Source organism: Malania oleifera, chromosome 2 (genome assembly GCF_029873635.1).
Source record: "Malania oleifera isolate guangnan ecotype guangnan chromosome 2, ASM2987363v1, whole genome shotgun sequence".
In the NCBI taxonomy this organism is placed as follows: domain Eukaryota; kingdom Viridiplantae; phylum Streptophyta; class Magnoliopsida; order Santalales; family Ximeniaceae; genus Malania; species Malania oleifera.
The window spans coordinates 152740-429688 of NC_080418.1; the positions used below are offsets into that span (position 1 = coordinate 152740).

Here is a 276949-nt window from a genome sequence, read left to right on the forward strand (position 1 = left end):
GAAAAGACTTTTAATTTAGAAGAGGTGACAAGTTTTTTGTTGGGTTTTCATCAAAGGCTGAAAATTTGTGATGAAAACTCACATGGAGAAGGACTTGTGGTGAAAGGTAACTTTGAACGTGGGAAAGGAAAATTCAAAAGTGGATTGAGTCAAAAATCATGTACTCAATCTAAGAAGCAAAAGGATATCCAGTGTTATAAGTGCGGTAAAAAGGGGCATGTTAAACCGGAGTGTCCGAATTGGAAGAAAGGTAATGCTAAAAAGCATGAAGGGACTTCAAAATCAGTGAAGTTGGTTCAAGAAGAAAATTCAGTTTGTAGTGATGGTGATGTACTTTCAGTTTCGTTGGGGTCAAATCACCTTATAGACTCATGGAATCTAGACTCGACATGTTCTTACCATATTACTTCAAACAAGGAGTGGTTCAGCACTTACAGGTTGGCAAATTCAGGTTCGGTTCTTATGGGCAATGGTGTTTCTTGTAAGATCATTGGCATTAGAAATGTTAAAATAAAAATGTTTGATGGTGCCGTGAGAACATTGAGTAATGTAAGACACATACCGGAGTTACAGAACAGTCTAATTTCACTTGGCACCTTGGATTGTAATGGATTCAATTACAAGTCCGAAGTTGGGGTTATGAAAGTATGGAAAGGTAATCTAACGGTGATGAAAGGGAAAAAGCTAGATAGAAATATTTACACACAGCAGGGAACTACTGTTGTAGGTAGAGCTGCAACCGTAGATACTGAATTTGATGAAACCATTTTGTGGTATATGCGTCTTGGGCATTTGGGGGAACATGGTATGAAAGAACTTCAATAGAGGAAACTCTTGAAAGGTATGAAAACATGTAAGCTGGATTTTTGCAAAGTTTGTGTTCGTGGGAAACAAAATAGGGCAAAATTCAAATCAGTTATACACAATACGGAAGGTATTCTTGATTATGTATATTTTGATGTTTGGGGTCCGGTTAGAGTAGCATCAAGGGGTGGACATGTTTATTATGTGAGTTTTGTTGATGATTACTCACGATAAGTCTGAAGATACTTCATGAAACACAAGTCTGATACGTTTTCCAAGTTTAAGTTGTGGAAAACTGAAGTGGAAAACCAGACGGGGAGGAGAATCAAATATTTTAGGTTAGACAATGGGACCGAGTACACCAATTCTAGGTTCATGGAGTTTTGTGACCAACAAGGCATTAAGAGACACTTCACTATTCACTGGAAACCTTAGCAAAACAGTGTGGCTGAAAGGATGAACCGAACACTAGCTCAAAGAGTTTGATGTCTCAGGCTTAATATAGGGCTACCGAATAACTTCTAGGGTAAGGCAGTTTGTATGGATTGTTTTTTAACAAATCAAACAATGAGGGCATCACTAGAGGGGAAAGTGGCAGAAGAGGTATGAATGGAAAATGCAGTAGACTGCTCCGGATTGAAGGTATTCAATTTTCCAGCCTATGTTTGCATGTTTAGTGAGGAGAGATCGAAGCTTGACGCAAAGTCTAGACATTACATATTTTTGGGATATCAAAAGGGTGTGAAGGGGTTTAAACTGTGGGATCCAGAGGCAAACAAGGTGGTGATCAGTAGAGATGTAGTTTTTGATGAGAAAGTTATGGTGAAGTGTACTCAAGAATGTAATGAACAGAAACAGGAGCCAGAAAACTAAAGCAGATATGAATATGTTATGCAGGTGGAGTTGAAAGCTCAAGGCAATGACAATGATCTTAGTCCTTTGGTTGCAAGGAGTTCTAGCTTGGAAAACCAACAAGTCAACAATGTTCCTGTCACACCCCGAACCCGGAAATGGGACCCAGGGGTGAAAATGTAAACCAACTAGTCCCTGTACCATACAAAACATCCAAAGATACAAGACAATGGACGAGGGTCCAAACCCATGGGGTTCCCAGGCACCCTATACACATCCAAACATAACAAAACATACGCAGCGGAATAAGGTTTTACTATATACATACAGTACCATACCAGAGTCTATATAAGAGCAAAAACAGGCTTTATCATGCAACGTACAACTAGGTACTCAACACATCCCAAAATGGCAACCTATCAAAACACAGTCCTAGCACTTACCCAAGCGCTAACCGCAGTACACCGGCCACTACGCTCCCGACACCAGGACGCTAGTTCTGGTTACTCGAAGGACCTGTAAAAATGTACGTACAGTAGGGGTGAGACACCTCTCAGTAAGGAAGAACACATGTTATATCAGTGTGTGGCATTTAAGTGTTATCATGATGCAACATACACACAGTAAAATGCAGTCTAGTACTAATTTCACAATAGTGCATACAAGCACACACACACATGATCAGCAATACCGGTGTCGTCACACCCATCGACCGAAAGCCGACCCGCAACATACGACATTGGCCCATAGCCAACCTGTGCAACACGGCGCCACCGGCACATGGCTAGTCCCCGACTCCCATGGCATCGTGCCAGCGCTAACTAGTGGATCCACACCCTTCGGCTTGATCTGCCGGAATAGGCTCACGCCCTCGGATATAGAGCCGGACCTCTGCCAATCTATGGCCAGCGATTTCATACGCCCTCAGATATAGAGTCGGACACTCTCAATACCTGGAACAATTCGGAATCGCGTTCCTACTAGCATTCAATCAATCACACACACATGCATGCTCATATAACCAAACAAATCGCATCCATTTGGTAATCTAAATCACAGTTTTCAAACATATACAGTTTAAAACAAGTCAAGGCACGGACATTCCTATAAATCGGTATAAATCAACATATATATTTGATTTTCAACAAAACCAGGGATGCAACCAGTCATCCCTTTTTCCCTAAAATTGTAATCATGAAAAACCCATAGTTTTCCTCGTTAGATCCCCCAAATGAGTAGCCAAAACACACACAGGACCGTGAACCACAGTTCCACCAAGTCTGATTTCAAAAATAACCGATATAAACACAATTCCCTTTACCTTTTCCCCGAATAGCAAATCCCGAACTCTAAGACCCTTAAATAGCAAACCAAGTTCCAAAACCTACAATCAACAATACATAATATACTCACAAGACTGTTCCATACAAAACTACTGGATCAGAATTGAAAACCGAGCCTTACCTCGATTTTTCACTAAAACCCAAAAATCTCCGAAACGAGATTTTGATCCGTAGAACTTGTAGAAAATCCTTCCACGATCCTCGTGGTAACTTCAGATTTATGATTCTCTAGACGAACGGTGAAGAAATATAGAGAGATAGAGAGTAGGGAGAGTTATAGAGAGAGAGAGAGAGAGAGAGAGAGAGAGAGAGAGAGAGAGAGAGAGAGAGAGAGAGAGAGAGATAGGATATAGTTTTCTTAGCTTGGAAGTAATGAAAACTTCTATTTATAGCCCTTGACCCGATCACTTCTCGTCGACGAATTACGTCCTTGTCGACGAGGCTCTATAGTCTTCTCATCGACGAGACCAAGATCTTGTCAATGAGTTTGGGATCTCTGGTTTTTTCGAAACCCCTCAGCTTCTCCTCGTCGACGAGCCTCTGAACTTCATCGACGAGGCTTGCATGGGCTTCGTCGACGAATCCTGCTAAATTCCCAATTTGCCCCTCTCTTATTTATTTAAACCCGTATATCACGGTTTGGGTTCTTACAATCTCCCCTCCTTACAAAAATTTCTTCCTTGAAATTTGCAATCTCTCATTCACAAACTCATACAACTGAATACATATACACGCAATACTAACACGAAACTGGCGACTACTACTGCGCAACCCCATCATACACATACATTCCCTCACTTATGGCAGAGGAATACCGTGGTTCATATACAACTGTCTTAGGAGTTCACAATATACACACTCCCGATGACTAACCACCTATCCCAACCCAAAGTAGGATAATTTACAAGTACTCAAAACAACTGTGGATACTTTCAGCGTATTTCTGTTTCCAGTTCCCAAGAAACTTCCTCAATCCCGTGGTTTCCCCACAATACCTTCACTAACGGTATCTCTTTAGTACAAAGTTTCTGAACTTTACGGTCCAGAACCTAAACAGGTATCTCCATATATGCTAAAGTATCCTCAATTTCCAACTCATCATAGCTGATAACATGTGATGGATGTAGCACGTACCTCCTCAACATGGATACGTGAAACACATCGTGGACCCTCAAGAGTGCTGGATGTAATGCAATCCTATAGGCTACCGAACCCACTCGCTCAAGAATCCCGAATGATCCGATATACCTCAAGCTCAGCTTGCCCTTCCTCCCAAATCTCATCACCCCTTTCATCGGAACGATATGCAGAAATACCTTACCCCCCATCTCAACTCTAAATTATGGCGGCTAATATCTACGTAACTTTTCTGCAGAATCCGAGCTGATCCAATCCTCTCTTGGATCAAACCCACCTTCTCAGACGCCTGCTGCTCAAGTACAGGTCCTAACACCTAACGTTCACCAACCTCATCCCAACATAAAGGAGATCGACACCTTCGACCATACAAAGCCTCGAACGGTGCCATCCCGATACTAGCCTGGAAGCTATTATTATAAGCAAATTCTACTAGTGGCATAAATTGTATCCAGCTACCACCAAAGTCTAACACACAAGCTCGCAACATATCTTCCAGGATCTGTATAGTGTCTCCAACTATCCATCAGTCTAGGGGTAGAACGTTGTACTGAAAGTAAGCTTCATCTTCAATGCTTCCTGTAACCTCGTCCAGAATCGAGAAGTAAACCTTGGATCTCGATCTAAAACAATGGACACCTGTACCCCGTGTATTCTCACAATCTCATTCATATACATATCTGCTGACTTACTCAGAGGATAGCCAACCTTCATCGGTATGAAATGAGCATATTTCGTAAATCTATCCACAATCACCCAAATAGCATTCTACCTGTGATGTGCTAACGGCAATCCGGTCACAAAATCCATGGAAATATGCTCCCATTTCCACACCGAAATGGGCAAAGGCTGCAACGGCCTTGCCGGCCTCTGATGTTCATCTTTCACCTGCTGACACGTTAGACACTGCTCCACGAACTGAGCAATCTGCTTCTTCATACTTGACCACCACAAGGTCTCGCGCAAGTCCCGATACATCTTTGTGCTACCAGGATGTACCGTATACAAAGAATGATGCGCCTCCTCTAGGATCGTCCTTCTGGTCTCATCATCACTCAGAACACACAATCTGGTCCCAAACCTCAGCACACCTCCCTCAGAAATGTTAAACTCTGTAGCCAGTTCCTGCTGTAATTTTTCCATAACCTCTGACAACTTTGTCTCACTAGCCTGCACGACTTTTATACACTCAAACAAAGTCGGCTAGATCACCAAGCTAGCAATGAAAGCCTGATGATCACCAAACACCAACTCTATTCCTGAACTCTCCAAATCCCGTCTGATGCGATGCTGAGCTACAACTACAAATACAGCCACAGGTCCTGACTTCTGACTCAGCGCATCAACCACCATATTAGCCTTCCCTAGGTGGTAACTGATCGTGTAATCGTAGTCCTTAATCAACTCTAGCCACCGCCTCTGCCTCATGTTCAACTACTTTTGCGTGAAGAAATACCTGAGGCTTTTATGGTCAGTGAAGATCTCGCACTGCACACCATACAAGTAGTGTTGCCAGATCTTCAGTGCATATACAATAGCAGCCAACTTTAGATCATGCGTAGGGTAATTCTTCTCATATTCCTTTAGTTGCCTAGAAGCATATGCTATTACCTTACCCTGCTGCATAAGCACACATCCCAAACCCTTCAGAGACGTGTTGCTATAAATCACAAACACACCATCCCTCGAAGGAATGGTCAAAACCGGAGCAGTAACCAGCTGGTGCTTCAACTCCTGAAAACACTGCTCGCAATCATTGGTCCACTCAAACTGCACCCCCTTCCTGGTCAATTGAGTCAGAGGCCCAGAGAGTTTAGAAAACCCCTCCACGAACTAACGATAATAACCCGCCAGTCCAAGAAAACTCCAAACCTTCTGCACATTCTTTGGCCTCGCAGTCGACCACAACTTCGATCTTGCTAGGATTAACTGATATACCATCACCAGTAGCCACATTGCCTAAGAACGCTACCTGATCTAACCAGATATCACACTTCTTCAATTTAGCATACAACTTCTTCTCCCACAGCATCTGTAATACTAACCTCAGATGATTTTCATGCTCTTTCGAACTCCTCGAGTATACCAAAATATCGTCAACGAATACCACCACGAATAGATCTAGATACTCATGGAAAACCCTATTCATCAGATCCATGAACACTGCCAGAGCATTCATCAACCCAAAAGACATGACTAAGAATTCGCAGTGGTCATATCTAGTTTGGAAAGCCGTCTTCGCTACATCCTCCACTCTAACCCTCACCTGATAATATCCTGACTGCAAGTCGATCTTCGAAAAGACTCGCGTTCCCTGCAATTGGTCAAAGAGATCATCGATATGAGGTAAAAGATAGCGATTCTTCACAGTCACCTTGTTAATCTCACGGTAATCAATGCACATCCGCATCAACCCATCTTTCTTCTTCATAAACAGTACTGGAACTCTCCAGGGCGAAACACTAGGTCGAATGAATCCCCTATCCAGTAATTCCTGCAATTGCTCCTTCAACTCTCGAAGTTCTACTGGAGCCATATGGTACGGAGCTTAGAGATCGGCGCCTTGCCAGGCAGCAACTCTATAGAAAAATCCACCTCTCGATCCAGAGGTAAATTAGGTAAATCATCAGGAAACACATCTGAAAACTCGTTGACTACTCGAATATCCTCGAGTCTCAACTCATCCTGCGGCGGTTCCTCCACACAAGCTAGGTACCCCTGATATCCGTGTAAGAGTAGCCTTCTCGCCTGCAATGCTGATAGAATCTGTGGCGTCAAACACACACATGATCCCAAGAATTTGTACTCCTACTCTCCAAGAGGTCTGAAAACTACTATCTTCCAACGACAGTTGATCACAGCATAACTAGAGAACAACCAATCCATCCCCATAATAGCATCGAACCCTAACATGTCGTATACAACAAGATTCACCGGTAGCAGCTTCCCCTGAATTACTACTGGGCAATCTACCAACATTTTCCCACAGAACGATACACTCCCAGATGGTGTAGTAATAGATAACACCTCGTTCATGACTTGAGTCGCAACCCCACAGCATCCAACAAAATTCACAGATATAAAAGAATGGGTTGCACCTGAATCAAACAAAACAGAAGCCTTATTTGAAAGCAATAATAAGGTACCAATCACTATGTTCCCTACATGCTCAGCGTCCGCTAGAGTAAGAGAGTATACTCTTGTCGAAGTTGTATTCATCTGAACAGTTCCCTAGGGTATCTGATTGCTCCCTCGGTTCACACTAGATGCAGGCACGTCTTGCTTTGGTACATGACAATCACGAAACATGTGACCCAGCTGACCACAGTTGTAACAGTTACCCCCAAATGATCGACACTCACCCTCGTGCCATTTGTGGCATTTGGTACAACGTCCACTAGTCTGGCTCCCCTGAGAAACCTGGCGCTCGGTATTCTGATGATAGCCCAAGCCCTTGTTCCTCTTCGTCCACGATCCTTGACGAGATCCTATCTGAAAACTAGAAGGTACTGTCCTCTTCCTCGATTCCTGATCCACCTCATCCTCTTGGATACCGGTCTCAATCACCATTGCTTTATCCACCAACGCCGAGAACTCGCAGATCTGAAGCATACCCACCAGTCTATGGATATCCTTCCTCAGGCCCTTCTCGAACCTCTGAGTCTTCTCATACTCACTCGAGATCAAACATGGTTCAAATCGGGACAGCTCTATATATCAAGCCACTTACTCCCTTGAGTCAGAGCAGAAAAATCATCCTCCTTCGCATCCTATACTGAAGTCGGGAAGTATTTGTCAAAGAACACCTCCTTGAAACGGCTCCACGTCATCTCTTCTTGACCAACCTCTGCTTCTCCAGCAGATTCACTGCAGTCCACCATCGACCCACCTCCCCAGATAGCTGGAAGGTGGCATAAAGGACTCCCTGCCTATCCGTGTAGTGCAAGACTTCCAAAATCCTCTTAGTCTTCTCCACCTAATCCTTTGCTATCATTGGGTTAGGTCCTCCAGAAAACGTCAAAGGATGCATGCGTGTGAACCTCTCAATGGTGCACCCTACAGCAATAAGAGAGCGCTCGCATCTCCTCACCCTCCGCCCAATCTCCCGTAACACCTGCCTCGTAAAACCTCAAGGCACAGAGGGAGACTCATCACTCGTAGTCTCCTCGGAGCCACTTCCCAGGTCATTATCCTTGGGCTCCATTCTGCAGCACAATAGGAAACTATCAGTATCCCTACAACACATACAATTAACACAATGATCTACACTAATCATGTTAATTGCCCCCTGCCAGGTCCAGGTCTATCCTATCGCACCAACATGAAAGTCATCAATGATCTGCCCTGGTTTTACTAGAATCGTTATCCCAGGAAAAACACGAAATACCGTCAACAAATCCTGGCCTAGCAACCGAACAACCCTCAACCAACTTTACCCATATCCAACATCCTATACTCTGGTATGTACTCACAGCTAAGCCTAACCAGGTGATATATGGGTTTAAATAAATAAAAGAGGGGCAAATTAGGAATTTAGCAGGATTCGTCGACGAAACCAGAGTTCGTCGACGAGGGGCTTCAAAAAAACCAGAGATCCCAGACTCATCGACGAGGTCTTGGTCTTGTCGACGAGAAGACTATAGAGCCTCGTCAAAGAGAAGTGGCTGGGTCAAAGGGCTATAAATAGAATTTTTCATTACTTCCAAGCTAAGAAAACTAAATCCTATCTTTCTCTCTCTCTCTAGAACTCTCCCTACTCTCTATCTCTCTAGATTTCTTTGTCGTTTGTCACGAGAATCATAAATCTGAAGTCACCACGAGGATTGTGGAAGGATTCTCTACAAGTTCTACAGATCAGAATCCCATTTCGGAGATTTTCAAGTTTTGGAGAAAAATCGAGGTAAGGCTCGGTTTTTAATTCTGATTAGGTAGTTTTGTAAGGAACAATCTTGTGAGTAAATTCAGTACTGCTGATTTTAGGTTTTGGAACTCAGTTCGTTATTTAGGGGCCTTAGAGTTCGGGATTTGGTATTCGGGGAAAAGGTAAAGGGAACTGTGTTTATATCGGTTATTTTTTAAATCGAACTCGGTAGAACTGTGGTTCACGGTCCTGTGTGTGTTTTGGCTACTCATTTGGGGATATCTAACGGGAAAAACTATGAGTTTTTCATGATTACAGTTTTGGGAAAAAGGGGGCGACGGGCTGCATCCCTGTTTTTGTTGAAAACAGAGCGTATATGTTGATTTATACTGTGTTATAGGGATGGCCATACCTTGACTTGTTTAAACTATATTTATTTGGAAAACCATAATTTTAGATTACCAAATGGGTGTAGTTTGTTTGGTTATATGAGCATGCATGTGTGTGTGATTTTTTAAATGCTAGTAGGAATGCGGTTCCGAATTGTTCTAGGTACTGAGAGTGTCCGGCTTTATATCCGAGTGCAATGAAATTACTGGCCATAGATTGGCAGAAGTATGGCTCTATATCTAAGGGCGTGAGCCTATACCGGCTGATCACCTAAGGGTGTGGATCCACCAGTTAGCGCCGGTACGATGCCATGGGAGTCTGGGACTAGCCATGTGCCGGTGGCGCCGTGCTTTGCGGGTTGGCTACGGGCCAACACCGGATTGTGGAGGACCGACTTTGGGCCGAGGGGTGTGATGACACTGAGTAGATTGTGGGCATGCGTATGTGTGTGTGTGCGTGTATGCACTGTGTAAAATTAGTACTGGATTGCATTTAACTGCGTGTATGTTGCATCATGATAACACTCAAATGCCACACACCGATATAACCTGTGTTCTTCCTTGCTGAGAGGTGTTTCATCCCTACTGTACGTACATTTTTATAGGTCCTTCGAGTAACTAGAACTAACATCCTGGTGTAGGGAGCGTAGTGGCCGGTGTAGTGCGGTTAGCACTTGGGTAAGTGCTAGGACTGTGTTTTGATGGGTTGCCATTTTGGGATATGTTGGGCACCTAGTTGTATGTTGTATGTTAGAGTTTGTTTCTACTCTTGTATAGACTCTGGTATGGTACTGCATATATATATAGAATGACCTTTTCCGCTGCGTATATTCTGTTATGTTTGGATGTGTTTAGGGTGCCTGGAAACCCCATGGGGTCAGACCCTCATCCCTTGTACTGTATCTTTGGATGATTTGTATGATACAGGGACATGTTAGTTTACATTTTCACCTTTGGGTCCCATTTCCGGGTTTGGGGCATGACAATTGTCCTGTCTTGTGACAATTAAAGTGCTATTTACTTAACAAAGAATCAAGTGTACCATGCTAGAACCAAGCATATTGATGTGAAATTTTATAGGGTCCAGGAGTTGATTACTCCAGGTGAACTTATATTGGAGAAGGTTCACACATCTGAGAACACATAAGATATTTTGACAAAACTAGTTACTACTGAAAAGTTCAAGTGGTAAACATCCCACCGGGGAGTATATAGACTTAGAGGGGGGGTGAATGGACTCTTTTCGTGTATTTTTCTTTTCACTACAAAATAAAACTCTTGGCAAGATTGCAAGCAATTATATCACAATATATATAATGTAAATCAAGCACAAGACAAATAAAATAAAGAGAAGGGTAGAGAAAGATCAACATCGGGATTTTTACATGGTTCGGCACCAAGCCTACATCCACGCCTTAGCACCAAGCCAAGGATTCCACAATCCACTAAGGATACTCCTTCACCGAAGCAGAAGCCTTACAACTTGGGAACAAATCCTTACCGCGCTCACCAAGAGCCTTCACTTTGGTTCACAAAGAACATTCACCAAATGGTTCACAAAGAACCTTTCCAACAAGAAAATAATTTACAAAGAAATGCTCCTCAAATGAGCTGAAATCAATTACAATTCAAACCTCACACAATTCTCTCAAGAAATGAATCAAACAAAGATTGGAAAGCAAGAGAGAATGAGCATTTATAATGAAGAACTAATATACAAAGTGCCTAGGTTTTGTAATCAAAAATATTTTTCACTATGAATGATCAAAAACCATATTAAACAAGTCTAAGGACTTGTATTTATAGCCCAAAACCCTTGCTAGCCGTTACGTGGTTGTTGGGAGTAAATCCTAAAATAAACTAGCCGTTTTCTAGCCGTTGGTGCGCTATTCATGTTATGAATCGTCGACGAGTCTACCCCACTCGTCGACGAGTCATGCCTTTTTGTCGATGAGTCATCTAGGCTAAAAACTCATTTTGGCTACTAGAATCTTTCGTTGACTAGTCATTACTCAATCGTCGACGAGTCACTACCAATTGTCGATAAGTCCATGACATTCGTCAATGAGTGACTTGGGCAGAAAATCAATTGAGGCTACTAGATGTATTATTCGACAAATGCTATGCATTAGTTGACGAGTCCCCTATTTTCCACACTAATGAGCTTCTAAATGAACTAGAACATTCTTAGACAAAAGTATATTAAAGTTATTGAGTCTAATGAAGATTATACTTGTCCAAAAGAGTTTCCCATTGAGTATAAGATATCTTGTTTATGAAAACACATTTTAAAACTCATTTAGATATCTTATATGCTTATATGTCCTTTTATAAAAATATGCTTAACTTTCTTTGAGGATTTAGGACATAAAACATGTTTTAACACAATCGGGAGTAAGTATGAAAATGTTTATAAAATCAAGATGTTAAAACTTGTCTCTTATGAAAATATATTTGAGTTTAGGATTCTTTTGACAAACTCTTTGATTTTATACTTTGAAAACTATGAAAGTTGAGTTTGTGACTTACGTGAAATCCTATAAACTCATGTGTCCTAATAAGTAAGTGCATTTACTCAACTTATGCTCAGAAATCATGCAAGAAACAAAACGCAAGAATTACAATATGTTCCTACCTTACACAACCCACATTACAAATAATACAATATTAAGCTTAGGTTGTGCTTGAGTCCTTCCGAGTGAGTGTCCATCTGATCTTGTAAAGACCTGCCAATTTTACCATATATAGTTTTTTTCCTTACATAATAAACATTCATAATAACCCTAATACCAACTAAACTGTTATAATCATGATTAACATCTCTGATACCTAAGCAGCAGGAAACGTAATTTACAAACATATCATACAACCACCCACAATACCAGAGTTCTACTAAAATTGTTATATATACAATCATCCATCAAAAGATCAAAAAGTATTCTAGGGACACTTCCCAAAAATAAATCTAATCCTAACTCAACAACTCACCCTTTTGACAGGGTAGCTTAGTCGGACTCTACTGTCGTGGAGCTCTATCTGCTCCTCTACCTGGATTTCCTAAAATATTTATATAGTTATGGTGAGACACCTCTCAGTAAGGGAAATAAACTAACATCAGTATGTGGTGTTATGAACATTTTTGTGTTATAGTTGTGACATTGTAGGGGTTAATTATTTCAATATTCTAGTGTCGAGTGGGGTCTTTGTTCTTACGTTAAGGTTGATTTTAATTTAGTTTATCTTTGTTTAATTAATGAGTTAATTGGTAATTTTTACGCGTGTTAAATCTTTAGTTAGGGTTTACGTTGTTTTAAATTCTGTCACAAAATCTCAAAAATCTAAGAAACTGAATCTGAACTATGTTCAGTAAAACTTTTATTTTCTTAATTTCTTTTAGAATTACACAAAATTTGAAATTAAACTGCATTCCCTGAGGAGATGATCTGGCTATTTGGCTAATTATTATACAAGTGAACTCCTATACTTGGGATAACTTCCGAACTGCTCATTTTTCGAGTGAGTCAAGTTTTTAGCGCTGTTGTTAGGGAGTGCCAAATTTAATTTCAAATTTTGTGTTTTTCTAATTTTTATAATTTTTAATTAAAATAATAATAACAAATAAAATAAAAAATAACAAAAAAATTGAAATAAAAAATGAAAAATTAAAAAATTTGAAAAATTTGATCATGCTTGTTTGTTGTTGTGTTGGTGAATTTATATTGTTTGAATTGATGTTTGATGCCTTAGGTTAGAAATCTTTCGAATAGTATGTCTAAAATTTCACTTAGCATCAGTAATGACACACAGAGCATAGAGCACAAAATCTAATTGTTCTCCCCTTACTTAAACGAGTGATTCTAAAATTGATTTGAGTGATCTTTTTGAAGAAATTTTTGAGTTATGATTGCACCTACACCACGTACACTTTAGGATTTTCTACAGCCTACATGCATCTACACCCTTTTGCATTGTTTTACCACAAGATGCACCGAACTTCACAATTAAGCATGGTGTATTGTCCATGATACCCCAGTTTCGCGGGGTGAATTTTGAGAGTCTGTATCAACATTTGACAGATTTTGAGTTGGTCTGTACCACTTTCATTAATAGGACTGGAACTGATGAGTATGTCAAGTTTCGCTTATTCCCTTTTTCTTTGAATGATAAGGCGAAAATCTAGTTTAACTCTCTGAGACCTAACTCTATTACTAGTTAGGCTGAAATGCAGCGTGAGTTCTTACACAAATTCTCTCCTTTTTAGAGAACCTAGTACCTACAGGAGCATATCAGTCAGTTCATGCAGAAAGGTGATGAGATATTCCAGGCTTGTTGGGAGAGGTTCAAGGATCTGATGAATATTTGTCCACATCACGAGTTTGAATCATGGAGGTTAGTCAATTATTTCTATATTGCTCTTACCCTTGAATATAATCAATTTATCCAGACTATGTGCAACAAGGAGTTCTTTAGTAAGGAATTGGATCAAGCTTTATCATTATTTGATTACTTAGTTGAAAGTGCCCAACAATAGAACATACGATATGATTGGGCACCAATAGCTGTACAACCTCTTAGAGAAATCGATGGTGGAGGTAAATACGAGATCAAAGCGGAGACTAATCTATAGGCTCTTGTTGCTGCTTTGTCTAAGAAAATAGAGGTTACAGAGTTAGAGAAAGTGAAAGCTGTGAAATCGGTGGAGGATTGTCAACTTCTACTAGTATTCTAGGAGAATGGATCTGATCAGATGCAATCAACAAATTGGGTCAACAAATCTCAAAATCAGTCATTCTCGAACACTTTTAATCCAGGATAGAGGAATCACCCAAACTTCTTATGGAGAAATGATCAGTCTGGTCCATCTTCATCATAGTTTCAACAACTTCCTCAGTCTTATGCACCACCTCCACAACTACTATATCATCTAGTTGCAGCTCTTCAATAACAATATCAGCTACAACAGATCTCTCAGAGCTACGCACATCTAGGATTTCAACCTAATTTAGCTCCTATTCCATCAAAGAAATCCTCTAATGATAGCATGATGCAGATGGCGAATATGTTTCAGCACTTCATGCAGATTCACGTCATGACCAACAGTCAGAATACTTAAGCCATCAATGAACTGAGAGAAACTATTAATAAGATAAGTATACAATTGAATACCTTAGTAAAAGGGAAATTTCCAACACAATCTCAGCCTCATCCTCAAATATACCGATAACAACAGCAACTAGTGCATACTATTTCTAGGGATTCTATTGAAATGGCGAAGGCTGTTATTACCTTGAGGAGCGGAAAAGAAGTTTCCCGTCCTGAGATACCCATTGATCAAAAAGCAGTTGCCCTAACACCTGACGTTGCAACCAAGACAGATGAAGCAAAAGAAAAATCAGATAAAACAAGTTCAGATTCAAACAAGTCAGTTAATAAAGAGGATGAGACTAGTAAGGAGTACCGACCTATGGTACCCTATCCTCAGAGGTTGGCAGCTGGTCAAAAGAACAAATACCACAATGAAATTCAAGAAATTTTCAAGCAAGTGAAGATCAACATACCACTTTTGGAAGCCATACTGCAAGTTCCTGCGTATGCAAAATTTTTGAAGGATTTGTGCATAGTGAAAAGGAAATTGAACGTAAAGAAGAAAGCTTTCTTGACCAAGCAAGTTAGTACGTTGATATTGAGTTAGACTCCTCAGAAGCTCAGAGATCCTGGTTTTCCCACTATTTCTATTATAATTGGTAGATCTCGTATTGGGAGAGCTTTACTTGATTTGGGGAGTAGTGTGAACTTGCTCCCATTTTCAATATATGAGCAGTTGGATTTTGGTGAGCTGAAGAAAACACCCATGATTCTACAGTTGGCAGACAGATCATTAAAAGCTCCACGAGGCGTTATTGAAGATGTATTAGTACAAGTTGATAAATTTTATTACCCAATGGACTTTATAGTTTTGGATATGCAGTAGCCTGTCTCCAACATCTACCGGGCACTTGTTATTCTTGGGCGGCTATTCCTTGCTACCTCCAATGCATTGATCAATTTTTGAAGTGGAGTACTGAAGCTCATATTCAGAAATATGACATTGGAGTTGAACATGTTTAATGCTCACAAGACACCGACTGGGTGTGAATATTTAGCGGTACATGCAGTTGATGTGGTAGATGACTTGGATATTTCAAAGCTGTTATCGGCATTTGATTCTGATGGTGCATTTAAGAGTGAATCTCCTTAGCATCCTGAGGTATCTAATGAAAAAGTTCCCTTAATTAGAGAGTTACCAGAATCAGAGGGGTAGTCCACAGAGATAAATGCAATACCAGTTCGTGATGCGCAATGGAGACTGAACCCAACCATGACGGAGGTGGTAAAGAAAGAAGTGCTGAAAATGTTAGATGCTGACATCATCTATCCTATCATCGACATGTCATGTGCCCATTGGTTTGATGATATTGTGAACTACCTTGTCACCAACCGAACGCCAAAATATGGGGTAACACAGGATAATCGTAAGTTCTTTGCAGAGATCCATATCATACTTGAGAAGACGGGCTATCCTAATCGAAAAGACTAGTTAGAGAAATTGGTTGATGCACTCTGGGCATACTGAACTGCTTTTAAGACAAATTTAGGGATGTCTCCCTATAGGTTGGTTTACGGTAAGGCATGTCATTTACCTGTTGAGATTTTGCATCATGCATTATGGGTTATAAAACAGAATAACTTTTCACTTGATGATGCCAAAGGCTTGATAAAGTTGCAGGTGTGTGAGCTTAAATAATTTAAGAGGGAAGTTTATGACAAGGCTCACTTAGCGAAGAAGTGTATGAAGCTGCTGCATACAATAAAATCAAGGATAAACAACCTTTCCCCAAATCAGCAAGTTCTTCTCTACGACTCCAGATTACATCTATTTCTTAGGAAACTGAGGTCCCAATGGGGTGACCCATGCATCATTAAACATGCTCATCCCCATGGTGCAGTAGACATTGTGGATCCAAAGAATGGTAACGACTTCATGGTCAATGAACAGCGGCTCAAGCTTTTCATGACTCCCTTCAATCCAAATGAAGAGGTCTTGCTTCTGCAAGACCCTAGGGGCGTTTTCTGACCTTTCTCTCCTATTACTTTTTTTTTTATTTGTTTCTTTATTTGCATTTTTCTTTTTCCATTGCATAAGTTGGTAGTGATTTTATTTGTTTTTTCTATTAGCTTGTTTCCCTCATGCACAGTTTTTTCTATTTCCCCTATGCTTTCACATTGAGGACAATGTTCCACTTTAGTTGGAGGGGGGGTGGGGGTGAGATTTTGCATGTGATACTGTGCGCTTCACTTGCTGAGTTTTTAGAATTTAAAAAAAAAAGAAAAAAAGAAACAAAGAAAGAAAAATTATTGAAGATGAATGATTATACCATGATTAACACTGACTTATACCCTTCACATAGTTGCATATAACCTAAGAGTTACACACTCGAGTGATTTGCGTGTAGTTTCTCTTTATATGGCTTTGTAACTCCACGAAGGTTGACTGGTAGTTCATTTATGTTAATCTGGCTATATAACTCTTGTATTTATATGATATCTTATGAGGTTGAATATACACATTCACATGATTCGTAGCACTTAGGGTTCGTTATAAGCACTGAGAGAGCGCCCGTGGCGACTTTGACACCTTGTGAGGTACTATTGAGTCATTTATCATTCTTTTGAGTTTTTGATATCAACTCAGAGTTCATGAAACTCAATTTTCATTTTTTTCTTCTGGGTACTCTTTCTACACTAGTCTCAGTTTTTGACTTGCTAGCCTTAGAGGTAACATCCAGTGAGGAGATAGAAACCTAGGTCTTGTAGCCTACTTAAGATGTGAAGGCTGAGCCACCCCTAGAAATAGACTTAGTTCATGGACTACTGTTCAAGCTTAATTCACATGGGTGGTATGAAGACAACAAAAGAAGTGTAATGATTTTCTTAATTGACCATCAAAAGAAAGAAATTGAAGAATGAGCAGAAAAAAAAAATAAAATAAAATAGAAATGCACCAGAACGAGGTGAAAAAAAATTAATACCTACTCCACACAAATAGACTTAGTTCATGAACTACTGTTCAAACTTAATTCACATGGGTGGTATGAAAACAACAAAAGAAGTGTAATGATTTTCCTAATTGACCATCAAAAGGAAGAAATTGAAGAATAAGCAGGAAAAGAAAAGAAATAGAAATGCACCAGAACGAGGTGAAAAAAAAAAATTAATACCTGCTCCACAATACCACAAAAAGTCATGGACACGACACATGTTCTCCACATATGAAGACTCTTCAACTACTTAATGCCTCATAAATATTCATGTCTGATTTGTGAATAAGTTGATCTAGGGTGGTCTTGGTTGGTTATTGCGAGTAGGTGAAAAAATGTTAGGTTGAAGGACCCGACACCTCACAAATAGGTTAGATCCTTTTCATACTAGTCCACTCCAAACATTTAACCTTTGCTCCTTGCAATATGTGGGATGTTTGATCATGACACTCCTCCTCACATATGATGAGTGAACCCATCCTTTTCTAGTGTTTTTTAGGGTATACCAGTTAGCTCGAGTCAAAATGACCGTCCTATAGGTGTCCACTGGTATCCTGGGTTTAATAAGTCATACACATTACACATGTGATGGAGTCAATCATGCAGCTAGGGGGATATGACCATGTGATGGAGCTCAATTGTAAGAGTCTCGAGCTTGAACTTTGAAGTGCAAGAAGCTGTGTTGGCCATGAGACGTAAAGTGAGAAGCCCACGGTCATGAGTGTCCAAGAAAACCCAAGCGTGAAGATAGCAAGGGCTGGACAAAAACCACAAAAGAAAAAAAAAAAGAGGTTCAAAACATTTTGATGTGACTCACCCATGCAAGCAAGCCCACGTGCGGGAGAAGGCATGTGTTGGGCTAGGGGAGTATAGGGGCATTTAAGGGAGAGGTTAGCTAGGTTTTTGAGGAGTTTGAGTTTTGCTTTTTCTTTTCTTTTCTTTTGTTGGGTTTTTTGCGCCTCATCTCAACTTTCCTCTCTGTCCCTCTCAGCCCTTTCGGTTTCTTCCTCCCTCCCTCCCTCTCTCTCTCTCTCTTGTTTCCCTCTCTCTCAGATTCCCTCTTGTTGTTGTCCAAGTCTTGTTGTTGTCCGAATTGTTTCAACTGCTGCCTACTGCTGCTGCTGTGTGCAGGGAAGGGGGGACCCGAGAGCTATGTGCTACTCCAACCCGAGAGTTGCTCTTCCTCCTCCTCTCCAAACTACATGGTCACTCTCTCTCTCTCTCTCTCTCTCTCTCTCTCTCTCTCTCTCTCTCTCTCTCTCTCTCTCTCTCTCTCTCTCATTTCTTTGTCTTTCTTTACTCTGTTTTAAAGTTATTTCTTTGGGAATATTATTAGCTTCAAGTTGTTTTTTTTCTTGTTTTAGAATAATTGTTAAACCTTAATTTTGTTTGGGTTATTCAGTTTATTTTGTTTTTCTTTCTTTTATCTAAAAATTTTTGCAAGGAATTAAATATTTGCTTTGGGTATTTTACTAATAAAGTTTTTTTTTTCTTTATTATTCAGTAATCTTGTTAGAATTTAATTTTTCTTGGTCTTAATATAAAATCTGGTACTTTTATTGAGTTGGAGTTTATTCATATTATCAAGTTCAGTCTTTTATTATTGTTGGGAGTTGAATCTTATTTGGGTTGCTTTTTGTTAAAGCTAGTTTATTTATTTAGTTGAGTTTTATTTATCGGTTAGTTTAGTTTATTTTTATTTAGTTGAGATATTGTAGGGGTTAATTATTTCAATATTCTGGCGTCGAGTTGGGTCTTTGTTCTTACGTTAAGGTTGATTTTAATTTAGTTTATCTTTGTTTAATTAGTGAGTTGATTGGTAATTTTTATGCATGTTAAATCTCTAGTTAGGGTTTACGTTGTTTTAAATTCTGTCACAAAATCTAAAAAATCTAAGAAACCGAATTTGATCCGTGTTTAGTAAAACTTTTATTTTCTTAATTTCTTTTGGAATTACACAAAATTTGGAATTAAACTACATTCCCCGAGGAGATGATCTGGCCCTCGGGCTAATTATTACACGACTAAACTCCTATACTTGGGATAACTTCTGAGTTGCTCATTTTTCGAGTGAGTCACTCACCTCAAAGGACCAAATTGCGATTATCTTCACCAAACCTTTGGTCTTTGAAAAATTCTATCTTTTTCGGTCGAGTCTCAATGTTATCGACACACCATTGAACTCGAGGGGGCGTATTAGCATAACTGTAAATAACTCTTGTGAAGCACCATAACAAATGTTCTGTAACTATAGGCATCTTTTGGTAATTAATTCATAGAGTCACAACAATGTTTGTAACAAACCTGAGGAAGCATTAGCAACATTAGCTTTAGAATTGGCAGATTGTGTTGTCTCTTTTCCCTGCATATATGATAGATAAGATTTTCTAGATTTACAAATCAGAGAGCCCATTTGTCACCGACGATACTTCCTGCATTATTGGACCCTCCTTGACATTGTTGGCTAAAGACTGATGACTATTGTTGCACTTGAAATGAATGCTTCCTTTATTGGACTTGTTTCGTGCATGTTTAGGGTGTTCTGGTGGGTACCTATTAGGATAACTGTAAATAAATCTTGTGAAGCACCATAACAAATGCTTTGTAACTGTAGGCATCTTTCTGTTTTTCCCGTCTGTTATTCCCTCCATTTGCGTAACAAACTTGATTCCTTATTTACTTGTATAAATTCTTGATAAATGTAAATGAAAAGTGTGGTGAGCATATTCTAGCAACAATGTTTTCCTGATAGCATCCATTTAGCTTCCAGCATGTTTCTCGCACATGATGGTCACAGTCACAATAAAAGCAATGCAAAGGTTTTCGATTAGATGAGTTGGAACTAGAAGAAGAACCTTGTCCATGTCGAACAACCAAAGCCATTGGCTCAGCCTTTCAAACAACCATGGCTGAGTTCTCCATCGTTTCATGTGCAACCCCATGCTTCGATGCTTCTCTTCTTGTATAATGGAATAGTAAGCCTTGGTAACATTAGGTAGTGGATTCATCAATAGAATTTGACCTCGGATTGCATTTGTTAGGAATTATGGTGTGGAACCGTCGGCAGCAGCACCTCCCCATGCAGCCTATGTTGACATTGAAGAATGACGGCCACCTGCTCTGCAGGCTTTGCTGAAATTGCAAGCCACCGTCTTTGAATTTTGCTCCCCCTCTTGTATATATATATGTGTTGTGTGGATAGCTTTGTGTAGTTGTGAGGTGTGTTGCAAAGAGAGCTGTGTGCAGTGTGCAGAGAGTGAAGAGTGTTGCAGAGAGCAGTGTGAGAGTGCTGTACAGTGTGAGTTGTGGTGAGAGAGAGAGAGAGTAGAGTTGAGCAGTGTGGCTCCTCCTCCTTGTAATATTTCTCTCAGTTTATAGTGCAGTGGTGTGTGCTCCCGTGGACGTAGGTCAGTTTGGACCGAACCACGTAAATCCGGTGTTCCATTGTGATTGCGTGTGCTTGTTTATTTTTCGTGTGCGATTGTTGCTCCAAGTATTATCCCCCAACAATTGGTATCAGAGCTTGGTTGGAGTAAAATCGCCAGATCAGAGAAAAATTCTGGATTTTGAGCCCCTGTCCAGTAGCTCAAAATTTAATTTTGAGGCTACCATCGAACTCCTCTCACCGAGACGAAGCCAACGGCTGCAACTAGAGCTCGAATAGAGATTGGACGACCCCACACGCGCCACCACGGGCCGAGCCGGAGAAAGACGCCTCCGCACGCGCCGATCACACGTGCGTGCCTGCCCGTCACGCGCCACACGTGCACCCACGCGTCTTCCTCTCCCGGACAGACGTAACCCAACCCAGACTCCACCTGACCGGACCCGGAACAGCTTTCAGTCCGGATCAACCCGAATCGTCCCAGACCCGGAGCCTCGTCAGCGCTACTGCGTTAGCGCCACGTCGCTAGTCCACGTCAGCGCCTTGCCAGACGCCACGTCAGCGCCACGCGACGCCAAGAAAGCTGCCTATCAGCCGCCACATCAGCCCCAGGTCCCACGCCACGTTATCAAGTGGGTCCCACAGTGCCACGTCAGCATTGGGCCCACGTGCCACGTTAACAGGGTTGACCAATTTTGACCAAGTTTGACCGGATTTTTTGAAGCCATTTCGGGTCCGTTTATCGAACGACTTAAGCCATTTCTAGGGTTTTCAGCCGTTCTGGATCCAACCGTGCTGTTTGATTGAGCTAATTCCATCTCTAAATCAGCGAATCGAGATGTCGAACGAAAAGAGCTCTCACATCGAGATGTTTGACGGCACGAACTTCGGTTTCTGAAAAATACAGATCGAGGATTTCTTGTTTGGTAAGGAGTTGCACTTACCACTGATGGAGAAGCCAGAATCCATGAAGGAGAGCGAGTGGGAGTTGCTTGACCGAAAAGCCCTCGGAGCCGTGAGGATAACGTTGGCAAAATCTGTTGCCTTCAACACCAAGCACTTAACAACCACCAAGGCCCTTATGGATGCGCTATCTAACATGTGTGAGCAGCCATCAGCCGCGAACAAGGTACATCTCATGAAAAGGCTGTTTACAATGAGCATGTCTGCAGGTGAGAGTTTCAGCAGGCATTTGAATAATTTCAACGAGCTCTCGGATCAACTCGCCTCGGTCGGGATTACCTTTGACAGTGAGATCCGTGCCTTATTAATTCTCAGTCAGCTGCCTGAGAGTTGGAAAGGTATTGTAACTGCGATCAGTAACTCTGCAGGAAAATCGAAGCTGAAATACGACGAGGTTATCAGCATGATTTTGACAGAGGAGATCAGAATGCAGTCAAATAATGACTCCATTTCAAGTTCAGCTTTGAATGTGGAAAGCCGAGGAAAGGGAAGCAGGCATACACGATCTAACAATCGTGGTAGATCCAGGACCAGGCGGTCCAAATCCAGAGATTCCAGAGGTACTCAGGATACAGGTTCTCAGAGCAGAAAAGTTATTGAGTGCTGGAACTGTGGAAAGATTGGTCATTACAAGAACCAGTGTAGAAGTCAAAAGAAAGAGATGAGGGCAAAGACAGAAGCAAATATTGCTTCCGAAATTGATGATTTGTTTATATGCTCTTTGAAGAGCAAAAAGGAGTCTTGGGTGTTAGACTCTGGAGCTTCATTCCATGCCACTTGCTGCAGAGATTGCCTGGAGGAGTATACATCAGGTAATTTCGGTAAAGTATATCTGGGCAATGATCAACCTTGCGACATTGCCGGTAAGGGGACAGTGAAGATCAAAATGAATGGGTCAGTATGGAAGCTGAAGGATGTCAGACATATTCCAGACCTGAGGAAGAATTTGATCTCAGTCGGTCAATTGGCAGATGAAGGTTATAACACATCTTTCATTGGTGATGAATGGAAGATTTCGAAGGGTGCATTGACAATTGCTCGAGGTAAGAAAAGTGGTACTCTTTATGTAACTCCTGATACATGTATGTCTATTACAGTTGCTACAGGAAATGATGATAGCAACCTATGGCATCAACGACTCGGACACCTGAGTGAGAAGGGACTCAAGGTGATGCACTCAAAGGGTAAGTTGAGTGATTTACAGTCAGTGAAGATCGACACATGTGAGGATTACATATTTGGGAAATAGAAGAGAGTTTAGTTTCCAGGCAAATATCAGTACCCCGAAGAAGGAGAGACTTGAGCTAGTCCATTCAGATGTATGGGGACCAACAACCATTTCGTCTACGGGAGGAAAGCATTACTTCGTCACGTTTATCGATAATCATTCACGGAAGGTATAGGTTTACTTCTTGAAGTATAAATATGATGTTTTTGATGCTTTTAAAAATTGGAAAGCGATGGTAGAAAATGAAACTGGTTTGAAAACCAAAAGGCTGAGAACTGATAACGGTGGAGAGTATGTTGACATCGTGTTCAAGAAATTCTGCTATGAGCATGGTATTAGAATGGAAAGGACTGTGCCAGGTACGCCTCAACACAACGGCGTAGCCGAGCGGATGAACAGAACGTTGACAGAAAAAGCCAGAAGCATGCGTATGCAGTCAGGCTTGCCAAAGATGTTTTGGGCACATACAGTCAACACAGCAGCTTATTTGATTAATAGAAGTCCTTCAGTAGCATTGGACTATTGCTTACCAGAAGAAGTTTGGAGTAACAAAGAGGTAAGACTTTCACATTTGAAAGTTTTTGGTTGTGTTGCATATGTACATATCAATGATCATGTCAGGGATAAGCTGGATCCGAAATCCCAAAAATGCACTTTCATCGGTTATGGTGGAGATGAATTTGGATACCGCATTTGGGATAATGAAAATAAAAAGGTGATCAGAAGCAGAGATGTGATTTTTGACGAAAAGGTGATGTACAAAGATAGGCACACAGCTGAATCCATCGAACCAGTTCAGAGAAAATCAACCCATGTAAATATGGATAATGTCCCAGAATGTGTGGGGACACAACAGCAGAATGCCGAGAATCCTTAGGAAGAGGAACCAGTGGAGCAGTTCGTCACACCACCGCCTCCTACTCCAGCTCCGGAGCTTAGGAGATCTACTTGACCTCATATACCAAATAGAAGGTATATAGATTATTTACTTCTTACAGATGGAGGAGAGCCCGAATGCTATGATGAAGCATGTCAGGCAGGAGATGAGAGCAAGTGGAAGCTTGCAATGAAGGACGAGATGAAGTCCTTTACCTCCAACAGAACGTGGGAACTAGCTGAGTTGCCCAAAGGTAAGAAGGCCCTTCACAACAAGTGGGTGTACAGAACCAAAGAGGAGCATGATGGCTCCAGGAGATATAAGGCTCGGTTGGTAGTTAAAGGCTTTGAGCAGAAGGAAGGAATTGACTACACCAACATTTTTGCACCAGTTGTGAAGTTGACAACCATCAGATCTGTTTTGAGTATTGTTGCCTTAAAGGGTTTACATCTTGAGTAGTTAGATATAAAGACGGCGTTTCTTCACGGTGATCTTGATGAGGAAATCTACATGCATCAACCAGAAGGATTCTCAGAGAAAGGTAAAGAGAATTTGGTGTGTAGGTTAAAGAAGAGCTTGTACGGTCTTAAACAAGCTCCCAGACAATGGTACTGAAAATTTGACGGCTTTATGCACAGGAATGATTTTCTAAAGTGTAATGCCGACCACTGTTGCTACTTCAAGAGGTATCGATATAGCTATATCATTCTGTTGTTATATGTGGATGACATGTTGATTGCAGGACCAGATATAGAAGAGATCAGGAAATTGAAGCAGCAATTGTCAATGGAATTTGACATGAAAGACTTAGGCTCAGTGAAGCAGATACTTGGGATGCGAATCTCCAGAGATAAGCGATAAGGAACATTGCAGCTATCTCAGTCGAAGTACATTGGCCGTGTTCTACAGAGGTTAACATGAGCAACGCCAAAGCAGTAAATACACCTTTGGCAGGACACTTTCGCCTCTCCAAGGATCAGGTTCCCCAGACTGATGAAGAGAAGGACTTCATGGCTAAGGTACCTTACGCCTCAACCATTGGAAGTCTCATGTACGCTATGGTTTGTACCATACCGGATATTGGCCAAGCAGTGGGAGCAGTCAGTAGATTCATGTCTAATCCAAGAAAGACTCACTGGGAAGCAGTGAAGTGGATCTTCAGGTACCTCAGAGGCACTACTGATAAGTGCTTATGTTTCGGCAAAGGAGAATTGAAAGTCAAAGGGTACGTAGATGCCGATTTTGCTGGTGAAATTGATCACCGCAGGAGCACCACCGGATACGTATTCATTGTTGGCACAACAGCTGTTAGTTGGATGTCGCAGATACAAAAGATTGTAGCCCTATCCACTACAGAAGCTGAGTACGTAGCAGTGACAGAAGCCAGCAAAGAGATGATTTGGCTTCAGGGTTTGTTGACAGAGCTTGGGTTAAAGTAGGAGAGGAATGTTTTGTACAGCGACAGTCAGAGTGCGATACATCTGGCAAAGAACTCTGTATTTCATTTCAGAACCAAACATATCGGATTGCGTTATCACTTCATCATATCTCTATTAGAGGATGGAGTACTGACACTTGAAAAGATTCAAGGCAGCAGAAATCCAGCTGACATGTTGACAAAGGTGGTAACTACAGAGAAACTGAAGTTATGCTCAACTTCAGTTGGTCTTCATGATTGAAGACAAACATGAGCACATCATTCGTCTATACACTGGTTGAGATGCTGCCTCCGTCTCCAAGTGGGAGATTGTTAGGAATTATGATGTGGAACCGTCGGCAGCAACACCTCCCTATGCAGCCTATGTTGACATTGAAGAATGACGGCCACCTGCTCTGCAGGCTTTGCTGAAATTGCAAGCCACCATCTTTGAATTTTGCTCCCCCTCTTGTATATATATATATATATGTGTTGTGTGGAGAGCTTTGTGTAGTTGTGAGGTGTGTTGCAGAGAGAGCTATGTGCAGTGTGCAGAGAGTGAAGAGTGTTGCAGAGAGCAGTGTGAGAGTGCTGTGCAGTGTGAGTTGTGGTGAGAGAGAGAGAGAGAGAGTAGAGTTGAGCAGTGTGACTCCTCCTCCTTGTAATATTTCTCTCAGTTTATAGTGCAGTGGTGTGTGCTCTTGTGGACGTAGGTCAGTTTGGACCGAACCACGTAAATCCAGTGTTCCATTGTGATTGTGTGTGCTTGTTTATTTTTCGTGTGCGATTATTGCTCCAGGTATTATCCCCCAACAGCATTGTAGGACTTACTGAGTCCCATTAGAAATTGCATCAATCTGTGTCTTTTATAGTCCTCCCCGCAAAGCAAACTATGTCATTATAGGATCCTAGTTCATCCCGTAATTTTTTTAGCTTTGTGTAATAAGTTGCAACAATCATCTGATCTTGAGCTAGACAAGCAATGTCCCTATCAATCTAAAAACACGAGGGACATTGCTTTGAGAAAAACGATTCCAAAGGTCTTCCCATACCTCCTAAGCAGTGGTTGAAAAAATAACGTTGTTTGCAAGATCCCGTGTGAGTGAATTGAGAATCCAAGAGAGGATCATATCGTTGCATCTTTTCCATGAAGCATAGTTGTCTAGTTTGGTTGTGGTAGACGACATTGTGGTGGTCTCATCTATGAAACCTAACTTGGATTTGGTGTTCAAAGAAATTGTTATGGCTATAAATCATGCCGAATAATTATACCCACTGAGAGGCTTGGAAACAAGCATTATTTCTAAATGGTCGGAATGGTGAAGAAAATATAGATTGACAGCATTCGAAGGTTGTTCGTTCACCATGACAATGGGAAACGGCAATAAAAGGAAGGTAAAAAGAAAGAGGGCAGCTCTGATACCATGTAAAAGAAGGAAATGAATATTTGCCTTTTAATAATTTTATGGAATTGGAAGACGTAACTTTATACAAGAGATTTCCTATCACCATATTAGAGATTTCTTACAATCATGTTAATCTATTGTACGTAGTTTAAGTATAAAAGATAACTAAACAAATATATAATTAATATAATATATTTGTCGATGAATGACCGGATATTTTGTCAATAAATAGGTCAAATATTATTGACCTTCTCAACACTTTGGCCAGAGGCTGAGAACCCAAATCAATGGCAAGATTCTGGATGACGGCAACATGGTGCAAATTGACACAGCGATGAATGGTGCATAGATCGAACTACCACTGTTTCTTAAAAATGAAAGTCACTGTGAGGGGCAGCTGTTTAAAATCTTTGATTGAATAATAGTTCATTGCCTGATGAATGGTGCATAGATGGAACTACCACTGTTACTTAAAAATGAAAGTCACTGTGAGGGGCAACTGTTTAAAATCTTTGATTGAATAGTTCATTGCCTGTGTTTGGCTCCTTTTCTGATGATCGTTTGTTGATCCCAACTTTGTTTTCTAGTGGCATTCAATTTGGTTATGCTTTTGACCATTTCCTGGTCCTCCTTTCACGGCGACTACCATTCTCCCGTTTGACCATTTCCTGGTCCTCCTTTCACGGCGACTACCATTCTCCCGTTGTGGACTGCGGAATTGACAGTCTCTATTGCTTCATTGTTCCAGCTTGCAGATGGTCTCATCCCGTGTTCTGGTGAAACAGTTTCCCATTATGTCCTATTTTCAATTTCAAATGGTGTGAATATAAGAAATTTTTTTAGCGAAGCTCCTAGGCATGGTGATCAGCACAAGTGACCCTAATGGATACCAATAATTACACTTTCTTTTTTGTTCTTTTAAGATGTCGACTTTCAGGGGTATTGGTTATTTAATTATAAATTAAAAAAAATGTTGGCACTCAAAAAACACACACCAACGCATGTGCCAAGAGCGGGAGTTGTTTAATATGGAATTCACACCTGGCCATTGACTGCCGCCACACCTAAATCAAATCAACGGCATCATGCGATCTTATGCCTTTCTTCCACGCAGTCGCAGAGAATCTTTGGTTCATTGGCTCAAATCCAGAATACAAGAGGAAGAGGAGACGTGAGTGGAAGTATTAGTTTTTTTTTTTTTTTAGCATGCAGCCACGACTGCTAGCTTTTCGTCAAATCTGAGATCTAAGACCCAACTCTCTTCACCATCCATAGGAAACGGTTACACGCTTCAACTGCTAGCTTGACTAGTGCATCTACTGAGAATCGAACATACAATCCGTCTTCTTACATGCTGATCCCTTTTCACCGTACCATGCCCGAGGGGGACATGGAGGTATTAGTTATTTCTTATTTATTTATTTATTATTTCAATTACTATGGAATAAGAGAAGAATATATACTTTTAAAGTGACATTTGAGAATAGTTATTTTATGATAACTAGTTATATGCATACACCATGTGTGTTTTGTGACTTTTGAGAAATTTGTTTGTTTAATAATATTCATAAATTTCAAATTTTTTATTTTACAAATGAAAAGTTTTCATATGAAAAAGCATATTAATAAATATATTTTGTTATTAAAGGATAAATTGAATAATATTTGAGGGATGAATAAAATGTCATTCCTCATAATTTTATTTCATTTCTACAAAATAAATATGCAGTGAATGTTTTAAATTCAGAAAAGTACCTCTTCCCGTCTCCACTAAAAATAAAGAAAAATAAATTTTAGGAAATATAGTACAACATTTGTTTGTAATTCAAAATGTCTCATTCAAACTGTTATAAAATAAAGCATTATGGCATTTTTAATAACATATTATTATAATATTAAAACTATAAAATAACAAAAATAGGTAGTAGTAATATTATTATCTTGTTTTAAAAACTATTAGTTTTGGTCGTACATCTCAAAGACAATGAAAATATTTTTACTTTTTAAAAATTAATTAGTAATTGTGAAAAGGATCAATTAATAAAAATATTTACTATTTATTAAAAAATACATTTTAAACTATTTTAAAATTTTGAACAATTGTAATGAGAAAAGGGAAAGGGAGAGAATTTTTTTTTTTTTTTTTTTTTGTGGAAAATAAAAAAACTTGGTGTAAAAAGTGTCACTATATTCGTCATCCCATCCAATTCCAATCCCTTCCAATGACACTCTCCAAAACAATTTTCTTTTAAATCTCAATTTTCCCATCCCATCTTCTCCTGTTTCCACTGTTTGCCCATTCCTATACTCAATCAACAAAGAATTGAATTGAGCAACACAACACATCTCTCTCTCTCTCTCTCTCTCTCTCTCTCTCTCTCTCTCTCTCTCTCTCTCTCTCAATGGAAATCTAGATCATTCTTGTGTGTTTGGCCTTGTTATTGTTGTTAGCATCGCTAATTGTTGGCCCTAGAGTCGAGTCTAGAGGGGGGTGAATGGACTCTTTTGCATATTTTTGCTTTTCTTTACAAAATATAAAACTTGACAAGATACATGGATACTGGCACTCCATGGGGTTGAACTATCTTTTGAATGCAGATCTCTGCCAACTTGTTCATAGGGTAGCTGACTTTAATAGGTAGGAAGTGAGTTGTTTTCGTCAGCCGGTCCACAACTATCCAAATGGCATTCTGACCATGAAGCGCCAGCGGTAGCCTAGTAACAAAGTCCATGGATATATGATCCCACTTCCACTTGAGGTTAACGAGTGGCTGCAATTATCTTGTCGGCCTATGGTGCTTAGCCTTTACCTGCTGACACGTCAAACTCTGCTTTACGAATTTAGTTATCTCCCTTTTTATGCCGCTCCACCAAAAAGATTCTCGAAGATCCTGATACATCTTAGTGCTGCTAAGATGAACGGTATATAGGGATCTGTGGGCCTCCTCTAGGATAGTCCTCCTAATCTCAGTATCTGCAGGCACACACAGTCTGGTTCGAAATCGAAGGACTCTATCATCTGATATACTGAACTCCTCCCCCTAATCGTCCTATACTCTATCCATCAGTTCTACTAATTCTGGATCAGTTCTCTGTGCAGCTTTGATTCTTTCATATAACATAGGCTGCAACACCAGGTTGGCAATAAATGCCTAGTTCTCTCTCTCTCTATTAATTCTATCCTAAGCCTCTCCAGGTTCATCCGGATCAGATGTTGAATCTCCACTGCTAACAATACTGCACCCACTGACTTTTAGCTTAGTGCATCAGCCACCACGCTTGCTTTCCCTGGATGGTAGCTGATAATGCAATCATAATCCTTAATGAGTTCAAGCCACCTCCTCTGCCTCATATTTAACTCTCTCTGTGTGAAGAAATACTTCAAACTTTTGTGGTCCATAAAGATTTCACAAGTCTCTCTATACAAATAATGCCTCCAAATCTTGAGAGCATACGCCACTACAGCTGATTCCAAATCATGCACGGGATAGTTTTTCTCATATTCTTTAAACTACCTAGAAGCGTATGCAATAACTCTGTCATACTGCATCAACACGCACCCAAGTCCCTTATGGGACGCATCACTGCATATAACGAATCCATCCTCTCCTGATGGAATAGCTAACACTGGGTTAGTGACCAACCGCTACTTCAACTCCTGAAAGCTCTGCTAGTAATCATCAGTCTATTCAAACCTCACATTTTTCTTCGTAAGTCGTGTCAATGGACCCAATAATCTAGAAAAACCATATACAAAGCGTTGGTAGTAGCCTGCCAAACCCAGAAAACTCCTAACCTCCTGGATATTTCCTGGCCTCACCCAACTCACCATTGCCTCTATCTTACTCGGGTGAACTGATATGCCTTCCCCGGAAATCACATACCCGAGGAAAGTAACCTACCTCAACCAGAATTCACATTTCTTGAATTTGGCATATAATTTCTTTTCCCTTAATACCTGTAACACCAGCCTCAGATGATCCTCATGCTCCTCAAAACTCTTCGAGTAAGCAAGTATATCATGAATGAATACCACAACAAACTGGTCTAGGTATTGATGAAACACCTGATTCATTAAATCCATAAATACTGTCAGTCCATTAGTTAATCCGAATGGCATTACCAGAAACTCATAGTGCTCGTATCTGGTTCGAAAGGCTATTTTTGATACGTCCTCTGCTTTGACTTTCACCTGGTGATAACCTGACCGAAGGTCAATTTTGGAGTAGACCTGGGTCCCTTGGAGCTAGTCAAATAAATCATCGATTCTGGGAAGAGGATATTTATTCTTGATTTTTAATTTGTTTATTTCTCTATAATTTATGCACATTCTCATGATCCCATCTTTCTTTTTCACGAATATGACTGATGCTCCCCATGGCGACATACTGGGTCTGATAAATCCTTTATCCAGCAATTCCTGCAATTGATCTTTCAATTCCTTCAATTTGGTTGGAGCCATTCGGTATGGTAATATAGATATCAGTGTCAATCCTGGTAGTAGATCCACGGCAAATTCAATCTCTCGGTCTAGTGGTAAGCCAGGTAATTCTTTTGGAAAAACATTTAGAAATTCTCTAACCACTGAAATATCAGCTTGTTTCAGTTCTTCCTTTGGCAACTCTTTTATGTAAGCAACATATCCCTAACAACCACCCTGAAGCAGCCTCCTCGCCTGAATAGCTGACACCAATTGTGGTGAGGTGTGCACATGTGAACCCTCAAATCTGTATTCTTGCTCACCTGAGGGTCTGAAAATCACTTCTTTCTAATGGCAATCTATGCAAGCGTGATTAGCTATCATCCAATCCATACCTAATAATACATCAAACCCTTGCATATCTAATATCACAAGATCACAGGTAGTATTTTCCCCTGAATGCCCACTGAAAAATTTCTAAGTACCTTTCTACACCTCACAATAGATCTAGTCGGCATGGCTATAACCAACTCAACATCTAACAATTGTACTTCAATCCCAGCTAATTTAGCATACCCCGATGAGACAAAAGATTGGGTGGCACCTGTGTCAAATAAAAAAATAAATTTATACGAAAAAAGGTTAAGATACCTGTAACAACGTCTCCAGTAGCCTCAGCGTCTCCCGACGTCAAAGCATACACCCTCACCAGTACTGTGTTCCTCTGCTGGCCCCCACGGGGTGCCTGATAACCACCCTGAAGTGGTCTATGAGCTGGCATATGGATCAGCGATCCTTAACATGATTGTGTCATATGACCAGGTCTCCCACAATGATAGCTAACATTTTATCCCCTTTTACATTCACCTGGATGTCTCCGGCTACATTCAGGACAAGTAGGAAAGGTCTGCCCACTCTAAAAACCGCTGTGCCTCATTATCTATCCCTGAACTCCTCCATATCGGTCTCCTCTCCATGAGCCCCAGCTGGAACCCGCCTGGAAACCCTGAGGCATGGGCCTCTTCCTCTGACTCTCAGCAGTGGTGCCTCTCTGCATGCCACTCTCGATTACTACAGCTCTTTCCACAACCTCCGCGAATGTCTGAGCCCAAAAACTGATAACCTGCTCAAACAAATTCTACCTCAAGCCTTCCTCAAACCTCCTCGCCTTCTTCTCCTCGTCCGGTTCCAAATGTGGGGTAAATGGAAACAACTCTATGAAATATACTGCATATTGTTGTACTGTCAACTATTCCTGAGTCAGGTGTAGAAATTCTGCTGCCTTCGCTCTCCTAATGGTAGCGAGGAAGTACCGATTGAAGAATAACTCCCGGAAATGGCTCTCCATCACAGCTACCGAATCAGGCCTATGTTCCTCAATCAACCTCACTGATCTCCACCAACATTTTGCCTCCCCCTTCAACTTAAATGTCGCAAACAAAATCTTTTGCTTGTCGGTACACGGGAGGGCTATCATCATATCATCAATATCCTATATTTAGTTCTCAGCCACTAGAGGGTCTGCTCCTCCAGAAAATGACGGAGGTCTCATCCGCATAACTGATTGATCATGCAGCTATGCTCCCTCGAGCTTCTAGCCATCTCAGCCATCACCTGCTGGGTGACGCTACGCAATACAGCATCGGAATCTCTACCCCCATACTGAAGGTCCTGCTCCATCACCTCCAGCATTCATACCACTACTCTCTGGGTCCATCTTGAAAAGACAATGAACATAATTTAAGGACCTTATCTCCCATACATATCTAATTTATTCCATCTAACTGAAATCTCATATTCACAATTAACTACCCTGCCTAATCTTAATTCAAAATTCAATCCTACAACCTAGACACACGACCCGACAATTGTCACGACCTGCTCATTTTTCCACATATTTTTTTTTATATAATATCAATATCACATATCCCATATTCTAGCTCAGTAGGTCACAATCCACCTGGGCCAGTGGGCACCAGGGATATTTCAGAACATAAAGCAGAAGCCCTAGCAGCAGAAAATATACAAACATGTACCTCTCAATACCATATACCACAATATACCAGAGTTACTACAATCACTGTATTTTCATATATACATCCCAAAAATAAAACCTAGGGACATTTCCCACAAAATCTAACTGTCCCTACAAAACTTACCCTTCAAAAAGGGCAGATAGACCGTACTATATCAGCGGGACTTTTCCCGCTCTCCTAGCCGAGGCTCCTAAAAAGTTAATAAGATTTAGGGGTGAGACACCTCTCAGTAAGGGAAATAAACTAATACCAGTGTGTGGCAACATGAGTATTCTGTGTTCTACATATACCGTACATAACATATTCAATACTATTTATCAAATCTGGGAAAACATATATATATATATATATATATATATATCAACACATAGCAGAATATACTGCATTTTCATAAACATATCTCATCTCATACAATAATAATAACATAAAACAATCCTGGTAAGTTAGCTGGCTGTTGTCATGTATTACCCCCACATGACTGAGTTGTGTGGCCCGAAGGCGGGACCTGACAATGGTTGGCCGACCACTGTCAAGTCAAATAGTAGTCTGTAGGTCCGATGGGTCTACCCAAACTGGTTCGTACACCAGGGGCGATAAAAGTACACTTCTTGAAATTAACCACATCGACCATCCAATCTCACACCACTCCGTACAGCGGCGTTAACACAAATATCATGATCACGAAGACCATAGACACATAGCAACAGTACCGTGCAAGTGCTAGCTAGACCAAGCCAACTAGGTTTTGATATCATATACATATACTAAAATCATTATACATGGATAACTCATATCATTAATTATCAAATCATTCATATCATTTTTCATATATACATATATCATGAAAATCATCGGCCCGTACGCTGGTATTTCACATTTTATCATAGCTCGGACCGTATGCCGCCAAATCACATAGCACAGCCCATACGCTGGCAAATCACATAGTTTGGCCCGTACGCCGGTAAATCACATAGCACAACCCGTACACTGGCAAATAACATAGTTCGGCCCGTACGCCGGCAAATCACATAGCACAGCCCGTACGCTGGCAAATCTCATCCACATAGCACGACCCATACACCAGCAAATCACATATACAAATACAAATATCTCGGCCCGTACGCCGGTTTTCCCATCATAAAAACCCGTGCCATAATCACATTCCTAGAAAACAGTTTTTCATACATTTTATACTCATGCCACACTGAACAAATTTTCCACATATTCAACATATCATCATTTAAACAGTATTTTCCAAATATAAATCGTATATATAAATATATTTATTTTTCCTAGAAACAAGATGCTACATATATATACATGATATATATAAATATATATACATTTCCCGCAAATCAGATGCTAAATATATATATATATATATATACATACATTTTCTCAAAACAAAACTAATTTAGTTTATCCCCTTACCTGATTCCTGAAAAGCCCCTAAGAAAATCTTCCTCGTACCCACAAGGTTTTCAACTCAACACCCTGAAAATGAAAACTCGCAGAATTAAAGTTCAGTATTTTCGTACGTACAACATATTCTATAACTACCACTAAGTCAAATTCGGTTTAAAAAGCCTTACTTCAACTTAGGGATGATTCCCAACGTTCCCAATCAACACCCCTGGAAATGAAAATTTTCAGTATTAAAGTTTAATATTTTTACGTGTACATCACTTTTTTCAACTGTCAAAAATCCAAATATTGAGTAAAAAGCCTTACCTTAGATTTGGGATGAAATCCAACTTTATTTCCCTGACGATCCGCTCTGGCAAACTTGTAGAGAATTTCGCCAGGAGCATCGTGGTGGCTTCGGTTTGTTGATCCTGCGTAAAACTGGCCCAGAATCGAAGAGAGAGAGAGAGAGAGAGAGAGAGAGAGAGAGAGAGAGAGAGAGAGAGAGAGAGAAAGAGCACTTCCAAAAAAAAATCTAAGCAAGCTTCTTGAAGAAGCTTGCACACACACCATTATATATATATATATATATATATTCCTTATCATACTATTCATTTTACTTGTTAATTTAATTAATTAATTTTATTTTATTATTTTATTATTATTTTTTAAAAAATTTTATTTTTCTCAGTTACTACAACAATAATTTACTATGATTTTCCTGAAATCGTCATCTTAGGAAAGACACGAAAACCACAACAGAAATTATGTACTGAGACCACAGAACAAAACCTCAAATCTTTTTCTTGTACTCTGGTATTATTTCTACTGCACTCTAGAGTCCACAAAACCTAGTAACCTAGGCTCCAATACCAAACTATAACGACCCAAAAATTATACCATTTTTTTTTACCTATTTAAAATTTACTCTGATACCCCTGAGTTATATGCTATAACCTCCCAGACCCCAAGTGAGCACTGAGGAAACCCTGCTTATATTACATACCTAAGCAGCGGAAAACATAAAACATACGTCCATATTTACAATACCAAAATCCAATTTTTCCCTAAAACATAATTACATAACTACACATCATCCCAGTATCATATACCCAAAACTCCTAGTTACTACTCAAAAATACAATGACCTGTTAACACTTACCTTACAGACAGGGTAGTGTAGATGACCTTACTATATGCGAGTTCGATCTACTCGCCTAACTGGATCACCTTAAAAATATTAAATTACTGGGATGAGACAACTCTCAGTAAGAAGAAATATGCTATTACTAGTGTGTGACAACTGAGCTTACATACATATTATACTGATAAATAACTGAAACTAAATTTAGCTGGTAAAACATCTCATAGTACATCGTACACCCATATAATTTAAAATACAACTAACATCTCTGAGTACTATTTATTTATAATTCTAGTACTATAAAATATCTGCTATTGTTCTGTAAATCTATATACATAGAAATAACTGTGATAATACCCTGGAAAACTGTACATCATGATTTAACCCCTCATGACAAGATTGTGCGGCCCGTAGGCGGGACTTAAGACTGGTTGGCCTACCAAGATTAGTCAATCTGTACTCCACCAATCCTCAGCCCGGCCCTATTACAATCACTCCATGGCACGGTAGCTGGTATCTACATCATTGAACCAGCCTCCTTAAACCATAATTCCGGGGAGACTACAATCTCTCCAAGCATAGTAGATGGAAACCTCCTACATACTATCTGAGTTATGTGGTTGCACATTGATTTAATATAGCAACGGTATCGTGCTCTGCTGATAACTAATCTAATTCATCAGGGTCTAATTGTAGTGACCCGAAGAATAATAGTATTTAAATAATAATGAGGGAGAGAAATAGAAACAGAAACAGAAGGAGGCCATAAACTTCGTCGACGAACACAGGGTTTTGTCGATGAAGGCCTTCAGGATTTCGTCGACGAACACAAGGTTTCGTCGACAAGAAAATACCGAGAGACGGTTTGGGTTGCTCTGAATTTCGTCGACGAATACAGGGTTTCATCGACAAATTTACTGAAGGATTCGTTGACGAAATGACGTGTCTCGTCGACGAATCTAACCCTATAAATAGAGCAAACCGAGATTTTTTATCATATTTCAGTGCGCTCTCTCTCTCCTACGGATCCTCTCCCTTCTCTCTTCGATTTTGGCCTCGCTAGTTGCCGGATCGAAGATCTAAAGCCACCACGACATTCCTAGTGGAGTTCTCTTCAAGTTTGCTAGGACGGATCGTCGGTGGGATCGAGTTGGAATTCATCCCAAATTCAAGGTAAGACCTTTTAGCCCATTTTTGACCTTCTGACAATTATAGGAAATGATGTAGGCGAAGAAATATTGATATTATGTTTTGGCAAATATTATTTATAGGGTGTTTTGTAGGAGGCCCTACGGGTGTTAGCTTAGTATACCATAGGGGCTTTCCAGTAGTCAGGTAAGGGAAATATGTTATGCTAGGTATTTTTAAAATATTATATAGATTATTAAATGATGAAAATTATGTATTACAGTATTGTGTGGCTTTTGAATATGAATATAGTACAAAAATATGTTTTACAATATTTCAGTATTTTGATTTTACGATATTTCATTACCATGATTTTATGAATCTCAGTACCATGATTATACGAATATCAGTATTATGATTATGCAATTTCAGTGTTATGATTATACAGTTCTCAGTATTACGACGTATGAATTATTGTACAATTTATGCAGCATCATGGTTATTTTGATTATTCTAGAATCATGGTAAATCAGATAGTTGTATATAGAAATACATTATATAGTATCAGACCCTATTGGACTATACAGTTACAAAGCACGGTACTGTTGCTACAGATATTATGTTACTTTATGAGTGCAACCACCTATTTAAATAATACGTGGTAATAGGTCGATCACCTGGGCCCTTGACAAGGACAGGCTCCCCATTTAGATATGGGTTGAGGTGGACAGATCGACCGATGGAGTATAGTGATTTATTCCTTGTTGGCCAGCCAAGGTAAATCCCGCCTACAGGTCGCACAACCCTGTCATGAGGGGGTAAGTCATGACACACAAATATCCACAGAGAACATTTTCAGTTATTAATACGTATGTATAGATTTGTTGAAACAAGGAACATACTTACTTATACTAGAAGTATTTTGAATAATAATCTATAATACTGTCATGTTAAGCAATAGGGACAGGGGTGGTGGATTTTATCACTTATACTTTATTTATATATTCAGTTATACATGTTTATTTGAAAATAGATTTTCATGATATAGTAGCTCATTTGCCACACACTAGTAATAGCATATTTCGTCTTACTGAGCGTTGGCTCATCCCAGTGTTGAATCATTTTTTAGGTGATCCAGGTAGGCGAGCAGACCGGGCTCGCAGATAAAGGGGCTTCAGTAGTGCCCTATCAGTGGAGAGTGAGTATATTTTGGGAATGATTTTGTATACCCTAGCTAGTTGAGGGTGTTTTGGGAACAGTGGTATGTGTATATTTTAGGAAACATGTGGTACTCTGGTATTGGTTTTGTATTATGTATATATTTTCATATGGTTATATCTATGTGATTTATGCTTTTCGCTGCTTAGGTTAATGATTGGGTTTACCCCCAGCATGGTATCAGAACATGTAGAATATTATTGTATAAAAAAAAATATGGTAATTAAGCAGGTCGTTACACTAATATTGTACATACTATATGTATACCATAACATTGTAAACTGATATAAAAATATTGTAATAACTGAATTGAAATATCTATAATAATTGATCTGTAATATCTGAACTGTATAAATTGTAATATCATAGTGTTATGGCTTTAAAGCTCTAGAAATCATGGTAATCTATAAATACTGTAAAATATCTGTCTGTATATACTCTATAATTCATATTTCTGTACAATTTGATAAAGCATATCTCTGTGCATAATTACTGTAAATCATGATAGTTTGAAAACTGTATAATGATATTTTCTGCTAATATATTGTAAAACATGATATTCGGAAGCTGTATATATACTGTACTGATATGTTACAAGCTCATGCCATACAACTAAATAAATAAATTTCCATGCTCTGAAATCTGTATTTTTAGATATACTAATAATTTGTAAACTGAATAATAATCTGGTAAAACATATAATTTACTGATAACCATACTAAAAACCATACTAAAATTCCTAGTATAGCATATTTCCCTTACCTAACTAGCAAGGAGGCTCGCCTCTAACTCTATTCTCACACTCACGGCGTGTTATCCTCAAAATCCTGAAATAATACATATATACAATTTCCTCAGTAAATCACTGAATTCCCCAGAAGATCATCTCACTCATATTTCCTGAACCTGCATACTCGTAATTTCTTACACTATAGTTTACTCGGACTTCTGAAAAGATATCCACTAGAGTCCTCAACCCATGCTTGCAAGGTCCCAAAAATACCCGAACCCTAAAGTCATAACACCCTAATTTTATTCCACAAAACACTAGCATATTCCCTTACAACACAAAATCTGGGCTAAAATAAAACTGGTAGTATTGGAAATACCTAAAAATTCACGTACTCTTATTTTGGGATGGTGCCCAAACTGCTCAAATCAAATTTCTACTCCAAATAGGTTGTAGAAAATCTCCCCAGGATCACCGTGGTAGCTTTTGATCATCGAACTAGGGAGAATCAAAGCCAAAAATCTAGAGAGATGGAGAGAGGAACAGAGCTAGAGAGAGGAAGAGACAGGAAAAATTGATTTTTTCCGCTAAAATGTCATTTTCGACTATTTATAGTCCTCTAGCCACATGGCCTCGTCGACAAGCCACGACACCTCGTCGACGAGTCCAGGACAGTGGTTCGTTAACAAACACATAACCTTTGTCGACGAATTTCAGGCCCTGAAATCAGCCCCTCGGTAAGTTCTTGTCGACGAGACACGTGTCAACGTCAACGATCCCAAGAAGACTGTTCATCGACGAGACCCTGCTGAGTCTCCCTTAAAAAATTCTTTTCTCTCTCCTTCCTTTATTATTTAGTTTCTATAATTGTCAGGGTTACCATATGATGCCTTAAGTGCTGTAACTTTCTTTACTTTATTTTGTTCATTCTTCCTTTCATTTATTGCTAGTTCATAAGTAATAAGTGATCCAATCAGTTCAACAACCGACATCTCTTTTAGATTCCTTCCTTCTGCTATTGCAGTAGTCTTAGCTTCACAAATTGGCAGTAGTCCCATAAGTATTTTCTTGATCAACTCATAAGTAAGGTAAGATTTACCAAGAGCATTTAAAGAATTCGTGATGTATGTGAATCTAGTGTACATGGATTGAATAGATTCATCAGTAGTCATTTTAAATGTCTTATATTCACTAGTAAGCACGTCTATCCTACTGTATTTTACTTCCTTAGTATAACAACCTCCTTATAAAAATAAAATCTTCTCTACTATTTTAAATTAAAACAATTTCCTACATCGCGGAAAGCAAATAACATGAAACACAACCTTATATATGTTGTAATAACCTAGGAAAAAAATTTAAAAAGATTAATTAATAAATTAAAATTATTAATTGATTAACTAGTTAAATATTATTAAATTAATGTATTAAATAAACAAATAAAGGAAATAGAAAAAAAAATTAAATTAAATTAAAATTATTTATTAGTAATTAATTAGTTAAACATTATTAAATTGAATTAATTTAGTTAAATAAAATGGTGGTTATATATATATATATATATATATATATATATATATATAATATAATATAATATTATTATCATATGTAGTAAAGTAAAAGGAAAAAGAAAAAAAAAGAAAATAAGGAAGCTGAAGCTTCCTGTAAAGGGAAATTGCAGAGATCTCTCTCTGCGCCTCTCTCCCTTCTCTCAGCTTCTCTCTCACCTCTCCGTCTCTACCTCTCTCCCCCTCCCCTCATTTTTCGACAGATATTCGACCGATCGAGAAACAGAAGGTGTCATTGGGTTCCTAACTCCGCCATCGATATTTCTACTGGAGCGGATTTATCGTGGGAGCGGCGTAGGCACCATTCTTGCAGTAAGACAGTTTTTCCCTAATTTCTCAACTTCTTGTTAAATTTACTGTTAAATCAACGATCAGGCACCACCACGGGGTCCAAGTCATGATCGTCGTCATTTTAGGGTAGGTAATTTTTTAATTGGGGTTTTTTAGGCCCCACTCCAAAGTGAGAGTGAGATTTAAGAAATTTGGTAATTTGACGATATTTAAGGGTATAATTATTTATTGGGTATTTAAGGGCCTAGGAAGTATTAAAATGATATTTTATCTAGAATTTATTTAATGGAATTAGGATTTTTGATTCAGGGTCCGAGTGAGCGCCGCAGGTACTTTTCAAGATCCTTGTTGGCGTAGTTCAAGAAATCAGGTAAGGAGAAATTATATATTAAAGCAGATTTTATGAAGTTAAAGGCAATAATTTATGTTATATTATACGTATGTTTATGTAACGCCCCGAACCCTTAAACCCAGGTTCGGCGTGTTATACCTCAAAAAAATCCCTGATAATCTATAATCCATAATATATGTAGTGAAAAACATAACCATAATCTCCATATAACATAATACCAGAGTTTACTAATTCTAACTATCAACCATAATAAATTAATCATCCACCCGTATTCAAATATATACATGTCTCCAAAACATTATCCACTAATACCAGTATGTTTCACAACCATCATATCTTATAAAAAAATAAAACATAAAATATGCATATCAAAATTAACATAAAAATATACCATTTTTCTTATATCTTCCAAAAATGTTATAAAATCTCGAGCTCTCAAAGTTCGATCCTGAGAAAATCCTGAAAAAGATGAATTCATATTCGAGTGAGACACATCTCAGTAAGGGAAGAAACCATATATTAAAACAGTATGTGGCCAACATGAGTTTATATATAACATATTATTTAACATTTGAAAATCGTTAACATAATTTTTGAAATCATTCCCTGAACTTAATTAATCACATGCAAATGTTTAACCCAAGTGATTACCCAAGGATAGGGGTGATTACCCGCCCATACAAGTAGCACCCCTCTGCTCTGATACCTAGACAACCCAAAGGTCGCAGTTAAAGCGTACCAAGGCACTCACCTTACTCAGTAAGCCCTCAAGTGATAAATTAATCTCGTACTCACGCATTCAACAATAGTTTATCGGCAAAGGCCCTAAGGATAGAGAATTCTACCCGCCCATACAAGTAGGTTCCCTTTACCCTAGCGCGTTATGCAGCTACTGCCACATCTGAAGCTACTAATGCACTCGCCTTACTCAGTAAGCCCTCAGGCGAAAGGTACGCCTCGCCCAATCGTAACATGTTTTACGTACATACATACTTCTAATATCATAATACATCATTCTTTCTATCATTATTTAATCATACATATTTGTTCATATTCATGGCTTAACATTGCATTGTATTTCACTTTAAGTGACTCTTTCCCATTTTACATTGTTCACATTTCGCATTTCATTTCCATTTCATTCATTTCCCTTTTCATTTCATACCCAACATCTTTCAGCTGTTTTATCTAGCATTTTTCAACTGTCATACATTTACCCAGTCATTTTCAGCTATGACACATTTATCCAACCACTTTCAGCTGTGACACATTTACCCAGCCACTTTTAACTGTTTTACCCAGCATATTTCAGTTGTTTACCCAGCATTTTTCAGCTGTTTACATGGTTGCATTAACACACACAGGCAACATTGTCCATGTCATATTTTATTTTCATTACTTTACTTACTTAGTATGTATCTCGTACATTTAACATATATTTGCACAGATTCTCATGCCACACAATTTAACAGTAAATGTAATAACCCAAGAAAAAAAAATTAAATTAAAAATAAAATAAAGATAAAAGTAAATAATTAATTGGTTAAACACTATTAAATTAATGTATTAAATAAACAAATAAAAATAAATAGTATGAAAAAAAATAATTATTAATTAATTAAATGTTATTAAATAAACAAATAAATAGTAAAAAAAAATGGAACAAAGATATATATGTAAGCTTAACATATATATATATATATATATATATATATATAAAAGTTAAAGTATAAGTTATATATATACAAAGTAAAAGTAAAAGTAATATATATATATAAAAGTTAAGTTAAGTAGGTTAAAAAAAAAAAAAGATAAAAGAAGATTAAAGAAGCCTGAAGTCCAGCAGCTTCTGTCTTCTTCTCTCTCTCTACATTTCTCCAGCTTCTCTCTGCGACCCGCCGTCTCCGTTTCTACTTCTCTTTTTCTCCTCAATTTCATCTGCCTAATGAGCGCCAATCGGAAAACGGAAGGTGCCGTTGGATTCGTAACTTCACCACCGACAATTCCGCTGGAGCGGATTTATCGTGGGAACGACTTAGGTACTGCTCCTGGGCAAAGGTAATTTTTTCCCAATTTCTCAATTTCTGGTTAAATCTGTTGTTGAATCGACGATCAGGAACCACCACGGGGTCTTAGTCGTCGTTGTCGTCATTTTGACGTAGATAAATTTTCAATTGGGGTTTTCTAGGCCCTACTCCAAAGCGAGAGTGGGATTTGGAAAATTTGGTAATTTGGCTAAATTTAAGGGTATATTTATTTATTTAGGAATTATGGCCCTAGGAAATATTTAAATAATATTTTATTCAAGAATAATTTATTGGAGTTATGAATTTTTTTATTCAGGGTCCGGGTGAGCGCCGCAGGTATTTTTCGGAGTTCCTGTTGGCATAGTTCAAGAAATCAAGTAAGGGGAAAAATATATATTAAATCAGAATTTTTATGAATTTAATGAAAAAATAAATTGTGTTATATGTACGTGTATATTTTTCGGTATGGGTAAAATGCCAACTGTTTAAATTATATTTCTTTCAAATTTAGGGTTGTTTATTAGATATGTATATGCGAAAATGAACTGATGAAAGTGGAAAAATATTTTCAAAATAATTAAGTAAGAAATGAAAGGTATTTTCAGTATATAAACACTAAATGTTGGTTGGCTTATTTTACAGGCAGTGTATGAATTTTATTGCTAAATTGTGTGGCATGAGAATCTATGCAAATTATATGTTAAATGTATGAGATGCAGGCTAAGTAAGTAAAATAATGAGAATAAAATATGATATGGACAATGTTGCCTGTGTATGTTAAATGCAACCATGTAAATGTAAGACAGCTGAAAAAAAGCCATGTTAGCAGATCTAGCACACTTTTGTGTAGACTAACTGATGATAGTTAAAAGGAGCTGTGTTAGCAGATTTAGCACGTTTCTACGTAAACTAACTGATGATGGCTAAAGACCAGCTGTAGTACGAAGTAATGAAATGAAATGTTATGTAATGAAATGACAATGAAATGAAATGACAAATGTAAATGATGTAAATGGGAAAAAGCCACTTAAAGTGAAACGAAATGCAAAGTTAAGTTATGAACAGGAATGAATGTGCAAGAATGTATAATGACAGAAAAGAAGGATGTATTATGATAATAGAAGTATGTATGTACATAAAACATGTTACGATTGGGCGAGGCGTACCTTTCGCCTGAGGGCTTACTGAGTAAGGCGAGTGCATTAGTAGCTTCAGATGTGGCAGTAGCTGCATAACGCGCTAGGGCAGAGGGAAACTACTTGTATGGGCGGGAAGAATTCCCTATCCATAGGGCCTTTGCCGGTAAACTATTGTTGAATGCGTGAGTACGAGATTAATTTATCACTTGAGGGCTTACTGAGTAAGGTGAGTGCCTTGGTACGCTTTAACTGCGACCTTTGGGTTGTCTAGGTATCAGAGCAGAGGGGTGCTACTTGTATGGGCAGGTAATCACCCCTATCCTCGAGTAATCTCATGGGTTAAACATTTGCATGTGTTTGTTTAGGATCAGAAAATGACTTTCAGTATTATGTTAATGATTTTCAAATATTATAAAATGATATGTATAATCTCATGATGGCCATACGCTGAGTTTAATATATTGTTTCTTCCCTTACTGAGATGTGTCTCACCTGAATATGAATTCATTTTTTTTTAGGATTTCTCAGGATTGAGCTTGAGAGCTCGAGATTTTATAACATTTTTGGAAGATATAAGAAAAATGGTATATCTTTATGTTAATTTTGATATGTATATTTTATGTTTTATAATTTATGTTTTAAGTCAGTTATGAAAGGATAGTTGTGAAACATGCTGGTATTAGTGAATAATGGTTTGGAGACATGTATATATTTGAATATTGGTGGATGATTAATTAATTATGGTTGGTAGTTAGAATTAGTAAACTCTGGTATTATGTTATATGGAGATTATGGTTATATTTCCACTGCATATATTATGGATTATGGATTATTAGAGATTTTATCAGGTATAACGCACCGGACCCAGGTTTAAGGGTTCGGGGCGTTACAAATGGTATCAGAGCAATGTCCAGCCGGAAGTGTGATTAGATTCACATCGCCTGGATAAAGAAATATTAGAGTTTTAGGTTAGGGATGATTTATACCAGAGTATAGGATTGAGTTGCGATAAGGATAGGATTGGGGAGATTAAGATACCGTTAGGAATTATGAGTTGTGTTTCGTAAGTTTAGGGGCAGAAATCCTTTGATGGTCTTCTGTGTTTTTTTGAAGAAGTTGCTAGCTTCAGAAAATCATAATAAATCCATCGATGGTGATGTTTCCGAGCGGAGAAATTCGAACTTAGGATTTGAACTCAAAGGTTAGGTTGGTTGATTTAGGAAGAAAAATCTTTGAAGGAGAATAATTTAATTGATGTAATTAAATGGTTTGTGGTCAATTAGGTGTTTGATATTTAAATTGGAGTATATGGAAATTTGTTGTATGAGGTTGGCTAGTTGATTTTAGAGGTTATGGTATTAGGAGAAACTAGTAGGAACCACTAGGTAAAGGTGGACGAGCACGTAGTTATACGATGGTCCTAGATTAGACAGATAAAGCCAAGAGGGCAGGTATGAACTTATGTTGAAGATGATGATAATTTTATTTAATTATTGATGACGCAAAAATTTATTTGGGAGACATATTTATTGAATGGTATGAGGTTAGTTAGTTGGTTTCAAAGGTTATGGCATTGGGATATAATGAGTTATGAATTCCTAAATTGAAACGAATTTCGAGGATGAAATTTCTTAAAGGAGGGAAGAATGTAATAACCCGAGAAAAAAAAATTAAATTAAAAAATAAAATAAAGATAAAAGTAATTAATTAATTGGTTAAACACTATTAAATTAATGTATTAAATAAACAAATAAAAATAAATAGTATGAAAAAAAAATAATTATTAATTAATTAATGAATTAATTAAATGTTATTAAATAAAAAAATAAATAGTAAAAAAAATGGAATAAAGATATATATGTAAGCTTAACATATATATATAAGTTAAAGTATAAGTTATATATATACAAAGTAAAAGTAAAAGTAATACATATATATATATATATATATATATATATATATATATAAAAGTTAAGTTAAGAAGGTTAAAAAAAAAAAAAAGATAAAAGAAGATTAAAGAAGCCTGAACTCCAGCAGCTTCTATCTTCTTCTCTCTCTCTGCATTTCTCCAGCTTCTCTCTCCGACCCGCCGTCTCCGTTTCCACTTCTCTTTTTCTCCTTAATTTCATCTGCCTAACGAGCGCCAATCGGAAAACGGAAGGTGCCGTTGGATTCGTAACTCCACCACCGACAATTCCACTGGAGCGGATTTAAACATGTACATATAACACGTACGTACATATACACGTGCATATAACACAATTTATTTTTTCATTAAATTCATAAAAATTCTGATTTAATATATATTTTTCTCTTTACTTGGTTTCTTGGACTACGCCAACAGGAACTCCGAAAAATACCTGCGGCGCTCACCCGGACCCTGAAATTAAATTCCTAGTTCTAATAAATTATTTATGAATAAAATATTATTTGAATATTTTCTAGAACCGTAATTCTTAAATAAATAAATATACCCTTAAATTTAGCCAAATTGTCAAATTTTTCAAATCCTACTCTCGCTTTAGAGTAGGGCCTAGAAAACCCCAATTAAAAAATTACCTTCTCCAAAATGACGACAACGACGATTAGGACCCCGTGGTGGTGCCTGATCGTCGATTCAACAGCAAATTTAACCAGAAATTAAGAAATTTGGGAAAAATTACCTTTCCCCATGAGCAGTACCTAAGTCGTTCCCACACGACAAATCTGCTCTAGTAGAAATGTCGGCAACGGAACCAGGATTCCAACGGCACCTTTCGTTTCCCGATCCGTCGCAAACTCGCCAAGTAATTGAGAGAAGGAGAGAAGCGGAGACAGAGGAGTGGCTGCGCGTATTGAACGCAGGAAAGTTTGCAAGGGGGACGTGCCTGACATCTTCACTTTCTTCTTCCTTCTTCTTCCTTCTTCTTTCACTTTACATATATATATATATATATTATAATAACTTACTTATAGATATCATTTTAATTATTATTATTATTTTTAAATCCAATGTAAAAATATTTAATTTAATAACTAATTATTTAATTATTTAATTTATCTTAATTTAATTTAATTTCTTTAATTAAAATTTTTTTTCCCACGCCATTCCTTTTATTTATTTATCTGTTATTTTATTTATATATATATTTTTAAATTATTTTAATCCTTTTAAATTTTCGGGTCTTTACAGTTTTGGTGTGAATTATTAAAATGCCAATCATGTAAAATTATGATTTCTGAGCCTAGGACCACTTATTTAGTTATGTATTTGTGGAAATGAACCGATGAAAGTGAGAAATATTTTTAGGATAATTATGTAAGAAATGAAATGTATTTTTAGTATATAAACATTAAATATTGGTTGGCTTATTTTACAGGCATTATATGAATTTTATTGTAAATTGTGTGGCATGAGTAAATGAAAATTTTGTGCAAATATATGTTAAATGTACGAGATGTAGGTTAAGTAAGTAATGCATTGTGAATAAAACATGATATGGACTATGTTGCTTGTGTGTGTTAATGCAACCATGTAAACAATTGAAAAATGTTGGGTAAACAGCTAAAAAATATTGGGTAAAACAACTGAAATATGTTGGGTAAAACAGCTGAAAGATGCTGGGTAAATGTGTAACAGCTGAAAAATACTCGGTAAAACAGCTGAAAGATGTTGGATAAAACAGTTGAAAGATGCTGGGTATGAAGTGAAATGTAATGAAAAGGGAAATGAATAGAATGGAAATGAAATGTGAAATGTGAATAATGTAAAATAGGAAAGAGTCACTTAAAGTGAAATGAAATGCAATGTTTAAGCTATGAACATGAACGTATGTGTATGATTGAATAATGTCAGAAAAGAATAATGTATTATGATATTAGAAGTATTTATATATATAGAACATATTACGTTTGGGCTGGGCGCACTCTTTGTCAGAGGGCTTGCTGAGAAAGGCGAGTGCACTAGTAGCTTCAGATGTGGCAATAGCTGCATAACGTACTAGGGCAGAGAGAACCTACTTGTATGAGTGGGTAGATTTCCCTATCCTTAGGGCCTTTGTCGGTAAACTATTGTTGAACGGTGTGAGTACGAGATCAATCTAACACTTAAAGGCTTACTGAGTAAGGTGAGTGCCCTGGTATGCTTTATTAGTGACCGTAGGGTTGCCTAAATATCATAGCAGAGGGGTGCTACTTGTATGGGCGGGTAATCACCCCTATCCTCAGGTAATCTCATGGGTTACATCTTTTGCATGTGTTTGATTAGGATCAGAGAATGATTTTAGAAATTGTGTTAACGATTTTCAAATGTTAAATATTATGTTGTTATATAGATTCATGTTAGCCACACACTGTTTTAATATATCGTTTATTCCCTTACTGAGATGTGTCTCACCCAAATATGAATTTATCTTTTTCAGAATTTCCTCGAGATTGAGCTTTGAGAGCTCGAGGTTTGTATAGCATTATTAGGAAATAGGAAAATAAAATGGTATATTTCTATGTTTATTTTGGGATGTAAATATTTATGTTTTATGTCTTTATGTTTTAAGGCTGTTGAGTAAGGAATGATTGTGAAAATACTGAAATGTTTTGGGAGTTATGTAGATTTATGGAAATGCAGGTGATGGATGAATAGTAAGGATGTTATATAGGGGTAGTAAACTCTGGTATTATTGATTTTGATTATTATGTTATATGGAGATTATGTTTATGTTTTCCACTGCGAATATCATGGATTGTGGATTATCAGAGATTTTATCAGGTATAATACGCCGGACTCGGGTTTAAGGGGTCGGGGCGTTACATATGTACAATACCAGAGTGTCTAAATATTCCACAAATATTACATATTTCACTGTACCCTCAAGAACTACTCTTACTATTACCAGGGCTAACAAATTTGTACCCCAAGAACATTCACCCTCAAAAAGGACAGACTAACAGCTCCTCTATCTGCGAGCCTGCTCCACTCGCCCAACTGGCTCACCTGAAAAATAATTCAACACTGAAATGAGCCAAAGCTCAGTAAGACGAAACATGCTATCACTAGTGTGTGGCTACTGAGATGTGGATCTATAAAAATTAATTCTAGTTAGAGTAGTACAAATAACTAAAACTGAAAATGCTGATACTACATAACATATTATAAAACCTTTAACTACATAATTTAACATGTCAAACTGTATGAAATTATTTTTCATAATAATACTACTATTTCTAAAAATTTAATAATACCATAATATCTGAGAATATTTCCCGAGATGGTTGTAGGTCATGATTTAACCCCTCATGATAGGGTTGTGCGGCTTGAAGGTTGGATCTATCCTCGCTGGCCTACCAGGGTAAACCACTCTACTCCTCAGTCAGATCGGCCCTCCTTAATCCATATCTAATGGGGAGCTTGTCCACAACTAGGCACGATCAACCTCTTACCACTTACTATCTGAGTTAAGTGGTTGCACTCTGAATTGAATATCTGTATATCTGTAGCACGGTACCGTGCTCTGCTGTCTGATCCATCAAGGTCTGATACTATATAATATGTTTCTATATACAACTAACTGCTTTACCATGATTTTATAATAACTGCATAAACCATGACGCTGTAATAATCTGTAACTATATCAACTGTATTTTTTTGAGATAAACTGTAAATCTACCTATTATGGTGCTGTAAAACTGTAAAATCATGGTATTCTAAAAGATACTGTAAACGCATTTAATTATCTGTATATTCTGTAAAATATATTCCTAAAAATACTGCAAAAACGAGTTTCTATACTGTATTCATACTCTCATGCCACACAATAATTTAAAATATTTTAACGTCAATAATAAATTGCATAAATTTCTACTCTGAATAATAATTTGGTAAAAACATAAATTTCATACTGAAATCATACTAGGTTTTCCTAGCATAGCATGCTTCCCTAACCAAACTGTCGAAAAGCCCCTATCGTATACTGATCCTACACCCGCAGGGCTTCCTATTCCACACCCTAAAAACCACATTTGCCATAACAGAATATCAATATTTCTTGGCCTACATTATTTCCTACAACTGTCAGAAGGTCAGAAATTGAATAAAAGACCTTACCCTGATTCTGGGGAGAAATTCGACTCAATCCCACCGCTGATCTACCCTAGCAAACTTGAAGAGAACTCTGCCAGGAGCATCGTGGTGGCCTCAGATCGTCAATCCGGCGACTGACAAAACTGAAATCGAAGAAAAAGGCAAAAAGAACTGTCCACGAGAGAGAGAGAGAGAGAGAGAGAGAGAGAAAGAGAGAGAAGAGATTTACGCTGAAAATTTTGCGTATAAACCAAGTTTAGGCTATTTATATTGCGGGCTTCGTCGACGATGTCAAGAGACAATTCGTCGACGAACCCTGCCCTTCGTCGAAAAAATTCAGAGTAGCCCAAACATCCTCTCAGTATTTTTTAGTCGACGAAACTCACCCTCGTTGACGAGGTCCTTCTATACCCTCGTCAACGAAGTCTGCCGTCTCCTTCTGTTTCTTTTTCCATTTCTATCCCACTTTATTATTTAAATACCATTATTCTTTGGGTCACTACACTTAGTACCTTTATATGTGACTTTTAATTTTTCCCAAATCTCTTTAGCAGTTTTACAGGTCATCACCTTATTAAACTCATTTACATCTAGTGCACAGAACAGTAAGTTCATTGCAATAGCATTTATTTACACATATTTCCAGTCTTCCTCTGTATACTCATCTTCAGTCTTAGGAACATTTACCTTGTCAACTACTTTTATAAGAACATGATTTCTTTTAAATACGACTTTCCATACTTTACAATCAACATTTAAAAGATATATACTAATTCTTCTTTTCCGGTAGATGTAATTTACACTGCAAAAAATAGGTGGTCTAATGGACGAGTGTCCCTCACCGAATAGGGTTACACCGATGTGTGTCATGTGATCTTTTTACAAAAATAATGATTAAGTCTATGTAACCTCACTCTGATACCAAATGTGAATTACGGTATTATCCCAAGAGGGGGGATGAATTGGGTATTTTAAAAGATTGTGACCTTTAAGACCTAATTTTAAAAACTTACTATAACTCAATTACAAATTGGTTGATTATCTTCTTAGTGTTTCACAACTTGTTATTTGAATGTGTTTCTTTATCAAGCAATTGATTACACACAAACAAAGCTACCTTCAATTCACACACAATAAATAAGTAATTTAAATGCAACACGGAAGTTAAAAGGAGTTAAGGGTAAGAGAGATGCAAACACGATTTTACGAGGTTAAGCTAACCCGACCTACATTCTTGCCTTGAGCAACTCACTCAAGGATTCTACTAAATCTCTGCTCCTTTAACCAAGATGGAGCTTCCCTTACAATCCGCTACTTACAAGATGTACAGCTTCTTCTACTCCGCTGCTTACAAGAGATACAATTTTCTCCTCAAATTTGGTTCACAACTTGAACCGTGATTATAATATAGAATTACAATTCTGTAAAACTCAATATTATTTCTAACCAAACTAGTGAGTACAATAGAAAATCTTAACACATATTTATATGATAAAACTTGAAACTCAGTATGTATGTAACGATGTAATCATTATATGAATGATATGCTTAAAAAAAAATTATCCTTTAATCAATATCTTCCAAAAAATTGATTTCTTAAAAATAAGAACTTTGGAAAATTTAGGGTGTAATTTCAAAATAACTTTAAGCAAGATTCGACAAGAAGATTCTTTAAAATAATATTAAATAATACTCGGATTTGTATTCCTGCTATCAAACAATTTGTTAATATCGAATCTTTAAATAAATATGACTTTGAATATTTTGCAAAGATTTAAACAATACTTTAAAAATGTTCCTCAAAAATATGTTTCAAGAAGCTCTTAGAATTTTCAATCAAATACCAAAATAACAAATCTTTGAATAAAAAATAGTTTTAAAATATCTCAAAGATTTTAGTTTAAACAAATTTTTCTCGTATATTCAATCGGTGAATAAAAATATTCAGATTATTATTTTTATTCCCAAAATATATATATATATAATCTAATGAGTAGGTTGAATAAGTTGGTTTTTTAATCTTCTGTATGTTGCTTGATGTGGCTATTATTTTCTTTGTGAGAAGTTATTTTATATGTAGCAGATTAATCCTTTTTTTTTTTTTTTTTTTTTGTGCACAATATTGAATGAGTGATGATTAATGGCATTTTTTTTCTGTGTTTAACAATTGCCTCCTTTAGGGGTGAGCATAATTCAGTGAAAACCGAATTAACTGAATTAACCGGCCGAAATTGGGCGGTTCGGTTCGGGGAAAAAATGCGATTCAGTCAGTTTGGTTGGGATTTATAATAATTTCGGTTAATCGGTTTCGGTTCGGTTAACAGCAAAAAATAATTCGGTTAACCGATTAACCAAATTTATTAATTAATTAAATTTTAAGTATAAATTATGAAGGGGACGACGACGAAGGGGATGACAAAGTACTGGAGGTTGTGGTAGGCGGTAGCCTCGCCAGAGCTGGTTGGGTTCCTTGGTGGGCACCAGCTTCTGACTCAGTAGCTAACTCAGTACTCAGTTGAAGTAAATTTCTATTGGGCCATTGGGCTCATTCTTTGAGTCCAGCGGACCAGCAATACGCTTGGGCTTGCGCTCTGCTTTTGGTGGGCAAGGAATTCAATGGGCCTCTATTTGGGCCAATTCAAATAAATGCTAATAGATCCTAGGAGGCCCATGCTTACCAAAATTTTGAGATTAAGTTCAGCTTAACAAAATTAAAATTTTGAGATTAAGTTTAGCTTAACAAAATTAAAATTAAATTCGGTTTAAATCAGTTAACTGAATTACCCGAATTGATAATTCGGTCGGGTTCGATTCGGTTCGGTGGGATTCAGTAATTCGATCGATCGGTTCGGTTAACAACATTATTTAACCGAATTGTTTGCTCACCCTAGCCTCCTCTACAAGATGATGGGCCTCCTAGTGACTACTACGGTAGGTTTTCTAGCAGGGATCGAAGTTCTCGAGGGGGTTCTAGGGAACGTAGGGGTTTCAGATCGTCATCACGGGGTTGGGCGAGCGGCCAGGACTCCGATGATGATGATATGTTCGGGCGTGGTGGTCGGAGTCAGAGTTGGTCGCAGAATTCAAGAGGTGGCAGTAATGACTGGCTAATTGGTCATTGGTGGTAGAAGAACTAGCAGGTCATCATCCTTTGGAAGTCGGAACCGGTATTGTTGCTCTTCATATGTTAAATAAGCAAAAGGATCCCCTATTTGCTCCGAAACAGAAAGATGATGATTGAGGAAAAAGAAAACATTTAGTCATTGAATGCTGACCCATCATTTTTGGCACTTTGCACGGCAGAAGCTTCGGAGGTTCATGTTTTAACTGTGGGCAGTCGGGGCACAGGGCATCTGAATGCCCCAATAAGCAGGACCACTAATGTTGGCTGTGCTACTTTCTCGTCGGCCACCATGAATAGATCTGTGCTGCCACTGCGGGGATCTCTGTAGAACTGCTCTGTTTCCTATTCTTAGCACAGTTTGTACCAGAGGTTCATTTCAACGCTCCAAGACGAACTAACAAACAAGCACTCTGGTACTGCTCCTGAAAAAAAAAATTATCTTTGATAGTTTTAGCTATGTCATTTATGGAAAATTATCACTTTTTTTTTTTAATGATCTGGAAGCTTTATTCAGCTAAGCGACCATGCTTGAGCAATGGTAATTTTGTAGGATCCAGTATTGTACGGGGTTTGGGCATATTATTATTTATTTCTTGCGTGAACTTTTGGGAGGTGAAAATCGTTCAATTGTTTCCATATTTATTTTTATCAATTTGAAGGACGAAATATTATATTAATTAGAAAAGCCACAAAATGATTTTAAATTCTTTGAAACTTTGCTCCCCTTCAGCTATGCCCTTATCATATTCTTATGACTTTTCTTTGTAATCATTTTTCACCGGTTTAGCCAAGCATTCTAAGATTTTGAATGATTTATACTTTACTTTACCTGCTTTAACTTAGAAAACCCAAAAAGTCATGAACAATTTACTTCAGGGTCACAAGCCTATAGTACTTCTTTTCTTATGGATTTCAATGCACAGATTTCCTAATCATTTGCATTATCATAAAGATTGAAACGTATAGTATAGCATATAGCTTACCCATTTGACATATTCACAATCCTTTAATAGATTTGACTTGAAGTTAGATAACTTGTGGAGTGAGATTTTGCAAACACTCCTAACAATTTAATTATCATTAAGTTCGGAAGAATATTCATTGTGTGTGGACAATATTCAAAAATATTTTCGTGGAAGTGAATATATCCAACTACATAGTCCAAAGAACAATTTGGGAGAATATTAACTTTTGAACATTGTTCTTTAGGTGTTTCTGATTATCCATTCATTGGATGGTACCTTATAAGTATGTCTTCAATTTTAAGCAAGGATACGAATCTATAATAAATGAACCTTTTCTGGATATGATCATGGTATGGTAAAAATTTCTTGTGGAGGATGTTGCTTAATCACAGATCAAAATTAGGGATTTTTACATTTTAAGCACAAAAGGGAATATTTATTAAAAATTTGATCCCTTAGAGAATGCGCCAAATTTGATTATAACAGCTTATCTTTTAATAAACACTTGATAGATATGAAATTTATAAATATTAGTGCTTGTGGCTAAAATGATGATTGATTTTAACCATTTGAGGCTCCAAGAATGAGTTTAGGATTTTATGATATTTAATATATGATTTATTCCTAAAAGCCTAGTCTTATGCAATAGATATGATTTGCTTAACTTAGGATTTTAATATTTAAGCATGAGTTAAGCAATAAGAATTATTTGTTAAACAACAATGCTTTAATTCATTTGGAAGTGGATTTATTCTTCAATGTTATGATTTATGCTACTCATTGCAAGGATATTAGGTTCCTGATATATTAACAGTTAATCTCTCAACCTTCACTTTGAATACATCAAGATTTGCATGCTATTCAATATTTCAACATTTTACCCAATCATTCCGATATAAGAGTATTAGCTAGTTAGATTGGATATACTGCTTAAAGGAATCATATTAACTTAACTTTCTTGTAGGATTCTTAGTATAATAATAGTGTAGTAAATACACACACTAAGATTTTGCATTTTAAGCATACACTATTCCCAAGTCTATTAGTCATCAAAACCCCCTTTTGTTTATGTGGCTAACTACACTAAATTCTCAATTCTCAAGTCTAAAGAGGAGTTTTTGGGGTTTGTTTGGTACTCATTTTTCTTTGACTCAGCAAACTTGTTTGAGCTTCACACATTTCCTTTTAAATGAACAATCAAATTTAATGTGTCCTTTATTTTTACATAATACGCAGATGGTGTGAGCATACGGACCGGAGAAGGTACTAGCATAGAATTTTGATAGAATTTTGACGTTTTAACAAACTACCCCATGTATAGGTTCTTTCTTCTCTTATTTTCAATTCCATTGTAACCTATATCTTCTTTGTCTAAGGTCATCTTTTGAGAACCTAAGAGCTTGTCAAAATATTCTTTTCCCTTAGTAAATGTGTGGATGATCTTAGCCTGATCCTCTATCTTTCTTTCTAGGTCCTGAATTTTTAAATTCTTTAAGCCTTTGCAAACAACTTGTAATTTTACCAATTCGTCGGTCATTTTATTTGCTTTACATTTAAGTTCAGAAATTTTAAGATCTTTTGCATTATCACTCGAAATCTTGGATCTTAACTCCTTCAACTCTTTTGCTAACATATTATTCTTGTTTTCTAATTGTATGATTTTCAAGTCCTTGTCTTTTTCAACACTTATTTTTGATTCAAGATCTTTCAGTGATGCCTCGTTCTTGGTTTCTAATCTCTTAACTTCTAATTCCTTTCCAATCTTTTCTTTTTCCCAAGAAGTATGAGACTCTCGAAACTCTTCTAACTGTTTTGCTAAGTCTTTATTTTCACTTTCCAACATTGTTTTCTTTTTGGTCAACTTTGTTAACATTTTATAAGCATTAGAAAATTCCTTTTATATTTCCTCATAAGATGGCATGTTATCATTATCAGATTCGTCATAATATTCACTGCTAGAATTATCACAAGATGTATCACAATCATTGCATGAATCATTTTGAGAAGTTGAAAGAGAAGTAGAATGTGTAGAGTGTACCTCTTCATCAACTAGTGCAACTAGGCCACAATTTTCTACTACCTGATCATTTGAGCATGAGTCTTCCCAAGCAGTGGACTTCTTTCCATTGGTCTCCCCAAATCTCCTATCGAGTTCTTCCCATATCTCCTTAGCACTTTGACATGACTTGATTTCATGAAAAACAAACCAAGTAATAGAATGTTCATAGCACCGAAATTTATTTGCATTAATATCATGTCATTCTCATTCAGCTCATATTCAGATTTAGGAATTTCAACATTGTCAATAATTTTCATAGGAACTAAGTTTCCTTTAGCAATTACTCTCCAGGTCCTCCAATTCATTGATTTGATAAAAATAGTCATTCTTATTTTCCACTCGATAAAATTTTCACCATAAAACATTGGAGGTCTTGCAAAGATTTGTTCCACACCAAATGGGGATACACCAAAATAGGCCATCGTGATCTTTTTACACAAGAACTATTAAGTCTATGTACAACTGCTCTGATACCAAATGTTGATTTAGGTGTAATTCCAAGAGGGGGGTGAATTGGGTATTTTAAATTCTTTGAAACTTATTTACCTCTCAGTCCCTCTTTCTAAATTTAACAAAATACTTATCAAGTTTGTGCGAGGTTGTTCAACGTAAACAAGCAAGCAAGATATTGAAATGCAATGCAAAAAATAAAAAGATAAATGAAGAGAGAATGCAAACGCGATTTTACGAGGTTCAACCAACCCGGCCTATGACCTCGCCTTGAGCAACCCACTCAAGGATTCCACTATAATTCCTGCTCCTTAAATTGGGACAGAACCTCCCTTACAATCCACTGCTTATAAGAGGTACAACTTCTTCCTAATCTGCTGCTTACAAAAGATACAACTCTCTCCTCAAACCCGGTTCACAATCCAAACCGTAAATACAATGAAATCTGTAAAACACTCAAAGTTGCTTCTAACAAAAATAGTGAGTATAATTGAAATTCCTAATACAAAATCGTATGATGAAACTTGAAGCTCAAAATGTATGTAACGATATAATCGTTAATGAATGAATATGCTTCAACACACAAATCCCTTTTTATCAAGTCTCCCAAAAATATTTATATGAATCAATGCTTTGGAGAACTTAGGTTAAATCTTTGAATACACAAACAACTTTGAAGATTTACAAAGATTTGAAACACACTTTGTCACAACAATATTTCTCTCAAGATTTAAATCTCAATTTGATCTTTGTAATATTCAACTTAATGTATATATATATGATGTGATTACCAAAGATCAAAACTTAATATAATATTTTCAGAAAATATCCTTCAATAATATATATATATATATATATATATATATTTATAGTTATAAACTTCTAAGGATATCTAATCAAATTGTTTTGAAGTATCCAAAATATCAAGTCTTTAACTAAGAGTACACTTGAATGATAACTCTTTAATCAATGGCAAAAGAAAAACTTTCTCAAGTAATGAACTTGTCAAAAACAATCTTTATATGTATATGAAAACTCGAGATCAATCACTCTAATGATATTCAATAACAGATGATGATATGAGAAACTCTTGAAAAACACTAAATGGATTAACCAAACCTCAATACCAAGTTGAAATCAAGATGTGTAAATGAATCCCCTTTGATTTTATGAGTTGATTTGCCCAAGCTTAATGAGTAGGAGCTAGAGTGCAGGCAATCGTATAACTATATGCTCAAGTTTCTCAATTTCTTTCAAAAACAATGTTCTCTTCTCTTCTCTTTGATCTTTGCTTAACGTACTAGGATTTAGAGGTTCAATATATATGTGTCTTACCCTTAGAATCAATCTCAACCGTTGGATCAAAAAATATCTCGCGAGTTCTCTTTTTAAAAATTAAATGCTTAAGTTTTCTTGCAAATTTAAACGACTAAGGTTAAAAGCCCAGACGACTGAAGTTCCTTCGAGCTTCAAAAAATCAACCTGGACACAGAGTCAAATGACTGAGGTTAAAGGCCTATACAACTGAAGTGTCAGGTTCAGACGATTAAAGTCTGGGTTCAGTCTTCTAAGGTTCTTCTGTCAGGTTCTGTGTTTCACTATAAATTCTTTAGGCGACTGAACTTAATCTTTGGTCTTCTGAAAAAAAATTTTAGACGATTGAGGTTAATTTCGGTCTTCTGAAGTGGCAACTTCAGGCGACTGACCGCTGAGTTCGGTCGTCTGAAGTTCCTAAATCCTGAATTTTTTCTTTTCAGTTCAAAAATCTGTTTTACTTTCTTTCTTGACTCTTTTATAAAAATATTTTCTGAGGTTTTAAAAATATTTCTAAGTCCATGAATGTCCCCTAATGATGTTTATGAAATGTATGAGTCCTAAGGTCATTTTAGGGTATATGTTGAGCCTCAAACTAAATCATATGAAAATATAAATACATTGGTTCTGAGTACCCATTCCCATGACGCTCTTGAACTTGTTGTTTGCATCTTTATTCTTATACTCTTTGAGTTCTATGGATCTTGCCAAGATATGTATGCGTTATTCTTTATGGCTTTCATGACTTGTTATCCTTCCGTGCATGCTGTATATAGTTCCTGTTCACAATCTCAATGCACAGATCAAATAAGTGATTTGTCATTATTAAAACAGGATTGGACTCATAGAGTCAATAGTGAATGCATCTGTTGGCTTACCAAACTTACTGCAAATGTGACGTTGGGTCTGGTATGTGATAGGTAGATTAATTTACCAATCAATCTCTAATACCTCTCCTTTTCAACCGATATTCCACGGTCTTCAACACTCTTTACTGCTTTAATGGGGGTTTCACTAGGTTTGCATCCAAGTATGTCAGTTTCGGTTAGGAAATCAAGGATATACTTTCGCTGAGAGACACTGATACCCATTTTTGAACTAGCAACTTCCATTCCCAAGAAGTACTACATTCGTCCCAGGTCTTTAACTTCAAACTCAGCAGCTAGGACTTTCTTCAATCTTTCCATCTCCATTGTATCATCTCCAGTTAGGATTATATCATCATCAACACACACAATCAGAATTGTTTTCTTCCCACTTTCAGACTGTTGGAAAAACATAGTGTGATCTGACTACCCTTGTCGATATCCTTGGTTCTTTATCACCTTCACAAATCTGTCAAACCATGCTCTAGGAGATTGCTTGAGTCTATACATGGACTTCTTGAGTTTACATACTCTATTTTCTTCACCTTTCTTCCTGAAACCTGGTGGTATCGTCATGTAGACTTCTTCTTCTAACTCGCCATTTAGAAATGCATTCTTAATGTCGAGTTGCTGAAGTGGCCAATCCAAGTTGGCTGCCAAGGATAGGAGAACCTGAACTGTATTCAATTTTGCCACCGGTGCAAACGTCTTCATGTAGTCAATGCCATAGGTCTGTGTAAACCCTTTTGCAACAAGACAGGCTTTATACTATTCAACTGTCCCATTAGCTCTATATTTCACCATGAAGACCCATTTGTAGCCTACTTGCCTCTTCCTTTACGGAAAATTCACAGCATCCCAAGTTGCATTCTTTTCCAGGGTCCACATTTCCTCCATAACGGCTTCCCTTTATTCAGGAATCTCCAAGGCTTCTTGGATATTCTTTGGAATTTTTATCATGTCATGGTTAGAGGTAAAAGCACAACACCCTATAGATAGAGTTTTATAAGACATGTATTTTGACCAGGGATAGGGAGTGTAACGACCTGCTTATCTTAATATAAAATGAAACATAATAAATAAAATAGTAAATCTGAACCCGTGGGTAGCGGGGACACCTGTCATACACAGCGGAACCTAGGCAGCAATAAATGTAAATCACAACCATCAACCAATAATTCATAATACCAGAGTCTTTTATATTCCCAAAAATACTATATTTATATACACAATCTCTAAAATATCAAAATAAACCTAGGATCTTATAACAAAAATTTCCTGATCCTAGATAAGAACTTACCCTTCTAGCAGGGAAGCTCAACTCACTCTCCGGGTCTCCTGAAATAATTTAAACTTGGGATGTGACACCTCTCAGTAAGGGTAGATAAATTAAAATCAGTTGTGTGGCAACATGAATATTTATGCTATAATACATATATTATACATTTCACATAGCATAAAACATAAATCATAATATGGTTAGATAAACATATAATTTCATACTTCCAAGAAATCATACTAATCATGTATTATTTGATATAATCTATAATAGTGAAAACTATCCAGGATGAATAGTTAGTTGATGTCATGTATAACCCCCCCTGATAGGTTGTGCAGCCTGAAGGCGGGACCCGACAATGGCTGGCCAACCACGGTCGAGTAAAAAATGTCTGTAAGTACGATGGGCCCGCCATAACCTGGTCTGGACTGTTAGGTGGACGTCTACACTCTACACTGAAAGCCACATCCATTATCTATCTCCCACCCCCTCATGGGATGATTAGCACCAATTTGATCATAGATATATGATCTATAAGTTACGGTACCGAGCTTCTGAAACTGAACTAAACTAACATTCAGGTTCTGATAACATATAGTACATAAACATATACTATTTATCATAAATCAAATAATAACATTTTATGAATCTTACATTAACATAATAATTACGGCCTCACGCTGAAAACATGAATAAATACGGCCTTGCGCCAAAAGCATGAATAAATACGGCCTTGCGCCGAATAACATGAGTAAATACGGCCTCGCGCCAAACAATGTCATTAGGTGCAGACTTATTAGAAGGAAGTTGATGACCATTTGGATTTATTACCTGATCGAGATTGGGCATGGACTCATGGTTGCTCAGAGCTATCACCGGTTCCAACTCTCTTGGTGCCTTTGGTATGAGATTCTCCCTGTTCTTTGATTTTGGCTTTCTTGAGTAAACAAATATCTCCTTTTCATTTTGTTTTTCTGCATCTCCCCCTGAGTTTAAGTGGTCTTTTGTACATGACAGATCAGGGAATGGTGTAGTGGTGTTGATAGACCCAGTATATGGCACATATTCATCAATAGAGAAATCGAAAAACCGATCTTCACTCTAATTCTCCCCTTGAAGAGAGGGGAAGTAAGGAGTGATTTCAAAGAATGTGATATCAAGGCTAACAAACAATTTTTTTTTTTATGATAGGATCATAACATTTGTAGCCTTTCTGAGTAGGAGAGTAACCAATAAAAACACACTTAATGGCATGAGATTCCAATTTATTCATATTGTGAGCATGAACATGTACAAATTCAGTACACCCAAAAATTTTTAGGGAGAGATTGGAGTTGAGCCGAGATTTGGGAAAACATTCTTGGAATTTTTGGAGAGGAGTGGCAAAAGAAAGAACCCGAATAGGCATTCTATTAATGAGATATGTAGCTGTTAAAATGGAATCGCCCCAAAAATAATTTTTCATATTTGTAGTAAACATCAAAGCCCAAGCTACTTCAAGAATGCCTATTTTTACATTCGGCAACCCCATTTTGTTGAGGGGTATCCACACAGGAACTTTAATGGAAAATTCCATTTTCTTGAAGATAATTTCCCAATATATTATTGAAATATTCCATACCATTATCAGTACGCAAGATTTGAATGTGAGATTGGAATTGTGTTTGAATCGTGGAGTGGAAATTGATAAAAATATAATGGACTTCAGTTTTGTCTTTCAACAAGTATACCCAACAAATACGAGTGTGATCATCAATAAAAGTAACAAACCATTTCGTGTGAGTGTGATTAAGAGAGCGTGAGGGCCCCCATAAATCACTGTGAATCATAGTAAAAGGTCTGGATGGTTTGTATGTGTATTTTGGAAAGGAATTACGATGGTGTTTTTCAAATTCACAAATCTCACACTGAAAATTAGAAGACGTCTTATTTGAACAAATGGAAGGAAATAAACGTCTTAAGTATTGAAAATTTGGATGACCCATCATAGAATGTCATAACAAAATTTCACTATCCCTAGAAACAGATGCAGAATCACGAATAGAAGTTTGACATTGTTCACTCTTATTCCCTTCCTCAAAGTAGTAGAGTCCCTCACACTCCTTAGCACTACCAATCCTCTTCCCCGATGATAGGTCCTGAAAAACACAGTGAGAGGAAACAAATTTAGCAGAACAATTGGAATCTTTTGTCAACTAGCTAATGGATAACAAATTGCAAGACAACCTAGGGATGTGTAGGACAGATTCTAGAGCTAGAGTCAGAGATTCAAATACTCCTTTTGCCTACAATAGTTGAGAGTGATCCATATGCAATTTTAACTTTCAAATTTCCAGCATAAGGGGAATAGGATGAGAATAGATAATAGAAATCAGTCATATGATCAGAGGCACCAGAATCAATTATCCATGGTGATTTGTAATGAGAGATGGTATTTAAGGCTGTCAAAAAAATTAGTGAGAAGAGATCGAAGCTTGATGCAAAGTCTAGACATTGCATCTTTTTGGGATATCAAAAGGATGTGAAGGGGTTTAAGCTGTGGGATCCAGTGGCAAACAAGGTGGTGATCAGTAGAGATGTAGTTTTCGATGAGAAAATTATGGTGAAGTGTACTCAGTTATCGTTTAGCATGACATTCTATCCTCAGTCAGATGGGCAGATTGAGAGGATGATACAGATATTAGAAGATATGCTTTGAGCATGTGTATTAGATTTTGAGGGTAGTTGGACTCAATTCATACCGCTAGTGGAATTTGCGCATAACAATAGTTATCAGACCAGCATTGGCATCGCACCGTTTGAGGCTCTTTATGGTAGAATATGCCGTTCTCCTTTATTCTGGGATGAGATGGGTGAACGGCGTGTTGTGGGGCTAGAGCTGGTACGACAAGCATGTGATAAAGTTTGACTTATCAGAGATAGAATCAGTGCAGCTCAGAGTCGACAGAAAAGTTACGCTGATACCCGTCACAGGAAATTGAAGTTTGACATCGGTGATCATGTATTTTTGAAGATAGCTCCATTGAAAGGGGTTATGAGATTCGGGAGGAAAGGTAAACTTAGTCCTAGGTTCATCGGTCCATTTGAGATTCTAGAGAAAGTGGGGCTGGTGGCCTACAGGTTAGCTTTGCCACCTGTATTGTCTAGGATGCATGACGTATTCTACATTTCCATGTTGAGGAAGTACGTCCTAGACCTTTCTTATATTATCAGCTATGATGGATTAGAGCTCAGTGACTCACTAATGTATAAGGAGGTACTGGTACGGATCCTAGATAGGAAAGTGCAGGAGTTACGTAACAAGGAGATTCCTTTGGTAAAAGTTTTGTGGAGGAATCACAAAGTGGAAGAAGCTTCTTGGGAGTTCAAGGAGCAGATGAAGCAGAAGTATCCGCAATTTTTTTTAGAAACTTAAGTAGTTAGGTAATATTTCTTTTGCAGGTACATGTAATAGATTAGTTAATAAGTATATTTTAGTTTTGGGAGAAATTTTCTTTTGTATATGTAATCTCCCAAGACTCGGAATGTAACCACGGTATTCCTCTACCATAAGTGAGGTTAAGTAATAAAATAAGTAGACTGTTTTGCTTTTAAAGGATGATGAGTTATATGAATAGTAAATTTCGAGGATGAAATTTTATAAGGAGGAGAGAATGTAATAACCCAAGAAATTAATCAAGGCTTCATCGAGGAACACATGGGTTTCGTCGACGAAGGATCATGAAGACCTCTTCGACGAAGACATGTCTTGTCGATGAGAAGAATCTGGAGGGGGTTTTTGGAAGTCTGAAACTCGTCGACGAGCAGTGTAGTTTCGTCGACGAACTTTTTTCAGGGACTCATCGACGAGATGACTTGTATCGTCGACGAATTCAGGTCTATAAGTACTTCTAAAATCGGATTTTGACAGAATTTTAGCGCCGAGTCACTCTCTCTCTCTCTAAAAACGCTCCCTTCCCATTCTCTCTTCAATCCCGGCTCTATTTCTTGTCGGATCGAAGATCTAAGGCCACCAAGATGCTCCTGGTGAAGTTCTCTGCAAGTTTGGCGGAGTTCATCATTGGTGGAGCTAATTTGAAATTCATCCCGATTTCAGGGTAAGGTAATTTATTCAGTATTTACTTTCCTTACAGTTATAAGAAATGTTATATGCAAAGAAATACTGATATTTTGTTCTGGAGGATATTATTTTTAGGGTGTTGAATGGGGAACTTTGCGGGTGCAGGACTGTTTGTCTTAGAGGCTTTTGAGGAATCAGGTAAGGGGATAAACTAAGCTAGTTGATTATGAAAAATTATAAGTATGATTTTATAGCATTTGATTTCAAGGAAATATATGTATTTATATATATTTATGCATTATGTTGGAAAATATTGTTAAAAATGATGATATGTTTGGAATATACGAAATACCCATTTTGTGTGGCATGAGTAGAATTTGTTATGAATAACTGTTTTCTGGGAATATGATAATGATATAGATTTTTATAATGAAAAACCGGCGTACGAGCTGAGCTATGGATATGTTTGCCGGCGTACGGGCCGAGCTATGGATATGTTTGCCGGCGTATGGGCCGAGTTATGAATATGTTTGCCGGTGTATGGGCCGAGTTATGAATATGTTTTGCTAGTGTACGAGCCGAGCTATGGTAAAATATGAAATGCCGGCGTACGGACCGATGATTTTCATGATGTATATATATGCAAAATGATGTGATGATATTAACTTGACAAATATTAGTATGAAATATCTATGTATTACAGTTTGATTATATGCTATATATTATTAGAATTTGGTTGACTTGGTTTAGGCTAGCATTTGCACGGTATCGCTGCTATGTGTTCATGATCATCATGATATTGTGTTAACGTTGCTGTACGGAGTAGCGTGAGGACGGATAGTCGATGTGGTTTTAAAAAGTGTGACCACCCCTGGTGTACAAACCAGGTTTAGCAGACCCGTTGGACTTACAGACTGTACTTTTAACTTGACAGTGGTCGGCCAACAATTGTCAGGTCCCGCCTTTAGGTCACACAACCCAATCATGTGGGGGTGATACATGACAACAGTCAGCTAACCTACTAGGGTTGTTTTCGTATTATTATTATATGAGATGGATTATGCTTAAAGAAATTCTGTATGTTTTGCTATACTATGATTATACATGTTTTTTTTCCCAGAAATGATACATATAGTTTTACTGGTTATGTTTATGTATATGATTATATGTAAAACTCCGAAATGCTCATGTTGTCACACACTAGTATTAGTTTATCTCCCTTACTGGGAGGTGTCTCACCCCAAATTTCATAAACATTTTAGGAGCCCCGGATAGGAGAGCGGATAAAGCTCCGTTGAGATTGTTATTGCTAATTTGCCCTCTCTGAAGGGTATGTACTTTGTAATAGGGTCAGATGGATTTTGTGGGAAGTGACCCTAGGACTCTTTTGGGTGGTCTACATATGTAAATACAGTGGATATAGTAACTTTGGTATTGTTGTGGATGGTATTGTATATGACATTATGAGTTATTTATGATTTTATGTTTCTTACTGCTTAGGCTTCTGCATTGTGTTACTGATATATCCCTAGTACCTATGAGTTTAGGTTGATTATGATCTACTGGATTTACTATATTGGTTTTATTATAAAAGGGAAAAAAAATGTATGAAAATTAAGCAGGTCGTTACATTAACCTTTCTTAAAAAGAATTTTAATTTACTTTGGATCCTTAAGCTCAACTTACAAACATTGTTCAGTGCAATGGTTTTGACCAACGAGTGAGAAAAATTACACCCTGCGTTTGGGAACATCGATTTTGGGCTTTGGATTTAGATTAGTGTGAATTTGAACAAAATGCAATATAAAATCTTTTTGAGTCTCAAACAAAGCCACACAATTCTAAATCGGTAAATCCAACGCCCGAAATCCATGCTCCCAAACACTACATAAGTTTTTTTCACTTTTCATTTATCAAATGCATGATAAATAAGTTAATGATTAGAGACCTTAGAGGGAACCCATTCCACCTTAAACCCAAAACCTCTCTCAAGACCTTTCTTCTTTGTCTTCAATCTAACTCAACCTAAACATAGAATTAGACTTTGATCCATTACCAGAATTTACAAACTTCATTGTGGAAAAAATTTCACATTAATCCCAGAAATTGAACTTTGGTCCATTACCCAGAGTTTATGAACATCATCGAATCAATTTCCATTAATCCCATAACCATATCTATTCTATTCAAATTAAACCTATAATCAGAGTTCATCCAAACCCTAACTTCTTCCATACCCAAAATCCTGAAGATTTTACATAGCTTTTTAACCCTTAACCTCACCAAAGTTCAACCTTTGTCCAATATAACTTTTCCTAAGTGAAACATTAATAAAAAGTAAATTTAGATGGCTGCTACCATTCTTTCAGGTCCAATTCTTGTGCTTGGAAAATTTTTTCCAGAGAAAAAAAATCTCGAGCCTCAAGGAAGAAAATCAACAGTGTTGACGGAATGGTTTGGTGGTGTGGGGATTGTGTGTCAGGAAACATGCTATTGGGCGTTCAATACAAATACAAATAAAATACGAGTACAAACATGACTCTAATTAGGCCGAGGCACAGAAATCTCATTCATTTTAAGGAGATTCAACCCTATGCAGTTTTGGCTTTGCCCATGAATCGGTACAACAGAAATGCCCTACGAATCGTATGCCGCTCACCAATTCTGCACAAACTTAAGTGACCAATGCTCCAAAAAAGAAACACCATTCTTAGAAAGCAAAACTCTCAAGGACTTAGATTGTGAATAATTGAGTTGGAATGATAATGGTGTAAAGTGTCCATGCTAATTTATAGGCACACATGACCCTTCATGATACATATATTTACTATTAAGATGTATTTAAGATAAGTAAATACATATGTTAGTTCAAAGTACATCTAATATATTAATATTTAGAATTCATGAATTTATGAAATTCATGTATCAGTGACATACTTAATCACAGATACATATCCCTTTCTAAGACACATTTCCCTTCCTAAGATACATTTACTAACATTCATAAATTATATATAACAGTAAAATGCACTTACAGATACGAAGGATTGTCTTTTGGCAAGGAACGTGTGCAGTTAGAAACCTCATCTAGGGTCATACACTAATGTGCTTAGAACTCTTATGATGGACTTCTCTCTCCGGCAAAGTTAGATTCTGTAATCACAAGATTAGCTTCAGAACCACTAAAGAAAGTTTCTAAATGCTCCGTATTCAATAGTAAGGGGAGGAAATTGCCTATTGAACTTGGAAAGACTACTTCAAATTCAAAATTTAAATATCCAGGGGCTGATCAGGTTGAATCCCACCATCCTGGGCTTAAGTGTAATGGGCCTCAGAAAAGGTATTTTAGTAACCACAATTGGTCCATTAAAAGTGAAAAATCTAACAGGCCTAAAAAGTTACAGCAACACTATGGGGTTATTTAAAAAATTTATCCAGCCAAGCTCGACTTGAAGGAAAAGAACCCAATAAGGGTAACCCAAAGTGATATGGGCTCATTTCCAACAGGGTCTGGATGGATCGTCCCTATCCCTGATATTCAATTGATAAAAAGAATACATATAACACAGGAAGGGGTAGGTTCAGGGGTCTGTGAGGATATCATCATGGAGACACAAAGTTGTCTTTTCTCAAACCAACCCGCTTATAGCTTCCAATTTGAAGATGCTTCTGAGGCAGGGAAATAAGGAGCCTTCCATTTGGTTATTAAAAGGAGTAGCAGCAGCAAGAGGCAGTATCGCACTGGAAGATGATGCTTATAACAGCATACATATTTCTGTTCCCCAGGGCTGTATTGAGCAGGAAACCATGGAGATGGTGACGAACAGAGTGAAGGATGCTAGTTTATTTAGTGATAACATGAATGACGTGATATCTCAGTAGGAGAACCAGTTTTAGTGGAGTTGCTTTACTCACAGCAAGAGGATGCTTTATCTCAATCTAAAATTGAGGAACTGGATGAGACGTATGAGGAGACTCATTTGCTGTAGAAAAAGATTCATGAGCATGAAGACGAGTATTCATACATGCCTCCTTTGGTTGCTAGCCAATTTAGTCATTTTTGGTGAGCAAGAGAACTGTTTATCTGTTACTGAAAATGGGACTTTAAACCTAGAGACAGCACACTAGGGGACTGACACTCTAATTTCCTATAAGCAACATGGAAAGGTTTTTCAATGATTTTTGAAGTCCTTAGAGGGGCCTTTGCTAGAGAAACTTTGGCTCTTGGTCCCCGATCCTTGTCAATCAACTCCATCTACAACAACAATAACAAAAAACCTTAGGTCCCACTAGGTGGGGTCGGCACATGAATCCTTTTCCGCCAATTCACCCGATCGAAAGCATTTTCCTTTAATAGATTAAGGGCTATTAAATCCTTTCTCATTACCTCATTACAAGTTATTTTAGGCCTACCCCTTTTCATGCCAAAAACAATAACTAACTCCCTCTTCCTCATAGGCAAGGACTTAAATTTCGATTTCAATGGAAATTTCATGATCTCAATTTACGAAAATTCCGATGGAAATTTAGATTTAGATTTAGATTTAGATTTAAAGAAATTACGAAATTTTATAGTAAATGATAGAAATTTACAATAAAACTTTAGGAAATATTAAAATAGATGATAATGCTTAATATGGTATCAAAATACATTAAAAAAAAATACATATATGACAAGTTTTTAGTGTGTAGGATATTAAACTGCATATCGCGAAACAAGATACGAAGTGAAGAACATTCAAATGATTATAAAGTTTTGAAGCTCTTCCTTTGATGATTTAAGCCAACAAATTATCATTTTAAACAACTACATTTTCAATAAATATCATACATTTAATGATCTAATACCACATGGAGTTTCTTGGTGGCTCAAAGTCATCTCTCTTATCCCTATCATTAGGATTTCAAGATGACATATATTGTTTACAATAATCACTCCATGTCATATAATTTGCAAAATATTGAGTATAGGTGTACATGTGCTATTCATACTCCTCCATAGTCATGTGGTTCATGGCAATTTCTACTCGGCTAGAAGATCTTCTTATACTATGATGTTTTCCTGCACGTTCTAATTGTTGTGTATGTCCATAGGATTGTTTTGCATTTTCATACTGGGCATACCCACATTCTTGGTCTATTTGTCCATATCCATAGGCATGTGGTTGCCAATTTCCATATTTTCATGACTACAAATATGCACACGGAAACGTATGGCCATATGTAGATTGTGAGGAATTGTTCTGTGTAGATTCATAACCAGTATAACTATTAGAGTCATACTTTGTTCCTATACTCATAGATTCCAAACTAAGGGAAAAGGTCTCCTCTTCTATTTGATGCATCTTCCCTTTTCCCTTTCTACGACTGTACTATCTATCAACTGGAAGCGTTTCTCTTTGTAGACCTTGGGGAGTGTTGTGCACAATTGGTGCTCTAATACCAATTGTTCCGAGAGTACGCAGCAGAAGACCTCACACAAACTCACTAACACAATCAATGGAACAAGCAAGCAAGCACTCGATGATGAACTAGACTAAATAAACAATCACTCAACAATGAGAATAAACAAAAGTAACAATCAAAGAAACAAGAATTTACATGGTTCGACAATTTCCCTACGTCCACGGGAGCAACAATTGTTTTTCACTATCACAATGAAGCTTACACCAAGCTTATCAAACTAGGGTTACATAATATGATTAAATACTAATCCTATGCATATAAAAGACTTCTACTATATCTAAAACACTTCTGTAGCAATCCCCTGGAGAAAAATCCTCCAAAATTTTCCAATCTACTAATCTCCGATTCGAAAATCCATGGCGTCCGCGAATGTAACTGTCGAACCGTCGATGATTTAGGCTAAACCAAGAAGAACACCTCTATAGCACTGCTTGAAACTGTCAAGGGTTACACCCAAACCGTTGACAGTTTGCCCTCAAGGCTGTTATCTTGCATCTCTCTCTTGGTCCCTCACTTCACAGTGCTTTCCTCGGTATATGCATTCCACTCAGAATATGAGTCACATCCCCAACAATCTCCACTTTGGCGAATATTCACCACTTAGGAGAAATTCGAAAGCATAACCCCGCTGTTCCACCCGGGCCAGTAGATTGGAACCCGCCTCCAGTTTAACACCTGGAGACGTAAACCAAGTCTAAGCAATGCTTGAACTTGATCGTGGTAACATGTTCTTCACCTAGCTAAAAACCTAGCTCCTTAAACAATCCTTTAAACCACAAAGCTACCTTAGCAGCCTCTGCCTCTGCCAAGAATTCCGATTCAGTTGTAACTAGTGCAACCTGAGACTGTACCCTGGACTTCCAACAATTAGGCCTTCCCATAACATACTCCATTGTAGGCCTCCTGTCTTTCAAGTCCCCTATGTAGTCTGTATCCACGAGTCTCACAACTAATGGATCACTATGCTACCCGCTGAAGTACTTCACTGCACTGGCGTAGGAAACCTTTGACATAACCCGAACATCATCGTCCGTCCTTGAGTACTGAGCGGTAGACTGTTTACTTAGATTCGCCAATGGTGAGATAACCACAATCTCCATGTAATTTTGTTCACACGGCCACCCTAAGATAACACCAATCTCCCTGCTGCTATGACCTCAAAGTCACCCTGAGATAATCCTAATCTCCTCGTAACTTTATCCCTACGAATCTCCAACCCAAGTATCCTCTTGGCAGCACCCAAAACCTTCATGTCAACTTCCTTTCTCAACAAAGTCCTCGACTAATTTACCTCAGTCGGAAGCTTCCCAGTAAATGACATTTCACTTACATTAAACAACAAAATACTTGCCCACTTGCAGCCTATCTCCCTCTCCCCCTATGGGAGCTCCGCCAACTCCCACGCCTAATTCTTCTACAGTAACTCCATCTCCTCCACCATGGTACCTATCCACCTACCCTTCTCGTGGTTGTGCACTGCCTCTTGAAAGGTAGTAGTGTAACGCCCCAAACCCTTAATCCCGGGTCTGGCGCGTTATACTTGATAAAATCCCTGATAAATCATAATTCATAACATACGCAGCAGAAAAAACATAATCATAATCTCCATAAACATAGTTCTATAATACCACATTTCGTAATACCAGAGTTTACTAACCCTATCTAAATTTCACAATATCCATCCAACACTTGCATTTTCATAAATACACAAATCTCCAAAACATTTCAGTATGTTTACAACCATTCCATTGTCAACAGACTTAAAACATAACGACATAAAACAAAAAATATATACATCCCCAAGTATTAACAAACATATACCCTTTATCTTTATGTTCCTCAAAAATGCTAAATACCCTCGAGCTTTCTAAGCTCGACCTCGAGGATGTCCTGAAAAGAAATCATCATATTCAAGTGAGACACATCTTAGTAAGGGAAGAAACAATATATTAAACACAGCGTGTGGCTAACATGAGGCATATAAATATCATTTTAGTAATATTTGTAAAGCATTTTCATAAACATTGAAATCATTCTCTGAATCTAAACAATCACATGCAAAGGTTTAGATTACGCAAGGATAGGGGTGATTACCCGCCCATACAAGTAGCACCCCTATGCTTTGATACTTAGGTAACTCGAAGGTCACTACTAAAGCATACCAGAGCACTCACCTTACTCAGTAAGCTCTCAAGTGTTAAATTGATCTCGTACTCACACCGTTCATCAATAGCTTTCTAGAAAAGACCCTAAGGATAGGAAAATCTACCCGCCCATACAATTAGGTTCCCTTTGCCCTAGTGCATTATGTAGCTACTGCCACATCTGAAGCTACTAGCGCACTCACCTTTTTCAGCAGCCCTCAGGCAAAGAGTACGCCTTGCCCAGTTATAGCATGTTCTATATACATAGGTACTTCTAGTATCATAATACATTATCCTTTTTGTCATTATTAAATCATACACATCTATTCATATTCATAACGTCTACATTTCATTGCATTTCACTTTACGTGATCTTCAACATTTCATCTTTCACATTTGTCATTTCATATCATGGTCATTTCATAGTCATTGCATAACGTTTTCATTTCATTTCCTTCGTACTATAACTGGTCTTTAGCCATCATCAGTTAGTCTACAGCTCTTTTTAGCTGTCATCAGTTAGTTTACACAAAAGTGTGATAGATCTGCTAACATGGCTGTCTTTCAGTTGTCTTACGTTTACACAACTGCATTTAACATACACAAGCAACATAGTCCATTTCATATTTTATTCTCAATGCTTTACTTACTTAACCTGCATCTCATACATTTAACATATATTTGCATAGAATCTCATGCCACACAATTTAACAGTAAAATTCATACATATTCCTATAAAATAGGCCAACCCACATTTAGCATTTAATTATTGAAAATACAATTTCCATTTCTTAATAATTATCCAGAAAAGTCCTTTCACTTTCTTCAGTTCATTTCCACAAATACATAACTAAATAAGTGGTCCTAGGCTCAGAAATCATAGTTTTACATGGTTGGCATTTTAATAATTCACACCAAAACATACATATAATATAATATAAATTATTACCTTTAATTTCATAAAATCTGATTTAATATATAATTTCCTCTTACCTGATTTCTTGTACTACGCCAATAGGGATCCCACACATATGCCCACGGTGCTCACCTAGACCCTGATTCAAAAACCCTAGTTTCATTAAATTATTCCTAAATAAAATACTATTTAAATATTTTCTAGGGCCTTACTTTTCAAATAAATAGTTATACCTTCAAATATAACCATTTTGCCAAATTTCCCAAATCCCACATTCACTTTGGAGTGGGACCTAGAAAATTGCAATTGAAAATTTACCCACGTCAAAATGACAATAATCGTGACTAGGACCACGTGATGGTACCCGATCGTCAATTTAACCGCATATTTACAGAGAAATTGGGAATATGGAAAAAAAAAGTTACCTTTCCCTAGGAAGAGGGCCTAAGCCGTTCCCACGACAAATCTGTTCTAGTAGAAATGTTGGTGGCGGAACTAGGAATCCAACGGCACCTTCTGTTTCCCAATTCGCTGCAAATCCGTCGAGAAATTGAGAGAAGGAGAAAGACGGAGACAAAAGAACCTGAGTGCACGCAAAAGAATTTTAGGGGGGGGGGTTTGGCCGCCTCTGAAGATCTGAATTCAATCTAAATGAATCATCCAGATTGAATTATGGTATATAATATAATATTTTATCTTTTTTTTTTATAAACATATATATATATATATATATATATCTAAATATATAATATAATAACTTACATGTATATATACATATATATCTTATTTCAATTAGTTTTTTTTTCCTTCATATTATTTCTCTTTATTTATTTATTTATTTAATTCATCAATTTAATAATGTTTAACTAATTAGATAATTAATAATTTTAATTAATTAATTAATTAATTATATTTATTATTTTATTTATTATTTTTCCCTAATTATTTTAATCATTTTAATTTTTCGGGTCTTTACAAGTAAGATCCTTTCTGGTAGCAATGGTTGCATAAGACATCAGATCATTATATATGGGCGATAGCTTGATATTGCCTCTGAGCCCACTGTGATCCTGCTGGTCTCTTGAGCTTGAACTCCCTGCATTACGACCAATGTCATCTCTGCCCTAAGTTTGTAACTCCACCTGCATCATAATCTCCTTTCTGCTTCAGTTTATCCTGTGATACTGCAAGTCTCCTGAGTTAGAACTCCTCGTACTTCTACCCTGAGTTTCCAACTCCACCTACACAACATGCTCATTGTTGCTGCTACAGTTTTCTGACACCTATTTCTCTTCACCAACCTGAATACGCTGTCCCACGGCTTTAACACCTAGAAACATGTCTCCACCAATTGCCACCTTGTTTGCCATTGGATCACCCAGCTTGAACCCATCTTTCTTATATACCAGAAAGATGTACTGTTCGGACACCACACCAAGCCTAGATCCCACCTCACTAGAAATGTGCATAACTGGACCTCCAAAGTCTACCGCATAACCTGTCCAAGCCTCTTCTGCAACTCTCCCATCTCATGATACCTTTGGCGATTGATGAACCGAGAAACCTGCCATACTCGCTGACTTTACCAAGAAGTCCCTTGCAAGCCTTGCATACACCATGCCCTGCTCACAAAACTCCCTGAACACCAGCATACTCAACATCAATATCTGACTTGAGGAATTTTCTCCCGATCTGGTACTCCACCTCAGCCACAAGTTAAACCTAGCAAACATCTCCAACTTGTATTGCATGAGATACCCCCAAACCTTTCGTAATAACCTCATGAAATTCCCATATCCAACCCGTGATGGTACCCTCATCAGTCCCCAAACATCCATAACAATGTAGTTAAGAATACCCTTTTGTTTTGTGTGTGATTGTTTTACACAAAACATTATTATTTGACTTAAAACTCTCAGCTCTAGCTCCACCTAAAACTGTGTTACCCAGTAGTTCATAGAGATTTCTTGCTATCAACTGTCCCTTCATCACCATCAAGACGCCGTCACTCACTATCATCGTCCCGTCTTCAGACTTGTAATCATACCCATTACATTCAAAAGTACCCAATGATATCATGTTCTTCCGTAGATTAGGTAAATGCCTTACTCCACGCAACGTCCTTACCACACCATCGTACATCTCCCTCATTCTGACAACTTTGTAGACCGCATCGTTTCCCATCAAAATAGAACCAAGACACACCAATCTGTAAGTAGTGAACCAGGCTTTGTTGGGCGTCATATGAAGAGAACATCCTGAGTCTAGGATCCAAGAACCCATGAGGCGTTTTGAACTTGATGAAACAAAAAGCATCTCACAATCATAACTCCCCGAGTCCCCTTCTTCCACTACATTAGTAGATTTTAATGAACACTCTCGAGATTTTCCTTTCCCCTTCACCCACTCTGGACATTCTGATTTTATGTGTCCTAACTTCCCGCACTTAAAACAGCACATTCCGATTTTATGTGTCCTAGCTTCCCGCACTTAAAACAGCAAATGTCATTCCTCCTCTTGGACTGCGATTGAGTCTTATGGTCACTCAATCCGCTCCAAGACTTGCCTTTCCCATGATCCTAATTACCCTTCGCCACAAGCCCTTCACCATGTGAACCCTCATCACTAGCCTTCTTCCTTTGGTGAAACCCCAGCAACGTACTCGTGATGTCCTCCAACTCTAAGGTTTCTTTCCCCCAAGTCAGCATCGTAACCAGAATCTCGTATCTAGCCAACGTAGGTAGGGAATTCAGCAGCATCAACGCTTTGTCCTCCTCCTCGAACTTCACATCAACTCGCCCCCAGATCACTAATGATCTAATTAAATGTGTTGATGTGATGAGTCAAATCCAATCCCTTCACCATCTTAAGCCAATAAAACTTTTGCTTAAGATACAACTTGCTCGAAATTGACTTGGACATGTATCGGTGCTCCAGTTTTAGCCAAACTGTTGCCAGCAAGTCCTCAGCCATGACGTGATACAACACGTCATCGGCTAGACATAACCTGATCGTGGAAACCGATTTTGCTTCAAGATGCTTCCAACTTGCGTCATTTATGTTGTCCGACTTCTTTCCGTATAACACCTTCACCATCCCTTGCTACATTAGCAAGTCCTTCACCGTTCATTGCCAAAATCCAAAATTATTAGTTCCATCAAACTTGTTCACATCGAACTTAATCGAAGAGACCCCAGCTATTGAGAACCAATAGCTCTTATACCAATTATTATGCACAATTAGCGCTCTGATACCAATTGTTCCGATTGTGCACAGCGGAAGACCTCACATAAACTCACTAAACAATCAATGGAAAAAGCAAGCACTCGATGATGAACTATACTAAACAAGCAATCACTCAATAATGAGAATAAACGAAAGCAACAATGAAAGACACAAGAATTTACGTGGTTTGAAAATTTGCCTACGTCTACGGGAGCAGTAGTTGTTTTTTACTATCACAATGAAGCTTACACCAAATTTATCAAAGTAGGGTTACATAATATGATTAAATACTAATCCTATGCATATAGAAGACTTCTACTATATCTAAAACACTTCTGTAGTGATCCCCCGGAGGAAAATCCTCCAAAATCTCCCAATCTACTAATTTGATATCCGATTCAAAAATTCGTAACGTCGGCAAGCGTAACAATCGATGGTTTGAAGTCGAGAAGAACACCTCTGCAGCACTGCCTAAAATCGTCGACAATTTGCCCTCAAGGCTGCCATCCTGCATATCTCTCTTGGTCCCTTGCTTCACAGTGCTTCCCCCGATACATGCGTTCCACTCAGAACATGAGCCACATCCCCAACGGGGAGGATTTGTATATTCCACTTCTGGTCTATAATCTAGCCATCCCTTATTTCCTCCATAGGTGTAGGTTAGTCTATTTCTTTGCTTTGTGTGAATAAGTGCAAATGTGCTCCAATTTCGTTCACAAGCTGATGAAGATGTAGTTTGTGACAAAATGCGCAATGCTCTAAGATTGGAGCACTTGATCCATACATCATCTATCAATCAGTTGTGTAAGATATTTGAACATAAGTTAGTACTTAGTAGATTGACTTGAAGTTTGTAACTTTGTATTGTACATTTATATATAAATACTTACCAGGTGCCATGGCTGCCCTAGTTGCTTCAATAGCTGCTTCTCCGAAGCTTCTTTTCACATCTTTAAATAGAATAATCTAAAAATAAATTGTTATTAAATAATTAAACATGTATTAAGATTTATTTTATTTAATTTTTATTTTGAAAATATACCTCATTTCGAATTTGATCTAGACCAGAAGAATGTGGCTCAAGGGTGTTAAAAATTTTATGAGTTACATCAATAAAATAAGGATCTTCCCAACACCACCTTTGTATTGACATTTTGGATTTAAAAAATAAATTGTCAATCAATTAAATTAAAATATAAACATGTAATAAGTAATTTGATATATGAATTTCTTGAAATTTATAAATATTTTATACCTGCTGCATGAAAAAGATGTTCAAGGGTTCTTTACCACCGATCACTGATTACTTTGAGAACCCATCTTGCACTTCTTACACCTACTTCAATGACCTCTTTCATCACCATTATTGTAAGAACCCTACCCGTAAGATAGGGAATAAATAAAAAAAGGGTAAAACAGTAAATTGAGCAGGCTTCGTCGACAAAGCCAAAGTTCGTCGATGAAGGCCCTTCTGTTGTTCGGCGACGAAATTCAGAGGTTCGTCGACAAGGGGAAGCCGAGAGGTTTTAGGAAATTCGAAAATCTCAAGTTTGTTGACGAGGCCACCGCTACGTCGACGAACTCCCTTTGTTGACTCGTCAACGAGGTTGGCCAAGACAAAGGTGCTATAAATATCTTTTTGGGTTGCTTTGAAGCTAAGTTATCAAAATGCTCTCTCTTTCTCTCTCTCTAAGAACTCAAAACTCTACTCTCTCTCTCTAGATTTCTTCGCCGTTTGTTGTTAGAATCAATAAACCAACGTTACTGCGAGGATCAGGGAAGAAATCTCTATGTGTTTTGTGGAACGAATATTTGTTTTGGGGTTTTCTAGTTTCGACCCAAAAATCGAGGTAAGGCTCGATTTTCGTTTTTGTTTCTATAAATCTGTAGAGAATGGAATTGTAAGTAATTATTGTATTGTGGTTTATAGGTTTTAGGAACTCGGTTCGCTTTCTAGGAGCCGTAGAGTTCGGGTTGGATTTTCAGAGAAAGGTAAGGGGATTCTATTTATATTGGTTATTTTTGAAATCGAATTTGGTAGAACTGTGGTTCATTGTCCTGTGTGTGTTTTGGCTACCTATTTGGGGAAATCTAATGGGTAAAGTTACGGGGTTTTCATATTACAGTTTTGGAAAAAAAAAGGGCATCAGGTTGCATCTTTGGTTTCATATATTGTGTTATATATTGTGTTATGAAGATGACCGTGCCTTGACTTGTTTTAAACTGTATTTTGAAAATAATGATTTTTAGATTACCAAATGAGTGTGGAATGAACTGTTATATGAGCATGCATTGAGTTATGATTTGCTGAAATGAGATATAGGAACGTGCGTTTCGAATTGTTCTAAGTTGTGAAAAAGTGTCTGGCTCTATATCCGAGGGTGTGAAATACCAACTGCCAGTGGCAAGAGTGTTCGACTCTATATCCGAGGGCGTGAAATATCGCCTCTTAACGGTTGATCACCGAAGAGTGTGGATCCACCAGTTGTACTGGTACGATGCCATGGGAGCTTGGGGCTACGCCATGTGTTGGGACGCTGCGTAATGCGGGCTGGCTTCGGGCCGAAGTGTGTGACGACACCGAGTTGCTTGATCATGTGTGTTTTGAGAACTATACTGGAACTTTTTTTTGAAAAATACTCAAATTGTATTGAATTGTGTATGTTTTATGTCATAATAATACTCATATGCCACACACCGATATAACCTGATTCTTTCTTACTGAGAGGTATCTCACCCCTATCGTACGTATATGTTTTTCAGGTCTTTCGAGTAACCGAAACTAGCGTCCTTGTGTTGGGAGTGTAGTGGTCGGTTTACTGCGTGAAGTTCTTGTATAAGTACTAGGATGGTAATGGGGTTGTCGTTTTGGGTATTTGTTGGCACCTTGAGTTTTGTTTTGTATTATGAAGTTTAGACTCTGTTTGTATAGACTTTGGTATGGTACAATGTATGTATGGAATGAATTTTTTTGTTGCATATATGTTGTGTATGTGAATGTGTATAGAGTGTACGGGAACCCCACGAGGTCGAACCCTCATTCATTATTGTATCATTTTTGTATTGTATGATATAGGGACAGGTTAGGTTACTACATCACACCCTGGGTCCCATTGCTGGGTTCGGGGTATGACAACTTGGTATCGGAGCTAATCAGGTTATTAGGTCTTGTAGACTTGGTTAGGCGTAGCTATGTGTACGTACCAGAGTATAGGATGTAGGAAATGGGTAGAGAAGGTCGAGGGTTATTTGTTGCTAGACAGAGACTCGTTGGCGGTGTTCTGTGTTTTTCTTGGAATGACAATTTCAGTAAAATCGTGGCAAACCATTGATGATTTCGTGTTGGTGTGATAGGACAGACTTGGACCCGTGAGATAGGTAGTTAACATAATTAGATGTCAATGATTACGTAAATTGTATATGACATAGGGATTCTAACCGATTCCTATTCTATTTCAGAATGGAGCCCAAGGATAACAACTTGGATAGTGGCTCTGAGGAGACTGTGAGTGATGAGTCTCCTTCTGAGCCTCAGGGGTTGGCGAGGCAGGTTATACAAGAGATCGAGCAGAGTGTTAGGAGACGTGAACGTTCTCCTACTGCTGCGGGGTGTACCATCGAGAGGTTCACACGTATGCACCCTTCGACCTTTTTTGGAGGACACAATCTGATGATAGCGGAGGACTGGGTTGAGAAGACCGAAAGGATTTTAGAGGTCCTACACTGCACAGATAAGCAGAGATTCCTTTATGCTACTTTGCAGCTGTCTGGGAGGTCGGGCGGTGGTGGATTGCGGTGAGTCTGTTAGAAAAGCAAAGAGCCGGTCCTATAGAGATGACATGGAGCCGCTTCAAGGAAGTGTTCTTTAAGAGATACTTCCTGGCCTCCACACGTGATGCTAAAGCAGATGAGTTCTCTGTTCTAACACAGGGAGATATGATAGTGCAGGGGTATGCTGCTCGGTATATAGAGCTATCTCGTTTTGTGTCGTGCTTGATCTTGAATGAGTATGAGAAGGCTCGAAGGTTCGAGAAGGGCTTAAGGAAAGAAATCCGTAGATTAGTGGGTATGCTGCAGATCCGTGAGTTTTCAGTTTTGGTGGATAAGGCCACTGTGATCGAGACCGACATTGCAGAGGATGAGGTGGATTAGGAACCGAAGAAGAGGCTAGTGCCATCAGGTTCTAGTTAGGGATCATGGAAGAAGAAGAACAAGGGGGTTCTCAGGCGGATCAGTCGCGTGATCGTTGTATTAGGTGCCACAGATGGCATGAGGGTGAGTGCAAGTAATTTGGGGGTAACTGTTTCAATTGTGGCAAGCTAGGCTATAGGGCTCGTGAATGTCGCGCACCGAAGAGAGACACGCCTGCATCTAGTGTGAACTGAGGTAGCAATCAGATACCTTAGGGAACCATCTAGGCGAACACAGCTCTGGCGAGGGTATATTCTTTTACTCCAATGGATGCTGATCGTGCGGGGAAAGTAGTGACAGGTACCTTATTATTTCTTTCAAATAGAGCTGTTGTTTTATTTGATTCGGGGGCAACCCATTCTTTTGTATCTGTGAACTTTGTAAAGCTATGTGGGTTTGAGACCCAAGTTATGAATAGGGGGCTATCTATAGCTACACCATCAGGGAGTGTAACGTTTTGTAGGAGGATGTTAGAAAGGTGCCCAGTAGAAATTCAGGGAAGGCTGCTATCGACGAATCTTGTGGTGTACGATATGTCTGGTTTTGACGTCATAATGGGGATGGATTGATTATCCTCCAGTTATTCTGTGATCGACTGTCGAGGAAAGGTAGTAGTGTTCTGACCTCTTGGGGAGCCGGTGTACGAGTTTGTAGGATCGTGTGTGTGTTCAACGCCACAAGTTCTAGCGGAATTACAAGCAAGGAGGCTACTCTTGGACGGATGTCAGGGGTACCTAGCTAGTGTGAAGGAACCACCGCGGGATGAGTTGAAGCTCGAGGATATTAGAGTGGTTAGCGAGTTCTCGGATATATTTCCAAAAGGCTTACCCGGTTTACCTCCGAATCATGAGGTGGAGTTTGCGATTGAGTTGATGGCTGGCAAGACACCGATCTCTAAAGCTCCGTACCGGATGGCTCTAGCAGAACTTCAAGAGTTGAAGGAGTAATTGCAGGAATTACTGGACAAGGGCTTTATCCGACCTAGTGTTTCGCCCTGGGGAGCTTCAATTTTGTTTGTGAAGAAGAAGGACAGGTCAATGCGCATATGCATTGATTACCGTGAGATCAACAAGGTGACTGTGAAGAATCGTTATCCGTTGTCTCGTATTGATGATCTCTTTGACCAGTTACAGGGGACGCAGGTCTTTTCGAAGATCGACCTACAGTTAGGGTACAATCAGGTGAGGGTTGGATATGAGGATGTTGCGAAGACTGCTTTCTGAACCAGATACGGCCACTACAAGTTCTTAGTCATGCCTTTTGGATTGACGAATGCTCTGACAGTATTCATGGATTTGATGAACATGGTTTTCCATGAGTACTTGGACCAGTTTGTAGTGGTGTTTATTGATGACATTCTGGTATATTTGAGGAGTCCGGAAGAGCATGAAAACCATCTGAGGTTGGTGCTACAGATTCTGTGGGAGAGGAAGCTGTATGCCAAGCTGAAGAAATGTGAATTCTAGTTGACTCAGGTCGCATTTTTAGGCCATGTGGTGTCTAAGGGCGGTATCTCAGTTGATCCTAGCAAGATTGAAGCTGTGATAGACTGGGTGAGACCGAAGAGTGTGCAAGAGGTTCAAAGTTTCCTAGGATTGGTGGGTTATTATCGTCAGTTTGTGGAGGGATTCTTTAAGTTGTTTGGGCCTCTGACACGATTGACCAGGAAGGGGGTGAAGTTTGATTGGACCGAGGATTGCAAGTGGTGTTTCCAGGAGCTGAAACAATGATTGGTTACTGCTCCGATTCTGACCATTTCTTCTAGAAATGGCGGTTTTGTTATTTATAGCGACGCATCTCTAAAGGGTTTGGGATGTGTGCTTATTCAACAAGGTAAGGTAATAACTTATGCTTCACGCAACTCAAGAAATACAAGAATAATTACACTACACATGATCTGGAATTGGCCGCTGTAGTTTATCCACTGAAGATCTGGCAACAATACTTGTATGGTGTTCAATGTGAGATTTTTACTTACCAAAAAAGCCTCAGGTACTTTTTCATGTAGAAGGAGTTGAACATGAGGCAGCAGAGATGGCTTGATCTGATCAAAACTATGATTGCACCATCAGTTATTACCCGGGGAAAGCTAACGTGGTAGCTGATGCGTTGAGTCGGAAGTTGGAGCATGCAGTAATATCTGTAGTTGTGGCTCAACATCATATCAGATAGGATCTAGAAAGCTTTGGTATAGAGTTGGTGGTCAGAGATCATCAGGCCTTCATTGCTAGCTTGGTGATCCAACCGACTTTGTTTGAGCGTATTAAAGCTGCGTAGGCTAGTGATACGAAGTTAGTTGAGATGGTGGATAAAGTGTAGCAAGGGTCGACTCAGATTTTAACATCTTTGAAGGAGTGTGTTAAGGTTTGGAACCAGACTGTGTGTTCCAAACGACAACGAGATCAGAAGGACGATTCTGGAGGAAATGCATCGTTCTTTGTATACGGTACATCCTAGTAGCACGAAGATGTATCAGGATTTGCGCGAGACCTTCTGGTGGAGTGGTATGAAAAAGGAGATTGCTCGGTTCATGGTGCAGTGTTTGACGTGTCAGCAGGTGAAAGCTAAACACCAGAGGCCGGCAGGGCCGTTACAACCCTTAACTATTCCAAAGTGGAAATGGGAGCATTTTTCCATGGACTTTGTTACCAGATTGCCACCAGTGCTTCACGGGCAGAATGCCATTTGGGTAATTGTGGACAGGCTGACGAAATCTACCCACTTTATACCAATGAAGATTAGCTACTCCTTGAGTAGGCTAGCAGACTTGTACATGCATGAGATAGTTAGAGTGCACGGGGTACCGGTATCCATTGTGTTAGATCAAGACCCGAGGTTTACCTCTCGTTTTTGGAAGAGCTTACAAGAAGCATTGGGAATGAAGCTTACATTCAGTACAACATTCCACCCCCAGACTGATGGACAGTCTGAGAGAACAATACAGATCTTGGAAGATATGCTACGGGCGTGCGTGTTAGACTTCAGTGGTGGTTGGATGCAATTTATACCACTAGTAGAGTTTTCCTATAACAATAGCTTCTAGGCCAATATCGGAATGACACCGTTTGAGGCTCTGTATGGTCGGAGGTGTCGGTCTCATCTGTATTGGGATGAGGTTGGTGAACGTCAGGTTTTAGGACCTGAACTCGTACAATAGGCGTATGAGAAGGTGGGTTTGATTCAAGATAGGATTGAATCGGCTCAGAGTCGGCAGAACAGTTATGCAGTTGTTCGCTGCTATGAGTTGGAATTCGAGGTGGGGGGGGGGGTAAGAAACACTTTGATGAAAAAGGTGATGAGATTCGAAAAGAAGGACAAGTTAAGCCCGAGGTATGTTAGACCATTTAAGGTTCTTGAGCGAGTGGGTCCGGTAGCCTACAGGATTGCACTACCCCCAGTGCTCTCGAGGATCCACGATGTGTTCCTCATATCAATGTTGAGGAGGTGCGTGTCGGATCCGTCATATGTTATTAGTTATTAGAACCTAGAAATTGGGGATGCTTTAGCATACGAGGAGGTACCCGTTCAGGTTCTGGACCGTAAAGTTCAAAAGCTACGTACCAAAGATATACTGTTAGTGAAGGTATTGTGGTGAAATCACAGAAATGAGGAAGTTTCTTGGGAATTGGAAGCGAAGATACGCTGGAAGTATCCACAGTTGTTCTGAGTTGTGGTTTTGATAGTAGAATTAGTGAGTATGTGTGTATTACTCTACTATTGTATTGTGATAAGTGGTTAGTCTTTGGGAGTGTGTGTTATTGTGAACACCTAAGATGGTTTATGTATATAACCACGGTACTCCTTCACCATAAGCGAGGGTATGTATGTATTGTGGGGCTGCGTTGTAAGTGGCCACCGACTCTTCCTGGAGTCGAGTGTATGTACTTGGTTGTGTGGATAAGTTTGTAAATGAGATATTACAAATTTCGAGGACGAAATTTTTGTAAGGAGGGGAATTTGTAAGAACCCGACCTGTGAGATAGGGAATAAAAAAAAGAGAGGGTAAAATAGTAAATTGAGCAGGCTTCATCGACGAAGCCAGAGTTCGTCGACGAAGGCCCTTCTATTGTTTAGTGATGAAATTCAGAGGTTCGTTGACGAGGAGAAGTTGAGAGGTTTTGGGAAATTCGAAAATCTCAGGCTTGTCGACAAGGCCACCGCTACATCGACGAACTCTCTTTGTTGACTCATCGACGAGGTTGGCCGAGTCAAAGGTGTTATAAATATCTTTTTGGGTTTCTTTGAAGCTAATTTAGCAAAATGCTCTCTCTCTCTCTCTCTCTCTCTCTCTCTCTCTCTAAGAACTCAAAACTCTATTCTCTCTCTCTCTAGATTTCTTCTCCGTCTGTTGTTAGAATCGACAAACCAACGTTACTGCGAGGATCAGGGAAGAAATCTCTACATGTTTTGTGGAACGAATCTTTGTTTTGGGTTTTTTGGGTTTCAAACCAAAAATCATGGTAAGGCTCGATTTTTGTTTCTGTTTCGGTAAATCTGTAGATAATGGAATTGTAAGTAATTATTTGTACTGTGGTTTATAGGTTTTGGGAACTTGATTTGCTGTTTAGGAGCCGTAGAGTTCGGGTTGAATTTTTGGGGAAAGGTAAGGGGATTCTATTTATATCGGTTATTTTCGAAATCGAATTTGGTAGAATTGTGGTTCACAGTCCTGTGTGTGTTTTGGCTACTTATTTGGGGAAATCTAATGGGTAAAATTACGGGGTTTTCATGTTACAGTTTTGGGGAAAAAAGGGCATTGGGTTGCATTTCTGGTTTTGTTGGAAAACCATGGATAAATTGTGTTATATATTGTGTTATAGAGATGGTCGTGCCTTGACTTGTTTTAAGCTGCATTTTGAAAATCATGATTTTTAGATTACCAAATGAGTGTGGAATGAACTGTTATATAAGCATGCATTGAGTTGTGATTTGCTGAAATGAGATATAGGAAAGTGAGTTTCGAATTGTTCCAGGTTGTGAAAAAGTGTTCGATTCTATATCCGAGGGTGTGAAATACCATTTACCAGTGGCAAGAGTGTCTGACTCTATATCTGAGGGCGTGAAATATTGCCTCTGTAACGCCCTGATCCCTTAAACCCGAGTCTGGCGCTTTATACCTGATAAATTCCCTAATAAATCATGATCCATAACATACGCAGCAGAAAACATAAACAAAATCTCCATATAACATAATACCAGAGTCTACTAATTTCTATCTATAATCCAAAGTATCCATCCAACACCTGCATTTCCATATATACATACATCTCCAAAAGTATTTCAGTATTTTCACAACCATTCCGTTCTCAACAGGCTTAAAACATAAAAACTTAAAACATAAATATTTACATTCCCCCAAAGTATATAAAAATATACCCTTTCTCTTTATATAGTCCTCAAAAGGCTAAAAACCCTTGAGCTCTCTAAGCCCGACCTCGAGGATGTTCTGAAAAGAAATAATCATATTCGGGTGAGACATATCTCAGTAAGGGAAGAAATAATATATTAAACTCAGCGTGTGGCTAACATGAGATATACATATCATTTTTGTTTCATTTACAAACCATCATGTAACATTGAAATCATTTTCTGAACCTAAACAATCACACGTAAATATTTAACCCACAAGATTACCCAAGGATAGGGGTGATTACCCGCCCATACAAGTAGCACCCCTCTGCTCTGGTACTTAAGTAACCCTAAGGTCACAATTAAAACATACCAGAGCACTCACCTTACTCAGTAAGCCCTCAAGTGTAAGATTAATCTTGTACTCACACAATTCAACAATAGTTTACCGGCAAAGGCCCTAAGGATAGGGAGATCTACCCGCCTGTACAAGTAGGTTCTCTCTGCCCTAGTACGTTATGCGGCTACTACCACATTTGTAGCTACTGGTGCACTTGCCTTACTCAGCAAGCCCTCAGGAGAAAGGTACGCCTCACCCAATCATAACATATTCTACGTACTTACATATTTCTAATATCATAATACACCATTCTTTCTATCTTTATTCACTCATTCACATCCTTTCATGTTCATAACTTAACATTTCATTGTGTTTCACTTTAAGTGATTCTTTCGCATTTGTATCATTCACATTTCACATTTCATTTTATTGCATTGTCATTCCTTGTCATTTCATTTCATAACATTTTCATTTCATTCCTTTGTACTACAACCGCTCTTTAGCCGTCATTTGTTAGTCCACATAAAAATGCGCTAGAACCTGCTACAGTTAGTCCACATAGAAATGCGCTAGAATCTGCTAATTCGGCTTTCAGCTGTCGTACCTTTACATGGTTGCATTTAACATACACAGGCAACATTGTCCATATCATATTTTATTCTTATTGCTTTACTTACTTAGCTTGCATCTCATACATTTAACATATAATTTGCACAGATTCTCATGCCACACAATTTAGTAGTAAAATTCATACATATTTCTCATAAAATAAGCCAACCCACATTTAACATTTACATGCTCAAAATACATTTAATTTCTTATTTAATTCATTAAAAAATTCTTTTCACTTCCATTCATTCACTTTCACATATGCACAACTATATCGACAATCCTAAGCTCAGAAAACATAAATTTTGTGGCTGACATTTTAAACCCACATAAAAACATATATACATAAATAACACATAGTCATTTTTAATTCATGAAAAACCTGATTTAATATATAAATTTCCCCCTTACCTGAATTCTCGAACTACATCGACAGGGACTCTGGAAAGATACCTGTGGCGTTCACCCGGATCCTGAATAAAAAATTCTAGTTCCATGTAATTAATCCTGAATAGAATATTATTTTAATATTTTCTAAGCTCATAAATTCTAAATAAATAAATATACCCTTAAATGTAGCCAAATTATTAAATTTCCCAAATTAATTAATTCATTTCCCCAAAATACTACCCATCTAGCCTTCTCTAGGCTCTACACACCTCAAATTAACATTTAAACTAATATTTAACACTCCCACTTAATTTTCTAAATTATGCCAGTGGGACCCAAAATTACACCCACAACGCTCACCCGAGCCCTGAATCAAAATCTTAATTTCATTTAAATTATTACTAAATAAAATACTATTTAAATATTTTCTAGGGTCATAATTTTTAAATTAACAATTATACTCGCAAATTTAACTAATTTGCCAAATTTCTCAAATCCTACTCTCGCTTTGGAGTAGGGCCTAGAAAATCCCAATTGAAAAATTACCTACGTCAAAATGACGATGACTAGGACCACGTGGTGGTACTCGATCGTCGATTTAACGGCATATTAATAGCGAAATTGAGAAAATGGGAAAAAATTACCTTTCCCCAGAAGCAGTGCTTAAGCCGTTCCCATGAAAAATCTGCTCCAGTAGAAATGTCGGCAGCAGAACTAGGAATCCAACGGCACCTTCCGTTTCCCGATCCACCGCAAACTCGTCAAAAAATTAAGAGAAGGAGAGAGACGGAGACGGAGGTGGCTGAGCGTGCAGGAGAAATCTGAGTGGGGGGGGGGTTGCCGCCTCTGTATTCTTCTTTTTTCTTCTTCTTTCTTCTTTCTTCTTCTTCCTTCTTTTACTTTAACTTTACAGATGTATATATATATATATATATATATATATCTTATTTCAATTAGTTTTTAGTTTTTTTTAATCCAATGTAATAATATTTAATTTAATTACTAATTATTTAATTATTTAATTTATCTTAATTTAATTTAATTTCTTAAATTTTAATTTTAATTTTTTTCCTTCTTTTTCCCAAGCCATTCCTTTTATTTATTTGTTATTTTATCTATTTTTATCTTTATTATTTCAATCATTTTAATTTTTCGGGTCTTTATAGCCTCTTACCGGTTGATCACCGAAGGATATGGATCCACCAGTTGTATCGGTACGATGCCATGGGAGCTTGGGGCTACGCCATGTGCCAGGGACACCGTGTAATGCGGGCCGGCTTCGGGCCGAAGGGTGTGACAACACCGGGTTGCTTGATCATGTGTGTGTTGAGAACTATACTGGAACTGTTTTGTGAAAAATACTCGAATTGTATTAAACTGTGTATGTATTATGTCATGATAACACTCATATGTCACACATCGATATAACGTGATTCTTCCTTGCTCAGAGGTGTCTCACCTCTATCGTACGTACATGTTTTTCAGGTCTTTTGAGTAACCGGAACTAGCGTCCTTGTGTTGGGAGTGTAGTAGTCAGTTTACTGTGTGAAGTGCTTGTGTAAGTACTAGGACGGTAACGGGGTTGTCGTTTTGGGTATTTGCTGGCACCCTGGGTTTTGTTTTGTATTTTGGAGTTTAGACTCTGTTTGTATAGACTCTGATATGGTACAATGTATATATGGAATGAACTTTTCTGTTGCATATATGTTGTGTATGTGAATGTGTATAGGGTGTATAGGATCCCCACGGGGTCGAACCCTTATTCATTATTATATCATTTTTGTATTGTATGATACATGGACATGTTAGGTTACTACATCACACCCTGGGTCCCATTACTGGGTTGGGGGCGTGACAATTATTGCTTTAAACAAAACTCTTAGTGTTGACCACACTTCACTATTGACCATATGCAATCTATATATAGCCTTATAAATGTTACAATCTTTTGCATCCTATCCCAAAATTGATGGTTAAGAAATGTGCTTTCAATTTCTCGACCCAATTTTGTTCAACTAGGAGCATGCTCAGCCTATTCATCATATGTGATTAGAGATTTTAAGCCTTCTCTTTTTTTTTTGTAAGCTATCTTAGGCAATGTAGTTTGTAGCTAATCGTGTGGTTCCTGGATGCACAATATCCCCTTAACAGTACTCCCTCATTTTAGCAAGCAACCATCTATGGTTATATATAAAATTAGTGATCGATCTCCCCTGCAAGATCACTGTGCTTATTACCTGCCTTTTTTTGATCTCCTAAAAAATGATATCAATACAATAGGCAGCGCAAAGTACAAGTTAAATTTTTTCATTAATTTTAGACTCGCTTTCTTGTAGGCGCTGCCATTATCGATCACGACTTGCACAACATGTTACTTTTCTACCTCTTACACAACATGTTCTTTATGTATTCATGGTCTTTTATTTTGTCTAAAGCATCTACTGACTTTAGAAAAATTGTACTTCCTTTCGAGTAAACCATAAAATTTGTGATGAATAATTTTGTAGGGTCTTTCCATCCAATACACATTATTTTGTCTGAAGCATCTACTGACTTTAGAAAAATTGTGCTTACTTTCGAGTAAACCATGAAATTTATGATGGATAATTTTGGAGGGTCTTTCCATCCAACACACATTAAAGTGCAACCATACGCGACCCACTTTTTCTTCACTTCTTCTACGTGGCCTTCCATTTTTTTTTTTTACCTCTAAATGAAGGTATTTTGTTTTAATTTCAAAGGGTGTCAGTGGATCGACTCCCGTTCCAACTACTTGGCAACCCCACAACATGTTTTTTAAATGAGGTGATTTTGCCTTTTCAGATAGAACATCATCATATATAAAAAAACTTTGAAATCAACCTATTCATTTCTTCTTTTATTTTACTTCCTTTGAATAAATTTTTTGAGCTTTTTTGTTTTACTATGTCTGACTTCTAATATTGAAATGACTTTGAAAAATATATGGCTCTATTTATGGCTCTCTCACACTTTGAGATCCCCTCATTGGAGGTTGCCCTCCACTACCACCAGCCCCATAACTACCTCCTCGTTGGCTACCTACAAACTTACTAGATTGGTCTCTTTCCCATTCCGTCTATTTTGAAGCATAGAATGTTCGACGATATGCAGACAGTCCATCAAATTTTAAACACGTAGCTAGCTCAATTATTTCAACTTCTCATTACTCCTCTATACAAGAAGTTGCATTTTCATCATATTGACATTGCTTGGAAGAGCAACACATTTCGCCCTAGAAAGAATTATGTGTATCCTGAGTGATCATCAAACCCTTCCTCAAAATTTGTATCTAATTCTAAACTTAAAAGTTTAGAATTTTATTCAAAGTGTACTCATTCAAAAGTGGATACCAGTTATTCAAAAGTTTGTATCTCTTGCAAGTTATTTTGTTTTAATTAAATAAAGATATTTTTCATATTCCATTTCTTTGACATTTCTGTTTTGTTTTGTCTCAGAGTTAATTTAAAAAGATATTTTGTAAGTAATATCATTCTACTTTTCTACTTTGATTTATTCTATTTGTTTTACTGTCAAGCTTTTGTAAGAACGATCCTGCATTTCTGGTATCAGAGCTATGTTTTTCAATATTTCTATGTTTGCATGTTCAATCTCCCTAAGTGCCTAGTCAGCCTGTTAAATCCGTTTGGTTAGCCAAGAGAGAGTTAGGGTGGTCGTGGTAGGTGGTCCCATTTAGGTCTTGAATTGTGCTAATTCGTTAAATATTAGGAATAATGGAAAATATAGTTCGAAATATCATAAAGAAGGGAAAGTTTTTAGAAGAAAGCTCAAACTCTAAACAGATAAGGAGGAATCAAGATTACAAAGCAAATCAACAAAGAAAGAAATTCAAATTTCGTTAAGCAAAGTAGAGAAAATATTAGCAAACTCAAAAGGTAAAGACCTACCAAAACAAGTGAACAAAAGGGTTCATTAGAAATCAATGAAGAATATGTAGTACAAGTCGTTAATAAGTTAATTTCATTAGATACAAATAAAGCAAGACAACAAAAAAGATTACTAAGTATTGAAGATCTAGCAACATTCGAATCAAACTATGATAGGATCCATATAGGAATGGTTCAAGTAGGACTTTTCCCTTTAAAAAGAGATGGTCTTAATAAACCAATATGTGTATTATTAAGAGACGCTAGACATCATGAGTTCAATAATTCATTGTTAGATATGTTAGAATCAAATATAACCGAAGGACCAAACTAATTTAGAAATGATCCACAAAGTCTATTATAAAGTTACAACCTCAATTGTCTTTCCAAATGCAATCAAAGACAAATCATACATGCAAATAATTATATATATATTTATTTATTTATTTATAAGTTTAGAACTCTAATAGTTATTCATAACTTTCATGATCTCATAAAAGGTAGTAACTTTTAAAATGTGAGGTGCTTACATAATATGAGCTAAAACAAATATATATTATTCGAGACAATTTAATATCACTTTTTATTTTATTTTGTTTTTTTTTATGAAATTACATTTATTTATTTTGCAAGATTTATTCATTTTGCCATTGGTTTTTTTTTTTAAAATTGTTTTCAAACGAATTAAAAATAAAAATTTATAATTTTTGTTTAGAAACATATTAGCAAAATACTCTAATGTTTATAGATTAAATAATTTTTAGTACTTCATTTTTAATTAAAATTAAAATAAGATAATCATGTGAATTTAAAATATAATTTAGATAAAAAAAGTATGAAAATTTTCAAATTTAAAAGATATTAAAATACATTTATCTCTTTCTACTATTTTTCAATTGTCTTTATAGTAAGATTGCTTGTGAATTGAATTGGTAGAAGTGAGTTTTCAAATATAACAATATGTAAAATTGTTATAATTATTTATATTTTATTATAAATTTTTTATATTTTTATTTGATTTAAGAGAATAAAAATGAATTTTTGTTGAATGAAAAATTTAAATTTATTCTTATTTATAAATATTAATTAAATAGGGTTTTTAATTTTTAATTTTTATTTTGTATTTATATAATTTTTGACTCTGGATCTTAAACTATTTTGTTGTATTTGGAAACATCAATTTTAGAATTTAATTTTAAATTTAAGTAAATTTAAATAAATTTTAATATAATTTTATATTAATCTAATCCTAATCAAATACAAATTCAAATAAAAAAGTTCAATTTGAACTCAATCTACATACTTGTTTTAAAGTTGGGGAAATTTGGGGAAGCCGTGAAAGAAACGTATTAAACTCTGAAATTTTCGGTGAAGCAGCTAGCTCGCAAGGCACTCCTGTGTGTTGCCGTATTTGAGAGAGAGAGCCCGCGACGCTTTATCCAATTATCCTACACCCTCCTGGTTTTCTACTCAAGGCAACCTTCTCGCTCCTTCAGAGGCTGGCTTAGGTGAGCGTGAATAGTCCATTTCTCTTTCATCACGTTGCTCTGGGACTATTTAGCGCATGAACATGGATTGTGAGAAGTTTTTGTGCACCGATTCTTGCTTGGCGTCCCATTCTCCTAGGATTGCGCTTAAGTTGTTCGATCACATGCGAGACTGAAGTTATTGGTTTATTGTGTGGTATATGCTTATCCTGTGCGCACGTGTTCCTTGTATGTCTCACCAAACCAAAACCAGGACGAAGCGGAGTTAGAGGGAAACCTAAACTTCAGATATAGCACAGGCTGACATCCTGAATAGTCACATACACATAAAGATACACGTGTATCAAGAACGCCCAAATCACTCACTGTAATCCAAACAGGTGTCCATGGAGCACACGCACCCACAGAGTCATATCATGACGACAATTGCAAATGAGGATCTATCCACATCCACATTCGTAATAACAATATGTTTTGAATTTGGTTGTACATTCAAAGAGGGATGAGTAAGCAATTTGAAGCTTTGCTCCAAGTGCAAAGCCATGACCAATACATTATTTGTCCTTTCTATACAATTAGAAGTTTATGGTTTTTGTTATGTTTTGATTACACATGGGTTAAATTTTTATGGTTTGCTTAACCTTTTGTTTTCTTCATAAGCTTAGACTTCCATGGTTCAAAATGAAATCCGTGTAAATAGTAAATGAAATTGTGTTTTTATGAGCTTTTTTTGAATTGAGCCATGACCAATACATTATTTGTCCTTTCTATACAATTAGAAGTTTATGGTTTTTGTTATGTTTTGATTACACATGGGTTAAATTTTTATGGTTTGCTTAACCTTTTGTTTTCTTCATAAGCTTAGACTTCCATGGTTCAAAATGAAATCCGTGTAAATAGTAAATGAAATTGTGTTTTTATGAGCTTTTTTTGAATTGAGCCTGCATGCTTTGTTTGGAACCTAATTCAAGCACAAGTGATTTTGCATTAGCTCCAAAATGAAGGAAGATAAATTATGGCATTACGTGCAATTTGATACTGGTACATTTCTTGAATGGCAGTGGTACCAGCAGCTGCAGCAGCAATAACGGTGATGGGAGTTATAAAAGATGGTGCTGTCTCGGGATTCCTACCAAGTATCAAGGCATTTGCGATTCACTATCCTGGGTATCCTTCATCCATGTCATGTGCCATAGAGACTTTGGGGGGAACTGAAGCAATCTTGAAGGTATGCCACTAGGTTTCTCATATTTTTCCTTACTAATTTTCCATCTGGAATAATTGACTGTTGCATTCAATTAATTACAAACCAAGTCATTAGTTATTTACATGGTTCGAAATTGTGGTCGCAAGTAACGTCGCGCAACGGTCGCGGGTGTCGCAGGAGACGCAGGTGTTACGTAATGGGAAGCGAGCGTAACGGTCATGAATTTTTTTCACGCATGCACAACCATGCCAAAATCGAAAAATAAGCATGAAATCCATTAATACATGATTTTTAATGAATTTTGAAGGCTTTCATTTAACCTACAAATACAAATGCTTTTTAATAGGCATTATGATTTTTATATTAATTTTAGTGTGCTGTTTACAAAAAAAGCGTATTTTTTTTATAGTTTAAATTACTTTAATGAGTAAAAAGATGTAGAAATGTTATTAAAATGAAGAATCAATTAATTAAAATCATAAAGTCACTAAAAATGAATCAATAGACTCAATACTCAATATACACATTACGCATACATGAATTTAAAAAGTGATTAATATCAATAAATAGTTGAAAATACATGAATACAATTTTACAAATTTATAACATAACACATGTCACCACCAAAAAGAATGACGTGGAGGGTCTTCATAATTTTCATCTGTATCTTGAGATTGGGATTGGAAATTATCGTCCCATCCTTGTGGAAATACATAGTTGAATAAACCCAAGTTTGTGTCATTTCATTGTTGCTCTTGAAAATGTACTGGTGGTAAAAATCCAACTGATATAGGAGGTGCATAATCTCCTTTTGACCATATACTGAATAATGTCCATAAGTTGGGGCCGGGGCTGGCTCTGGGTAGTGTGTAGAAGAAGACTTACTAGATCCTGAGATTCCTGATCTACTAGGATAAAAACATGAGTCATGGGATGCATAATGTGGATATGTTGGATGAGATCCATATGATTGTGATGATGAACCATCTAAACCAAAGTCGCCAAAACTACGAACCACACCATATGAATCTTTAGCAGAATCACTAGGGTCACCACGAGCACTCCTTCTCCTGAGTTGTGAAGATTGGTTCCCTGGAGGAATACCCAAGTCATAATTTTCAGGTATGTCATATAGTCCATAACGATCAAAAGGATGTATATCCCTTACAAATGATGTCCCTATGTCATATCCATAATTATATTTTACATTGTCGCCTCTACCACCGCCACTACCACTCCCCCCAACCCCAGCTCCAGCACCACTATTACCATCATCATCACTTGGTGGGCTCAAACCAAGATTGTCATCACTTTGTGTACATTCAGGGCTTGAACTTGAATCATCAAGCACATTTATTGGTAGTTGCAAAAACTTGACTCACTCGAAAAATGAGCAGCTCGAAAGCTATCCCAAGTATAGGAGTTTTGTTGTATAATATTTAGCCCAAAGGTTAGATAGTTTCCTTAGGGAATGCAGTTTAATTTCAAATTTGACGTAGTTCCTATCAGAAAGTGAGAAACAAAATGGCACTGAACACAATTCAGATTCGGGTTTTTCAGAATGTTTGAGATTTCTTTTGATAAATTAAACGAACATGCAATTTAATTTCGAATTCCTAATACACACTGAATTTAACAACGAGAAATGAAAATCTTACGTTAAAATTCGAAAGAATTGAAACCCGCGTTGAACTTCAGAATAAAAACTAAAGACGATAACTTTCCTACGTAATTAAAACATGCAATTCTAAAAACTCAACCAATCACAAAGTCAAATAAAACTGATTTTAATGCAATCAAGAACTTAAATAAAATTCAAAACTTTAAGAACTAAACAGTAAACGGAAACACGGTAAAAATTTGGATTTTAATTAAACGAACTTAATTTAAGTAGAACCCAACAAAATTTAATTTCTAAAGAAAGACAACAATTTTAAATCATAAAAAAAAATATTTTTTTCTTTTTGTATTTTATTCCTTTTTTTTTTTCTCTTCCACGAACCAAACCGAACCTTAATTGAAAGAACAAAACGACTCAAGCAAAACTTAAATCTAATGCTAATAACAAATAAGAAAAGCAAGAAAATAACTTGACGTAATTAATAATCTTCAAATGATTAAAGGTTTAAAACTTTAAATAAATTCTGAAAATTAACAGTATCTAATTAACTAGTTAAAAGAAAAAGAAAAAGAGAGAGAGGGAGAGTAGAAGAGCAGGCCGGCTGTTTGGAGCAGGAACAGAGCAGCAGCGGCACAGCAGAGGGGGAGCTGGGAACTCGGCTGGCTTCTCGGGTTGGTGGTCTGGAGCAGCAGCTACAGCAACAAGCAGCAGCAGAGGCTTCTCCGGGTCCAGCAGCAACAGCAGCAGCACGGCTGGAACAGCAGTTGGGTGTATTGGGTAGGAGAAATTGCAGCATGTAGGGAAGAGAGGTGAGAAGGGAGAAGAGGGTTGGGGCTGGTTGTGCGTGAGGGAGAAGATAATTCGAGAGACAGAGGAGAGAAAGGAGAGCTGGGAGAGAGAGAGAGAGAGAGCCATGTGTGGTCGAGAGAGGAGGCAGAGAGGGGGATTGTTGAGGGAGAAGAAGGAAGAGGGAGAGAAAGGAAAGGAGAGGGAGAGAAGGGAAAGGAGAGGGTTGAAGAGAGTGAGAGAATAGGGAGCTGAGGAGGGCGCCGAAAGTGGGAGACAAGAGAGTTTGAGAAGGAGGAATGGAGAAGGGGAGCCAAGAGAGGAGAGGAAAATTGAGAGGCTTAGAAAGGATGATCAGGTACTGGTTTTGCAGAAGAGGAAAAAAAAAAAAAAAAAAACAAGAGAAGCTGGAGTGGGAGAGAAGAGAGGGAGAGAAAGGAGAAGGAAGATTGAAAAAGGAGGGGGCTGGGGCTCTGGAGAAGAAGAAAGAAAAGGATAAATAATGGAAGAGGGGAGAGAGCCCTACCCACGCACGCCTTGCAGCCGGGTCAAATCAACATTTTATTTATTTATTTTTCTCTTTTCTATTTCTTGTTTCTTCTTTTTGTTTCTCAGCGAACAAGGGCGATTTTGATCATCGTAGTGCCCGTATCTCTCAAAACTTGAAACACAAAAGTTGTAGATAATTTTCTTGGCTTTCCACAGAATTTTGAATTGTTTCGATCGGAGTTCGAACGAGAAAATTACGCATAGATTACGAAATGACGTCTGTTTTAGCTTTTAGTAATTGCCTTGCGATAAAAAATACCAAAAATTCATAAATTATGCATTAAAACCCAAATATTATAAATAAGAAATGTTAAATTATTCAGAGTAATTAGGTATTTAATTTAAAAATATAAGCCTCAATGCATGAATTAAAGCATCTAATTACGCAGTTTAAGCGCGTAATCATTTACCTCCTTCTGCAGTACCACCAACTTCTTCATTTAACCAATTTGAATTGTCCTGACCGTCGAGTGGTGGTGTCTCTTTCTCCTCTAACCATTGACTTAAAGGATCATCTTCTTCGAAAATATAGTCCAAATTAATAGGATTGAAACCATTTTCAATTTCTCGTTGGCTTCTTCTCATTGGATGTCTTAATTTTAACCTCATGTTGTAATGTACGAAAACAAGTTTTTGTGGTCTCATGTACTTTAATCTATTTCTTGTTTTCGTATGGATGAGGCTTAAGGTGCTCCAATTACGCTCACAGTTCGAAGCTGATGTGGTCTGGCGAAGATCTTTGATTGCTATTCTTTGGAGCTCAAGAACACACAAGCCATAATGAATCCACCATTCGGCTGCATGAATAATTAAAAAGAGTTTTATGTCAGTATAATGTATATTTCAGAAGTCAAATTTGAACATAAAGAGAGAAAATAGAGCCATTCATCCATTATTTAGCTATATAGCTTATATTTACTAGGATTTGTTTGTTTCACTGCCTTTTGAGCCAACGGGGTTCCAAAAGTCTCTTGCCCATCTTGATATAACAACAACTAAAAAAGGACGATTGTGAAATATAATTAATTAATTAGATGTATTAATAATTATTCTAGAAAGTATTACAAAATACAAGAACAATTCATTATTCAATTTAATGGAACCAATACTTACCTGATTAATAGTCCGAATTTGAGTACCTATATCGGGTACCAACTTGGTTATCACTTTTTTAACTCTATCCATGACTTCTCTAGCAACTTCAGGAGAGGGTGGGGCACCGTAAATAAATTGTGAGTTCAAAAAATATCCTACAATTAAATTTAGAAGTATATTAATTAATAGTTTTTTAATGCAACTATGCATAATTTAAAAGTTAAAATAATAAGAAATTGTATTTGATTTACACTTACCAACAGCGTGCAAATCTTGGTGCAATTGAAAACTCCATCGGTTGTCAATAATTTTCCAATAGTCTTTGTAAAACCAGCAATCTTTTTGAATGACCAACTTTGCCCTATCAATTGATTCGTATATGAAACGCATGGTTGGTTTTCCATCACCATCAACCAATTTAAAAACTTTCATTAAGGGTTCTTGCACTTTAATTATATCAGAGGCCTTTTGCCAAAACTCTTTGCCTAAGATAATCTTCTTCGAATCATATGCTAGGCCTGATTTTGCCATCCGAAACCTTGAATTTTTCCAAGCATCAGATGTAAACATTTCCCTTAATGCTTGTTTATGCCTGACAATAGTCTCCAAAGCAATGAAGTTGGTGGCAAATCAAGTGATGGCAGGGCGAAGTAACTCTTTATTATTTGTGAATTTCTTCATGAAATTCACTATCCATTTGTGGTTATAAATAAAAGAGGTTATTGTTCTTGCATCTTCTAAGACTTTCTTCACGTTACTTTTCTTACCAATATCTTCAAGAATAAGGTTTATGTAATGAGCTGCACATGCTGTCCAATAGAGATTGAGCCTCTTCTACATTAATAATTTTCCTCCTGCTTTCATTGCAACTTCATTATCAGTCACTACTTGGACAACATTTTCTTCTTCAATTTCTTCCACCACCTCGTCCATTAATCTGAAATGAAATTATATATTCAATAATTACTACTATTTAATTAAAAACATGCAAGTTCATAATACTATTTGCATATACAATTAAAATTAGAAAATTACCTGAAATAATATTCGCCTCTTCTGGTTTGCACATCAGAGAAATTAACTGATTTATGAAACACGGTGCTTCTATCACAATAAACTAAAAAGTTTATAATGTGTTTTCTAGTTGGTCTTAACCAACCATCACACATAAGGGTTACATCTCTCTCCTTCCAAATTACAGCAAAAGAAGCTATATAATTTTTCATTTCTTGATACTCTTGCTTCAAATAAATTTCAGATATCTCATAGGGTGATGGACCCTTCACCTCCTTTCCAATCTCTACAGCAATATCAAGCATAGGCTGCATAAATGGAGAGTCAGCTACATTCGTTGGAATCCGATTATAAATTAGGAATTTTCCAACTGTTTTTCCTAATTTACTTTTTAAACCATTCAGTAACTAAGTGTTGATTTTTGGTTGTTTTGCACTCTTGCTTCTTTCTAAAATAGGATCCATTGCCTTTAGTCTAGCTTCAGGGGCATCAGGATTGATCCATTGTCGTCCACTACCTCTAACTTCTTGACCACTATAAGATCGAGCCCCTACTCTACTGAAACCACTGGTAGCACCACTGCCAGAGCCACCTCCCTCTGCATAAATATTACTCCCTCCAGTTGTTCTTGCTCGAAATCTTTGTCTCTCTTCCCATTGTTGCTGTGATCGTATGCTTTCTTGTTGAGAAAATCTCATACTTTCATCTTCCAATTCTTCTTCATCGCTCAAATTCTCAAAATCTCATCTAATTTGGGGCTTCTACTTCTTCTTGCCTTTTTTGTTTATCTCTTTTCTTTTCAGCATACTGTTGTAGATGTTTCATCTTTTGTTCTCTTACTTGTGCGGTCACATTTGAGCATCCAGCTATTTGACCCTTTTTATGTGCCAAGTGTTGTTTCAAGCGTGTAATGCCTCCTCTTATTATCTTCCCACATAACTTACACATAATAACATGTCTATTACTGTCCACCGCAGTACCAAAATGCCATCCAATATCCTCACTAGGTAAGTTCTCATTTTCTCTATCACGTGACATCTTGATAGACTTAATTTGATGATCTCTACACAAAACATAGAGAAAATACAAAGTTACAACCTTTCTAAAAAAATGACAGGTATAATATAATTAGTAATTTAGTAAATATTAAATTGTAAGTACTAAAATAGTCCTTCTAATTTTAAATACTTATTATGTAAAAATAAAATATAATATTTGATTAAAAATAATAAGTAATGTTTATTTAAAATATTTAAATAAAAAAAATTATAAAATATTATATATTTTATTACAAAAAAATATATTCCTTTATCTTTAAAGAGATATTTTCATTATTTTTTATAACTTGATTTTATTTTCATTTATAACTCTAAGAAATTAACATTGTAATTTTAAAGGTGAAAAAGACTTTTACTCTACTTTCATATACATCACTAATAGAGATCCATACAATACAAGTTGACTATTTAACTTTTTAAGCATTTTCTCAGTATATGGATTAAAATAAAATTTTTCTACAAATTTCAGTAGTAAAAATCAGAATTATTAATGTATTAACTATTACGTTAAAATTTTGTTTATTAAGTTATCAAATTTTACTTTATTTGATGACTAAAAACAAAAAATAGATCATGTAAAGATTTACTTTACCTAATTTTAAATTTAAGGTCAAAATGATGTTTTACAACTTAAAAAATATTAATAAAAAGGAAATATGTGATGGAACTAGATTTTCATAATTACCTTTTAAAAAAAATAAGACAATTAAAATATTCATAAATTAAGAAAATTTTATTTAACATATGATTATTATTGATTTCTAATTTTTTACTCTCTTAAATTACTTTTTTTTTTAATTCAATTTAAAATACATAATTTACAACAAAATATAATTAAAAAAAAAACATAATGAAAAGTTTAAGTGGCAGTGGGTGACTGGGTGTTGACTGATTGTCTCTAAAGCTTATCTCATACGCTGGCTGGAGAGTGGAGGAGAAGTCGAGCTCAAGTCTTGAGACTTGAGAGCGCAGCAGAGAGTCTGAGACCGAGAGAGGACTCAGAGGAGCCTTGAAGCCTCGAAGGAGTTGAAGCACGAACGGCCGATGACTCCAAGCTCTGAAGCTGAAATCGAAGGGCTGGCTGGTGGCGAGTGGAAATGACTGGCGGAGGGAGCTGCTGAAGGGCTATTGGCGACTCGTTGAGGTGGCGGAGCTGCTGCAGAGCTGTCGCCGGTGACTCGCCAAGCTGCCGCAAGTCTGCAATTGCTGCAAGGCTGCGAAGATGAGTAGATCTGTTCACTCTCAAGCTTTGAAGAAGTGAAGCCTTCTTATTTAGCTTCGGCCAACAAAATTTCATGGTAAGTTTTATATTTTGCTCTTTGAATGTTAGTCTTAGATTGAATGGCAGATGGGTGGTTGGGTGAGGGGGAAAGCAGCGGAAAGCCTGCTTTAGGGATTCAGAATACTGGCGAGTTGTCGGCCATGTAACGGTCCGTTACGGACCGTTACGAAGCGTAATGTTGGGTAACGGCCGTTACGGAGTGTTACAGAGACGTAACGGCCGTTACGGCTGTGAATTTTTCCCGATCCATAATATCGGCCTGTATCGGTTTCGGAGCCTTCGATTTCCATTGCGTATCGGCCGTTACGCTACGGAACGGCTGTTATTTAAAACCATGGTTATTTAGTTGTGAAATGGATCATTTAATTAGGGAAGAGTTGTTAAAAAATCTAATTAAGGATGAAACTACACACATGAAAAAACAGCTTATCTGTGGGTCATAGGAATGGGCCCCCTCCATGGGTCCTGAGAATGGACCACTGTCTTGAAGCCTCATAAGATATGAAATTAGTGTTTTAAGTTTCTCAGCAAAGACAAGAAGAGGAAGTTAGGGTAATTTTATGATCTAAATAACCAGTGGTTTCCTTTTGCTTTATATATTACTTCATAGACTAGTTCAGTCAGTGGATGGTGTTGCCCAAGGTTAGATCTCTTCGATTTCCCCCCAATTTTCTGTGTGTGAAATAATTGTTTTCTGCATTAGTACACTGCTTCAAATCAGTTCCTTTCATTTCTTAAAAATTTTGTGCATCTCAATGTGCAAATGGATTGCTTGCATCTGAGCAGTCTCATCACCTGCCTGATAAAGCATAGGAACACTTCTGAAGCCCCTCTGTAGCTGTATGCCAGTCTTCTCCAAGCAGTGTCATCATAACGTTTCTCGACAACTCACTTCCCTTCAATTTTGTGCTCCCTGAACTTAAAAGCTCGATCCTGGGCCTTCCTCAGCCTCTCACTTCTTATCCCAAGCCTGACTCAGAATATGTCCAGCAGATTCCAGGCTGAGGAAGATATTATCCTGGTCATAACATTAACAAACTTCCTTACTATTGTTGTAGTTTCTCATTGGTTCGCATTAAAGCAACCAAGGGTTTGGATTAATTTTAAGGTTCTTAAAATGCAATCCTTGCCTTGAAAAACAATCCAATTCATGCCACATGCTGTCAAAAAATCAAAAAAAGGAGATGGATAAAAATGAGGAAGTGAAAAGCATGCACCCCATATGACGAGGGATCATGCAATGTTAAGGCATGCTATTTGGGTTTGCATGTCTGTGGCCAAGTTTCCTTCTTTATACAATATGGTAAAAAGGGCATTTGAAGGAATCTCTTCATGCAAATTTTCCCTTCCATGGAAACTAGTTAAATTTTATGTGATAATTTCTAGGCAAAAGTGGGTCCACAAGGGCTTGAAGTTTTGGGATATTTTCCATGCAAATTGGTATGGGCCTGAAATTGGAAGGCTAAAATATGGTCTCTATGCTTCCTAACACAAGCGAAACCTAACAATTGTACATTAAAATTGTTCTTCATAATTTCATCATTGGCATAATGACATTTCAGTACTGAGACATTTCAATTTTCATTGTTACTTGTACCTTTTTCTGCTTCTTTAGAGCAGCCAGTTTCAAACTCATCTATCCAGTACTTCTGTCCTGAACTATCATCTCATTCTCCATCACAATCTTCCATTGAGCGGTAAAACTACTCTCCAGGGCACAAGGAGTAGGTAGAAGACCCTTGTTTATGCTTTTATTCTTTTCTTAGGTTTGATGATGTGATGATGAAGTTGAGATGACTTATATAGGCTTAGCATATTTGTTCCCATGCTAATTATTAAACTATGATGGAGATGGAATGAGAGAGAACCTAAACAGGGAAAAATGGAAAATTATGGAGGGTTCTGTTCAGACTTCATGAAATTTGCTGCACTCCCTTAGTTCCTTCCGTTTCTGCTCCCTCTAAATACACATCTGCCCAAGCAAAGCACCCGTCAACATCTCTCTCTGACAAAATCTACCTCCAAAAAGTTTGTATTACATCATCTCTTCGATAGTTCACAGCATTGTCTAAGCAATAGCAAACAGTTGCCAAATCACACTCCACAACTATGATACCATCAAACAGTGCAGAAGATGATGATTGGTGCTCTTACCATCCTTCTCACAAATAAAGCAGCAGCAAACCAAATTTTCCCTCACTTATAAAAGAAAACTAACATTTTGCTGCACCATTTCAACATGTCCCCAGTCAACATAACCTCCTATGCAGCTGCCTGAACAAATAGCGCCCCCCTTTTTGGGAGTTCTCAACTCTTTTTCTCAATGGAATAATAAGTTCATTTTGATTTCACTTAATTTCTTTGAGGGCTAAGTGAATACATGGGGTGCTAGGACGAGTCATAATAATAAAGTGTGGGTGTTGACAAATTTGTTGAAATAACTATTGAGAAGATTGGAATGATATCAGCAAATAAACAAAACAATTTAAGTGTTGAATTTGGTCTATAGTTGCTATTTGGCCTCACACTACAGCACACGCTGTCTCTCTTTGTATTGGGCTATTATGGAGGTGGCAAATAATAAATTATTTACTGTGTCTATTTCACACTAAACACAAGTACTTTTAGGTTTGAAACCCATTTATTTAACCTCATTACATGCATGCTGTTTTGTTTTATATTACAATGCTGTATTTGTAACTTCTTCCATACATCTGCTTATGTCATGGCATGATCTGCATTATACATTGATATGTAGGCTCACTGCTCTCAATCAGACAAGTTGGAGCTTCATTTCCGGCCTGAAGATCCATATTCACATCCTGCATTTGGGGAGCTTCAACCCTGTAACAATTTGCTGTTGAAAATATCCAGAAAGAAATCTATTGATGAGCATAACACTGGATTTTCCAACAGTGCATCAAAACATCAGTTGGTGAACCCAGTTAATTCCAAGCAAATAATTTGCTGCCCTGCATCAGTGGAAAGCAGTCAGCCAGTTAGCCAAAATGAAAGTGAATTAATAGTTGCTTCTAAAACAACTGAAGCACATTTATCTGCAGACGTGCGGACAAACCTTTCTGCTGATATCGTTGCTCGAGTGTTAGAGGCTCATCATTTCACTGGTAAGAATAAATTTATCTTGGAATTAGTCTGCTTAATGCTTCAAGTACCTTCTTTGGCGATTCTTTGGATGAATAAGGAACTGATGATCATTTGCTTCTTTTCTATTCATTCTTTTTCAAAAGGTATGGTAGATTACCAGCATGTTCTTGCTGTTCATGCGGATGTTGCCTGGAGAAAGAAGAGAAAGTGGACAAAAATGGAATTGCAGTCAGGTGAAGCATTTTACTTTTATTGGTTTTTGCTGCTTGGAGATTATTGAATTTCTTAAGTTTATATTCAATAATTAATATATATGTGTGTGTGTGTGTTGATATTCTATAGGGAAGGGTGGTCTTGCAGATGCGGATCATGAGGATTTGATGATTCTAGTGCCCCCACTTTTTTCACCGAAGGATGTACCAGAGAAATTGGTGTACGATGTCTGAGCCTTTTCTATATGCTTTGTTTGTTTACTTGCTTATCTTTTTTTTTTTTTTTTTCTTTTCTTTTCTCTGATTGTGGATTATCAAAGATAAACTTCATTAAACGGCACCAAGAGGATGCCACCCATATACAAAATGTGACAAGACAATTGCCTTTTCAAGCCCATATGTTTCCCTCCACTGTTCTGACAGGAACCCGCTGCTGTCTGAGCACTGGGCAGATCCTGAAGCTTCTGGTAAAAAAACAGTGCAAGGGTATATGCTCAATCGTCTCGGCGTTTTTGGTGCACAAAAAATCTGTTAACGAGAGTATGCCCCCTTTTTAATGATATTCGTGGTCTTAAATTTCCACAAAATTGTTGAGATTTCTGTCGAAATTTCTGGTTTCCATCACCTTTGAGACTTAAAAGGCAGTCGATTTCCAACTTGCATAATTTTGGTTGAAATCTCAAGGAATCATGTGGAGTTTATCAAAATCTCAAAATTTTAGCGAAACTTGTCGAAATTTGAACTATAGAATGAAACTTTCTCAAAATGCAAAATGAGAGATTTAGGAGTGAAGTGAAATTTCCCTCTTAATTTATTTTATTTATTTTTATCGAAACAAAATATTATTACAAGTTATTATATGGAAAAATAAACTTATAACAACATTTTATTTAATCATTCATGTCTTAATTATCATTACTTGTATAATAATATTTAAATGATTTATAAATTTCATTTTTATTAACGCTATATGTTTAATGCAAATTATCTTGCAAGTATGTTTGATACATGTATTATATTACAAATTTTCCACCTCATACACAACATAGATGTATTTAATTTGTTATATATTAGTCATAAAACTTACATTATTATGTTTGTTAACCAGTTTTCAAGTTTCACAAAGAATTTCATGTTTTACTGTTGATTTTTTTGTTATTTTGTCATATTGAAATCGAAATTGACTTTGAAATCGAAAATTCTATTGAAATTTCTGTACTTTTGCAGCTTCAAAATTTGAGTCGAAATCGAAATTTAAGACTTTGATGATATTCTTCTTCTATCAAGAAGAAAAATTGAAGAGGAAGTCCCCTTTTGAGCAGGTTGTCCACTGTAAGAATCTTCCTAAGAGTTGCCTCCCACACTAAAAAAGCTACATTTTTGGGGGCATCAGTTTTCACAATAGGCTTCTAGGAAAACTGCTACTGACTGCTGCTGCAGAAGTGAAATTCATGTAGTAGAAGCTAACTGTAAGGATGCTGTGTTTGTCTAGGGTTAGGACAATGTTTGACCATTTTCCAATCTTGTTGAAATCTAGTAAGGTGTTGTAGGGTCCTACGCCTTTTAGATTTGAGAATATGTGGTTGGATTGTGTTGCCTTAAAGCTTTGGTAAGGTACTTCTTGGGGAGAAGATTTGGAAAGGGGTTGGGGTGGTTTCCGTTTCATGAGAAAGTTGAAATGCTTGAAGGAGAACTTGGAACCCTATACCTGTTGATAAGATGTTGGTTAGAGAGACCGTTTGATAAGGAGGAAGTTAGGAGGGCGGTTTTAGGGATGGATTAGGATAAGGTTCCGAGCTTGGATGGTTTTAACGTTGCTTTCTTTCAAGATTGCTAGGATATAGATAAAAAGGATTTGTTGAAAGTTTTTAGCGAGTTTTTGATAACAGAGTCCTTAGTAAGAGTATTAATTCCTCCTTTGTAGCCTTGGTTCCAAAGAAATCTAATTCTATTAAAGTAGAGGATTTTAGACCTATTCGTCGTGTTTTAGTGTGTATAAGATTATTACTAAAGTCTTAGCTAACAGGTTAAGTGGGGTGCTTGATGATACCATCTCTAGTGCTCAAAGCGCGTTCGTTGGGGGAGGCAGATTGGGGATGCTATTTTAGTTGCCAATAAGTTAGTGGAGGATATTCGTAGGAATAAGACGAGGGGGTTTGTCTTTAAACTAGAATTCAAGAAAGCCTACAATAGAGTGAGCTGGATTTTTTTGGATTGAGTCTTTACAAGAAAGGGTTTTGGTGCGTGTTGGCATTGTTGAATTATAGATTATTTATCTAATGTGTGGTTTTCTGTAATTGTGAATGATGAGCCTAAATCTTGGTTTAGTGCTTTGAGGGGTTTTAGACAAGAAGACCCTCTATCCCCTTTTTTGTTTGTTCTTGTAACATATGTTTTGAGTAGCATGGTGGATGGGGCAGAGTGGAAAGGGGTTTGGTTTGAGGTCTAGAAGTGGGGAGAAAGGAGGTGGTGGTTTCTCATCTCCAGTTTGCTGATAACACTATTTTCTTTGTAGACGATCACAATCTCTCTTTTAGTTTTATTTCATGTATTCAGCATACTTTTAGGAGGGTGTTTGTGCTTAAAATCAATATAGGGAAAGTGGTTTAATGATTATGAATGTGCTAGTCGAGCATGTTTGGGAACGGGTGAATGAAGTGGGGTGTGGTATTTTGGATTGTCCTTTTGACATATTTAGGTGTCCCTTTGTGGGGTAATCCTAGAACTGCAGATTTTTGGAATCCGGTAGTCGAAAGGGTGACAAAGAGATTAGATGGTTGGAAGGGAGTCCTCGTTTCTTTTGGGGGTAGAATTACTTTGATTTAGGCTTGTCTTGCTAGCATCCCGTTATATTTCCAGTTTGCATTTAAGACTCCGTTGGGGGATTGCTAGCAAGCTTGAGAGGATCATGAGAGAGTTTTTGTTCTCCAGCCGGGGGAGTCATAGGGACCATATAGTGAGTTGGAATGAGGTTTGTATATCTAAAAAGGAGGGGGGTTAGGGTCTTGGCAAGTTTGTGTCTAAAAACGCCGCTCTTCTTGCTAAATGGCCACGGCATTTCGCTTTAGAAGAATCATCCCTCTGGCACAAAGTAATAAGAAGTAAGTGTGGGTTGGATGGGAATAGGTGGGATACCAATGCTAATTTAAGATGCTTTTTGGGAGTCTATGGAGATCTATTTCTCAGATTTATCCTTGTTTTCATTCCTCACACTAAACTTGAGGTGAAGAGGGGTTCTCATATTCGTTTCTGGAAAGACCCTTGGCTGGGAAATGCACCTTTTATACTTCTTTCCCTTTTCTATTTCATCTTAGGGATCATTTGAAAACACTCCTGCAGAAATGCTTTTCGGGAAAAAAGTGTTGAATTTAACAAGTGCTAAACTGGAAAAGTGCTGAAAGTTATAAGTGGTGTTTGGTTGTATTTAAAATAAGTAGTATTTGGATACTTTCTTTTATTATTAAAAAAATATATAAGATTATTATTTTTTAATTAATAATAATCTTATTATTAATTTATATTTATAACATATTACTATCGTACGAAATTATGATAAAAATAATATTATTAATTAAATTTTAAATATTAATTTATTTAATGTTAATTTAAATCAACAAGTGGTTCTTGTTCAATCCATAATTGAATTATAATAACTAATATGTATTTTAAAATATATCTTAAGTAAAAAATATTAATATTCATATAATTAAAATTTTAAATGATAATTACATTAATTTTATAATTAAAATTTAAATATTTTCTATTAATTAAAATTATATAATATTATTTATTAATTGAGTATAATCTTGTTATTAATGTATATTTATAGCATATGATTATCACATTAATTTATGTTAGAAATCATATTAATAACTAAATTAAAAATTTTAGTTTAATTAATGTTAATTTAAATTTACAAATGGTTCTTTTATTCATTTCGGAATTTAATTATATATTATTAATAATTAATAAGTTATAATGTATTATGTTAACTGTTATTTTTAATTAAAATTGAAATATTTTTATCAAGTAAAAATAATATACTATTATATTTTGATTAACAATAATCTTGTTCTTAATTTATATTTATAAGATATGATTATCATATTAATTTATGTTAAAATAATATGATTAATTAAATTAGTATTTTTAATTTTAATATTATTTTAAATTAATAGATGGTTTTTCTTCTTCTTTTTAGAATTGAATTATGTTTCTTTAATAATTAATATATATTATAATACATAATAAAATAATATATGATTATCTTTTAATATATTTTTTTAAATTATAAAATAGCCACTAAATTTATTATATTTAAAAAATTGACCCCATCTCCTATGAACAGTGAAAGTTATCTTAGATTGCTTATCAAAATTCAATAGTTCTTAAAAAAGGGGTTATGGGGAAGCACTTATTGCAATAAGTGTTTGTTGTAATGCAAGCCAAACGCCACTTTTTTGTAAAAGTGCTTATTTTAAGTGATTAGTGCTATAACCACTTTTTTTTTTTTAAAGTGCTCTCAGATAGGGGCTTATTTGAACAAAATAAAGCCATTTCTTTCTTTGTTGGCGAATTGAGTAGCCCTTTGGTTTCTTGGAATCTTCATTTTAGGAGAGCTCTAAACAATAGGTAGATGGTGGAATTGTCAACTTTGTTAAATTTATTGAGCGGGAGTAATCTGTTTTTGGGGAGGGATGTTCGTTCTTGGTCTTTAGACCGGTTAGGTGTGTTTTCTTGCAAATCTTTTGTTGAATTTTTGATTCTTTCCAACTCTTCTTTCTACTCCACTATTTGGAAGGCTAAGGTTACCCTAAAATAAAGGTTTTCACTTGTTTGGTTGTGCTTAAGAAGATAAATACCAATAACTTGTTGCATATTAGAAGACCTATGAAGGCTCTTGTGCCTGCTGTATGTGTTCTTTGTTACAAGAACTTTGAGAAAACTTCTCACCTTCTTTTGCAATGTGAATTTGTCTGGAGTATTTATAATATGCTTTTCGGCGTTATGGGAGAAAGCTGGGTTTGTCCTCAGTCGATGGAAGACCTTTTAGAAATATCCTTCGTAGGTTTGTGTAGAAAAAGGACAGGGCAACTTTATGGAAGTGGGACTTATTCTCAATAGTATAGGGTTTATGAATGGAATGTGATACTCGGATATTTTTTTGAGAAAAAAATTTAATCAAATGTTGGTTTGTGAAAAATAAAATATTTGGCCGCTCTGTGGTGTGTCGGGTATGGATTTTTTAAAGAGGCAAGCTTAAAGAAGCTGCAAAGAGATTGGAGGAGCACGTTGACTAGATGAATTTTTTCTTGGGCATTTTTTATGTTTTTGTTTAGTCTTGGAGAATTTTAGTTTGTCTCAGGGGATTTCTCATTTTACCTCTCGTAAATTCCCTTTCTATTAATGATATCTTCTTTTTTTAGCAAGAAAAAAAAAATGTAAATGCAAGCAAACATGAGAGCAAACATGAGTCCCATGATAGACTGCTAAGCAACATATTTGATTAACCCACACCTTCATAAGCAATGTGTGTTTAGTGAGGGAGGCAATTAGGCCAACATGTTTAACTCACTATGTATGCCTGAGGGATTTCTCTGCCTACAAGTTATAGCTGAACTTCATAGTGATGGATTTGGTGGCCATTTTGAGCAAGACAAGACCAAGGTTCTAGTTCGTCAAATGTACTAGTGGTGTTCATTACAAAGGGACGTACAGAGGTATGTGCAAATTTTTTTTGTGTGCTAAGGGTTGCTTGTAAAAAGGAGCCTAAGATGCCTCTTTTGGGGAGGAAAAAGGAAGAGAAAAAAAGAAAGGTGAAAAAAAGAGAGAAGAAGGTTGCGGTAAAGAGTGCATGAGTAGAGAAAGGGAGATTCTGCCAGAATTATTTTATATAAATCTACAAAGTTGTCCTTAGACTATTCTTTAGGTGTTCATTTTTTTTTATTTTATAATTTGTTGGTCATTGGTTAGGAGTACAAGTAAATTTCTTATTGAATGCATTTTTTTTTCCTTTTTTTTTTTGGCTTGGTGGATATTTTCTTGGCTATGGTGTATGCATATATGGTGTTTGATGTTCCCTTCATTGAGGTTTTGAACTACCTATGTCTACTATGATATGATTGTCACTCACTACCTTTTGATTCAATGTTGGCCAATTTTATGAGGACTATGATGTTTTAAATCCAAACTATGGAATCTCTATTGTTAATTGTGCTTCATGATGCGTAAGTTCTTGTAACTTAGCTTTGATATATAAAAATGATGCTATTTTCATTAGGTTTTAGAAAATGAAAAAATGTTTATGTATATCTGTATATGAACTTGTGTTTGTGTGGGGTTAGAATTCCTATTGAATTAATTTTTAATTAATTTGATTGCATTTTTAGGTTGAGACCATCTGTCACATTGAGCATGAAAAAGAAGCTGGAGGGAGTTGTACAACAACGTTGGGAGGTAAATCTGTTTATGAGAGATATGTGGACTAAACAACGTTTTGGTCATTTTTAATATGCAAAAGCAAAGTCCAAGTTAATTCCTCTGGCATTGCACTTAATGTCTTAACTCTCCACGTAGTTGGTTTCAAGGTTGGTAGGGGAGGAGGGTTGCATTGGGTAGCGGACAGCTAGCATAAGTCTTGTCATGTCTATGAATCTCTAATTATTTGTTGGGGCATCTCTTACAAGCTACATGTTGCACTTTCACTGCCCAAGTGTAGCGAAAAATAAATAAGGGTGGGCTAGGTTGTTGCCCAAAGTAGTGCATTGTGCTAGTACCTGGTGTCAAATATGTGATGCAGCGCACAGTTCTTGTCATGGGTCAGTAAAGCAACTAATTTAGAGATTAGGGTTAGGTTAGTTACTTCAAACATAGGGACCTTTCTGGTAATAGCATGAAGATATTTCACAAACTGATTAGAAGAAAATTAACACGATTTTCTATTAAGAAACTATACTGGTAGGGAAAAATCTAGAGAAATTAAAAGCTAAACCTTGGTACACGAGAAAAGAAAAACCTTAGGTGTGATATTAATTGGGGTTTAAGATGTTCATGGAGAGTCTTTTGAAAAGTATTGCCAATATTTATAATTTATCCTTGATTATTCCTTATATAAAATATATTGTGGGTAATGGATTTCACATCTTTTAGATGCTTGGGCAGGGAATTATGCACTTTCCATTTCATCCCCTTGTTTATTTCCTCTATCATTAGTGCCTGCTAATAATGTCGTTACTTCCTTAATTCAAATGGGCCAACTTTTTGGGATATCCACTTTTGTAGGACTCTAAATGATAGGAAGCCAAACGAACTATCTTCTTTGTTGGTTCTGTTTGGTGGGCTTTCATTTCTGATTTGAGAGGGTTGGATTTTGGGTTTCTTTGGTTTCAGTTTTGAATTCTTTGATCATCTGACCAAATCTTTTAAATCCTTTCCCCTTCATTGTTTCATTTGGAAAGCTAAAGCCCCCTCTATTATCTCTGGATTTTTTAATTTTGGTAGCTCAGAATTTGCACTGCATCTATATTTGCATTGCCCTTTCTTTTGGGGGATCCAGAATATGTTATTTTCTGTTATTGGGGAGAATTGGGTTTGCCTAGATTTGATGGAGCAATCATGCACATCACTTTTACAAGTTTTGGTAAGAGTGGTGATGATTTAGTCTTGTGGACTTGTGGTGTCTCTGCAATTTTGTGGGGAATTGGGATGGAAAGGAATGCATATATCTTTACGGGAAGAGGAATTGTGATACCTTGATTTGGGATAGGATTCAGTACTTGGCTTCTCTTTTATCTTTTGCAGCTGGCAGTTTTAAATGGGCGTCTTTCTCAAATCTTCAGAGATTGGAAGGCTGTTTTATTTGCTTCTTTTCTAGTCTATTTTGAATTCTTATTTTATAGGAGGATATTTTTCTACATTCTTTTCTCTTCAATGAATATATATATATATATATATATATATATATATTGTAAAAAAGGAAAAACACAAGGATGGCATAGGCATCATTGTCAGAGAAACCTGAAAGATAGTGGTATAGAAGATAAAGGAGTGGTAGATAAAATAATAGAAAATAAAATGGTCTTAGAACAAGGGATAATAAACATTGCTTATCTTCCTTGAGCAGGTCCCATTGAAAACCTTAAAAAGCAATTTTGGGAAGATAAGGATAATATTATAGAAGGGGTATCAAGGAGAGAGAATTTAAAAAGAGCAGATATGAATGGGTATACAGGAGATGATACATGAATGACATGGATTTTAAGACAAAAATGAATCTAGTCTTGTGATCCTAGAGTAAAGGGGCAGGTTTGAATGGTTATACAGGAGATAAAACATGAATGACATGGATTTTGTGACAAAAATGAGTCTAGTCTTGTGATCCTAGAGTTCGCTATGTTATATGATCTTATAACAACGCACGTGTACTTAAGAAGAGAAAAGCATGCTTAGACCTTAAATTTCAAGATGGACAAAATAATAGTCTTGTGCATGTTATACTAGGAAGGTAGATTGTTTATGATGTAAAGATCTAAATTTAGTCTTGACGAAATTCGTACTATACAACATGAAGTAATAGTGTTATAGATAAGCGTGAAAAAATTGAAGGGAAAGGATAATGGATCAATGTATAAGAACTAGATGGTGGAACCAAAAGAGAGAAAATATTATAAACCTTGAAGATAAAATAAGGTGAGTGGACAAAAACTGATTACTTAGACACTAACACTGTTTGGAATAGAATCGGTTGTTATATTAGAGAAATTGGGAAAGGAGTTTTAGGTTGATGTGAAGGAAGGTCTATGACTAGTAAAAAGAATTGGTGGTGGTATTAGGATGTTCATAAAGTAGCTGAAAGAAGAAGAACGTGGTTTAATACAAACAACAATGTGGAATTATGGGAACTTCGAAAAGTACAAAGAGTCGAGAAAATGCAGAAAAAAATGTTAGTGAAGCTAAATTTAGAGCATATAATAATTATATGCTAGACTAGATGCTAAGGAATGGCAAATGACATTCAAACTTGCTATGGATAGGGAAAGGAGTAGAGACTAGGTGAAAACAAGGTCGCATTTGTTCATTCATTGTGACTATGCTTGGAGTGTTTGGAATAAGTTATTTGGTATTTTAGGCGAATGTTGGGTGAGTTCTAAGACAGTGGAGGATTTTTTGGCAGTGTGGATTTTGGGGGTTGTGGATGGAGTGTAATGTGTGCATTTTCCTAGGGAAAAAGTCATCTTAGTTACTGGTTTGGGAAAAGATACACTATTTGGCTTCTCTTTGGTGTGTGCGACAAGGGAATTTTGAGGGGGCGAGCATTTTTGATATGCAGCACAATTGGCATTATGTGTTGAAGTGTTAGTTCGTGCATGTTTTTCCTCTTTTTTTCGTTAGTCTTTAGGTTTTTCTTTTGTGTTTTTTATCTGGATTTTCTAGACTTTGTTAAGGAGATGTCTTATTCTCCTAGCTGTATATTCTTATTTTATTAATGAATTCTTCTTTTATTATCAAAAATAAAAATAAAAATAAAAATGAAGATGATAGTGTTTAAGTCAAAGAAGAAGGTATAAAAGAAATATGATAAACTTATTTTGATTATCTATTAGTGATGAGCTTTAACCTAGAATTCACGAATTATGAAAAGTAAAAAAGTTTGAAATTTATCTAGCAAATTCGAGTCAATGAAGGCTAAGAAAGCATCCAAGAAAATGGAAATAGAAATGGAAAAGTTGTACGACTAGATGGCATCCTAAATGAAGTTTGGATATGCTTAGGAGATTGAAAAGAAATATGGTTTACTAGATTTTATTTGCAAAATTATTGGAACTAAGAAAATGTTAGATGAATGTAGGAAAAGAGCTTCATCTCCTATATTCTAAAATAAATGAGATATTCAAATTTGTAAGAACTATTGTAGTGAACTTTGAGTCAGTTGAAACATTGGGAAAGATGATTGAATAAAGATTAAGATTAGAAACCAGGATTTTAGTTAGGTCTGGTTTAATGCCCAGAGATCGACTACAGTTGCTATGTATCTATTACCCATGCTTGTCCTAGAAAATTTATTTCTTTGGTAATTCAACTGCCCAAGGATGTACCCAACTCTCCTAAGCATACCCAAATTCTAATTCCAAACATTCAAATAAAAAGGATAGTGCAACAAAGGATTAGAAGCTAATTCTGAACTATCAAATCAAGGAGATTACACATCTGGAGTTAAAGCCTTAAAGGGCCTTCTAGACTTTTGGTGTTAACTATATTAAGAACAACCAACCAAATAAAAACTTTAATCTTTGAGGGAATTTTGGCTTTCCAAACACAATCATAAGGCTCAGAGTGCACATTTATTTGAAACATGATTGAAGAAAGACCAACAAGAGAACTCCCTTGAAGAAAGAAGAGACCACAACAGATTGTCCTTCCTATTAGATGGATAGAAACCGTACGCAAACCCAACAAGGTTTGAGAGTTCATCTATCTCCTATGATTAAGAGACCATGAAAATGGAAATCCCAAGAAAAGTTTTCCCCATTAAGGAAGAGGAGATAACCTTGTTGCGCAATGGGGATAGGCGACAAAGATAGGGAAAAGAAAACATAGATGAATCACCCATCCAAATATATTTGCAAAAATTAACGTGAGACTTGTTACCAAGAGTGAGTTTAGTAAACGGGATATAAAGAGAGTAAGGTTGTGAAAGATACCTTAAGGACTCTCAAAGGAATATCTTATCTCTTTATTTGCATCCCTTTGATTCCTGTGCATACCAAATTTTTAAATTTTAATGACTTTGTGTTAGGAGTTTTACTCTAAAGGTAACCACCATAGCCATTTCCCCAAAAGAGCGATATTTCTAAATACAAGTGTCAAGGTGCACTGGAATGCATTTTCAAGGAAAAATGCCTCAAGGTGTATTTTAAAATGCAAAACTCTTAGCACGCACCTTTTGAAGCTGGGTAGGCCCCTTCCCTCAAGCCATTTTTTTTCCCATTTTTCATTTTTTCTTTAAAAACAACAACTTAGTGCATGAATGCCCTTCATTCCACAACCCCTCCTCAATGGAGCATCCTCCTGAACAAAGTAGCCTCTCTTCAACGAAGCTTATCTTCTCTAGGGAGACTGCTTTGACAACTTTTTTTGTCTCCGCCCTTTTGCTGTTAGGCATGGTTCTCTAAGCCCAGCAATGAGCTGTGCCTGTACCCTTTTTTGTGTCCTTAGTTCTTATTTACCAGGTGTGAAGACATGCGGTTGTCTTATTTCAGACAACAAAATTCTCTTCTAAACTATTTTTTCATTTTTAAAAATTAGACAACATAATTTATAATTTGTTTTAAAAATTTTCATATTAATTACTTTGAGTATGTTGAAGTTTGGTAGGTTTATTAAGTATTGTTGGACAAGGGATCTTCCTTTGCGTAATGCCTTATTTTCTTGGTTAATTTTAGGGGGAGGGGGAGTGGATAAAATGTAGCAAGTCATTTACATAGGTTCTTGTTTTCAAGTGAGTGGGAGGATGAGTTCCCAAACCTTCCACAAATGGTCTTGACTGTGCTAATGTGGATCATTTTCTTATTTTGTTAGAATCCAAAAATATGTGGTCTGGTCATAAGTTCTTTCTTTCTTTGGTTGGGGATATTTGGAGGGGAGAAGGTTGAGGGTTGGGAAGGTTTAAGTTTGGTGAAAAAACTTTGGTGTTTAAAAGAGGAGTTAAAAAAAAAGGGGAACATTGAAGTTTTAGGGAATGTTTGGGTTAAGAAAAATAATATTTTAGGTGAGCTTGATTTGTTGGATAGGAAGGAAGTAGAAGGGGTTCTTTTGGATTGTGTCAAGGTTAGGTGGGTTTGTTGAAAAATGAGTTTGGGGAGGTCATTTTTGGGGAAATAAGGAGTTGAAGGCAAAAAGACAAATTTAAGTGGGTGATGAGTGTAATTCAAAAATTTTTCACAGGATGGCTATTGGTAAGAGGAGGAGGAGGAATATAATTAGGGAATCGGAGTAGAGAGGATGAGGTTACTACTGAATCTTGTTTGATAAATGAGTAGTATATAGATTTTTTTTGCTTGTTTGTTCAAGTGAAAAGGATTTTTGTATGAATCTTGTGTACTTCGCCTTTCTAACACAAACTATCCTTGTACACGCAGCGGGTCTCAAGTCCGGATAAAGGAGCAGGGTAGTGTTAGGTAGCTGACAGCCAACATAAGACTTTTTCAGATCTCATTATCATGAATTCTTGCCAAATTCACCTAGGTCAAGAGAATAGACCAGGTTAGTATAGAAGGAAGAAGGCTAATAAGTTAGCACGAGAAACTAAGATTAGATTAGCAACTTGGAATATAGGGACTCTTCCGGGAAAAAGTACGGAATAGGGGAAATAATGTTTAAAAGGAAAATTAACTTAATCTACCTTTAAGATATGAAATGGGTTGGAGAGAAAGCTAGAGAAATTGAAAAATAAAGATTTAAACTTTGGTGCACTGGTAAAGAAAAACATAAAAACTAAGTGGGAATTATTGTAGACAAAGACCTAAAGGATAATGTAGTTGATGTTAAAAGAAATGGGGATATGATCATTAAAATTAGGAAGCTTTAGGCCCGACAATAGTGAACATCATTAGTGTGTTTGCTCCCCAAATAGGCTTAGCAGAAAATCTTAAAAGACAATTTTGGGAAGATATGGATAGTATTTACAAGGGATACCAATGTTTAAAAAGACTTTCATAGAAGCTGATTTGAATGAAACATTAAAAAGGATTATATAGGCTATGATAGGATACATGGAGGCCATGAATATGTAGATAAAAATGAGGCCAATGATACAATCTTAGATTTTGCCATGTCTTATGATTTGGTTATATTGAATACTTGCTTTATAAAAAGAGAGTAGAACACTTAATAACTTTCAAGTTGGGTATAATAAAGGTCAAATAGATTTCTTCTTAAATAGGAACGGGGATCATCTATCTTGTAAGAATTGTAAAGTTATCCTAGGTGTTGGATTTGTTTGGAGTGAGCTGGGTTATGCCGCAATCTGTAGTGAGACTTCTAGCATGTTGGCAAGGCAGATTTGGTCATTATCAAAATGGGTTTATTTGGTTGATAGTTCCTCAATGTTTATTGTGGTGTCTTTGGAGGGAGAGAAATAGTAGGTGTTTTGAAGATAAGGAAAGATTCATTTCAGACCTGAAGCTATTTTTCTTTACAACTTTGATGGATTGGTTGGCTGCTTTGTGAAACCAATCATTTTCTTCTGGTTTTGAGTTATTAGATTCTTGTAATTTCTGTTTTTGAGTTGTTTACCCCCATGTACACTCCTTGTGTATTTGGTGTTCATTTTGATATCAATAAATTTATTACTTATAAAAAAAAAATTGTAAAGTTATCCTAGGTGAAAGTTTGGCTCCACAACTAGTATTAGATATACATATTAAAAAATGGAAGAGAGAGTAAAACAAAAGAGGACTAGATGGTGGAGCTTTAAAGGTGGTAATATAGTAAAATTCAAAGATAAAATCATCAAAGAGTGTAATTGGACAGTAGGCAGTTAGGTAGATGCAAATACTGTTTGGATTAAAATGGCCAATTCTATCGTAAGGATAGCAAAAGAGGTTTTAGGTTTATCCAAAGGAAAATACTTGGGTAGTAAAGAAATTTGGTGGTGGGATCGAGAAGTCTAAAAGGCCGTTAAGACGAAAAGAAAATGGTATAAAATATGAAAAAAAATTTAAAACTATATAAAATTTTGGAAAATATAAAGAGGCGAGAAAAAATGTAAAAAAGAGTATTAGTGAAGCATTGAATCTAAACATAGAGCTTATGATACTTTATATACTAGATAAGATTCAAAAGAAGGAGAAAAAGACATTTATATACTTGCTAGAGCTAGAGAAAGAAAATGCAAAAATTTAGATGATGTAAAATGTATAAAGGGCGAGAATGATAATGTCTTAGTTAGAAAAGAAGGCATAAAAGAGGGGTGGCAAAGATATTTTGATACAATGTTTAATGAAATCCAAAATGAAAGATTGAACTTGGAAGTGAAAAATGAGGAGAAGATTAAAAAATACTACTACAAAAAATTCTTATGAGTTCACCCATCTTTATTGCTACTACAAATTCTTGGGACTATGTTCAAGTTAAATCTTTTGAGTTAGCCCCATCTTTTGCGAGCCAGTTTAAAGTAAAGTGGTGGACTAATATGACTGATCTTGATAGACTATCCAGCAGGAGTAAAAAATTTTCTCGGCAATTCTGAGAAGATACTTTCTTCATCATCTTCTGTTGAAGCTACTACAACAACTACTACTACTAATTCTAAGAAGAGACTTTCTGCATCGCCTTCTTTTGAAGCTGCTACTACTACTACTACTACTATAAGAGACTTTCTTCATCGCCTTTTCCTGAAGCTACTACCACCACTGCTACCAAAAAATTCTTATGAGTTCGTACTCTTACAAATTCCATATGAGTTTGGCCCATCTTTATTACAACTACAAATTCCATGTTAGATTCAAAGTTCCCTGTAACTACTACAAATACTACTACTACTACTACTACTACTAACTACCAAAAAATTCTTATGAGTTTACCCTATCTTTATTACTACTACAAATTCCATGTTAGATTCAAAGTTCTCTGTTACTACTACAAATATCATGTTAGATTCAAAGTCCCCAATTACTACTTCAAATCCTAACGAAAAATTATTATAGTTAGCCCCATCTTTATTACTACTAAATTCCATGTTATTTTCAAGGTTCCCTAATACTACTACAACTTCCATGTTAGCTTCAAAGTTCCTTGGATTATTTCTTGGGACTATGTCCAAGTTAAGTCTTATGATTTTGCCCCATCTTTACTGCTACTACTACTGCTACTACCAAAAAATTCTTATTAGTTTGTCCCATCTTTATTATTACTACAAATTCCATGCTGGATTCAAAGTTCCTTGAATTATTTCTTGTGACTATGTTCAAGTTAAATCTTATGAGTTTGCCCTATCTTTAGTAAGACAATTTAAAGTAAAGTGGTGGACTACTCTGACTGATCTTGATAGATTTTATCTTAGAAGGAGTAAAAAATTTTATCAGCAATTTTGAGAACATACTTTCTCTATCGTCTTCTCCTGAAGCATCAAATTTTCTCAATGCCAAAAGCAAAATTCAAGCTTTGTTAGCAAGTGCATCTTTCAAAAAAGACTATAGAGCAATTCTCCATGCAACAACTTCCAGTCTTGATTCTGATTTAGATCATGAAGATAGAGAGCAAACTTCTGGCCTTAGGGATCCCGATGACGATTATGATGTTTTTGGACCATTATGAAGATGTCACATTCTGCCATCTAGCTCACGACAAACTTTTGTCTTGTTAACAAAACTTTATAGATGCCTTTCATTTTGGACCATGTATCTCCATGTTTAATCTTGCCAGCAAAGACAACAACTTTAAAAGATTCCATTCAATTTGTACTGTCCAAGTGTCTTCATCATCTTATTCCATTTTCCCCAGGCTTCAAGCTATCTTAATTTCGACTATCTTTTATTCTATAAATAGCAGTGTTTTAAATGACATTATTTGGGCGCACCTTGCTTTTCCTACCCAAAACACACCAAGGCGTAGTTATAAAGGCGAAAATCCCTAAAGGCATGCGCCGTCTTGCGCTAGGCATACGCTTTGACCCCAAAAGCACACTTTTACGCCTTCACCAGAGATGCATACACATTATAGATTGTGCACAGAATGTAGATATTAGGGTTCTTGGTTATTTGTTTGTTGAAATTATTCAAATCATGATGCCTGCATTAATGAACGATCCTCTCTTAGGACCTTCGTCAACGTTTTAAATGATCAATCGACTCCAAATCTTCCTACTCTAGTGACTTTGTCTTCTTGAGTGATCTCTCTCCATGTCAAGGACTTGACAGATCCTTAACACGTGAAGTACCAGTGTCTTCTCTCATCTTTGTAACCTCCATTTCAAGGACCTTTCTTCCACTGCATGACATCTATCCCATTTGTTCGGCAGAAAGAGATCACAAGGGGGGAGAGAGAGCGAGGGAGGTGCCTTGCCTTACTAGGGGTAAAACCCCTTGCCTTACACCTTCGCCTTTTAAAACACTAATAAATTGCATCATTCTATATGAGGAAAATAATCTTTCAAAGCACTTGTTTAGTGAGGGAGAGAATTTTGGAGAGAACTTTTGTAAGAAAGATAAAGAAGTGTGATATTTTTTTATTTCCTGTAAGTATTTTAAGCTTTGTAATATTTCTTTGTATAAATTAATAAAACTTTGTATTTCAAACTTATATTTCATCAAAGCCTTTTTAAATTTGATTTTGTTTTGATCAATCCTAAAAGCATTTTGGCATTAGAGTCATAACCCGCAGGTCCTAGGTTCCTTTTGCCTTGATCTTTTAATTTGCATATTTAATCATATAGCTTGTGTTGTATCACTCATTGTTACAAGTTATTATTGTCTTAATCACTATTTGTGTGGGTGTCTTGCGTTGGTCAGCTAATAAGTTCGTTGGTTAGCCCGTTTGTGTTTAGGGTGGTCTCGGTGGTGGTCACATAGGTAGCACAATAGGATTAAGGTAATTTTAATTTGTTCAATAGTCCTACATTGTGAGTAATATGATTAGAAAGTCCATTAAGGTGTCAAACTCTAGGTCAAGCTCTACCAAAGTAGAAGACGAAATTGAAAAGAAGCTTGAAGATCTTGAAATCAAGAAAAAAGTTAATTCAACTTTCTATTTCAATCTTAAATATGGAAAAATATCTTCAAAATCGGAATCTTCCCAATCTTGATATCAAGAAAATATATCTTAAAGGATCTTTGGAACCAAAAAGGGAATTCCAAAATTCCCATTTTCCCAATCATCTTTTTTCAAATAAAGATCTTTACCTGTAGAGAAACTTTAACTATTTTCATGTAGGAGCAGTTCAAGTAGGAATTAAACCTTTGCATAGAAAGGGTCTTGATTGGCCAATTAGTGCTTGTCTTAGAGATGCTAGGAATCATGATTTTGAGTCATATATCGTAGGAATAATCTAATCAAACTTTGCTTTTGGACTAGTCTATTTTGACTGTTTCTCGGACTTCGTTGTAGATTTTGTTTCAGACCAATCTCAATGTAAATCTCTAGTCTTAGATATTCAAACGAAAAGGCTATGAAATGGATCAAGATTTGAAACCAATAGTAGTTATTTTTAGAGTTTTTATAAAGCCATGAATACAACCTTAAATATTAATTACGTTGCTCATTCCTCAAAAGTAAGAACACCTCTTTTCCAAGCCAATAATGAAAACTCTACAACCTTAGCGCCAAAACTTTTACCATGGAAAGATCATAGTACCAACCTGCGATGGGATTGGAGTAATGCTTATGTCCCTAGACAACCTCAAGTCTTAGATTCTTTTACAGTATTAAAAGACACAGATGGGACAAGCTTAGTTGATTTTTTTAAAAATAAATTTTCCCAATCCTCTGCATCTGTTGATAGAACTTTTAGTAGGATAATCTAGCTCCAGAAGTAGAACTTAAGGGAGTGGACTTTGAACCTAATCTTCCTATTCCAAACTTTCAAAGATCTAAATCTTATTCCTCAATAACACAATCTCAAGCTTTAGATGATGAACAAACACGAAAATCCTCTAACCAATTATATGTCTTATCTAGACCAGAAAATCTTAAAGAAGACTCTGAACTTAATGATGAATTCTTACAAACAAACTTTTTAGAACACTATCAATGAAATTTGACAAATATTATATCCTCACACACACAAGAAGAGTTAGATTCTCTTCAATCTTCATGGTATAATTATATTATTAATAACAAAGTATTACTTGGTATCAATTAGAATAACCAAAACAAGAAAATAAGTCTTTAAAATGTTATATCTCTATACTTAAAAACTTGGAAGATATTTGATTGAAAAGTCATCTCCTTTGTCCATCCTCCCTTAGAAGAATACAAGCTTAAAATTAAAGGAATTGAGATAATAGCCTCACCTTTTAAAACAATTGAACTTACTAATGTAGAAACATATGAAGTAACCATTAGAGATGTCGAAAATCTTCAACAACAAAACAATTTTACAAATCAAATCTTACATACCATAGCCTGTCAACCCTCCTGAAGCGAAATTAAATTTGATGATATCCAATTCCAAAATCTCCGGGAAGACTCCCAACCATAGATAAAAATTGGCCTTTGATAAATCTTACTCCTATCCAAGTTAACCATTTGCCTAAACTCAAGCCTGTAGATTCTTTACTCGAAGAAATTTTGAAAACACTTGCTGATCTTAACATTTGTAAATCCTCAACCCCAAGGATTAATGTGATCACAAAACTAGAAGAAACCTTAGAAGTTAACCTACTTTATAGAGGACACAAGGAAAACTATTACCCTAGACCAACTCCACATGACCTTCAAATCGAAGAAAGACATTTACAAGCAGCATCTTCGTACTCAGGAAAAGAAATCTATGAATGGAATGTAGATGGAAAATATGAACAACAAATTTTAAATACTTTGCAAGAATTATTGTAGCAGCCACAGCCAATAGGGCTCAAGGAAACAATGATTGTCAAGTTCCTGAAACCATAAGCATAGGCTTTATAGAACAACTTAAATGATGATGGGATAATTATGTTACTGAAGAAGAAAGAAAATTCATCTTAAGCAAAGTCAAAACTGAAGAAAATCCCAATGATGATGTAGTATCAACCCTTTTCTTTGCAATCTTAAAGCACTTTGTTGGTAAACCTTTACAATATCAAGGGATAACTTCTAAAGTTTTGACAAACTTGCCCAAAATTACAAGACTTAGATGGTACAAAGATATATTCCTATTTAAACTTTACAGTAGGGCTGATGCCCTACAACCTTACTACAACAACAACAACAAAACCAAGCCTTAAGTCCCACTAGGTGGGGTCGGCTATATGAATCCTTTTCTGTTAATTTATGCGATCATGGTCCATTTTTTTTGACATATTCAGGGATATTAAATCCTTACTCACTATATTCTCCCAAGTTATTTTAGGTTTGCCCCTAACTAGCTCACTCTTCCTCATTGGCGCACAACCTTACTGGAAAGAAAAATTTATTTATGGTCGACCAAATTTTTTGCAGAAAAAGTTAGAGAAAGGATTAGAGCAAAAGTCGGAGGAAGTATTCCTTATGCCAATCTTACATTTGAAGAACTTATTAACCTTATTAGTCAAGAAGCTTTTGCCATTTGTGTAGGTCTTAAATTTAAAGCCAAAATGACATCTAAACTCAAGCAAAGTAAAAAAGAGCTAGGATTGTTTGTGCACAATATGGTTGTGGGAAAATTCAAGCTCCATCTTCTAGAGAAAAAGGTCAAAAAATTTAAAGAAAAACTTATAAGCCAAAACATCCATCACAAACTTTTGATAAGAAAAAATGAAAAGAAAACTGAAAAATGTAACTTTCACAATGGGGACGGACAGTAAATTCGTTGGCAATAGCACCTTTGGGTGGAGGTTTCTCGATCAACCTTCTAGGCAACAATCTGCTCCAATCCTATGTTAAATGTGGAAAACAAGGACATTATAAATCTCAATGTAGGCTTAAACAAAATATTAACAATCTTGGAATAGAAGAACTTAGTGAAAAAAAATCTTTAATCTGATGAATGAAAAAAATCGAAGTGATGAGTTGTCCTCTTTTGAATTAGACTTGGAAATGGACTCGATCAATACCAATTCTGAATCTTTTGAAGAAAACTGTGAATGCATAGGGCCTTGTATTTGCAACATAAAAACAATAAATGTTATTTCCAAAGATAAAATAATCTTAATAAATCCTATTGAAGAAATAGAAAATACAAGACTCAAAAAAAAATATCTTGAGAAAATCTTAGAACAAGGGGAAGAAACTAAACCATTCTTTTATAATCTAAAAAAAATAATTGAGAAGAACAGTAAAATCACTAGGGCTATCTCAATTAATGATCTTCAAATTGGAATTAAAAAGAGAACAAATTAAAGAATTATAATATAAAAATGAAGATTTTCAGCAAGAAAATACCGAAATTAAAACTAAATTCTTAGCCTTGATAACACATCTTGAGATTCCCAAGGAAAAAAAGAAATCTTAAAAGAAAATGAAAATGAAAATGAAGAAAGCCTTCCAACTTTTGTAAGTCTTGCGTCAAAAATCAATTTTCATGAATGGTTCTGAATCAAGCTTCGCATTGAACCAAACTTTGTTTTAGAAAACCTTAGTTGTCTCAGGAGCAGACTTAAATTGTATCTGAGAAGGACTTATACCAACCCAATTCTTTGAAAAAACAAGTGAACGACTATATTCAGTAAATCAAACTAGACGTAATATTAAATACAAAATACCGAAGGCACAAATTTGCAATAATGATATCTGCCTAGAAACGCCTTTTATTCTTGTAAAAAACTTAAACTTTGGAGTAATCTTGGGAACTCCCTTTCTAATATTAATCTATCCTTTTATTGCTGACTTTGAAGGCATAAAGACAAAGATTAATGGAATATGTTTTGACTTCATCAATCCTGTTAAAAGAAAAGAACTTAATACAGTCAATCTTATTGAAAATAAGAACATACATATTCAATATTTTAATAAAGAAATTCAAATAAGAAGAACAGAAGAACAACTTCAATCGCCTAAAATTATGAATAAAATATGAAAAATTTAAAGCCCATCTTGAGAAAGAAGCTTGCTCTGATCTTCCTAATGCTTTTTGGAGTCTGAAAAAGCATGTTGCCAAACTTCCATATGAAAAAGACTTTCATGAAAGGAATATTCCAACAAAGGCAAGACCGGTACTAATGAACCAAGAATTGTTAGGATATTGTAAAAAAGATATCCAATCTTTATTAGATAAAAATCTTATTAGAGAATCTAAATCACCATGGAATTGCTTAGCATTTAATGTTAATAAAGTTTCCGAAATCGAAAGAGGTGCTCCTAGGCTTGTCATTAGCTATAAACCTTTAAATAAAGTACTAAATTGGATTAGATACCCTATTCCAAATAAAAGAGATCCTCTAGTAATACTTCACTTAGTGATAATCTTTTCAAAATTTGACATGAAATCTAGATTTTGGCGAATTCAAATTGCTGAAGATGACAAATCTAAAACTACCTTTTAATGTCCCCTTTGGATAGTTTGAATGGAATGTAATGTTTTTTGGTTTTAAAAATGCTCCATCTGAATTTCAAAATATTATGAGTGAAATATTCACTCCTTATAGAACCTTTTGACTAGTCTATATTGATGATGTATTAATCTTCTCAGAATCAATTAAACAACACTTTAAACATCTTCAAAATTTTCTTTACATAATAAAGAAAATTTGATTAGTCTTATTTGCCCTGAAAATAAAACTCTTCCAAACAAAAATTAGATTTCTTAGGCATGAAATATCCGAAGGAATGATTAAACCAATTCAGAGGACTTTGGACTTTGTTCACAAATTTACTGATGAAATTAAAGATAAAAATCAGCTTCAAAGATTCTCAGCATTTCTTTACTGCATATCAAACTTTTTCCCTAATTTAAGAAGAATATGTAAGCCCTTATTTCAAAGAATTAGGAAGAAATCCTCTAGCTTGGTCTCATGACCATACAAATATTATCAGAAAGATTAAAAATCGAGTTAAATCTTTGCCTTGTTTGAGTTTACCCCATCCTAATGCGTTCATGATAGTGGAAACATATGCTTCAAATTTAGGATTCTAAGTATTCTTAAATAACATCTTGATGGAAAAGTGTTTTTAGTCAAGTACCATTCAAGTTGTTGGTCTGATCTTCAGTTAAATTATTCAACCATTAAAAAGGAGATTTTATCTAGTCTTATGCATACGAAAATTTCAAGATGATTCTTTTAGCAAAATGCTTTTACTCTAAATTGATTGTAAAACAGCAAAAGATGTTTTAGACAAAGATATTAAGAATCGTGTCTCTAAGCAAATCTTTGCTGGATGGCAAGTGATTCTTTCAAGCTTTAGTTTTGAAATCGAATTTATTAAAGTAGAATCAAACTTCTTGCCACACTTTCTTATAAGAGAATTCTTGCAGGGCAAGCATCCTAACCTCGCACAAATATGAGTGGTCGGAGAGTTGTTTTAAAAAGGGGAGGATCTAAAGTTGAATCTTCAAGAAATGATACAGTGAAACAAGCTTTAGGTAGATAGAAGACCTTAGATGATTATGCTATCCCATCTTCTTCATCTTTGAACCAGAACAAACTTACTCTCAAAGAGCCATCCACACCAAATAGCAAACCATCTTCTTCCAAATCCCCCATTGTTTCCAATCCTCAGAAAAAGGACCCCTATATACCCAAAGAACTTGTTTTAGCCATAGCTATTATTAAGCCCGGATTTGCAAATGACAACCCTACAAAAGTTGCGAGATCTTTGTTTCTGCCCAGATTCCATTTCTTTCCCACAACCCTTGGAAAAAACCCAAACCTTTTATGAATTTATCCTTGTGGATACAGACTCCTTAATCTCGAGACATCATATTGACAAATATGATGAAACAAAATTACCTTTAGTATTGTGGAAATTCTGAAAGTTCTTTCTCACACAGACTGGAATCATTCTTTGTATATACAGAAAAATCTTTTAAGAAAAACTTTAAACCAGCTGGTTATAATTAGCTTGATTATAAAGCGGCTTGGTTTAATGCATTTTATTTAAGAAATTTTAACCATTCTTGGTTTTTCCACTTTAAATGAAACTTTCAAAACACTGTTCCAGTGTGGGAAATACAATAAGACTGGAATCAGTCTTTGTATACAAAAAAAATCTTTTAAGAAAAATTTTAAGCCAGCTAGTTATAATTATTGCAATTATAAAGTAGCTTGGTTAAATGCATTTTATTCAAAGCAGCTAAATTACAAGTTGGAGGCAAGAGATGAAGTTTAAATGGATTAGAGATGGTGATTGTAATTTTAGATTTTTCATAGGATATAGATAAGGAAAATGAGGAAGAATTTGATCAAGGAGTTGGAAGTGGATAGGTGGTTATTATAACAGATCAGAGTCAAATTCTTGCTGAAATCACTAAGTTTTATAATTTGAATGTGACGAGTATTTTAGGTGACGAAAATGAGGAAGAATTTGATTGGGGAGTTGGAAGTGGATAGGGGGGTTATTATAATGGATCAGAGTCAAATTCTTGCTGAAATCACTAAGTTCTATTCTAATTTATATTGTGACGAGTATTTTAGGAGATGAAAATGAGGAAGAATTTGATTGGGGAGTTGGAAGTGGATAGGGGGGGTTATTATAACATATCAGAGTCAAATTCCTGCTGAAATCGCTAAGTTCTATCCTAATTTGTTTTGTGACGAGGATGTTAGGAAACCTATGATTGAAGGATTAGGGTGGGACTCTATCTGGTGAGGAGGTGAGTTAATTGGAAAAACTTTTGAAGGAAAAGCAAGGAAATGAGAAGTTGGAGGCAAGAGATGAAGTTTAAATGGATTATAGATGGTGATTGTAATTTTAGATTTTTTCATAGGATAGCAACAGGGAAAATGAGGAAGAATTTGATCGGGGAGTTGGAAATGGATAAGGCATTTATTATAATGGACCAGAGCCAAATTCCTGCTGAAATCACTATGTTCTATTCTAATTTGTATTGTGACGAGGATGTTGGGAGACCTATGATTGAAGGATTAGAGTGGGACCCTTTATCTAGTGAGGAGGTGGGTTATTTGGAAAGACCTTTCGAGGAAGAGGAAGTGAGAGCCACGATATTTGGGATGGAGAGGGATAAAGCTCTATGACTGGACGATTTTAATATGGCTTTCTTTCAAGATTGTTGGATCATACCGAAGAAGAATAAATCTATTGTGATCTTGGACTATAGACCTATTAGCCTAGTTTCCAGAGTTTATAAAATCATGACTAAAGTATTAGCTAATAGGCTGAGTAAGATGCCTCATAGGACTATTTCTAAGGCTTAGAGTGCTTTTGTGGGGTAGGTCTAGAATGGCATAGCTTCTTGTGGAAATAATTCTCATTAATCGTAACATAGGTACAGTTCTGTATAAATAGATGTACAGCAGAAGAATAGAAGGAAAGAACCAAGAAGCAAAGAACCAAAGGTGCTAACTTCTAAGGAAACTAAATATTCTAGGATATTCACATATTTACATCTGAGATTCTCTTAGAAAAATAGGAAAGTTGACTAAACAGATTTGAAACTTTCCAACACTCCCCCTCAAGCTGGCTAGAAGATATCTTCCATGGCCAGCTTGCTAATGAAGTTTTTAAACTGTTTCTTTGGCAGTCCCTTTGTCAGTATGTCTGCTACTTGCTTAGTTGTCGAGATATATGGCAGACAGATTACTCCCTTATCTATTTTCTCCTTGATAAAATGCTTGTCTACCTCCACGTGTTTAGTTCTATCATGAAGAACTGGATTGTGAGCGATAGCTATTGCAGCTTTATTGTCACAATACAGTTTTATTGGTAATGAATTAGTAACCTTTAATTCTTCTAGCAACCTTTTGATCCATAGTGCTTCACAAATTCCATGAGCAACAACCCTAAATTCTGCCTTTGCACTACTCCTCGCCACCACATTTTTTTTCTTGCTGCGCCATGTTACTAGGTTTCCTCCAACAAAGGTGCAATAGCCAGAAGTTGATCTTCTATTAGTGTTACTTCCAACCCAATCTGCATTAGTATATACTTCAACCTGTAAATTCCCATGTCCTCCAAATAATAAACCTTTACGTGGAGTCCCTTTTAGGTACCTTAGAATCCTATACACAACATCAAAATGCTCGGGTCCTGGTGAGTGCATAAATTGACTTACCACGCTTGTTGCAAAGGCTATGTCAGGAGGTGTATGAGAGAGATAAAGGAGTTTCCCTACCAATATTTTGTATTGCTCTCTGTTGATCAATTCTTCAGCCTTAGTTGGTTGGAGTTTTATGTTTGGTTCTATAGGTGTTTCTGCTGCTTTTCACCCTAGCAGACCTATTTCTCCACGTAAATCAAGCACATACTTGCATTGGGAAACAAAAATTCCTTTCTTTAACCTTGCAAATTCCATACCAAGAAAATACTTCAAGTTGCCTAAGTCTTTGATCTCAAATTTTTGAGCAAGGATCTTCTTTAACCTCTCTAGCTCATTGCTATCATCACCTCTTAGAATTATATCATCTACATAGACAATAAGGATAGCCATTTTACCTTCACTCGTGTGTCTATAGAACATTGTATGATCGGCTTGACCTTGGTAGTAGCTAGGACTCTTTACTACCTTCCCAAAGCGCTCAAACAAGGCTCTAGGAGATTGTTTGAGTCCATACAATGATTTCCTTAATCTGCAAACCTTGCCTTTGCCACCTTTCCCTTCAAATCTCGGCGGTAGATCCATAAAGACTTCCTCCTCTATGTCTCCATTTAAGAAGGCATTCATCACATCTAGTTGATATAAGGGCCAGTTAGAGTGAGTTGCTAGAGAGAGCAACATACGGATTGAGTTCATCTTGGCTATAGGGGCAAATGTTTCCTGGTAGTTAACTCCGTATGTCTGAGTGAACTCTTCGCCTCAAGTCTTGCTTTGTACCTTTCTATACTCCCATAAGCCTTGAGTTTTACTGTAAAAACCTATTTTACAGCCAACAATCTTCTTCCCCTCCAAGAGGTCACCAATTTCCCAAGTGCCGTTAGCAATTAGTGCATCCATCTCTTTTTGAACAACTAGTCTCCACTCTGGGTGATCTAGTGCTTCTTGAATGGTTCTTGGAATAAACAGATGAGAAACATTTGAAGTAAAGGTCTTATGAGAATTGGAGAGTCGTTGATAGGATAGATGGTTGGAAATAGGATGTGTGGTACAGGTTCTAACTCCTTTCCTATGAGCAATGGGCAGATCAAGATTAGAAGAATTATCAAAACAAGGATCTGGAGAAGAAAAAGTATCTAGAGTATGTGAAGGAGGACCAACTTGTGTAGGTGATGATGATTGGCCTTGCTCTAGATTTGAAGAAAGGGCTCTATTATTCTGATGATATCTTCTTCTGGTATAAACACGAAGCTCAGATGAGGGAATATTTGATAGTACTTCTCCCTCTGTTTGTGAATTAGGTATGCCTTGTATAGGTAGACTAGGATTTCCATTATTTTCGCCAGTTAAAGTATCAGTTTCCTGACCCTTTAAAGAGTGGATGTCAATGTCAAGGAAAAAATTTGGAAAAGGCTTAGAGGTTTGCCAGAACTCATCTTCAGTTTCCTTTTTCTCCCCTGGAAGATAGTTATGGCCAAAAGAGGGCTGGTTTTCAATAAAAACAACATCCATACTGATATGAATTTTTCTGGTCAGAGGGTTAAAACATTTGTACCCTTTTTAATTAGGAGCATATCCAAGGAAAGCACATTTTTCTGCCCTAGGATCAAGCTTGGATCGAAGATTGGTAGGTATATGAACAAAAACAGTGCATCCAAACACTTTTAGTGGTATGTCTAATGTTATCTGACATTTAGGGAACAATTTTTTTAGGCAATCTAAGGGAGTGATGTATTTTAGCACTCGAGTAGGCATCCTATTAATGAGATAACATGCAGTTAAAATAGCATCACCCCATAGATATTTAGGAACTTGCATTGAAAATATTAGGGCCCGTGCAACCTCTAACAAATGGCGATTTTTTCTCTCAGCGATGCCTTTTTGTTGTGGGGTGTCTTGACAAGTAGATTGATATTGAATACACTTTGTTGAAAGAAACGTTCCTAAACATTTGCTAAAATATTGTGTACCATTATCATTTCTAAGAATACCGATTTTCGTTTGGAACTGGGTTTCAACCATATTATAATAATCCCGAAAAAAGTTTTCAACCTCAGATTTGTCACTCAATAAGTACACCCAACACAAACATGTATGATCATCAATAAACGTAACAAACCATTTCTTACCAGAGGTAGTAGTGATTTTTGAGGGACCCCAAACATCACTATGAATTAAATAAAAAGGTTTGGAAGAATGATAAGCTTTTGATTTATAGGTGCTTCGGCGACTTTTGGATATGTGGCAAAGATCACAATGAAGAGAATTGCAATCCAGTTTTTTAAAAATAAGCTATGAAACAAATGTCTTAAATATTGAAAACTAGGATGTCCCAGTCTCAGATGCCAAAGCATTATTTGTTTGCGTACTGAAACAGAGCTAGTACTACTACTCAAACCCCGAGCTTGTTTATTGTTGAATAAAGTCTCACTGAAGTAGTAGAGTCCATCAATCGTCCTAGCACTTCCAATCATCCTTCCTGAGAGCTGGTCCTGAAATTCACAATGGGAATCAAAGAAAATGACACAACAATTAGAATCTTGTGAGAGTTTACTAACAGACAGCAGGTTACAAGTAAGTTTAGGGATGTGAAAGACAAATTTGAGTTCTATTTTTTCAGAGATTTGGACAAAACCTGTTCCAGCAATGGATGAAAAACTTCCATCTGCGATTCTAATTTTTTTATTACCAGAACAAGGAGAATAAAATTGAAACAATTGTGAGGTATTGGTCATGTGATCAGATGCACTAGAATCAATAATCCATGGTGCAAGATTTAAGCAACAAGGGTAGGCACTAGAGTTATCACCTGTTTGAGCCAATGAACCAGTAGAAAGACCAGAGACAGAAGTAGATTTCAGCAGTTGAAGAAGATGATCCGTAGATTTCAGCAGTTGAAGAAGATGATCCACCTGCTCAGCACTTAGGGAATTAGCTTCATTGGCTTTAGGGACTGCATGATTGCTGCTAGAGGGTCCATATTTGTTGCTCTTCCAGTTTGATGGCTTTGCGTGTGGCGTGGCTTATTGCAATAGTCACACCATACTCGAGGCTTATCTTCTAACCTCGTTTGATTAGAGTAAGGCCGTTGTGTAGAAATATTGACAGTAGCCAAATTTGTGTTACCAGCAACATGAGGAGCAGGATTATTAGCAGCAAGAAGAGCAGAATTTTCCAGTCTAATCCTCCTTTTTCTTCATCATCACACTCCTTCGACAATCTTCTCGTCGTACTTTAGAAAATACTTCTCTGAGTGGGGGTTGAGGCTGTCTCCCTAGGATTCTTCCACTTGCTTCATCAAACTCATCATTAAGTCTAGCCATGAATTTAAAAATTCTTGCATTCTCCCCCATCTTCTTATTGTGATTGCAATCAGTAGGATTTTTCCATTCATAATCATTGAATAAATCCAGATCTTGCCATAGGCCCTTAAGAACGTTGAAATTCCTTGTTACACTGCCGTCTCCTTGATAAATATTGCTCATCTTCTGCTGCAGTTCATAAATTTGTGAGTAATTCCCAAGGTCAAAGTACATCTGACTCACATTGTCCCAGAGTTCCTTTACAGTAGAATAGCCCATGTAATTTGCACTAATCTCTTCATCCATAGCATTCACGAGCCATGCCATCACCATGGAATTTTCAGTTTCCCCTATAGCATAAGATGGTTCTATCTTTCGGGCTCCTTAGCTTCACCAGTCAAGTACCCTATCTTCCCTCTTCCACGAATATACATCCTGACAGATTGTGACCACCGTAGGAAGTTGGCCTCATTCAATCGTATATTGGTGATTTGGACAGAGTAAAGTTCAGAATGGGTAGGTTTGGTTTCAGGTTTGGTTTCCTGTTTAGCCATGGCTACAGCAACATAAGAGATTAGGGTAGAGTTGAACAAGGAAGAAAACCCTATAGAGATTAGGGTCAGATTGGAGCCACCAAAGGAAACTGGGGTTTATTCTAGGCCAAGAGCCGGACCTAGCTCTGATACCATCTAGAATGAGATAGCTTCTTGTCGAAATAATTCTCATTAATCGTAACATAGGTACAGGTTTGTATAAATAGATGTATAGTAGAAGAATAGAAGGAAAGAACCAAGAAGGAAAGAACCAAAGATGCTAACTTTTAAGGAAACTAAATATTCTAGGATATTCACACATTTACATCCGAGATTCTCTTAGAAAAATAGGAAAGTTGACTAAACATATTTGAAACTTTCCAAAAATAGGAAAATTGTGGATGCCGTTTTTGTTGCTATTGAGGTTGTGGAGGATATTTGCGGAAGGAAGAAGAAGTGTATCATCTTTAAACAAGATTTTGAAAGAGCTTATGATCGAGTGTGCTAGGAGTTCCTAGATAAAATCTTTGTGAGGAAGGGGTTTGGACAGAGGTGGCGGCGTTGGATTATAGGCTATTTCCTTAATGTGAGCTACTTGGTATTAGTAAATGGTGAGTCTAAACCTTGCTTTAAGGCTACGAAAGGGATTACACAAGGAGACCCTTTTTCCCCTTTTTTGTTTGTTTTAGTGGATGATTCTTTGAGTAGGATGGTTGATAGGGCAGTGGATAGAGGTTTAGTGAAATGCTTGGAGACGGGAGAGAGAGGGTCATTGTTTCACACCTTTAGTTTGTTGATGTACTATCTTTTTTCTAGAGGATCATAAACCATCCTTTGAGAGTATTTTGCGTCTCTACATTTTTGAGAAGGCTTAAGATTAATATAGGTAAGAGCGGTATTGTGGCTATCAATATGGCTGTTGAGAATGTTAGGGTGCTTTTTGTGGAGGTGGGGTGTAGTGTTTTGGATTGGCCGCTATCTTATATTGGGGTTCCTTTGGGGGGTAAGCCTAGATTTGCTAATTTTTGGGATTTTGTGGTTGAAAGGGTTTCTAAGAGATTGGATGGGTGGAAAGGTGACTTTTGTCCTCTTGGTGGTACAGTTGCTCCTATTCAGGCCTGTCTTTCTAGTATCCTTCTATATTTCTTTTTTTCAATTTTTAAGATTCTGGCAGGGGTTGCTAATAAGGTTGAGACGATTATGAGGGATATTTTGTGGTTGGGGGTAGGGGTAGTAGGGATCATTTGGTTAGTTGGGGAGTGGGTAGGTCTGAATAGGAGGGTTTTTTGGGTATTGCCGTATTGGACCCTTTTGGAGTGGTTTTGGCAGTTTTCGCTAAAGAATTCCTCTCCATGGCATTTGGTTGTTTAAAGTAATATGGATTAGATGAGAATGGGTGGGATACTAATTGGAGATTTAGAAAGATCCTTGGTTGGGGAATGTAGTTTTGCCCACCTCTTTTCCACGCCTTTTTCACCTAAGCTCAGGGCAGGATGAGTCTATTTCCTTTGCCTTCTTTGGATTTCCACTTCCGGAGATCATTAAATGATAGGGAGATGGGAGAGTTATCCTCTTTGCTAGTCTTGTTGAATAATTGTTGTTTTTCTTTAGAGGAGGATAAGCGGTCTTAGTCTTTGGATCCTTCGGGGGTTTATTCATGTAAATATTGTTGTGAATTTTGAATAGGTCAAAATTTTCTTTTCTGCTGTATAGTTCCATTTGGAAGGCCAATGTCTCTTTAAAATTAAGGCTTTTATTTGGTTGGTTGCACTTGATAGAATTAATGCCAATAACTTGCTGCAGATTATGAGACCTTTAAAGGCTATATCTCCAGACATATGTGTTCTCTGCTTTAATGGATCAGAATCATCATCACATCTGTTGATTCGTTGTGACTATGCTTGGAGTGTTTGGAATAAGCTATTTGGTATTTTAGGCGAATGTTGGGTGAGTTCTAAGACAGTGGAGGATTTTTTGGCAGCGACTTTTGCTGGATTTAGTTGGAAAAAGGAAAGGGAAGCACTTTGGAAATGTGCCTTTTTCACAGTTTTTTGGGGATTGTGGATAGTGCATAATGCATGCGCATTTTCCTAGGGAAGGAGTCAGATCAGGTGCTGGTTTGGGAAAAGATACATTATTTGACTTATTTTCGGTGTGTGGGACAAGTGATTTTTAAGGGGAGTGAGGGTGAGCTTTTCTGTTTTTCAGCGCAGTTAGCATTATGTGTTGGAGTGCTAGTTTGTGATGGTTTTTTCTCTTTTGTTCTTTAGTTTGTAGATTGTTCCTTTATGTTCTTAATAGAGTTAACACTAACAATCTGTTGTAGTATAGGAGTCCTTTTAAGCCTCTATCTCCAGATGTATGTTGCTTATGTTTTGACAATTCAGAATCAGTTTCTCACATGTTTCTTCATTTTTCTTTTCTCATGGAGGGCAAGGAATAATTTATTTTATTTTATTTTATTTTTCTTGAGAGAAGTGGGTGTTTATGGAGTTGTTGGAGAATCTTTTGGCTCTCTTATTTTTCTAGATTTGGGAGTAGGGATGGTTCGGCATCCTGGAGGTGCTGGTTTTTTCCTGTTTTGTGAGGGGTCTGGCTGGAGGGAAATGCACATATATTCATGGGGAAGAAAATGTCTTTTTTAGTTGCTTTGGGATAGGCCTCATTGTGGGCTTTTGCTACTGGTTGCTTCAGAGGATTTTCCTTTTCAGATCTACAGAGCGACTGGCAGGCAGTGTTTTGATTTTTATTTCCTTCACTTTCTAAGGAGGATTTCTTATGCTCCTTTTTTGTACTCTTCTATTCTCTTAATTAATTTTATCCTTTTTCTGTATATATATATATATGTATATAATTTCATATTAGTTCTGGTATACTTAATCTATTTTTATATTTTTCAGATAAAGAATTAAGTTCTGAAGGGCGTATGCCTCAACACCTTAAAATGCCGCTCCTTACACAGTTACACCTACACTTTATAAAACACTGTTTGACACCAAATTACGAAGACCCAAACCCCACCTGTTACTTAGACCTACACACTATGTTCCAGCTTACCAAATGATCCTCTCTCCAACTCCAGATCAAAGGAAATCGCTCATTCTCTCTCGATTCCTCCTAGCAACAGCTATAGGGGCACCAAAAATGGACAAACATAAACGAATGCTAGAGTGACAGGAATAATGAGTGTAATATGGGTGCCTAGAGAAAAAAGAGCCCCCTTACACTCATCAAGCTGCTTAGGTACTTTCTCCATGTTTAGAGCTCAAAACCCAACAAACCTAGGATTATTCATCCCAAAGGAATCCCCAAGTATGCCAAAGGCCACTCCCAATGTGCTACAACAAGCTACAAAGAGGTAAAATATAAAGTTCTGGACTCACTGAAGTTATTACTGGCTATCCCACTAGTCGTCAAACTTATTTTCAAGCTCGAAACCTTCTTAAAAATTTGTAAGATTGTTAAGACATTTGAAAAATACTCCTCATGATCATTTAAGAAATAATCATGTCATGTGCAAACTGAAGATGAGACACCACTACGCCCTCATTCCCCACTCCTAACACACTGTCAAGACCCCCATCTTCCTTATCGATTAACTTACTCAAAGTATCAACCACTAGAACAAACAAATAAGAAAGTGGATCTCCTTGTATAGCATCCTTTGACAACCTAAACCAAGACTCAGGTTGACCATTAATAATGACTGAAAAGAAGCATTAGCCAAGCATCCCCTCATCCATTTCCTCCATCTCTTCCTAAGTCCCTTTCTAGCCATAACTTTATCAAGGAAATTCCAACTCACTCGATCAGCTTTTTCAAAATCTAGTTTGAACAAAATTTCACATCCTCCGCAACATCATTTGCTACTAAAATAGCATCCTTCTTACACCCCCTTGGGCCCCCAGAAAAGCACTTGGAGCTTGAAATATAAAGCCTCCAATCACAAAATTCAGCCTATACACAAGAATTTGAGCAATCATCTTGCATACACTAGTAATGAGACTTATAGGCTGAATATCAGCAGCCTTAATCAGCTGAATCTTCTTGGCACCAAAGTGATGAAGGTAGAATAAATGTTTTTACCCACAATCTCATTACAATAGAACTCATTAAAGTTCTTCATCAAATCCTTCCTAATGACATCCCAACTATTCTAAAGAACGCTATAATAAAACCATGTTGACTCAAAGTCTTATCCCTCTGCATTTTAAACACCATCACCTCACTTCACTCTTCTCAAAGGTCTCTCCTACCAAATATCCTGCTTGCTGGAAATTGGAATCCTCCAAATCCTCAATGATAGGTCTAAACTCATCCTCTTACTCAAAAAAGCTTGAGAAAAAAAATTAGTGATTTCATTTCCTATCAAATAAGTATCAGAGATAAGCTCATCCCCCCACCCCCCACCTATTCCTAATAAAATTCCTTCTCACCTTATTAGCCAATCTACGGAAAAAGTTGGAATTGCAATCACCCTCCCTAATCCATTTAAATTTTGTCTTCTGATTGCAACTCCTTACCTCCCTAAATAGCATCTCGTCCACCTTGCTTTTCAGCAATACCCTCTTAGCCTTCACATGCTCCATCAAATTTCCCTCATCCTCTTCCCTATCCAACATTGCCTCCTAAAATACTAGAGTTTTTGGCCCTAATATGTCCATAAACTTCCATATTCCAACTCTTCAACGCCTGCTTAGGCCTCTTCAATTTTTTTTTCATAAACCTAAGTATTGTCATCTCTTCATTTATTTCCCTAATTCTATAGTGGGGAATGGTTCTTGGGATTTTTATCTTAGAATAGGTCGAAATGATAGAGAGTTGGAAGAGCTTGCTTCTTTGTTGTGCGTGTGTTGGAGGGAGTTCAGGTTTCTAATAGAAGGGATGCTAGGGAATGGGTTTTGGGTTCTTTGGATGAATTCTCTTGTAAGTCCTTTTTTAGCCGTCATATCATGTCTAATGTGCCTTTTATCCTTCATCATTGTATTTGAGAGTCAAAGGTCCCTCTGAGATCAAAGCTGTTGTTTGGTTGGTGGCCCTTAATATAGTTTACACCAGCGATATGTTAAAGAGTAGGAGGCCTTTTAAGGCATTGTTCCTAGATGCGTGCGTATTATGTTTTAATAGTGCTGGGACCACACCTCATCTATTTCCGCACTTCCATTGTCTTGGGGCATTTGGAGTAGATTGTTTGGTTTATTTGGGCGGGATTGGGTCTGCTCGGAGGCGGTTGATGAGTTTTGGGTTGTTTCTTTTATCTGCTTTGTGGCAGTGTGTGCTCTTTGAAGTTATGTGGGGGATTGGAGTAAAACTCATGAATTTTTAAATGGGAACAGGTTGTCATCTAGCTTGCTTTTGGGAGAGGATTTGGTATTTGGCATCTCTTTGGGTGTTTAGTACAAGCTATTTTAGGAGTATATGTTTTGAGGATGCCCAACAGGACTGGATGGCTTTATTGTTTTGATTGTATTCTTCATTTCGCATTTTTTTGGGATTTCTTATCCTCATCATTGTACATTCTTCTCTTCTAACTAATGAAGTCCTTTTTCTGTCAAAAAAAAATATCAATGGGTTATGTGGGGCCAACCTGAAGCTGCTGCTGATCCAAGCTTCTGGTGGTGTCTACTACTTGTTTGCAGAATATTTTGTGGAGCTATAATGGACCAGATTGTTTTATCTAACATTTGCCTTATTAGTTGAATAACTATAAATGTTTCTAAGGTTGTATATTTTAGCCAAACACCATGGAAACTGGAATGTGTCTCGCGCAAATTATTTTCTGAAGTCGTTTGTGATATAAAATGTTCAATGTCAAATTACTATTTACTTAAAAATGCTAACAGAGCCTTAGTATCGTTGATTCTGGGCCTGTAGTGACTCACTTGACTTTTTTAACCAGGCTTATGTGAATAATTGCAATGCTTGAAGAGATCCATCCTTGGCCCCATTTTTCGGCTTTCATTATGGTGCTTCTGTTATGTTAGTTACATCCATTTTTTAAATGAAAGAGTTTACGTGAACCGAAAAAAATAAAATTTGCAATTTATGAATGCAGTTTCACATGGCTTCCAGAGGCTGACCTTTTAAAATTTTTGATAATCTTATTTTGGATAATTTTAGAGACAATGAATTATGTTGGAAATGTGACAATTTTTTCTCTCTGTTGTGTAGATGGGTATAGAGCCATGTTTCGCCCTTGATTTTAACATTGAAGATATCCTGTTGTTTCGTCTGTTTTACTCAATTTTCTGTATTGGTATCTTGGTCAGTTGCTTGAATACATAATGTGCTCTTAATATGTTCTTTACCTTGCTAATTCTGTTGCACACTGTTTTGATACTTGTCACACTGAATGAGGCCAAATATTAGCCGGTTAGGCTATATATTGATCACTTTGTATTGCTATATAGGAATCCTAAGTTTCTGTGGGTTAGTTACTACTCACTAGCTCATTTGGATAAATGCTACATGATAAAAATTTCCTTTTAAAACATGATATATGAGAATCATAGAAGCTTTCATGAAAAGCTCTGGACTCGCTCTGGTTTATTTCCTTTTTTGGATCGTAATATATGTAGGAAGTGAAATATCTCTGTGCTTCTTATTGTTCTTTTTTGATAATAAAAGAAAGTATATCAGATAGGGAAAAAAGAAGGTACAACAATTGGGGACAAGGAGTCCCCAAAAAAACAGGAAAAAAAGAAATAAAAGTAACAATAAAACAAAAAAACCGAAGATCACACCATGAAACTAGATAAAAGTAACCAAGAAAACCCCTTTTTAGACCCTTTCTATCGTAATTTACTGAACTCTTCAAACTTGCTAATTCTCTTTGACCCTTCAATTTTACGACTTTTGCCACCATCCAAGCGAACCTCATTTCCTCTAATTTCAGTCAACTTAAATCCAGCTTATCCAGAAGATCTTGGGCTTCTAAATCCTCCTTGGGAATTTCTTCCATGGGAATAGGAAATATTCAATCCCTGCGCTTTGAACTGTTGACTAAACCATCATTTTCGAAAATAGACACTCCCTCCTAACCTTCCAATGGGGCTGGCTGAAAATAAGATAAATCCCCTACTGCGTCACAGTAATCAGAAGCATACCCATATTGTTTCTGAATCTCATCCAACAATAAACCCCCACCACAGTCAAATTCACTCAAATCATCACTTTCTGAATCCAAAATATCCGCTCATTTCTTAAACTCCCTTTTTTCCTTTCCTTGGTGATGCACCTGACCTCCTCCTTCGTAAGAGTCTTCCACTATGCTAAATTCTTTAGAGTCTCTCCTTAAAAGCTTTGTCCTTGTCGCACCAGAATTTCTCTCTTCTCATTGAACACCTTCCTCATCTCGGCGCCCATACAAACTAGCTTCCGGTGAGCATACGCCTTACTGCCCTCAAATCTGTCAAAATCCGGGCACAATATATCATCAATCTCCCCCATAATTGCTCTTGGATTTTTACATCTTACCTCTTTTTTGAACACACTTCCAACTTTTTTGTTACATTTTTAATACCAAAGTCTAATTTTAGCTTCGAACTATTAATAGTATGGGTAGTTTGATCAGCCCACCTTGAGGTTTGGAGTGATGGACTCTGAGCGTGAAGTTTAATGTGCTCCTTCCCACTGCTCGTTTCCTGAGCTCTGAGGACTGAAATCTGGTCCTTTCCATTCTTGAAATCCAGCTCTGACTTGTCTGATTCCCTGTTTCCCTGTCCAGCATCCTGACCTTTGCCATTTACCTTCTGAATAGAACCCAAGGAATGAAGACCTGCCCTAGAATCCTCATTAGAGCCCAACTTGGATAAACCTAAGCATTGGGCTTGCTCAAGTAAATGGCCCAGTTTTTATAAAAATGAAATACCCTCCTTAGCTGCTGCCATAACTCGATCCCCAGAGAGGCCTTGTCTATTGTGACCCTAGCCTGCCTGTATATTACCTTCCAGCATGACCTGCCTCCACGATCTGAAACATGGATGGCCATCTGCTGCCTTAACTCCCAAATATTTTCGTAATTCCTTGGCCAAATTGCAAAAATGGAAAATTATTCGCAAATCTTCTCCATCCCTCACCTTTTTGTGCCGCTGGGAATGAACACAAAAAATCTCCTATGATTCCAACTCAACACTAACTCTAGGAACCTTCCCACCTTCGTCCACCTAATCGACAGCCAATAGTTTGTAATACCCTTGCGAAAACTTTGAAAATCCCTCTCCATCTGACCAAAAACCATCAATCCTTTGACAAACCATGATCCAGCCTCATCTGATAACCTAACTCATTTCTTACAAAAAACCATTCTTCTCGACCAAGAGCAATGATGATTTCCCCTCGCCCTTATCTAGACACAGATTGAAGGATTTTCCTTCAATCTGAATTGCTCGGCTCAACCCAATCTTCATCACAGCGAATGCACGAGGGGAGGGAGGAATAGTATTGCGGAGGGGTAAAGAGATGGGGAGAGAGAGACAAATAGAACCATCGATTGTCAAGAATCTTCCCTAGTTCCACGCTCTTCTGTGCTTCTTATTGTCTTTAATTCTTTTTGATAAGAAAGCTATTTGTTTTTATGAGGATTGTCACTCCATTGTCATGAAATGTTAAGGATGTCAAACACACTCCACTCTAATTCACGCTACTTAGGATCTTCACTCTTTACATCTATAAAATAAACCTGCCTTTTCAAGCCAATTTTTAAGGTTGGGGGGGGGGGGGGGGGGTTTGAAATTGAAATCGACACATTTTACATTGTATTCAGCTTCTAACTTACTTGAGCCCACTTCATCATTAGCCTAGATTGTGACTACTTGGTTGTAGATAATGAACTTTACCCTCTGGTGCACTGAATGGAGCCAAAGGATTCCTGTTAGATATATATATATTTTCCCTGATTGAAAAAGAAGATATATTAAGAGAGGAAGAGTACACGAGCAGAACAGGACAATGAATTTCAGGAAAAAAAAGCTAAAAGAAAAGAAAGAAAATAACCCACAGCATAACTACCCACCAACCAAAGGATCTAACAAGCACTAGTGAAGAAAGCTCCTTTCAGGTTCTTCCCATCATAGTAACAGAGCGTTGCATATTTGCCAATTCCCTTTAACCCTTTTTAGCCTTTCTTTTACAACCATCCATCTGACTTCTTTTCCCTCCGAATTACCTAATCACAATCCCTTCTTATCCAGGAAATGTTAAGCTGAGTGGCAGGAACAGACTCAATCTGCTCATTGTCAACTGTCCATCCTTCTCTGAGCCTGAAATTCCCTATAAAATCTCCAGCAGAGATGGAATCTTAAAGGAAGAATCATGCAAATCATCAGAAGAACCTGATACAGACCTGATTTGTTCATGAACCTCGTCGATAAGCAGCCATCCATGATAATCAAATTTGCTATCTAACTCACCCTCTTCATCTGAAACAGCACTGCACGTCTTTTCTCAATAGAATTTTTTTCACTAACCTTCTTTGGTAGATCAATTTTCGACCCAGTTGAAGGCTCCTCATTGTAAAAACTACCATTGCTATGTCGTTTAAAAAAATTACCTTGCATCTTCAATAGAAAACCTCTTAGTTGAGGAGCCCCTTTCTTTCATACTCTTCCTTCCCAGTTAAGAATAAACCTGTGGTAATGCTGACTTTTCGGGGATATGATATTTTGTTTCCCCTGTGTCCAACCCCACCTTGTTATTACTTGATTCCCAGCTTGATCCACAATCATAGTATCCTCCTCCTGCACACTGAGACCTTTGTCCTTTGAAGAAATCCTTCTTAGGGACTTGTCAGATTTCAGAATATTCCTTCCCTCATCTCTCTACCCACCAGAAGAGGATATACGCTGCCTACTCACACAAACCCCTTTCGCTGGAGAGGATGTGTTATAAAACTGACTCTCCTCCACCTTCTCACTTTGCTCTAAGCCATACCTGCTGTTCCCCTTATTTTCAAAGTGTTCTGTATCACGAGCCTCAGTTGTACAACCCTTACTACTTCCAAGCTGCTGAAATATCTGATGGGCTCGAGGTGCAGTCAGCTGTATAGCCTCTTTACTTCTACATTGGGCCCCTGGAACATGGTCCTGTGAAGAGGAAATAGCCCTGTTAGATTACCATTTTAAGTTAGAGCTTAAACTATTAGGCTGTGATCCAACAATGTATATCAAGCTTTAACACCTCCTCGCATTTGCACCCTGTTGGGACACGGAGAGATAAACAAATGATATATAACACCTGTTACAGGGAATAAGTTAATTCTTAACAAAACAAACAATAAATGTGGGCAACAGGTCTAGAACCTAGGACCTCTTGTCAACCATAGCTTTATTACCATCTAAGATTACCCCTTTAATTAAAAGCTTAAGCTGTTTGGTTGTGGTCCAACAATGTTTTTCAAGCTTTTGACAAGGCCCATTCTGGGTGAGTGATATCTCTTGTGCATTAGACATCTCCATAAATTGCCCTTGTGATTTGCTTTAATTGCTAGGATTAAAAAACAGATTATCCTTGCTGTTTACTCGTAAACCCAACTCTTTGCAATTTTCCTTGTGATTTGCTTTAGTTGCTGCCAAAAATTTGCTGAACTTTCTGTAACGAGTGCTTTTCTTCACTTTCAATACAAGCCGGGACAAGTATAGCAGCCGACAGAGGAATTCTAATCTATTGACTGTGGTTCTAGTTTTTCTCCTCGAGATGAACGTAACCCCTTACCAACACCTTTTCAGTTGCAGGTTGAACCACTTTCTTTCATTCTGCTCCAATTTGTGGAAGTTTACTTCCATATGATTGTATTCAATGAATACTATTCATCAAGATGAATGAGAGAAACTAGAAAGTGAAGCGAGAGCAAAAATGATTGAGCGAAAGGGAGTGCAAGAGTGAGAGTTGCCATTATCATTTGATCTCATTATGATTTTTCTTCCTCTAAACTGTTAAAACACTTCTTATCAAAAGTATTCTGGATAGAAAAGTGAACGATGCCTTGATATATTCCACGTTGAAACTAATCTGAACTGTTTTAGTCTGATCCTCCTTTACTTAGCAGGGCTCAAAAGGCTGGGAGAATCAGATAATTTGGTGTCGGATTTCAAGAATAGGAAGGACCAGATATCAGTCCTTCGAGCTCAAGAAACAAGCAGTGGGAAGGAAGATGTTAGACTGGGTGTAGTTTCTAGCATTCCAAATTTTGAATTGAGCTGATTGAACTCTGGGACATACCCAAAATATTAATAGTTTATTAGGATTATACCATGGTATTAATAATGTAACTAGCCTGGAAGATACTTAAAAAATTGGGGAGGTAAGATGTAAAAAATCAGGAGCAGTTATAGGGGAGTGATGATATCTTGTGTCTGAATTTTGACAGATTTAGGGGTAATAAGGTGTATGCTAGTAGGAAGGCAGCTTGTACCTGTGCCGAGATCAGGAAGGTGCTTGGTGAAAATAGAGAAAACTTTGGTGTCTCAGGGACACAGTTTTTAAGTAGAGACTCTAGAGAAGAACTTAGTGGGGTGGAAGACTGTTACAACGGAGGAGTTTGGGTGTAGCAACGGGGAAAGAAAAGAAAAGGAGGTAAAGAAATGGGAGGATTTTTCAGATTCAGATAGTGATGATTTTAGTGAATTTGATTGTGGTGGGGGGTTTTTGTTGGATAAGATTCGAAAACAATATGGTATGTTTCTGATTCTTGCGATGAAGTTGGAGATTTATCTTATGTTCTTCCTGCCTCATTGGAAGGTTCGGAGGGAGAGTGTATTTTTTAAAATGATGGTTTGGTCAACAATTTACAGCGTAGGGATGGAATATTGCCTACTCCCGAGGAGGAAATTCCCAAGGACTTAGAAGCTCAAGATCTTTTGGATAAGTTAGATTTAAAGTTGAGTGATATTGGAGGAAATGAGGTTTGGTTGGATGGTGGCAAAAGTCGTAAATTGAAGGGTCAAAGGGAATTAGCAAATTTTCAAAGCTTAGTATATTATGATGGAAGGGTTTGAAAAGGGGTTTTCTTGGTTAATGTTTTCTAGTTTCATGGTGTGATCTTTGGTTTTTTGTTTTTTCTGTTCTTTCTTTTCTGTTTTTTAGTGGACTTCTTGTCCCCTCATGTTGTACCTTCTTTTCTCACTATCTAACATAATTTCTTTTATTATGAAAAAAATTCTTTTATATTTGTGTTTAGCAGTTACTACTACTGAGCCTCAAGTCCCACTAGATGGGTGAGCTTCACGCTACTCTTGACTGCATGAATTCTTATGTCTGTTCTCCCTCTTGGAGATATTTCTTGTAAACCACAGGTCCAGAAGTGAAGATTGAGTACCTCCAATGTGGCATTTTTCCAAAATTTGATTTCCATTGGTGTTTAATTTTTTTTTTTCCTTTTTGGTAGGTTCTGATTATGTCATTTACCCTTCATCTATTGGACTCTAATTGATGAAGATGATTTTTGGGATAGATTTGGTTTTCAATGAATGTAGCAATGAGCTCTTGTTCATGTTGGCAAAATCATGCAGACAAATTCTTTCTTTAGCCCTTCTATTTCTATATTCTTAAATGTTTGCTACTGATGATTTCCTTGGAGCCATCTTTGCCAACTATGTACATCATTACTAGCCCAAAGGCCCTGAACACTGTTAATGTATTGAGATGTAATAATAACTTGGAAATGGGAGCTAATGTCATTGGTGAATCTTATTGTCCCCCATTTTGGAGGATGCTTGCTTAACTTGACCATTCAGTAATATTATTGTTATCACCAGTTTCCAGCTGAATGGTAGTTAATGAGTTTGTAGGTGTTTTCACTTACTGAATGCATAAAATGAATGATACTTAAAAGTGCTAAATGTAAACCATGCATGCATTTGTGCTTTATTGTTTCTTGGGCACTTTAACAGTCAAACAGATTCCCAAGAAAGTAAATTGGGAAGATTACATGCCCAAAGGTTCGGATCAATGGGAGTGGCAACTCGCTGTATCTAAGCTGTTTGATGAGCGGCCTATATGGCCTAAAGAATCTTTGAGTGAACGATTGCTTGATCAAGGTCTAAGAGTAGGAGATGATATGCTTAGAAGGTTTTCTTCCTATTGCTAAATTTCTTCTTGGGTCAATTGAGATTAATATACTTGGTACCTGCTGGTACTTGTATGTCTGTTTTTCTTCATTGTCTTGCACTCATCCGATTTTACAGGCTGCTGTTTAGAACTGCATATTACTTTTCAAGTGGACCATTCTTTAGGTTCTGCATCAGAAAGGGTTATGATCCACGGAAAGATCCTGATTCTCGCCTGTGAGGGTTTTACTTAACTTCTACTGCCATCCAATGCATTTGTGTACTAATCATTAACATAATAGTTCTTGCTTTCATTTTGCATTGGGTTTTGCTATAATTTAACTCTGCTGAATGTGCTGCTATACTTCTAAAATAAAAGTTTCTAAAATGCCTGTTAAAATATTGGGTAAATTGGATGAGCTATTTCAATGACAGGTCTCTCCCTTTATAATATACATGGTCTTAAATTCCCACAAAATTGTCAAAATTTCTGATTTCCGTGACCCTCGAAATCGAAATGGCAATCGATTTCTGTCTTGCATAATTTCCGTCGAAATCTCAACAAATCATTCGAAATTTATCGAAATCTTGAAATTTTAGCGAAACTTGTCGAAATTTGAACTATGCAATGAAATTTCCTCGAAATTTAAATGAGAGATTTATGAGTGAAATGAAATTTCTCTATCAATTTATTTTATTTATTTTTATCGAAGTAAATGATTATTACAAGTGCTTTTGAAATTATATGAAAAAATAAACTTATAACGACATTTTATTTTACCATTCATTTCTAAATTATCATTATTTGTATAATAATTAATATTTAAATGATTTATGTATTTCATTTGTATTAACCGATTCACTAAATATGTTTAATGTACATTATCTTAATTCTTACAAATATGTGTGACGCACATATTATATTACAACTTCTCCACCTTATACACAACATATATGTATTTACTTGTAATATATTAGTCCTAAAACTTATATTACTATGTCTATTAATCATTTCTAAAGTTTCATAAAAAATTCCATGTTTTACTAATGATTTCCATTATTTTTTAAAATCAAAATTGAAATCGACATTGAAATTGAAATTTCCGTCAAAATTTCCGTACTTTTGGAGCTTCAAAATTTGAGTCGAAATCAAAATTTAAGACTTTATTAATATATACCAAGTATATAGCAGTGACCATATTACCGTTAACAACTGAGGCACTAACTCATGCTTTCTAACACAACAATAACACATAGAAGTAATACTAAATAACTTAAATAACTAGTAACACTCCCCCTCAAGATGGAACATAGATATCATATGCTACTAGCTTTTTACAAATGAATTTAACTTGAGCACCCGAAGGCTTTAGTGAATAAATCAGCAACATGGAATTCAAAGTAGACATGAGTTGTAATGAGCTTACCTACAAGTTTCTCTTGAACCAAGTGAAAATCAAGTTCAATGTGTTTCATCCGCTAATGAAAGATTGGGTTGGAGACAATATGAATAGTAGGTTGATTACACACTTCAACTCCATAGGATGAGAATGTGGAAAAACAAGTTCTTCTAACATGTACTTTAGCCAAATAAGCTCACACATAGTGTGGGCCATGGCTTGATACTCTTGAATTAGCACTTGATTGGGCCACCACTATTTATTTCTTCCTTTTCTAAGATTCAACTCACCACCAGCCAAAAAAAACAATGCCCGATTGTCCAACCCCTATCAGGAGGAGTCAGCCTTAAGGACAAACAATGGAAGTTTCACTTTTTTGTGCTGCGAAACTTTATTCATTTTGTATTTTAAGTACTTTCCTGAATTAGTGTGCTTTGAAACTCTTAATTATGCACATGCTTATCATCCTCGTCTTTGCTGTAATAGATACCAAAGAATCGATTTTCGAGTGCCACGATTGTTACGAAATTATTGTGAAACTAATGCAGCCAATGGGTAAGATCTTTTCATAATTTTTTTAGCTTTTTTTGTGTTTCCATCAAACATTTTTCATAAGAAAAGTGGCAATTTATCACTCCATATGATGGCTGTATACTCAATGGCAGTTTCTAATCTTATTTTGCTACTCTAGCTATTGGTTGAAGCACACAATTATGGGCCAGTGAAATTGTGTGAGTGGAATATATGGGGCTTGGCATTTCTTTTGTTATATAAAATCTCATAAAATTGTTCTCCACTTCTCCTTTCAGTTGTTATTGTCAATAATTGACTGATTTTATTGTTTTAATAAGTTAAATATAGTTTATTTGGCTTCTTGTTATTCTCACTTTTAATGTGCATGATACACAAAGAGTGAATGCTCTTAGTCTAATTTGTTTTCTTATTGTGCAACTCTTGCTTTTGGTTGAAGTCACAAATTATAGGCCGTGAAATTGTGTGAGTGGGAACTATTGGGCTTGACATTTCTTTTGCTATTTATATTTACAATCTCGTATAATTGTTCCCCACTTCTCCTTTCAGTTTCCACTGTCAATAATTGACTGGTTTTATCATTTTAGTAAGTTAAATATATTTTAATTGGTTTATGGTTGTTCTCATTATAAATGTGCATAATACATAACGTGAATGTTCTTAGTCTAATTTGTTGTCAATTTTTTTGGTGTAATTCATCAAATGCTCTTCTCACAAGATATATCGAATATTATTGTTCATCATTACATATGTACTGATTAACCGTAGGCGAGAGAGCCATTCACTTTCTTTTTCATGTTCATAAGTTCTCATTTAGAAACTTCTATTTTTTTTTTGGGTCCATGGTCTTAAATTTTCATGAAATTGTCATAATTTAAAATTTCCACTACCTTAAAAAAAAGGCATGGTCAAATTTCATTTTAAATAATTTTCTCAGAATTTCCACCAATTGTATGAATTTGTCAAAATGTTTATTTTGAAATAATTTATTGAAGATTAAGTGCACAAACAAGAATAAAAGGGCATCCTGGTGAACAGAGCTCCTGCTTATGTGGGGCCCGAGGAATGGGCGGACTATGATGAGTCTACAGTATGCAGCCTTACCTTGCATTTTTGCAAGAGGCTGTTACCACGCCTCGAACTTATGACTTGTAGGTCACATGGCAACAGCTTTACTGTTGTACCTAGGCTCCCCTTCATGATGCAAACAAGAATGAAAACGAAATATTTATCCCAACTGTTCGATCTGATATTCTACTCAAATTAAGGTGGTCTAATCTTGTAAATAAAAGTTTGTTAGTACTTTTTATTGTTCTTGCCTTCTTTTATTTTCTCAACTCCCAAGTCCCAACGCATAGTCTTATTAGTCTTCCTTTTGTCCCAATGGTGTCCTTCACCTCGATCAAATCCTTTTTCATTGTGGGTGCATCTGGTGTTCTATTTTGCACACTTTCAAGCAATCTTAATCTGTTTTACTTAATTTTCTTAGGCAATAATTTCTTCTATTGTCAATTATCCATCTCAATATTCTCATTTCAATTACACTCATTCTCCAAAAAGCACGCTTGATGCAGTAGCAGCAACAAGGGATGTGATAACCATCTCCACTAATCCATGGTAAATCTAGATTAGTTTCATAAATTGCATGGTTGTTTGCATTTGCTTTTCTGTTGAAAATTTTTGTGCTGAGCATGTAGTGCATTAGTTATGTTTAAATTAATAGATATTGAAATTTTTTTCAAATTTGAAATTTGATGAAATTAAACTAAAAGTCACTGTTAAGCATAAATAACATAGTAGCTTGGGGCAGAATAGAAGAAAACGGAAGAGGGGAATGCTGAAACCAGGAGTGGACACTTGGCAGACAGCTTGCAGCACTGCAGAGCCACTTGCTGCAAGCTACTGCTGTCCTGATCTGTTTCCAGCCTAGATGATAGCACTGCAGAGCCCACTTGCTGCAAAATTCTGCCATCCTTGCTTCCAGCATTAGGAATACCAGCAACAATAAACACACCTGTTACAATTGCTGTAAATCATAGTTCTAGTTAGAGGGGAGAGAAAATTCTGCAGAAAATCATGAAAAATCAGGAAAAAAAATCAGGGGGAATCAGGAAAAAGCATAGGAACATCAAAATAAATTGGAGAAGCTAATAACCAAGATAGATATTCTTAATTTTCATTTATTCATCTAGAGATTTTGAGTAAAAACGGAATTTCTCAAAGAAAAGGATAGACAATAGACACGTGTGTGTATTTGGATCCTGTTACGGAAGCATTTGTGAGTTGTTTATTTTTTACTTAGCATAGATAGCAGCACATGTGTTTTTTTGCTCTTCATCGCTACATATTATTTTTAAATAGATGGTAAATTTATTTGCTATGGCTGTTGGATTTGTAAGGATGATAGTGTTTGCTTTTTATGACATAGTTTGCATCTGCGTATATTAAACTTCTATTATGTGAAGCAGCTCGATATGTTGTAGCACTGTGTACTCTTTTTATGCCCATGGTGTTGTGAAATTTGAGGAAGTAGGGATTGTGTCTCTCTTGAGTGAAAGGCCATAAACCTTCGGAGGGTATATCCGCTTTAAGTGGTGGTTGGCCAAGCTGGAAATTGGCACTTGTTTGAGATAACACTAACTATGTTGAAATGATGTTAAAATGTGTGCCTTTGAAGGACTTGTGATGGTAATTCTAGACAAATAGATTTCTTAGAATAAGGAATATGTTCATGTTGAAATGATTTTTGTTTGAATAAGGGGGATTAAGAATGTCTGCGGAGCTCAAGGTTGCTCACCCTACTTCTATGGCAATTTCAGGAAACTACATTTATAGTGCTACCTAGGCCTTAATAATGCATGGCAGCCTTGTATATTGGAGGCTATTTTTGTTTACATTTTTCACATTCTATGTCATATTTGCATCCATGCTATTTTTGTTGCTTATCAATATATAAAAGGTGTTTCAAAACTATATGGACACTATTATTCTTGCTAAATTCACTAATAGGGTTTCAAAGGGTTATGAACACCCTAATTTATAGGCTGGTGATTAATGAATTGAGTTTCATTTCTATCAGTTCCTGTTTTGTTGTGAATTATCAACCTTATTGATTATCATGAGCAGCCATACCAAGCATCTCTACATCTTCCGCAAGCCAACCATTATGCTAATTGTAATTTTTCTTTAAATATTTAATTATTTATTTTTTATGCAGATTGAAGCATAGGTGGGGGGATATATGTGCATTTCGAGTTTTTCCTTACAAGTGCCAAACATCGTTGCAGCTTTGTGAACTTGCAGATGATTATATTCAGCAGGAAATAAGAAAACCTTCAAAGCAAACAACTTGCACTGTGAGATTCTCATTTGAGCATTTTATTTATTTATTTTTTAAATTATATTTGTAAAATAAGAGTTCATTATTTCTTTTCAAATATCATCAGATGCCGTGGTCTAGTGGATTATATTTTTTTTCTGGAAGAGTTTTGATTTCTGCACCAACTTTCAAACTATTGTTTTTGAATTAAAACCTTTGTGATCCTGTGATGCTTCGACAATATATGAGGCATTTTATTTACTTGTATTTAGCCCCCTGAATTCTGCTTATTTTACCTCACAATATTCTCTGCTTGCAAAATTTCTCGTAGTTTATTTTGATTAGCTGTTAGAAAATGAAAATGCAAGATCTGATGCACAAGGCTCCACAGCATTGGGGGTGAGGGGTGGGGGAAGATGTATCCAGTCTTACTTCCATGCTTTGAGAAACCAGTTTTGTATTTGAACCTCTGATGCTTGGGTCTGGATGTAACACCCGCGCCATTGAAACAATGCCCAACCTTCTACTAATTGTTAGAAAATATTGGACATAATTTAATTGACTTCTTGTCAAATAAGTGAACTTGGATTATATATGTGCACAGGTGTCTCTGTATATATTATGTATATGTCTATATCAAGGATGATTTCAATGGTTGTAGTTAGGTCAATTCCCAAGGAATAACTGTGCATTGGAAAATGTTGCTAGGCTATGATAATCAGGTGGGCACTAGGAAAACATTCAGTTATATTTCTTAAATCCAAAATAGCCTTTAGTACTAGGTCCATTGGCCCAAAGGGATGCCTGGAAGAGGCAGCTTCTAGAAATGGGTAGGCATAAAGCTGAAGAAAGAAAGGCGAGAAGTCTAGGTGAGCCTTACTAGGGTTTGATGGGCCCCATAAACCTACTATAGGAACCTCACAATGAAAGAATATTGTGGTGTGGCATGGTTAGGTTTACTATATTCTATCTTTGAATGGATAATAAGAAAATTCCATATTCAAGGGCATTTTGGTAATTTTTATTTACAATTTTAGGTTACTGGGTGTTTAGTTATCAAACGTTTTGTTATGAGTTTAGTTTGGTTTGGTTATTTTTAGAATGTTTTTCCTTCTTCAAGTTGGAGTTTGGAAAGTCCTATTGTTTGCATCTTCAAAGCTTCAGGCCCATTAGCATTGTAGGTTATTTGCAAATTGATTTCTAAATCCCTAGTGACAGAAAGGGGGATAGTCCATTGTGGTGAGAAGGACTACTCCAAAAGTCATATTTGTCAATTAGAAAATTTAGTAGGCATTAACTTGTTTCAATTATTTATTTTATTAAAGGGCATTTCTTTGTGAAAACATGTTGCATTTTCAATTAATTTTTCACTATTATCAATAAAGAATCGCAAGATACTTGCACTCGCCTGTGTAACACTAATTGCCCTAAATCTTTCTACAGAAAACTAGTACCAAGCTTGTATGAAGGAGTAGGGTCGCGCTAGGTAGCTGACGGCCAATGTACAAACTTGTCAAATCATTGTTTTAACATGAATCATTACCAAATAGTCACTGGGGTGTCCCCTACAAGTGATGTGTTGCACTTATACCACCTGGATGTAGCTAAAAATTGACAAGGGTGGACTAGACTGGGTAATTTTCACCAGGAGAGGGTTAAGAAGTTAGCAAAGGAAACTAGGATAGCGGCTTGGAATATAGGGGCACTTAAGAACAAAACCATGGAGGTAGTGGATACAATGATTAGAAGGAAAATGGGTAGTGGAAAAAGCTAGAGAAATCTAAAATTCAGGACTTGAGCGTTGGTACACTGAAAAGAGAAACATAAAAAATAAAAATGGATGGGACAAAGACCTAAAAGGTAATGCAGTAAATGATAAACGAATTTGTTGATTCAAAAAAACAACAACTGACATGATGCTCTCCCAATGTGAAGGATTTCCCAGTGGCTTCCTTCGACTCTGCTAGCATGGCTGGCCTGACCTCTCCTATTAAACCCTATATTTTCTCATTCTCCATCGAAACAATATTCAAGAAAATGAAACCTAGCACTGTTGAACCAATACCTATTAAGCTCTTTTTTCTCTTCTTTTACTAGAAAACCCTTCCGAATTCCTTCAGAACATCCCAGCAGATCTTTGACTTCCCTTTCGGCAAATCATCCTTCGCCTTCAGAGAGCATTCAACCTATCATTTTACAGCTGTTGGAGATCCCCAGTTGCGAATTTGAGTCTCTGGTTCGGTGAGAGTGGTTTGTGGCTTCTTCACAACTCTGGATTATTGGAGGTGGTATTGTAGAATGGGGGAGACTAGCTGCATGTCAGGTAAGAAGTTGTTTGGGTGGGGAGGACATTCCTCAGTTTGGGTCGATCGTAAAATATTCTGTGCTGATTGTCCTGGATCTTCAGTCTTTAGAATTTTGGAGTTTGCAGGGAGAAAGTTCTCTTATATTTTACCAAATAAAGAGGAATTTCTCTGGATCGTTAAGTTACTGTGGGTGATGTTGTGAAGGAAATTGAGGAGCTGACAAGATCTCCTGAAGAGGCTTATATCTACGAGGTGAAGGATCATAGGTCTCGATCAATTTGCGGTCCAATGTTTAAGGAAGGATCCTACGAGTTGAAAAGGGGATTGCAGGGGTAAAATTAAGCATTATTTGTGTTCCTAAGAGTAAGAACAATGAAGGCTGGAGGATTTTCTTCGAAGCTCTACTGCAGGTCTTATCTGAACACAATAAGGAGATTGTATTTAGATGTTTAGACTGTGGTGTCTTGAACATAATAAGCGACAAGAGGTTAATGAAGGAGTAGAGCGGGGGTTTGAGGCAGCCATAGATGTGATGCTGGCAAGGGGAAGGACTCGGAAAGGATTGATGGGGAATCTCATGATTTCAGGATAGATTTTCCAACTTTCCTACCCAGACGAAATTTAAAATTTGCTTCCATATATAATTTTCAGCTTGGGAGAGGTAAGTTTGGGCCTGTTACTAGTGGGCCTCCTATAGTCATTAGATGGGTAATTAAAGGGAAAAAGAACAATGGGCTAAGCTTTATCCAAAGGGTTGTTGGGCCTTTCTTTGAAGATAATAGAACAGAGGTTAGTACCCAAGTCCGAATGAATAATGGAAAAACTGGAAAATACTGAAACTAGGACTGTGGATGAAAATACAGAAATCTGCCCAGAGGTGAAGGTTTCTAGCGAGCATACTCAGGTTTGTTTAACCTTAAAGTCTGATCTTCCCAAAGACCTGGGTACAGAATCAAGGGCGGAGAAGGTTGAATTGGTTGAAGGGGAAGTAGAGATTTCAGATGGTGTAACTAGGCAGCAGGCTTGTCTAGAGGATCTGGCACAACAATCAATGCAGCAGAAAAATGGAAGCTCCTCTTACAGAACTAACTGAAGTTGCAACAAAGGGCCACATTCAACTGTATATGAAGAAAGTAAAATTGACGAGTTTAGTGAGGATGAGAGGTGCTCAGAAGCAGATGTTGGTCTAAGCAGCTTTTGTGATTTTGCGTCCAACCTAGGATTAGGATTATGTACCTTCTCAGGGTGTGGCAGGCGGCATTCTAGTTTTGTGGGACACTAGATTTATTGCTAGAGTGGATGGTTTGGTGGGTTTTTGAGGATGGTTTGGGTCTTGGAAATTTGGTGTCTAGGAACACAGCTCGTCTAGCTAAGTGGCTTTAGCAGCTCCTGCTAGAGGTTTCTTCATTGTGGGATAAAGTTATCAAAAGTAAATTTGGACTTGATGGGAATGGATGTGATACTAATTTGGGTTTTAGATGCTCTTCGAAAAGTCCATGGAAAGCTACATCTCATATCTAGAATGAGATAGCTTCTTGTGGAAATAGTTCTCATTGTGGAAATAATTCTCATTAATCATAACATAGGTTCAGGTCTGTATAAATAGATGTACAGCAGAAGAATAGAAGGAAAGAACCAAAAATGCTAACTTATAAGGAAACTAAATATTCTAGGATATTCACACATTTACAGCCAAGATTCTCTTAGAAAAATAGGAAAGTTGACTAAACAGATTTGAAACTTTCCAACACTCCCCCTCAAGCTGGCTTGAAGATATCTTCCATGGCCAGCTTGCTAATGAAGTTTTTAAACTGTTTCTTCGGCAGTCCCTTTGTCAGTATGTCTGCTACTTGCTCAGTTGTCGAGATATATGGCAGAGAGATTACTCCCTCATCTATTTTCCCCTTGATAAAATGCTTGTCTACCTCCACATGTTTAGTTCTATCATGAATAACTGGATTGTGAGCGATAGCTATTGCAGCTTTATTGTCACAATACAGTTTCATTGGTAGTGAGTTAGTAATTTTTAATTCTTCCAGCAACCTTTCGATCCATAGTGCTTCACAAATTCCATGAGCAACAGCCCTAAATTCTGCCTCTGCACTACTCCTTGCCACCACATTTTGTTTCTTGCTGCGCCATGTTACTAGGTTTTCTCCAACAAAGGTGCAATAGCCAGAATTTGGTCTTCTATCAGTGACACTTCCAGCCCAATCTGCATCAGTGTATACTTCAACCTATAAATTCCCATGTCCTCCAAATAATAAACCTTTACGTGGAGTCCCATTTAGGTACCTTAGAATCCTGTACACAAAATCAAAATGCTCGGGTCCTGGTGAGTGCATAAATTGACTTACCACGCTTGTTGCAAAGGCTATGTCAGGAGGTGTATGAGAGAGATAAAGGAGTTTCCCTACCAATCTTTGGTATTTGCTCTCTGTTGATCACTTCTTCAGCCTTAGCTGGTTGGAGTTTTATGTTTGACTCTATAGGTGTTTCTGTTGCATTGCACCCTAGCAAACCTATTACTCCAAGTAAATCAAGCACATACTTGCGTTGGGAAACAAAAATTCCTTTCTTTGACCTTGCAAATTCCATACCAAGAAAATACTTCAAGTTGCCTAAGTCTTTGATCTCAAATTCTTGAGCAAGGATCTTCTTTAACCTCTCTAGCTCATTGCTATCATCACCTGTCAGAATTATATCATCTACATAGACAGTAAGGATAGCCATTTTACCTTCACTCGTGTGTCTATAGAACATAGTATGATCGGCTTGATCTTGGCTGTAGCCATGACTCTTTACTAACTCCCTAAACTTTTCAAACCAAGCTCTAGGAGATTGTTTGGATCCATACAATGATTTCCTCAATCTGCCCACCTTGCCTTTGCCACCTTTCCCTTCAAATCCTGGTGGTAGATCCATAAAAACTTCCTCCTCTAAGTCTCCATTATGATAGGATAGATGGTTGGAAATAGGATGTGTGGTATAGGTTCTAACTCCTTTCCTAAGGGCAATGGGTAGGTCAAGATCAGAATATTTATCAAAACAAGGATCTGGAGAAGAAAAAGTTCCCGGAGTATGAGAAGGAGGACCAACTTGTGTAGGTGATGATGATTGGCCTTGCTCTGGATTTGAAGAAAGAGCTCTATTATTCTGATGATTTCCTCTTTTGGTATAAACACGAAACTTAGATGAGGGAATATTTGATAGTACTTCTCCCCATGTCTGTGAATTAGGTATGCCTTGTATAGGTAGACTAGGATTTCCATTATTTTAGCCAGTTAAGGTATCGGTTTCCTGACCCTTTAAAGAGTGGATGTCAATGTCAAGGAAAACATTTGGAAGAGGCTTAGAGGTTTGCCAGAACTCATCTTCAGTTTCCTTCTTCTTCCCTTGAAGATAGTTATGGCCAAAAAAGGGATGGTTTTCAATAAAAACAACATCCATATTGATATGAATTTTTCTGGTACGAGTGTTAAAACATTTGTACCCTTTTTTATTAGGAGCATATCCAAGGAAAACACATTTTTCTGCCCTAGGATCAAGCTTGGTTCTAAGATTGGTAGGTATATGATAAAAAACGGTGCATCCAAACACTTTAAGTGGCAAGTCTGATGTTATCTGACATGTAGGAAACAATTTTTTAAGGCAATCTAAGGGAGTGATGTATTTTTGCACTCGAGTAGGCATCCGATTAATGAGGTAACATGCAGTTAAAATAGCATCACCCCATAGATTTTTAGGAGTTTGCATTGAAAACATTAGGGCATGTGCAACCTCTAACAAATGGTGATTTTTTCTCTCAGCAATGCCATTTTGTTGTGGGGTGTCACGACAAGTAGATTGATGTTGAATACCCTTTGTTGAAAGAAGCGTTCCTAAACATTTGTTAAAATATTCAGTACCATTATCAGTTCTAAGGATACTGATTTTCGTTTGGAACTGGGTTTCAACCATATTATAAAAATCTTGAAAAAAAAATTTTCGACCTCAAATTTGTCCCTCAATAAGTACATCCAACACAAATGTGTATGATCATCAATAAATGTAACAAATCATTTCTTACCAGAGGTAGTAGTGATTTTTGAGGGACCCCAAACATCACTACGAATTAAATAAAAAGGTTTGGAAGAATGATAAGCTTTTGATTGATAGGTGCTTCGGTGACTTTTGGATATGTGGCAAACATCACAGTGAAGAGAATTGCAATCCGGTTTTATAAATAAGCCAGGAAACAAATGTCTTAAATAGAGAAAACTAGGATGTCCTAGTCTAAGATGCCAAAGCATTATTTGTTCACTTGTAGAAATAGAAGTAGTACTACTACTCAAACCCCGAGCTTGTTTATTTTTGAATAAAGTCTCATCGAAGTAGTAGAGCCCATCAATCATCCTAGCACTACCAATCATCCTACAATGGGAATCAAAGAAAATGACACAACGATTAGAGGCCCGTGAGAGTTTACTAATAGACAGCAGGTTACAAGCAAATTTAGGGACGTGAAGGATATATTTGAGTTCTATTTTTTCAGAGATTTGGATAGAACCTGTTCCAGCAATGGATGAAAAACTTCCATATGCAATTCTAATCTTTTTATTACTAGAACAAGGAGAATAAGATTGAAACAATTGTGAGGTACTGGTCATGTGATCAGATGCACCAGAATCAATAATCCATGGTGCAAGATTTAAGCAACAAGGGTAGGCGCTAGAGTTATCACCTATTTGGGCCAATGAACCAGTAGGAAGACCAGAGGCAGAAGTAGATTTCAGCAGTTGAAGAAGATGATCCACCTGTTCAGCACTTAGGAAATTAGCTTCATTGGCTTTAGGGACTGCATGATTGCTGCTAGAGGGTCAAGATTTGTTGCTCTTCCAGTTTGCTGGCTTTCCATGGAGTTTCCAGCAATTTTTTCGAGTGTGGCGTGGCTTATTGCAATAGTCACACCATACTTGAGGCTTATCTTCCAACCTCCTTTGATTAGAGTAAGGCTACTGTGCAGAAATATTGGCAGTGGCCAATTCTGTGTTACCAGCAACATGAGAAGCAGGATTATTAGCAGCAAGTAGAACAGTATTTTCCAGAGTCTAATCCTCCTTTTTCTTCATCATCACACTCCTTCGACATACCTTCTTTATCGATTATGTTGAATAATTGTAGGGTATCTTCCAAAAATGGTAGTTGATAATAGTTGTTGGATTCTTTAGTAGTCTATTCTTGTAAATATTTCTTTGAATTCCTGGTTGGGACAAATTTCTTTTTTCCTCTCTTGAATTTTATATGGAAGGTCAAAATTTCCCCGAAAATCAAAGTTTTTCTTTGGTTGGTCATGCTTAATAGGATAAATTCTAATGACTTGTTGTAGATGAGGAGACCTTTAAAGTCTCTCCTTCCTGCACTGCAATTTTGCATGGAAGGTTTGGAACAAGTTATTCAATTACTTTGAAGAAAGTTGGGTTGGTCCTAGAACAGTGGTGGAATTCTTGGCAATTTCTTTTGTGGGGCTGGGCAGGTTGAATAAAGGAATTGCATTATGGAATTGTGCTATATTTGCAGTGCTCTGGGGCTTGTGGAAGGAACATAATTTGCATATATTTGCAGTTAAGAAGTTACCATATTGGTTTATGTGGGAAAAGATTATTTTTATGGCTTCTTTATGGTGTATGTGCTATTGAAATTTCAAGGGAATGTGTGTTTCAGATGTTCAGCACAATTGGAAGTCTTTTCTTACGGTGTCTTGAGTTTCTTTTGTCATTTTTTATTTTTGCGATTTTCTTTTTTGATTTTCCTGAATATTTTATCAGCCTTTGCGAAGGGGATGTCTTCTCTCTTGCTCGTGGGCTCCTTTATCTAATGAATTATTTTTCTATCAAAGGAAAAATAAATAAATAAATATGTAAATAAAATAGCTTTAGGGATAGAAATAGTAAATGTCGTTAGTGCATATGCTCCTTAATTAGGCTTAGTAGAAAAGCTTGAAATACAATTGTAGGAAGATATGGACAGTATTATAGAAGGGATACAAAGGTTTGAAAAACATTCATAGGAGTTGATTTGAATATACACATTGGAAAGGACAATATAGACTAAGGAGAGGATACATGGAGGCCATGGATATGGGGATAAAAATGAGACCAATGATACAATTTTAGATTTTGGCATGTCTTACGATTTGGTTATTTTTGAATACTTGCTTTATGAAAAGAGAAAAATGCTCAATAACTTCCAAGAGTATACAAAATAAAATGCAAATAGATTTCTTCATAACTAGGAAGGGGGATCCTCTATCATGTAAGGATTGTAAATTTATCTCAAGTGAAAGTGTGACTACATAATATAGAGTTCTAGTATTATATATATTGTTGAAAAATGGTAAAGAAAGTGCAACATAAATCAACTCAAGTAGACTAGTTGGTGGAGCTTTAAGGGAGGAAATATAGTAAAATTCGAAGATAAAATGATCAAAGAGAGTGATTGGATAGTAGGGGATAAGTTAGATGCAAACACCATGTGGAATAGGATGGCTAACCCTATAAAAAAGATAGCAGAAGAGTTTTTAGGTGAATCTTGAGAAGATACTTGAGTAGTAAAGAAAGTTGGTGGTGTGATCAAGATGTTGCTGTAAAGAAAAAAAGAAATTGGTATAAAACAAGGAAAAATTTTAGAAACATAGAAACTCTTGAAAAGCATAAAAAGGCAAGAAAAGTTGCAAAAGTGGTCGTTAGTGATGCAAAACACAGAGTCGTGATACTTTATATACTAGACAAGATACAAAAGAAGGAGAAACAAACATATATAAACTTACTAGAGCTAGAAAGAAAATGCATGGTAAAGTGTATATAGGACAAGAATGATAATGTCTTAACAAAAGAAGATGACATAAAAGTGAGGTAGTAGAGATACTTTTAATAAGTTTGAGGAAACCAAATCGAAAGCATGAATGTGGAAAGACTAAAAGTAGGGGATTTATTCGCAAAATTAGAGTTATTGAATTGAAAATCTATAGGACTAAGTAACATACCAATTGAAGTTTGAAAATATTTAGCGGATAAAAGAAGTATATATTTAATTATTCTATTCAACACTATAATTAAAACCCAAGAAAATGTTGGAGGAATGGAGGAAACTGGAAAAGTACGCTCATACCTTTATACAAAAGCAAAAGCAATGTTCAAAATCGTAATAACTATTGTAGAATTAAGATTGAGTTATACAATGAAATTGTGGGAAAGGGTAATTGAACAAAGAATTAGACTAGAAACAAGGGTTTTGGAAAATCAATTTGGTTTATACTTGGAAGATCAATAGTAGAAGGTATTATCTTTTAAGAAGACTAAAGGGAAAGTCTAGGAAAAGAAGAGGGACTTGCTTATAGTTTTTATTGACTTAAAGAAAGCCTATGATAAAGTTCCGAGGGAAGTTCTTTGGTGGGTTTTAGAAAAGAAGGAAGTATGCAGTAGATATACTGAGGTCAATTAGGATATATATGATAGAGTGGCAACTTGCATTTGGATTGTAGGAGGAGGGTCTAGAAAATTTCCAATAACAATATGTGTACGTCAAAGTTCTACATTGAACCCTTATCTTTTTAACTTTAGTGAGTGATAAACTCAATTGGAATGTCCAAAATGAGATTCCTTGGTGTATATTGTTTGTAGATGATATTGTCTTGATTGATGAAAGTAAGAGCGAAGTGGAATCTAAGCCAGAACTACGGAGAACCACTTTGGAGTCTAAAGATTTTAAGACAAGTAGAAATAAGATAGAATATATAAAATGTAATTTCACTAAAGTAAGGAGGAGTATTGGATGTAAGATTATATTTGATAATCAAGAAATTAATACCATAAGTAGATTTTGATATCTTGGATCTATTATGCTAGTAGAAGGCAAAATTGAAGAAGATGTAATATATAGAGTTAAAGCAGGATGGGTAAAATGGAGTGCATCAGGCGTGTTGTGTGATTGTAGAATACCCTTAAAATTGAAAGGAAATTTCCATAGGAAGGCTATAAGGCCTGCCATGCTTTATAGATTAGCGTGTTGGGCCAATGAGAAACAATGTTTATAAAGATAAATTGAGAAGTGATTATATTCACAATAAACTAGGCATAACACCAATCAAAGACAAGATAAGGGAGGGCTGCTTGGATGGTTCGGGCACTTGAAATGCGGAACAAGCAAGGCATAATGTGAGGAGTGAGCTAGTTGCTGTTTTTGGTATAAAAAGGAGTAGGAGTAGACCAAAAACGATAGTGAGGAAGGACTTAAAAGCTCTTAAGCTAGCAGGGAAAAATGCCCTTGATTGGGTGGATTGGTGGAAAAAGATTCATGTGGCCGACCCCATCTAGTGGGACTTAAGGCTGCTTCTTGTTGGTATTTCTTTTACATTTGGAAAGTAGCTTTTAGGATTTTACAAGCAGATATATATATATATATATATATATATATATATATATAATATGGATTGGATGTAATCTTGTTGAAATTAGTTTTTTGAAATGGAGTGTTTTGAATTTACAGTTTTTACCAATGCGTTGTCTTTACGTTAATTTGTATGAGAGCCTTGAGCTACCAACATACTGTTTCCATCTCCCTAACTCATCCCTGCTGCCAATCTCAGTGTCATGCAACCTTCCAGTCCTGCCATTAACAACTTTTTGACGTTTGTGCAAACCCATCTCATGTGACATCCCAAATCGATACTGGAAATTTTGCTCAATCAAGATGAAAGTTTTCAATTATCATCAGATTATATCCTTGAATTGTGTATCACCATTTGTCGTCACAATATCTGGATTCTCCACTTAACACCCTTGTCTATTCAGCCAGTTACCATTGAAGCTCATTATTGTCGCAACATTGTCGGAACTTCAGTCCTCGTTGGTTCTCACTGGTCAACCTCACTGTATTTCAGATACACAGTAAATAATTCCTTAATGAAATTATTACTTGCTTTAGTTGTGTGTTATTGTTGTCTTAATAAGTGTGAGTGAGTGCTTGAATTAGTAAGGGTAATATTGTCATTGTAATGTATTTGACATATGTTATAAATAGAGGGAGACATATCATTATGATTAGGTTTTCCAATGTACACAATACTCTTAACATGCCATCAGAGCATGGTCCTGTAACCTAAAACAGGAGTGCCACAGCCACTGTCAAACCAAAGCCTAAAACCCTAAATCTGCTGCATGTATGCCATCATAGGTGAATTCCTACCACCATTGTAGGCTGAAACACTGTTAGTTCAGGAACACCAAAACGCACTTTAGATCTTACAAAATCAACACCATAGCCACCCATTGGCACTACAATCTGCTTAAACCTGAAACCTATCACTGGAGATGCCCTTGCACACCCACACACACCAGTTGAAGGATGGCAGTGCCAACCCCATGCACTGGCACGTGAAGGTTCATTCAGGCATGTTTTTGGCCTGAACTGATCCTATGTTGTTTGAATCCCTCTACAAACCGAATCATTGAATTTTTTTTTTGTGATGGATTTTTCTCCAAAGATCTGACTTTGACTTGCAACACTGGGGATGATTGTGTGGTACTGCTGGAGGCTGTTTGTCAGTGCTTATTGAGTTCATTGAGGCTGAAAAAGGTATTTCTTTTGTTTGTGATTTTTTCAACTGTTTATCTTGTTTGTTGTGCATTTGTGGTTTGCTCTGGTTGTTGAAGGTTGTGTGTGTTGGGATGAAGTCCACGGATCCCAAAAGGATGTTGTTTGTTATGTGTTTGTGATTTGCTCCCATGGTCAAGGTTGTGTGTTGGGAATGGAGTCCACAAATCCCGAAAGTATGTTCTCTCATCAGTCACTTGTTCAGCTATTGGGGAATACTGTAGTATAAGTTGTATAACTCTCTCAAGAGGATTAATCAAGGTTGATGCAGTAACAGCCATCCCAACAAGCATTTCAGCACATTGCATAGTTGCATATTTTGCTTAGAAAGGTAATCCTCGAGCCTACATGTCATCCGATATAGTTAAGGGGATAGGAAGATCAAAGTTCCATCCAATAACTTTCCTCATGCTTCTTGACTTGACTGTGGTGTCAAAGAGCCAATTGGAAGATGTTTTTATTAACCAGGGCATTAGGAATGAATATAAAGTTGATTAGCTATCACTTGTACTATGCTTGGAGAGACCTTGGATTTGGGTAAGATGTAATCTAAAATTGTGTTGAAATTTATTCAAATCCAAATCCAAGGTCCGAACTCCATGCTCCCAAATGCAGCGTGGGGTCGGCTACATGAATCCCTTTCTGCCAATTTATGCAATCATGGATAATTTCCTTCAACAAATTCAGAGTTGGAAGGGATGGAACCAAATGAAAGAAATTATTGTCCATAAATTTGTGTAGTCAATTATGCTAGGGAGGTTTGTTCTAGATTATGCTCTATCATTCGACATGAAAAGGTTGTTGACACGTACACTCGAGAGTTACATAACCTCTCTAGGTGCGAGCTTGACGAGTGCAGGCGGCAGCATATTGTCTGATGCATTGATGGGCCTAACTTTTCATAGGTAGCGGAGATGATGGAGAGGATAGTCTATCATGAAGAAGTGGTGGAGTTGGAAGCCATAGCTGTCATTTAGGAAATTTTCGAGGCTTTTATTTGGTGTTTTTTTTTTTAGTTATTTATTTTAGGGAAGCATATATTCTTTACTTCTGGAAAGTAGGTTTTAGACTTTTATATATAATGCATGTAAGTATATATATGGGTGTAATCACTTTGAAATTGGAAGAAATTGTGTGTTTGAATTTACGGTTAGATTAGCAACTTGGAACATAGGGACACTTACTAGTAAAAGCATGGAGGTAGTCGACAGAATGATTAGGAGAAATATTAACATATTTTACCTTACAGAAACTAGGTGGGCAAGGAAAAGAGCTAGAGCAATTGAATAGGATTTTTAAACTTTGATACACTAAAAAATAAAAAATATATGAATTTGATAGGAACCATTCTACACAAGGATCTAAACTTGTAGATGTTAAAATAGTGGGAGAGACAATGGTGAAAATTAAGATGGTCTTAGTGCAAAAGATGATAAATGTCATGAGTGCGTATGTTCCTCAAATAGGCTTAAAGTAAAACCTTAAAAGTCAACTTTGGGAATATATGGATGACATTATACAAGGGATATTAAGGAGAGAAAATATTTAGGTGTAGATTTTAAGTGATCACATTATAGAGGACAATAAAGGTTATGAGAAGATAATGGAGGAGATGGATATCGATAAAAAAAAAAAAAATTTGAGGCTGGCAATATGTCATATGATATTTATAAGAATGAAAACTTGTTTTATAGGGAAGAACACTTAACAACCTTCAAAGGTAAACAAAATTGAAGTCGAGACTTTTTCTTAATTAGGGGGATAAAAGTTACTTGTGGAAGTTCAATTACAAAACATGGAGTTTTAATGTTAGATATATGCATTAAAAATTGAAAGAGAAAGGGTAGAACACTAGGTGGTGGAACCTAAAGGGAGAAAGCATTATAAAACTGAAAGATAAAATGATAAAGAATGGCGGCCAACAATAGGAGATATTGGTTAGTTCTATTGTAGAGATAGGGAAAAGAGTTGTAGTTGAATCTAGAGAAATATGTTTGAAGAGTAGAGAGAATTGGTGGTGGGATGAACTAAAAATCCGTTCAGACCAAAACAAATTGCTTAAAACCTTGAAAAAATGTAAAAACATGGAAAGCTTTGAATAGAGGCAAGAAAAAGTTGCTAAAGAAAAAAAGAAGGCTGTTGCTGAAGCTAAGCATAGAACAGGAAAAAGGCATATAAACTTGCTAGAGCTAAAGGAAGGAAGAGTAATGATTTAGGTAATATCAAATGTCAAATGTATGAAAAATGAGGGTGATAGTGTTTTAGTTAAAGAAAAAATAAAAGAGCAATGGTGAACTTATTTTAATAAGCTATTTAATGCAAACCAAGCAATATGATTAAAGTTATCATTGAAAAACAAGGAAAAGGCTAATTGAGATTCATATGCAAAATTAGAATAAATAAAGTTAAATTTGCATTAAAAAATATGAAAAGTGAAAAAGTTGTTGGACCAATTGATGTCCTAATTGAAATTTGGAAATGCCTAGGTGATACTAGAATCATATAGTTAACTCATTTATTTAGCACAACTATAAGAACTAAGAAAATGCTACATGAATGGAGGAGAAACACTTTAACACCTACATATGAGAATAAAGGAGATTCAAAATTGTAATAATTAATAACAATCACAAACTTTAAGTTATTGGTTATATAATGAAACTCTTGAAAGGGTAAGACTAAGGTTAGGGACAAGGGTTTCAAAGAATTAGTTTGGTTTTATACTTGGGAAAGCAATTACAAAATCTATATATTAATTAAGAAAACAAATTGGAAAGGAGCACTTGCTGATGGTTTTCATTAATATGGAGAAAACTTGTAATATGGTATGTTTTCTACGGTGGGTTCTGGAAAAAGAAAAAAAGAAAGAAAGAGGAGTAAGTATATGGATATCATTAAGGATATACAAGATAGAGCAATGGCTAGTGTTAGGATTATAGGTGGAGAGTCCAGGGAATTCCAAAAACAATATTGTACATTAAGGGTTTGCTTTGAGTCATTCTTCGCTGCCATAAGTAAAAAATTTTTTCTTCATCTTTACAAAAACAAAAGAAAATAATAAAAATAGAAGTAATTCAAATAAGAAAACTATGATAAAAAAAAAATTCTTTTGAAGCAAATCATTTATTTAAAAAAAGTTGATAAGCTTAACATACAAGCGAAAAAGAAATAATAATAACTTGGTCCTAGGCATCCACCATTATACCCACAGTGGATGGAGAGTCCAGGAAATTCCAATAACGATATTGTACATTAAGGGTCTGCTTTGAGTTCTTCTCTTTTTGGGTTGGTGATGGGACTCATGAAGAATATTTAAAATGTAGTGCCATGGTGTATGTTTGCAAATGATATTGTTTTGATTGATGAAACTAGAGGTGGTATAAAAAACCTAAGTTAAAGTTATGGAGAGAAGTTTAGAATCAGAGGTTTAAGATAAATAGAAATAGGTCAGGATACATAAAATGTAATTTTGTTCATGTGAGGAGGAATATTGGAGAAAAGATTAAATTGAGCAGTCAAGAAATTAATAGCACTAATAGGGTTGGATACCTTGGATCTAATTTACAAGTTGAAGGAAAAGTTGAAGTTGTAATGCATATAGTTAAAGCAGGTTGTGTAAAATGGGAAGTGCTTCAGGCATGTTCACGATCATAGAATACCCTTAAAATTAAATTCTAAGTTCTATAGAATGGCTACTAGACCATCTATGCTATATGGATTAGAATGTTGGCCAACTAAGAAACAACATATCCAAAAAGTAAAAATTTCCAAATAAAAATGCCAAGGTGGATGGGTAGTATAACTCTAAAAGATAAATTATGGAATGAGCACATTAGTTCTAAGTTAGCATAACATATGTAGAAAATAAGATAAGGGAAGGGTGGTTAAGATTGTTGGAGTGCATGCAACATAGGCTAAATAACATGGAGTGAGCTAGATAATGTTAGTGGTAGTAGGAGGGGGAGATGTAGACCTAGAATAACTTGGAGTGAGATAGTGTGTGAAGATTTGACTGCCCTTCATTTGTTAGAGGATACTTGGATCGTGCACAATGGCAGAAGAGGGTTGTAGCCGACCCTTCTAATGGGGCTCAAGGCTTTGTTTATTCTTGTTGTCTGCATGGATGGTGAGTTTGCATCACCTAACTGTGGTCGAAAAAATTAACAAAAGTCCTTTCAGTGGTTTTCCATCCGCTGTCTTTACTTCATGAGAAGGCCCAGTTCAACCTCCCCATCCATCTTTCTTGCCAGAGTTCTTATCAGAAATTGGGGAGAGTAATTGAGAGCCTCTTTCATTTCCTTAATGTTGGGAAAGTAGAGGGTGTCATCTCCCTTTTTTCCAATGACAGCACTATTTTTTGTGGAGAAGATCGCAATCAGATCCTTATTCCTAGAAGCATCTGCTTCGTTGCAGTGTGGAGTCATAAAGTCAATTCAAAAAACTAATCTTAGTGTGAACGATTAAGAAAAATAGTATTGTAACTTAAATACTTTCTTTTTTATAGGGGTACTTGAACTTCTTGGTTGTTTTAGGTTCTGCTGTAGCTACACATGTATGTCCAGATACGTTTCTTGTATTCTTTTTTGCTTTGATTTTGGCTTGATAGAGAATTTACAGAAGGATGGCATTTTTTTTGCAAGGTGGCATGGTATGAGAGCTTTTCTTCTTGGGGTTTGCAAATCCAATCTAGCTTTCATTTGGTGTCATAGCATCTTTAGTAATTTCAGGACAGTAGCAAACTCTGGTTGTGATTTCTCTCTCAGCCCTTAGTGCGTGCATTAGTTCTTAGGTTGGGTGGTTGTGTAGAGCCATGCGGAGTATGGGTGTCTGCAAGCTAAGTTGATCAGGCTCTTTCTGTGGGCACTTGCATGGTTAAATTAAAGATTCTTTTAGTTTATGTTGGTGAAATTATGATGATTGGGAAAGACGTGGATTTGGATGTTGGGCTACTGCCTGTCAATGTTTTGATTAATGGGAATGACAGTTTGGCTGAAGCAATGAAATTGCTTTGATTGATGCAGGGAGATGCATGAGGCTTGTATGGAAATGTCTCGTATGAGTATCGGATACTCAACTCTAACATTCATATTGCTGTGTGCATTCTGAGGCAGCTCATGGGTGCCCTTAACTCTTTGATCCAGAGGTTGTTCTCATGATATTTTGACACTGGGAGCTTGCTCAAGGATTTCTGTTTGATGGAAACAGCTTTTTGAATGTGGCAATCCTGATGCAAACTGTGGAATAGGAGAGCCACTTCAAATTTTATGCTTTAGTCCGAGGAAATTGGTCATTATAGCAAAAGCTATCTTTCATAGCTTGGTAGATTGGGTAAGTGTCGACATAGTGTTGAGGGTAATGACTCACGAATATCTGCACTTCTGCAGTCAAAGATTTTGTTCAAGAAGATGGGCCTTAATATAAAGGAGCCTATGAGATTTTCTGGTAACACAGTTGTTACTAATATTGCAAAAAATCTATTTCAATTATATGATACAGAACATATTCACACAGTTATACATTTAAGAAAAGATAAGTTGTGTAGGATTGATTTGAACCATATTTGAAGATAAGTCAATGTCTGGTACATATCTTTCACTGACATTCTGACACAACTGTCACACGTCAGAAGCTTCTCACAGTTGGGCTTATTTTTATTTCTTGACATATGTTGGACATGGCAAATATGAAGTGTGTGAGACTTGCATAATGAAACATGTATTATGATAAGGGGGAAAAAATAAAAATTTTAGAGGCCATGTTATAATCTTATGAAAATTTGAGAGAACTCCTGTATTTTTAGAAATGATCTGTTTTCTAAATTAGGTGAGCTTGTAACTTGCATCAATCATATTACCAAAAAAGCTTGCATCAGTCAATGAAGAGTCCAAAAAATGAATAGACAAAATTTACCAACATCAAATGCAAATCCATTGATGCTTGAATATTACTTTTTCAAAGAACCATATATGGATTAGAAGTGTGTTACTGACACAATCATATAAAAAAAAAAATATATGTTATTTTATCTCTGCGTCGTTGTCCTGTAATGTATTGAATTTTTAATATTTGACATGTCGACAAGCCAAAACACAGATTGTGTATGGACACCCTTGTCTGTGTTAGTGCTTCCTAGAAGATAAAATATCTACTTACAGTTGAATTGTATCGAGTGTGGGATTTCATTCTTTCTTAGGCAAGTTCTGCACTGTGATATTTTTTTAACCTTTCTCAGTGTGTTACATAAACTTTATGAGTTTTGTTGATTTTATTATACACTATATGGACGTAATCATCATATCCGAATAATTTTCTGCTTCTCTTTTTTCTCCTTTAACATAGTCACTTTTTTTTTTTTTAATTATAAATTTTATGGTCTGCACACATAAATCTACTTCTTCTGGCTAGAAATTTCTGCTGGTAGTGCTTCATACAGAATTGTTTTTTTTTCAAGATTGGCTTTTTTACCCCGCAATTTTTTTTTTGAGAGAGGGGGGGGGGGTGGTTAGCTTTTCATTTTATTGATTATTTTTCTTGTTTTATGTTCATTCCCATGTGTAGCTATATATTGAGCTTTCATTTCAGATGTGCGAGCTGTGCAGTTGGTGTGTGTTTACTATTTTTTTGAATTTTAATTTTAATATTAATGTAGCTTGTAGTCTGCGACAGGATGGTTCTCATACCGTGTGCTTGACAGCTTAAGATTATGTGTGGCGGTGAGGTTCCTATCAGTTTATCCAGAAACTGGTGCAGAAGACTTGCTGAAATCTACTTCTGACCACTTTGAAAAATCAAAGAGGATGCACTTCCACAAAAATGACTTGAAACTTGATGCAGATGGGCGTCGACCAGTCAACAAAGGTTCAAATTTACCAGATGCCATAGATTCCATAAACTTTGATATGTTCAACACACTAATCATTTTCATTAAGCATGCCTATTATCTAGCTTGTTTTGTTGCACTATTTTGTTTTTAATAACTTTGAAATATTGTGAAATAATTGAATTGAATCATGTTAATCAAATTTTACTATTGATGTTGTTGAATAATTGGGTAAAATGGAAGACCTTGCCTCAATAATAGGTCTCACCCTCGTTTTATAATATATGTCAAATACAATACCAATGACCTGAGAACCCTCACTAACGCTCACTTACTAACATTACTCTAACACATGCTAATAATACTTAATGACCAAATAACCATTAATACTCCCCCTCAAGCTGGAGCATATATATCATATGCTCCTAGCTTGTTACATATGAATTTCATAGGAGCACCTCCCAAGGATTTAGAGAACAAATTGGCAAGTTGGCAATCGGACTTCACATGAGTGGTTACAATGAGCTTCTGTACAAGTTTCTCCCGAACAAAGTGGCAATCAACTTCAATGTGCTTTATCTGCTCATGGAAGACTGGGTTGAAGGCAATATGGGTAGTAGCTTGATTATCACACATCAACTCCATAAGCTAAAAATGTGGAAAACCTAGTTCTCCCAACATGTTCTTCAATCTAACAGGTTCTCATGTAGTTTGAGTCACAACCCTATACTTTGACCCAACACTCAACCTAGCCACCGCAGTTTGTTTCTTACTTTTCCAAGAAGCTTAATGACCACCAACAAAATACAGTACCTGGTTGTGGATCTTCAGTGCACCTTTGAGATATCTTAAGATTGAATTGTTGCATCCCAGTGACTTTTTCTCAAAGAATCGAGAAACTGACTTACAACACTTGTTTCAAAAGATATATCTGGTCAAGTGACTATAAGACAATTCAACTTTCCAAAAGTCTCTGGTACCATCCTGAGTTAGGTAAGAGATCACCTATATTTGGTACTTGCTGTTGGGACCCCTGGGTGTATCAATAAGTTTTGATCCCAATAGTCTAGTCTTATCTAAAAGGTCAAGAACATACTTTGTCTGTGACAAGATTGTTCTCGTCCAAGATCTCGATACTTCTATTCCCAAAAAGTATTTTAATGGTCCCGAATCCTTCATTTGAAATGCAGTCTATAGGAAAAGCATTAGATCTTGGATGCCTTGATCATCTCTTGTAATCACAATATCATCCACATACACAATAAGCAAAATCCTAAGATGGAGTATGACGATAAAATATAGAGTGATCCACTACACATCATTGGAGGCCAAATTTGAGTGCGATAGTACTGAATCAACCAAACCATGCTCTTGAAGAATATTTTAAACCGTATAATGATTTCTTAAGACAAAACATTGAGCCTAACTCCTTTGAGCAACAAACCTAGGTGGTTGCTCTAAATAGACATCCTTTTGAAGATCAACATGTTGAAAAGCATTATTTACATCTAATTGATGTAGAGGCCAATGACAAGTAGTAGTTAGGGAGATGAACAAATGTATTGAAGCTAGTTTAGTAATGGGAGGGAATGTGTCAGAACAATCCAAACCATACACTTGAGTGTATCCCTTAGCAACAAGTTAAGCCTTCAATCGAGCCATGAAACCATCCAGATTGACTTTCACAGTATACACCCGACAACAATCAACCCTAGACTTATTAAGAGGAAGAGGTACCTACTCCTAAGTATCACTATCCTATAGTGCATGTATCTCTTCAATCTTTGAATTTTCTTCCACCTAGAATGGGGTAAGACTTCAGAAATAGATTTTGGAAGAGCAACAGAAGACAAAGTACTAACAAAACATCAATATGAGGGTTACAAGAAATCATAACAAACAAAATTGGAGATTGGATGTTGGGTATAACTACGTGTACCTTTTTGAATAGCAATGGGAGGATCAACATCTTAGGAAATAGGATCATCTGATGAGGGAACTAAAGGCGTAGAAGTGGAAGCTAAAGGAGGCTCTCCTCTCTTGAGTCACCCTGTGTATACATCCAAATTGAGATGACCCAAATGACGAGGACTCAAACTGAATGAAAATGTTGGAGGATTGGGCATAGATATTAGGCTAGGATCTGGAAGACAAGGTAGAGGAAGGGGCTCATTAAGGTCAACAGATCTCAAGGAATCAGAGTAGTATGATGTGGACTCAAAAAAAAGTGACATCAGCAGTGACAAAGAATTGATGTCAAGTAGGGCTATAATATTGATTCCCTTTTGATTATAGGCATACCCTAGAAAAACACATTTGATTATGCAAGGATCCAACTTATCTGTTCCTGGAGTTAACTGATGGACAAAAGACACAACCAAATATACGTGGAAGCGAGAACAAAGGAGCCTTAGGGAAGGTAACTAAATATGGAATTTTACCACCAAGGACAGGGGATGAAAGAACTGATCACCCCTTTGTTGACTCAGGAGGCAAAGGGAATACAATGATTTTTTGCCAACTGACAAGACTCACACTCAAGACTAGACATAGAACTCAAGGTAGGAACTAGTGCTGTTTTAATTTGTCTAAGGACGGATGACCAAGGCGAAAATGGACTTGAATTGGTGTAGCAGCGACCATGCAGGCAATAGGAGAAGAGGTCGACTCGAAGTAGTAGAGTCCACGAGCCTCACGTCATGTGCCATTTGTTTTTCTTGTCTTTAGATCCTGAATAATCACATAATCAAGAAAGAATTTTACAAAACAATTTAGTGCCTTTGTAAGCTTACTAGCTGACATAAGATTGAAAGGGGACTAAGGAATGTATAAAACAGAAGAAAGAGAGATCGATGGAGTAGGATTTACTGTTCCTATCCCCTTAACTATGGTTGTGGACTCATTAGCAAGGGTAGCTTGAGGTAGATTTTTAGTATATTAGAGGGCAGAAAAGAAGTTGGTTACACCTGTCATATAGTTAGTAGTAGTAGAGTCAATAATCCAAGGACTAGTGGGAGGGATACTAGATGACGTACAAACTGAAGGATTACCCTTCTGAGCAAAAGATGCAATGTGATGAGATGTTAGGATATTGATACTGTAGGAACCTTGAATACTCCTCTTCTGAGATAGTTATAATACATTGTTCACCTAAACATATGCCTAATGATGGGATTTGAGCATGCCATCCCAACACACACAAAACCTAGATATAGCAGCAAACCAGAAATACGTGGTGAACTAAATGCTGTTGGGATTCCAAAAGTGAACTTCTGGACCAACTGAACGAAACAAAAATGAGTCAATCGTTGATTCAACCACGAATGAGTCACCACAACTGGACATAATACAGCCACGACCCTACAAAATCAATGTAGAAATGTTGCTACTGCTCCAAGAGACTTAGACATAGCCCAACACACAGCTCTAACAGTACCAAACAACCTTTATATAGTAGAAAATCTGAAGAACACAGCGAACAGTATCCTCCTGGAATTCATGGACACCATCCCAACACGCAACGTTCAACAACTAGAGCAAACCACAAGCATTCAATGAACAAGAGAGAGAAAAACTAGTCAAGAACGCAGAAATACCACCGTTTCAGGCCTTAATGAACTCTATAAGCATTGACCAGCAGCTTCAGGCATTAGCAAGCAATCATTCCTGGAATGCCACACATAAGCAACTAAAAATGGTGATATTTTTGGACAAAAAAAGATGACAAACAACTTGGTATTATGGTGTGAGGAAGAATTCAAGGCATTTGGAAGGAAATCGGAGCAGAATGGTTGTTAAAAAGTATCTCATGCACCAGCGTGTGGGGTCAGCATTGCTGGCTTTCAGCTGGTGCGTGGTGGCATGTGGAGGCTCCTCTGGCTGTGAAATTTTGAGGGCTGGCATATCGGCAGGTTCTGTGGCTTGCTATGTGGTTAGTTTTGCAAAATATGATGTATTTCTTGAAGAGGCAGTAGCGTCCAAGACTTTTTAGGCGACTGCTGCTTTTTCCAGCAACTGCTGGACCTTGCTCCTAGGATTTGATGATACTGATGTCCCTTCTACAGCAGCAGGTTGCATTATGCTTTTTAGGGTTTGATTTAGTGGCATTCATGCAATTAGGGTTTAGGTTGGATCTTGCTTTGATACCATGTTGAATAATAGGGTAAAATGGAAGACCTTCCTCAATGATAGATCTCTCCCTTTATTTATAATATATGTGAAAGCATAGTACCCTTACTAACTCTCACTTGCTAACACAACTTTTAACTTGTGCTAATAATGCTAAATGACCAAATAACCATAACAGATATATTTCAAGTTTACCACACCCTAGAGTAATTCAACTTTTATGCATGTTAGTAATTTTGCAAAAATCTAAATCTCATGCCTGAGCCCCCCCCACCCCTTTTTCTTTTTTCCTGGCTTGTTCATTTATGATTTTGTATTGTCCAAATTATTCCTTAAATGCTCCTAAATTTGTCATTTGGCCTGGTTTTTTATTATTTCAAAAACTTTTCAATTAGTTTGCAAAATCTGAATTATGCTTATGGTCAGATACAAATCAAGAATGGTTGCTATGATTGCTGTAGCTACTGCTGGATTCTGCCTGCCTGTCTATTTTGCCGCCTACCCCTTCCGCACTTCTCTCTCTCTCTCACATGCAATTCAGTTTAAGATTCTGCGAGCTCATTTTTTCCAATTATCATTATTTTAGTAAATGATGTGAAATTTGTAGATGATGATGATAGAGAGGAAACTGATGACATTGATGATGAGGAAGATGAAGTTGAGGTTGATGATAACGAAGAGGAACTGGATGAGGCATTCATGGTAATGTAATGTTTGCTCTATGTCCTGATGGTGTTTCTTCAGCAGAGTGTGCATTCTATTTTGGTATCTTGATTATATGGTATTTTGTTCTTCTGTCTGTAGGCTAGTGAGGATGGTGAAATATCTCTGCAACCCCAGTCTTGTATCCTTGAACCATATTATTAAAAGCATTATTTATGTCAGAAAGGGGTATCATGTGATAGAAGTTTTCTATTTTGTGTGTGGACTCAAAATCACATAAAGTTCATGAAACCATTGTTTGTAATACTTTTCCATTGCTTTGGGGTAAAATGAATGTGAAAATAAAACAGGCTTGCCGAGAGATAGTTTTAAGTAACTAGTAATTTCTGAAAAATTTTGATGACATCGTACAATTTCAACCACCATTGGATTTCCTATATATTTTCCAGTCCTCAATGGGAATAACTTCTCAAAAAACTATTTACAAGAGCTTTTTGGTACTTTTCCATCCAATGAAGCAAGTTCTGGTAAAGTACAAGATGCTGATGGAAGTAATGGAGAATATCAGATATATGAGCAAGATAGTGATGGCAACTTCTCTGATGATGATGGCTACTAACAAACCTTTTCAAATCCCATCTTTGTAAGGTTTGTTCTGATCTTCATTTCTTAATTGAGTGCCTATATATTCCTCTTGTCTAACCGTTATAGAATATTATAGTTTATAAATGGAAATTATGAAACATGTTTATACGCAGCCACCCATAAAAGTATGTTCTGATTATATGGTTAGGATCCCCTGTTCAAAGCAAACACTTGCGGTGCGTTGCCTGCATGCAGGCAGTATAGTTCATTGTGACAGACTGGCAAATTTGGACCCAAGGATCACTTTTGCCTCAGTCCGTCAGATATCATAATGAAAGCACACCCATGAGACAATAAAGCAAAGTCCTGATCCTATCATCTGAGTATACTAATACACTCTGGGATCCATTCAGCGATCTAAGCTTAGCTGATGAGAGAACTCTTATTTCAACTATAATGGTTGTGAAGAAATATATCCCTGATGGTTAAGGGGTTGTGGTCAATAGGTAATGAGCATGGTCTTAAATTTCCATGAAATTTTCGTCGAAATTTCTTATTTCCGTCACCCACGAAATCGAAATGGTAGTCGATATCCGTCTTGCATAATTTCCATCAAAATATCAACGAATCATCCAAAATTTATCGAAATCTCGAATTTTAGGAAAATTTGCGGAAATTTTAACTATAAAATGAAATTTCATCGGAATTCAAATGAGTGATTTAGGAGTGAAGTGAAAGTTCTCTTTTAATTTATTTTATTGAAACAAAAGATTAGTACAAGTTCTTTTGAAATTATATGGAAAAATAAAATTGTAGTAACATTTTATTTAACCATTCATGTCTAAATTATCATTATTTGTATAATAAATACTATTTAAATGATTTATGAATTTCATTTGTATTAACTGAATATGTTTAATGCAAACTATCTTACAAATATGTTTGATACACGTACTATTTTACAACTTTTCCACCTCACACAAAACATAGATGCATTTAATTTGAAATATATTAGTCCTAAAACTTTTATTATCATGTTTGTTAATCATTCCTAAAGTTTCACAAAGAATTTCATGCTTTACTACTAATTTTCGTTATTTTTTTCAAATTGAAATCGAAATTAACATCGAAATCAAAATTTCTGTCGAAATTTTCATACTTTTGGAGCTTCGAAATTTGAGTCGAAATCAAATTTAAGACCTTGGTAATGAGGCATGTTCTCACTCCCACAACTAAATTCTCATGTAAGCATATATGCTACTAGTCTTCAGTGGACCAAAGTCTTCCATAGAGTGGTATCTTATACTACCCTAAAGACAATGTCTATGAAGATCTCCAATCCATCCATAGCCCAACTGCCCACATGATACAAGACACTACCATCCGGTGAGAATCTGAGGGACAAATTGGATGTTCGTCTAATCGTCTTACTTGAGAGTGAAGTGTGACACAATATTCCATATTGTTGCCCATAGGGCTTCCAATCCGTCATGGAAGGTCTAAGCACCCCCTCATGGACATCAAAAGCCCATCCTCAACTCTCCAACCTCTCCTATGGGCGTGATCTTAACTTTACATGAAATTTTCAAAAAAAAATTCCCAAAATTTTCTTCTTCCACCATCCTCGAAATTTAGATGGCAGATGATTTCCATCTTATTAATTTTTTGTCAAATTTTCACAAATCATCCAAAATTTATTGAAACTCAAAATTTCTATGATTTTTTTTAAGAATTTGACTGAAAAAAAAAAATTTCTTGAAATTGAAAAGATATTTGAAGCCCAAAATTGAAATTTCCTTCTTGATAAATCTCCTATTTAATTGAAAAAAAAAAAGGTAAAAAAATATGACAAGTAGGATGTGAATGATAACATTGAACTTTTAAAATTTATGCAGAATTAAACTTAGATATGCTACTAATATTTTTCACATTAATAGCATCTCTTATTCTGGCCTGCCTTACTAGTATCCCTTTGTATTATTTGTCTATTTTCAGAATTCCAGATGGGTAGCTAATAAGATTGAGAGAAACTTGAGAGATTTTCTTCAGTATATGGTTTGGGAGAAGAGGGATCACTTGGGTAGTTGGGTTAGTTGGGAAGTTGTTTGTAGGTCTAAGAAGGAATGTGGTGTGGGACTTGGTAAGTTGGTGTCTAAAAACAAGCTTTAATGGGTCAATGACATTGGGGATTTCCTATAGAAAAGGACCCCTTTGGCACAAATTTATAGAAGTTCAATATACAAGTAAATGTGTGGGATGCATGGTTTTAAATCGTAGTTGTGGTTAGCGTAACGTAATGGTAACGGGTGTAACAGGAAGCGGGAGTAGCGGATGTTACATAACGGGAAGCAGGTGTAATGACCGTGAATTTTTTTGAAGCATGCACAACCTTGTGCATATTAGCGTACTTGCATGTTTTTAGCTTTTAGCCCTTCTTAGAAAGAGTTTTAGTGTATTTTGAATCCTTTAGTTCGAGTAACTAAGTTATTTGGTAAGGGCAACATGTTTACATTTGTTTAAAGCACCATTGATAGAAAATTACGTGTGTGTGTGTGTGTGTATTTATACTTCTCATTGTTTTTATCTGTGATAAATTCTTATGTGTGCTAAATTAATTAATAGAGTGCTAAATTAATTAATAGAAAAAATTACATTTGACACTCCATTAATCTATTAGACACATAAGACATACAAATATAAAATAGCTAGAAAAAAAAGATGGTTGAAGTTGAAAAATATAGCACATAAATATCACATTACTAATATTATCAAAATAAAATATTTTCCTAACTAGTATTTTCAAATTGTGAATTAATGCATCTATTGTGAGTATGTAAAGAAATGGTAAATTTTGTATCATTGTCATCCTCATTATAATATTTTCCTCCTCTCGCCACATGGTATATAGAGAATGATTTATGAAAGAGAGGGAAAAAAAGAGAAGAAAAAGTAAAAAATAAAATAATTTTTTAGTGTAACAGGCTTGTAGCAGTTATGTAACCGCTGTAGCGGCCTTTACGTAACAGTTGCAGTCCATAATGGGCACTACGGCCGTGATTTTTCTTTCACCAATTTTGCAGTGTGTAACAGTATTGGCAACCCAAAAAACCGTAATGTAACGTAACGGTTGTGGCCTTTATTTAAAACCATGGTGGGATGCTAATCTGGGAATATGATATTCTTTTAGGAGTCCTTTGAGGGATATTTCTCATATTTATCCTTGTTCTATTCCTTGTACCAAAATATGTTGTGCATAATGGTTATTGTATTCGTTTTCTGGATAAAAAATTGGGCGGGTGATTCAGCAGTTTTCATTTCTTTTCCTTGTTTCTTTCGTCTTTCCTTGATGTGTAATGGTGTGGTTCTTTATCTCAAATGGGCAAAAATCTTCCACTTTCTGAGGTCTCTTCGTGATAGGTAGTGGAGGAGCTCTCTTCTTTGTTGTGTTTATTAGAGTGATGCAATCTTTCCATTGTGGGGGGATGATTGGTCCTGGATGTTTGATTCTTTGGAGATTTATTCAGTTAAATCATTTTTTGAACATTTAATTTGTGTTTACATGTCTTTTCCACTGCATAATTCTATTTGGAAGGCTAAAGTCCCCACTAAGGTCAAAGCTTTTATTTGGTTGGTTCTTAATATAGTTAACATCATCAGTCTGTTGCAGAGTAGGAGGCTTTTGTGGCTTTATCCTGTATGCTTTATGTTCTAATAGTTCAGAATCCCTCTCTTTCTTCTTCTTCTTTTTTTTTTCTTTGGGCATTTGTCTCTCTTGGAAGGTGTGAAATGAGTTATTCGGTTTGTTAGAAGGGGATTGGTTTTGTTGGGAAATGTCGAGATGTTGGCTATTTGTTTTACAGGTTTTGGTTGTGTACAGACGGCTCAGTCATAAGGAGATGTCGAAATTGTATAGTTTTGTGGGGTATTTGGTTGGAATGTAATGGACATGTTTTTATGGCAAGATCATAGTCTCCATTTTTTGCTGTTGGATAGAATTCATTATTTGGCTTCCTTAAGTCTTGTGCAGCTGGCTATTTCAAAGGGGTGTGTTTCTTGGATATGCAGCAAGATTGACAGGCTGCTATTTTAGTTTTTGTATTTTATTTTTTGTTTTTTTTTTATGAGGGTTTTGTATTCTCTGTTACATTCTTTCCTCTTTCATGAAATATCTTCTTCTTTTATTGTAAAAACAAACTAGTAGGCTGCCAGAATCTTTAATAGTAACCATATAAGAATCAAAATTTGTTCCCAATTTCTCGACAATCAGAAAGATTGCAACATTTATTTCTAAGCCAACTATTCTTCCAAATTAGAAACCTACTACAGTACATAGGACTCATTTTATGTTTGGTTTGCGGAGTGGAATGGGGTGAGAATGGAAAGGAATGAAAATTTGAGTGGAGAACATGACAAAATCAAATGATAAATTTGATCCCTTTCTACCTGATTCCATTCTATTCCTTTATGCTAAATGTGTAGGCAATTATTAATCCTATTAACTAACAAATAGGCAAATTAGGATTTCTATATATATATATATATATATATATATATATATATTTATATATAAGAGAGAGAGAGAGAGAGAGAGAGAGAGAGAGAGAGAGAGAGTGATTTTATTTGAAGAGGAAAGAATGTACAAAGAGGATGATAATCCTACTGAAGTCCAAAGTAAAAGAGAGACTAAAAAAGACTGGAAAACAATCAAAATAAAACTGGCCTCTCATCTTATTGAAGACCCAAAAGGGTACCCTTTCAAAATAGCTTGCTTCAAAGACCAAAGAGAAGCAAAGTACTTAATCTTTTCCCATCGCACAGACCCAATTCTCCCAAAAAAACACCGAAAAACTTATCCTAAAATCTCCCAAGAGCAATGCAAAAATCGATGTGATGTAGATTCTGAGCTATCAAAACGCAAGAAGCAAACATCCAGAAAGAAGACCTTCAAAGGCTTCCTACTTTGCAACAAATTGTTGTATTAACTCTATCAAGAACAACCAACCAAATAAAAGCCTTTATCTTAAGAGGGGCCTTTAGCTTTCCAAATAAAATGATAAAAGGGGAAACTACTTAAAAGGTTCTGCTCAAATGCTCAAAGAAAGATTTAGAAGAATACTCTTGGTCCCAATCCCATACTCGACTCTCTCTCACTTGGTATATGACAATCCTCCAACCGAAGTTCCTCCACTCCTATCATTTAGTGACCTATGAAAGTGGAAATCCCATGAAGTAATAGACCCTTTGAAGCAAGAAAGGAAGCAATGACAATACTATGCATTAAGGAGATATGATATAGGCAAGAACAAGTAACAAAAAACGCATAATTCCCTGCCCAAGTGTGAAACCAGCTTCAAGGATTTACGGACATTGGAGAAATAAGAAGAATGAAGAGAGGAAGAAGGCAAAGAGAGGAGAGAGGAGATATGAAGGGATTCACACGTTTAGTTCAGTTCAAATTCATCAACCTACTTCTACATGTATTTCACGCACTATTTATAAAAGAGCCTCGAATACATGTAATTACACATCTACCCTTAAAACTACATTAAGTTACAAAATTATCCTTAAAAAACACAAATATTACAAACAAGCCCCCAAATACACACAATCTTATGTTAAACTAAATACACAATTAACTACTAAACCCAACAATCCCTTGACCCAATTCTTCTAATTATTATATAACAAGGATCTACCCAAGGTCTTGCCTTTTGTCCTACATCAATCAAAGTGTCTTCCAAAAAAATGGATCCTAAACAGATTGCCCACAATGTATTAGGTATAGGGAATAAACAAGAATACATTTTGAAGGACACTCCACTCTAGAACATCTTAATCCAAAATTAGTATCTCTTCCATTATTAGCCTACAAGACAAATTTATTTTTTGTATCTTTATGCCAAAGGGAAGTTGCCAGAGCCATTTTTCCAATGAAGCAGTGTTTTTAGACACCTATTCTCCAAGACCCAAACACTCTACCTTCGAACTACGCACAATCTCCCAACTAACCGGATGATCCTTCTTCTTCCTATGCCTTGACCAAAGAAAATCTCATTACTTCATCAATTTTACTAGCTATCCCTATCGGAATTCTAAAATGGACAATGATACATAGGGATGCTAGAAAGACAAGCATAAATAAGGGTGATATGACCACCTAAGGAAAACAAAACAGTCTTCCAATCATTCAAACAGTTAAGACACCCTCTCTATAATTGGATCCTAGAACTCAACAGACATAGGGTTACTAATAAGTGAAGGGCCACTTTAATATTTCAAACCCATCTGAGGAGGCTGTTGAATTATTGGGTAAAATGGAAGACCTGCCATAAAATGAATTCTAATATGTGATTTTGATTCAAAGTGAAACTTCTCTCATAATTTATCTTATTTTTAATTGAAACAAAATATTATTACTAGGGCATTTGAAATTATAAGAAAAAATTAAACTTACAATAACATTTTATTTAACCATTCTTGTCTAAATTATCTGCATAATAAATAATATTTAATTGATTTATGATTTCATTAACCAAATATGTTTAATACACATATTATTTACAACTTTTGCACTTGATACACAATAGAGATGCACTTAATTTGTAATTTATCAGTCCTAAAACTTGTTATTGTGTCTATTAACAAATTCTAAAGTTTAATAAAAGAATTTCAAACTTTACTACCTACTTTCATCAAAATTTCCATATTTTTCAAAATTTTAATCAAAATCGAATTTAAGACCTTGGTCCTGAGGTTCACTAGTGATAATGACCTAGTAGAAAGCAACTGACAAGCAACCTCTCATCCAAGCATGCCACACCTCCCTAAGACCCTTCCTAGCAAAGATCTTGTCCAAGAAATTCCAACCAATCAAATGATAAACTCCAATTTAATATAACCCTTTTTACCCTCCTATGGACATCCTCTACTACTTCATATGCCACCAAAATAGCATCCACAATCTGTCTTCTATCAATAAAAGCTCTTTAGACTTGAGTTATAGTGCCTTTATTACTCTATTAACCTATCTGCATGCACTTTTGTGATTTTGTTCGTACCAGTAACCAAACTGATAGGACAAAAATCAGCAACATTTAAAGACTGATTGTAGAAACTTGAACCCGGGAAAAAAATAAGAAAAGAAGTAAGGAGATTTTTAAAGGACAAATAGCAGAATTCGTTGACGAACTCCCTTTTTTCGTCGATGAAGTCCCTTATGCATTTCGTCGATGAAGTTCAGGCGTCATCGACGAGAAAATGCCAAGAGAAATTTCAGCCTTCGTGTTCGTTGACGAACGAACATCCTTTTGCAGTTCGTCCACGAAGGCACCATTTCGTCGACGAAGTTGGCCAAGTCAACGACCTATAAATAGATATTTTAGTTGCTTAAGGGTTAAGAAATCATAATTTTTTTTCTCTCTCTATGATTCTTTGCCGTTCGTCGCCAGATTCGACAATTGGAAGTTACCACGAGGATCTAGGGGAAATTCTCTACAAGTCTAACGGAGTAGATTTTTGAAGGGGTCTTTCTAGGAACCACTCCAAAATCAGGGTAAGTAGGTATTTTGGAGTTTAATTGTTGATTTGGAGTATAGGGGGCCTAGGGAATATTTAATGATAAATATTCTGTGGGTTGGGATGATTAATCTGGGGAAAATACATTTTTGGGTTTTGAGCTTTGAATGTCGTAGGGCATGGATTTAGGGTTCCAGAAGGCTTTCCAGTAAGTCAGGTAAGAGAATTAAGTTAAGTCAGAATTTTACTCAAATTGAACCGATTAAAATGCTATATATGTATATTTATGTTTTCAATTATTTCAAAAACCAACTGTTCAAAATGAAAATTTCAAACCTAGGATATATGATATGGTATTTTGAGTAAAAATGAACGGTGAAAAGTTTGGTTTGACGTTATAAATGGGATATACTATATATTGAAATCGTGTGGCAGATGGATAATATTTAAGGTTATTGTATAACCGACTTTGTGGAACTGTTAGTGAAATACTGGAAATGTTTGTGAAATACTGGAACTTCTTGTGAAATATTGGAACTGCTTGTGAAATACTAGAACTGTTTGTGAAAACACATGGGAGTTTTATATGACGGCCACGAGGGCCGGGATTTGATATAACGGCCTTGAGTTGAGTTTTATATGACGACTGTGAGGGCCGGGATTTAATATAACGACTGTGAGCTGAGAGGTATATGACGGTCGGAGGCCGAATTTTATAATATAACAGATTTTATATGAAATGAGTTGAAATATAATTTTAATTACTTAAATTGCATGATATGTTTTAGGAATCCTGAGGACCATTTATGTTATGAGCACGGTACCGTTGCTAGAGATTCAGTATTTGGTTATATACGCTCACACTGTTCTTGATGAAAATGTAGGGTGGTCTCAGCAGTAGAGGGTGTACTTTCCCTGGAAGTCCGGACTTTCAGGATGTGGTAGGGCAATCGGAATCCCGCAAGCGAGTTGCGGATGCCTACAGTCGTCGTTAGTAGCAAATGAATGATTTGACTTTGTTTGGGTTGATATCCCCTAAGGCTTAGTCCAGCCTTTGGGTTGCACAACCCGTACCATGGGGGAAATAAATGGTATTTAGTCTCAGGGAGTGTCTTTTATGCATATATGTAGATTTATGTAAATGATACTATTTATTTACTGAACTGTTTATACCATGGAAACGAGATGAATATTTTTAACAATATAAAGTGAGTACAATGTATGAATGCTATTTTTAGTTAAATGAGGAATGAATGTTTTCTGTAAACACTTAATGCATGTTGACCACACACTAATGTTAGCTTAATCTGCCTTATTGAGAAGTGTCTCACTCCAATATAGAAATTATCTTTTCAAGACCATCTTGTGGTCGAGGTTAGCGAACTCCGAGGCGGGATGATAGCTAGTTAGATTTTTGTGAGTGTCAGTAAGAACTCTACTATATTTAAGTTGGGTTTGAAGCCCCTGAGTATGTAACATGGGTGTATGGACTGAGTTAGTTTTAGTATTGTCCTATGGTTTGTATTATGAGCATTGGGAGACTCTGATGTATGTTACTATCATAGAACTCTGGTAATGGATTATGGGGACTATTTTATTTATTTCCGCTGCAATGTTATTATGATTATGGTATCAGGTACACAGATATTATTAAAGTAGCACAACGGGTTCACATGACGGGTTGGGGCGTTACATTGACCCTTGTTAGGCACCAAAAGTAATGAAAGTAGATATAGTGCTTTTGCTGAAGACTCCATTGAAGTAGAACTCATTAAAAACTTTCATCAAACTAGCCCTAATCACATCTCAAGAATCCTAAATGAAAGTCACAGTAAATCCATCTTTGTAGTGATCCAAAATAATAATAATAATAATAATAATAATAATAATAATAATAATAAATTAATTAATTAAAAATAAAAATAAAAATAAAAATAAAAAAATTAAATAATAATAATTATTAATTAAATAATATAATATAATATATTATAATATATATATATATATATATATATATTATATGTAATTCATCCTTGAGAAGTTATTTACAGAATAGAGAGCTGCCCCCCCCCCCTTTTGTGTTTCCTAACTCTCGCTCCTCCGTTTCCGTCTCTTTCTCCCCTCATTTCTCGACGGATATTTGGCCGATCCGAAAATAGAATGTACTGTTGGATTTCTAGCTCCACCACTGACATTTTTACTAGAGCGGATTTATCGTGGGAGTGGTGTAGGCACAATTTCTAGGGTAAGGTAACTTTTTTCTATTTTTTCAATTTCTCTTTAAATCTGTCATTAAATCGACGATTGAGCATCATCGTGGGGTCCTAGTTGCGATCGTCGTCATTTTGGCCGGAGTAAATTTTCAATTTGGGTTTCCTAGGCCTCACTCCTAAGCGAGAGTGAGATTTGAGAAATTAAGTAAATTGGTTATATTTGAGGGTATAATTATTTATTTAGAATTTAAGGGTCTAGAAAATATTAAAATAGTATTTTATTTAGGGTTGATTTAATTGAATTAGGGTTCGGGTGAGCACTACAAGCATCTTTTCAGGGCCATTATTGGCGTAGTTCAAGAAACCACTAAGGGAAAATTATATATTAAATCAGAATTTTTATGAATTTAACGAAAATGAATTGTGTTATATGTATACGTGTATATGTTTCGGTATGAATATAAAATGTCAACCATTTAAATTATGTTTTCTAAGCTTAGGGTTGTTTATTAGATACGTATATGCGAAAATGAACTGATGAAAGTGAAAGATATTTTCAAGATAATTATGTAAGATAAGAAAGGTATATTTTGAGTATATGAATATTAAATGTACGTTGGTTTATTTTACGGGGAATACATATATATGAATTTTACTGTTCTATAGTGTGAGATGAGTAAATTGAACCTTGTATGAGACTATGTTATGTCTATGAGATGCATGTTATGCAGGAAATGCACTGAAATGAAATTTTACATGGAATATGCTGCATGTGTTTGTTAATGCAACCATATTTACGACAGCCAAAAGGGAGCTGTAGAAATAACAGCTAAAAGGGAGCTCTTGTAATTAAGAGACAATGAAAATAATATGGAAATATGAAACGCGAAGAATGTGAAATGGAATGAGTCACATAAAGTGAAATGCTATGAAATGTTTAAGCTTAGAACATGAATAGTTAATAATTACATAATAACAACAGACAGATAATGTATTATGGTATTATCAGTATGTATGCTAGTAAAACATGTTACGTTTGGACGGGGTAAACTCTTCGTCCGAGAGCTTGCTAAGAAAGGCGAGTGCACTGATAAGTATCAGATATGACACTAGGTTGCATATTGTGCTAGGGTAGAGGGAAACTATTTGTATGGGTGGGTAGATTTCTTTATTCTTAGGGCCTTCGCTAGTAAACATTTGTATGAATTGTGTGAGTATGAGATTACATCACTACCTAGGAGCTTATTGAGTAAGGTGAATGCTCTGGTATGCTTCAATTGCGACCTTTGGGTTACCTAAAGTATCAGAGCAGAGGGGTGCTACTTGTATGAGCGAGTAATCACCCCTATCCTTGGGTAATCTCGTGGATAAAATGTCTTGCATGTGTTTGATTAGGAATAGAAAATGATTTCAGAAATTATGCTAATGATTTGCAAATGATGAAAATGTATGCTTATGTTATTTACAAATCTCATGTTAGCCTCGCGCTATTTTAATATATTGTTTCTTCCCTTATTGAGATGTGTCTCACCCGAATATGAACTTATCTTTTTTAGGACCTCCACGAGATCGAGCTTAGAGAGCTTGAGATGTTTGTAGCATTTTTGGGATATAGAAAAGAAAGGGTATATACTTGGCTGATATTTTGGGTTGTATGTAAGTTATGTTTTATGTTTTAAGTCTTTTAAGATATGGAAGGTTGTGAAACATACTAGTGTTTGTGAATACTGAATGTTTTTAGAGATATGTGTATATATGAGAATACATGTGATGAATAGTTATTTTGGATTATAGATAGAAATAGTAAACTTTTGTATTATATTTGTGGAGATTATATTTATGTTTTCGGCTGCGTACATGATATTAGAATGTGGATTTTCAGGTAAATGACGTATTAGTAGCACTTCGAGCCCACATAGAGGGCCGGGGCGTAACAATCTTGGCCCAAGGCCTTATCCTTGTCCATCCCGCTTTGCAACCTCTAGCTCTGTCAGTGCTCTATCTTCCTTTTTTTCTATCCAACAGGTCAATCTCATCTAAAATGCTAGTGTTTTTAGCCTTGTCATCTCCAAACGCTTCAATATTCGACTTTTTTGATACATTTTTGTAAATGTTTACGTTTTCTTCATAATATTAGAACCCTCCCAACCTTTTACAAACACCTTAACGATAGTATGTTTGACCAAAGAATGAAAAGACTTATGATCCAACCACTTGCTTTCTTCCTTTTTTCTATCCAACAGGTCAATCTCATCTAAAATGTGAGCGCTCTTAACCCTCTTATCTCCAAAGGCTTCAATATTTGACTTTTTTGATACATTTTTGTAAATATTTACGTTTTCTTCCTAATATTAGAACCCTCCCAACCTTTTACAGACATGTTAACCATAGTATGTTTGACCAAAGAATGAAAAGACTTATGATCCAACCACATGCTTTCCACTCGCTTTTGGGCCAAATTTTCATTCTTAGTCACATGTTGTCAGTGGGATAAAATTAAATAGTTCCCAAAAAGACTTGCATTCTTCATCACATGTTCTCAATGGGATAAAATTAAGTAATTTCAAAAAAATGAAGAAAAAGGTGTCGAAACTAGTTTGCCTTCAGTGCAATCAAGTACATGAAATTATATAAGGTTTTAAGCACTATAAGAATTAATTTATTAATACAACAAACAAATGTGTAGATCAAGGAAAGGAGCAAGAGAATCTCCAAAAATTGGATAAATTATTATGTCTTATTTACATTGGTATGTTGTTTGTTGATTTAGAATATATGCGAACCATACATTATAATGTATTTCTTACATAGAAATAGCCAATGTTCCTGTCACATAATGGAATTATATTGTAGGATATTCTTATATGGGTATTGCCATAAAGCATGTGTAATGGCAACACTAGTATTAAAGGATATTCTTTGATAAAGGTGGTATATAATGATTAAAAATACTCAACTTTAGCGGTGGATAAGGCTACGAAATTTTGTTTCTTGGAAAACCAAGAGACCAGAGACCGTCCTAGAAAGTAACAAGTCCCACTTGTACTTTTTCTATTGATCTTATAGTTTACATAGTCTGCATCTGAATAACTAATCATTTCAAAATCAGTGTCCTAAGGATACCATAGTCCTAAATCAATTGTTCCTATCAAGTATCTTAGGATTCTTTTCACAGCTATTTGATGAGATTCTTTAGGAGCTAATTGAAATCGTGCACACATGCATACGCTAAACATTATATCTGATCTACTAGCTATTAAGTATAACAAATTTCCTATCATACCTCGGTAATATTTCATATCTATTGGTTTTCCTTTTTCATCCTTATCAAGACTTATAGAGGTACTCATGGGAGTTCCTATGGGCTTGCTACTTTCCATGTCAAATTTCTTAAGCATATCTTTTATGTATTTGGATTGATTTATAAAAGTTCCGTTTTTGGCTTGTTTAATTTATAGTTCTAGGAAGTAGTTCAATTCTCCCATCATGCTCATCTCAAATTCTTTTTGCATACACTTAGCAAATTCCTTACATAAATCATTATTTGTTGCACCAAATATGATATCATCTACATAAATTTGAATAATTAGCATGTTTTCCTTCTTAGTCTTGATAAATAAGGTGCTATCAATTTTTTCTCTAGAAAATCCATTTTCTAATAAGAATCTACTTAACCTTTCATACCAAGCCCTAGGGGCTTATTTCAATCCATACAAGGCTTTAGTTAATTTAAATACATAATGAGGATTTTGAATATCCTCAAAACCTGGTAGTTATGTTACTTATACTTATTCATTTATAAAACAATTTAGAAATACACTTTTTTTCCTTCTTAGTTTTGATAAATAAGGTGCTATCAATTTTTTCTCTAGAAAATCCATTTTCTAATAAGAATCTACTTAACCTTTCATACCAAGCTCTAGGGGCTTATTTCAATCCATACAAGGCTTTAGTTAATTTAAATACATAATGAGGATTTTGAATATCCTCAAAACCTGGTAGTTATGTTACTTATACTTATTCATTTATAAAACAATTTAGAAATGCACTTTTTACATTCATTTGATAAAGTTTGAATTTTTTATGAGATGCGTATACTAATAGCATTCTTATAACTTCCATTCTAGTTACGGGAGCAAATGTCTCATCATTGTCTATTCATTCTTCTTGGTTATATTCTTGAGTCAGAAGTTTAGCTTTGTTTCTTACCACAACTCCATTTCCATCCTTTTTATTTCTAAATACCCACTTTATTCCAATAATTGAATGGTTATCCAGTTTAGGAACTAATTTCCATATTTTATTTCTTTCAAATTGATTTAATTCTTCTTGCATAACCACTATTCTTGAATCATCATTTAGAGTTTCTTCAACGTTCTTAGGTTCATCTTGTGATAAAAATGCATAATGATTACATAGATTTTTTAATGAAGATTTAGTAGATGCACCTCGTGATAGTTCTCCCATGATTTGATCTTTAGGATGATTTCTTACAAATTTCCATTATTTGGGTAACTCAGAATTTTCTGTAGCATCATTATTTGAAGTTAATTCATTTTTCTCTTCTTTTACTTCTATTATTGATACTCTATTTATCACATAGCATGTGGTATTTATCGTCTCGGTCCAAAAATATTTTGGTAGCTTATGTTCATTGAGCATTGTTATTGCCATTTCTTGAAGAGTTTTATTCTTTCTTTAAACAACTCCATTTTGTTGTGGTGTTATAGGAGTTGAAAAATTATGATTTATTTCATGTTCATTACAAAATTTTGTCAACTTCTTTATTGTTGAATTTTCTTCTTTGATCACTCATAATATTTGAGACACTATATCTTTTTTCATTTTGAAATTTCTTGCACAAATTTATTAACATATTATGAGCTTCATCCTTGGAGACTAAAAGGAGTACCCAAGTAAACCTGGAGTAGTCATCAATTATGACAAAAGCATATTGCTTTCCTCCTATGCTTTGAGTTCTAGTAGGATCAAACAAATCTAAATAAATAAGTTCTAAGGGTCTACTAGTAGAAATATGTTTCTTATTTTTAAAGTTTGTCTTAATTTGCTTCCCAAGTTGGCAAGCATTACAGATTGTCTTTTATGAACTTTGTGCTTAGTAAACCTTTGACCAACTTTCTTTTAGATAAATTTGATAATAAATCCATGCTTGCATGCCCTAGTCTTCTATGCCAAAGCCAACTAGTTTCATTCATGGCAGCCAAGCATGTTATTTCTTGAGAGATTAGATTTTCAAGGTTTATATAATATACATTGTTGACTCTATAAGCAGCAAATAACACTTCATGTTTTCTTGGATTTTGAACCATGCACTTATCTTGCTTAAAAATTATGTCAAACCTTTTATCACTAAGTTGACTTATGCTTAAAAGATTATGTTTTAATCCATCCACTAGTAAAACATCATTTATTGTTAATGAGGATTAATTACCAATTTTTTTGATTCTAATGATTTTACCTTTAGCGTTGTCGCCGAAGGTGACATACCCTCCATCTTTTTGAATTAAGGTGGTAAACTTTGTTCTATCCCCGGTCATATGTTTTGAACACCCGCTGTCCAAGTACCATTTTTCCTTTGATGTAGAAGCCCCAAAACATACCTACAAGGAAGGATTTATGGTGTTACTTTTGGAACTCAAACCTTCTTAATTCTTTTTAAGTTATATATATTTTTAGTGTTAACTTTTCATTCATTTTTTATTTTGACATACTTCTTTTTAAGTGGACAATTTGTGATACCCTGTGGAAGAAATGTTTAAAAGGATTAGATGTTACTACTCATATCAACAATGTGCACATTTCTTTTCAGGAGCCTTCCTATAAGAACTCCACGGTTAAGTATGCTTGGCTTGGAGTAACTTGTGATGGGTGACTTTCTGGCAGGAAGTGTGTAAGTAAGGACAAAACACACTGAAAAGGACATGTGTTGGTCTGTGGGGCCAGTCATTAGTCCAATAAGGTCCGCTTCCCCTGTTGTCTAGTCCAGGTGAAGGAGGAGAGACGCAGTGCTCCTGGATAGACCCAGGTTGGGGCATTACAAAATGGTATCAGAGCAATTACCCAACTAGAAGTGTGATGAGATTCACATTGCCTAGGTTTTGCGTTCTGTAAGTGGGTGAGAATGTGATACCCTGTGGAAGAAAGGCTTAAAAGGATTAGATATTACTATCCATATCGACAAGGTGCACCTTTTTTTTTCAGGAGCCTCCCCATAAGAATTCCATGGTTAAGCGTGCTTGACTTGAAGTAATCTTGCGATAGGTGACCTTTTAGTAAGTTTTTTCAGGAAGTGTATGAGTGAGGACAAAATACACTGAAAATGACACGTATTGGTCTGTGGGGCCAGTCATTAGTCCTATATGGCCCACCCTCTATTGTATGGTCTAGGTAGAGGAGGAGAGATGCAGTGCTCCCTAACAGACTCAGGTTGAAGCATTACACAATTAAACCTTGTGTCCCTTATTTTTACATAAGAAGCAAATAGTGTGTTCATGAATATTTGTAGAGGATGTACTAGCATAGTATTTTGCTTCTTTTACAAAATATCCCATAAATAGGTTCTTCTTCTTTTTGTTTTCTATTCCATTGTATCCAATTCCTTCCTTATCACTAATCATCCTTTGTTGTCCAACAATCTTTTTAAAGTTCTCTCTTCCTCTAGTAAAATTGTAAATGATCTTGTCTTTATCTTCAATTTTACTTTTAAGGTTGCTTATCTTTAAGTCTTTCTTGCTTTCTCCATTTATTTGTAGTTTTACCAAATCTTGAGACATGTTAATTTTCTTCATGAGATCATCAATATGAGATTCCTTTTCTTTTTCAGCTAATTTAGAAGATTCTAGCTGTCTTTTTAGATTTTCATTTTGTTCTTTTAGAACTATATTCCTTTTAGATACTTTAATGAACTTATTGTGTAAGGAAAATAATTCATCCTAAATTTCTTTGTATGAGGGCATACTATCACGTGAATTGTTACATGATTCTTCACTAGACTCTTGTGATGAACTATAGTAGGAGTTTACCTCGTCATTGTGAACCATGAAGCACATGTTGGCGACTTCTTGTTCACTTGATTCATTTTCAAATTCGCTTGAGCTTGTATCATCCCATGTAGCCTTCATTGCCTTCTTTTTCTTTTTCTTGTCTTTCTTCAGCTGTGGACAATCAGATTTAATATGTCCTACCTTTTTGCAATTATAACACGTAGGAGGTTCATTCTTAGTTTCCTTTTTGTTTGTTTCTCCTTTGTCAGTTTTTGATCCCTTAGACTTCAAAGTGAATTTCCTATTCTTTTTGAAAAACTTTCCAAGTCTTTTAGTAATGAATGCTAGTTCTTCATTGTTTAATTCATTATGTTTATCTTCATCACTAGAGCTTTCTTTGGTAGCCTTAACGGCTATTGATTTCTTATTTTTATTATTATTCTCGGAATTTCTTTCGTTTATTGTCATCTCATATGTGAGAAGGGATCCAATTAACTCATCAAGGAAGGTATTTTTCAGGTTTCTTTCTTTAGTGATTGTTGTGGCCTTAGGTTCCCATAACAAAGGAAGTCCTCTAAGGATTTTTCGAATCATTTCATATGTTGAGTAATTTTTCCCTAAATCATTTAAGGAATTTATTATGTGAGTAAATCTAGTATACATGCTAGTGATAGTTTCATCTGGGTTCATCCTAAAGGCCTCATCTCTAACATCTATCGTTCCTTTATAGGTTACCTCTAACTTATCCCAAATTTCTTTGGCTGACTTACATGCCATGACACTATTAAACTCATTTACATCTAAGGCACAATATAATGCATTCATGATACTTGAATTAACTTGCAGCAACTTAAAGTCATTATCGGTAATGTCTTTTTCTTCTTTGGGTACTTCTTTGCCATAAACTAATTTAGTGGGGAAGTGGTCACCATGTGTGACAAATTTTCATGTCTTCTAATCCATGGTTTGTAGATAGATTCTCATTCTTTGTTTCCAAAAGGTATAATTTACACCACGAAAAATAGGAGGCCTAGTTGATGATTAACTCTCAGCAAAAGGGGATACACCTAGGTGTGCCATAGAGATCTTTATATAGTTTTTAATTAAGCTTTACTATAACCTCGCTCTAATACCAATTGAAAAAGAATGCGTATTCCCAAAAGGAGGGTGAATTGGGTTTTTAAAATTTTTTTATATCTTCTTTAATTGATTCTTTCTCAACTTGTTTTAAGTTCAGTAACCACACACATAAAATTGATTTTCAATCACACGTTCAGTAGAAATTTATTTCGTGATAAACCTTAATGAATGAATATATTAATTTTAATATCCCTTATCAATTTAATTCAATCTAACAAAGATAACCAAAACAAAATTTACAATGAATTCAGCAATGTTTCAAAGATTCAACACTTGAGCAACTCAAAGTAGAGTTTAAGTATGTAGTTGATAAAATCCTTGTATTTGTGAACTTGATTTCTCAATATGAAACACAATTTCAATTTCTAACACTCTTCCAAAAACTTAAAATTTAAATAAATTTTAAATTAACAAGTCTTGGGATGTTAACCAATCAGCGTACTCCCTTATGGTTTTTGCAATAAATATTGATCAACCAACGTACTCCCTTTCTGGTTTTCGCAATCCCAAAGTCAAATTAATTTTCAATTTATTTAACATCCAAACCACGTAGTTATTATGAATTGAAAATTAAAAACCAACCACGCAATTTATATGAACTGAAAATTAAATGAGAGTAGGGAAGAGAGTGAGATGCGAGTTTTACGAGGTTTGACTATACCCGCCTACGTCCTTGCCTTAGGCACACCACCTAAGGATTACACTATAAACACTCCTTTACGGGTAGGAACAACCTTACACACTCCTTTGATAGGCAAGAGCAGCCTTTACAATCTCTCCTTCAATAGGCTAGAGTTCTCCTCTCCAAATAATACCCCATGCTTGGTTCAACAACGATTCAAAGACCTGAACTGTCTACAAAAAAAGAAACAAATTAGGTGTACAAAGACACTCTCACAAGAGCTGATTAGTACAATAATTAAGCACTAATATACTTCAATTCAAAATAACAATTGAAAGAATTTGAAGCCTTAGATGTATATCACCGTGAGCTTTCTTTCTAGATTGAAAGAATTCAGAGTAGGCTCAGAATTGTGAGAGAGTTTCATAGCAAAGCTCAGTAAGGCACTTCAGAAAGTTAAAGCGCAAGAGAGCTTTGAGAGTATTAAGAGCAAAAGAGCTTTTAATGCTTGTGAATTTGCTTGATGTTGAATCCTTAGCCTTGGGGGGGATATTTATAGGTGTTTAAATGAGTATTTCGTGTTCCCCAAATGACTTAGAGTGTTTCCCAAGTTTTCAAAACGTTTAGAATTCAAAAAATAAAAATTGGAAACTTCCCGTTATATTTAAAATTTGAAATCTTTAAGAGTCAGTCAACTGGGAATAAAGAGTCAGTCACCTGGATTCATTAAAAGACTGAGATTTTCAAAGTCAAAAGAGAGTCAGTCGACTGGAAAAATTTTGTCAGTCGCTTAGGTCCTCTCGGGTTGTCTAAAAATAGTTTATTTATTTTGTCAGTTGACTAGAAAAACTTTGTTAGTGGCCTGGTTGTTTTTGTCAGTCATTTGGACAGACCATACTTCTGATTTTTCTTTTTATTTCCAAAAACTTTTTGCTCTTTTGCTTTCCTAAATTAATTTAAGACTTTTGAAAAGTATTTTTTGGGTTTTTTTTTTTTTCTCAAAACATGATCTCTAAGTCAATGAGTTTCTTAATGAGCTTCAAATCCAATCAAATCATCATTTGAATGAAGTACTTACATAGAGATTCTCTTAAGACTTTAAACACATTCTAAGCTTGGAGTCTTCATGCTTTGTCACTTGCTTAGTCCATCTTGCCTTTTTAGCTTCAATTCTCCGAGCTTCTTCAATTCTCTAAGCTTTCATCAAGTTTTCTTTAAAATATGTCTTTTGAGCTTTCATTTCTTTTTTATGTAGACTTGCAATGAGTTTTGTGATAACTTTGATCTTGAGCTTAAAAACCTGATTCCTGAAGTATCATCACTTTCAATAAAACATGTTAAATGACCTTTGATTTGTTATCATCAAAATAAGATTAGTAAGACATGTTAGGTCAACAAAGATAAATAACTTCTGTAGTAGATCTCTCGAGTATAAAACCAAATTGATTTTCTACAACCTTCGTTTCTAACCTTAATTTTTGTTCAACTACCCTTTCCCATAGTTTCATCGTATGACTCATATGTTTAATTCCATGATAGTTATTATAATTTTGAATATCTCCTTTATTTTTGTATATAGGTATTAAAGTGTTTTTCCTCTATTCATCTAACATTTTCTTAATTTTTACAATTGTATTAAATAAATTAATTAACCATATAATTCCATTATCACCTAAGCATTTCCAAACTTCAATTGGGATGTTATCTGGTCCCATAGTTTTCCCATTTTTCATCTTTTTTAGTGCAAACTTAACTTCGTTAACTCTAATTTTGCGAATAAATCTCATATTTTAGTCTTTTCCTCATTTGAAAATTCTAAGTTTAAGTCTTCTATTTGGTTTTTATTAAACAACTTATTAAAGTAACTTTGTCATCTTTCTTTAATGTCTTCGTCCTTAACCAAGACAATATCATCCTCATTTTTTATACATTTTATGTTTCCTAAGTCCTTACTCATCCTTTCTCTAACTTTAGCAAGTTTAAATATATTTTTTCCCCTTCTTTTATACCTTATCTATCATATAAACTATTAAATGATCTATATTTAACTTCACTAATAGCTTTTTTTTCACATCTTTTCTTGCTTTCTTATATTTTTCAAAGTTATCTTTGTTTCTACATTTTTGGTATGTTTTATATCAAATTCTTTTTGTCTTTATGATTTTTTGTACATCTTTATCCCACCACCAACTCTCTTTGCTATTCGAGAATCTTTCTCTTAATTCACCTAAAATCTCTTTTGCTATCTTTTTAATAAAGCTACCTAATCTATTCCAAAGAGTATTTGTAGCTATCCCATCCTTTATGGTCCAATCCCCATCTTTGATCATTTTATCTTTAAATTTTATTATATTTTCTCCTTTTAGGTTCCATCATCTAGTTTTCTTACACTGGTTTATTTTATCCTTTTTCTTTCATTTTTTTAGTACATATATCTAACACTAAGATTCTATGTTCTATGGTTAGACTTTCACTTGGAATAACTTTACAATCCTTGCATGATAAACGATCTACCCTCCTAGTTAAAAAAATATATATTTGACTTCTATTTTGTCCACTTTTAAAGGTTATTAAGTATTCTTTTCTCTTTTTAAAGCAAGTATTCATTATACTAAAATAATATGACATAGCGAAGTCTAAGATCGTCACCCATACTCATTTTTGTCTCCATATGCATATCATCTATGTATCCTCTCATAATTTTTATTATCTCTTCCAACGTGTCCATTCAGATCTCCTCCTATAAATATTTTCTCAGTCCTTGGTATGCCTTGTATAATACTATCCATATCTTGCCAAAATTGTCTCTTAAGATTTTTTACTAAGCCGACTTGAGGCACATAAGTACTAATGATATTTATTATCTCTTGTCCTTATACCATCTTGATTTTTATAATTCTATCTCCTATTCTAATTACATCCACAACGTTATCTTTTAAGTTTTTGTATGTAATAATATCTACTCCATTCTTATGTTTTTCTTTTCCAGTGGACCAAAGTTTAAATCCTGATTTATCAATTTCTCTAACTTTCTCCCCCACCCACTTAGTTTCTTGAAAGCAAATTATATTAATTCTTCTTTTGATCATTGTATCCACAATTTCCATGCTTTTACCCATAAGTGTCCCTATATTCACAGTTGCTAATCTAATCCTAGTTTCCTAAACTAGTGTCTTTACCTACCCATGTCTAGAATGAAGCAGGAACTCTCGCATATTTGACACCGTACCTCGGCGTCGACATGGCGTGTCGCTTTAGGGCAACGACCTAGCCCACCCTCGCCCTCTTTTCGCTACACCCGGGTGGTTCAAGTGCAACGCATCGCTCGTAGGGGATAACCCAGCAAATATTCGGTAAAGATTCATATCATAATGATTTGACAAATTTTACCCTAACTGTCAGCTACCTAACGCAACCCTCCTCCTTTACCCGGGCTTGAGACTAGCAAAATCTATATTTTTCTAGGAAGATAAAATGTTATAATTTATCAGATAAAATTTGTGTGACATGAGGATAAATTTTATGGCCTGGTTGTATATGATGATTTTACTAGTGATGATATGATAACTATTATGTCGAGTATGATATATTGATTTATACTGGAATTGAAAATGATGGTTTTATATCGAGATGTGTTTTAACTGGTTGTTGATTTATACTGAACCTGAAAATGATGGTTTTATATCGAGATGTGTTTTAACTGGTTGTTGATTTATATTGAACCTGAGAATGATGGTTTTATACGAGATATGATTTGATTAGTTGTTTACAGATTTATGAAAATGAGATTTTGATACTGTTGTTATGAAAACCACAATATAACGTTGGCAGGATATAAGGAGTTCGTTATATTTTCTAATTTTATGAATATTATGGAAACCACAATATAACGTTGACAGGATATAAGGAGTTCGTTATATTGATATTATATAACACTATGTAAATTGCAATATATATATATATATATATATGTGTGTGTGTGTGTGTGTGTGTGTGTGTGTGTGTGTGTGTGTGAATTAATAACCCTGGTGGACTATTGCTGTATAGAGCACAGTACCATAACTATAGAATTAAAGAAGTGAGTGCAACCACACTGATCTAATATGGTAGTGTTGGTGATTGACAGTCGATTGGACCTACGGAGAGGTGTTGACCGCCCTGGATCCAGACCAATTGCAATAGACTTATCGTACTACAAACATTTATTGAAGTTGACTTAGCCTGGTGGTGGACAGCCTCGATTAAGTCTAACCTTCGGGCCGCACAACCCTATCATGAGGGGAGGCATGATGTTAGTCAAGATAACCCTACGGGGGAAGTTCTTTATGAATATATGTTGGCTTATTTACATGAAGACATTTTATTGAAATTGAACATGTTTTGAGAAAAGTAAGTGTTATCAATATATATATATATATATATATATATATATATATATATATGTGTGTGTGTGTGTGTGTGTGTATGTGTGTGAGTACAGTTTTATACATTTTCTCAATTGAAATTAATGATTAAATGGATGTGTTTTGTTATATTAAAACTCATGTTGCCACACACTAATGATAACTTATCCTGTCTTACTGAGAAGTGTCTTACTTCGATATTTATTCCCACATTTCAGGATCTCGGGAGGATCGATCTTAGCGCTCCAGGGCAGGGCGTAGTTAGTATATTGAAAGTAAGTGCTGGTGAGATTTGTTATGTATGTAAAGATGTTTTGTACACCTGGGATTGTGGTAACATTTTGGAGAGTGACTTATGTATATATGATAGTACTAGAACTCTAGTATTGTATTCTGGATTTGATGTTTATGATTTTGCTGCATATATATATTAAATCGATTGTGAAGTTATGGTATTAGGAAAAAAAAAGTAGAAATTTCAGGTCGTCAAATAGTGAGGGAATTCTTAGATGTATTTCTAGAGGACTTACCTGGGTTGCCTTTTGTTCGCGAAATTGAGTTCGCTATCGACCTACTTCCAGGAACGGCACCAATTTCTAAGGTCCCATACATAATGGCTCCAGCAGAATTAAAAGAGCTAAAGGAGCAATTATAGGAATTACTGGACAAAGGGTTCATCAGACCCAGTGTGTCACCATGGGGAGCACCAGTTCTATTTGTTAAAAGGAAAAATGGGTCGATGAGAATGTGTATTGATTACCGGAGAATAAATAAGGTGATGATTAAGAATAAGTACCCACTACCCCACATAGATGACTTGTTTGACCAACTCCAGGGAATACAAGTCTTCTCTAAGATCGATCTCCGATCATAGTACCATCAGGTGAAAGTCAAGTCAGAGGATGTTCCAATTACTGCATTTTGAACTAGATATGATCACTATGAATTCTTAGTCATGCCATTCGGACTGACTAATGCTCCTACTACGTTTATGAACCTTACGAACAGGGTCTTTCATGAATATCTAGATCAATTTGTGGTGGAATTTATTGATGATTGAAAGTTAAGGTGTAGTCCTAGGAGGGGGGGCTAAATTGGGTTATTTAAAATTCCTTAAGAGTCTTTTTATAAATTCTTGACTTTTTACAATTATTTTAAAGAGTTCTTGTATTCTTGTTGATTAGGCAATCCACACAAACATTTACTTCTTCTATTCAATCCACAACCACAACATAGACAATCAATTGATTAACTGTTCAAGCCAAACAAATACAATACAAGTAATCAATATATGCTTTGCAATATTTAACAGCCTTGTATATGAATGTGCAAGTCTTGTAGTTGGTCTTTGAACTGGAAATTAAAATAACATCCAATCACTCTTTTCAATAACTCATATTTTAAATAAACCCTTAGTTAAAAGAATTTAGGAGTTGATTAATCAACATACTCCCTTTCTGTTTCCATAATCAATGATAATCAACTCAATCAATTTTAATCTTAGGTTTATTTAATATTCAAGGTTGTTTGTAAGATTAACACATCCACGTAGTTTATATTGTTGCTGAAATTTGAAGAGAATAAGAGAAGAGAGTGAGGCGGTGTTTTTACAAGGTTCGGCTTACCCCAGCCTACGTTCTCGCCTTATGTCAACTAACTAAAGATTTCATTCTACCTTATTCCTTCCAGGTGGAACAAAAACCTTTATAACAACCAACCTATTTTTAGGAAGAGAAACCTCTCCAAGCAACAACCTATACTTGATGCAATGATCCAACTATACCTTGAACCGTCAAAGATCTAGTAAGTTGTACAAGTTAAATCACTAATCGTACTTCAAAAGCAAAACTAAATAGAAAATATGAAGTTAAAGGTTTAGAAGTTACCAATGGTTCTTTCTTATTAATATAGAGATTTTAGTTGCAAATCAGAACCAAAACTTTTTAATCAACCAGCAATTTCATAGAGTTTCCCCCAGCAAGAGTGTGAGCAAGTATGAGCTTTATGAGAACTTTAGTGTAGAAAGTGTGTATTGCTTGAGTGTATTTTTTCATTGAGCAAGAGAGGTGTTTATAGACTTCTTAAAAAAAAGTTTCCTTATTTAACATGAAGTATTTAGGTAACTTTTCAAAAGATATTAAATCATAGAATCAATGTTGAAAAACTTGCCATATAGTTCGAAATTTAAAATCTCCGTAGAGTCAGTCGGCTGACTCACTCAACTGGGTCATTTTTGTATTAGTCAGTCGACTAGACAAGCGGCTAACACCATTTTGTCTCTCAAAAAATAATTCTTATAAATTGTCAGTTGGCTAGACAGACAACTGACACCATTCTGTCTCTAAAAAAAAATTCTGATAAATTGTCAGTCAGCTGACTCAATTATGTTCAAAATAGTCAGTTGGCTAGACATACCAAAGAGTCAGTTGGCTGACTAATCCCAGTTCAAAAATGATCAATCGGCTGGACAAATGTTTTTCCATTCATTTTGCTTGTTAGTCGGCTGGCCAAACATAGTGTGTTCTAGTTAGTCGGCTGACCAGTCCTCTCTTTTTTATTTTTGATTTTTAAACTCTAGTTCATTGTGAAAAATTTAAGTACCACTATTTCAAAACTATTTTCAATGGTTTTAGAAGAAATGGTTTCTAAGTCTTCTTGTCTTAAAGTGTAATGACCCGAAAAATTAAAATAATTGAAATAATTAGGAAAAATAATAAATGAACAGGTAAAGGGAATAGTATAAAAGAAAAAATAATAATAATAAAATAAAATAAAATAAGATTAATTAATTAATTAATTAATTATTATCTAGTCAAATTAATAAATTAATTAAACGTTATTTAATTGAATTAATTAAATTAAGTATATGATATTTATATGTTTATATATATGTGTATATAAGGATGAAGGAATATATATATATATATATATATATATATATATATATTATATTATAAATTTGGATTGAATCTGGATGCTTCTCAGCATCCAGATTGAATTCTCAATTTCAACAGAGAATTCTTATGGCCGCCCCACGCTCGCCTCCGTCTCCTTCTCTCTTTCTCTCAATTTCTTGACTAGTATGCGGCAGATCTGAAAACGGAAGGTGTCGTTGGATTCTTGACTCCACCACCGACATTTCTACTGGAGCATATTTGTCGTGGGATCGGCTTAGGCACTGCTCTAAGGGAAACGTAACTTTTTCCCATTTTCTCAATTTTGCTTTAAATCTGTTGTTAAATCGACGATCGGATACCACCACGTGGTCCTAGTCGCGATTGCCGTCACTTTGACGTAGATAAATTTTTAATTGGGGTTTTCTAGGCCCCACTCCAAAGGGAGAGTGAGATTTGGAAAATTTGGTAATTTGACTATATTTAAGGGTATATTTATTTATTTAGAATTTATGAGTTTAGGAAATATTAAAATAATATTTATTCAGGATTAATTACATGGAACTAGAATTTTTGATTCAAGATCCGGGTGAGCGCCGCAGATATTTTTTTTTGGAGTTCCTATCGGCGTAATTCAAGAAATCATTTAAGGGGGAAACTTATATATTAAATCAGGTTTTTCATGAATTAAAAATGACTGTGTTATTTATGTATATATGTTTTTATGTGGGTTTAAAATGTCAGCCATGAAATTTATGTTTTTTAAACCTAGGATTGTCGATATAATTATGTATATGTGAAAGTGAAAAGAATTTTCTGATGAATTAAATAAGAAATGAAATGTATTTTAAGCATATAAATGTTAAATGTGGGTTAGCTTATTTTATAAGAAATATGTATGAATTTTACTATTAAATTATATGGCATGAGAATCTGTGCAAATTATATGTTAAATGTATGAGATGCAGGCTAAGTAAGTAAAGTAATGAGAATAAAATATGATATGGACAATGTTGTCTGTGTATGTTAAATGCAACCATGTAAAGGTACGACAGTTGAAAGCCGGGTTAGTAGATTCTAGCGCATTTTTATGTGAACTAACTATAGCAGATTGTAGCGCATTTCTATGTGGACTAACTGTAGCAGATTTTAGCGCATTTTTATGTGGACTAACTGATGACAGCTAAAGAACGGCTGTCGTACAAAGGAATGAAATGAAAATATTATGAAATGAAATGATAAGGAATGACAATGCAATAAAATAAAATGTGAAATGTGAATAATACAAATGGGAAAAAGTCACTTAAAGTGAAACATAAGGAAATGTTAAATTATGAACATGAAAGAATGTGAATGATTGAATAATGATGGAAAGAATGATATATTATGATATTAGAAGTATTTATGTATGTAGAACATGTTACGTTTGGGCGAGGTGCACTTTTCGCCTGAGAGCTTGTTGAGTAAGGCGAGTGCACTAGTAGTTTCAGATGTGACAGTAGCTGCATAACGCACTAGGGCAGAGAGAACCTACTTGTATGAGCGGGTAGAATTCCCTATTCTTAGGGCCTTTGCCGATTAACTGTTGTTGAATGCGTGAGTACGAGATCAAGTTAACATTTGAGGGCTTACTGAGTAAGGTGAGTGCTCTGATATGTTTCAGTAGTGACCTTCAGGTTACCTAAGTATCAAAGCATAGGGGTGCTACTTGTGTGGGTAGGTAATTACCCATATTCTTGGGTAATCTCGTGGGTAAACCTTTGCATGTGATTGTTAGGTTCAGAAAATGACTTTCAGTATTATGTTAATGATTTGCAAATATTATAAAATGATATGTATAATCTCATAATGGCCACACGCTGAGTTTAATACATTGTTTCTTCCCTTATTGAGATGTGTCTCACCCGAATATAAATATATTTCTTTTTCAGGACATCCTCGAGGTCGAGCTTTGAGAGCTCGAGGTTTTTATAACATTACTGAGAAATAGAAAAAGAAAAGGGTATATTTCTATGTTAATTTTTGGGAATGTAAATATTTATGTTTTATGTCTTTATATTTTAAGACTATTGAGTAAGGAATGATTGTGAAAATACTGAATTACTTTGATTTCTAACTTACTTCCATGATTAATCATGAGTATCCTTTTACTTAGACCTGAAATAAAGCCACTCAACAACACATGTTAAAATATCCTTCATTTGTTATCATCAAAATAAGATTGAAAAACTCAGTTAGGACAACAATCTTCTACTTTTTGATGATGACAAGCAAGGAGCAATGATGAGGGTTCCTATGAAAAGGCTCCCCCTTACTATAAGCATTCTTTAAATTAAATACTCAACATGACTATAGCAATACTCAACATAACTATTTCTACTCATCATAAATTCAGACATAGCATTCATCATAAGTTCAAGGTATATATCATCTACATATCATTCATCATAAGTTCAAACATAAGTTCAAACATACATCATATAAGAGCATATTACCTATCATCTTTGCTACATTTCACAATCTTTCCCCCTTGGACATCATTCAAAACAAGGGGAAAGAGTTAGGTTGTAAGTATAAGCAAAGTAATCAAACTGAGTTCAAGACATAAAAAATACTTAGTATATTCAACCCTAGGTTAGTTGACTAATCACTTGAATGGCTTGGGTTTTTATAAATGAGCCTAGGGTTTTTCCATCAATCATTCGGCTGACCTCAGGGTCAGTTGGCTAATTGCTCTCTAGTCCAGGAAAAATAATTTAGTTAGTCGGTTGACTTTAGAGTCAATTGGCTAACTGGCCTCTATTCTAGGAAAAACTAATTCATTCAGTCGGCTGACTTCAGAATCAGTTAGCTGACTGTTGATTTTTCTTTAAGCCAAACCTTTCACTTAGTTTCTCTATTATGTAGTAGACCAAGCTCTCTTCTGATGGTTATGAATCTATCTTCTGAGAGAGGTTTAGTGAGGATATCAACCCATTGATCATTTATATTGATAAATTCTAGAATGATGCCTTCTTTTTTAATATGATCACTTAAGAAGTGATGTCTTATGTCAATATGCTTGGCTCTTGAGTGTGAAATGAGATTTTTAGATATGTTTATCGCACTCATATTATCACACTTAATTGGTATAGTTGTGTATTCTACATTAAAATCTCTTAACAGCTGTTTCATATATAGTGTTTGTGCACAACAACTTCCGAATGCTACATATTCAGCCTCAGTAGTTGATAAAGTCACGAAGTTTTGTTTCTTAGATAATCAAGAGACTAAATATCTTCCTAAGAAGTGGTATGTGCCACTTGTACTTTTTCTTTCTATTTTACACCCTGCATAGTTTGCATCTGAATAACTAATTACTTCAAATCCGGTGTCCTTAAGATATCATAGTCGTAAGTCCATGGTGCCTATTAAGTATCTTAGGATTCTCTTAACAACTATTAGGTGTGATTCCTTAGGTACTGATTGAAAACGTGCACATATACACACACTAAACATTATGTCGAGTCTAGTGGCTATTAGATATAGTAGACTTCCAATCATACATCTATATACTTTGTGTCTATAGGTTTTCCCTTTTCATCTTTGTCTAGGCTGATGGAGGTACTCATAGGTGTTCCTATGGGTTTACTATTTTTCATACGAAATTTTTGTATGATTTCTCTTATGTATTTTGATTGACTTAAGAAAGTCCCATGCTTGGCTTGTTTAATTTGCAGTCCAAGAAAATAATTTAACTCCCCCATCATGCTCATTTCAAATTCTTCTTGTATACATTTTGCAAATTCTTTGCATAGATATTCATTAGTAGTACCAAATATTATATCATCTACATAGATTTGAATTAGGAGTATATCATCTTTATTGGTTTTAATGAACAAGGTACTATCAATTTTTCCTCTCGAAAACCTCTTCTCAATTAGAAACCCACTAAATCTTTCATACCAAACCCTAGGGGCCTATGTTAATCCATACAAAGCCTTAGTTAGTCTAAATACATGATCAGGATTTTTTATATTTTCAAAACCAGGGAGTTGTTCAACATATATCTCTTCATTAATATACCCATTTAAGAATGCCCTTTTGACATCCATTTGGTATAACTTAAATTTTTTGTAGGAGGCATAAGCTAACAACATTCTTATAGCTTCCATTCTAACTACAGGGGCAAAGGTTTCATCATAGTCTATCCCTTATTCTTGGTTATACCCTTTAGCTACAAGTCTAGCTTTGCTTTTAATGACTATACCATTCTCATCCTTTTTATTTCTAAATACTCATTTAGTTCCTATGATTGAATGATTTTCAGGTTTGGGTATTAATTGCTATACTTTGCTTCTTTCAAATTGGTTTAATTCTTCTTGCATGACATTTATCCAAGAGCCATCTTTAAGGGCCTCTTCAACGTCTTTAGGTTCATCTTGAGATAGGAATGCATAGTGATTGCATAGTTTCTTTAAAGAAGATCTAGTTACACCTTTAGATGGTTCACCTATAATTTGATCTTGAGGGTGATCTTTTACATACTTCCTTTCTCTTGGTAATTTAGGATTTTCTATAGGTTCATCTTTGAGGTTTTCTTCGTTTATTTCCTTTTCTTCCTTGATTTCTAAATCATCATCCTTTTTGAAAATATCATCAGTTTTTCTTCATTTTTGACTTCTCTTGAAAAAGGATTTGATTCATCAAAGTTTACGTGAATTGATTCAATTATGGTGAGTGTTCTTTTGTTATAGATCCTATAGGCCTTACTATTTGTAGAGTATCTTAGGAAAATTCCTTTATCCGATTTAGCATCAAATTTTCCTAAGTTATCTTTGTTATTGAGTACAAAACACTTACACCCAAAAACATGAAAGTAAGTTATGTTAGGCCTTCTTCCTTTCCATAATTCATAAGGTCTCTTGTTTAGACTTGATCTAATAGAACCCCTATTAATTACATAGCAAGCTGTATTTATAGTTTCGAACCAAAAATACTTGAGTAAGTTATTTTCATTAAGTATAGTTCTTGCCATTTCTTGAAGAGTTCTATTTTTCCTTTCCATAACTTCATTTTGTTGTTGGGTTCTAGGTGCTGAAAAAGTTGTGGCTTATGCCATGATCATTGCAAAATTTTTCAACTTCTTGATTCTTAAATTCTCTTCCTTGGTCACTTCTTATATTTAAGATATTATACCCTTTCTCATTTTGAAGCTTCTTGCATAGAGTGATTAACAAATTACAAGCTTCCTTTTTATTAGCTAAAAACAATACCCATGTGTATCTAGAGTAATCGTCAACAATTATGAAGGCATATTGTTTTCCTCCTAAGCTTTGAGTTCTAGTAGGACCAAACAAGTCTAAGTGTATGAGTTTTAGGGGTCTACTAGTTTATATATGTTTCTTCTTTTTGAAACTTGTCTTGATTTGTTTTCTTAGTTGACATGCATCACACACTTTATCTTTAATAAACTTGGTGTTAGGCAAGTCTTTAACTAAATTTTTTTTGGAGAGTTTAGATATGAGATCCATGCGGGTATGTCCTAATCTTCTATGCCAAAGTCAACTATTTTCACACATGGCTGCTAAGCAAGTTATATCTTGAGAGATCAAGTTATCAAGGTTTATGCAATACACATTATTCATTCTATGTGCAGTGAATAGTGTCTTATGATCCTTAAAATTCTCTATTATGCATTTGTCTTTCTTAAACATTATTTCAATTCCTTTGTCGTTAAGTTGACTAATGCTTAATAGATTATACTTTAGACCATCTACTAACAAGACACCATCAATAGTGAGTGAAGAGTCTTTACCTATTTTACCAATTCCGATGATCTTGCCTTTTGCATTGTTACCGAAGGTTACATATCCTTCATCCTTTTGAGTGAGAGAAGTGAACTTAGATTTATCTATCGTCATATGTTTTGAACATCCGCTATCCAAGTACCATTTTTTCTTTAGACGGAGTGGACCTAAAGCAAACCTACAAGAGAGGATTCATGTGGTTACTTTTGGAACCCAAACTTTCTTAACACTCTTTAAGTCTTGTCTAGTTTTTGTGTTTATCTTTCGTTCATTTTTCACTTTGATGTATTTTTTCTTGAGTGGACAATTAAACATTATATGTCCTTTATTTTCACACATGTAGCAAGTAGTATACTCATAAATGTTTGTGGATGAAGTAGATAATTTTTATACTTTCCTACACCTCACTACTGACCTAGTTGGCGTGACAACTGAGGGTCAGATTTATCAAAGTTTGCATTTTTATTGTGTTTCGATAGCATTTAAATTTAGGTTTTTGTTTGTGCTTTTTTTATTTTGGTTCGAGTTCTTGATTTTTGTTAAAGTTTCGATTTTTAATGTGTGTGTGTGTGATTAAGTTTCCATTATGTGCTTTAATTCCATGATTAATGTTACTATTTTTAATTAGTGCGTGTTTCGATGTTTCCTTAGGTAGATTAGAGTTTCCATTCTTGCATGTTTTAGTTCCATGTTTTAGGTTTCCAGTTTTTATTAACGCGTGTCCTAATGTTTCTTTAAGTAGACGTAGGGTTTCTATTCTTGTTTTCTTTTATTTAGTGAATGTTAGTTTAGAGTTTTAAATTACGTGTCATTTAATTCATCAAAAGTGAAATTGAACCATCTTGAAAACTCGAATCTGAACCGAGTTCAGTGCAATTTAATTTTGATTGGAAGAACGTAAAATCTGAGATTAAATGCATTCCTTGAGGAGACGATCTAGCCCTTGGGCTTAATATTACACGACAGAACTCCTATACTTGGGATAGCTTTCGAGCTGCGCATTTTTCGAGTGAGTCAAGTTTTTGGCGCCTTTGCCGGGGAATGTCAGTATTAGTCTCAAATTTGTGTTTTTCCCATCATTTTTGTTAGTTTTAAGAAAAAAAAAAAAAAGCAGAAAACAAGAAAAAAAAAATTTTGAGTTTTGAAAAATGGCTGCACCTGCACGCATGATAATGGATTTTATGCAGCTTGAATATGCCACTGCATCTTCTTCCACTGTTTTTCCTTATGACGAATTTAATTTCATGATGCAGCGCGGGAGGACATCATTGCTACCCGAGTTTTACGGGATGGAATCTGAGTGCCCATATCAGCACTTAGCAGAGTTTGAATTAACTTGCAACATGTTTTTCTCTCATGCTAGAACTGACGAATCTAGTAGACTGAATTTATTCTTGCTACTTTACAGGATAGGGCACTAATCTGGTTTCATTCCTTGAGACCTCACTCTATCACTAATTGGACTGATATGGAGCGTGAATTTCTGCATGCATTTTGTCCCTCACAAAAAACTCAATTTTTACAAGAACAAATTCTTAATTTTGTGCAGCAGGATGACGAGACATTTGGGGTTTGCTGGAAACGATTCAAGGATCTGCTCAGTACTTGCCCACATCACGGGTTTGACTCATGGAGGTTAGCTGATTATTTTTATAGTGCTCTTACCCCTGATTGCAAGTGTTTTGTCCAGACTATGTCTAATGGAGAGCCCATCAACAAGGATCCAGATCAGGTATTATCATTCCTTGATTACTTAGCTGACAATGTCCCACAGTGCAACACACGATACACTTAGGCACCCATAACTGCACACCCTATCAGCACAATCGGTGGTGGAGATGTATATGAGCCACAAAAGTTCCCAAACAACCCTCCACCTCAATATCAGTCACAACAGATCTCTCCGAGTTGTACATCGTCAGACCTTTTCGAGGATAGCATAACACAGATGGCGAACATGCTCCAGCAGTTCATGCAAACTCAAGTCGATCATAATAATGAATTGCGGGACACCATTAATGCAATAAGCACACAGTTGGACATCTTAGAAAACGAGGAAATACTCGCAGAACTTCAGCCTAGTTCTCAAGAGTACCAGCAACCGCAACAACAAATACATGATGTTTCTCTTGAGACAGCAGAGGCCACCATCACCTTCAATAGCGAGAAAGATGACCCCCAATCTGAAATGCTCATCGCCGAGCAAATAGTTGTCCCAACACCGGAAGTTATGACTGAAATAGATGAATTCAAAGAAAAATCAGAGGAAACGAGCCCAAAAGCGGAGCATTTAGTTGATGATGAGACTGATACTCATACGGAGTACCAACCTGTGGTACCTAATACTCCAAGCTCATAAATCATGAAACCGTCACTCCCGCCTGAATCAGATGTTAAGGAGCCTAATGTGGAGGCAGACTCTTGCAGTGGTATGATGATATGTATACCCGATAAAGAGGGTGACCAGTCTGGTGAGCATTTAATTTTCAAAGAACCAGGTAAAACCTTTAATGTTAATGCTTCTAAAGAACTGCAGGTAATTATTCCGATCACTTTCTCTCAACCGTTAGTTCGCAAAGAAGCACATTTCCTAGACACAATGTTGAATAAAGACCCTTTCTTATCCACACACGAGGGTCGACCTGCACACAAATTGTTTGGTATTTTGACACGCATTAATTTATCTGAGGTTGATTTTCGTGCAGGTATGAAGACTGATCCACTATGGTGGCTCAAATTTGGAGAACCGCCGATGCAATTTATAGACCTGCGGCCACCAAACGAAATTCCTCCAGAGCCTCCGCTAAGACAATTGTGATGTTTTTCTTTCCCTTATTTTCCTTTTATTTTATCTTATTTTATTTTTAGTTAGTTTTCAGGTCTATTTTCTCGTAGTTCAATCTTTGTTTTCCATTATTTCGCCACTCAGGTACGCCTTACTTTTCCCGTACACAGTATTTTCTATTTCCCCTATGCTTTCACATTGAGGACAATGTTTCACTTTAGTTGGGGGGGGATGAGTATTCGCATGTAACACTGTGCACGTACACGTACTGGGTTTTAAAAACAAACAAAAAAATAAAAAAAAAATCAAAAAGAGAGAGAAAGAAAGGAGGAGCACTGATGAATTACATTGCATTATGTCATGCTTAACACTTTGTATACCTTTCACATACTCGCGTATAACTTAAGAATGACACACTTGAGTCAATCATGCGTAGTTTCTCTCTATATGATCTTATGACTCCATGAAGAATCGATTGGTAGTACATTTGTGTTAATTTGGCTATATAATTTCCTGTATCTACATGCATCTCACGAGGCTGAATAAGCACTCATTGCACTTAGGGTTTCTTGTGAGCACTAAGAGAACACCCGTGGCGACTATGACACCTTGTGAGATATCCTTGAGCTATTTATCGTCCTTTTGAGCGTTAATATCAAATCAGAATTCACAGAACTCAATTCTCTTTTTCTGGATGATTCCTTGTATACTAGTCTCTGTTTTTGATTTGCTAGTCTAGAGGTGACACCTAGTGGGGAGATAGAAACCTAGGTCTTGTAGCCTACTCAAGATGTGAAGGTTGAGCCACCCCTAGAGATAGACTTAATTCATTAACTTCTATTCGAGCTCAATTCTCATTGATGGTATGAAGATTACAAAAGAAGTGTTAATATTGTCCTTATTGCTCAAGAAAAGACAGAAAATAAAGAATGAGTAGAAAAAAGAATAAGAAATACAAATGCGCATGAGATGAAACGCTAATGCTTGATCCATATACATATCACAAAGAATCAAGGACATGACACATATTTTTCCACGTATGAAGATGCTTCAACTGGTTAATGCCTTAGATGTATTCACGACAAGTTTGTGAGTAAGTTGATCTAGGGTGGTCTCAGTTGGATATGGCGAGTAGGTGAGAAGATGCTAGGGTGAAGGACCCGACACCTCATAGATAGGCTAGATCCTTTCTTGACTAATCCACTCCATATACTTAGCGTTGTTCCTTTTAATATGTGGGATGTTTGATCGCGACACTCTTCCTCACATATGATGAGTGAACCCATTTTCTTTGAGTGTTCTTGAGGGTATACCAGTTAGGCCGAGTCAAAGCGACCGTTCTGTAGGTATCCACTGGTGTCCTAGGTGTACTGAGTCACACACATCACACACACCTCGATAGTTTACTTGTTTATACTCGAACTTATATGATTGCATTAACTCTGAATGTGCCACTGATTAACTTCATGTGAGTATACTACTCTTAAATGACATATAAATGATGAAACTTGCATGAGCAACGTGCTTTGGAGTCGTGTGCATTGAATATGAACGAGCTTGTGTGAAATTCAGTTATGTTTGTATGTGAAGTGGTATAATATTGTTGCATGTGCATTAATTTCATGATCATCGGAGTTTGTAGTTGTAGATACCGCCCTAAGATTCATTCACGTCATTTGCTAGAGACTAGCAAAACGTTAGTTGGGGGGTGTGATTACGCGTCAAAACTGCGTAATTGGACGCTTAACTCGGGTTTTACGGTTTATATTTTTAATTAAATGTCCAAAATTATCCAATATTTTAATAAAGTACCAAAATCATCATTCTTGAACTTTATTGCACTATTTATGAAATTTTGATAATTTTTTGTCGCAGGAAAATTCCTGAAAATCAAAACCAACACCTGTTCGTATTTTGTACATAACTTTTTCGTCCAATCTTCGATCGAGACGATTCAAATTTCTGGAGAAAGAGAAAAGAATCATCTACAACTTTTGTGTTTTGAGTTTTATGAGATATAGGCTCCAGAAGAGCAGAATTTGCGATGAACAGAGAATGAAAAAAATCAAGTTGACGGGTCAACCCTTTCCCATCCGGGTCAATCCTTTCCATCCGGGTCTAGGGCACCCAATGCCTCCTATTTAAGCTCCTCTATTTCTTCCCCCTAGGGAGGCAGCCCCCATGGCTCGCCATTCTCCTCTTCTCCTTCCTCTTCTTTTTTTTCTTCTTCTTTAGTTTGTTTTATTTGTTCTTTTCAATTCTGCTTTGCTCTTTGTCTCTTCTCTCTTATTCTTCCCTGCTCTCCTTCTTCTCTTCTCTCCAATTTCTTTGCTTTCTCTTACCCAACCTCCAGCCTCTCTGCTGTACGTGAATCAACAAACCATCCGTGAGCCTCCACGAGCTGCTGCACAGTCCATAGCACAGCACCCTGCTGCCACGGCCTAAAACTTTCATGACTTTTCTTTTTCTCTTTCTCTCATCTTTTCCTTCTTTTTATATAATTTTTGGTTAGTTGAATAAGTGTTAAATGTTATCTTTTGAAGATTATTTAAAGTTTTGAATTTGAATATTGTGTTAGTCGGATAATTGTTAAGTATTAATTTTTTATTGGGTTATTTGAAATTTTGAATTGCGAATGTTTTTAATTTTTGGTTCTTTTTGAAGCTCAGCTTAATTAGGGTCAGATTTATCAAAGTTTGCATTTTTATTGTGTTTCGATAGCATTTAAATTTAGGTTTTTGTTTGTGTTTTTTTTATTTTGGTTCGAGTTCTTGATTTTTGTTAAAGTTTCGATTTTTAATGTGTGTGTGTGTGTGATTGAGTTTCCATTATGTGCTTTAATTCCATGATTGATGTTACCATTTTTAATTAGTGCGTGTTTCGATGTTTCCTTAGGTAGATTAGAGTTTCCATTCTTGCATGTTTTAGTTCCATGTTTTAGGTTTCCAGTTTTTATTAACGCGTGTCCTAATGTTTCTTTAAGTAGACGTAGGGTTTCTATTCTTGTTTTCTTTTATTTAGTGAATGTTAGTTTAGAGTTTTAAATTACGTGTCATTTAATTCATCAAAAGTGAAATTGAACCATCTTGAAAACTCGAATCTGAACCGAGTTCAGTGCAATTTAATTTTGATTGGAAGAACGTAAAATCTGAGATTAAACGCATTCCCTGAGGAGACGATCTAGCCTTTGGGCTTAATATTACACGACAGAACTCCTATACTTGGGATAGCTTTCGAGCTGCGCATTTTTCGAGTGAGTCACATGTTCTATCCATGAATGTGGAACAAACTTCTTCAAACTCTTTAATATGCAAATATGGGTTTTCAGATTCAATGCCATGAAAATGAGGTAACAATGGAATCATCTCAGGTTTAAAATTAAAAGCATTTGCATTCAAAGGTAGAATAATGCAGGATGGGGTGCTGGTCCTAACAGGTTGCAAATATTCTCTGAGTGTCCTATTAGGGTTCTCCATATCGTGAGGTTCATTTTCAGCCATGATGCTACACGTGTCAGATGGTGATTCAAGTGATTCAAGTGAAACAGGTTCACTCGATGATGAGATGGATGAGTCTGTCCTGACTAGTCTAAACGTGTTATCTCTAGCCCAACCAGTCATACAAACTTAGTATAAATGTAATAAAAGCAAACAGGTCAAAGGAGAGGAAGTAGATATCACCCAGGCTGTGAAGACATTCACAGCTCTAAAACACCTCTCTGAAGTCTGAGAAACACTTCGATGACACCAATTAGTCCCCGGCAACGGCGCCAAAAACTTGACTTGTTCTGAGTTATGCTTCCAAGTGCAAAAGTGTCAAGTTGTATCAAGGATGAGTCCAGGATCGTATTCCACAGAGACCACTGAGTATCAAAGTATTTATGCAAGTTTAGTGAAATCCTGTTGCTGAAAAATGGGGTTTGAAAATCTTTTTGGTCTTTTATGATTTTGAAAACAATAAACAAAGTGAAAGAAGCTTGCGTAAACTATCAAAATGAAACTGAAATTTTATCAATTTTCCAAAAATGTAAATCTAATAACGCAACCAAATTAAACAGATTAACTAAAACAATTTGCCAAATAGTCGGGTTACGGGTTCAACGTCTGTTTGCTCCCACCGTTTACTAATTTCCTAGGCCTTACTCCTCCTCTTGTTAATCCAATTAAAGCATTAATAAGATGAAATTTTTTCACTAAAGATCGAGTAAATTGGCCACATCCAAACGGAAGAAAATAAAAACTCTTATTACACATCAACCGAATTTTTATGTAAAAATAAGTTGATTAAAATCATAGATTAATTCAAGGTTTTGATGTGCCTAACGTCAACAACAAAACAAGAAGCAAGAGCTAGCGGTTTATCAACGATTCCTTCAATTTTCGGTTTTAACCAAATAAAAGTTTAACGATGATATCATAGGATAACTAATAAACCATGGAACACAAACGACGTTAACCCACAACCCGAGTTACCGAACTTAGCCACTCATGCTTGCAATAAAAAAAAACAAATATGGAAATCCTAGTCTACTTAAAGAAACATTGGGACACGCACTAATTAAAAATGGAAACTACAAATAAGGAATTAAAACACGCTAGAAAGGAAACTTAATCAAACCCACACACACTAACAATCAAACCTTTAATACGGATCAATAATTCAAATCGAGAACTCGAACAAAAATGCAAATACATTAAAAATCTAAATTTTGAATGATACCGAAAAAATAAAAATACGAACTTTAACAAAACTGAAAAATATGAATTTTGACGAAACTGACCCTAACTAAATTAATTAAATAACTTGGAACATTAAACTAATCTACGGAAAAATATTTAACCGGAAGAGAATAAAAAAAACAATTAAACTTCAATAATAATGGAACACCCTATATAATATTCAAAACCTAAAAATAACAATAAACTCAAATAACAAGTTAACAATATTCAAAGTAATAATCAAAGAAAGAGAAAAGATTAAAAATATAAACGATAAAGCCCGGGTTAAACGTCCAATTACGCAGTTTCGACGCGCAATCAATGACACATAGTTATCCACAGGGAAGTTTTCAATTATTATTATGTATATATAGATTTGCAGAGACAGAGAATATACTTATGTACATTAGAAGTATTTTGACTAGTAAACTAAAATTACAGATATGTTAAGCAATATGGAATTGGTGGTGATTTCTGTTATTTGCATATTATTCATAAATCTAGTTATACATGATTATATAGAAACAAATTTTTATAGTATTGTAACTCATTTGCCACACACTAGCAATAGCATATTTCGTCTTTCTGAGCGTTGGCTCATCCCAATTACTTTAACATTTTTCAGGTGATCCAAGTAGGTGAGCAAATCAGGCTCGCAGATAGAGGGGCCTCAATATTTTCTTGATATTAAAGTGAGTATTTTTTGGAATATTTTTGTATAGCCCTAGTCAGTTAAGGATATTTCTGGGGAACAGTTATATATATATATTTTGGGAAACAATTTAGCACTCTGGAATTGTATATAATTACATATGATTATGTTTATTTGATTTCTACTTCTCCCTACTTAGGTTGATGATTGGGTTTAATCCAGTTTGGTATCAGAACATTTTAAATGTTATAGTATAAAAAAAATTAAAAAAAGTATAAAAAAAAACTCATTTAAATAGCAAGTCGTTACATTCTCTGCCCCTTTTCTTCCTCAAAGAGGCAAAACCTCCCCCTCTCCTCCTAATTTATTTCTCTCTCAATTCTTGCAAGGTTTCTATGCTATCTAAGGGGTCATCCTTCAGCTACAGTGCGGGCCTCTATTTATAGGGGACCTCGGGGGTCCAATTGGCGCCAAAATGCCCCTTTAACAGAATTCCCCTCCACTTGGTAGGGAATAATTCCCTTTTCTGTGATATGAATTTAATTTTGCATTTTATTTTACTTGGTGAATTTTTTTCTAACAAATTGATCCCAACTCTTGTGCGCAGGTGACTTGGGAAGTTCCAGGTGGCAGCCTGGAAGTGGAGGGCTTTAAGAGATGCTCCAGTGGCGCTTGAGGATTGGCGAGCTTGAGATTTTATTTTTTGTATTCATTTTGGCTTTGGTATTTCCCTTGTATGCTGATGTACCCGCGGGTTGTTTTCCTACAACCCATAAAGGAATTTCATCAACAAACACTTACCCTTCGTCAACGAATTTCAGGCCCGAAAACAGTCTTCTCAGTATCTTCTCGTTGACGAAACACATGTCCCCGTTGACGAGCCCAAGAAGCCCGTTTGTCGATGAGACCCTGCTGAATTTTCTATTTCAATTTCTTTTCCTCTCCTCCTCCTATTATTTAATTAATATAATTCACTAGGTCTCTAGAGAACTTATGAGTTCGGTCAACCGAATGTTGGACTGGGCACCCGAACCGCAGTGTTTTTGAGGAATCGCCTCAGTTAGCAAACCAAGCCCATGTTTGGGCACCCGAACCTCAAACAACACCTTTTTGCACTGTGTCTGTTCGGGCACCCGAAAACTCTCGGGTTGTTTATTTTTTTACTGAGGTTAAAGTGGTTAAATGGGGTCTTTAAACATGTTTAAAATTTTTTTAATAATGCCCATTGAGTCCCCAACAGTCATAATTATGCCTATGCCTATATATACAAGCTCATTTGAAAAATTAAGGATGGATTAGCAAATAGGATTAAGCTAAAATTCTCTCTATTTTTCAAAACTCTATTTTGCTCATACTACTCCCATACACTCTCCCAATCCAATTTTCTTGATTAAACCAAGCTTCCTAAGAGTGCCTAGAGTGCTAGAGATCCATCCTATATAGCTTAAAACTCTCATTGTTGTTTGTTGATTGTGTTTAAATTTTTGGAGAGTTAAGCAAGAGTTACCCATAGATTTAATTTGATAAATCTTGTGTGGGATATAAACTCATAGGCTTTAGGGTCTTTGCATTGTTATTACGAGATTCCTTAAGCAATCTTTTTATGTGCAAAAAATATTTTCAAAAGCTCATTTTCAAACATCTCTTGTGCTAGCATCTTGAGAAAACATTGGTTAAGATTGTTTGATTATATTTGCTAAAAATCTTTGAAACTCAAACTTGAGATTGAGGTATTTTATACATAATTTCAAAGATAGGCTAGTTGAAATACTCTTGTTCTTGATTGAACATAGACATAAAGATGAGGGTTGATTGCACACATATACATCACTGATCTTATAGATCCTATATTATTGATGTGTATTGATTATATTGTGCGTAGTGGTACATTTCTACTTGTGTGAGAAGCATTTCCTTTATATTGAATTTGTTGTATTCTAGGCGTGTGCCTGAAGAGGGAGACTAGCCCTATTGAATAGTCCCAGGTTGGCTTAGACCCGATTAAGAAAGTTAGGTACATCATCCTATGTTGAATCAGGTGTAATGTAAAGACCCGAGAATTTAAAAGGATTAAAATAATTAAGAAAAAAAATATAAATAAAATAACAGATAAATAAATAAAAGAAATGACGTGGGGAAAAAGAAAAAAAATTATTAATTAAAATTTAAGAAATTATATTAAATTAAGATAAATTAAATAATTAAATAATTAGTTATTAAATTAAATATTTTTACATTGGATTTAAAAAAAAAAAAAAACCTAGTTGAAATAAGAGAATATATATACACACACACATAAGTATAAGGTAAGTTTAATATATATATATATATAAAGTAATCTGAAGAGATAAGAAGGAAGAAAAAAAGAAAGAAGAAGAAGAAGAAGAAAGAAGAAGAAAGAGAAGATGTCAGAGCTCGCCCCCCCCCCCCCCTAAAACTTCCTGCGTGTTCGTCTCCGCCTCTCTCTCTCCTTCTCTTAATTTTTCGACAAATTTGTAGCGGATCGGGAAACGGAAGGTGCTGTTGGATTCCTGGTTCTGCTGTCGACATTTCTACTGGAGTAGATTTTTCATGGGAACGGCTTGGGTACTACTCCTGAGGAAAGGTAAATTTTTCTCATTTTCTCAATTTCACTGTTAATATGCGGTTAAATTGACGAACGGACACCACCACGGGGTTCTAGTCGTCCTCGTCTTCATTTTGGCGTAGGTAATTCTCCAATTGGAGTTTTCTAGGCCCTACTCCAAAGCAAGAGTGAGATTTGAGAAATTTGACAATTTGGCTAAATTTAAGGGTATTATTATTTATTTAGGAATTATGGTCTTAGGAAATATTTAAATAATATTTTATTCATGAATAATTTATTGGAACTAGGAATTTAATTTCAGGGTCCGAGTGAGCGCCGCAGGTATTTTTCGGAGTCCTTGTTGGCGTAGTTCAAGAAACCAGGTAAAGGGAAAAATATATATTAAATCAGAATTTTTATGAATTTAATGAAAAAATAAATTATGTTATATGTACGTGTATATGTTTCAGTATGGGTAAAATGTCAACTGTTTAAATTATTTTTTTTTTTCGAGTTTATGATTGTTTATTAGATATGTATATGTAAAAATAAACTGATGAAAGTGGAAAAATATTTTCAAGATAATCATGTAAAAAATGAAAGGTATTTTCAGTATATAAACGTTAAATGTTGGTTGGCTTATTTTACAGGCAATGTATGAATTTTACTATTAAATTGTGTGGTATGAGAATCTGTGCAAATATATGTTAAATGTATGAGATGTAGGCTAAGTAAGTAAAACAAAAAGAATAAAATATGAAATTAGGAATAACTTCCCAAAAGGGGGGGTGAATTGGATTCTAAAAATTTCTTTTGATTCCTTTTAAAATACCTTAAACTTCTTTTATTTCTTTTAACCAATTCTTGACTTGTATTTTTAATTCTTTAATCAATCAAGAACTTAGTTCTTTTATCCAACCAATTAAACACAATCTTCAAACCAAACAATCAATTTTTTTTTTTTTTTTTTACCAAGTACAAGTTAAACAACAAACAACCAAACCAAGATATAAAGTATTCAGCACTTTGGTAATATAAGATCTTGAGATAGTTTGTTTGTTTATATAAGCCATGTGATTATGAATTATAATTTATGCTTGCTGAAGTAAAGTCCTGTATAAATAAATCCAATCACTCTTTCCAAATATTTAGAATTCAAATAAACTCTTGGTAAATTTATCTTTGGGGTGTTAACCAAGTAACGTACTTCCGTATGATTTCCGCAAGATATGGTGTAACCAACATACTCCCTTTCGGTTTCCACAACCCAAATCAAAATTGGATTTTAAGTTTACTTCATTTCCAAATATGCGTAGTATGTATAATTTAGATATTTAAATCATCCGCACAGTTGTATATGAACTGAAAATAAAGAATAGGGAAAGAGAGAGTGAGATAGAGATTTTTACGAGGTTCGGCTTATACCCAGCCTACGTCCTCGCCTTTGGCAAACCACCAAAGGATTCACTAAACCTGTTCTGTTGACGGGTAGAACAAAACCAATTACAACATTCGTTGGTTAAGGCTAGAGCCTGCCTTCTCCAAACGATATTCCCTCATTCGGTCACTCCTTACATAGGCTAGAGTCCGCCTCTCTAAGCAATATCCCCTTGCTTAGCCAACGATCCAAACACCTTGGAACGTCAATGAACTACAAGAAACACAAGATAAAATCTGCGTACAAGTATACTCTCTCAAAGAGCAAGTTAGTACAATTTCAGCACTATATACTTCAATGTAAAATATCAATAGGAAATATAATGAAGTTCAAGTGTAGAATTCACCAATATCCTTCTTAGAAGAGGATTAGCAGTAGGAATTCAAAGGAAGAAAGATCAGCACTTCAAAGTTCTCAGCAAAAGAATATTTCAATGAGTGAGCAAGAGAACTTAGGAAGAACAAGAGTACTTTCAGCTTCTCAAAACAGATTTTTCAATTCTTAGGTATGTTTTGATAGGCTTTCAAACTTGAAAAAGTTTCCTTAAAGAGTTTCCCTATTTATTAGAATATTTAAGGTTCAAACGGCTATAATTTAAAACATTAGAATTTTAAAAATTTGTCTATTGAACAATGTTTAAATGTCTAATAGTAGTGACCCCATTTTAGTGTTTTGGCCATAACTTCTTCTATATAACTTCAAATTAGGTTTTCTTGGTGTCAAAAGAAAGATAAGAGAAAATCCTACAACTTACATGTTTACCACTCTTTAAAATAATGAGTGTTTTATAGAGAAAAATTCACCTCAATGTGGCTATATAAAAACTGACAGCATTTGGGGAAAAAACTCTTTTTGGTTCTCTTTATTCCAAAAATGATTCTAACATTTTTAAAATAATTTTTGACCTTATAAAAATATTTTTCAGGTATTTTAAAAAGTATCTAGGTCTAAGAAGTTAACCTAAGAGCTTCAAAATATTTCAAACGATATTTTAAACATTAAAGCACTTACATGAGACTTCTAAAATATTAACATTATAAGTTCTTGAGTCTTCATACTTTGTCCTTGGATTGAATCCATCTTTTCTTCAAGCTTCCATATTCTTTGAGCTTTCTTACTTTGCCTTTCTTTGGCTCTTTTGAATTTAATATGCCTTGGCTCTCAATAACTCATTCATGTCCTCATATTCTTCAACAAGTAATTCATGCCTTGGCTTATTTAAGCTTCATTTGATCCTTGTGAGCACTTTGACCTTGCTTCCATCATATTTGATCCTTGTGGACACTTTGACCTTACTTTCACATATATGAACCCTGAAATATCATTACTCATACAAATATATTAAATTTCACTTATTTGTTAACATCAAAACAAGATAACAAGATTTTTAGTCTTGTAAGGCCAACAAAATATGATATGGACAATATTGTTTGTATATGTTAAATGCAACCATGTAAATGTAAGACAGCTGAAAGACAGTCCTGTTAGCAGATCTAGCACACTTCTGTGTAGACTAACTGATGACAGTTAAAAGGAGCTGTGTTAGCAGATCTAGCACGTTTCTACGTACACTAACTGATGATGGCTAAAGACCAACTGTAGTACGAAGGAATGAAATGACGATGAAATGGAAATGAAATGAAATGACAAAGGTAAATGATGTAAATGGGAAAAAGTCACTTAAAGTGAAACGAAATGCAAAATTAAGTTATGAACAGGAATGGATGTGCATGAATGTATAATGACAGAAAAGAATGATGTATTATGATATTAGAAGTATTTATGTACGTAGAACATGTTACGATTGGGCGAGGCATACACTTCACCTGAGGGCTTGCTGAGTAAGGCGAATGCACTAGTAGTTTTAGATGTGGCAGTAGCTACATAACGCACTAGAGCAGAGGGAACCTACTTGTATAGGTGGGTAGAATTCCCTATCCTTAGGGCCTTTGTCGGTAAACTATTGTTGAATGCGTGAGTATGAGATCAATTTAATACTTGAGGGCTTACTGAGTAAGGTGAGTGTTCTGGTATGTTTTAATTATGACCTTAGGGTTAACTAAGTATCAGAGTAGAGGGGTGCTACTTGTATGGGCGGGTAATCACCCCTATCCTCAGGTAATTTCGTGGGTTAAACATTTGCATGTGTTTGATTAGGTTTAGGGAATGATTTCAGAAATTATGTTAACGATTTTTCAATGTTAAATAATATGTCATATAGAAATTCATATTGGTCACACACTGTTTTAATATATTGTTTCTTCTCTTACTGAGATGTGTCTCACCCGATTATGAATTTATCTTTTTTTCAGGATTTTCTCGAGATCGAGCTTTGAGAGCTCGAGTGCTCCCTGGCAAACCTAGGTTGGGGCATTACAAATGGTATCAGAGCCAACACCCAGCCGGAAGTGTGATGAGATTCACATCGCATGGGTTTGAAAATGTAGGTTCGCAATGAGGACGTTGCGTTCTATAAGTGGGGGAGAATGTGATATCCCATGGATGAAAGACTTAAAAGATTAGATGTTACTACCTATATCAACAAGGTGCACCTTTCTTTTCGGGAGCTTTCCCATAAGAACTCCATGGTTAAGCGTGCTTGCCTTTGAGCAATATTGGGATGGGCGACCGCCTAGGAAGCTTTCTCAGGAAGTGTGTGAGTGAGGAAAAAACACACTGAAAAGGACACGTATTGATCTATGGGGCCAGTCATTAGTCCGATAAGGCCCGCCCCCCTGTTGTGTGGTCCAGGTGGAGAAGGAGAGACACAGTGCTCCCTGGCAGACCCAGGTTGGGGCGTTACATGTAATCCCAAGTGGGGGGGTGAATTGGGTATTTTAAAAAATTCTAAGGCACTTAGTTACCTTTTACACCCTTCTTATAAATTTACCAACAAATTCTTGTTACTCAATTACTTAAGTGCAAGACTATCCTATCTATGCATGCAATATACACAAGTTAAATGCAATGCTAAAAATAAAGAGTGAAGGGAAAAGAGAATACAAATACAGTTTTACGAGATTCAGCCGACTTGGCCTACGTTCAGCCGACTTGGCCTACGTCCTCGCTTTGAGTAACCACTTAAGGATTCACTAAAACCCTGCTCCTTAAAGTGGGACGGAACTTCCCGTACAATCCGCTACTTACAAGAAGCATAGCTTCCTCCTACTTCACTGCTTACAAGAGATACAGCTCTCTCCTCACACACCGGTTCACACCCCGAACCGTGTATACAATAAAATTTAGAAAACACTCAAGACAATGCTTCTAACAAAAGCTTGTGAGTACAATTCAAATTCCTAACACATTAACATATGATATAATTTGAAGCTCATGAATGTATGAAAAACGATACAATCGTTTGATGTATGATATGCGTCAACACACAAATTCGTATTTAATCAAAACTCCTAAGTAAAAATATATTTGAAATGCCTTGGAGTTAACAAGGGTTCTTGGTTCACTTTGTAATGATACAAAAGTATGTTTGAAGTGAACTCGTTTACAAATTCTTTGTCTTGAATACAAACTCAATCAAAATCACAAAGCTTTATTTCATGTATTCAATCACAAACTGAGAATATTAATTTTCAGAAAATATCCCTCAATTAAATGTATAGTTGTAAGTACCAAGGATATTTAATCAAGTAGTAATATAACTAAAATATAGATCCTTTAGAAAACACACACTTGAATCAAAAAATCAATCAAGCAAGTTAAATAAGTTTTCTCAATTAATGATCTTCTCAAAAATCAATTTTTATACATATAAAAACACTCAAGATCAAAAACCTTTTCTAATGATAATCAAGAAAACATGTAATGAGATGAGAGGTTCTTAAAAAAATAACTTGAACGATCAAACCTCAATACTGGATTGAAGTACAGTTGAATGAAAGAATGCCTTTTGATTTTCAGAAGAGATTTGTCCAAAGAAGATGGAAGAAGATGAAGTGCAGACAATCAGCTCAAGGTTTTCTCAAATCTTGCAATAAGATGTGTTCTTCTCTTGTTGTATGTATTCCTTCTTTCTAGGGTTTAGATAATCAGAATATATAGTGTATAACCCTTAGGATTGATCTCAGTCGTTGGATCAATAAGATAGCTCGCGAGTTCTTTTAATAAAAAACATGATTTTAACATTCCTGCGACTTCAGGCGCCTAAGGGTAAAAGTGCAGGCGACCGAAGTTCCTTAAGCCTTAAAAAATCACGTTGGAACACAGGGTCAGGCGACCGAACTAGTGACTTCAGGCTCCTAAAGTGACTTCAGGCGCCTGAGGTTCCAGGGTCAGGCGACCGAAAAGCCTCTGCCAAGTTCTGTCTTTCCCATTTAATTCTTCAGGCTACCGAACTTAATCTTCAGGCAACCGAATAAATTATTCAGGCACTTGAGGTTGAGTTCAGGCTACCGAAGTCCCCTTTTTCTCAAATTTTCTTTTCTAATTTAAAAATATGCTTTGCTCCTTTTCTTAGATCTTTTATAAAACATATTTTTCATGATTTTAAAAACATTTCTAAGTCCATAAGAGTTTCCTAATGATGTACATGAAATGCATGAATCCTAAAATCATTCTAAGTTGTATTGAGCCTCAAGATAAATCATACGAAAATGTAAGTACATGAGTTCTAAATACCCATTCCCAAAATATTCTTGAACTTTGCCGCTTGCATGTTGATTCTCATACTTTTTGAGTTCCATGGTGCTTTCTAAAATTTATAAGCTTTACTTTATGACGTCCACGACTCGTTATCTTTCCGTGCATGCTCAGTGTAAGTCCTGTTCACAAACTCAATGCACAAATCAAATATCAAGTGATTTGTCATTATCAAAATAGGATTGGACTCGTAGAGTCAACATCCTAGTAAGATGTAGGTTGAGGTCAGTCCTGCTAATTGACCTAATTGTAATCAGTGCCACTCCACCCATTAAGTGAGCGTATAGTGTAATCCTTGTGCATGTGTGCCAAGGCAGGGACATAGGTAGTTTGTTGAACCTCAATAACATTTTTGGTGTCGTCTCCTTTTACAACTTTATTGTGCATGTCTAGTTAAATCACTTGTGTTGTTTAATTTTCTTTGAATATATATACTGATTTATTTTATATGCATTAGATTAATCTTAGGCTTGTGTAATACTCTTGCTAGTAGATTGACCTAGGGGATAAATTTTAAAATATCAATTCACCCTCCCCCCTCTTGGGAATACACCAAAGCTAACAAACAGCGACTTTTGGAGCGTAAGATTATACAGCGAACTTTAGAGAAGATTAAACTCATATAGGATAGAATAAAAAATAGCTCAGAGTCGATAAAAGAGTTACGCTGATACCCACCAACGAGAGCTAAAATTTGAAATAGGAGATTTTATATTTTTGAGGATTGCTCCAATGAAAGGAATCATAAGATTTGGAAAGAAAGGTAAGCTAAGCCCCAAGTATATTGGACCATTTGAGATACTGGAAAGGATTGGTCCAATGGCTTACAGAATAACTTTACCATCATCATTATCCAAGACGCATGATGTATTCCACATTTCCATGCTGAAAACGTATGTTCCGTATCCTTCTCACGTGATAAGCTATGAGTCGTTGGAAGTCAGTGACACCCTATCATATGAAGAAATGCCAATCCAGATTCTAGACAAGAAGGATCAAGAGTTACGTATCAAGAAGATTCTGTTAATAAAGATACTCTAGTGCAATTTTGTAATTGAGGAAGTCTCGTGGAAATTAGAAGAAGAAATACGTCAGAAGTATCCACATCTATTCAATGAGGTTCAACACCAAGTCAGGTACTCATTTAAATAATTCAATAAAATTTCATTAAATTCAAGTTTGCAAATTTTGAGGACAAAATTGTTATAAGGAGTGGAGGATGTGACAATTCGGAAAAAATAGTTATTGTATTAAATTAATTAATTAAATAAATAAAATAAAATAATATTATAATAATAAGATAATACTTATTTGTAAGTAGATATATATACGTGAACTAAAGGACAAACTAACATATATATATATATATATATATATATATATATATATATATATATCTTAGAAGTTAGGATGTCGGCAAGAGATTGAGATTCAATTTAGTGGAGAATATGTATATGTAAATGCAAATTTTTGGGGTTGGTACACCGAGGGTGCGAAAGTGGAGTGGAGTGGAGATCAGCCTCCTAGTCAGATAGGTAAGGGAAATATGTTATGCTAGGAATTTTAGAAAGTTTACTAGAAAATTATGTATATATCAGTATTATTATTCAATTTTCCATAATTTTATTATTATATTAGGAGATGCAAATTTTAGAGTATGGAATTTAATTACTCCATTGTGTGGCATGAGTTTATTATAATTTAGTATAGTATTTATACAATTTTACAAATATCATGTTTTACAGTTTATTAGCAGAAAATATTGATATGCAGTTTTCAGAAAATATGATTTATAGCATTATTCAGAATGTCATGATTTCAGAACCATAACACTCAATTATTCAATTATTCAGTCTGAAATTTAGATTATGCAGATCAGTTTAAAGATATTAGGGTTATTTCAAAATCATGGTAAAAATAATAAGGTAATTATATATATATCAGTACTAAATAGTATCAGACCCTGAGGAAATATTCAATCAGATTCAGACAGCAGAGCACGGTGCCATTGCTATTTCAAATCAGAGTGCAACCATATATCTCAGATAATGTGTGGATTCTGTCTACCGTGCCATGAAAGATTGCAGTCTCCCTAGAGAGCTGGGTTGAGGTGGCCGATTTGATGAGGTAGAGTAGTATCATGCCCGGAGAGACTGTAGTGGGCCAGATTTTTTATTGGTAGAGTTTCATATTGACTAACCCGGTAGGCCAACCAGAGTTAAGTCCCGCCTACGGGTTGCAAAACCCTGTTATGAGAGGTTAAATCATGACATTCTGATTCCAAGATATGATCATAGTTGTTTATATATATATATACAGATCTACAGTACAACAGCAAATTTACTATGATACTAGAATTATGTGTAATTAGAAAATTCAAATATACAATTATATTTTAAATTATAATAAATGTAATTTGTACGATATACTAGACTATCAGTTTTACAGTTTCAGTATTATATCAGTATATCACATGTGTAACTCAGTTGCCACACATTAGTAATAGTATATTTCTTCTTACTGAGCATTGTATCATCCATGTGGCTTAACATTTTTCAGGTGATCCAACTAGGCGAGCAAATCAGGCTCGCGGGTAGAGAAGTTCCTGCGCTGCCTTTTTTGGAAGGGTGAGTGTGTCTTGGGTGTTGGTTGTTTGGGATAGATCCCAGATTTTTTGATTGGTGTCACAGGATATTTTGTGATGTATATTTTGGGGCTTTCTAGATTTCTGGTATTGTAAATATAGTACACAATTTTATGTTTACCACTGCTTAGGAATGTATTATGTATAGAGTTTCATCAGTGTTCCCTTGTGTAGGGACCCAGTGAATTATATTAATTAAATAATAGGAGGAGGAAGAAAAGAAAATTGTAATTGGAATTCCACAGGGGTCTCATTAACGAACATAGCGCGTTCATCGACAAACACGCTTGATGAGATCGTCGACGGGGACATGCGTCTCGTCGATGAGAAGTTACTGAGAGGCTATTTTCAATTCTAAATTTTGTCGACGAGGAATAAGCATTCGTCTACGAACTCCCTTCATGGCCTCATTGACGAAGTGACGTGTCTAGTCAACGAACGCAAGTGTATAAATAGCCTAAAATCGGTTTTCATCATAGAAATCACGAAAATAACTTCTCTCTCTCTCTCTCTTTCCTCTTCGGTTTTCCTCCCTTCTCTTTAAGATTTTGGGTCCATTCTTCGCTAGATCGACGATCTGAAGCCGCCACACTACTCTTGGGGAAGTTCTCTTCAAGTCTGTCGGAGTAAATCATTGGTGGGGCTAACTTTGACTCCATTTCAAGTTCAGGGTAAGGCTTTATGTTGAGTATATGGCTTTCCTACAATTGTAGAAAAGGTAGCATTTGAAGAAATATTGAAGTTTTCTTCAGAGCAATGTTGTTTTCAAGGTGTTGAACGAGGAACTCTACGGGTGCAGGACTAGTCATTTTAGGGATTTTCCAGTAGTCTAGTAAGGGAGTAAACTAAACTAGTAATTTTTCATGAAAATTATTATTAAATAATAGCAGATTAATTTTCAGAAAGCATGTATTATGTATGAATATATCTGGAAAAATACAGTTGTTACACAGAAATATGCTTTTAGTGTAAAATGTTAGGAAATGTGATTTAAGAACAGAATTCATGATTTTATTCAATTTGTGTAGCATGAATATTATTTCACGTATATTGTATTATGTTAAGTCAGTTTTACAAAAAAAAACATGTTTACAGTTATTTTTAGGAATAACATGATTAATACAGGAAATTATGATTTCAGAATATATGATAAATAGTACATATGCTCAGTTCAATATTTATGATATGTTTGGCGCAAGGCTGTGATTGATAGCCAGCACAAGGCTACAGTTATGTATGTTATTTGGTGCAAGGCCATAGTTATGTATGTTATCTGGTGCAAGGCCGTGATTATTTATGCTATGACAGAATTCAGAAAATGTTATCAAACTATTTATGTTAAAACAGTATATTATCATGTACTATATGTTATCAGAACCAGGATGATAGTTCATATCAGTTTTCAGGAGCACAATACTGTAGCAATACAGTTCAGTTCAGTTCAGACTTGTGCTAACTACCTATGCCAGTAAAGGGGGTGGGAGATGGATAGTCGATATGGCTTTCAGTGTAGAGTTGTAGACGTCCACCTGGTAGTCCTGACCAAGGTGTGGCGAGCTCATCGTACTTACAGAAATTTTTACTCGGCAGTGGTTGATCAGTCATTATCAGGTCCTGCCTTTAGACTGCACAAACCGTCATAGGGAGTAATACATGACACCAGCTAGCTATTCATCCTGGTAAATTTCAGAACTATTATTTATAGCAGATGATTTTATGAACAGTGAGATACAGTATAATTGTAGTGACCCAAAGAATAACAGTATTTAAATAATAATGAGGGAGAGAAATGGAAATAGAAACAGAAGGAGGCAGTAGACTTCGTCGATGACATCGCATTTTGGAGATAATAATAATAATAATAATAATAATAATAATAATAATAATAATAATAATAATTTCAAGGAATTGTCAGGACTCGTCGACGAATATAGGGGTTCGTCGATAAGAAAATACCGAGCAAGGGTTTTGGGCTACTCTGAATTTCATCAACGAATACAGGGGTTCGTCGACGAATTTACTGAAGGACTCATCGACGAGGTGACATGTCTCGTCGATGAATCTGGCCCTATAAGTAGTGAATAATCAGATTTTTATCACATTTCAGCACCTCTCTCTCTCTCCTACGAACTCTCTCACTTCTCTCTTCGATTTCGGCCCTGCCAATCGCCGAATCAACTATCCGAAGCCACCACGATGCTCCTGGTGAAGTTCTCTGCAAGTCTGCCGAGCGGATCGTTGGTGAAACGAAGTTGGATTTCATCCCAAATTTAGGGTAAGGCCTTTTAGTCCATTTTTGGTCTTATGACAGTTATAAGAAATTATGTAGGTGAAGAAATACGTATATTCTGTTCTGCCAAATGTTATTTTTAGGGTGTTGTGTAGGAGGCCCTGCAGGTGTTAGGCCAGCATACCATAGGGGCTTTTTAGAAGTCAAGTAAGGGAAATATGTTATGCTAGGAAATTTTAAAATATTATACAGTTTATTAAATTATGAAAATTATGTATTAAAGTATAGTGTGGCTTGAGAATGTGAATATAGTACGGAGATATGTTTTATGAATTTCAGTATTATGATTTTATGAATTTTAGTACCATGATTATACGAATTTAGTACCATGATAATATGAATCTCAGTACCATGATTATACGAATTTCAGTACTATGATTATACAGTTATCAGTGTTATGATTATACAGTTCTCAGTATTATGACGTATGAATTACAGTTACAGTTTATGCAGCATCATGGTTATTACAGTTATTTCAGAATCATGGTAAATCAGATAGTTGTATATAAAGATATATTATATAGTATCAGACCATGTTGGACTATGCAGTTACAGAGCACGGTACCGTTGCTATAGATATTATGTTATGTTATGAGTGTAACCACCTATTTAGATAATACATGGTAGTAGGTCGATCACCTAGCCCCTTGACGTGGACAGGCTCCCCATCAAATATAAGTTGAGGTGGGCAGATCAGACCGATGGAGTATAGTGATTTACCCTAGTCAGCCAGCTAGTGTAGATCCCGCCTACAGGCCGCACAACCCTGTTATAAGGGGTCAAATCATGTCACACAGTTATCCACAGGGAAAGTTTTCAGTTATTATTACGTATGTACAGATTTACAAAAACAGGGAACATACTTATGTACACTTGAAGTATTTTGAATAGTAATCTACAATATTGTTATGTTAAGCAACATGAAAAGGGTGGTGTATTTTATTACTTGTAATGTACTTACGTATCCAATTATACATGATAATATAAAAATAGATTTTCATAATATTGTAACTCATTTGCCACACACTAGTAATAGCAAATTTCGTCTTACTAAGCATTGGCTCATCCTAGTGTTGAATCATTTTTCAGGTGATTCAGGTAGGCGAGCAGATCAGGCTCGCAGATAGAGGGGCCATAGTACTGCCCTGTCAGTAGAGAGTGAGTATATTTTTTAGAGTATTTTGTATAGCCCCAGTCCAGTTGAGGGTATTTTGGGACACATATATATATATATGTGTATATTTTGGGAAACATGTTAGCACTCTGGTATTGTATGTAATTATATATGGACATGTTTATTTGATTTCTACTTCTCGCTGCTTAGGTTGATAACTAGGTTTAACTAGTTGGTATCAGAGCATGTTAAATGTCATAGTATATATATATATATATATAAAACCCCAGTTTATTAAGTAGGTCCTTACAGTAACGACCTCAAAATTATATCATTTATATATATATATATATATATATATATATATATATATAATCATACCTATGCAGCAAAAACATAAGTCATACATCCATATACACTATACAATACTAGAATTCAGTACATACAGACTATAGCCATAAAAAAATTTCCCTCCAGTATCATCTATCCCACAAATACAAAACTCTGTCACGAACTCACCCTACAACCAGGGTAATCTACAAATCTCTATTCGTGAGTCTAATCTGCTCGCCAAACTAACTCACCTGAAAAATGTTAAAATAATAGGGTGAGTCGATGCTCAATAAGTGAAAATATGCTATTACTAGTGTGTGGCGACTAAGTTACATATAAACTTTAAATAACATCTGAGCTGTAATAAAATGATAAATCTGTAAAGCATATCTTACATTTTTCGCAGTTTAAAACATAACTGTATCATTTGAGTTTTTCTACTTTTCATACTGCTAATATTACACTATATTCATCAAATACTGTAAAACTGTATACATATACATAACTGTGCTTTTATCCCTGGAACTCTATATGTTATGATTTAACCCCTCATGACAGGGTTGTTCAGCCCGTAAGCGGGACTTAACCTGGTCGGCCCTCCAGGAAAGTCATTATACTCTACACTACCTCAGCCCGGTCAAACTGCATACTCTCCTAAGCGCGGGACTGGCTGCTACCTCATCAAACTGGCCCCCTCAACCCAGCAAACTGAGGAGCTACATACTCTCCGAGCACAGTTGATGGTACCCACACACTATTTGAGATATGTGGTTGCACTCTATCTGTATTAGCAACGGTACCGTGCTCTATAAACTGTATTTGTCTGTAATCTTTCCACAAGGATATGATACTATATATATATATACTCTTTTTACTATTTTCAGTATGTTTCCAAAATAACCATAACACTAATAACCTGTACTATAAACACTGTAAAATCTGTAGCATCTTGATACTATAACTGTATAATCTGTCTGTATTTTCTATCTGTATAATCTGTCTGTATACTCTGAGTGTTATGACATTTAGGAAAACATAAAATTCTGTAAATACTATATATATGGTTCTGAATAAACATCTGTGTGTGTATATATATATGTGTATATACATATATATATATATATATATATCCATCTATGAATATCTGGCTATATTTATATGTTCTGTATAACATCATATACTGGGAAATCCATATAAAATTCTACATCAAATAATATCTACTCAGGCCACACATGCTTTAAAAACTTATATTCTGTATACATACATATATATATATATATATATATATATATATAAAATTTCTGATAACGAAAGTAAATCTCCTAGCATAGCATATTTCCCTTACCTAGTTTCTGAAAAGTCCTCACTGAACTTTGGCCCTACACCCACAGGGTTCTCCACTCAACACCTTAAAACAATATCCCCCAGAACAAAACGTCAGTATTTTCCTGCAAACAACATTTCTTACAATTGCAGGAAAAGCGGATTCTGAATAAAACACCTTACCCTGAATTTGGGATGAATTTCAAACCAATTTCTCCCACGATGAGCTCCTACAGACTTGCAAAGAACTTCTTCAAGAGCGTCGTGATGGCCTCAGACCTTCAATCCGGCGAGAAACGGAGCCATGATCGAAGAGAGAAGGGGAGGGGTGCGTTTTAGAGAGAGAGAGAAAAAAAGTTTGCGCTAGTTTTATGCTGAAAAATCCGAGTTTCCATTATTTATAACCTCGGATTCATCGACAAGACACGTCATCTCGTCGACGAGTCCTTAAGAAATATCGACAACGAACTTCCTCCCTCGTCAATGAATTTTAGACTGCCTTAAAAACCTCTTTTCCGTATTTTCTCGTCGATGAAACTTGTCCTTGTCAACGAGCTCCTCTTATATCCTCATCGACAAATCCCCTGTGTTCGTCGACGAGATGCTAAAAAAATTTGTGGGATTATTACATACAATATGATTTAGTATAACTATGAAATTGTATGTTTATTCAATTATGATATTATCAGTATTTTCAAGCATGTAATATGTACTGTATATTTATTATAACACGCAAATATTCGTGTTGCCATAAAACTGTATTTAGTTTATTTCTCTTACTGAGAGGTGTCTCGTCTCAGCTTAGTCCATTTCGGGGAACTCAGAAAGACAAGCGGACCAAGCTCCACACCATTAAAGCTAGTTTTCACTGCCCCGCTAAGAGGGTGAATTTTTTAGCTAGGATTAGCTGGTTTTTGGTGTTAGATCCTAGTTTTATCTTTTGGTGTTTTGAGGATTGTATATATACATCTATAGAAATATAAAGAAATGTAAGTATCTCTAGTATTATATTTACTGCTGCTTAGGTGTCTGTTGTGTATGACAGATGTGTCCCCGTTACCCACGAGTTCGGGTCGACTTTGATATATCATTAGTTATTGGTATCAAGGCATTTAATGTGGTTGATTATGTAGTAAATTAAGCAGGTCGTTATAGTTTGGTATCAGAGCCTAAGATGCTAGGTTCTGTAGACTCTTGAATGTAGCAATAACAATACCAGAGTATAGGATAAAGGAATTTGAGGTTTAGTTTGTAGTCTAGATGCAGGACTTCCGTGATGGTTTATGTGTCTTTCCTGGGGTGACGATTTCAGGAAAGTCATGGTAAACTATTGATGGGTTGGGTATCTAGGTTGCAGGATTGAACCTTGAATTAAGATCAGGGATGATGAATCATTCAAGTGTAAAATATACTAGTTAGATGATATGTTATGGTAATAGGGTCCTAAGCTAAGTTTATTGTCTTTTCAAGATGGACCCTGGAGGTAGTAGCACCCATGCTAATGGTAATGAGGGTGCTGAGCCCTTGGGCGCTACTGGTGGCGATTCAAATCCAGTACTGCATAGCGTGGCTCAACAAGTCATGGCTAAAATTTCTGGGAAATCCAAAGAGTAGGGTGGTCCATTTACAAGCCACAGTAGTTTGATTGAAAAGTTTATTAAGATGAATCTTCCGGCTTTCTCATGAGGAACTAATCCTATAGTCACTGAAAATTGGATGTAGGAAATTGAAAAAGTGTTTGCAGTGCTACAGTGTACTGAGGAGCAGAGAGTGTTGTTCGCTACATATAAATTGACTAGAGAGGCCGAGAGATGGTGGACGGCAGTGAAACTTTTGGAGCAGCAAATGATAGTGCATATGGAGATGACTTGGGAACGATTTAAGGAGATATTTTTTGACAGATACTTCCCAGCCTCGTCCAGGGAAGCCAAGATAAAGGAGTCCTGAATCTAAAGTAAGGACAGCAGACAGTGCAGCAATACGCAACGAGGTTCATTGAGTTATTTAGCTTCACCCCGTACAGTATCACAGACAAGCCAAAGAAGGTAAGACAGTTTGAAAGAGGTCTGAGTAGAGAATTATATAAACAAGTGTCGATACTGAAATTGCAAGATTTTCCCGAGCTGGTAGATAAGGCAACTATGGCAGAAGTCAGAGAGTGTTTGGAGGCTAAAGAGTAGAAACAGAGAAAGAGATCAACGCCTTCTGGTTCCCAGTAGGGGTCCAGTCAAGGTTCGTGGAAGAGAGGTGGCTACTACAGGGATCGGAGGCAGGAGTCAGGGAATCTTGGGTTTCAGGGTATGCAATTCTTTCCAGCTTGTCTGACTTATAGGAAAAGACACCCAGGGGAGTGTCTTGCCAGGTGACGTATCTGCTACCGATGTGGGGAGTTAGGACATATGATGAGAGACTGTCAGGCTTAGATTGGAGCTGCTCCCGCTCCTAGACCTACTCGGGGAGACTATCAGGCACCTCGTGGAGGTTATCAAAGGAATACAACCCTAGCTAGAATTTATATCTTGACGCCTGGTGATGCTGAGACAGCCGGCGACGTGGTGACAGGTATGGTTAACATGCTTTCATATATATATACATATATATATATATATACATATATATATATATATTAATATAATAATAATAATATATTTAATTAATATTAATAATATATTTTATTAATAAAAATAAAAATAAATTTTTATTTTTATTTTTCTTTTAAATCAGATTAATTAATTAATTTATTTTTTTATTTTTTTATTTTTTTATTATTATTTTTATTTTTATTTTTATTTTTTGGAAATCATTCCACTAATCTTTTATATCTCTTTTTGGGACTTTTACAGAATTGAAGCTCAGTAGTACGCCAATAGTAAAGGACTTTATAGATATTTTTCCATATGAGCTACCAGGCTTGCCACCTGATCGTGAGATAAATTTTCCTATTGATCTACTTCCGGGTAAAGTGTCGATCTCTAAAGCACCTTATCGAATGGCGCCAACAAATTTGGAAGAATTAAAGAACCAGTTGTAAGATTTGCTTGATAAGGGTTTTATATGGCCCAATGTATCTCCGTGGGGAACTCTAGTGTTATTTGTGAAGAAGAAAGATGGGTCCATGAGGATGTATATAGATTATAGGGAAATTAATAAGGTGACAATCAAGAATAAGTATCATCTACCTTGTGTATCCTCTACCCTGTATAGACAACTTATTTGATCAGCTCCAGGGTACACGGGTTTATTCTAAGATTGACCTCAGATCAGACTACCATCAAGTGAAGGTTAGAGCGGAAGACGTCTCGAAGACACCCTTTAGAATCAGGTACGAGCATTATGAGTTTCTTGTTATGCCTTTTGGTCTGATGAATGCTCCTACAATATTCATGGATTTGATGAATAGAATCTTCCACCAATATTTAAACCAGTTTGTTGTTGTTTTTATTGATGATGTACTAGTCTATTTTAGGAACTATGAAAAGCATGAGACACATTTGAGGAAGGTCTTACAGACGCTCAAGGAAAATAAGTTGTACGCAAAGTTCAACATATGTGAATTCTGGCTCGCGAAGGTTGTGTTTTTTGGGCAAGTCATCTCAGGGAATGGAATTTCTGTGGATCCTAGTAAAATTGATGAGGTAGTGAATTGGGCTAGACCAAAGAATGTCCAGGCGATCAAAAGTTTGTTGGGGCTGGCTGGTTATTACCGTCGTTTTGTTGAGGGATTCTCAGCGTTCTTAGGGCCTCTGACGCGACTGACTAGGAAGAACGTCGGATTTGAATGGGACGACAGTTATGAGCAGAGCTTCCAAGAATTGAAGTAAAGGCTTGTCACGGCACCAGTGTTGATCATCCTATCAGAGAGTGAGGGTTATGTTATCTACAGTGATACGTCCTTGAAAGGACTTGACTGTGTATTGATGCAGCATGGTAGGGTGGTAACATATGCTTCCTGTAACGACCTGCTTAATTTTTTTAACATATAACATGCTCTGATACCATTCTGGGGGTAAACCTAATCATTAACTTAAGCAGCAAGAAGCAGAATCAAATAAACATAACCACATATAATTATATACAATACAATACCAGAGTGCTAACATGTTTTTCAAAATATACACATATCACTCTTTCCCAAAATACCCTCAACCATATTGGGATATAAAAAGATACTCCCAAAACATACTCACTCTCTGACAGGGCACCACTAAAGCCCCTCTATCTGCGAGCTTGGTCTAGTCGCCTACCTGGTTCACCTGAAAAATGAGTCAACACTAGGATGAGCCAATGCTCAGTAAGACGAAATATGCTATTACTAGTGTGTGGCAAATGAGCTACAATATTATGAAAATCTATTTTCATATAAACATGTATAACTGAATATGTAAATACAGTATAAGTAATAAAATACACCACCCTTTTTCCATGTTGCTTAACATAACAGTATTGTAGGTTTCTATTCAAAATACTTCTAATGTACATAAGTTATTCCCTGTTCCTGTAAATACATATATATGTAATAGTAACTAAAAATATTCCCTATGGATAACTGTGTGTCATGATTTAACCCTTCATGACAGGGTTGTGCGTCCCGTAGGCGGGATTTACCCTGACTAGCCAACCAGGAATAAATCACTATACTCCATCAGTCTGATCTGCCCACCTCAACCCATATCTGATAGGGAGCCTGTCCTCGTCAAGGGCCTAGGTGATTGACCTACTACCACGTATTATCTAAATAGGTGATTGCACTCATAACGTATTGGAGATTTCACATCCCAAATCCCCAATCGGAAGATATAGAATTACAAATCTTTGATAAATTCAAAAGTAAATTTTTTAAATATTATTCATCTCATCAAAAACTCAAAAGCTATTAACTTTGTTAATAAAATCTAACAACAACAATATATCTAGAGAAAATATCGCAGTAGAGGAATATTATAACAAAATTAATAGTTTGTCTTGAACATATTTATGGATCCTTACAATTCAATGAAAAAAGCATGACTAGATCCATAAAGAGATTCATATATATATGAATATTCAAGCGCAAAATAAAACAAATAATAATTGATGAACAATAAATAGAAAATATAAAAACATTAAAGAACAACAATAAGGATTGAAAACAAATTGAAATACCTTTATTTGATCAAGTTTGTCCCTAGCCAAGGTTAGGGAATTAGTTCCTCATAATAAGATGAAAGAAAAATAAACTCTAAAGAGAACCTTCACAAAACCCAGCCACCACCTCAAAATAAGAGTTTTTTGTTTATATAGTTGCCTCCTCAAAACCCTAAAAACGGAATAATATAAAAAGAAAAACGCTAAAAAAATATCCTCTAGATTTCGGGTTTGAATTGCGTCCCACTTTTGACCCAATAAACATCCAGATTAGCAAAATACTATCTCACAATGAATTGTAGATATTTTTGTAAGATTTCTAATGCCACTTGAATCACACCAATCCAATATTAGATGAGAGAGTTATGATTAAAATACCAAAATACGTCTAGGCTGTCTCCTAGCGAATTTCAAACTTGGATTGCGGCCCACTTTTGATCTAGTAAAACTCCAAGTTAGCAAGAGGCTATTTCAAGATAAATTGTAGCCCATTATGTAAGGTTTTCAAATCAACTTAAATCGCCTAAAACCGACATCATATGAGATAGTTATGAAGAAAAATACTGAACGGTGCACGGAGACTGTTCCAAAACGGGATTATATCATATCCAATATTCTTTCATCCAATCTAGGTGGCTGATCTTCTTCATTTATGCTACGGGTTGACTTCCAAATCTTATTAACTTCATTCCTATGATAAAAATCATTGAAAATTAATTAGAATTAAAAACTTTATAAAATGAAAATCAAGTTAGAAACTTACCATTAACATATTCAAATTGTCCTTATAAATTAGCAAATAAACAAGAAAAAGTAATGTTCAGAGTGCACTTTTATGCACTCATTAGGATTTGTTCCCGAGTTGTAAGGCTTCTCCACCGGTGAAGGAGTTCCTTGGTGGATTGTGGAATCCTTAAGTTGGTCTCAAGATGTGGATGTAAGCTTGGTGTCGAACCACGTAAAAATACCGGTGTTGATTTTCTCTACCCTACTCTTTATTATTTGTCTTGTACATGATTTACTTTGCTTATATTGTGATATAATTGCTTGAATTTTGTCAAGAGTTTTTATTTTGTAGATAAAGTTGAAAAGCGCAAAAGAGTCCATTCAATCCCCCCCCCCCTTTTGGACTACATACTCCCGAGTGGGACGATTAGCAATTGGTATCAGAGAGAGGCGCTTGAATTTATTGGAGCAAAATCCAGAGCGTAAAAGATCAATGGAGTATTCGGTGAGCACCTCTTCACATGGACGATTAATTTATCAACCACCATTGTTTGAAGGCACCAACTACCTCTCGTGGAAAAATCGAATGGCCATCTTCATCCAAGCACACGATTTTAAAATGTGGCGGGTCATCTCTCAAAGGGAGATTATGAGTTCAAAATTCCAAAGGTGAACCAAAACAACATAAAGAGTTGTCAGACACTGAAAGAAGGTTAGTTGAGCTTAACTTTATAACCAAAAATGTCTTTTATTGTGCTTTGAGTGATAATGAGTATAATCGAATTTGTGGTTGTGAAACTGGTAAAGAAATTTGGGATAAACTTGAAGTTACATATAAAGGTACTTCTCAAGTTAAGAAGTCCAAAATTTACATGCTAGTTAAAGAGTATGAAATGTTCAAAATGGATGAGGAATAATCAATCACATCCATGTTCACTCGATTCATACACATCACAAATGGTTTAAAAGCACTCGGGAAAACTTATTCTATGGAGGATAATGTTCAAAAAGTTCTCGGATCTTACCCGAGTCATGGCATGCTAAATCAACCGTCGTTAAGGAAGCAAAGGATCCAACCAAAGTCACTGTTGATGAGTTAATTGGGTCACTTATGGCCTATGAAATTAAGAAAAATACGACTTTGAATTCAGAAAAGCCTAGGAAGGATATGGGTATGGCATTAAAGTCGTCTAGTTCAAAATAAAAAGAAATGCTAGAAGATGATAAGGATAGTGAGGATGACATAGAATCACTCACAAGAGATTTTAAGAAATTTCTAATAAAAAGACAATATTTTTGGTAAGCAAACTAGAAATGAAGAAACGAGCAAAAATGATAGCATTAGGTGCTACAATTGCAAAAAGGTAGGGCATATTATAACCAATTGTCCCTTGATAAAACACAAAGGGAAATTTCGAAAAGAAGATTATAATGTTATGAATGCTACTATTTGCAATGAAAGACATAATGAAGAAAAAGCAAACTTGTGCTTCATGGCTAATGAACAATAAGAGATAAGTTCGGATGAGGAGGATTATACTCCTTATGATGAAGTAGTAGAAAATTGTGCAAAATTGCTTAATGAATTAGTTTTGGCAAAGAAGAATAACAAAAGTGTTGAAAAAGAGCTTGCTATGGTTAAATTAAGGGAATCCTCAATGAAAGAAGAAAATGAATCTTTAGTTGTTAAAATCAAAGGCTTGGAAGATAAATTATCAAAATGTAAAGAAAGGAACCTTGCCTTTGTTCCACCTTAAAAGAGGAAAATATTTTCCTTGAAAAGGAAAATAAGGAGCTCTTAAAAAAATCTCAAAAATACCATGAAATTCTTCAAGAAAAAGTAGGAAATTTGAAGAATCAAATTGCAAATGTCTTAAAAGCAAATGCTCTCTTGAAAAAGGAAAATCATGGTAAAATCATAAGAGGAAAAGAAAATTCAAATAATTCTTTGGGAGTTAAAAGAAATAATCTTTCCAAAAAGAATTTAAAATCCTCTTATAAATCACATGGGCATGCCTCGACAAGCAAAAATAATACAAATAAGTCAAGACCCTAACACGCAAACAAAATTTATTTATATTGTGAAAGAAAAGGTCACATACGATATTTTTACCCTTATATAGGAGCTAGAGGCAAAGAAATGAAGATGGAATGGGTAGTGAAGAAAAACCCCTTGGCACCCAAGGTAGAATGGGTACCAAAAGGAAACACATGAATTCTTTGAATTTTGTTTCCTTAGAAACTAGGATTAGGAAATAGGACTTAGGCAGATTTAACTTAGGAGAAATGGAATAAATGTTGACTAAGTGAATTGTCATTGTGATAAATTAGAAACACTTATTTTTTGTGGATAGAGTTCAAAATGTGAAAATTCCAAATTTTGCATTTTAATTTGTTCAAATTATTTTGTAGGAATTTTTTTTTTTTTTTTTCAAGATTCATGCCAATATTGATGAGTTGAAATTATAAAACCAATGTGATGCTTTAATTGTGTATATGTCATTATCATTTGGTTTCTTTCTGAAAAAATGTTGGATATTGCTTAATGGGATGAATTAGCATGTGCTCAAAGTTTTTTTTGGAATGAATTTTTGAGTGACAAATGGAATGACCTTGTTTTTCTCATATGAGTTACTAAGGTTTTAAATTTTTTATTCAAAAACATGCTATGCTTTGTTTTGATGATATATGCTCTTGTTTGGATACATTGTAGGATGTCTAAGCATAGCATAATCAATCTCATACATGAAGTTGAGTTTTAGTAAAGCTAATCATAACAACGATTGAAAGTTTGCATTGAATGCTCGATCAATCAATATATGGTATTTTTCTTAAAAAAATCATCATTCATGAGTTTGCAAGAAAGCCATTCTTGGCATTTCCGAAGTTATGGTTTAGCACGAATCTTTTGGCATTTGATTTTTGCACACACTCACCTCACCACTACGGAATCTTATATTAAGGGGGAGAAATCATTTTTTAGGTAAAATGAATTGTACCCCTATTTTTTATGACGATCAAAGGGGGAGAAGATATTTGGTATCCTATACGTTAGGAAGAAGATGTTTGATGTTATGTGTGGGGAAGAAGTGAAACATGTATGGGGGGTAGAATGCATATGGTAGTATGAAAGTTCATTTTACTTATTTGTTTAATCTTAAATGAACTTTCTATGGTTTGCATAAATATAACTCCAATAGTTATGAATGTCTTTATTATGTTTTATAAGCATATAGTAAGGAGGAGCAAACTATAGTTTATTTAACAATATGCATAATTTGAGGGGAAGCTTTAAAATATACCCTATAAAGAACACCAATGGTTTGTCATCATCAAAAGGGGGGGAGTGTTAGCCTTGGTGGCTACATAAGTTTAATTCTCTTGTTTTGATGATAACAACTCATTAGTGGTTCTAGGTAAGCTTATCGTTGCATGTTAAGTTATGGTAATTATACATACAAATGCAAATATTAAGTATATTCTTAATAAGTTAGACATCATCAAAAAGGGGGAGAATGTTAGTCTTGGTGGCTACACTATCATGGTTTATATGTTTTGACGATATTAACTTATATATTGTTCCTAGTGCATTCCATCTTTACAGATCATGTTTAGTACAGGTTCAAGGAACGAATACATGAAGTATCGGATCAAAGGCAAAGATCAGATCGAATTGGCATTCGAATAGGGAGATCAAATGGACACGTACTTGGAAATGACCCAAGCACGACCAAAGGAAGTTTAATGTAGTTTTTATGTTATTGGGGAGTGTTTGAGGTAGTATGTTTTGTAAGTCTTGCGCTTTTGTTTCATGCATAATTTTTGAGTAAGAGTTGAGCAAAATGCATGCATACTAGGACACATGAGCTTATAAGATTTCACTATAGTCACAAACTCAATTTTCATAGTTATCAAGTTAAATTAAAGAGTTTGTCAAAAGAATTTTAAACTCAAAATATGTTTTCCAAAGGGACAAGTTTTCAATATCTTGATTTTATATACTTGTTTCAAAACAAGGTTTATGTCCTAAAGCCTCAAGAAAGTCAAGCATATTTTTATAAAGGACATACTAGCATATAAGATATCAAAATGAGCTTTCAAATGTGTTTTCATAATTAAGATATCTTATATTCAAAAGAAATTCCATACGGACAAGTTTTAAATTATATTAGCGTTATAATCTTTTACAAACTTGGTCCTGGTTGGGTTTAAAACCTCAATTATGCACCTATCAAATTTCCTGAACACCCTTCGGTATTTGGGGCATAACTTTTGTTAGAAAAATCCAAAAAGAACGATCTTGGTGTTTATGGAAAGTTAAGAAAAAATCTCACAACTTTCATGTTGATGACTTTTTCTGATTTGGGGCACTCATCGACGATTGGGTGCAACTTGTCGACAAATCCAAGCAGAATGTTAACAATTGCTAGCAAAGTGCTATTAGTTGACGAATGGGGGCGTCACTAATCAACGAGTGGGGGTCACTAGTTGACTAATGGGGGTCAATAGTCGACGAGTGACATCGGGATTCAGTCCCCAACAGCTAGAAAATGGCTAGTTCTCGAGCCAATCAAAGGGCGATCACTCCCAATGGTTAGATAACATTTAGAATGGATTTTTGGCTATAAATACAAGTCCATAGACTTGTTTAGTAATGGTTTTAGGTGACTTCACAAGTTCTTAGTGGACAACATCTTTTTATACAAAACCTAACACGTTATATCTTAGTTCATTCATTCACAAGTGCTCATTCTCTTTTGTGTGAGGATTGTTTTGTAATTTATATTAGCTCATTTGAGGAGCATTTTCTTTGTAAATCCTCGTCTTGTTGTAAAGGTTCTTTGTGAACTGTTTGGTGAAAATTCTTTGTGAACCGAAGTGAAGGCTCTTGGTAAGTACGATAGGGATTTTTTCCTGAGTGTAGCGATTTGTTTTTTAGTTGTAAGACTTCTTTGCGGGTGAAGGAGTATCCTTAGTGGATTGTGGAATCCTTAATTTGGTGTTAAGGCGTGGACATAGGCTTGGTCCCGAACCACGTAAAGATACTAGTGTTAAGTTTTCTCTCCCTATATTGTTTAACTTGTGTCTTGTGCATGATTTTATATTATATAATGGGATATAATTGCTTACAATCTTACCAAGAATTGTATTTTGTAGAGAAGATCAAAATACGCAAAAAAAAAAAGTGGTATTAATTATGTGTAAAATTAAAATTTTGTTCATGTATTTGGTATAATTTTATTTATTTATTTATTTTTCTTTATTTTCTTGACAATCAAATATGAAAATGTGGATTCTAAGCCTAAGTACAATAAACAAATGACAAAAATTAAACTATAAAACTAAAGAGTGGTATTCTTTACAGGCCTATGACATCAAATTCAGAGTCTAGAAAATATCATAACATGATATAAAAATAAAGAATGTGATTGACAGTAGTTTAATGGATAAAAAATATTAATTTAAATTAAAATTTATGCATTCTTAACATCAAGGATAAGAGATTTACACAAATTTACTTGCTACTAAATATTTATTATATAATTTGATCAAATAAATCTCTAACTTAAATGATTCAAAAGAAGTTAATAGTTACATGTAGAGTACTTTAAAATGAAAAAGAAAAAATCAAATTCAAAATATTTTCCAAAGGTACATCAATCAATTTATGATTTTTTTTTTTTAGTTAAAAAGGGCGGCACCTCCATTTATTTATTAATATACCCTCACTTTTGGCAGAGGAATACCGTGGTTACAAGATAAAACAAAAGGGAGAGTACAGAAAAACCCTCCCAAAAAAACCAACACCAGCAAACCAACCAAATTAGGACAACAAAACTAAAACATAACTAACAAAGAAGATAAAAACATAAATACCACCAAAATCAACACCAAGCGAAACTCTAGAGATGAACTAACGATGAATGGAAATGAGACCCCACCTATCCATCCAAAGAATACATTTCAGATAACGTGGTAGAGGGTGTTGTTCTTCATAGATTACATTATTGCCCATTTCTCCTTCTTTAGCAAGAAAATCGGCCGCACTATTGCCTTCCCTATATTGATGCATCACCATGACGTTCACTCCTTCTAACTCCACCACGAGCTCCTCCCAAAATTCCCAAAGATACCACAAGGTACATCTACCTTTCCGAAACCAATCAACTACAATTCGCGAGTCACTTTCAATAATTATATTAAAATAATGCAAACTTTTGTACAAACGAATTCCTTCCCTGATTGTTTTTAATTCCGCACTATTATTCGTACCATTGCCAAAATAACTTGAAAAAACCGCTTTTACCATGCCATGACAATCCTGAATGATTCCTCTACCTCCTAAAGTACCTGGATTGCCACTACAACTCCCATCACAATTAAGTTTTATCCACCCTACTAGAGGTTTAACCCATGAAACAATTTTTTCAGGCCTGTCGCAAACTCCTTAATGCTTAATTTGAAACTCATTCAAAATCTTAATGTCCGACTTCTTTAATTTTTTAAAAGAATTGTTACTCTCAGCAATAAAACTAACCCGGAATTGAACATTTCTCCACATATGATCTGCACTTTGATAAACTCCTTACATTCTCACTTTACATCTTCGATTTTAGAGGCACCACGTAATCAAACACAAAATCAACCCAATTAAAATACCTTTAATAGACATTTTTTTAGCATAGTGGAACCAATTTGCAATTTTGTTTTTCCAGGAAAGAGATCGTTGGAAAGGAATCCCCAACGCCACACTAGCCCGACGCCAAACCTCTGAAGCCACCTCACCTAAAGAAAGAATATGATCAATGTTTTCCTGACTTTTCTGAACGCAGCAATCACAAGTCGAAACCATTGATATTCCTTTGGCCTAAATTCTATCATCTATAGTCAAACATCTAAACTAGGCTCTCCATAAACACATTAAGATTCTTCTGGGCAATAAAGAATGTCAAAACCAATCATTCCACACAAAATTAACACTTCTACTCCTCACTGCCTCCCAAGCCGTTTTTGTAGAGAAATTACTGTTAGGGGCAGGTTTCTAGACAAAAATATCCTGCCCACTTTTACCTGCTGACACTTGGAGCAAAATTTCCCTTGTTTTATCGGCACCAACCAATTCCAGTACTAAATCAGAGTTCCAATTCTTATTTAGCCAGCAATCCTTAATACACAGTTTCTTGTTCAAAATATCCTCAATGCTCACAGATAACGGGTCTGATGACAGCCACCTGTCGAACCAAAAAGAAGAGTTCCCACCTCTCACCAAAATTTTAACATTATCCATTACTTCTGAAATAATGGTCATAATTGATTTCCAAAACCGAGAGTCATTTGGTCTCCCCTTCCTTATTAATAAATTATCATTTCTGCAATATTTAGCCCTAAAAAAACCCGCCCACAAATTGTTAGAGGTAAGCAATCTGAAGGCAAATTTCATGAGAAGAGATTTCTGAACTTCCTTAAGATCTCTCAAACCCAGACCCCCTTCTGAGGTAGGTTTACAAACTTTTCCCCACGAGCGCCAATGAATCTTCCTTTTATCATTCACCTCTCCCCATAAAAATTTGAAAGAAAATAGTTAATGTGAGAATATGTGACCTGCGAAACCTTAATAACAGACATCAGATGAATAGGCATGCTAGACAACACATGTCTTAATAAAATCATTCTTCCACCTTGCGAGAGCAACTTAGATATTCACCCTACAATTTTCTTTCTAATCCTCTCCACAAGAGACTCCAATGTCCTGGAAGTCAATTTTTCAGACACCAAAGGTGCACCCAAATATGTAATTGGGAATTTACTTTCCATAAAACCCGTGATTCTCAATAAGCCACGCTTCCGAGCAGGGATGATGTATTTCGAAAAGACTAACGCTGACTTTATCTTACTGATTTTTTGACCCGACCACTTCTCATACATTTCCAGAGCGTAGACTAAATTTCTAATAGACATCTTCCCACCATTCGCAAAAATAAGAATATCATCCGCATATAACAAATGCAAAACCAAATGGGGCCCCAATCGGATAATTAAATTGACCAATCCGACCAGTCTCATAGTATTTCCTAAGCAACCTTATCAAAAATTCCTTCATTATGATGAATAAATAAGGAGAGAGTGGATCCCCTCGCCGCAAGCCTCTCGTAGATTGAAAAAACTCTTTAAAGGTTCTGTTCATCAAAACAAAAAACCATATGGGCTCCACACAATTTTTTATGAGTTTACAAAACCTCTCAGAGAAACCAAAAGCCTTAAAAACCTCTAGGAGAAAATTCAAATTCACTCTATTATAGGCCTTAGTCATATAGAGTTTTACCATCACGTTGCCACCAGCCATTTTTTTTGTGCAAAAATTGAATCATTTCTTGAGCAAGTGTAATATTTTCAAAAATACTATGTCCAGGAATAAAAGCGCCTTGTTCATGCGAGATTAACTTATCAACAACCTCGGTTAGTCTAAAAACAATAATCTTGGAAAGAATTTTATAAGCCACGGAGCATAAACTAATAGGCCGAAATTTATCAAAACTAGAATGATTATCCACCTTCAGAATTAAAACAATAAACGAAGAAGAAAAAAACTTGGAAAGACTGGTGCCCTGAAAAAAATCCATTACCGCCTCCACGAGATCTTTTTTTACAAAATCTCAGCAAGATTTATAAAATTCAGAGCCAAATCCATCCGATCCCGGACTGCTTTCATTGGGAATAGAGAACACCGCTCTTTTAACTTCTTCTTCTGTCGGTTCGGCATAGAAGAAATTATTATCAGCGTCTAAAATTTGCCTTTGAATTAACTCGAAAATATCGCATGGTTCAACCGCTAAAGACTCTGAAAGAAAATTCTGAAAAAAAACGACTGCTTCATTATGAATTGCTTCTGCACCCTCCAATATCCTCCCATTGTTCAGAACCATGCGGTCTATACGACTCTTATTCCGCTTCTGATTTATAACTGAATAGAATAATTTAGAGTTTTGATCCCCCTCAATCAACCATTTTTTTTTTTTCGCAATTTGTCTTCGGCAATCATTGAGACCTACCATTGAGATTTGACATTGTGTAAATTTATATTCCGTCAAGATCAAATATGCATGAAATAAAAAATAAATTAAATTATAATTATTTTATTGTCATCACTCTTTATTGCTCTAATATTTTATATGTATGTCAATTATCAAAGAAAACATACAACAAATCCTGCCCATCTTTTTCTATGGGAAATTACTATAATCTTGTATGCAAGTTAATGCTATGCAAAAATTCATGGACATAAGTAATGAAACTTTTCTGTGCAAAATAATAGAGATAAATATCAAGTAAAATCTTATGCACATATTTACTAAAACTCAATATCACACAAATTTATATTCAGAAAATTTTTTATTTTATTATTATTTTATTTAAATCAAGTTGGGCACAAGCATAACACGTGCTCCACTACTACTAACTAGAAAAAGTGTCTGTACTTCATGTCCGAACCTATATATATAAAATCAATACTAGTCTTTCTATGCCAATATATCCCAAACTCATCCCAATTCCTCATTTAAGAAAAAAAAAGTGCCAAAATTCAACACCTAAAGAATCAAACCCTTCTTTTTAACTTTTAAAAGATGAACACCAACTAGTACAATGATTTGGCTCTTTCACCCCTCGCTGGTCTAAAAAAACTCTTATCAGCATATGTCAACAATCATGTTTTACTCGAAAAAAAAGTGGACCGCGGTCACGGACTAGAAGGAAAAAGTAAAAACATGTCATATTTTAGATTCTTTAGATCCTGGGGGCAAGAAAGGCTTCCACCATCCAAATTCATACTTGGGGTAGGGTGCCACCCAGTTATCTGGCCTCTTGAACTCTAGATTGACAGGATCAGAGGCCAATGCTTCTTCTAGATTACCGGCATCATAGCTTTTTGACAAAACCCGGTCCAATCGTAATTTCATGAACCTGCCAAGCCAAAAATCGAGTATAAGTAAAGCTGGTGAGGAGATAATCTTTTATTTATATATTGAGAGAAAAAGAAATTTCCTTTTTTTTTTTTCTTTTCCTCATAATATTGTAAAAATATCATAGAAATTTGAAGAACTATAATATCTTAAGTAGCCACTATTTGAAATTTGGAAGTTGGGACAACTTGCATGCAAGCACACAGCTGAGGGGGACACAACACCCACCGTCCTTTTCCTTTTGAGTGTCTCCTTTTCATTGATTAGCAGAAATAGAAGTTGTTCAACAGAAGAGCTCTAGAAGGAAGCAACCTATGAAGTAGGTGTAGGAAGGATCAGAAGTGACTGAAGGTAAATGCCATCCACAAATTTTACAAACAGATGTTGATTTGAACAGGCAAACAAAAAAGACCTAAACAGCCCAAAATAATGTGTCATTATGTCCTTTAAAGGGGAATCTTGACATCACGCTTCATACTAGAAAATTGTCTTGAGTTTCCATTTCTAGCCTCCCAAGGAAGGGCAGAAGGAAAAGGTCCAGTTAATGTGGCAATCTAATATTGGATGAGAAGACAATCATCCCTTCTATTGTCTTTCCATAAACCCTCCATAAGGCAATCTAATCTTCAGGCATCCAGCCAATGTGTTCAACCGCGTGGTCGAAGCTTCCAATCACAACCCTTTTAAAAGTCTCCAACCCTGCGGTTCTTGTAATTTTTCAATTCCTCATGGTCTACCTTCTGTAAGGGCAACAAGTTTAACAATTGTTTTAAACTGCTATTCGCAGAAAAATTATATGCATATAAATACACACACATACATATGCTTTTTCACTTTTTCATTTGTAACATGTTTGATGAATTAATTAATAAACAAATTCATTACACACCACTAAAACACATAAGGCATATAAAAAAATTGCGCAAAAGACATTCGTCTCTCCTGAAATTTGGCAAAAAAACAGAGATTTCCTTTGAGTTTTCAAAAATGCCACAAACCTTCCCGAAGTTTTAAAAATGTTAGACCTCTACTAAAATTTGTCAAAAAGACACAAATCTCCCTTAAAAAACATATCATATAAGAGGTTTGTATTTTTTTGACAAACCTCATAGGAGGTTTCTGAGATTTCTAAATCCTCAGGAGAGATTTATGGAATTTTTAAAACCTCAAGGGAAGTCATTATCTTTTTGTCAAACCTCAAGGGAGGTTAGTGTCTTTTACCCTAAAAAATATAATAAACTAAACAAGTTTTATTATTTTATTAGACAAAAGACATTGACTTTCCTTGAAATTTGGCAAAAAGATAAGGTCCACCCCTAAGATTTCAAAAATCTCATTAACCTCCCTTGAGGTTTCAAAAATGTCACAAACTTTCCTGAGATTTACTAAAAAGACAAAAAAATTTCCTTAAAAGACTTGTCATTTTTCAAAATATAAAGGAAGATTTGAATTTTTTTTACAAACCTCAAAAGAGGTCCTTGGAATTCTTAAAACCTCAGAGAAGGTTCTTAGAATTTTTAAAATCTCAGGAGAGGTCAGTGTCTTTTTGCCAAACCTCAAGAAAGGTTAGTGTCCTTTGCCCTATTTTATTTGTTGGTGTAATAAAAATCTAATAAATTTAGACTAAAAATTTTTATTGAATAACTAAAATATAAATATTTGTCATTAAATAAAGTACAAACAACATGAACTAGAAAAAAAAAAAAGGAAATTAAAAAGAAAAAGAAGGGAAGTTGAAAAATATAGAAGAGAATAATCAAATTTCAATATGATCAAAATAAATATTTTTTAACAAAATAATGTTCATGTCAATTTATTAATTAATGCATATTGTGAAAATTAAAAAAATAACTTTTGGACAATTATCATCCTCATTATATTCTCCCTTCCCCTTCATATAGCTTATTGAAAATAATTTATAAAAGGAAAGAAAGATTAAAAAAAATAAAAAAAAAAGTTAAAAAATAAAACGTACTTTTTTTTTATCATAACGGTCTTGTATTGGTTTATAACAGCAATCTGTTACAGCTGCTATAGCCTAGAGCTATGATTTTTCTTCCCACCCATCTAGTGGTCTATAATGATATTGGGGACCCAAAAAACCATTATGTATGTAATGATTGCAGCCACTATTTAACACCATGCTCCAATTGAAATAACAAACCCTCCAACAAACTTAATAAGGAGGTGAGCTCCAAGACCTCCCTATCATTAAGAGCAAGGGTCTAAGAGAATCCCTACTTGAAATAAAGAAAAAGAATCAAGAATAGATTCCTGCATGTGCAAAGAGAACAGTCCACAAAAATGAGGAAAAATGAGCGCGAAGTACCCCTCACCCAAATGTCTTCCCAAAACCAAAGGCAAAGCCCATTTGCCACAATAATTTTTGCATTGTTAGAAAAGAGGGCATCACCCAACACGTCAAGCTCTCACCAAATAATGGGCTAAGGGAGGGCATAATATACATAGGTTTGTCTCCAAATCTGAATAGGGTGTTCTTGTGACTTGAATATATCAACTCTAGCTATCAGGTTAAGAACTTGAATATAACAACTCTAGCCATCAGGTCAAGCTCACCCTTTCCCACATCATCATCATCATGATTATTATTATCATTATTATGTTTTAGATGGAATAAATGTTGAAATAATTTCTAGTTTGCACTTGTCTCTAGATTTTGTCTTGCAAACAAAGAAAAAAGGGTAATCGAGGTTTAAGCTTTGGAAAACCCTCAAATGCTCAAGTCAAAAAAGTACTTTAAAGGCTTCGCAAATAAAGTTTAGAGAGAAGGAATCGACTTCCCCCTTTTTAAGGTTACCTTCCTTTAAATAAAGGTGTTATGGTGATTTTAGTAATCATTCATTGCACAAATTATTGGAGCTAGGGAAGTGAACCTTAAACAATAGTGGTTTGCTTCTTGGAGTGTCAGTATTCCATGGCTCAATGTGGCCTGCTAAAAATACCCCACATAAATTGCCCCTTCATTGAATAGGTAACCTAGACCACCATCCAAATTGTGAGACTAAAATTCCTAAGGTCATTGATCTAATGTTTCTAATCAGATAGCATCTTTTATTTTTTATTTTTGTGATAAACAAACAACAATATTAGAGGAAGAAAAGAGAACAACATGAAAACAAAAATCCAAGGAGAACAAGATATCCCCCAAATACAAAAAGAAAACAGCTATACAAAAAGGAAGAAAATACAAGATAATTCTAATAGAGCAATGCCAATCAATTCTATTGTAAGTTCTCTATAGAACCATACAAAGAATCCACTCGCAGAGCACCAAAGGGACACAAGGAACACCACTTTGCTCCAAAGCATGCTATTAGAAGTGGCTACACCTTTAAAGAGTCTTAACATTTCTTTCCAACCAAATACACCAAATAATAGCCACAACAATAAAGTGTGAAAAAAGTTTCCTATCTTTTCTCTTACTAAAATCCCTAAACACAATAGTACAAAAACTCTTCAACAAGGAAAGGCACGCCCAATTTTCACCAAAAATTGGTTAGGTTATGCAGCTTGTGCTACAACCAGAGCAGACAATTCCTTCGGCTGGACATGGATTGACCTTCAAGTAACTAGAAAGAATTTGAGTGAAATTTTTATGGAGCCTCAAGCCAGTTCCATTCAAATTTCAAAATATGTCAACTTTTAACACAAGCCTGGCTCATGCCCACAGCCCCACAGAAACATGCAGTCAAAGCATTTCATAATATCTACAAGTCAGAAAAGAAACATCCATATCGCTAGTGGTCATAGATATATCAATATTTCTACTAGTGATTGTTTCATTTCAATTGAAATTGTTAGCCTTAATTATAGGAGTGATTGTGAGGATTTAATTAGATTGTACAATGATTCTTTCTTTCTTTCTTTGTATAGTCTTCTTATGTATAAATACCCCTTCTACCGTGATAATACATCATCCAATTTTCTCTCATTCTTCTTGATCTAACAGAAACAAACTATATATCCACTGTATTGCATTTCATAGTAGCCCCCACAATAACATCTGAATTTTGTAATAAAAGAGTTAAACCTTTGTGACAGAGCTGAAATTAAGGTGTTATATCATGCTTCCATACTCAAATACCGGATGCTAGAGGCAAGTTTTAGAATAAAATAAATTGATCAATGATAATGAACATGGGTTGGATTTCTTACGTGATCCATGGACCATTGGTTGAAACCAGAGCAACAGCAGGTCTTCGTAATCTCCTAGTAATGTCAGGAAATTTATTGAGGAACTTGGGCTCAATCACAAGCCAGAAATCCTGTTCTTTGCTCCGCTCTCTATAGTTCCGGAGCCGTTCAAACAATAGCTCCTTGAAATGCTCTTCTTCGTCCAGCATGAATGTTGCATTTGCAACAACAAAATAATACTTTTTGTGGGCTGACCGCTGTATCATAAGAAGAGGAAGTAAAATGGGAAATCAAGCCACCGATTAAAACCAAAAATGAAGGTTATGAGATGACATGTTCGAGTCGATGTATTGAAGCCAACCTAGAAGTGAGATGTACATACCTATGTTCTGGGTATGGGAAAGAGTTGTGTTAGTTGCACGCAAAGGTTACTTAAAACTGTGTTTGGGGGCGTGGATTTGGAGTCTCGGAGTTGGTGAATATAGACAAATTTTAGTATAATTTTTTTGTATTATATTTTATTCAAACCCAAACAAAGGGTGAGAATTCTTGTTGTTGTTGGACAGAGAGCAGATGATGGTGATAGTAGGATAGATTTGGCTTCCAATTTCACCCACCTGACCTGATCTGGCTTCATGAAAATGTCATTTGCAAAAGGCCTTATAAGGACGGGGGGAAATTATTAAGGAAACGAGTGACATAAAAAGAGCCTTGAGGCAGACAGAGCGAACAACAAAGTGAAAAAACCCAATATCCGTCTGGCTTATAGCACTTTAAAGATGAAATAACCATATGAAGTGTTGATCGTTGGAGTATTATTACTTGGAGAGGGAGAAGGAGATGTATTTCAAGGAATCAGGAAATGACCTTGCCGGCGGGATATGTGGAATTGAGGGCTTCGGAGTCGAGGGCTGCGACCGCTGGGTCGACGGAGTTTATTCCGACGGTCTTGGCAGTGGCAGTGACGGTGGTGATGGTCAGCCTGTGAGACCGAAGAAGTGAACAATTAGACGAGCCAACCAAACCCAGTGGTGCTTTGAAAATATGGTGTGCAGGCACGCCCCCGAAGCTTACTGCAGTTGCTGTTGGGGTAGATGCACACGTCGCCAGGGCTAACATTGCAACTGGTCTTCCTGTTCTACAATGTTCAGTCCCCAGAACGAAATAGAAAATTACGGTCTCGCTGGAGCAGAATGCGCTCATAGAAATGGAATAAACGACAGTGAAGAACCTTATCCCTAGTTGAAAAGCCTCGCCTTATCCAGTTATGTCTCTAACACGGCGAACACAAAACACGCAACAAAGCTAATAAATTTAAAATTTTTATCTGCTTGTAGTGAGGAGCATGAAAGCATCCACATACGAAAGGAAAATAAACAATACAAATTCACTAGTTGGAAACATAAAGCCATACAAAGACGAGGAAATGTAAAGGGTTTTGGTATTACTCTTAAAAATCAGAAACAAAAATTATAAATTAAAATTTTGAAATCATCAACTTTTTTTATCAAAATTTATAAAACTAATACAAACTAAAAACTTAACTAAAAATACCTATTTTTATCTTTAAACCAAATAATAGTGTAAAAATATTGTAGACACTCAATTTTAACCGGATCACCTTTTAGTAGGGTCTCTTTATTTATTTCCTCAACTTGTGAAAAATAAGTAAATCCATGGAGTCCTTTGTAATAACCTCGTAATTTCATTCAAATTGGGTCATTCTGATAACATTTTCATTCACCCATTCATTTCATGAATTCAATCAGGTCCCTATTGATAGCATTTTTTTCTTCTCTCTTACTTATCTTATTTCGCTGAATTTAACTAGGTCATTTTCTCTATTATGTCAACTAGGTTTTTTTTTTTATTAGGTCCCTTTTTAAACATCTTTCTTATAATAACATTATTTTAATTAAGTCTCTTTTTTACCATCTTTTTTGTATGGGGTCCCTATGATAATTAATGCAATCAAGTCCTTGTATTTAGAAAATTTTCTTTTTATTCCTCTCATCATCATTTGTATAAATATATCACAGGTACATAATATATATCAAGGATACATAAAATACATCAGGGGTACAGTAAAATATATTGGGGGATTGCAGGGGTAACAAAATACGGGGAATACAAAATGGACGGACAAAGGCCCTGCGCACAAAGCATATTCCCAAAAGCATCTTCATAAGAACTTGCATTCAAAAAATAGAAAAAGTATATCAAGCTTACTAATGAAATAAAATTTTGAGCTATCGAGCAATTAATTATAGAAGATTTCAAAGATTGGATGTATCCCCCCATATCTTTGATTAGAGACTCCATAAGAAGAAGAAACTCGACCCAAATCGCACAAAAGTATAGATTGGTTGTTGTAGGAAGGAAAACATGAGCTAAGGTTTGAATAAAAGGAAACCACTGAGAAAGGAAAGTCCTAAAAATTGCCTATTTGAGCTAAGGCCCCAATCCTACAAATAGGGGGACCTTACAAAAGGAGAAACTGTAAAGACCTGGAATATAATAATAATAATAATAATAATAATAATAATAATAATAATAATAAGAGGAAATTTGGTTTAGTGTAGACCAAACCGTCGACGATTTTGAATTACTGAGAGCCAGTAAAGGTCAAACGGTGAAAAACAATTTGGTTAAATACCAAACTGTTGACGATTTTGTTTGGGGGTAGTAGCCTATAAAAGGGACTTAAGCACATTTTGTTTGAAAAATTCCTCTCTCTCTCTCTATGCCTCTCTGCCTCTCTCTCTCTCTCTCTCTCAGGCAGCAAAATCTAACTCTCTCTCTCTCTTCAATTTCTATCCAGATCTTAGTCAAATTGAAGGATAAACGTCATTTTAGGATCCTAACTTCGATCCAAAGCAGTTTTACTAGGGTGGATTCGTCGTTTGGGGATCATATGCACCACTCTAGGGATAAGGTAAGGTTTATAGATTATGTCAGATATTTTTGAAAATTTAACCAATTAAAATGAAGTCTATGATTACAAAACTGCTATATATGATTTTTCTGAATAATCAGGCATAGGAAATGATAATTCGGTATATTATACATACATGTATTTGAGAAAAACCAAGTATTTTGAATTCATTAAATCTTAGAAGATTTATACGTTTATTTCTCAGTAAAATATATTTTTCCCAAACAGTTATTGTAGAGACCCGGGAAAATAAAATAATTAAAATAATTGAGAAAGGAGGTTTTTGGGCCAGTTAATGGGAAAATCGGCGACGGTTTTCAGAGGATATAGAAAATCGACGACGATTTTGGATTTACCGCGGAACGGTAACAAGCAAACGATAAAAAACGGGTTGGTTAAATAGAAAACCGACAATAGTTTTCTGGAGGCTTGAGAAAACAGGCGACGATTTTCTGCGTAGTGGTGATATATAGAAAGTTCTGCAAGCAATTCTCAAAGGAAAATCAAAATCTTTCTTTCTTCTCTCCGAAAACCCTACGATTTCTCCCTTCCATTTCTTTGTTTCTCGCTCCATTAAGGTTTGTTTTGATGATCCAAAACCACTATGAGGTTCGTAGGATCGTTCTCTGCAAAGTAGCCAAAGTGGATTTGTAGAGACCTGAACCCATAAAAATAAGAAAAAGATAAAATGGGGATTTTGCAAGCTTCGTCGACGAAGCCAATGTTCTCGTCGATGAATGCCCTTTAGTGTTTCATCATCGAAATTCAGAATCTCATCGACGAAAAGAACCTGACCGATAGGAAAGATATCAGGCTTGGGTTCGTCGACGAGGGAGGAGGTTCGGCGACAAACAGCCTCTTATGGCTCGTCAACAAGGGACCAATTCGTCGACGAGTTTGACCTGGTTAAAAGGCCTATAAATATCATTTTTCATTGCTTAAAGGTTAAGAAATCCCAAAAGCTTTCTCTCTCTCTCTAGAACCGGCGAGTTCACTCTCTCTCTTTATAGTTCTTCGTCGTTCATCGCCCGTTTCGACGTTCAAAAGTTACTGTGAGGATCAGGTAGTTAGGATCTACAATTCTAGAGGATTAGATTTTTAGTTTGGTGATAAAGGTCTGGATTTGGTTTCCGAGCGTTTTCGTTTCAGAATTAAGTAAAGGGATTATGTTTAATACAGTGCTTTATTTATTTTGAATCGATAGAAATGTTTGTGGGATGAGCATGCTATGTTTTCAGTTGAGATTTCTAAAAACCAACTGTTCAAAATGCTCATTTTTTAGCCTAGGATATACTATATGATATTTTGAGTAGAAATGAACGGTGGAAATATCGATTTGTTTCTACAAACCATTTATACAATATTTTCATGGTTGCCTACAGGCTATGTTTTGATATGGAAAACTATGTGGCAGGTGACCCAGAGAAATTATGATATTAAAATAATGAAAGAAGGGGGGAAAAAGGAAATTTATTTTTAATATTTAAAATAGGGATTCGTCGACGAACATAGGGGATTTGTCGACGAGAACACATGAGGGGCTTATCGACGAGGACGTATCTCATTGACGAGAAGATACCAAGAGGATTTTATCACAGTTCTGAATTTCATCGACGAGGAGTAAGTATTTGTCGACGAATGTACTTCTTGACCTCGTCGACAAAGTGACGTGGCTCGTCAACGAGGAGTAAGTATTTGTCGACGAATGTACTTCTTGACCTCATCGACGAAGTGACGGGACTCATCAACGAAGGCCAATATATATATAGCCCTAAACGCGATTTTTCAGCTGATTTTTCGCACATAAACCCTTCTTTCTCTCTCTCCTCTTCGGTTTCCACTCCTTCTCTCTAAGTTTTTAGGCCAAATTTTCACTGGTTCAACGATCTAAGGCCACCACAAAACTCCTGGGAGAGTTCTCTTCAAATCTGCTAGAGTGGATCGTTGGTGGGGCTAGTTTGAATTTCATCCCAAATTCAAGGTAAGGCTTTTATTCAGTATTTGGCCTTCCCTACAGTTGTAGAAAACGTAGTACACGTAGAAATACTGAATTTCTGTTCTAGGAAATGTTGTTTTCAGGGTGTTGAACGAGGAACCCTACGGGTGCAGGAATAGTTATTGTAGGGGCTTTTCAAAAAATCAGGTAAGAGGATAAACTAAGTCAGGAGTTTTACGAAAATGTATTATTTACTATTCAACAATTATTTTCATATGAATATATATGTTATAAAATTATGTTGGGAATAATGTTGTTGAACAAGTGTGATTAGTAAGCCATTTTGTGTGGCATGAGTAGAATTTATTATGAATTACTGTCTTCTGGGAAAATATAAAATGATACAAAGTTTTACTATAAAATATCGGCGTACTGGCTGAGGATGTTCTTACATGATATATCGGTGTATAGGCCAAGCCTTTTATATGATATGCCGGCGTATGGGCTATGAATAATAAAATACGAAATGCCGGCTTTGTTATGAATGATATGATGATATTGATTTGACAACTATTATTATGAAATAGTCATGCATCACAATTTGAAAATATGTTATATGTTATCAAAACCTGGTTGGCTTGGTTTAGGCTTACACAAGCACGGTACCGTAGCTATGTGATCATGATCATTATGATGTTATGTTGTCGTTGTCATACTGGGCAGCGTGAGGATGGATAGTCGATTTGGTTTATTGTAGTGTTGGCGCCCCTGGTGTATGGACGAGTTCTAGCGGACCCATCGTACTTACAGACTTTGCTTTGACTTGGCAATGGTCGGCCAGCCATTATTAGGTCCTGCCTTCGAGTCACACAACCCAGTCATGTGGGGGTAAGACATGACAATAGCCATCTAACCTTCCAGAGTTGTTTTGTATTATTATTATATGAGATGAATTATGTTTATGGAAATCCAGTATGTTCTACCATGAAATGATTATATACATGTTTTTCCCAGATATGATACAGACATTTTACTAAATATGTTTATATACTGTTAAATTTATAGCACAAGAATACTCATGTTGCCATACACTGGTATTAGTTTATTTTCCCTTAATGAGAGGTGTCTCACCCCAAATTATACAAACATTTCAGGAGCCCCAGGTAGGGGAGCGGAAAAAGCTCCGCAGTATTAGAGTTCAGCTGGTCATTACAGTTTGGTATCAGAGCCTAAGTTGCTAGGTTCTATAGACTTTAGAGTGCAGCGGAAACGATACCAGAGTATAGGAAAAGGATTTAAGATTTTTGTTCTACAGTCTAGAGGCAGGACTTCCGTGGTGGTTTTTGTGTTTTTCCAGGGGTGACGATTTCAGGAAACCATAATAAACTATTATCGGGTTGTATTCCTAAAATGTAGGACTAGAGTTAGGAATGAGCTGAGGAAGTTAGGATAAGGAACTACGTTAGGTGTGTAAATTATAAGTATACGGTTTATAAGTTACGTTTATTGTTTTTCAAGATGGATCTAGGAGGAAGTAGTGCCCATGCGAGTGGCAGTGATAGAGCAGGGCCCTCAAGTGCTAGCAGGACCAATTTTGATGCAATACTACGCAGCGTAGCTCAGTAGGTTATGGCTGAGATCGCTAGGAGCTCTAGGGAGTAGGGAGGTTCGTCTGCAGGTCATGGGTGCACGATAGAGAAGTTTACTAAAATGAATCCTCCGGCATTCTTAAGAGGGGTTGATCCTGCATCCACCGAGAATTGGATGCAGGAGATCGAGAAAGTTCTAGCTGTATTACAGTGTACGGAGGAATAGAGGGTCCTCTTCCCCACTTATAAACTGACAGGGGGGCCAGAGGTGGTGGACTGCTGTGAGACTTATGGAGCAGCAGAGGACGAGACATGGAACCGATTTAAAGAATTATTCTTTGATAGATATTTTCCAGCTACTGTCAGGGAGGCTAAAGTGGAAAAGTTCATGAGTCTGAAGCAATGGCAGCTGTCGGTCCAACAGTATGCGGCGCAATTTATAGAGCTCTCTCACTTTGCTCCGTATATTGTTCCTGATGAGATAAAGAAGGTGAGGCAGTTTGAAAGAGGATTGAGGAGAGGTATATACAAGCAGGTAGTGGTACTAAAGATTCAGTATTTTACTGAGTTAGTTGACAGAGCAGCCTTGGCAGAGGTTAGTGAGCGGATGGATGCAGAGGAACAGGGACAGAAGAAGAGATCTACATCTTCAGGCTACCAACGAAGTCCTACGCAGGGTCAGTGGAGGAGAGGAAACTATAGCAGAGGGCGGAGACATGAGACTGGGGATTGTGAAGTTCAGACAGTGCAGAATCCTCCTGTCTGTAAAACTTGTGGGAGGAGGCATTGGGGAAAGTGTCGAGTAGGGAGAGTCGTCTGCTACTGCTACAATAGATAGGGACATATGGTGCGAGAGTGCCCTACCCCACCAAATGCTGCTCCTTCTCCTTGACCATACTAGGGAGGCCATCAGGCACCACATGGAGGCAAGTAAAGGAATGTAGCGCTAGCTAGAGTTTTCGCTCTAACGTCGGGTGATGCTAAGACAGCCAGCGACGTGGTGATAGGTATGGTTAGTATGCTTTCTCTTAAAGTTATTGTGCTGTTTGATTCAGGAGCCACACATTCGTTCATGCCCATGTGATGTATCAAATTGTGTGGGGCAGAAACACAGCTATTAGATACTGAATTATTAGTGACTACACCGATCAGGTCAGCAGTGAGGTGTAGTAGGGTATTTCGGGTTATCTAGTGAATATTTAAGGGGAAATCTTGTCTGCTGATTTAATAGTGTTGGACATGCATGGGTTTGATGTAATATTCGGTATGGATTGGTTAGCAGCAAATTTCGCCTGTATAGATTGTCATTCACGAGAGGTGATATTCAGACCTCTAGGAAAACTAGAATTCAAATTTATAGGATCACAAGTGCAATCTTCACACTATTTAGTTTCAACTATTCAGGCGAGGAGACTGCTCCTAAATGGGTGTCAGGGATTTGTGGCATTTGTGAAGGAAATGGCAGGGAATGAATTGAAGCTTACTAGTACGCTAGTAATAAAGGAGTTTACAGATGTTTTTCCAGATGAATTACCAGGCTTATCACTTGATCGGGAGATAGATTTTGCTACTGATCTGCTTTCAGGTACAGCACCGATCTCTAAAGTACCTTACCGAATGGCGCTAGCAAAGTTGGCAAAATTAAAGAATCAGTTACAAGATTTGATTGAAAAAGGCTTTTTACGACCTAGTGTATCTCCATGGGGAGCTCCAGTTCTATTTGTGAAAAAGAAAGACGAAACTATGAGGATGTGTATAGACTATAGGGATATTAATAAAGTGACAATCAAGAACAAGCATCCTCTACCTCGTATAGATGATTTATTTAACCAGCTCTAGGGTACACAGGTGTATTCTAAGATTGACCTCAAATCAGGCTATCATCTAGTGAAAGTGAAAGCAGAAGATGTATCGAAGATGACCTTCAGGACTAGGTATGGACATTATGAGTTCCTGGTTATGCCGTTTGGTCTAACAAATGCTCCTGCAATATTCATGGATTTAATGAATAGGATCTTCGATCCATATTTAGACCAGTTTGTTGTTGTGTTCATTGACGATGTACTAGTCTATTCAAGGAATTATGAGAAGCACGAGACACATTTGAGATTGCTTTTACAAATGCTCAGGGAAAATAAGTTATACGCCAAGTTCAATAAGTGTGAATTCTGGCTCAAGAAAGTTGTGTTTTTGGGACACGTCATCTTAGGGGATGGAATTTCTGTGGATCCTAGTAAGATTGATGCGGTAGTGAATTAGGCTAGACCAAGGAATGTCCAGGAGATCAGGAGTTTCTTGGGGTTAGTTGGGTATTACTGTTGTTTCGTTGAGGGATTCTTAGCGCTATCAGGACCTCTGACATGACTGACCAGGAAGAACATCAGATTTGAAAGGGACGATAACTGTGAGCAGAGTTTTCAGGAATTGAAGTAGAGGCTTGTCACGACACTAGTGCTGATCATCCCGTCAGGGGGTGAGGGTTATACTATCTACAGTGATGCGTCATTGAAGGGACTTGACTGTGTATTGATGTAGCATGGTAGAGTAGTAGCGTATGCTTCCAGACAGTTGAAAGAATATGAAAAGAACTACCCTACCCATTATCTTGAGTTGGCTGCAGTGGTACATGCATTGAAGATTTGGAGGCATTACCTGTATGGCGAGCGATGTGAAATTTTCTACAAACATAAGAGTTTAAAATACTTTTTCACCCAGAAGGAACTAAACATGAGGTAAAGAAGGTGGTTGAAGCTTATTAAAGATTTCGATTGTACCATCAGATACCATCTAGGGAAAGCAAACGTGGTGGCTGATTCGTTAAGCAGGAAGTCAGTGGGACCAGCGTTAGCAGCTATGGAGATCGTATCCGATCATGATGGATCTGGAGAGACTCGGCATAGAGTTGGCTGAGAGTGATCCTCAAGTATGTATTGTCAGTCTAGTGGTGTAGTCTACTCTGTAGGAAAAGATTAAATCTGCTCAGAAAGACAATCTAGAATTAGCGGGGGTATTAGTTAGAGTGCAGAATGGTCAGGGGGAGGAATTATGTATTACAGATGATGGAGCTTTACAGTTCTGTTCTAGATTGTGTGTTCCTGCTAATGCTAATATTAGGAAGACCATCTTAGAGGAGGCTCACAGATCTTTGTACACAATTCATCTCGGTACCACGAAAATGTATAGGATTTGCGAGAGTTTTATTGGCGGAATGGTATGAAGAAGGAGATTGCTGAGTATGTAGCTCAGTGTTTGACATGCCAGCAGATAAAATATAAGCACCAGAGACCATCGGGTCAGTTGCAACTACTTTTTATCCCAGAGTGGAAATGAGATCACATATTGATGAATTTTGTATCAGGGCTGCCGTCAGCGTTGCATGACCAGAATTCTATTTAGGTGATTGTAGACCGTTTGACTAAGACCGCCCATTTTCTTCCTATCAAGATCAGCTACTCCCTTAACCATTTAGCAGAGATTTATATTCAGGAGATAGTTCGTTCTCATGGGGTGCCTATGTCTATAGTGTCAGATCAAGACCCGCGTTTCACATCACGATTTTGGAGGAGCTTGCAGGAAGCCCTAGGGTCTTAGTTATCTTTTAGCACGACATTCCATCCCTAGTCAGATGGGCAGACTGAGAGGACGATATAGATATTAGAAGATATGCTTCGAGTATGCGTGCTAGATTTTGGGGGTAGTTGGACCCAGTTTATGCCACTAGTGGAATTTGCATATAATAATAGTTATCAAACCAGCATTGGCATGGCACCGTTTGAGGCGCTTTTTGGTAGGAGATGTCATTCTCCTTTATATTGGGATGAGAAGGGTGATCGGAGAATTGTGGACCAGAGTTAGTGTAGCAAGCGTACGATAAGGTTCGACTCATCAAAGATAGAATCAATGCAGCTCAGAGCCGACAGAAGAGTTACGCTCATAATCGCCGCAAGAAATTGGAGTTTAATATCGGTGATCTTGTGTTTTTGAAAATAGCTCCATTAAAAGGAGTTATGAGATTTGGGAGGAAAGGTAAACTTAACCCTAGGTTCATTGGCCCATTTGAGGTTATAGAGAAAATGGGACCAGTTCCCTACAAGTTAGATTTACCACCTGTATTGTCCAGGATACATGACGTATTCCACGTTTCCATGCTAAGGAAATACGTTCCAGACCTTTCTTATGTAATCAGTTATAGTAAATTAGAGCTTATTGATTCACTTGTTTATGAGGAGGTGCCAGTACAGATTCTGGATAGGAAGGAACAAGAATTACAAAATAAGAAGATCTAGTAAAAGTCTTATGGAGAAATCATGTAATAGAAGAAGCTTCTTGGGAGCTTAAGGAACAGATAAGGTAGAAATATCCGCAATTGTTCCAAAAGGTTTAGTTATAATCGGGTAAAATGTAAGTAGATAGGTAATATTTCTTTACATTCGTACCACTGCTTCCTAGGTCCATCCTGAAAACAAAGAACACACTTTAAAGACTTATCTCCTATGCAACACTCATTCTATTTCATTCAACTTAAATACTATATCCACAGTTAACTACCCTCCCTGACCTTAATTCAAAAATTCAATTCTGCAATTTAAACACATGACTCAATAATAGTTTACTATGACTTTCCTGAAATCGTCACCCCAGGAAAGACACAGAAACCACTACGGAAATCCTGTACCCAAACCATAGAACAAAACCTCAATCCTTTCCTATACCCTGGTATTACTTCCGTTGCACTTTAGAGTCTACAGAACCTAGCAACCTAGGCTCTGATACCAAACTGTAACGACCTGAATTAATAAAGATTTTTTTTACATATACACTGTGAAATTCCATTGCTCTGATACCTTTTATTATAAGACAACCGACATTTCTGTCCATATAGGACCTATGAAAACTGATTACGCGCCGAAACTGCGTAATTGGACGCTTAACTCGGGTTTTACGGTTTATATTTTTAATTAAATGTCCAAAATTATCCAATATTTTAATAAAGTGCCAAAATCATCATTCTTGAACTTTATTGCACTATTTATGAAGTTTTGGTAATTTTTTGTCGCAGGAAAATTCCCGGGAATCAAAACCGACACCTGTTCGTATTTTATACATAACTTTTTCTTCCAATTTCCGATCGAGACGATTCAAATTTCTAGAGAAAGAGAAAAGGATCATCTACAACTTTTGTGTTTTGAGTTTTGTGAGATAAGGGCTCCAGAAGAGCAGAATTTGCGATGAACAGAGAATGAAAAAAATGAAAAAAATCAAGTTGACGGGTCAACCCTTTCCCATCCGGGTCAATCCTTTCCATCTGGGTCTAGGGCACCCAATGCCTCCTATTTAAGCTCCTCTATTTCTTCCTCCTAGGGAGGCAGCCCCCATGGCTCCCCATTCTCCTCTTCTCCTTCCTCTTCTTTTTCTTCTTCTTCTTTAGTTTGTTTTATTTGTTCTTTTCAATTCTGCTTTGCTCTTTGTCTCTTCTCTCTTATTCTTCCCTGCTCTCCTTCTTCTCTTCTCTCCAATTTCTTTGCTTTCTCTTACCCAACCTCCAGGCTCTCTGCTGTACGTGAATCAACAAACCACCCGTGAGCCTCCACGAGCTGCTGCACAGTCCATAGCACAGCACCCTGCTGCCACGGCCTAAAACTTTCATGGCTTTTCTTTTTCTCTTTCTCTCATCTTTTCTTTCTTTTTATATAATTTTTGGTTAGTTGAATAAGTGTTAAATGTTATCTTTTGAAGATTATTTAAAGTTTTGAATTTGAATATTGTGTTAGTCGGATAATTGTTAAGTATTAATTTTTTATTGGGTTATTTGAAATTTTGAATTGCGAATGTTTTTAATTTTTGGTTCTTTTTGAAGCTCAGCTTAATTAGGGTCAGATTTATCAAAGTTTGCATTTTTATTGTGTTTCGATAGCATTTAAATTTAGGTTTTTGTTTGTGTTTTTTTTATTTTGGTTCGAGTTCTTGATTTTTGTTAAAGTTTCGATTTTTAATGTGTGTGTGTGTGATTGAGTTTCCATTATGTGCTTTAATTCCATGATTGATGTTACCATTTTTAATTAGTGCGTGTTTCGATGTTTCCTTAGGTAGATTAGAGTTTCCATTCTTGCATGTTTTAGTTCCATGTTTTAGGTTTCCAGTTTTTATTAACGCGTGTCCTAATGTTTCTTTAAGTAGACGTAGGGTTTCTATTCTTGTTTTCTTTTATTTAGTGCATGTTAGTTTAGAGTTTTAAATTACGTGTCATTTAATTCATCAAAAGTGAAATTGAACAATCTTGAAAAACCCTGAATCTGAACCGAGTTCAGTGCATTTTTGTTTTCGATTGGACGAACGTAAAATCTGAGATTAAACGCATTCCCTGAGGAGACGATCTAGCCCTTGGGCTTAATATTACACGATAGAACTCCTATACTTGGGATAGCTTTCGAGCTGCTCATTTTTTGAGTGAGTCAAAAACCACGCTACAACAAACAACCTAAGCAGCGAGAAGCTGAATTCATAAAACCATAACCATATAAATACATTACAATACCAGAGTGTCTGAATAATTTCCAAAACATAAATACACAATTGTTCCCAAAAATACCCTCAATTGAAACCAGGGCTATACAAAATAACCTCCCAAAAATACTCACCCTACTAATAGGGCAATACAGTAGCCTCCTCTATTTGCGAGCCTGATCTACTCACCTAACTGGTTCACCTGAAAAATGTTAAATCATTGGGATGAGACAACGCTCAGTAAGACGAAATATGCTATTGCTAGTGTGTGGCAAATGAGTTACATATTCGTTAAACCTGATTTAAAAAATACTGTAGACAACTGAATCTGAGAAAACATGTATAAAGAATGTAGAGTATAGCTCATCCTTATGTTACTTAACATAACTGTCTTTATGAATTTTCTATTTATAATACTTCTAATATTCATAGTTACATCTACTATTTCAGTAAATTTGAGTATACATATAATAACTGAGAAAATTTTCCTGGATGGATAACTGTATGTCATGATTTAACCCCTCAGGGCAGGGTTGTGCGGCTCGTAAGCAGGACCTATCTTGGCTGTCCGACCAAAATAAGTCAACTAAACTCTAACAGTCAAATCGGCCTCCTCAACCCTTATCTGAAGGGGAGCCTATCCACAACGTAGGCACAATCGACTACTGAATACCACATACTATCTGAGTAATTTGGTTGCACTCTGAACTAAATATAACTACGGTACCGTGCTCTGTAAACTGATATGTAATGGTCCATCATGGTCTGATACTATATAATACTTATATATACGATTATCTTACTATTTTATCATGATTCTGATACAACTAAAATAACCATAACGTGGTACAAACTTATCTGAATAAACTGTAATAACTGAATATCTGAGGTAACTGATTAAATGAATTATCTGAATAACTGAAATATCTTATTAACTAAAATAACTGAATATAATGGTTCTGAAATCTGCATATCAGGGTATTCTGAAATATGTTATAAAATATAGGTTTCTATACATATACTGTAAATCATGGTATTCTGAAAACTGTATAAATTGTATATCATGACACTGTAGAAACTACATAAACGTAATTCTTGTAAAAAACTGTGTAAAACTTTGTACTAAATCAACATTCTCATGCCATACAACTAAAACTCATTAAACATAATTTGCAAAACCTTGTAAATTTCTACTCTAATAGTATCATTTCTTAGTACAAAACACATTTCTCAATTTTTAACACTTTCCGAGTATAAATTTATTATTCCAAAATTCCTCATGCCACACAATTTTTCACCTGATATTCATATTATAATTATCACAGTGAATATATCATAATTCTATTTTCACATATTTACTCAACCAGTAGTTTTCAAAAATAACTGTTATAATTTATTCCCCTTACCTACTTACTGAGAGGCTTGCTAAAATCCCTAAATCCACGCCTTCGGCATTCGAAACTCAAAACCCTGAAATCACATTTTCCTCAATTCAATTAACTCAACCCCAGAATTACAATTATTTCAACATTTCCTAGACCCACACACTCCTAATAATAATTAAACTTTAAAAATAATTAATGGATATAATTCCATTATCCTTACCCTAGCCTTGGAGTGGTGTCTAGGAAATCCAAATTAAAAATCTGCTCCGATTAAAATGACAAGGATCGAAGTTAGGACCCGTGGTGGTGTCCGATTGTCGATTTGGCTACAGATTTAAGGAAAGATTGAGGAGAGAGAGAGAGAGAGAGAGAGAGAGAGAGAGAGAGAGAGATTACCTTATCTTAGGAGTGGTGGCTATGATGCTTCTACGACAAATCCACTCCGGTTAAAATGTCGGTGATGGAGAATGGAACCTAGGAGTATTTTTCGTTCTCCGATCGGCGCACATTTGGCCAAGAAAATCAAGGAGAGATAGAGGCGAGAGAGATGAGAGAGAGAGAGAGAGAGAGACGTCTCTCTATTTCTCATAAACAGTATTTCCTGAGGAACTTCCTCAGGAGGTAACTAACTAATATATATATATATATATATATATATATAATTTAATTAATAATAATTTTTTTTTTAGAATCACTATAATTTGGCTCACACCTTCATTGCCTAGTACCGCTATGTGGTGGAGATGGCACCAAATCGATCGAATCCAAGATTCAAACCCTTACCATTTAACTAAGAAAGTTTTAAATTTGCCACCTAAGTTACCCTCAGGGGCACGATCAAATAGATTATTACTTTTGCACTCTTTTTTGCAAGGTTGTCTCCGTATTCACTTTATCTCCTTAGTTGATGAGGTAATTTAGATTCTTGGCTTTCAAGTGATATTTCTGTTAAAAGAGAAACTCACACTATTTCTTATTAACACTGTACAAGGCTTTGTACAAGAGTACAATGGTAACTTAGGAAATATACAAGGGTACAAGGGTAACTCAGGAAGTATACTAACATCCCCCCTCAAACTCAAGGTGGTATTGAAGATGTCAACTGGAGTTTGCATACTAAAGCACAATGGCAACCAGGTGGATGAGCCTTTGTGAAGATATCAGCCAATTGATCAGTCAAAGGAACTGACTGGAGGCGCAGTGTCCTTTCCTGAAGATGATGACGCACAAAATGACAAGCGATTTCGATGTGTTTGGTGCGTTCATGAAAAACATCGTTGTGAGCGATCTGGATAGCACTGTGATTGTCACAGTAAAGCGGAGTGTGAGAGGGCTAAGGAACACCCATATCGTGGAGAAGTCAACGAAGCCAAAGAAGCTCAGAAGTTGTATCAGTAAGAGCCTAATACTCAGCCTCAGTACTAGAATGAGCAACAACAGTCTGCTTTTTGCTTCGCCAAGAGATAAGAGAGTCACCAAGTAGAAAAAGAAAACCAGTGGTAGCCCGACGATCAGTAGGGTCTCCTACCCAATCAGCATCTAAATAAACCTACAACGTCAAGGATGAGTGAGAGGAAAAGAAAAGCCCATGTAATAGGGTTTCCTTCACATATCGTAAGATGCGAAAAACAGCTGCATAGTGAACGGAATGAGGAGCCGACATAAATTGGCTAACAAGGTGTACTGCATAGGTAATGTCCAGTCTAGTGACAGTTTGATAAATCAAGCTCCCAACAAGTTGTCGGTAACGAGTGGCGTCAAGAAGAAGCTTCCCATCAGTAGGACGGAGTTTGATGTTGGGCTCCAACGAACTATCAGTGATTTTACAATCTGTGATACCGGCACGTGTCAGAAGATCAGAAGCATATTTAGCTTGAGTCAAAGAATAACCATGAGAGGTAGGAGACATTTCTAAGCCGAGGAAGTAGCAAAGAGAACCGAGGTCTTTCATCTCAAACTGCTGACACAGAAATTGCTTAAGCTTATGAATACCAGAAGTATCATCACCAGTAATGATCATATCATCAACATAAAGTAGTAAAATAGTGATGCCAGTAGCTGTGTGACGGGTAAAAAGGGTTGAATCATAAGGGCTAGAGGCAAACCTAAGCTGTGCAATAGTGGAGCTGAACTTGGCAAACCAAGCACGGGGAGCTTGCTTAAGCCCATATAAAGCACGACAGAGACGACAGACCTTACTAGAAGGATAAGGATAACCCAGAGGGGGCTGCATATATACCTCCTCAACCAAATCACCATGTAAGAAGGCATTTTTAACATCCATCTGAAATAAAGGCCATCAGCGAGTAGAGGCAATAACCAATAGTGAGCGAACGGAGGTAATACGAGCAATAGGAGCAAATGTCTCCTCATAATCAATGCCATATTCCTGAGTAAAACCCTTTGCCACTAAACGAACTTTATATCTTACTTTAGAGCCGTTGGAGTTCGTTTTCCGTTTATACACCCATTTGTTCCCAACTACAGTTTATCCAGGAGGCAGGTCAACCAGGTCCCAAGTATGAGTTTTGTGAAGGGCGTCAAGTTCTTCAGACATAACTTGCTACCAAACAGGAATAGAACAAGCTTCACGATAATCGCGAGGCTCATGAAGGGAGTCAAAAGTAGAAAAACAATGATAATCACTGAGATAGGTAGGAGGTGCCCTTACCCGACTAGAATGATGGACATCCAAATCAGAGGACTCATGTAAAAACCCCAAAAACAGAGATATAAAAAAATTAGTGGATTGATTTCCAAAAAAATAATAAAATAATAAAAAAATAATTAATTAAAATTTTAATTAATTAACTAATTAATTAATTGGATTTAAAAGAAAAAGAAAAAAAGAAAGAAAAAAAATTAATTAAAAAAATATTAATTAATTAATTGGATATTAAAAAAAAAGAAAAAAATAATAATAATTAAAATTTATTTTTTTATTTTTAATATTAATTAAATATATATTTATTATTATTATTATATATATGTTAAACCACCTGAAGCTTCAAAGAAGCTTCAGGTGGATTCCTATTTGAATTCACGCCCCCCTGCATTATCTTCTTATCTTCTTCTTTCTTTTCTTTTCTTTTCTTTTCTTTCCTTTCCTTTATTCTCCTGCGCAGCCTCTGTAATCTCTCTCTCTCTCCTCACGTTCTCTTTCCCTCTCTCCTCGATTTCGTGACGAATTTTCACCCGATCAAAAAACCGAAGATACCATTGGACTCCATTCGCTGCTGCCGTCATTTCTACCGGAGCGGATCGGTGGTAGGAGCGGCGTAAACGTATTCCCTGGGGTAAGCCATTTTCCCCTTTTTCTTTAATTTCTTGCAAAATATAAGCCCAATTGACGAACGGACACCACCACGAGAATCTAGAGATGATTCTCTACAAGTCTAGTGAGACGAAATTCTCGTGGGAGTGTCGGGCCAAAACCCCAAATTTGGGGTGTGGCGATTATAAAGGGGCTTATTTTTAATTAATTAGCATTAATTTAGAAATTCTAAAATATTAAACATTTGGAACTGAAGTAGGATTTCTGAAATTTAGGGCCCGGGTGAGCGCCGCGGGTGTAATTTTGGGACCCGCAGGCAAAATTCAGAAAATCAAGTGGGGATAGTAAATAATAGTTTAAATATTAATTTGAGGTGTATGGAGTTTAGGGAAGGCTTGATGAGTATTATTTTGGAGAAATAGATTAATTAATCTAGGGAAAATGTAAATTGCAGGAATTAAATTTCGGGCGCCAAGGGCGTGAAATTTTGGATCCTAAGGAATTTCTCAATAGCCAGGTAAGGGAATAAACTAAAGCAGTAATTTTCCATACAAATTATTATTGATTATGAGTAAATTTATTTTCAGAAAAGCATATGTTATATTGTGTATTACGAATGAAATGTACGATTGGGAAAATATTGTTATGATGATTAAAATGTATATGTATGTATGAGATGTAAGTAATTCACGATTTTAGAATATGAAGTATGACTTTTAACAGCATATGTGTGGCATGAATATTATTTTATGTGAAATGTATTATGATGTGAAAGATTTTACGAACAAAGCATGATTTCAGGTATTATGAAAATATAAGTTATGTTGTGATGGTTTTGACGATTATGTGATAAATGATGTATTTTCAGTATATATATACCTAAAACAATTTTGGCGCGAGGCCATATATTTATGTTATCGGCACGAGGCCGTATTTATGTTTTTGGCGCGAGGCCATATATTTATGTTATCGGCACGAGGCCGTATTTATGTTATTGGCGCGAGGCCATGTATTTATGTTATCGGCACGAGGCTGTATTTATGCTATCGGCATAAGGCCATATTTATATTATTGGCACGAGGCCATATGTATGATTTCGGCGCGAGGCCGTATCTATGTTTTCGGCACGAGGCCGTAATGATGTTACGTATGATCATGTATTATATATTTTCACAACCAGAATGTTAGTTTAGTTTAGACCAGGAGCTCGGTACCGTAGTTATGGGTTAATTTTGGCACGAGGCCTTATTAGTGCTACCGTCCCACGAGGGGATGGGAGATGGATAGTCGATGTGGCTTTCAGTAGAGTGTGGACGTCCACCTGGCAATCCGGACCAGGGTGTGGCGGGCTCATCGTACTTACAGACATATTTGATTCGGCAGTGGTCGACCAGCCATTGTCGGGTCCCGCCTTTGGGCTGCACAACCCGTTATGGGGGGTAATACATAACACCAGCTAGCTAGTCATCCTGGGTTTGTTTTCAGTACTACAGTTATAACAGATGATTTTATGTATGATATGATTTATTAACAGATGTGAAAATATATGTTTACCCAGTACGATATGATTATGTTTATAGAATTATGAAATGTACTGTATACGTACAAATGCATTAAATATTCATGTTGTCACACAGCTGTATTTAGTTTATTTTCCCTTACTGAGAAGTGTCTCACCGCCAAACTTAATTAATTTTTTAGGAGCTCCTGAAAGACTGGCGGGTCAGGGCTGCCGTTGAGCTAGTGAGATTACCCTGTGAGAAGGGTAAGATTTTGTAATAGCGTCAGAGTTATTTTGTGTTTGACCCTAGAGATATTTGGATGTATGTGAGGATGTATAGAATACTCTGGTATTATGTTTTATGATTGGATGTTTGAAATTTTATGTTTACTGCTGCTAGGTTTTTCGCTGTGTTTGACAGGTGTCCCCGCTACCCACGGGTTCGGGTTGACCATTTTATTTATTATGTGATATTTTATGTTAAGAAATTGAGGGACGTTACAACTCAGGCGGAGTGGATGCGATGGCATGATCATCAGACGGGCCAGGTTCGGGAGAGGCAGACTCTGATACCATGTTAGATTACCACTTTACCTAAAAACTTAAGCTATTAGATTGTGGGCCAACAATGTATATCAAGCTTTAACACTCCTCTGCACGTGCAGCCCGATAGCACGTGGAGAGATAAATAGATGACAAATAATGTCACAAAATAAAGACGGACGACAAGATTAGAACCCAGGATCTCCTGGTAACCAGAGCTCTAATACCATGTTAAAAGAGAAACTCACACTATTTCTTATTAACACTGTATAAGGCTTTATACAAGAATACAAGGGTAACTTAGGAAATATACAAGGGTGCAAGGGTAACCTAGGAAGTATACTAACAATTTCATTACTTCGTTTGTGCTTTTTTGCCACTACCCACATATGTTGTTTGCCTATGATAACACCACTCTGACATAAGACTCCACCCATGTATAATTTTCATGAATCATGGGAATGAATTTGGGTTGGCCTTGGGCTATAAGTAACTTAATGGGTAAATATTCCAAACTTGCTTGACGTTTCTAGTAAACAAGTCAGTTTTGATTGACCCTTTATAAACCTGTCACTGTATTAAAACTCGAATTGATTTAAATTATGGTTATAGGTCACTCGTTCACCTCCATCCTCATGCTTCCTTTTTTAATTAAGCCCTCAATCTTCAAAATTTTGTCAAATTTATGCCAAATTAAAAAATTATTATATTAATAATCTTTTTTTCTTAGACTAATATAAAACATTTTATCCAACTAAATAAAGTAAAGTAATAATTTTTATCATAGGCCTATAATTTTTTTTAAAACTTGGTTTAGTCTTCAACCAACTAGTTTAATTCTAAATATTATTCTATTTATATTAGTTTTAAAATTATATTACCAACAATTAAATTGTTAATTAAGTCATTTATAAACACATAAATTTCATAATAATAATATGATAATGTGACAATGAATAAATAAATAAGAATGACATGATATATATCATGTGTACATAGAAATTATTATGTACACCAGGTGCATTCATCAAATTCAATATGATTTCACCATGTGTCTTCATTTGAACTAAATTAGGTAGTTATAATTATTCATTATACATATGGGGAAATCATATTGAACCCTTTATGTATAACCTGTATACTTAATAATTTCTCCATCACTACATATGTCATACTAAAACACAAAACTGAGAAAACTGAAAAGCAAAAGTGAGATTTTTTTTTTCCAAGGAATATCAAAGGATTGGCCTGAGTTGTTTTCTAAAAATATAATTTTTTATTAAAAAAAAATGTATAAATATATGATTGGTAGTTCAATGTTTCTAAAAATGTGTTAAAAGTGAAACCAAGTTTTCATAATTAGGTTTTACTTTAACTTTTACATGGTCAAAGCATGGTCACATCACCTAACACACACTAAAACCTAATTTTCAAAATTAGGTTTCAATTGAATTAACCTCACACAATTAGTATCCAAATCACTTGACACACATTGAAATCTAGTTTTCAAAATTAGGTTCCTATCAAAATTAGTAACTTGATTTCGAAAACTTGTGTGCATATGCTCGTCTTGCATGCACCATGCATAAAACTGAGATTTTGTAACTCGATTTTACAACCAAATTTTCATTACTCAATTTCTATTCTAATATTAATATTTTTAACCTTTCTAACCAACAGGTTATGTCAATTAATATTTTAATTGAAATTTTAGTTTTTTTTTAATTGCCTTCTTAATATTCTCTAGTTAAAATTTAATTTTTTATAATTAAAATTTAATTTAATTTTACTCAATTAGAAAATATTTGTAATTAACATTTTATATATTTTTCTAATTAATATAATTAATATTTATGATAATTTAAAATTTCTACTATTATTTCATAATAATCTATTATTTTAAATATAATAACACAATATGATTATATTATATATCTTATTGGGAGAAGCAAAAAAAATTAGGTCCCACACCGGAGGGCATCTCCTATGTCGATGTGGTTGTTTTCGTTGCGGCTATTGCTATTCGTCATCATCAATCTCATGTGTTACTTCTTTGGTCCCATTATTGCAAGAATGAATAATTTTTGGACTCTCTAACTAATGTTTAATTTTTAAACGCACTCAATAACTTAAAAAAATGACTTCACTAATACTACAAATTTATTAAATTGAAGGAGTGTAACAAGTAATAATACTAAGAATTAATTGTTTTCACTACTCTTTTAAATCACACTATCACAAATATTTTCTAATAGTTAAATTTTAAAATTCTAATTTCAATTACAAATATTTTCTAATAATTAAATTATATATTTCTATTTGATTAAAAATTTAATTATATTTTAATCAGAAAATAATTATATTTTTTAATTATAGAATATTAAAATGGTAATTAAAATATGAACATAAATATTAGTTAACTTGTTGATTAGAAATATCAGAAATACTAATAAAAAATTTTTAATATTAAAATGAAAACTAAGAAATGAATTCTTGATTGCAAAGTTAAGTTATGAACGCATGCAGATTTTCAATACTTATTATTACATACCAATTTCTGTAAAAATCTAAATTTCTAAAAACTAGGCTTCAATATGCATTAGGTTATGTGAGTGATTTTAAGTGCATATGGGTTATTTCACTAGAGACCTAGTTTTGAAAATTTAAGGAATTATTTGGTTTTATTGTCAAAAAAATGAAAATCAAACATGAAAACAAAAAATTAGACACAAAAAAACTACTTTACTGTATGGGTATGAGCAACGGGAAATGTATGTATTAAGAGGATTAAATTAAAAAAAAACTATTTCGCTGTCAAATGAACAATTTAATATATAAAAAAAAAAAAACTATTTCTTGATATAATTTTTGGCAACAGGTCACCAAAACGACTGAAAATCGTAAAACCTTATTTCAATTTTTTTGACAAATAGTTGAAAATCGATAACAAAAACCGAAAACTAACATTTATAAAAATATTAATCTATTTTTTTATAATTAAAAAATAAAAATAAAAAAATAACAATAATACTAAATAGATCATAAATTTTAGAGTGTGTCAGGTAGCGTGACCATACTTTAACTATATACGGTTAAAGTGAAACCTAATTATAAGAACTTGGTTTCCCTTTTAGCACATTTATAAACATATTAAACCACTTATCATATATTTATATATTTTATAATAAAAATAATATTAAAAAAACACACTGAGTCTGCCTACCATTGAACTAGTCACAACTACTAGTCAGACTAGTCACTACTACTAGGTAAGTATGCCCCCACAAACCATTGCGGCCTCCCTGACCCATCAATTACCACTGGTCCTTCTTGGCCTAATCTCTTTGGATTTGATTATGTTCCGGCTTTAATATTCATAGGTCAGACAATTTTCAACTACAAGAGATATTATTGAAAATGTTCATTGACTCCATTGGGTCAAGTACAATTTTAATAAGGAGATTTCTTATCTAAAAATAGAATATATTTTTATTTATTTTTAATGAAAAAAGGTATGGACGAAATTATAAGATAATTTTTTAAAAAATTTAATAGATTTTATTCGGGTAAAAAAAAGGAAAAAAAAATAGATTCATATTCTGTTATATTTTTTTGTTTATATTAAATACTATTAAAAAAATTTACTCTAATATAAATAAAATTTAAGAAAAATTACATATTAATAGTTTTATAAAATTAATTTTTTATTCATTTGATGCTTGCTTTTTTTTCACTTGCTTTGATAACCAAACATAATAAAAGAAATTTTGTTTGAAATTTAAAATTTTTTTAATAATTTTTTTTCCAAATTTTAAATAGGCCTTAACAAATAGTTTTTATAAAAAAAAATTTATAAGATATTTTTAACTCTTTGTTGTTGAAAGTTAGCTTTTAAAAATTAGATAACAATTTTTTTGACAAATTATTTTATTTTATAGTATCTTTACTTTTTTAAAAAAATTATAAAATTATTTATACACTAATTATATCTCTTAGAAGAACATATTTATTTTACTTGTTTTGAATATTTAATAGTCTTGAATTTTTTAAAGAAATTATTTATGATCATATAAATTGATGAAAAAAAGATTCATATAACCGATCTTGTTATGAAAACCATAAAAATTAACGGTTGGTACCTCTTCGTTTTCCACCACTATAATTTATGTGCTATCCTTATTACCCTATAAAGGGTCATCTCTCCCTCTCATTTGAACACACACACATAAAGCTTGGAGTAGGCATACGAATAAAAGGGTTAAGAGAAGATGAGAGATAGAAAGAAAAAGGGATATTTTATATAATGCCGGTTCCAAATCATCTTGTACTTCATCCCGAGATAGTGAAATTTTTTATCTCATCCGGCCATGGAATGGGCATAGCCGAACCACGTAAAATTTATGTCTCGTCTCTATTTATTTTTTGCATCTTTTATAATATTGTCGAACCACGTAAAATTTCTGTCTCGTTTTTATTTATTTTTTGCATCTTTATAACACATTATCAGTACGAGACTTTAACTATTTGAAATATTTGTTTTAAATCATATTTAATTTATTTCTTGTAAGTTTTACTCCATAAGAGTATAATATTCTATATTGTTTAAAGTTTAAAGAGTACTAATTTCTAGAAGAGATGATAAGATAGTCCTCCTAAAGAGACTATATATTTAAATTTTTCGTCTATATATTTAATCTTCCAAAGATATAGACTTCCTGAAGAGGTTATGTATCTAGTCTCCATAAGAGACGATAAATATTTACCTCCTGAAGAGGGTATATTTTTTCTCTCCCGAAAGAAATGTTAAAATCGACCTCCTCAACAGGTGAGACGTTTATCCTTCAGATGAGGTATTACATTTAACCTCTAGAAAATGTGGTAAATTAAACTCATTTTCATATTGTAATTGAAATCATACTCATAAAGAGTACAAATTGAGAAAAAAATAGTGTCCCTGAAGAAACATATTTAAGTGCCCCCGGAAAGGTAGAAGTAATATTATATCTATTATTATCTTAGCTTTATTTCAATTTTTATATTTTGTTTTCTAAATTGCCTTATTATTGTTAATTTATTCACATGATGAACCTAAGTAAAGTTAAATTTGTTCCCCTTGATATCAGATACAACAATTATTATCATGGATTCTTTATGTTGATATTCATATAAATGCAATGAACTTGAGAAATACTATTTTAGATGAAAATACTGCATCCTTGCAGTATCGTGCAAAAGTTATGATATTTTTCCGTCATCATTTAGATGAAGAATTAAATAGAGAGAAACTGTAAAAATGAATTTTCTTCGCAGGAAATTTGTTTTGGACTATATAAAGAGTGTTGTCCATGTGGTCTTGTCGACGAGACACGTCGCCTCGTCGATGAGTCAATGAAGAGAGCTCGTCGACGAACACCTCCTCCTAGTCAACGAGTTTCAGGTCCTAGAAACAATCTCTTGATAATTTTTCGTCGACGATCCCAAGAAGGATGCTCGTTGACGAGCGCCCTGCGTTCGTCGACGAGACCTTGTAAGTCTCTTTTTAAAAATTTTCTTTTTTCTCTCTTTTCTTTTATTATTTAATTACTATAATTCTTCGGCTCTCTACAAGTATATATCCCAATTTTGCTGTAATAGCATACCAATAGTCAGGTTCAGTTACACAGTACAACAATGTAGATTATTCTCCTGCCCCACAATTTTAGTATTAAAACATAATTGGATAAACAACCGGAACACATTTCATAATAGACTTAGTTTGCTTTGATGAAAACCAGGGCCTGATCATCTCCATGGTTCAATTTACTTAACATATA

At 35.9% G+C, this 276949-nt stretch overlaps 2 protein-coding genes and 1 non-coding gene across 8 annotated transcripts; 1 reads left to right on the forward strand and 2 right to left on the reverse strand.

The window, feature by feature from the left end:
* Positions 1-13657: 13657 nt before the first annotated feature.
* LOC131150018 (small nucleolar RNA R71) lies at positions 13658-13763 on the reverse strand. The gene has a single exon (XR_009135405.1). It is a non-coding gene; the product is annotated as a small nucleolar RNA R71 (small nucleolar RNA).
* A 78427-nt stretch (positions 13764-92190) lies between these two features.
* Positions 92191-186932, forward strand: LOC131148996 (uncharacterized). 5 transcript variants are annotated; one of them, XM_058099008.1, is made up of 16 exons: positions 92191-92412; positions 93453-93619; positions 103762-104128; positions 104252-104341; positions 104451-104541; positions 110710-110776; positions 139150-139192; positions 145872-146043; positions 146160-146258; positions 147908-147976; positions 151170-151308; positions 169867-170068; positions 174766-174860; positions 174963-175002; positions 175271-175469; positions 183806-184183. In XM_058099008.1, the coding sequence occupies exons 2-15, from the start codon at positions 93485-93487 to the stop codon at positions 175438-175440; spliced, it is 1779 nt and encodes a 592-aa protein (XP_057954991.1). In that variant the 5' UTR covers positions 92191-92412; positions 93453-93484; the 3' UTR covers positions 175441-175469; positions 183806-184183. The 5 variants fall into 5 exon arrangements, with proteins under 5 accessions (XP_057954991.1, XP_057954989.1, XP_057954992.1 ...); XM_058099006.1 differs by lacking the exon at positions 183806-184183 and adding an exon at positions 186691-186932 and having other exon boundaries at positions 92247-92412; XM_058099009.1 differs by lacking the exon at positions 183806-184183 and adding an exon at positions 177722-178045 and having other exon boundaries at positions 92247-92412.
* Positions 186933-246934: 60002 nt separating this feature from the next.
* On the reverse strand, positions 246935-252888 carry LOC131148997 (uncharacterized). Of its 2 annotated transcripts, none has more exons than XM_058099012.1 (3): positions 252337-252888; positions 251491-251726; positions 246935-247315 (listed from the first exon to the last, which is right to left on the reverse strand). In XM_058099012.1, exons 1-3 carry the CDS (start codon positions 252670-252672, stop codon positions 247123-247125), a joined length of 765 nt encoding a protein of 254 aa, XP_057954995.1. In that variant the 5' UTR covers positions 252673-252888; the 3' UTR covers positions 246935-247122. The 2 variants fall into 2 exon arrangements, with proteins under 2 accessions (XP_057954995.1, XP_057954996.1); XM_058099013.1 differs by having other exon boundaries at positions 246935-248054; positions 252337-252767.
* Positions 252889-276949: the final 24061 nt, after the last annotated feature.

Coding starts and splice junctions, on each gene's coding strand:
- LOC131148996 (XM_058099008.1), top strand. CDS start 93,485: ATGGGAGTTATAAAAGATGGTGCTGTCTCGGGATTCCTACCAAGTATC. Junction 139,193..145,871: donor CCTTGATTTTAACATTGAAG/ATATCCTGTTGT, acceptor TAACAGTCAAAC/AGATTCCCAAGAAAGTAAAT. Junction 146,044..146,159: donor GGAGATGATATGCTTAGAAG/GTTTTCTTCCTA, acceptor CCGATTTTACAG/GCTGCTGTTTAGAACTGCAT.
- LOC131148997 (XM_058099012.1), bottom strand. CDS start 252,672: ATGAGCGCATTCTGCTCCAGCGAGACCGTAATTTTCTATTTCGTTCTG. Junction 251,727..252,336: donor CCACATATCCCGCCGGCAAG/GTCATTTCCTGA, acceptor CTTATGATACAG/CGGTCAGCCCACAAAAAGTA. Junction 247,316..251,490: donor ACCAATGGTCCATGGATCAC/GTAAGAAATCCA, acceptor TTGGCTTGGCAG/GTTCATGAAATTACGATTGG.